General features: G+C 40.5%; 8 protein-coding genes across 17 annotated transcripts in view; 1 reads left to right on the forward strand and 7 right to left on the reverse strand.

The window, feature by feature from the left end:
- LOC116326539 (plexin-A1) overlaps positions 1-50144 on the reverse strand; it is a 178155-nt gene extending 128011 nt beyond the window's left edge. For all 4 annotated transcript variants that reach the window (XM_039612261.1, XM_039612262.1, XM_039612260.1 and 1 more), the window contains exons 1-3: positions 49697-50144; positions 15966-17394; positions 1113-1295 (exon numbers count right to left, since the gene is read on the reverse strand). In XM_039612261.1, coding sequence (XP_039468195.1) covers positions 1113-1295; positions 15966-17144 — 1362 coding nt within the window. In that variant the 5' untranslated portion in view covers positions 17145-17394; positions 49697-50144. The remainder of the gene's footprint in view (positions 1-1112; positions 1296-15965; positions 17395-49696) is intronic.
- A 52826-nt stretch (positions 50145-102970) lies between these two features.
- Positions 102971-159940, reverse strand: LOC116326448 (MICOS complex subunit mic25a-like). The gene is made up of 8 exons (XM_031747763.2): positions 159693-159940; positions 158900-158999; positions 158080-158134; positions 157108-157264; positions 137381-137464; positions 129951-130021; positions 115660-115795; positions 102971-103271 (listed from the first exon to the last, which is right to left on the reverse strand). The coding sequence occupies exons 1-8, from the start codon at positions 159774-159776 to the stop codon at positions 103248-103250; spliced, it is 711 nt and encodes a 236-aa protein (XP_031603623.1). The 5' UTR covers positions 159777-159940; the 3' UTR covers positions 102971-103247.
- Positions 159941-160166: 226 nt separating this feature from the next.
- tpra1 (transmembrane protein, adipocyte asscociated 1) lies at positions 160167-167309 on the reverse strand. The gene is made up of 11 exons (XM_031747776.2): positions 167059-167309; positions 166123-166306; positions 165820-165952; positions 165434-165520; positions 164642-164714; positions 164363-164442; positions 164148-164258; positions 163994-164054; positions 163048-163150; positions 162546-162626; positions 160167-162089 (listed from the first exon to the last, which is right to left on the reverse strand). Exons 2-11 carry the CDS (start codon positions 166293-166295, stop codon positions 161819-161821), a joined length of 1173 nt encoding a protein of 390 aa, XP_031603636.1. The 5' UTR covers positions 166296-166306; positions 167059-167309; the 3' UTR covers positions 160167-161818.
- A 139-nt stretch (positions 167310-167448) lies between these two features.
- On the reverse strand, positions 167449-171126 carry trim107 (tripartite motif containing 107). 2 transcript variants are annotated; one of them, XM_031747885.2, is made up of 2 exons: positions 170997-171126; positions 167449-169360 (listed from the first exon to the last, which is right to left on the reverse strand). In XM_031747885.2, exon 2 carries the CDS (start codon positions 169347-169349, stop codon positions 167802-167804), a length of 1548 nt encoding a protein of 515 aa, XP_031603745.1. In that variant the 5' UTR covers positions 169350-169360; positions 170997-171126; the 3' UTR covers positions 167449-167801. The 2 variants fall into 2 exon arrangements, with proteins under 2 accessions (XP_031603745.1, XP_039467797.1); XM_039611863.1 differs by lacking the exon at positions 170997-171126 and adding an exon at positions 170697-170910.
- A 16-nt stretch (positions 171127-171142) lies between these two features.
- On the reverse strand, positions 171143-183725 carry zgc:123305. 4 transcript variants are annotated; one of them, XM_039611862.1, is made up of 21 exons: positions 183617-183671; positions 183398-183469; positions 179186-179386; positions 178997-179092; positions 178668-178909; positions 177894-178001; positions 177660-177768; positions 176777-177551; positions 176583-176676; positions 176207-176394; positions 176029-176122; positions 175828-175897; positions 175592-175684; positions 175316-175374; positions 174798-174948; positions 174547-174695; positions 174282-174368; positions 173908-174060; positions 173586-173700; positions 173135-173238; positions 171143-172429 (listed from the first exon to the last, which is right to left on the reverse strand). In XM_039611862.1, exons 3-21 carry the CDS (start codon positions 179375-179377, stop codon positions 172279-172281), a joined length of 3030 nt encoding a protein of 1009 aa, XP_039467796.1. In that variant the 5' UTR covers positions 179378-179386; positions 183398-183469; positions 183617-183671; the 3' UTR covers positions 171143-172278. The 4 variants fall into 4 exon arrangements, with proteins under 4 accessions (XP_039467796.1, XP_031603678.1, XP_031603677.1 ...); XM_031747818.2 differs by lacking the exon at positions 183398-183469 and having other exon boundaries at positions 183617-183725; XM_031747817.2 differs by lacking the exon at positions 183617-183671 and having other exon boundaries at positions 183398-183602.
- A 1824-nt stretch (positions 183726-185549) lies between these two features.
- Positions 185550-191311, forward strand: myl9b (myosin, light chain 9b, regulatory). 2 transcript variants are annotated; one of them, XM_031747717.2, is made up of 4 exons: positions 185550-185705; positions 188861-189064; positions 190164-190325; positions 190423-190598. In XM_031747717.2, exons 2-4 carry the CDS (start codon positions 188881-188883, stop codon positions 190596-190598), a joined length of 522 nt encoding a protein of 173 aa, XP_031603577.1. In that variant the 5' UTR covers positions 185550-185705; positions 188861-188880. The 2 variants fall into 2 exon arrangements, with proteins under 2 accessions (XP_031603577.1, XP_039468225.1); XM_039612291.1 differs by lacking the exon at positions 185550-185705 and having other exon boundaries at positions 188881-189064; positions 190423-191311.
- A 171-nt stretch (positions 191312-191482) lies between these two features.
- LOC120440243 (mucin-5AC-like) lies at positions 191483-198766 on the reverse strand. The gene is made up of 3 exons (XM_039612290.1): positions 198493-198766; positions 196758-196996; positions 191483-196070 (listed from the first exon to the last, which is right to left on the reverse strand). The coding sequence occupies exons 1-3, from the start codon at positions 198509-198511 to the stop codon at positions 194595-194597; spliced, it is 1734 nt and encodes a 577-aa protein (XP_039468224.1). The 5' UTR covers positions 198512-198766; the 3' UTR covers positions 191483-194594.
- A 719-nt stretch (positions 198767-199485) lies between these two features.
- dlgap4b (discs, large (Drosophila) homolog-associated protein 4b) lies at positions 199486-228360 on the reverse strand. Of its 2 annotated transcripts, none has more exons than XM_031747886.2 (11): positions 226970-228350; positions 226578-226792; positions 224326-224470; positions 222935-223190; positions 222489-222641; positions 212893-213332; positions 212187-212275; positions 210364-210845; positions 208474-208565; positions 206265-206435; positions 199486-205400 (listed from the first exon to the last, which is right to left on the reverse strand). In XM_031747886.2, the coding sequence occupies exons 1-11, from the start codon at positions 228188-228190 to the stop codon at positions 205167-205169; spliced, it is 3498 nt and encodes a 1165-aa protein (XP_031603746.1). In that variant the 5' UTR covers positions 228191-228350; the 3' UTR covers positions 199486-205166. The 2 variants fall into 2 exon arrangements, with proteins under 2 accessions (XP_031603746.1, XP_039468430.1); XM_039612496.1 differs by having other exon boundaries at positions 205221-205400; positions 206228-206435; positions 226970-228360.
- Between the last annotated feature and the right edge of the window lie 59998 nt (positions 228361-288358).

Genomic DNA, 288358 nt, shown 5'->3' on the forward strand with positions numbered 1-288358 from the left:
GTATTAAAAGTGCACAAACACACAGGCTGATTATACATTCATAATATTGAATGGATGACAGGTCTTGAGCAGTGTGGAGAGAAATGGGGTGAATTCTAATGAGATACCATTTACCCCGAGAGCTCTGTCCTCCATAGACTGGATACACACACACACGCACACGAGCGCAAAGGAACAAGTGCTGAGATTGAACACAACACTGTTACACAAAAAGGACCATAATTGCGGAAAATTGTACATATATCTAACATACAATCACAAAAGGTCAGCTATATCAGTTTAATCAGGCACAGAGGTTTGTCCATTTGTTACATGACTGCACACCATTAATCATTCCTCTACAGAAAAGGGTGCGACAGCCGCATAAGTGCGATGATATAAACCCTAACTTGCTTTGAATCCACAAAGAAATTGACCCAAAGAAAGGGGACTATAGTTTCATCAAGAAATGCACTTTAGATTTTCTTTTTCCCCACCAATGCATCCATCACCACTTTATCCCTGTCCAAAGCTCTATCTATCCACCTCAGCCCTGCACAGCTGACCTGAACAGAAAAGCCATTCACCAGTCATAGCTGTTGGATTGATTGAAGGTGAGCTCTTAAAAGACCGTACGTGGCATTGGGACAAAGCAGTTACGTTTTATGCCTGACGTGACAAACATGACAATCAATGAAAGAGTAGGCGCAGACTTGCTTTAAATTGCTTGTTAAATGAACAGGTTTTAAAGAGACACTCGGATGTCCTGCTGGAAATAGCCACTAGCCAGAAAAACTGTGTTGACTGCATTTAGTATAAAAAAGCATCAGCAAAGTGCCTTATGTAAATCTACAACGATTCGGCCGCCAGTACACAGCTTATGAACTGACAAGCGTCACTGGGCAAAAAGCTGGTCACCATTCATGAGTAAAAGAAAAATATTTGCCAGAAAGTTGCTTCCTTTTAACTGGATAATAAATAATGACAAAAATCAAAATGCCTTTTTGGCTTACACACAATTTCCCCTCAACTTCATATTCCATTCAGTTCAAATGGAAAACAAATCCCAGCATCGATTATAAAAAATAAAAAGACCACCACACACACACACACACACACACCAACAATCCTACCTTCTTCAGTTTCCCATTGCGTGTGCCAACAAACGCCACAGTGTTGCCGCGGTAGTCATACGCTGCCACTGAAGTCATGCCATCATCCTTATCGATGAAGAGAGGAATCCCCTCGATGGTGCTGGTTCCCCCCAGAGGCTGGTTGAAGTCCTGGCCACAGAAGTTATCGTCGATCTGAAGTGGCTAGAGACAGGAGGGAAAGGCAACGAAATGAATCAGACAAAATAGAAGCACTCAAAATTATTTTCTGATCTAAAGCAGATTGTTCAGCAGAAAACAAATTAATGTAGGTTGTGATGTTTGGGGTGATTGTGTGAGTGTTTTTCTGTCTGACATGAGAATTCTTTAGATTTATTGTGCTTTAAGGTGCGCATCCGACTGGTATTTACAACAAGAAATGCAAAAGTATCTCATTTCAAAACACTAAATAGATTCAGTTTATTCATAAATTCATATAAGGACACATTCTAAAATACCACAAATTAGATTTTATATTCAAAGCAATGCCTTTTTTAAATTCTAAACTAATGTGGTCTCATACTATGGAAGCTGGATGTGAAGCACCATTCTGAGAAGCCCTCAAATGCCCTTAAAAACAATTTGTGAAAGCAGCTAAGCTGCCTAAAAGTCGACTTGCTGCACGTTTCCATATTCAGTGAGAATGGCCAACATATTTGATTGTCTAATGTAATAAGTAGGCTACTGAAATTAAGGTTATTCACACACACACTGCTGTCTTTAAAGCACAATCCCACACTTTTATTCCACAGTGTTCGGTCATGGTGGTGCCACGGCAGTAATGATGGTGACTATGTGACAATATCTGGAACATTCCAGTGTCACGAGGGGTCTATTACCCCAGGCAATCCACTGACCCATATGATGCTTTAACCAGTCATGACATACAAACACAGTCAGGGTATAATCCATGAAGCAGGGTTAAAATGCCACAGCCAATGAATGCTTTACTTCATTTGCACATTTTTGTACACATTTTCAGGATATCAATCAGGTATCACTGTGGTTTTATTAAAGCTGAAAGTATTAATACATTAATCTGATGGATAACAGATTTAATGACTGTTGTTTCTAGTTTCCCACGCTAGAAAGATGACCAATGTTTCCTTATTTCTTCACTATCAATATCTTTTTTTTCCAACTTCTGATCAGATGAAAAATAGCCTGAAAACCACTTAAACTCTGGGAAACTGAAAGCTATATTTTCTACATTGTTGTACATCCAAGCAATAAGTGATTAATTAAACCAAACCATTAACTGTTATAACAAATCAAAGTAATTCTCTAGTGCAAAATAAATGTAAAACATTAGGTTGTGTGAAGTAGTGCTGGGCTTCAGGTGACTTGTCACCATGTTTTTGCAGCTGATCAGATAAAGTTGGTAAGATGGGCTGACACCGTCTAAGAGCTCAGACTTTTCTCGGCTTCAATTTGGAACTTTAAGAGAAGCTTAACACTTGTTATCCTGTTAAAAATAATTACACTGTCAAAGCTCCAGACAGACAGGACTGATAACCTTTGCTGTGTAGCTCCCATATTAATGTTATCACTTTATTATGAGCCCGGCCACTAGCCGCTACAGTGATAACAGTTGGCTAATGTTACTATTGGATTATTGCTAATAGAGTTAGACTGTGTGCTGGCCAGGTTAACATTTATGATAACTGTTTAAAACTTCAATACTTCTCAAACTGGAGCCTTACTCACTTCTTTAAGTTCGTAAGTGTTTGTTAGTGTCAAGAACGTCAACTACTTCAGCTGCTAGTGTGCCTGGCTGTCTGCAGCAGATATGTGTGAAGTTGTGTGTCAACTGCAGGAGGCAAAGCCAGCACTGTTAGTATCGTTGCTGTAGAAATTGAGTATCACCTCAGACAGTAATTTTTAGCAATGATTAGTGTATGAGTATCAATTTTCTTTGACAACGCCAATCAAAAAAAGTCCACTTTGGATGCTGTTATTAACAGAGAATAAATGTCTGTGCATCTGCGATGTAACCAGAGCCGGCAAACGTGTGAGTTGCTGTATTCACACACATGAAAACACACATACATAGGGAGTGTGTAAATGGCGGTGTAATCCATAGTCTTATCACTACATCATCTGATTGATCCGCACAGGAGAAAAGATAACACCCACTCCCTCACACCCTCTCCCTCCTGATCTGCTTAAATTGCCTGCAGCTCGGCACAAGTCAATAAAACGTTATTCTGCCTTTTTCTTCCTTCTCACTCTCTTTCTGTCTCCTCCTAGCCACTACAGTAACTTAGCAAACATCAATATCCCCTCCCTGTCCTTTTCTACTTCTCTACCTTCTCTCTTCATCCACCCCCTCTCTCTCCATTTCTCACAAAGTCACCAACTCCAGCCCTCTGTCCATCACACACATCTGTCCACTTAGACCAAGTCCTCCGAGAGGTGGTAGGACAATCAACTCGAGACAACAAAGTGCTTGCCCCTTCTTACTCCCCATTTTTTTCGGCCCTAACATGTCACAGGGTAGAAGGAAACAAATAAAGGGGCCAGTTTAATGGAGGTTTCTGTGTGTATGGCAGTGTGTGCATTTAACGAAGTGAGAGCTAGAAGCAAACGCAACCATTACCTGAAACAACTTTCTTTAGTAACCACTGATGGCTAGAAGGCACTTTCATCCCTCACAACAAAGGTGACTGGCAGACAACAGACACATAAGCACCCATGCACACACAATAAACCGAGACATTCATTCAACCTGAGCAAGCAGATGTGGCTACAAGCAACAAAATAATTCCTCATACACATCATATGACAAAAACTAGGGCCAACCATTTGAAACCATGTAGTCATGTGAAAGAAGTGCATGCGTCTTCAGTAGCGTTTCCACACAAACAACCACACGCACAAAATCCCAAGACGTACAAGCCTAAGAGGCAGGACCTAAAAAGGTTAATGTATCTTCTTTAGAGGAGGCCAACTGTGGAAAATACTGTATACAGTTGCCCCAAGACTCTATAAGGGTTAATACACAAACCATCATTACAAACACAGGCATTAGCAAGTGCTCACACAGTAACCTGCACAGGTCTCTCTGCGGCACTGGGGGGGTAAAGGTGCTAGACAATTCCTGCTGGTCTAAAAGGTTTAAACAGCGTAGATCAGCATGGAATAGAAAGCATTTCCCTTGAGGTCGGAAAGCATTTTAACAGAAGGCTACACTCTGATGTGGGTTCTGCAATTTAACACACTAAAAGATTCCCATGTGATTTGGAGCTGATATTTAGCATGGAAAGAATATTCCATCCTTTGTGGTCTCTGCATAGTTGCTGGCTGGAGACTGCATGTAATGCTCCGCAGTGTTTTCAAAGTCACGCAGCTCCGCCGGGGACGAAGGAGTTAAGCCAACAACCTTCCGCTGACTTTGGCAGCAGGGTCTTACAAATGCAGAAGAGGAGGTTTCTTGTTTTGATTTTCACAGGGTGCCTGCGGTGCACACTGAATGAATTTGTGGATTTGCTTTTCACAGAAACTTGGCCTTTTATTCTCAAGTCCCCCCTCCCAAAAAAGAAAAGGGGGAAAAAAACAAAACAAAAAAAAACAAAAAAAAACATGCGAGTGCTGTGCTAAAGGCAAACAGAAGCTAGTGGCTCTTAATGACGTGATTATTGTCACTTTATTTTTTATAAGTGACAAGCATTTATTGGAAATACAATGTTTAAAATGTACCTTGCACAGAAAGGGCCCTCCTTTATTTAATCATTTTTTAAGAGACGTTTTTATCAATTTTAAACTTCCTGAACAATTTATCAAAGCCAAGTTCCAATCAACATCTGCTGAGTTTATTATAATCAAATACAAGTGCAAAGAGAAACAGTTGCTAGATGGTTTTGCACAAACAAACAAAAATGAATCGATTGAATAATTAACAACAAACATAACTTCTGATTAATTTAACTGTTTTTGGATTTGACTATTACTCAAGTAATCTTTTATGGGTTATTGAATACACAGAATTGTACATTTCTCTCTAGCTGTTGATTCTTAATATGCAGCTCATACGCAGAGAACTGTCTGACCTAAATACTGCTAGTAAGTATTGCACACAATTATACACACAAAACCAGAGTGGTCTCTACAACCCCACGTAATCATGTTCATCAACCACAACTGTATTTTTTCAAGAAGGCGGAGCCACTTCACCCATCTCATGCTGCAAAATGGCAAAATAGAGTGAAAATGTTCATATGGCTCCAGACACGTGTGCACACAGCTCCACCCACAATAACAGACTGATTACAGATGTGCGCTGGATGGCCAGGCCTAAAGGAAATGGTTGAATAATCATTCCCCCATGATTGCCATTTCTTCAACATATTAAGTCAGGAAAATATGTCTGGGCACACAGACTAACCTCAAGTGGAATTTGTCAATAGTCACCTCCATTGAGTGAAACATATGGAAAACAGCAGAGTACAACATGGGTTTATGTAAGGGAACATACATAGTGTTGTTGACTGAAAACACTGCTGTGAATTATGGCTATTAAGGAAGGAGGAAACGTGCGGCAAACACAAAACACTCATTCATTTAGAAACAGGCAAATAAATTGGGTAGCCTGCTGCAGTAGCAGGCACTATGTTTCTTTGTAGAAACCTGTTTGTAAGAGGAAATAAATGCTCTGTAAAGGAGTGGAGAGGACAGGACAAAAACTGGCTGGCATTAATGCTGACAGCGTGGTTTTGAGACAAGCCTGTAGTTCATGTGTGCTTTTGTGCGTTTCTGAATGTGTGTGCATGTATGTGTGTGTATTTATCATGGGCAGCAAAAAGAAAATGCTTCTCTCCCCACTAGTCATCAGCTGTCTCCTCATCAAGCCAACAGAGACGTAAATGCGTTTCCAGAAACATGACATGTACCTAACTGATGCATTTCACTATAACGATGGCCTACTTTTATGAGGGTGTGTGGTAACGTGTGAGGTTAGAGAAAGAGCGAGAAGATGAGAAAGAATGAACGAGAGAAAAGTGAACAAAAAAATGACCGTCAGCAGCATGAAGAGGAAACAGCATCTATGTGGCATCAACCACAGGTGCTGGCTGTTCCTCTGCAGTCGTATGTTGATGAAGTTTTCCCACACATTAACACTGTGTGTGTGTGTGTGTGTGTGTGTGTGTGTGTGTGTGTGTGTGTGTGTGTGTGTGTGTGTGTGAGAGAGAGTGTGAGAGTGTGTGTGTGTGAGTGTGTGTGAGAGAGAGAGAGTGAAAGAGCAAGAGAATGTCTGTGTGAATGTGTGAGACTGGCTCCAAGCAGAGTGAGGGATTTTGGGAGAGGGCAGCGTCATAAATTACCCAGAAATCTCAGCGAGGGTTTTGAACTCATGGAAGCACTGCAGGACTTTCTTCAAGTAGAATAAACACAAGTGCTACTGAGCTTGTGTGCATGTGCTTGCAAGGATACTTGGAAGTGCTGATTTTCTAACCAAGAGAGCAGCCTACCAACCTTTTACCTGGTGGCTTACAGTGATATCCATGGTATCATAACTATGTGCGTGTGCTGTGTTTATTTCTGTAGTCAAAGACAGTCGACATCAACACCCCAGAGAAATACAGAACTTAATTTCATGTGGCAATATACAGCAAGAAGCAAACGGGAAAGGATTCATGTATAACTGCCAGACACACGCGCGCAAACAGAATACTGGCCCAGCATTTAAAAATGATTTACCAGCACGGCTCACTCAGATCTCTGTAATGTATAGCAATAGTGACGGGGCTCAGAGGTTCTCAGCTGGAAATAAAGACCTGATATTATTTGAATACACACCAAAAATTATATTTAGAGAATTTCCCCCAGATATATGGCAGTCTGCTTCAACTACACAAGTGAATGATGTATGTGAAGTCACATGGAAAATAAGCACACTGGAAGAAGGTGGTGGGGTGTGGTTACAATTTGTTATTTTTCATATTCCTTAAACTGGCTCATGCAACAACTATTTTTGTTTTGTTCTGCTTCCAAAAATCAAAAGCAATTCATCTCTGAGTTAAAGGAATTATTCAACCCCTTATGCAATTATACCTCATCCTCTTATAGTGCAGTCACTAAACACGCTGTGTGTGTGTGTGTGTGTGTGTGTGTGTGTGTGTGTGTGTGTGTGTGTGTGTGTGCGTGCGTGTGTGCGAATTTATCAATTTTCCCCCAAAGTACTCCTTTAAAAGTTCAGAGGATTTCACAGTGAGCTTTGGATTATTCTGTAAATCTGACAGTTATTTCATTTATCTTCAAAATATAACATTTCCTGTTCTAAGCCAAAAAGAAATAAAAAAGAAATAAAAAAAGAAAAGAAAATAACACACCCTAATCCCCATAGCTTTAACAAACACAAATTTGCACTTGATATGCTAAGAACATATGTTGAAACGAGCCAAAATTAGAAGCTCACATCTGTCTATGTTTAGGATAAAAATGTTCTAAAAAAAACAAACAAACAAACAAACAAACAAACACCAATGTCAGGTGTGACACCACTGTGTCAATTATGTGTCAGTTATGACAACAACCTTGTTTCCAAGCGTGTGACAAAAATGATGCATTATCGTCACCATGAGGAAAAAGTGTCCATTTAAAACTGAACACTTATCCACAGGGAAAAATTCATTTTGGTCCTGTGTGCCATCTATTTTTTCTTCTTCTCCTTTTGATTCATTCTAGCGATTTTCTAGGATGTGTTACTTGATCCTAACTGATCAATAATTTAGAAAAAGAAATTACTGCACCAATTCCATATTCATTGGTAGCAGGATGGTAATTTCTATGTTGAGTGCACTCCAGGCAGACGGTGAAACCTCAAGGAGTTGGCGCCTATTCAGAGAACTGCTTCCAAAAGCTGTCACCACATGTTTAGACCATAATCCAACTGAACAGAAAGAAGAAGAAGAAGAAATATTGCCTACTGGATAATACGAAATGCACACTCACTCATAAATGTACACTGTCACTTAAAAATGCATCTTTGTAAGCACACAGGCAGTTAGAAACGAGAAGATTGCATGTGATCAGGAGGCCCATTAGCCCAGCTGGGACATGTGAGTGTGGAAAGTGAATGAATAACATACTTCCGTCTTCCATCATCAACCACCACAGGTGCCCTTAAGCAAAGTACTTAACCTCTGACTGCTCTGATGGAGCTGCCCAGCGACCAGCAGTGGGAGATCGGGCTCTTTAAAGTGCTGACCCAAACAGCAAAAGATACTTTAACAAATTCTAATTCTGACTGTATCCAAGATGTATTAAGAGCCTGTAAAGAAGTGAAGAAGAGGTAATGATGTATGCAACACACACCCACACACAGTACCGATCAATACATAATTACACTGGCAATTAGTATCATTAGAGTGGTGCTGGAGATGGGGATTTGTTGAGCTAAACACTCCACAGAGAGGGAGAGAGAGCGAGAGAAGGTTTTTCTATTGTTCTTTAATAATGGAATGAGAGCAACCGTGAGCATGTGTGACGCCGTTAGCTCACAGGGACGCGAATCAAATCCTTGCCGTTTACAAAAAAAAAAGAAAAAAAAGGAAAAGAAAAATATTCCTGATTTGAAATCCAATTTTCTATCAAATGACCAAATACTAACTGAAACATGATTCATTAGGCCCAATAACTTTAAAGACAACCCACCCAATCATCATCTCCCTGCTCAACTCATTTAGACTGTCAATTAACTCTGTTCATCAACGCTGGCTCAATTAATCAGGTCTAATTACTTAAACACATTTACCGCCACATCCTTTTAGATTAGGTCTGCAGAAGAGGACTGTGTTTTACAAAGACCACATGCAAGCTACATTCATCAGATCATATTTATAATGACGGATTTAATAAGGTTAGGAGCTGGCCTCAGAGTCAAATCCACTTTGTCTTAACACAGAAATGAAAATCTGCTTGGTTAATTTAATGTGGGCCCATCAAGTGCAGAATATTTTTTTTAAGATGCTGCTGTAATGGCAACAAAAATATATATATTTTAATTTAGTCGGTAACAATGTCACAACACAAGAAATTTGGTAATGAGCACCATTACGAGTACAACTACACGATTTCCAATACCCGATTCAAAACATTATATTTTTTATCATTTATATTTCCATTTATATTTTTCACAGACTGAAATGTTAGCAGGCTACTCAGACCCATGTTAACATCAAGAATTAGTTTGTTGATGTTGAATTGAATCTCATTCACCATGGATTATTTGAACAGATCTGGATTTCAGTCCTTTGGGTGTTTCACTTAAAGTATTTCCTCTTTTGGTCTGAAAAGCCAGACAGCATAGTTTGCATACTGCATATTTGCAAATTATTTAGGACTGGACATTTACTGCTTGGCTTATCAACAAGTCAGGATGGAGCTCTTGTGACAGGTACACTAGACAACGCAGTTTACGTGTAGTTTTTTCCTGTGGTTGTGGGCTGCCTTCTTTTTCTGCATGTAATGATAGACTAGAACGTTTGTAGGTGCGCGCTTCCCCCATTCATTCTTAATGAATTGACGTCTTGATGCATACACTTAAGTGGTATCTAAAGGTTTTGTAAATATATCTGGAGACTTCCATATTAGAGACTAAATCTACAATCATGTTATACTCCTACAATCAACTTTAGGGCTGATGAAAAGCAGCTCTTCAGCAGCGGCAATATCATTTTGTTTAGAATAAACAAGAACTAACTAGTTTAATTTAACTTTAAATTAATGCAGAACTATTGTAATGAATGACAGCAGAATCCACGTAACTTCACAAGTAATGGCTTTTAAACACTGCACGAGCAGTGAGCACTTTAACCAGATACATAAAATAAATATTGAACACAAAGTGACCACTTCAATATTGATTTCAGGTTTTGCATCAAATATCACCTCTGACACTGTGGGTCAAACAACACTGTGGGTACACACACACACACACACACACACACACACAAACAACAGCACACACACATGCACACACACACACACACACACACACACACACACACACACACACACACACACACACACACACACACACACACACACACACACACAGTATTTTAGACTGACTCCTACTTGCTATGATTGATTCTCCAAATGATTGATGCATTGGCCTATGACAAAGTTCAAAACCTTCCTATCCATCTGGGGATCGGGAGAAAGCAGTTGGACATTTTGAATAGGGCAAATATAATCCTTATAGAGAGAAATTCCAAAGCCAGTGAGCACGAGGGTGGTAGCAAGATGTTTCCCCCCCCCTATTGTTACTCAAAATTCCAACAGAAGTATTTGGTTGTTAAGTACTTTTTTTTTCATTACAGCCCTAAATCTATCCCAAATTAAACACTGTGGGTTGTTACTAAATAATGCGTGGTGCATACACATGAAAAGCACAACCATCTGTATGGGTTTTTTGTTTTGTTTTTATTTCAGTCAGTTTGTGTGAGTCCATTATTGTGACTTGGCTCGGTGAATAACCAGTGCAAAATTTGTTCATTTCAAAGGGTTCACCTTTTCTTGCAATACTGTACAGTTCCAAGTCTGACTAACAGCAGAATATAAAAGACCTACCAAAACAATATTATACACAAAACAATCTTGTGTACAATATGCATCTGTTTGCACTGGTCTGTAAAACATTAATGGCATTAAACAGACACAGAGTCATTGTAGCTAATGCTGTTCCCAGACCACATGATCAGCATGGTTTAGATTCCATATAAATATCTGCTATGACGGCCAATTAGAAACTGCCTTGAACAGCTCCAATACAAACCCTGGAGACCATCTCCATTGTGGATTGCTGTGTAGTGTGCTAAAAGGATTCAGATGGAGATTTTCTAACTTAACATGGCCATGCTTCCCTCCACGGTCTTGATGTTACAGTCCACAACCTTCCTACGACTTTCTCCAACTACATTTCAGAGCACTTAAAAAAAAACTAAGGTCACTGCTTGCTAGTTTTCTGTTTTGCTTACTGCAGAGAAAACAGCTGGAAATGACCATTGGATAAGACAAATTCAGTGAGTAAGAAAATACATTCTGCAAAGTGACCTCCGAGCAACAAGGCTCCCCAACTTTCTCTACCTAAAGTGCACCTCTTTAATTTCTGTAATATTTCACACACCAAAAGAGTCTTCTTGTGCTCCTCTGTCCTCATTTTTATAGCACCACCTCCTAGACGTACACATGGACAGATGTGCCACAACACACACAGAGTTGACATGACAGAAAGGTGTGCCGCTGAAGAGGACAGTGCAGTGCCCAGGTGACGGACACCGATATTATTTGTGCAGCAGCCAGCATTCAATCACACTCTCCCCTCTTTCAGTCATCTACTCTTTTCTCAAGCTGTTCTTGGCAGTGGCGGTGAAAAGATTTCTGGGGCTATCACTCTTCCTCTCACCCTTCTCTTCTCTCTGTCGGTGATTCACTGCCTCTCCTTCGAGCATACTGGCTGTAAAAGGCTTGCTGCTCTCTCCTTGATCGTTCCTCGTCCTTCCGTACCAGCTCTACATACCATTTTGTCTTTTTACTCCATTCTCTGATAATATTCTCCTATGTCCCTGCCTTTCACACATGTGTCATGTTTAGGCGGCTACAAGTTACACCTACAAGTTAGTCAGCCATGATTGCAACGCAAAACATGGCTCAACATCAAAGTCCTCATTTTCATTAAAAAAAAAGAAAAAAAAAAGCACAGCATCATTTTTCATCTTGCCTGCAGCTCATTCATTGGATTTTGCTTTAACAATTCAACTGGTGTACACGTAAAGACCCAAAATCATACATCTGAACTACTGCCTGGATATAATACATTTGTAAACAAAACAGGACAATGTCTCAGACTTTGTAAATGTTACTGCATTTTGGAAAAGGTATACGGGTGCTTTTCACTCCGGTTTTCACTCCCTTCAAGCCTCTACCTTGGCTCACTTTGCCATTTTGCTGTCTTTTTCATCTTCTTAGCACCGTTCTTCAAATTCCTATACTCTCTCCTGTATGTTGCTTTGGCATCCAACTCTTCCTCTGGATCAGACTCTCTCGCGTTCTTTCATTTTTATCGCCGCCCACGTCTAGCACCTTTCTTTCCCTCTCTCTCATCCATCTCTTGTTCCTGCTGCCCCCCTCTCTCTCGTCTAATTCCCACAACTCACTCACCCCTTCTTGCACTCACCTCTATACTGTACCTCTCTCCTGTTTCTCCTCTCTTCTGACTACACTTTTTATCTTTCCTATTTTTGTAGTCATCTCCCTCTCAACCCTAACTTAGCAACTCCCTCTCTCCATCTCACTCTTCTCCTGTGGAAATGGTTTGTATTGATCCACTCTCAAACTAGGGAGAAGGTCAGGGGTTCAATAATAAAGCTCAGGGACAAAACACAGGCACACAAACAATCTTACTCTTGCACGCGCACACAAATCTTTTATCAGAGAGCTGCTTCTAATACGCTCAAACATTAATGTTTACAGAAAACAGCTGTCTCACTGTGACTATAAACATATCATCTTAATGATGGCTGGAGGCAAGAAATTACGATCCAGCACAAATCTGAAAATTTCACACAGCGTCTGGTCATGCATTACGGCTGTGTGGCCAACAGCTGTCCAGGCATACCGCACACCCTACCATCAACCACGCTTTGCCCTCTAAACTACTCTATGGAAGGGTCAGCCTAAACGCATTCACCCTTCACACCCACATCACTGAGCAATTCCCACACTACACAGACTGCATTTGAATTCCTGAAGCAGCTGAAATTCAGGGTGTGGCTCAGTACCAAACTTCCGTATCTTACGAGAATGTGTGTGGATCTGTAGAGTGAGAGATCGACACTTTAGAAGTGTTGATCGCCTCGTGATTTTAAGATGGCAAATTACTACTGGCTAATTCTGCATGCCTGTGTCTTAATTACTGACCAACTGCACACAGATACAGAGATTTTTGCCTCTGATTAAACTATACACACTGCACTGACTAGTGCATGTACACATATCGTTCTGATTGTAGCAGGAAACAAATTGCACTTACACAAACATTATAATGCACACATAATGCTCGCATTATGACAGAATGAGTCAAATAAAATTGATAAACTTAAAGACTTAAAAACAATAATTCCATGTAGTACTGCCTTGCATTATGATGCACCCACAATAGTACTTGTGTTTATGTTATTGAACTGATTAGCATTTATAATTTTTCAAATGTTAATTCAAATGCTTTAAATAATGAGCCATTCATTAATTCATGCAGCACTGTCTTCTGTGCACTTTAAACTGCATGCTTCTCACACTCCTAACCTATGGCCAATTACATGTCTTTAGACTGTGTGAAGACCTTTCGAGTAGCCCACGCAGGCATTTAAACTTCACAGTAAGGTCCCCAAAAAGTTCAAACCCTACACCGTCCAGAGGTGAAACAACAGGCCTAAACACTGCACCACTGTGACATCTGAGGCATTTAAGTACATACAAATCATCTGTTATTATTATTCTAAGTTATTTCTGTGCTTGTCATGTTTAATCATTATGCAATATTCTAGCTTCAAGACTGAAAAAAATAATCTCAGATTTGAGATTGGTCAGGTCACTGGTGGCGGTTAAGGTCAGTGGTGGGCAGCTGACATGAGGTCAGTGCTTAGGGGAAACTTCGCCTACATCATTAACCTGGGTCTAACCTCTCACGCTTTGCTGCTGCCACAGGGTCAGTGGGTCGGCTTATCTGTAAAGCTATTACATCATCATCATCATCACTGATGACAACTTGTAAGGGACAACAGTTTTTGAGATGATAAATTAACAGCAGATGTAAGATTACCAAAGCTCCTGTAACAATGGCTGCAACAGAAACGGTGTGGGAAGCAGAGAGAAGGGGCAGGAACAGTGTTATTAAATTAACAGAGCATGCATGTGTGATATGATGAAGGAATCACTGGCATTAAAGTGAAGATTGTAGCAGTATTAGGTCTGAAGAATCCTTGGTGGGATGTTCTTTGCGAGGGAAAAAAAAAAATCAATACAAATTGCAACATGAAAAAAAAAAAAAAAAAAAAAAAAAAAAAAAAAGGGTGAAGACACTTTCAAACTGACAACAGCACGGTTGTGTCATAGCAGGAAATGCGTAGGTGCAACTGATTAATAACAGCTGCATTCCATTAAAATAGAGCCTTGATATGGTGTACACTGGCTTCCCAGCATGATTTATTGGGACACTTAAATGAAAACCATAATTAATGTTATTGGACACACCTGTGCTCCTGATGTAACAAGGGAAGCGGTCTTGGTAAAACTGTGTTAGGCAGGAAATCTATTTTGAAGTCTTATCAAAAGCCAACAATGTACAGCAGTTTAGACTCTGCCGAGGTTGGGTAGGAGTTATCATGACAGCACTGAGCTTATCACCACAATGCAACAAAGTTATCTACCTGGTAACGCAAACTTGCACATATAGTATTTGACTGGGCTTCACAGTGAGTTACCAGATGCACTGCACCCCATAAATGGTAAAGTCAAACTCTTTGCAGCACTCTGCACCAGTAGCTCCTGCAGTACCAGTGCAAAGGTCTAATTGAAATAAATGAGATAGCCTGCTTTTTTGGCCCTAGAGCTATTGTCAGTGTGATGGGCCCTAAGAATGAAAAGAACCATAAAGAATGAAGACAGCCACTGAACAGGAAAAAGAATACATCTACAGAAGGTGGTAAAAGGCAGAAAGAAAGAGAGGTAAAAGAGGACTTGGCTGGGTCATTCACATCACTTATACTACCACACAAAACACTCCTGCGCACTCAAGCTAATGAAGACCTACAAAGAGAAAGAGTGCTGTTCTTACCAACTATCCCACTCCATTAGACGCAACACAGGGTGAATGGTTTGTGTGCATGTGGTTGTGTGAATGGAAGACACCTGCTGCTAAAATGGTGTTCACTGACATTTAAAGAAAAAAGCTTTAAAACGGGTCCTTTAATTAAGCTATCTTAAGAAAGAGCAAGGTGGAGGCAACGCATGGGTGCTTTTAAAGCAGACATAGGATGCAAGATGTGGACGCGGAGACAGGTGGTCAGCTACGACAGAGACGCACAAAAAAAACCACACACAAAAAAGGTGGATTTGGGCAAAAGTTTCTATAAAGAAAGTGGGTGAGTAAAGGGGAAATGGTGAAAAGAACCAGGAATATTTTCAGAAAATAAAAAGGATGTTAGCAGGTACACATGTTCACGATGAAGAAAGCCAGACTATGTCTGTCTATTTGGAGTGTGTTGGCTGTAATACATGCAGGGTCATGCACTGTGGATCAGTAAGTAAAAACCAAGTCTAACTCGTGCTATCCCTCAGGATCTCACACCGCAGTGCACCAAACAATATTGTGTGTATGTGTGTGAGAGCGTGAGGGCTCCTCCTGAGTGACATTTCACAAATCCAGGGGACTGGGCTAATGATGTCCCCTGTCTGGTTAAATCAAAGCACCAAGATGTTGTGGAGTAAAGAAAAATGCATAGAGAAGTGAAAAGAAAGGCAGCAGGAGAAAGAATTTAGACTATTTCATACTTTAAGGTTTTTATAAGTGCAGGCATATATCAGCAGTCTACATTGGTGATATAGCACAGGTAGCCTGCATTCAACTAGTGGCATTAAAATGTGTTTTGTTTGAATGAAAAGCGTATGCTCTAACAGTACTTTTATTACAAATTCATAAGAAGAGGTTGTATCCAAGCAAGGAAGTCTTATACTACACAAGTACAAACATATGTGTGTTGTGACAAAAATTAAACGTACAAAATCGCTTACTACTAACTAAAAGCAGAAGAAACGAAAAAGATTTGAGCTTACCGAGTTGATACAGGCGAGCTCCTTGTTAAGCAGCCAGGGTAGGGAGAGTTTTCCATCTCCCCTGTAGCAGGACTGGATCCTCTCTTTGATCTTTTCCTTTATCTTCCTAAGGGTGAACAGGCACAATGCTGACTCTTTGGGTGGTTTGGCGCGATTCTTCTGACCCTGAGAGAATACTGTGAAAAGGATGTCTTCATTTTCGGAAATCCCAAGAGAGTTGGCCAGCTGCCGGCCTGGTCGAGCCAAGAAGGCGTCCTGCACCAGGCGGTACTCCACCCCATCTTTAGTGCAGCCAATGGGGAACTCAACGTAAGAGTAAAACTTTGGATCATCCATGCAGAGACGCACAATTTTCGAGGTGAAGAACTGCTCCCCGCTGGCATCAGGTGAAGTCAGTTGAGTATCCAACTGCATTGTTAGATAATAGACAAACTGCTCACTGCTGAAGCTGTAAACATAATAGATGTCAAAAGCGGGGAACTTGGACAAAGTGTCCGAGGGGATCTTCAGCTGAGATGAGACAAACTCATCCTGATAGACGAAACTGAACATGTCAGCATCTTCTTCATTCTCCATCAGTTTGCGGCTGGACAAGGTGGGGAAGTACTCAGACTTGCCGTCGATGGGAGTTCCGATAAAAAGCTTGCTGGTAGGATTTTGAGGGGAGCTTATGATGACTCCTGACATGGTACCCGACTCTGCCACACTGGAGAGGTAATGCTCCTTGCGGTGGTGGGGCTCGCCAAGCTTAAAGAGGTCATCCAGACGCAGGAACTGACAGATACCCTGTGAGGTGCTGCCACAGGCGATAAGTCGGTTTTGTGCATAGTCTATAAGAAGAAGCTTGTTCACATTCGGGGTTTGGGCCAGATCATGATTGCAAGACTGGACACTGGGAGGTGGGTAGCACTTCTCATTGTCCACCACTGGGCCAGTCATGTGGCTGCGCAGATTGGTCAGGTTGCTGGAAAGCTTAAAAATCCGGTTAACAGCTCCCACATAGACTTCTCCAGTTTTCTTATGAATAGCCAGATGTGTGAGCGAACAATCAGCTGGGATGAATCTTTTGAAGGGCGGGGGCTGGCTTCCAGACAAGGATGAGCTCATGATGACTAAAAGCCCTATGAGGAGAAAGTTCCCCTGGCCAGAGGAGGCCACTGACCGAGCTAGGTGACACATATTTGGTATGTGCACAAGCAAGGCTTGGGAGAGGGGTGGGGAAGGAGAAAGAGAGCGCAAGCTGTGGTTCCAAATCCCGAGTCAGGATTTTTTTTTTTTTGATAGTTTCAGTTCTACTGTCAAAGATTAAGAGGGAGGGAGAGAGAGAAGGATCAGAGAAGAGGAAGCAAAACCCCTATTGATCCGCTGTCCTGTTCTCAGTGTTGTGAGCAGTCACCAGGAACATCCACAGAGCCACGATGTGGGAGCCCTGGAAGGTAAAAAGAGAAAAAACACCTTGAGTGTTCAAGGAACATTTCTTATTGATTATGCATCAAGGAGGCAGTAAAGCCCACAAATTGCACATCCAAAATTAGAAGGAAAAAAAAGCCAAGCTGACATTTGCCCTAGTTATAAATAAATTATATCAAATCAAGTCTGGAAGGCAAATGTGTGTCTGCATTTAATTATGAGTGAAGATGCAGGGAAAGCATAGGCCAACTATTAAAGGCTCTGTACACATAATATAAGCCTGTGAATGAGTTATAGACTCACAGCATTGAACTCCTTAATATTTCATATCTTTCAGTGTTACTATGGTGGCTTTGGAGGAGGTGTGCTCTTGAAAAGGGGCCAGTGGGCACTGTTACATTGACAACAAGCAATTTATAGCCAGGACTGCTTGAAGGCTTTACTGTCATGGTCTCCCCAGTTTCAACACAGTCTGATTGTAACTATACCTGCACTTCTGACAACTGTAAACAAGCACCGGGCTTTCATGGAAGCACAGCAGGCAACCACAACTCTGCTTCCTTTGAAAGAGCTATGATTGCAGTATATATCCTTTAGATATCAGGGTAAATATGACAGCCAAAGGGCACTATGAAAACCATTGGCTGATACATATGCTGCACGTACAGGAAAATTCTTGCAAATATTCACTGACTGCTTATGAAGGGCCCCATCCACTGCATTCCAACACTCCTCCAGAGCCAACCGTGCCCCGGTCAGACAGCAACAACACATCTACATACATATACCACATATACATACACCACCGATGGCTACGGTTCATCCTTTCAAGATGAGGCTAAATTAAAGACCACAGTGAAAATTGCATCTGGTTAATGAATACTTGAACATTTTTGGGGAGTAGAGGCTTTGCAAATACATTTATTTCATTTCATAATGCACACATATAATGAATCCCAGAATGCAATGTGCTATATGTACACTCAACAGAGAACAGACATTAAAAAGGAAGGAGTGAGATCATTTATAGGGATGGAATTTTTATAGGTAGAGGACAAGGAGGAGGAGAAGAGGAGGAGTCAAAAATGGAGAGGGCATGCTCTTTTGGGTGTCCTACAATGACAATACAGTGATGAGGAGCAGCGTTTGCTGGGCGCGTGCTGGCCGCTGACAGGCCAATCATGTTCCTGCAGCACCAGGACATTAGTTCTTCCGTAAATGCTGATTATGTAAAACAGGACACAACTCTCCCAGGGATCCTACGCTTCAGTTTCACCTTGACTATCAAAGCGTCTGTGCAAAAGGTGTTTTATGACCATACCAAATCGGAAAAGATGAGACACTACAGTGAGACAAGCAGGGTCAAGAGATGGGGATAGGGGGGTGAGGCAAAAACATGAAACAGATGAAAAATCAAAAGAGGAGGCAGATGGAGGTGTGAAGAAGAAAAATCTGGTCTCAGGTTCTGACCAGAGTGTAGGAATGTGGCTTGTAGTAAAGAGCACTGAAGAAGCACACATGCACCAGTCCACTTGTAATAGCTAACTATTAAGTTTATTTTTGCCCCTAATTAGACACAAACAGCTGGATCTTTGATACCAAAAGACTGTTTCTGATACACAACCTGGATTTTTTTTTATTTATTTTTTTTTAAACCAAAACTGGCTTAGCAGCACCTGAAAAAGTCTCCATTATCGTGGTGCTAAAACATCTGAATTTACGTGATTGCTCTTGATTGTGTAGCAAAAGCTATAGGGTTTTTTTTTTTTAAATTATTAGTGTGGATGTACAGGGCAGGGAGCTCTGCCTCCCAGGCTGAGAGAGATGACTGTCAGCTTGTTCCTTTTATGTTCGATATTTCTATCCTTGAGAAAGGCAGGTATGAGTGAGAGATTATAGGTGTGTAAACCCCTCTGAGGGGAAAAAAAATGCACTCTTACAAATCTTGAAAGAATTAAACACCTCAGTAAGAGTAGTCACTGAATTCCTCATAAATTTTAGTCGCTGGTGCTGCAAACTGTGTGTGAGAAAGAAAAAAAGAGCGAATGAGAGAAAGCAGGAGAAAAGAGAAATAGTAGTGGTGATGTTCATGGAATAGCAAACCATAGCTCAACTGACACAAAGCTAGCCAGGTTCAGGGAGAGGTGGTGTCATCCAATTTTCTGCAAATGAAAAGCCCAGGAAAAGACAAATGTATAGGAAGAGGGGGAGAAAAAAAACAAGGAGAGAAAGAGAAAAAGAGAGAAAGTGGCAGAGAGAGAGGGAAGAGGATACTGTATGGGCTAAGAAGGAGTGAGTGAGGAGCCAAACAAAAAGGTGCACTTCTGCTACATTTTAATCTACCTTCGCAAGAATCAAACACCGGGGAGCCCTGTGGGTCGAGGCACCTCGGCAAGGAAACTGCAGACAGAAGGGCCTGAGCTGCAGTTATCAGATATATCCCCACTTTCCACTCTGTGAGATTAAAACGGCTCGACGCGGATCGCAGCCTCTTCGACATAAGCAGCCGCAATAAAGTGACGAGCCAGCCTATAAAAAAACTAATTTCTTGCTCAACGGTACAGTCGCGCTGTACGATGAGAGCAGATGTCAATTTAAAGCGTGGCAGCGCATAGGGAAGCCGGCTGCCTCATTTTCCTTTGTCATTTCCAAGTGAGGCAAAGACACAATGGGGCAGAGTGGGCGAACGAGCAAATGAGAGTGGCTGATAGAGAACGAGGGGCAACCTGGGAAAAAAAGTGTCCCTGCAGTAATTCCTCTTCATTTAGGCCAGCCACAGCTTGATGTAAGAGAGTGTGAATCGCACAACAAATTGCATCTGGGGTCTGCTGCTGCTTGTTATCTATCAGGGCAATAAGACAATGACATCACAAAACACATCAACAACTACAGGTTAATGAAAAGACATCATGGCGTGAAGGCCTCCGTGTACTTATAGACTTAGAGGGGAACGCACCTTTAGTTCCTCTCTTTACTGTCAGAGCAGACACGCCCAACTGTTGAGTTATTCACTCAACTTCTCACACATGCCCCCACGCCCCTTCAAATTTCTCAACTTTTTCCCCCTCTCTCTATTTATCCTTCCAAACCCTCGTCAATTTCAATTTCCTCCAGAGCTAAAGTGAAATGGGCAGAAGAGTGCTGGGAGAAGGTCGGGAGCCATATCTGGAACCATCAAGGAAAAACATGTCAATCATTTTGGTTTGGAGCACGTCTGTGGCTTTGGGAATGGGCAGTCACCATATCGGGGGGAGGGAAGGTGTTATCACATCAGGGAAAAGCATTAAAGACGGCTGGCTGTAAGGCACTGAGTTTATTGGATTTGATATCGAAATGTCCTATCAATCGACAGGCCTGTACTGCATCCCTATGGGCACTGGAAGTAGGACTGAGGGGAAGAAAAACAAAAAGATTATAAAGGAAGGACCCCTATTTTAAAGAGGCTGCAAAGGTGGAGAGGAAATCCCAAATGCCGGTGAAGCGGCAGGTGACTCTTGTGAGCTAAACTGGATAACTTGCTCTCTCACCTTCTTCTCCAAAGCAACTAAACCTGTCCGTTCAGATAATGGTCGCCGCTCAGAGCGTAACTTTGTGCTGATTTATTGCCAGTGGCATATCAATTACAGCACTCCACAATGGAGGAGAGAGAGGGGAAGAGAAGGTGGTGAGAGAAGAAAGAAGAGCAGCATTCAGACATATTTTTTGCCCTCTGTGGCTTGTCACAACATATGGGTCACATCTGGGACCAGAAGAAGAGGAGGTGGGTGTAATCGAGGATTTAAGAAGCCAGGAAATTATAAGTAAGACAGGAAATGCGTGTGAGCAAATAAAATGCGAAACTCTAAAAATTATTGCAAATTCTCAAGACTCGTGCACAAAGTCAGTTACTGTAGACCAATCACAGCATAAACACAGGTGGTTGAAAGCATGGTGGTGCAGCAGGAAAAACTACAATTTTATCTGTAGGTACAGAAAAAAGCAAAAGCATCCCTGTTGTACATAACTGCACCGTCCATGTTTAACTCTCAACCTGGCCTGACTTTTGTTGAACTCAAGTTCCTCTATCACCCCCACATTTCCCATCTGGCTCCAGTATTACTATCAAATAAGGGCATATATGCCAAGATATAACTTAGTTTAAATACAGCCACAGAACACAAAGAATGATCCAATATTTTAAGTGCAAACCATGACACAAATGTGCAGAAATTAAATGGGTTTTTATCTGAATCTCCCTTCCACCTCTTCACAGCTAGTACACTCTCCATATTGGATATTTGCCCAGGGGACAAAAGAGAGAAGGGTGAGGAGTGGAATAGGGATTGAAGAGCAAAGTGGGTGGAGGGGTGGTATTACAGGGGGGGTTGTATGGTTAGAGAGGAGGTAAGATAGAAGGGGCAGCCAAGCCCTGAAGCCTTAATCCTCTCTCAGGGTCTGCCTAATCTCACCGCCAGTATCTGCATATGGGAAGAATGGATTACCATCCCCCGACGCAGCGACAGACAGATTGACGGGGGAATGGGTGGCAGTCTCTGGACAGAAACGCTCTCTGAGACAAACAGAAACACCCAAAAAGTCTGACTTTGCAACGTTAGAGGAGAGGATGTGGGTTGCTTTTGAAACTATTTCAGTGCACTGAACAAATACACACTCAAACATTCACCCTATCAAACAGACACATCTGCTGCAGGTAAGTATGTTAGTCAGCTGCAGCTTGTTTTTGCCACCAGTGTGACATATTGTGTAATCTGTCCCAGATCAGATACTGTCTGAGGTGCTGAGAGGGACAGGAGGGGGTCAGCCCACCAATCTAAACCACACTGAAGCTTAAAGAGTCCTCTCAACACACCACAAACTCAAATCTCACTCTAACAAATCAATCATTCCTCTACGGGGGATTATGAGAATATTATATTACAAAAATGAAAATAAAAATATCCAAACCCATCTGTCACTGTATATAGAAATTTGTTTGCCAAGGCCCTCTTCTTTCCAGCTGAACGACAGCAGAATAGGTATTAATAGGGGAATATGAGGTCTTGAGGACAATACATTCAGAAACACCACTTGAAGATAAAATATTCCATATTGTGTTGCGACAAAATGAAAAAAGACATTTGGTGATAGGTAAGGACACTGGGAGGGGGAAAAAATGAGCCAGCACTTTTCAAGTGCCCAAAAAAATGTCTTTATATCATACTCAAGCCAAGACAGATTGCAGAGGTGGTAAGACCAATTTTCTAGAGGTCGGACAATAAAGCAGTATTGTATATTATGGTATCTTGTATCATTTCCTTCCTGCGTTGGCTGCAAGAACAAGCCGACTGGAAAGCCTTCGGGCGCATAAAAAGCCCTTACGAGTTCTGTTTTAGTGCCAACGTAAATCAGTTTCAGGGGACAAGTGTCTGTGCCCCTTCTCTCTCTCTATGTGGCAGGTGGCCTGCCAAAACGAATGCCTCGTTTCATCGTACAGAATTAGCGAGTGTGTGCATGTGTGTAAAGCATAAGTCAGGGTGTGGAACGAATTGAGCCCCCTGTATTTAAAACACCTTGCTCCACTGACACTCATTCCATCAACATGGCTGGACTAATAAAATCTGGACCCATCTAGTGGCTGCCCTCAACACGACGGAGTTAAAAGTAACAGAGGAGAAAAAACAGACAACAATGGCCCTCCATTAGCTCTATATTAATCAACAAAGTATATCCGTATATTAGACAACAATAAAGTCTTTACAGCAGACGCTTTACAAGCTGGAATAATAGAAACTGAGGATTATAAAATGTTCTGTTTTCTTAGCTCTTTTTCAATGAGAATCACGATATTTGTTGGAAACATAAAAGATAATTACATCAACACATTTTTCTGTTCACATCCTTAATTTGTCATAATCTGAACCACTGTCTTATTTTTCCTCCACTCCTGTATTTGTTTCACAGGCTTGAATAAGAAGCTTGCACAAGGACAAAGGCAGAAACTAACTGACTATCTACTCGCACGCTGAAGGTCTGAAGCGGCAGTAAATACAAGGACAACTGCCTCCCTGCCACCCAATGTGCTGTGGATAACAGATGTGTGTGTGTGTCTGAGAGTGTGTGCGCATGTGGCAGCTGCCACTCTGAGACAGTAGACAGACTGTGGGCAGTACTTCAAACAAATTATTCCATTTCTCATACGCTGCAACATTAAACACACACACACACTTTTGTTTTCAGAGGTAAATGGGATTATACACCAGTATACGTTACTTTGGACAGTGTTATTCGAGTATGTGGTTGTATGTGCGTTACTCACGACTGGGCGTGTGCACCTGTGCACAGTGTCCACAGCGAGCCACTGAATTTCTTGAATTTAGCCGCCTTCACGGATGTAAGATTGCTGGCTTACAAGATTCAAACAAGCACAGAAGCTGATTTTAATGTTCCTTACAGCTTCACCAAGACATGTGTATATATATATAGACATATATATATATTTAAAAAAAAAAAAAAAAAACACTTCCTGGGCTGTTGTGATTGGCAGGCAAATTTCAGATGTCAGTTGTTTTCTTATGTGGTTACATACTTTTAGACATGTACCATTTTAAAGAAACAAACCTCAGTGACATTTGATTATGAACAGCTTACACTTGAAAGTCTAAACAGTTATGCGAGCTCCTGAAGACACTGATTCTGATCAGCAGCACCACGTCAGCTGAACTGGAACGCAGAGGGAATTCGCACAAGATTCCAAGTGGAATTCATCTCTTCATGCAAAACAAAAACACATACCATTCATTTGTGTGTACGATTATCTATATGAAAGGTGATTTGCCCCACTTTAAATATCAACTCTCAGCAGTAATTTGTCATGCAACAGCCTTTATAAGTAATTTGTGAGTAGTCTGAGATGGCTGGTAGATGAACGCCACCATGTCGGTGTTCTGAATGGTTTATGAACATTGTATCTGAATTGGCTCTTGAACACAGGGTTGAGCGCCTCAGGCTGCCTCCCAAATATGCAGCCCTTGTCATTACAATAACATATGAAGAGCAGACAGCCTGGGTTTGTCTCCTCCTTTGTATCCACCCCTGTTTCCTTCATCCAATCATCCCTCAGCCTCTCTCCTTTTATTTCCTCATGCAGTTCTCATGCCTGGCCTATTCACCAGCTTTTTAGATGAGCACTACCAAAATACAAATTGCTTAAACACCAAATTTCAAAACACAAGCATAGAAAGCCAGTTCCTCCTCCCCGTTTCTTCTCTCAGGGGTGAAATTCGTTTCAGAAACAAAGGCCTTCATTCCAGCTGCAAAGATAGAATGAAACACTGCTGAACCCGGCATCACATAAAACCTGCCCACATTTCAAAAAGCAGCACACAGACACACAACCACACTGATGCAGCAGCAACAGATTAGTGGTTTTCTCTTAATCTCTCGACTGTGTTTGTGCGACTGGGTCTTTATTTCCATGACAAATCCTGCATTTATTTGTGAGGGTGTGCGTATGTGTGTGTGTGTGTGTGTGTGTGTGTGAGAGAGTGTGCGAAGGTGGGAGAGGTAGGCGATATGTAGGTCAGGGCCAGAGTGTGCCTACTAAGAGTCACAAAGTAAAACTGTAACAGTGAGGCTACAGTATTTCAGCACTAGCTCACTAAAGCAAACACGCATTGAGCCTGTGCTATGTCTGAAGCATAAACCTAATACTGCTTCTGTTTGACATGGATTTAAAGCAACAATAGTAAAGATGACATAAATTCATCGTCAACAAAAAGCTACACAATATCCCCATGTCTGCAATGGCAGGAAACTTTATAATTTACATTAAAATTGGCAATCAAAGTTACACACTTAGGAAAAACATCTTGATTTTTACATATTTTAACCTATTTAGTACATCTACATATTGTCACCCTTTACCTCACAACATAAACAATTATAGTCTTTCCTAAACATTCATGGCTTAAAGCACAGGGTTTGAATACATACCCTCACTTAGTGTAATACACTAAACCTTGATGTGGTCAGGTAAAACTGCCTTTTGATTAGCACACGTGGTCACGTTGGCTCTAGTTCAGCAAAACTTGGATTGTCTCAGGCAAGTTGTCAAACAATAAAGTTATTTTTAATACAGTGAATCATGCATTACAGCTTCCGCACCAACAATGTGGTATACCTGCATTGACACACAATGTGAAAATGTCTGACAAAAACAAAGATGGCTAATTGTTCACTGCAGTCATTTTATGGAGTGATCCGTTTCTCTCAGTGGCATCAAGAACAACGAGCTGTGAACGACTAAAGCTCGTCAGCCATATCCAGTGACAGCTGACAAAAATCTCTGGTTGATTTTTTTTCGAGGGGGCCTATACCAGAATAGCCACAGAGCTCACAAAGAAAATTCATAATGACGGCCAAACACAACACAAGTCCTGTAACTTAAATGCTCAACTTGCAGTGTGTTTCAGTTTTCTAGGCTGGATGTGCAGGTGCTGATGTAATAAAACCACGGGTAAGGAACGGTTCAGTCAGCGAACTGGGTGAAATGGAACCGAAGTGTAGTAAACTGACGAAATGATAATGAATATCATATAGCCGCAGCAATATTTCACTTTTCCCAAAACAAAACCGCAATGGAGTCTGGACTTTATACGGGATCCTCTTAAAACAAAGCCTGCGCATTCCTCCATGGCGCTGCTTATTTTCTCCCTGCTGAGGTCACCATAATAGAATGCAGACTGCTCTGCCCAAAGCAGCCTATTACCAAACAATGCTGTCCTCAATGGCAACGACTCTCTTCAATTTCTCTGCCTCACACCTTCTCTTTATGAGCTCGACTGACCTTTGACACACTGAGTGCTGGAGCAGGGTTGAGCTGAACTCCTTTGTAAAAACTTGCCAGAGTGTTGATTGCTGTAAAAACATGCATACCATTATAAATCTTGTTGTTAACGATCTGAGGACAGAGCGGGTGATAGTGGTGTAAGCGGCAGAAGGGGAGTCGCTTCAAGGAGAAAGGCATTAAAATAAAATCACTGTCTCCTTTTGTTTTACTGGTGTCATAAAAATAGCCTCCCCTTTTTGGACTTTCCACAGTAAGCACAAGTGATTGGCCAACACAGTCAGTAGTAGCAAACAAGTCATTAGCTAAAATACAAGGAAAGCAGCTAATCAACTGCAAACTCATTTGTTCATAAACATGATAACTTAGTTCACTGTCTTTTGCTCGTCTCCTATAAACGAATTTAATCCACATTTGCCTCATCACACCTGTGGCACCTCTGGTTTTGGTGATTACATGATATGATAACAAAAAAATGTGCATATCTGGATAAAGCTGTCAAAACCAAAGTCGTTTTTAATCTTCCGTGTTGGGATTACATCATAAAGAAACTGACACATGAACTTAGCACTTCAAAGACTTGACAAAAGTCCAGGCTAGCTCATATCTTATCGGCTGTGGATTTTTCTGGTGCCTCGTCACCTGCAATATGTTTTTATTGAAACAGACAGGCAAACTGACCATCTGCTCTGCATCTCCACTGAGTCATAACGTCATCCAACGCATACAAGTTTATACAAATAGATGCTCTGCTTTGTTTTAATGGCAGCAGACAAGCAAGCATACACAGTGTGTCTGGACTGGTTCAGTATTGACTCAAGACAGCATCCTTATCCATCTTTGTCCATTAAAGCCATACCGTTTCCGGATATATACTGTTGAGTACTATTAGTAACCATATCATTGGCTGTGACCGCATGGCTATTTCTCTGCTCTTAATGCTTCAAGACAGGCGTGTGGCTTGTGTCACATGGTGTTCAGCCAATTTATGTCCTGTGATTGGTCACAAGGCAACAGAGTTAATGCAGATCTCAGCCTGGGGGAATGAAGATTTGATTCCTCAACAGCAGGGGGAAAAAAATTGTTGTATATTAATATATGATCTGGAAAGAAGTCCTCACGGTAGCATAAAGTTTTGCATGAAAATGAAGAGTGACTGGTCAAACTCATCACAGCCCAGAGGGAGATGTGCAACAGCATTTACAAAGACAGCGTCTTGTCCAGGAGCTCGTTCATTTTGTCTGGCACCGCTACATCTGAATCATGCGAGGCCAATGCTAATTATCTTACGTTGCCCTATTGTGGAGCTGAAACAAAGGAAGTGCATCTACCCCAGCCATTTTTAGCCCAGGAGCCTAGTTTTATTCAAACCAGCAGACAGTGAGCATGTTTGAATAGAGGCCTGTGAGCTCGGGCGATTTCCTGTCTTGTCACTGATCATCAGCACATGCTGTATTCCTGGTGAAGCGCAACACACAGCGTTGCATGCATCACTGCCTCACTATAGAGGCGGCGACAGAGACAGAGACGGAGACGAAGGCTTGTGTATGTACATGTGGGTATGTGTGACTAATGGCTTACATACAAACAGAAATAGGAACTCCAGCAGGTACAGTAATGACATGTTTGAAGTTCCACTTTCTTCACTTAATCATCGCACCACATTTAGTGACGTCATCCAAGTAAAATTATGTGAAAAGAATGAGAGAGTGGGCTGGAGAAGAGAATGAAAGAATACCAATGATGGAGAAAAGAGGCTGAGTGAATAAAATGTGTAATCACCAGGAGATCTGGAGACGAGAGGGGGGAAAAAAAAAAAAATGGTGGAAGTGAAAAGGTGTGGTGATGGAAATAAGAAACGCGGGAGAGATAGTGGAGTGAGATGAGAGAAGTTGACGATACGTTTTCAGAGAGTTAGCGAGGTGGAACGAGGAGGAATGGAGGGAGATAAGAGGAGAGCAGTCTGTGCATGTTTAGCTAAAAGGGAATTTTTATCCTTAGCTTGTGGGCAACTGAGTAACCGTCACATAGCTACAGCCAACAGCACTTCAACTTCAACTAAGTACTCCAAAACAATACTCCACGTCAGAACTTTCACAAGGATTCCACATACTTTTAGAGTTTTAATCAAGTGTTTCAATAGGTGAGTATAGGTTTCAAATAAGAGTAGCTCGTCATGTGCTCAGTACTTTTTACTGTGACAGAAGCTGAAAAAACCCATAGCTGTCCTGTAATTAAATTACCCAGTCAGCCTACACAGAAATACAAATTTCTCGTCTTTCTCCCACCTGTGTGCAGCTTCTCCTTAATAAAGAAAATTTCACCCTAGGTGTCAATTTTCACACATTGTTCTGATGCTAACAATGTAAACATCTAATAACAAATTTCTCAGCTTAAGGGGGAAACAAATATATTAAATATTAATACTCAAGGCTAAGACTTTGAGCATTACAGTCTCAGTGGAATTACAGCCCTTACTCCAACATTTCCATTTCATAACTGAGCATTATGAGAGAAGACTGGTTTTTCTTGGAGTCATTCCAAATGGAAGAGCTGGACCTACCGGGCAGTCCAGAACGACAAGTAACATCAGCCATTGCGTGTCAGTCCCAGGGCAGAGAAAGGGGGGAGGCGGCTGGGAGGTTCAACACAAGACAATATACACAGCAACCTCAAACGCACGTTCATTAGGTCATATTACAGAGGCTGTCTTTCAACTTGGCAGACAGCTAAATTAATAAAGCTGCTGCTAGTGTAAACTGAGTGCGAGTGCATAGTTTGTGGGTGTCCGACAGTCTTTGTGTGTCTTTAAGTTTACATTTGTCTTTCCCGTGTCTAAATGCAGCGAGTGACAGCAAGGCCGGTGAGGGACGGAAAGCCAAAACTGTGTCCAAAGGGCTTGTCAGTATCGTTATAGCAACAGAGCCTAGGACGAGGTAGTGCTATGGGGGAGAGGAGGAGGAAAGTGTGGAGGAGGATAAGAACAGAGATGGAGAGAAAGAAAAACACAGAGGGAGACGTGTTGGAAAGAGAGAAATGTGAGCGCAGAGGAAGAGAGATAAGGAGAGACTGGTGGGAGCGGGGGAAGATGAGAGGAAGAGTGATGAGTGAGAGGAATGCTAGAGACAAAGAGGCAAGGAGAGCAAGGAAGACAGGAGAGAAGAGGGACTAAATATATCAGTGTCTTGCTCGACATAACACTGAGCTAGATATGAACAATCTAAGGTGCGACAGTGACTTGTAGAAAGACGGCATGCTACAGGTCTAAAGCCTCTTTCACAAACTTCCCCACACAGTGTTCCCTAAAGGGAAAATTATAAAATTGGCAATTTTAGTCTAAGGTCCGAATACCACTATACATGACAGATGCAGCCTCATTGGGGGACGCAATCACAGAAGACGAGAAATCCTCAGCTCCCTGTGGCTTTGAATGTGTTTAAATGTTATTTTCCACAGTCTAATTAAGTCACCCCTCTGTTTATATTGCAACCCTGCATACTGAATAAATACCATGCCGCCTCTACTCCTCCACCGCCTCTCCTGCATTCTCAGCCAGGCACTTCGCTGTTGTGCACAAGTAGATCACACCAATACCGGCCAGGCAAATGACCTGCCATGTTCCATGGGCCCACAGGGACCAACTGCCAGTCATAACTTTCCAATCCCGCACTTATTTCAGCCACTCAAAGCAGACTGAAAATATGGCAGAGGCGTTATTTGATTGCCGTTATTCTACACTGTTTGGGAATTTATGCAAGCTAGGTCTCTCCTTTTCAAAGTGAAGTAGATGGCACTGGTAATGAAGCAAGAAATGTTGGGATATGTGCCATAGTGGAAAATATATATGCAAAAAGGATGGAGTGCAGACATGGAGTCTGTTAGTGTCAACAATTTATGGCGGTAAAGGACAAATAGGCATGCTATCAGTAATAAAGTGCCAAAGTAGGGTTGTATTTAACCGACTGAAATCTTACCTACTTTTCAACTGCTATCAGGAAAAATGAAAAACAAATCTGCACAACTGCCACTATTTATCGACCGACCAATCCGCTACTCGACCTGGAGACTACGGCACTAAAGCAAAATAAAGCTACATTTCAACAGGCTTTTTAAATATTAACAGCTTTATTATCCGTCTGTTCTCTCCAGTAAAGCAGCTGAGATCAAGCTTTATCTCAAGTCCAGTGTCTGAAAAGACTTGATACAAGCAACCTCTTGTTCTCTTGACTTTGAACAGGGCAAAATCGGCTCCACAAAGCTCTGGAATTAAACCACAACCTAATTTGTCTTTGGTACAAGTGGGCCTTGACCCGCTATTTGACAAACACTGTTTGATAATGGGATTCAGCACTAAGCCGGTCTCCGTCGCCACACTCCAATCCACTTTCCTCTCCAGGTCAGCTGACCCTTTCCTTGATGTGCTGAAGGATGGCTAGTATGATGCGTTCTAGCTTGTTAAAATTCGTGCGATTTCACAAGGGGGAAAGGTTAACGGTTACACAACGACAAGAACCTGCCACCAGAGTGGTGCTCATGACCTCAACCCACACGCCGAGAGGAGGAGAGAGTCATCAGGAGATCCCCGCTTCTCTCCCTTTTTTCTCCCGTGTGAATATCAAGTCTCAACCCCTCATGCTTCATTTGAATTTCAACGCATTCCTTAAACGCAAAACACACACACACACAAACATCAGGTTTACAGCTCAACTGTCCACGAGAAAGCACATTTTCTATTAGAAGTGATGCATGAACTGTGTATGTGTGCGTTGGAGAGGTGTCTCACCATATGCCCTGACCTTTCCAAGGAGAGAACAGAGTGAATGTAATTCTCCAGGCTGTGTTTGTATGAAGCACAAGGCAGCAATTATTAAAGCCTAATGAATAACTGGGACAAAACAAAGTACCGGCACACTCGAGCCATTTCTGCTCACCCGAAAGGCTACATTAGCATCTTAAATGCAAATCAAAATCTTACTCGAAATACAGACAACTTGTTTTTTTGGGGGGGGGTTAAAACAACATTACTCCTGCCTGAAGAACCAAGGAGTATGCAAACAAAAACCATAACTGTTTTCACTTAGGTGGTTATTTATCCCTGCAAAGAAAGAAATAGCACGAACTTTTGGGTGCTGTATAGTTTTGAGAACTAGTCAGTGGTTTGTTGCATTTGCAAAGGGCATGTAGTAGGTTTAAATCTCAGTCCAGCAGTCTTTATTTTGATCTGATTCCTGGGTAGTCACACAAATCAGTCTGTCACTAAAGAAGGGATATTGTGCAACTGCATATGGGGCTTAACAACTACACTGGAACATGATGCTTCTCTGTAAGCTGATTCACTGAAAAAGGAGGAGAAGGGATAAAAAAAAATGAAGTAAAAGACATTGACAGATTATGTAGAGTGACCACAACTGCTTTGACCGCCACCAATACACTCTTAAAAGCCGTACTGTCAAATGACAGAATTCCTGAAAAGCCTCAACTGGGGCTACATGCTGTGAGCATTTATTTTACAAGCTGCTGGCTGAGCACACAACCAAATCTCTCGCTTCACATTGGATTTTAAAGTCATCCATCAATGTATGGACTATGGTGGTTGTGTGTGAATAAATGTTGATTGCTGGCGATGCTTGAGGTGTTCATCCAGCAAGCATGGCTCTGCATGGCCCAGATCCTGCCTGAGAGGAAGCCATGCCACTAATGTGGGTCATTGTTATGCTGGGCTGTGGCTTAAGATTCTCCAAGAACAGATATAAATGTGAGTGCAGTGAGCGTAAAACGGGGGGGGGGGTTCCAGCTGTGTGTGCTTCCTGCACCAAAGCTAAGCTACTCTTTACTCTCTCTCTCTCATATGGTCTTGATTAGCAGGCCAGTGGCTGTGGTAGCTGGCTGGCAAAGTTATTCCAGCTATGCATTTGTACTGGGGTGGGTCCTCTGGGAGAAATATGTCAGTCTGATCCACAGCTTAGATGAGACCTTCTGTGTCACTTCATATCATGAATTTGACAGGGCACATGAGGAACAGGGAGGGTGAAGGTGTTTGAGAACATGACAGGGAGCTAGAGAGTGCAGCGTCTATAGTGTTATGCAGTCCACTCTTCTTAACTGCAGTATAGCAGAATCTCTGTTTAAGTGTGCCTTTTGTCTCCTGTGGTTGTTTAAGTACAGCCACGTATTGAAGCAGTAAATACACACAGCACACACACACACTTGGCTGTCTCTTGACAGGCATAAACCTCAGCAAGGACACTAGTGAAACAAGATTCTACACCCATCTCTCAAAATGTGCACTGAGCAGTTACAGCTACTGAGCTCCCACAACATTGGAAATGGGGGAAATATAGATTTTCCTGACAGTCTGAGACTCTTTAGGCTCTCAAAGCACACCTACTCTTCTGCACTTGTGATCTCGGAGAAGCATTACTAAGAAAGAATTTGAGTTTTCCTCTGATGGCTGCTTTTCTGAAGCAGCTCCCTTGTGTACCAACATGAGTTGAATGAACCGTTTAAAAAGACTTCAGAGACAAGAAGGTGGCGAAAGAATATCATGCACATAACCACATTGTCTGCTGAGCAAATACAGCATTAAGTATTCTCTGTGCAGCGTTTCCTGTTCCACCTGCAATATCACAAAGGAGGAATGCATGCTGCTAAGAGGACATGCAGACATCACTGCAGCTGATGTACAGAAACCCACCACACACATACACACGCACACAGATGTGGGGCTGGGGCTTCACCACAGTGGCGCCGGGGCAGGGCAGGCGGCAGCAGCAGCTACTAATTAAGAGTGGTTGGCTGAACAGCTATAGTTAGGGCTAGAGCTGGAGGGCTGAGGAGAATAGGGCGACAGGTCTGACACTGTGCCTGAGTGAGTCTACGTGTGTGTGTGTGTGTGTGTGTGTGTGTGTGTGTGTGTGTGTGTCTGTTACTAGCAACCCTGGGGCTATAGGGTAGGGCCCCAGTTCAGCTCTTGCTGACTCAGATTCAACACTGTCTGGCTACAGTGCTACTAATATAGCTAGAAGGGAGGAAGCACAATTTGCTCTTTCCCTTCCTCTACAACTTTTTCCCACCACTGTTTACTTTTTTCTTATGCTTAGTGCATATTTTAGGTTTACTTCCTCTTTTTATTTCGTCATTAAATCTGCCAGCCACTGTATCATTTCTCTCTTTCACATTCAGTCTTTGTGCTTCAGTACGTTTTATTAGCAGTTTATATGTTTGCAGATCAAAGGTGGAGATTATAGTGGGGATTAAAACAAGAAATACATTTGCTGTAAATAGTGAGAAACTTCCTAGACAGTGAAATAATCTTCCTGTCCGCTTTTGTTCCCACTTTTAAAAACTAGAAATTCTTGTTCTCCCGATTCAGACTTGTTGGGCAACACTGTGACTAACAGCACCACTGACTCAATTCATCATGTCCTAAAATGTAAACAAAAATAAAAGATCTCTCAGCAGGGTCTGAGATATACCCTCTGTGACACAATACACTCTCCGCAAAGTGCAGCCATTTAATCAAATATGTGACCGATGCTGATTTATCAGTCACCTCTAGCAAAACAAAAAAACCCAAAGTGTCATAATGTGTCCTAAGAAACATGAACATACTTCAGTTGCTGTCAATAAAGTGGTTTGTGCAAAAGCAATTCATTATATGGAAATAACAGGTGACTATATTAACAAACATGTAAAAAAAGACCTTGTGGCAGTATAATAGGCTTGGGCCTGGGCCTTGGTTATTTAGCAGGCCAGCTAATCCTATTGTTGTTGTCTCTAGAGCACAAGTGGTTAGCTTGATGTGAAATCCTTCCTTTTGTCTCTTTGTGTGTAATTCACAGTCACCAAAATAAATAAGCCTAAAATAACACATTTAAGCGCAGGCCTGTTTTTAAAGTCAAGTATCTCTCTCACGAATACCGTTATCAAATGCTGGGATGTGAAGATCACATCAAACAAACTGAACATGGACGAGCATCAAACCGAGGTTACAGACTGGACTGACTTCATTTAGTTCGTGCTGCCAATTTACTGCATTCTAAGCATTTCTGAATGACCAGGAATGGAAAGTCACATTCTTGACATTTGGATGCTTTCATGTGGAGGTTAATGGCGTAAATTCAGCAACGTCCCATTTTTAGTCACAGGGCCCTGCACTGCACCTCGCCTTTTATTTATTTGTTTTTTTTCTAGGGATTGCAGCTTGGTGTGTGTACACACAAACACACACTTACTTACTCCTTTGTGTTTGCAGTCTAAACAGAGTGTTATGGGAGAGTGTGTCAGGTTATTGTTTGTCTGTTCCTCTCTGTGTTCCTAAATGTTTACCGCTACAGAACAATAGACTAAGGTGGGAAAGCCTGAACATGGAAGGTCTTTATGTTCTGTCTGTGTGCGTAAGCATGCATTTTTTCCATTTTAGCATTGTAATTTTGTAACAATCTGGCCTCCTGCCTCAGTTCCAGCACACATCCCTTTATATATACCAAGCACTGAAAGTCTCCCATTAGGTACAAGGGCACTCTCCAACACACACCTCAAACTATTCTTGTGTCATTATGTAGGAACTGCAACCAGAAATAATCTAGTGTATGGGACAACTTTCCAGCTTCACATATTTAGAGACTTGTGAACACATGGAAACAGCAGCAGAAAGCCAATTCGCTAAAAACATGAAGCATATTTGTACCACTGAAAATCCTTTAAGCACAAAAAACTCTGGTAAGCAACAAAATACCACTGGCATAGTTCAGTATTTTTAGCCGAATAAAGTCTATGTGGATGTACAAAAATGCATCTACATAGACTGGGACGGGCAAAAAAACCATGAGGACAGAGGTAAAAAGAGAATGACCTGAACCTATAGGCTATAAATTCAGCCAGCGCTACACAGAAACCTCTGTGTGTGTGTGTGTGTGTGTGTGTGTGTGTGTGTGTGTGTGTGTGTGTGTGTGTGTGTGTGTGTGTGTGTGTGTGTGTGTGTGTGTGTGTGTGTGTGTGTGTGTGTGTGTAAGTGACATCTGGGCTGCTAGCCAGCCAGCAGTTGGGCTAGATGTCACATACCGGCTTACCACTGAGGCTAACACTGATATGGCTACCGTGACCAGTGGTTTCAACCCTAATTGAACAACAAAAGAAAATCTACGCCTTAAATTAAAGCATAGCGTAGTGAGAATTTCTTCATCTTCCTGTGGCATTAAGTCTGTGTAACTAATACCAGTGAGACTTTACCTATTCATAAAGAATTCCCATATTCTGCTTCTTTGAAAAAACAAATATCAAATGTAGCTAGTATCATATGATATAAGGAGACTGTTGACTATTTATAAAATAGAAACAATAAGGAGTGTGCCCAAAAGCAGAGTATGTTATTATGTGAAAATGCAGTGTATATTTTCATTAAGAGAGCTCGACACAGAGACAGACAGCAAGAGAACAGAGAGGCCTGCGCTGTGCCCATCCTCACTCTGGCCCTGTGCCAGGCCTGCTCCAGCAGAGGAAAAGAGAGAAAGGGAGGCTGTTGGGAGCGTGTGCGGATGTGTGTCTGTTTGTGTCTGTGTGTCTGTGTGTGTGAGAGAGAGAGAGAGGGGGCAAACATTCCCCTGGCAGGATCCCCGGGTCCCGACGGAGGGCAGGGTTCAGCCGCTGAAGGACAGGCTGCGTGCCCGGCAGTCAATTAGCGGCTTGCATTTACACAACAAATGGAGCTCCTACAGTTTCTCTAACCCCTCACACGCATCCACACACACCACTCATGAGTGTATCCACTCAGCGCTCATCAGCACACGCCAACGCAAGGTCATAGAGAAGGGAAGGGAGGGAGAGGGAGAGAGAGAGAGAGAGTGTGTGAAGGAGAGAAAAAGAGGGAGAATAAGAAGAAGAGAGAGAAAGAGAGAGAGCAAGAGGCCACCTATCTGCTGGAGTGGTACTCCACAAATACTAACTCATTGGCTATTTCAGAAACACAAGCAGAGACACGGTGAGCACGGAGTAACAAAATCCCTGCAGCCCAACATTGCAGCTGCGATGCAGATGTGAAAACTTGTCCCCAAACCTTCTCTGTCCTTAAGAGATTCCACAGCAGACAATAAAGAAAAGGAAGCTCTAAATCACAGCTGAGTGGCCAATGGACAGACTCCAGCTTTTTCAAATGAAATTACTTTCTGCATCTGCCCATTTGGTGTCACACTAAATTTAGGATCTTTTTCAAACAGCAGTTTAAGACGAAGCAACCAACCACTGCTTTCAACCTTGGGCTCCAGAAAATTATCACTTCAATCAACCATTTTCTGACATTTTACGCACTGTGATTAATCGATTCTTGATTTGAGTACTGGAGTGTCGAGAGCTCTGCTTCATCAGCCTCTCATCAGATATTCTAGTGCTCAAATTTGATTTATACTTGGCAATTCGCCTTGTGGATTCCCATCATTGAATGCATTCTTAGGTCTATAGATGCTAATCTTATATATCTGAGATCTGGTTCCATAAATTTGAACAAGTGAATCTGCCCTCATTAAACGATGTGTGATGAAGCTCTGAAAGAATTACATTGGTGGAATACTGTGTTTTAGTATGGTATTCTGTCATGCTGAAACATCTTTAATCCCTTGCATTGACATACGTTACTGACCTACATGGCACATTCCTACCAGGAGGTCAAACCACAGCTGTTCTGATCTGCGTCGCATGACACAGTCACATTTCTGTAGAAGCACGTCACGTGCAGGTTGCGCCATAGTTTTGTACATTCACCACCAAAGTATGATTTAAAGAGTCATGTCAACCCTTCTCATTGTTTTCTCTTTACATTCTTTCTCTCTGACAACTTGTGTGTCGAGTGAGCAGAGACAGTCCTATTACTGTATATTTTTGCAACTTTGCAAAGAACTAGAAAAAGAACCGGGGCTGCTGTAGCTCTCATTTGTGTCTTTGCAGCACTGAGTTGTGCGTTGTTTGGAAACTTCCAAAGCAGAAGCAGACGGCATCATGCATCAGAGCACACAAACTGAACCCAAAACAAAAATTTACTTAGCAGGTTGTTAATTTAACTGCAGTGGAAGCAGCCAAATATCAGCTCTGTATAATTAGTCACATAATAAAGTTAATGTGAGCCTACTGACCAGCTCAGCAATCCTCAACTCACTGGAAACAAAAAATAAAATAAAAGTGAAAGACACAAGTGAGCACACTGAAGGGAGACGAGCATTAAAACAGGGCAGGAGTGACGGACGTCCCTTTGAAACATTTAGCTTCACCGGACACCTTGTGGAAAATCGTCATGTCAGGGTGACATGAGAACAGAAGCTGAAGTCAATACTCTTGATTCAATAAAGTTGATCAGGCAATACCCCTGTCAGGACCAGGGGACATTCCTTTCAATCTTTCTTTGTGAATCCACAGTGAACACAACACACAAGATTCTGGCAGGCAAAAGGTTACACTACAGGAAGAGGCTTACTGTATTTTAACGGTATTAAATTTCATGTTGTTAAACTCCTAAAAGAAAAAATATGTTTAGCTTTAATGTATCTTATGTGGACAGCAATGACAGATGTTTACAATAAATGGTGAAACATGAATTAACCGTGCATATCAATACCTGTACCATAAACTTGATACCGGGGCAGTTGAGGGCGTGAGTGTGGGAACGACGCTTAAAGACAGGACACAATCAACACTTCCCCTGCTCCTCCCAACCATCTGTCACTCTCACCCACGGACATTCAGGTGAGAACTGCCTCGTCTTCAAACTGTGTATCTGTGTGAAACGGGGACGCTTGGCAGCAAGAGTGGAAGCCGTTAATTGGAGGAAAACAGGGGTCTCCACTGCTGTTTGGCGTGTACGCAACTCTCCTAACAAACAGGCTGGCTTGCCATTGCGGCATCTTTTTGCCTATCTGCCCTCTACCTACTCCATTCACTAATCTCCTGCCTATAACATCAATCTATCAGGGACAATTATTAGTGAAATGAGACCAGAGGTAAGTGGATGAGAGCTGACCTGTGGCATACAGCAATCAAACCCCAGCCCATCTCTCTCTCTCTCTCTGTAGCTCTCTCATTCTTCCTCTCACCCTCCCTTTCTCTCTCCCTCCAGCTGTGCTCTGAATAGGCCTTTAAATCACCCGGCCCAGGCCCTTTGATTGGTTGACCTCTCTGCATGATTAAACAGCCATTTTCATCACGTCCTCCATAGAAGAGTGACAGAAAGAGAAAGAGGGAGAGAGACAGACGCCGATAAGGGAGGTGAGCGAGCCCAACCAAATGGGATTTTACCACACTGATGATGACAGACATCTGGATCACACGGGGCGGGGGGCGGGCTGGTACTCTACACAGTGATGGCTGGTGTGAATAGCACCTGAAAGTTTAACATATGGCTCCGCTGAATATAGCTGGCACACTAGCTAACCACAAATGACATGACAGACATAATAATGTCTATATGACAATAAACTGCCACAATCACCTTTAAAAAAAAAAAAAAAAAAGAAAATCTAATCTGACATTTTGTAAATACAAATTTTTCTTCATTTAAAAGAGTCAGTTTAACGCTCGTCTGAAAGGACCATACTATAATGTGTGAGATAAGATATCAGAGGGTCAGAGTTACCACTGCTGTGCACAGTGTCCACAATGATTTACTAAAAGCACTGTTCTAACAGTGGGAGAGTTTAATTTCCTCCTCTTCCCTGAAAACAAACCTCTCGTCCGATAAAGTCACCACCCCCTCATAACATCTGTTTGGCTTCCGAATAGAAAAAAAAAAGAGAAAAAAAAGCCGCAAAGCCAGTGTGGCGGGGTGGCACAAGCAACAGCAGCTGTTCCAGTGCTGTGTTCAGACTTTAATTAAAGTTTGAATCAGCTCCTCTCGATTTTTTGCCATCCTTCTTTCCCAGCACTCTCTTCTCTTCCTTGCCCTGCCTTGAATACAAAAGCTGCTCACTGCAGCAATATTATTTAATATTTTTCGATGCGAGCTGTCTTGTTGCTGTTCCGAGTTAGTTAGCGCTGCCAAGTTCCCTCCCTTATTCCTCGGCTGTCTTATTCTTTTCCCTCAGCTCTTTCTGGCCGAGGTGCAGGCTCTGGCGTCGTTTTGTTCAGATTCCTCCTATCCCGCCCTTTCACAAATCTAAACACTTTTATGTTGATGCAGCTACAAGGAGACTGGGAGATGGGCTACTTTTGAAAATGTGTCTGTGCTGTGGCCAAGTTTCACTGCAGCAGTGATTGTTGAGGGGAGAATGAGGTGTGTCTAACTGAAAAAAAAGAAAGAAAAAAAGACTAAAAACAGCTTGTACCTTAAAATGTCTTCATGAGATGTGCGCCAGTGACTAAAAGATGCTCCAACTTGATGATAACTTGGGTTTGGAAAAAGCTACAAATTTCAGACATGTCCATTCTAAATGTAACCACTGGTTTTGGTTATTGGTCATTCCATTGTTTTTGAGCTAACATTTGGTATTGCCTGAAGTGCCAGTTAGACAAATACGATTTGTCATGTGTCAGAGGACACGCATAGCATGTCTGCTGGTGCACCAGAGGCCATGTCAAGCCGATCCCGAGAACCAACTGAGGTCACACTCTGAAAACAATGAAGAGCTGAGCTGATCAACCAGAACAGCCGCATTCCTTCACATGCAATGGAAACCAAGGAAATCTTGGTGAGGCAGAGAGGGAGGACAGTCTCGAGAGAAAAGACTTTGAGTGAAAGGAAGCAACTCCTCCCAGCTCAAGCATATCACTAGGCACAAGCTCCACACCCCATTTCATTTGAAACGCAGTGCTGAGTGGTATCGCTGATGCATTCCTTCGTGTTTGCTGGCTGTTTCGTCACATGCTCTGCCTCATTATCCAGTCCAGAAAATCTAGAAGCCGAAAAAAAAACCCAGACTCACTGAAGCAAAGATGCTCCTCGCTACTCTACGCCTCTTTATGCGGGGGCAGGCAAGGTGCTGACCAATGCGACAACTGCTGGAAGAAGAGGTCAGAGGTGACCAAGCGCAACTGAAGACATCATGGGATAGCAATGTGTTGCTCACATCCAGACCCATCCACATGCCCCTCCCCATAATGCAGTAGCAGCCCAGAGTTTCACCCCAGAATGGGCAGCAACAGAGCACTGGCAATAAAACCTCCATGGCTCTACTCCACCTTCAAAGTAGGGATCACTGTAACATTTGACCTCCCTTTTCCCACCCCTCCTCAAAGTTTGGAGCCCTGCTCCTCCTCCTGCTCTTCTTCTATTTCTGGCTACAACCTGCACCCCACCCCCTTCCTGGCGGTCCGCCATTGTCTGGCCTGGAGCACTTATTCCCAAAGTGCCCCTGTCGGTTTGCTTTTTCTCTGCATGTGGTCGAGGACGGAGAGACAACTTAAAAGAACCCCCAGGATTTGTGCCGTTGTTACATGGAGGCAACACAGGTCTGCTAAAAGAATTGGACTGAGCAGTCACCAGTGTTCTGCACACCATGCTGTCTGTGGTTTTCTCCTTAACAAGGTATGTAAGGTAGAAAAGAGAGGGAAATGAGATTTTATAGTCCTCAAGCACATGGTTCCACTGACAGAAGAGAAGCAAAACAAAGTATTTCTGCAGCATACCGAAAACTTTCCTCTGAAGCTGTTAAATGCAGGAAGGTGATCTAAGGTGCACAATGTGCATCAAGCTTTGAGTACGGCATAGTTCAAAAGTGAAAAAATACTATGCAAAAGAAAAATATTAAAACAACATTTTTCCACTGAGTGAGCTCATAAAATACACGCGTCTCATATCTGCATAACTCTACAGCAGGTGAGCGTCGTATTACGGGGTAACCGTAGTCCCTGTGAAATCAGAAAAGTCCCTTGTACATGTGTCTATAGTCGACATGCTATGCAGTGGCACAATGCCAACATACAATAGAGGCCAGACTCAGTGGGCTACTCATCACTTCTCCCTCTTTAACCCTTTGTGAAGGGTACAAAGAAAGCTGACAAAGAGGCTGTGGAAATAAAAAAAAAAAGGGGTGAAGGAGGAGGAGGTGTAGGATATTCTATGCTGCTTCTGCACCATTTTAAGAGGAGTTTCAGGCTACATTTTTTATCTGACAAGTCAGCTTCACCATAAGCACAGGGACATGAATATCAGGAAACCATTTCTTAGACAGACACATAACATTGTGATTAGGAGTAGTGCTGGGCGATATGGAAAAAATATTTATCACGATATGAATTATTTTATATTACGATAACGATATATATCACGATATACCACCTGATCTGTGGTCATCTGGAAAATATGCAGTCTGTAAACAGCGAGTGGAGAGGGTGCGGTCTTTGTTTTGAGTTACTGTAAAGCATGTCGCAAATCCGGGTGCACGTAAAGCAGCACCATGTTGCAAAACAACAAGACGGAGTTTCTTTGCGAAAAATGTCATTTTTTTATACTTTATTTTCTCTTGCATAAAGTTAAGAGTATGTATAGTGAGAAGACAACACTAATATATTTGCACAGGCTATTTAACCCTTTAAGACCTACCATAGAACCAAGTCCGCCAGAGCTTATCTTTACATTTATTTATTTTGAGTGTCTTCATAGTTTTATTTTTGAGATACACAAATTTTTATATACTACAGGAAAAATGAAAATAAATGCAAATTTGCAAACACACAGCATGTGCATCAAAATAAACTATTTCCAACAGTGTAATTTGACTTCTAAGCATCCCAGAAACGATACAGAAGAACAAAGTCAAACATGACGTTTAAAAACACCATCATAGGCTTTGAAGCTTAAAAAACTACATTTTCCGCGAAAATGACGTCACTTCCGGTTTCGGACAGGTAATGGCGGACATGCGATAGTTCGCGCTGACTTATATTCCAACTAGGAAGTGTTATGAACAGCTGATCGGATCGGCAAAGCCTGTTTCTGGAATATTATGTTTTTGTTGCTGGAAGTGCTTTTTATGCAATTTTTGCAAAGCTATATGTGGAAGGAAACCGTGACCTAGGGCAAGCTAATGGAATAAGATGTAAGCACAACTCCTATGGTTTCATATGCAAAAAAAACATTATTGCGCTACCTTACGTGATTACAGTTCTACAGGGATTTAAAAATAGTTAGGGAAAACGGAGTTTGCCTGCTCTGACCGGTTTTAAAGGGTTAATGATATATTTTATGTAATAATTTGTAAAATTCGGGTTAGAAACGATAGAAACGATAGAAGACAAATGGCACGATAGACACTTTTCTATCATCCACACGATATATATCGTCATATCGCCCAGCACTAATTAGGAGTGTGGAGTAAGTGGCCTGGTTTCAACTACAAACAGGGCTATTTACTGTAAAAGGTTTGCACTTTTATTTATGTTCCAGTTTTCTTTAAAAAAAAATAATACTTCAGTGGTTCTTTTGGAGTGCTGTTTTAACAGAAATCATTTTTCATCTGGGCTAGAGTTTCAAGAGAAGCAATACTGCTTTTAACCATAGCTTAAAAAAATTGAGCTTGTCCCAAAACCTGACAGGTCCCACTTGGCCCTGTTTTAGAAAATTGGCTACTGGGAGTTAAACATGGGGAGGTGAGAAGCTGGGAAGCGCTCCAAAGTGATTTAGGCTAAAGCTACTCAAAACCTACCCTTCTTTTTGCAGCTGAAGTGGGATAGCATAGCGGATTCAAGAAGGCTAACTGCCTTTTCTGTTATGTTGAAAGAGCAAAATGTTTTTTTTCTTTTTTTCTCTGTCCCCATGATTGACTGGTTTTCTGCAAAGAGTCTGCCCTCTCCAAACACACACACAGACAAACACACACACACCAAGCTAGCCAAAAGCACCAGCCGACATCTAATGAGTGCCAAGCACTCAGGGGAAAAAATTACTGGTAAACAAAATGAATAAATGAGCACTTATCTCCATCTGGTAAACACACATGCAGGTGCTGACATCAGAGTGTATGGTTTATGAGGCATAGCGTGCGTGTCCGTGTGTGTCACACAAACCTGAACCAGAACGCAACTAAGGGACTAGAGAGAGGGTACATCTACCTGTGTCCTACATGGATATGCACACATTTCTTCAATGCCCACCACTGCCTCGGGGGCACAGCCACCAAACTGCTGACCTCTGTGGAATGAGTTGTCCTTCCTTCCGCTAACATGGAGGTTACTGCTAGTCCCCAACACAGACACAATAAAGAGCCCAGACAGGCATCTAGCTGATTTACAGGCTAGCCCACAGCCATGTGGCTCTTTTCAAAAGCCTGCCTTCTATTAGTCTTATTTACATGGCTGGGGAGTGCAGACCATTTGAATTATTTAAGATTCCCCTTGGTAAACACAACAGAAACCAGGAGGGGGTGTGTGTGTGTGTGTGTGTGTGTGTGTGTGTGTGTGTGTGTGTGTGAAGCAAGTGGAAGGATGCAAGACAGCAATAAGGACACAGCAGATACTATGACTGAGATGGATGAAAAAGAAGTACGAAATTATGAGTTACTGCACCATTACATTAATCAAAACATTCAATAACTACATGCCAGTGAAAACTCTTCACCATTTCATCTCATTCACCACAGTGGAGAGTAACCTTACATTAAACCTGAGGTCTTTCCACTCTCACGTGCACAAATATGTTAAGATAGCACCCTCTATACAGTGTGCACATCAACGATGCGCTGCTTATCTCAATGCAAATACATGCACAGGCACACACCCACAGTGCACTGCCTCCTCTCTCACACAGTGGTTCTCATTAACAAGCCAAACATGCCTGAAGAGGCAGACAGACTCTAGTGAGCACAGTAAACAACCAGTAGGCTCCCTCATCTAAACTGAGACTATCTCAGCATCCGCAAGACACAATTTCTGCCAGTTATACTGACAGGCTCCAGATAGAAGCCATTCAAAGGTCAGATTTTTGCCCTATAAACTAGGGAAATTGGTTGTTCCTGCTAAGAGTAAATTTAGGAAGGCAGACACTAGGGGTATGTGGGATACCCTCTATGTCTGTGACTTAATTCTCAGTCCTAACACACTGTTCATAAAAGAAAAATAAAAAAAATTGAGATTCACATTAAGTAACAATAACTATGATTCTAGGAAGCCTCACTTTACAGATGCTAATCCAGAAAAACATTAAGTGCAACTCAACCTGTCAGATGCACACCTCATCAATAAAATTAGAAAACAATATAGATGACATGTTTAGGTGATGTCTTGTATTACAGGAAGGAATTTCCAGATCAATACCAGACTCGCTCTCTTTTCATAAGAGAAAAAGCAACAAGAGAAACCTTTTTTCCTTTCCTTTTCTTGGTCCGTCTGCAACAATCAGACCCAAGCTGCCTGTCTGAGTCAGTGTCTGATGGGGGAAGACAGACTGCTGACAAGAGCATTAGCCTGCCAGGTAGGAAGCCTCATATGCTGAGGTTGTGCCCACTAGCTGCAGGTGTAGTGGGATTCTAGACAAGGCCACTAGGTCAGAAGTGGAACGAGCTTAATTCTGCATCGCTGGGTCCTTCGGAATGACTGTAACTCAATCCAAGTAGTGACATGCTGGGGGTCGAGGGTCAAATACAGCCAATGACACTGGTTCGCTTTGGTTGGGATGAGAGTCTTTCCCACAAATGAAATGAGGGATTGTCAATTTGACTTTGTTTGAAAATAAACTCATCGCAGTATTGTCCTCGAGAAATGAGAGTATGCACATAACAGTGAACGACAAAATTTCTTCTTGCCCTACTTAAGTCAGTCTTGTCCCTCTGCCTCGGATTTCAAGCAAACCAACCAACAAGTCTTTGAACAAAAAAGGGGGCCATGTAAACTCTGTTCCCCAACATGCAGCACAGACTAACACTGCAGCTTCTTTCAATTTGCAGCCAGATTAGCAGGACTGTTTTTGATACTGTCAGAACGGCAGAGATTTTTCTATTCCGAGTTGTCTTGAGTGAGTGGCCTTTTCAGTGCCTGCTTCAAAAAGCGTCCCTGTACCCGAGCAGCTGTCACTTTCAGCAGGCACTGAGGAAGACGGAAGCGGGGGAGGGGTCCTTTGAAGAAACGGTTAAAAGTGAGCGATAAAAATAAACTGGGAGAGAGGAGAAAATTAATTATACATAACAGACAGTTCACTTGGATGAGCACGACGGAGAAACTAAAGCTGCCTTCCTCAAAGAAAGAAAAAAGCCATTTTCAGACTGCAGACATTTCTGCTCTGCTCACAGTGGTCATATTGAATTGGCTATACTATAGTAAGGCATGCAACAAGGATTTTGTTTTTTTTTAATGGTCAGAGCATCAAACTGTACAGCCCGAGCCTTCATTTTAAATTCTCCACAGCCACTCACTTTATGCATCCTTTCTAGTTCAGCCACTTTCCCGAGACCAAAATAAAGCTGTCAGACCTGATCAGCCCCCCCCTCCAACACCCCCTAACACACACATACACACACACTTCTTCTTTTTTTTTCTTTTTGCAAAAAATTTGATGAAGCTTGCAGATAGCTCAGTCTACCTTTAAATTTGCCTCTGATTGGCACTGATGAGGGTTTATGCTGCTGGCTCACCTGCAAACTCACCTCTTGATATGATTCGTAATGCACCAGCACTTTGTAGTTCAACACCGCCCACTGACTCTCAATCCCAGCTTCTTATTTGGGCCAAATGGAGGTCATTCCTATTTGAGCAGTCAGTCAAGACAGGCCCGCCAGGTATTGGCGAGTGAATTTATTTCATATTAAGGCTTGTCGGCTGGATAGGTGTTAGCACCATGAGAGCTGTGTGTGTGTGTGTGTGTATATATATACACAACATGGCCTTCGGGTAGAGCCCTGCTGCTGGACCCTCTTTCGTGCTTTTTAATATTGCTGCTGCTGAGTGGCTCCTCACCTCAGGGCATCACAGAAACCCTGGAGAGCCTAAGTAAAATACTAATGGAAAGACAGGAAGGGAAAGCCTCAGAAAGAGATAGGGAGGTGACCGACGGAGAGGCTGGGCAGGACGTGACGGAAGCAAAGAAGGAAGGAAAGATCAAGACATGCAACGAATTTAATAAATAAATAAATAAACACTAGTTTAACAGAACCCAGCAGGCAACATACCTCTCTGCCTAACCTCTTTAGCAAGACTGACACAAATGAAAACTCATGTAATAAAAACATGCCATCTCCAACGGCTGTGATATGAAAACAGATATTGCATTACAACATCACTGAGCCAAAAAAGCCCTCAGTCACACATGGGGGGGGGGGCAGAGTTAACACTACTGTGTATGTGACACTCTCTAACATAACCACTGTTTCAGTTCAAGAGGGGATCCCGTTTCAGTTAGTAGTAAATGCTTCTTCACTGAGCCAAAGGGGCATCAATGGACAGGCACTGGCAAACAATGAAGACTAGTCATCTCGTAAATGAAACATAGTGAAGAGCCAGTTGTGAAACAGACAGAGAAGCCTGGCCTGGCCTGCTAGTGCACGGTCTCTCTCTAGGAGGAGGGAGAGGGAGACCAGAGGAGAGGAGAATCGGCATGCAACCTGACAAGGTGTAACTTTGCTGGAAAGGAGGGAAAGTGTTCGATTTGGGGGGTGTCGGTGGCAAGAATGGACTAGGAAAGAAAGTCTGAGTGGCAGCATGAGGCTAGAGCCAGGAAGAGCAGCAGAAAAGTGGAGGCCGAGAGGAGGAAATGCCTAAAAGTTGAGGATGTTACACTGGTCAAACATTGAGGAACACCGGAAAAGGACCTGGATTCTGCAGTGTAGCAACACACACACTACAAACTGTGAGTGCAAACACAGTGCATATATCTGCCCACTGCATGAAAGCCATGAATCACAGTGCAGCGTACCCTCAAGAATACAGTTACACTGTGGAAGTCCTTTCCCATATATAAACAATTTCCTTAACCCAGTGAAGTAGTTTTTCACTCCAGCTGAGAAAGTCCCATGTGTGTCTGCAGGAATTTATTTCAAATCCTTGTTTTTATTTCCTTTTCTAAAATCCTCCATCAATATAAGCAGTAAAGCAAAAATATATCAAGCTCAGTCTTACAGCATGCTGAGATGCAATTCAGTCCTCACCCCTCTGTTTCGTCATCCATCTACAATCTAATTAGACCTTAAATATGCCGCTCACTGAAACGTCCGGAGGAATGCGATGTGGGGGGAGCCACACAAAGGCCGGACCAGAGGGGTGCAAAGAGCACATGTCAGCTCGAATTCCAAAGTTTGGACATCACAGATTTACCCTTCACAGCGGCAAACGGCAGCAGGCAGCCTGGACAGGGCAGACTTTGAAAACTCATGACACCGCTGCTCTATTGTGGGGCAGATCTGTATCATAATTAGGGAAGATTGAGGCAAATTGCTTGTAATTTTCTGGCTGGGTTGCCAGCTTTCATGTTAATGCCGTACAAGATGACATTTGGACTAGTGGGAACTTTTTGAAACAACAAAGAAACAATCACATAGGTGAGATCCTCCCATTTCTCATAGATTAGGGTCAAAACAGGCAGTTGTTTGGGCATGTCTAAACATGCACACGTGTAATCATGAGCCTATTATTATATCCGTAATCACTTGAAGATTTTTTTTTTGTCACTAAGAGAACTACACTGAGCATTTTGTCATTTCAAGCCCCGTCGCTGCTAAATAAGAAAAAGGTCATTGTTTGCACAAAAAAAGTCAATGATGCCTTTGGTTACATTACTGCCATTCCTCTCTGTCAGTCACACGCTGGTGTGAATAATGCCAATTTTGATTTTGACATGTTCAGTATGCTTGTGTTGTGCGGCTGGTGAGATGTCCCTGGTCCTGTGGTTAAGTGATTTAAAGCCTTGTGTCTAGGCACCACCTCTTAAACAAACACTCATGTCATGGTTGAAATCCCACAGTATTTACATGTGAATGCATGTCATTTCATTGAACTGTCAATAACAAACTGTTGCTTCGCTGATCTCAGGCCAAACAGGGTCACGTCACCTCTAATACAGAATTATGCCAGGGGGTGCTCAAGGGGTGCCACATGTAGTAAAATCCTCCGACCGGGTGCCACGATGTGCAGATGATACACCCACGCACAAATATTTAAGAAACACAGATGTGACTTTTCTCATTAAGCCCCAGTCTTGCACTCCACCACCCCGAAAAAAAGGTTAAAATTATCTCTAAGCCTTTACTCGTCTAATATGATTCATGAATGCATGTTTAAAACGGGCTCCAAATGAATTCACGCTGCGTGCGGGGGTCGGGGTGTGTAGACTAATTTGGTTAACCAGGATTTGATTAAAAAATAGAACTGAGGAGAATCCGATAGAGCAATGAGAGCATTTTCAATAGCTGACAACCGATGCGCACTCAAACACACCCACAGACAGCCCTCACCACTCCATCCCTGCTCAGAAGAGAGGAATTCAATTGCCGTCGAATAACAAAGCTCGCAAATTGCCTCAAACTGGTTTGCAGATTAATGGCCCCATCACATCACGCCGACATACAATTTCTAATTATTTCAAAGCTAATATGGGAATCGATTTATTTATTTGTTTATTTATTTATTTTTTAGAAGGGGGGGGGTACTACCTTCGTCCCTTGAGAAATCTAACACAACTCCTCCCTTAGGTCCATTTAAGAAAGCCGGGGCAGTCAAATAACCATAAACATGCAAAAATAAACAAATAAAATCTAAAAAATAATAATAATGAAATGTTTAAGGCCAGGCAGACTCTTCTAGACTTCCCCCGATTATTTACCCAGGCGACAGTGAGTGTCAGCTCCTTGAATACCTGTAATTATGTATGGTGGTGGCATTCCTCCTCCGAGGCAATGCAACCGCCCTGCGCACTGAGCCAGATTAGGCTGCGAGCTGGTCCGTGTCGCCCGGTGCCGGTAGTTGGCTTTTCCCCCCTGCTCCTTTTCCCATTCTCCCAAAAACTCTTATTTTTAATTCAACAGCCGTGCTTCAAGCAGAGAAAAACTCAACACACTGCACCAAAACCCGCGGATAAAAAAAAACCCGCAACCATCCCCTTTTTCCCTCAAAGCACCAGGTGTTCAGCGCGAGGTAATTAAAGAGAAAAAAATGCTCGCAGTAATTGAGTTAGCTAAAGCGTCGCGCGAGCTCAAAATATCCGCAGTTTTAACAGTTTGAGTGTGTCTGTGTGTGCGCTTCTGTGTTTCCAATCCGGCTGGTGGTCACACCGGGGCGCACATTCAACACAGAAACGCAAGCCTCCACACACCAGCACACACCTAAATAAGTAGATATCTCTCTACAGGTCCTCCGTCCGCACGGCTTTCCACGGCTGCCTTTGGTCGGAGCCACAAGCCTCCACCTTTCTCCCCGGCAAACTCGTGGAGAAACCACACGGCACGAGCTGGGAAGACGTTGGGAAAAGAGACGAAACACAACCCCAAACTCACCACACGGCGTCAATACAGAAGGGGGCAAATGTAAGCGCAATATTTCCACCAAAAACTGCTCCTTCCACGCGAAAAGAGCCCTGCTCCAGAGTTTTCGCGGTACTTACGGGTTCAAGTGATCCTTCGGGTAGATATCCTCGCCATGGTTTTAAATTCCAAAACTTGGGGACATTTCCACACTGGTCACAGAGCGGATCTGCTCTCTCTCCGGCAGCTCCCTGCGTGTGAATGGAGCGGAGAGAAGAGGAATGCAGCTCCGGCTCCAGGAGTAGGACGGAGGACGGAGGGAGGGAGGAGGCGCTCTGCCGCCGCTGTCCCTGCCGATGCTGCAGTACCCAAACAAACCCATAGAGGGCTTCCACTGCTTTATAATGTGAAGGCTGGGGAGACCTTTACATTACATTCATAATTTGGCCAATCTCAGCTTCCACGCGTGCAAAACTATTTTTTTCACGTTTTTAATTGAATTGTAATTATGTACAATTATGTTCGTACACTGTTAATTATTTGGCTTTCTGTATTTCCTCCTTCTCAGTTGTAGGTAATTAGGTAGTGGCAGGCTCTGTAAATGAATATTTATATCTACTTAATAAAAATGTAAAAAGAAATGCTATACTGTTTTTATATTTTGCTTCCAAGGAGTCAGAGTTTCTTGTAATGTTTTTAAAGCAGTCTTGAGCAAGGTCTTTCAAAGTTGTTCTTTGGAAGTTGGCTGCAGTTCTTGTATATGACCATTTTCAGAGAATTTTGTTTGTTTTTTTAAGTCACTTAACACTGACCTATGAATCATTCAAGCATAAGAAAAGACCATAACTCAAGGGATGAGCAAGTCTTGTAACTACACATAGCAGACAACTTAGCAAAGCAGCAATTTTAAATTGTGTCTTTAGGCACTTTGTTACTAGCAGCCTGTCACAAAAGCATGTAATTTGTTCCCATTTCTTTAGTCGATTATATGAAAAATACCAAAGATAACACAGTTTGACAGGCATAAAATAGTATTTTTGCACCAACAAGGTGATTCTCATAGAGTTATTAGCTGAAAACTTGGCACATCTCAGCATGGTGCGTAGCATGTCCTTTAAAAAACTGACAAACCTGGACAAGTGGAGGACAAAAGAAGAAGTGGCTGACCTAAAAAGCTATTTACAGCAGATGATGGTATCTGAAAGTCATGTTCTTGAGAAACAAAATTACAAAATCCAAAAAAGATCTCACACAGGACCTGAAAGATGCAGCTGGACCTTCAATTTTTCTATGTACTGTTTTCTGAAGCCTCATCAGAAATAGTCTCAGTGGAAAGGTGGCTGCCAAGAAGCTATTCTTAAGGAAGAGAAATGGGGAAATTACACAGGAACTGCACTGAAAGTCAGTGGCAACAGGTCTGATGGAGTGCTGAATTACATTTTTTGGTTCAAATGATCATCAGTATATATGGAGAAGGTTCAGCATGGATCAAGACATAAGGAAATGACAAAAAAGCTCTTCTGAGAAAGTTTGTGCTATATTTAAGAATAAATGTTGACTTTCAAGCTCATGCAAACTGTTAAAAACTCAGTTTTCACCCTATATACTTTATTTCCATGTAAGTTTCAGTGAATCCTGCACCGATTCCCCATTTTCTTGGTAAAATATAAAGAAATGACTTTAGTTCAATTTAATTATATTTAATTAACATAAAATAAAGACAACAAGAAAATCTGGAGCCCACTTAAAATATAATTATGGGCATTGTTACTGTCAACTACCACTCGAGCCATCACAACTAATCACAGTTATGAAAGTCATTTTTATCACAGTTATTATTACCTTCATAAATATGTTTCACAGGGGAAAAACCCAGGCAGTACTGTGTGGGAACAAGATAGTGGTGATGACAGGAGTGGACAGAGTGACAACAAATATTTGCAAGACAACCAATTGACATTAAAGCCCTGACAGGCACAGTTTATCCTGTTGCAAGACATTGCATACCTGCAGGTTGTGAGCAGAAAATCTAAATTTACAGTGAATGGTGTTCAAATTAGAAGTTGCCCGGGAGATGATCGAGGACAGATTTTAGTTGTGAGCTCCACAAAACAAGGCAGACTTCTAATTAAATGAGGAGGCCCGAAGCCTGCCTGTCATGTCCCATCAGCTGACACATTTGCACAGCCTTACTTAGACTCAGTGTCACTTTGATGACAGATTTTCAATACAAACTGCCCCTGTAAGCCTATACCCCAACCAACTTTTAATTCTTCCTCTTCTCCTATGATATTGAACTTCACAATGGCGAAAGCGACCTTCAGAGCCTTATTTCAATATTCCTCGAAGAGCGGGTGAATATTAGGAGCTTAGGAAAGTCATGTTTTTGGGCCCTTTTCCATGATGTCTGTGCAGCAAGGAAGCTTTTGGGATAACTGAGTTATTCAAACAGGCAGCTCAGGTTACCAATTGCACTCAGGAGAGCAGAGACCAAGATCTGGCACTAACCACACCACCTGGCCTCACGAGCTGTGTGTGTATCTAAGTGTGAGAGGGTGAGAACGAGTGTTTCACAGAGGCGGATGCAATGTGTGTTTTTGATTAAAAACAACACAGACGTGTGGATGCCTGCACGTTAGAATAGGAGAGTAGCTGAGTTTCGGCACTTGCCAGAAAATTTCCCCCAAGTCTATCAAACCTCGCAGCTTTTCAGTAGTAGTCAAAAAGCCCACTGTGTGCCTTTAGAAACAATTGGTTTGGGCACACTAATACTAAAAGATTAGCCTCACTTAACATGTGAAAGGCCTCTGGACAAAACCTCTATCTCGCAGTTAAACAGTAACACATTGATTAGCTTTGTATTAGTGTGACTCACGTCTGTCCAGTTCACTTCAGGCCGGGTGCAAATTCTCATGGGAAAATTCTTCATGAAGTATGAAATACAATAGGCTTATGTGAGCCAGAATGGCCATTCGCTTCCTCTGTCTTCCACTGAGCTGTTTGTTGAGTTCTGGTTGCATATTAATACAGTAATAAATAAAGACACAGCACTCCAAATATGCTTAAACAAAAAAACTCTGCCCTTTCTGTGCACATACCTACAGTGCAAACCAAAAGCTGTTTTGTCTATAGTGCTCAGTGGTGGTATTTTTTTTAATGAGCCTGATTAATCTTAGCTGTCATGACTTCACTAGATAGTGCACGGGTCGAGTTGCTTGGGCTGAAAGCAGTGAGAATATAAAATAAATGCACGCATGGCTGTTTGGATGCTTTGCTGCTGTTTTGCTCTCTACTTGTTTTGTTTATTTAATATGTATTCATGTAGTATTAATGGGCCTGAGTTTGGCAAGAAGAGCAAATATTTTAAGTGAGCAACGAGACACCAAGAACTGTTTGAAAAGAGTGAAAAAGAGCCCCGGTCATCCTTGAAAGTACACAAAGTGTGCAATCACACAGACGCACATAAATGCAGTTTTGTGCAAACACTCCAACAAGCAAGGATGTTTGCATCATTACTATATACACAAACAGATCCATTCACAGATCTCACATCTTTTCTGTCTATAAAACACAAAAGGCTGCTTTTATACACGGGGAAATGATCACACTCAGATACAATGACAGTACCTTGAATTTCCAGTTATTCCTGACAGACAGATAACAGCAGATTAAAATGTGCTCCGGAGACACAAAAATAAAAGAGAGACGGAGAAAACTTTGTTTTAATTCTCATAAAGTGAAAGAAGATCACTGTTTGTTCTTCTCTAGCAGTCGATGCCATCTCTTTTACTGCCCATGAAACCCGATCCTTGGTACATAAAAGCCAAAAAAACATCTGATCTGTGCCAATTAGGCGCAACTAATCAGATTTGAACCAGGGAGTGAAGTGCAGCTTTGGTAGCCTTGTAACCTGAGGTGGCACAGCTCGGGCTAAACAGGTAATGAGCCATTAATTGGCTAACAACAAGATGGCTGACTGCTGGGTAGCAGGGTTACAGGATATCATCTGGCTAAACCTGTCTGATCTGTTTGCACAGTCACTTCAATCCTATTTGAGCTCTCGGGATCTTCGGCCATTATGGAACTGTGCCATCTGTGCCCTCCACCACCAGATCAGGACAAACAGAAACTTTTTGAAACGTCTGTTTGAAGCCAAGTTAAAATAACAAAACATAACTATCTGTCTTGATCATTTCAGGCAATTGAAGATGTTGATGTTAGAACAGATTATAACATTTAGAACAGTCATAATGAGGTGAAGTGTTCATTAAAATAACGCAGTCCAACACTAATAGTACAGAAAGGTACACAGAAGCCCAGAGCTATTCATTCATCAAAACTGTCCCAGAATTCTTTGCTCTGTTGTTCAAATATAATATATATATTATGGAGGGACAAGACGATTTTCTAGGCTTCATTTATAAACTTCGACCACTTTCATGAGTGAAAAATATTACATTACACTCACATATTCACGCCGTCATTTGCCTGTGATGAACATATACATTTTCATTAGGTAGACCTTTTCAACTGCTCATTAATGCAAATATCTAATCAGCCAATCAGATGGCCACAGCTGATTGCATATTAACATGGTCAAGGCAACCTGCTGAAGTTCAAATTAGCACCAGAATGGGGAAGAAAGGTGTTTTAAGGAGGCATGGTTGTGTCTTGCCAGACAGGCGAGTCTGAGTATTTAAGAAACTGCAATGAGCTGCCTTGTTGATGCCAGAGGTCAGAGGAGAGTTGCTAGGCTCCTTTGAGTTGATAGGAAGGTAAAAATAACTCGTGTCAACCAAGAACAGGAAACTGAGGAAACAGATGATTGGAAAACATTGTCTTGTCTGATGAGTCTTGATTTCTTCTGCAAAATTCAGATGGTAAGGCCAGAACTTGGCATAAACAACGTGAAAGCATGGGTGCATCCTGTATCAACGGTTCAGGCTGGTGGTGGTGTAATGGGGGGTATTTTTTTGGCGCACCTTGGGCTTCTTGGTACCACCTGAACATCATTTAAATGCTACAGCCTACCTAGTTGCTGACCATCTTCATCACTTCATCCCATCTTCTGATGGGTGTTGATAACACACCATGATAACAAACTCTTCCACAGTCACCAGATCTCAATCCGGTCGAGCACTTTTGGTACATGGTTTAACGCGGGATTCACATCACGGATGTGCAGCAATGCTATCATGTCAATACGGGCCAAAATATCTGACGAATGTTTCCAGCACTTTGCTGAATCTGTGCCATGAAGAATGAACACAGCTCTGAGCTCTGGATCAGAGCTACTAACATGATGTAACTGATAAAAAAGGCTGGTGAGTACATGATAAGATCAGTGATCTCAAACTAACAGTGTGATGTAATGGTTAAATGAAACACAGACAAACTTCCCCCTAGTTTATTTGCATACAGTACACCGGTGTATACTTTTGTATTATGTTACACGCTGATTCTGAAGAGGCAGTCACATGAGTGTATTGCCAAGCACAGCTTTCCAGTTACTAGCTGCAAAACCCATCACCTGTGATGTATGCGATCACTACAATAGCTTAGTGCTTTCCTAATATGAACAAACAACTTTATTTCCATTAGTAAACACCACAGACATGCACATTTTTAATGCCCTTCTAAATTAAAGCTTCTGAAAGTTTACATCTATTGTACGGCATCCGTTCATGGCAAAGGGAATCAAATTGTATCTGCATGCACATGTATTAAGTTAAATGTTGTTTTTCATTGCATTTAAGTAAATTGCAGGATCACACCTGGGCTTGTTAGGAACGATACTAATCAAACAGTAACACGAGGAGAAATCAAGAAAGTCATTAGGGGATTGAGAAACCTGGAGTTGCTGGAGGTTAAATTGTTTATGCATTATAAGATTATGCTTATGCAACTGTTGTGAAATCGTAATGTCTTAGTAAGGTAATACGAGTTAAGAATACTTCCACCTTAATTATTCATTCAGTTTGCATTTCAGTTGTGGGAAACCTTAAGAGACTCTGGAGACTTGCTCTTTAAAATTGCTGCAACCTTATAGGCAGGCTCATTGGCCATGATTTAATGTGCATCTTTTCATAGACCTCAGTTATCAATTAACTGTAAGTGTACACCACTGGGAATATCCTCAGTCGTGCCTGCCACATTAACATCCATTAGAAGTGAATCACCTGTCTGTGCTAGAGCTCCTCATCTGCTGAATGTTTTCCTCTGGGCTGCAATCTGTCATAGTGGGGGAAAAGACTGGTGAGATAAGAAATTGCTGCAGCTTGTGAATCATTTTAAGGTGCTCACAAATCTCAGAATTAACAGTTTGCTTCACACCAAATGAGCGCCGAGCCCGAAGACTTATTATGAATGTGGCAAGGGAGCATGGCCACCACAAAAATACAGCAAATTTGTAACGATGACAGTTTGTGATTTCACCCCTGATGGACCTTAAGTTCTAAATTGATAAAGTAGATTCTCCTCTTCATGAATATCGAAGAGCTTTATAGAAAAACAAATACGAGTCGTGTAAATGCAGTGGGGAACAGAAATACACAATAGTGTATGGAGTCAATTAGTGGCAGAAATGCTATGATGTATGTAATTAGTATCAAAAACAGTAACAACTTTGATATTACTTGAGTGTTGCAGCGTAATTAGAAGCATGTTGTACCAGAAAGCACACCTCATAAGGCACCGGAAAACACAACACCATTAATTTTCCACGTGCTGTGCTGGGCATGCAAACAGTAGGTTCCTCTATGGTTGGCTGTTTAGCAGCAAAGCTGTTCTTCTCCTCATGCCCAGCTATTTTTTGAAAGAATGCATTTGGTGCAGAAATTTTTGAAGTACCCAATCATAATTAAAATCTAGGTGAGGCGAACTGAACCTAATTAGTTACAAACAGCCTCTTTGTGTCATCTCTCAGCTGCCATCAAACACTTTATGTGGCCCTTCTCTGCCGGCTTCTGATGTGCGCGCCTTGGGGTGCTCATAGTAGGGAGACTAGCTAACACCAGTCTTTTGATTAAACTTGACATATTCCAATGTGATCAAAAAATTACAGGAACCTGTGTTGTGACTGTCTTTTGATTTTGGTATTATTTTTTTCCCCCTTTTTCACTTCACAGTCACAGAGATCTGGAGGACAATGAGGAGGGAAGGAGAAAGAGAGGTGAGGGAAAGAGAGCTTTGATGTTTCTATTTGTACAACGCATAGCTGCTTTTGTAGATGTCCTTTAAGAGTGTGGCTCACTTTATGGCGTGGTGATGTCCTTGTGCTCAATGTGTGAGCTTAAAAATTGTCAGGACATATGGCTAAAAATGATCACAAAGCTATCCTCCCCTGTCATGTAAAATATGTATACGCAAGCTGCAGCATTGTGGTTTAGCACTGAGCTAGCAAAAAGCATCCATTATTTTAGCATTACTGTCGTTTATATTTTTAGCATATTTTATGGCAGTGTTAAATAGATTAACATGTCATTAAGCAGACATGCTGACCCTCTACTTCCTATAGTTTATGAAGAAATGTATTTATGTAGTTTATGAAGAAGTTTATAAAAGAATTACAGCCATTTTTATCCAAACAGATAAAGTCCTTGCTAGCATGGCTGCAACAAGCTAGGAGGATAGCTAGATCTGGACCTCTGTAATCTTTTTCAAAACATGGCAGCACTCTAGAAAAAAAGGATCTGTCTTGTGTTTAGTTGGATCACAACTCAAGAGGAGGACAGCTGGTTGGTTTAGGCGTAACTTCTTCCTTCTGTGATTTTAATTTCAAGCTCCCTCTTGGGGTTGCGTCAGGAAGGACATCTGGGGTAAAACTGTCAAATCAAATATGGGGGGCTACCTGCTGTGACAAGGCTGGGGCTCAGACTATTTTAATTTCAAGTGAAGGGAGAACTTTGCTGATCTGTTTTTATGTAGTTGTTTTGTGCAGGCTGCATTCATCTTCCATATTTCTATACACACAGTTGTGCCTGCTAAAAAAGAGAAATGTACACAATGAAGTACTTTACAAGTGTGACTTTCCTTTTGGTCATTGGCAACACCTTAAATACGATACATTCTGAGAGATAATTGTGGCCTTCTGTAATTTCTAAAGCCTTGTTGTTCCTGAAATTTGGTGCTAATCAAGTGCTAACATGTTAAATTTATTCTGTATTTAAAGGCGGGGAATGTCCAAGTTTAAATGATGAATTCAATGCTTAAGTAAACAATCAACACAGCAGGCAGTGAGAAACAGCGAGGCAGAGAGTTTCATTTGATATATCAGCCAAATGGAGGTGTAAATAATTTATATTTTAATATCAAGTCAGAATATTATAAACTTTAGCCCTACCACGTACCATCAACCTTACATGCTATGGAGACTATACCTTTATTTTTGCAGACTTGGCTTTCATGAATAATAGTGGAGCAAAATTTAGATGAAATAGAAGTGTTTTCATTTTGTTCCCAAGATGGAGAGACTTAATGTAAGAGACAAACTGTCGAATAGTTCTCCAATCTGCAGACTAATATGTAACAATTTATAATGATCCATCCTGTGCGCTTTCTTAAGAAAAGTTTCCTCATCACGAGTGCCGATCTCGGATCAGCTCAGCCTTTTACATGAGGACGAAAAAGACAGTTAGCGGGCCTCCTCGGGGATTCCAAATCAGCACACTCACATTTTGGTCCAGACACGTTCCCGGGTGCCTGTGGGAGACGGTATGTCAAAACGTCTACTTCTAATGACTGCCTACTTTGTCTAGCTCATTTAAAATCGAGGGCTGTGTGCCAAGCCTTTGCCCATGCCAGGTTTTAGGTCCCAGTGACAGTAACAGTTTTAGTCATATCTTGGCAGGTATGCTTATGTTGAGGGTTTCTCTGTGCAGGAAGTTTGCGGTTTGCCTGGTGTTAGATTAACAGAGTCTGTCATCTCAGCCGAGCCCAGAGCCGAAATCGGATATCACGTTCGGCACCTCTCTGCCCAGCAGAGGATTGCATTGCCTCTTGACCTCTGAGAGCTAGCAGAACAATACTCATGTTAAAGCATGTCAAAATTCATAAATTAATATTGACCCCTGTATCTAATGATGAAATTTTTAGGTGTAAAATTAGGAGTAGCCTCCTTGCGTCTCGGTGCTGCTGAGGCTTGTCACGATTTTAGAGCTGCTTTGTAACTTTCGGAGTTGAGTTCTCACTGAACAACAAAAACACCACATGTTGTCACAGCGTTTTCCACCCAAATACCTTCCACCCAAATTACCTGCAGTTTCATCATCTCATATTTAGCTGAAGCTTTTGTCATCCGCAGTGCCAGCAGCACCTGCTGTTGCTGTGTCTTTTAGCTCTCTTCAGCAGTGTAAAGCTTGCTCCCATCTTGCCCTTGACAGAGGAGCTTGTCACCCTCACACAGTAATTATACGAGAGCTGATGTCTCCACTTTCCATTGAATTATTGAGAAGGTGGAGAGGACACCAGATCCTATGTAGAGAGAGACATCGCTGTTCACTTCCGAGTGGCCTTGGGGTAAAAAAAAAATCCCAAACGGATAACGCTGTGCAGGAGCAGACCGCCTGCACGTAATACCATTGAGTCTTCTTCCTGAATCCAGCTTCAGTCGTCTCGCTGGATCCCTGATACACAGCTTCATTATAACATAAGAGCATCTTAGCTTGTGAAGACTGCAGTAATGAGCAATTTGATTGTAAGGCGACGTGCTATACATCTGTCAAAACAAAAGCAGTGAACTATGTACATAATGTAATTTATGCAGTATATAAAATTACCATTAAACAGCATTGATCAAATTTTAAGACTTGAGATTGTCACTCGTATTTTCTTGTAATTTTGCCTCTGTACAACCCCACTGAGGATTTTAAATCAATCAAGCAAGAGGCAGACTTTCATCTTTAATTTAAAAGCATTGCATTAACTGTTTAGGGAATACAGTCATTTATATTCATAGTCCAATCGGACAATTGACTGACGAGCAGTTTTATGGCCTGCTTATCCCGTGACAAACTAAGCGTTAAAAGATGTGCAGTTGTCTCCAAGTGTTGATCTTCTTTGGTAGCTGTTCACCGCAACACTCAGTGTGAGGTCCAAAGGTGTTAGAAAGCCATGATAGCCAAACCTATCATAGAGATAGCAAGAACTTTGGAAGAGCCTAAATGAAAGATTGCTCAGGCCAGCTCAGCCACACCAAAAGGCCCAAAACATCACAGAAGATAACTAAAGTGGATGATTGCAGAATTCTTTTCTTGGTTAAGAAAAACAAATTCATCTCTTTATCTAACCAAGTCAAGAACACCCCAGGGTTTCATTGTCATGGTCTACAATCAATAAATGATTTAATGAATGGAAACACAGAGGCTGTGGAACAAGCTGCACTCTACTAGTTACACTCAAGAGCAAGAAGGCTGGATTAGACTTTGCCAGAAAACATCTAAAAGAGCCTGCACAGTTTTGAAAAAGTCTTTGTAAAAATTGAAACCAATATTAACTTGTACAAAAATGACAGGAAGAGAAACATATGGAGAAGGAAAAGAACACCTCATGAGCATAAAGCATATCACGTTATCTGTCATGCTGGAGACAAGACAGTCGGCTCAAGAAGCAAAAGTAGTTTCTCATCTATGGTGCTATATGAATACACCTCAGCAGTGCATAAATACGAGCCACAGTGATCTTTCTCCAAAAAGTCAGACGGACGTCCCTGTCCTTTAAAGATGCATAATGCAAATGTCAGCACGGCAATCGTGAGCAGCCACACTCCGCTTAGACAAGTGTTATTACACAGGAAATCCTGCCACACGTCTCTCAAAACACAACTCTGCTTCTGCTACCACCTCACCTTTGGACGCCTACACCAGTCGTATATTTCGTGAAATGCACGGCATAGCGTGTGTCTGCGCACGCCACTTCTCTAAATCATTTTACTGCAGGAAGAAGCAGCACGCTTGTTTGCAAAGCTGTCGGATTCGCTTCATTGTCGCGCCAGCGTTGGGCTTTTGATTGCACAAATGAGAGTCTTTTTGTTTTAATCCTCCACTGAACAGCCCAAGGTCATTACATTTCTGTGGAGTATGCTAACTTGCCAAGAGGAGGATTTTCCCCTAAGGTAACCTACACCGGCTTGTGTTTTAAACCTGTGAGAAAGAATGAAGAGACAAATAATTCTGGCACAAATGAACTCCCCTGCGGAGAAAGTGGCTTTATAATTAAATGTACTCCAAGAAAAGCATTTCCACTCCTCGCAGGACAGAAAAACCTTTCACCTTGTTCCTATTCAGAGCTCACCTCTGCACCGCTTAGTTACCATGGTGCCATGGAGGTGGTGGTGTGATTCATACACCACTATCCTTTTTCCTGCTACCCATCTGTATGCGGGTTATGATTTTATTTCACAATTTAAGCGAATGCCGTACCGATGAAGTCAGAAGGGAAACAAAAATCAGTTGAAGAATTTCCTAATAAAAACATGTGGTAATATCTTTCACAGTGAGAGACTCTTGAAATCAGCTTTGACGAGATGGTCTCAAGAGAAGTGACTAAATGTGAACTGCCTTTTGTGTTATACTCTGTCCAATACTGAATGAACTGAAGTGCCTGAAAACTTCAGTTATTTCTGATCATTTCTCACACCCAGCTGCTCGAGCTTTAAATGGACCCCCCCGCAAACACACATTGTCACACGATGATCCAATCCTCACAAGGGAGCTTATATAATCTGTTCTATGGTAAGACCTTAAGGTTTCTGTAAGATTTTGCCTGAGGACTTGATGTGACTTGTTTACCCAAGAATCCTTTCGGTATACAGACACACATGCACACAGTTTTTCCCTTTCTCCTCTTCACTCCAAGCTGTCTTCCGCACAGGAACATATTACAAAGAGAAAAGGTGGCATGTAGGAGTAGCATAGGATAGCTGGCCTCAGTTCAGTGCCTCCATCTCCAGCCCTGACAGAGCAGCGAATGACCCTCACTCACAGCTGTCCTGGACCCACTCAGCCAAGCAAACTTAAAGCCTGGAAAACAACACACTATACTAGGATGCTAAGATGCGGTCGGCAGAAGAGATAGACGGGAAAAGAGTTATTTAAATGCAAAGCAATGCATCTTGGGAAAACCTCAGAAGCTAAAGCCAGAATGTGGCCGTGCATTTTATGGACAGCGGTGCAGACACCCTTAACAGCAGGGTGTGATCTCTCTAACTGATCTTTACAATTATGCAAGTTGTCTGGAAATGCTGCAAAACAGCATTAGTAGACACAGAAAACACACTTGGGATTTTCTTCAACAACACAATGTCACAAATGCCACTCATAAAGGCTATCAGTGTTAGTGAGACCAGATCTATCCTAAATGTCTTGACATTTAATTTTTGATTTCATATCTTGATGGTAGCCCTGAACTTCTATATGTGCAGCCAATCTAGATCATTTATTACCTGAGCAAAGTTATCATCATTTCATATAACGGCCACCTTGCGATATAACGCGGAGCTCAAGCTATGCTGTCTCCGTACTTTATCAAATGTGACATACTGGTCGGTGCCATATGGAGGAGAAAAAGGCACGTGTTGTAAGAGTAGAAGACTTAATGAAAGTTCATATATTTTAATAATCCACAGGTCCATTAGCCAATGTGACAGCTAATAAAGAAGACAGATCTCAGCCGACATTTTCCTAACTGCTACTGTTTGACCTCGTGATATGGTGATTTTTTAAACTATATATATATGAGGTCTTAATATATTCATTAATTAAGTGTAAACAGAACGTAAAGTTGGGTTTTTGTGTCATCGTGGAGTTGGAAATAAAAGCCATTTGGTCCAGATTAAACACAAACATAAAAACGTCATTGAAATGCATAGTACATACTAGTAATTTTGCTTTTTCTTTATACTGTTTGCATGTATTTACTTCTCATACAGTTACCTTGTGCATACTGCTTCGGTTTATATCAATAATAAAGAAAGATTACTCAGGATAACCCAGCCTGCTAACTCTCATCCTGACCTGCTCTACCATCTGTGTTCTAGTATACATTAGATGGAAATAAAACACTGTGCTACATATATACATTTGCCAATAAGTAAAAACTCTAATTCTGAGCTACAACAACATCAACTTTCTTCTAGTAAGAATGGGTCAAATGACTACGTGTAAGAAGAGAGCAAGAAAAGTGCAGCGGCGGTCCTTTTGTAGCTCCCTGGGGCATTTTAGCACCTTTCAGCTATTTATTTTGGATTTACATCCTCAGTGTGTTTTCATTCTTTTTATTTCTTCTTATAAACCTATTCTACTGGATACGCAGCACCAAATTATAGATAAAGATAGATTCTTTTTATGGGTTTGTGGATCGCAAAAAACAGAACCACAAAGAGAATGTCTATAAGATGCAGATCGATGAATGAGACAAAAACGTAACTCCAAATATGTATCATTTTTAGATTATAATAATGTTAATATGCTATGTTTGCCTAATCAAACAAATTCTACTCCTCTGTGTGTTGTTTTCTCTCTTTTGTTCAAGTTCTTCTTTGTGTGCTGTGAAGACCCTCCTCTTCTCCCACTAATCCAAAACACACCCCAGTGTTATTCTCAAAATTAAATTACCAAATGAAAAAAAAAAGAAAATGAAAAACAAAAAGGACCAGCTGCAGCAGCTGTTTTATTAAGGCCACTGTTCCATATTTGCACTCTACATGTATTAGTTCAAAGCAGCGATAACTGCACCCAATTCTCTTTCTTTGCCGGAGGTTCCCTGGTTGGCGAGGAACTTGGTGATATCATGAATTATATTTATTTTAGGTGATATGTGAGGCAGGTTACACGAAATGATGTGTGCTGTAATTACCAGGATAAATATATTAGCAATGAGCACACGCGGGATAGTGGCGAACAATACAAGTGCAGCTAAGCAGCTTCTTCCCCCCCCTAAGAATATGCAGAATAGAGTTAAGTAAGTATTATATATGTATGAGTTAATGTTTTCTATTGTAAGAGGAAAATAAACCACATCATTCTGTCATTCATTTTCTTCAATAGCTGTTCTATGACAGCAGAAAGAGGAGGAATGAAATGCAGTGTGTGTGTTAAAAGGTGTGCTTACAATCCAATACAGCCTCCTGCATTTGCTCACTGTATGAAACAGAACTGATGGAAAAAATTACTCTGCCATTCATTGCTCTAAACTGAATGCAGCTGCAGTGAGAGTGACAAGGTGCAAACTGTGCAATCCCAAATGTTATTAAGCAGCGCAGACAGGTAGTCGAAACTGAGGCGCTGTGCTATGCTCTATTGTTCAACGTTTCCGTCCTATTCCTTCTTTGTTTTTACGCACGCCAAGTGCAGAAAGCTCTGCTATGGGTGCACTTATCTAATGACCTTGTACACGTAGTAAAGATATCCCCGTTTGACACAGCTAATTGGTCGACGTGTCGGAGGATGTTTAGCAGCTTAGTAAATCACATCTGCCCATTGATTTCCCTCTCTCCCCCCTGCACACCCCCTCCATCAGACATTGTATTGCTTAATCCAGTCTACAACTCCATTGTTGCAAATCCTCAATGGATTCTCAGGCGGAGGAGGAGGAGAGAAAGAAAGCGAGACATGGGGAGAAGGAAACAGAGGAAAGAGAACAAGTGATTAAGAGGCACTTGGGATGGGGAAGGTAAATTAGAGACTGCGGGTTAGTGTTTGTGAGAACAAGAATCAAAGAACGGAGTAGATGCTGTCAGAGGTGTCGGGATCCAGAAGCGAGGGCAGAACGGAGTTCACAGCCGTGCCCCCGCTCGTGCTGAAGCATATTTGATGGCATTGGGTTTCCATGCGACAGTATGCCTTCAAATGATGCTGTGTCGAGCTATTTGTGTTGGTGCAGAACTGCTGTGCTAGCTGAAGCATGCGAGGTTGTGTCATGGCATCTGCTCTCAGCTTTAAGCTATCTTCCCTCTGGTTAATCGTGAGAGTTTCTCTGTATTGTCTCCGCAGTGAAAATTCGGAGGCTTTTAAATCCACTTTTAGAGTCGCACTTCCACGAGTGAAAGCTCGTCTGCTGCAGTTAGATTATATAGGGGGTGTAACCAGAACATGGAGAACTGACCCTTTAAAGTTGCTTTTGAGAGCTATACTTGGAGACAAGGCACGCTCTATAACAAATACAGAAATACAGCCTCTTTAAGCTGTCAGTACAGTTGCTATGGAAACAATATTTGTCCAGTTATACAAATAAAGCCTTACATTTTTTGTGACCTTGGCTTGTGGGCAAAACTTGTCAGTCTTCATACACTCCGTCATGGTCTGTTTTTAGTCAAAAATATGTGAGTCATTTAAAACATGTAAATGATTTTGCTGCATAATCATATAAAGACATTATTTGAAAAGAACAGACTAGAATAGAATAAACTTTAATGTTGTTATTCAAGTATGATAGAATTTAGACTGGCATTTCTAATATGCCCATCAGAAAATACAATAATAACAATAATAGGTAGATGTTACATAGATTATTACACCCAAGGGAGTGATTACATAGGATGCAATGATAGTCCTGAAAGTTATTATCGGCGCAAGTTATCATAGTGTGTTGGGGGGTAATGGAGGTCACAGCTCAGAGGAAAAATATATTCCTCAGTCTGTTTGTTTAGGATTGTAGTAGTCTGCATCGTTTGCCTGATGCAAAAGTTCAAATATAAGATGACTGGTGTATGAAGTGTCTGAAATGATGCTATTTTTCTTGTTCCTCAGACGACTGATGTAGACATCCTCAAGGTGGGACCTCCAATCCTACCGCACGCTGTGCAATCTTCACCATATGGTGTAGATCCTTCTACTCGGCAGCTGTGCAGCTTCTGTATCACAACGTGATGCCGTTTGTGAGGAAGTTTACTCACATTTTAACATCTTAAACTGATATTTATTAGTAACCACTTTGTTAGCTCAGCAGACTTCAGCTAAGAATTGTGCAAAAATAAATTCTAATAATTCATATCTTTTAAAGTCTAAGATTTTACATAAAAAATAGCTACGTCTTACCAGGTCTTAATATTAGGTAACTACAGCCTCACATGAAGAACACATAACATATTACATTGTGTCATTACTTTTTTAATAAACATTAAGTACCGAAGTACTTTAGCTTAATGCAGCAGTTTGTAGAACCACCTCGACCAACATTAACTTGAAGTACTTGTTTTGACCCACTTTTGTTCACAAATTTACTTCAGTTTATTGAAATTTGTGAGCATTTGTTTATGAACACCTCTCATAAAATACCACTATAGCATTTCAGTTGAAGTCTGGACTATGACTGGGCCATTGTAGATATGGTGCCATGCTTGGGATCATTGTCCTGTTGCATGACCCAAAATGGTCAAGCTTTAGCTGTCGGACAGATGGCCCCGCGTATGACTCTAGAATACTTTGGCAAGTAGAGGAGTTCATGGTTGACCCAATGGCTGCAAGGTCTCCAGTGTGGCTGCAAAACAAGTCCAAATCATCACCCCTCCACCACCGTGCTTGCCAGCTGGTATGAGGTGTTTGTGCTGACATGCTGCGTTTGGTTTTTGCTGTGCAAAATAGACCCATTTGGTCTATCCAAATGATATTGTTCCTGAAGTCTTGTGGTTTGTTCAGAAACAACCTTGAAAACCTTTCTGCTATTTTCTGCTTGGAAGGACGAGGCTTTCTCATGGAAACCCCTCCAATCAAACTATACTTGATCATAATCTTTAAAATTTAAAATGCTAACTGAGGCCGGCAGAGTCTGAGATGTAGCTAGGTTTTTGCAGTTTCTCTAGGCATTGCACAGTTTGACCTTGGAGTGAATTTCCTTGGCTATCCACTCCTGGGAAGACTGGTAAGTGTCTTGAATGTTTTCCACTTGTGAATAATTTCTCACTGTGGAATGAAGGACTTCAAAGTGTTTGAAAATACCCATATAACACTTCCCAGATGGATGGGCAGCAGCAATTGCTTCCCTAAGATCACTACTGGCATCTTTCCTCTTTGACACTGTGACAACACATACCTTATGATCAATCAAGTGAATCTGATTAGGAGCAATAAGGATGCCCTGCTTCTGTTGTTGGATTTTTGTCAACAAAATGATGACATGGTGTAATACCTCATGTTTTATTGTTCATCTGAACGTTTATTTTAAGACCTACTGAGAACCAGATGATTTTTATTATGTCCTGAGAGGTAAAACTTTAGAACTGACAAAGGGTCTACTATCTTATTACAGGGACTATATAAGCACTGATACACACACATACACACACACATTTTCATTTAACCTACAATACCACTGGAGTCGAGCCCGTTCGTTCTTGACATGACTACACGCGATAGATTGGAGCTGTTATTTCTTCTCACCTTGGGTGGTAATATTGCTGAAAGAAAAACTGGCATAAACTGTGAAAGAAACACGGCATTGCGTACTTGAAACTGATCTTGCGGTTGAATAACTGTTTATCCCCCCGGCTGAACTGCTGACATGACAAGCATCGCTGGGAAAACTTCAAAGGAAGACACAAAATTTTACATGGCCGATGTTTGCTTATTACACAGTAAACGATCGTGCAGTAAAACAGACAGAGATGATAAAACTTGTGCCAGTGTGTACTTTTTAAGGGTCTGCATTCTTTAAACAAGAGACATTATAAGGTTTTTTGTTTAAAAAAGAAAGAAAGATCCCTGGGAATCAGTCAAGGAAGTGTTCATACATCTGAATCTTTTTAAGCCATCCCTTTTAAGGGGACTCATTAGTATATTGTCGCTTATTATTTAGTTACTTTTTTGAAATAAGCAGTGTTAAAAACTTACTGTTACTTTGCTACAATAAATAAAATTAAAAGCAAACAAAGCCAAAAATTTTCTTTGTGCATTCAGCCTTAATCTTTCATTAGTAACTGCATAACAATTCCATTACAGTTTAACCAATCATGCATTGAAATAACACTGCAAAAAGTCCCTAAGCTAACAGGGGGACTGTTCAATTCAGTTCAGCTCATTTTTACCTATGTAGCACCAAATCACAACAACAGTTGCCCCAAAGCGCTTCAGAAAGAGGCGAAAACCCCAACAATCAGATGACCCCTGTCAGCAAGCACTTGGTGACAGTGGGAAGGAAAATCTCCCTTTCAACAGGAAGAAGCTTTTGGCAGAAACAGGATTAGGAAGAGGGGCGGCCAACTGATACGACTGCTTAGGGGTTAAAGGGGAGGAAGACAAGACAACAGGCACACTGTGGAAGAGAGCCACTGTTGGGAGCAAGACAGAAAGACCAACAGTGGACAAGCATGTGGGTCACGTGCAGAGTGCGTCAAGGTTAAAAACACAGCAAACAGAAAAGGTGCATTCACAGGTACTGCCTGGAAACAAAGTGTATGTTTGCGTGAGCATGGCAATGAGCTGCTTAGACAGATTTCTGAGCTGCCTGTCGGTGTGAGAGGAGTGAAGTCATGATGCATCAATCAGCAGCCTGCCGCCTGAGGTGCTAGGACTTTCATTGTACTTGGAGTGTTGGGAATAGCTGAGACTGCACTTCATCCTCGGCAAAACACCTTTTCCACAACCTTGAAAAACCCACTTTACACATGTCGTCAAAAAAAATACAAGCCCGGCTCACTTGCTTTCGCTAACTTTACTCGTCCCAAAGACCCCTCCCGATCCCATTGATTCACTCCTTTTCTTTTTTTTTTAATAAAAGTGGAAATAGTTGAGAGCGGGAGGCGAATCATTTGACTCTGCATGTGTCCTTTGAGATAACATGCCATGCTCAGACCAGAAATTTCTTGTCTTTAGAAGAGAGAGAGAGGAAGAAAGAGAAAACGGGAGTGCAGAGAAACAAAAAGCTCTCTCAAGTACACAGCATACATTTGCACATGTCTAATTTGGGGGTCAGAGGGCAGACGGCAGAAAATGTTTGTTTTCACACTTCTATTCTTTGCCTCGAACATACACAGCAGTGCATTTGCATAAAGCCAAAACATTTCAGATTTGCGCCCCAGCCTGTGTGCATACAGCTCGCCTCCCCCCCACACGTGTAAAGTGATATTGCCTTTGATGACCCTTTCCTTTTGATCTCTGCAATATATTTTCCTGAACAACAGAAAGCCACAGCCATGATTGATAATGCATGCATACTCCGCTGGCTGCCGGCACGTTGCTTTGATCTCCATCAAAACTGAACGAGAGGAGCTGATAAAATGTAGGACAACCCTCGTTCTGCTGGGTTAAACGGAACTGGTGATGCTCGGGGTGAATGGCGGGACCTAACGGCGGTATTAGTGCCACGCACGGAGCGTTGGAAATCAAAGCTCTGCAAACCTGCCTGCAATAATGTTCTCAATCAGTCTCCCGAGGGCGACACTGGCCTGTCTTTCACCCCTGCGGGAGTTTCGCCGATGACCTCTTCCTTCCACTTATGTTGAAGGACTATATAAGATGGAAGAAAATCATCTGACATGAGACTGTGCAGACATCTCTTCTAGTGCAGGATGTATATAGACTAGATCTAAAGCCCCGTGACAGCTTTGGCCTTTCCATATGAGGCTTCAACACCAAACAGACCTTGACGTACACACACACACACACACACACACACAAACACATAGCATCTCTCACACACCGTCTTTGCCTCTCCCTCTCTTTTCTCTCTCTTTCTGCCCCTCTGTCTAACAGTGCTGCGCGAACATGCATGTATTATTCATTTAGCAACTAGCTGGATGTGGGGCCTTGTCAAGAACTGAACCCACCACAGCGGAGTGCAAAGGAAAGCAGAGGGCGGCAGAGGGGGATGGGATAAAAGAGAGGAGTACGAGCAAGAGAAAGATGGAGGGATATATTATCTATTTTCTGTGGGTAAACCGGCTTCACACTAATACACAGACACTGGATAAAAACAAAAAAAAAAGCTTCATATTTCTCCCATAGGACCCTGCAGCCTCACTCTCTCCCTCCTTTCTTCCATACATACGAGGAGCTGAACCGACAGCCTCTCGGTGCTCCTCACTGGAGTCATCTCTGTGGCAGGAAATTGTTACTGAAGTTGAGGGTAGCCGCTCGTCTCACGGGGCTGTCACCGGCGCTAAATCTAGGTGGAATATTTAAACTCTCAGCCAGCAGAGATTGGCTGTCTGTCTCCCGTGGCCTATCTTAAACAGCAATCTGACTGGCATTTTCTCCTCTTTCAGGCTGTCACTCAAGAGACATTTGTGGTTGAAAGAGTCGTAACACTTGGTCAGAATGAGCATTTACTCCTGAGATGGGCTCGCAGGAGGCTCCCTGTAGGAGAGGGAATGGATGGAGAAGGGGATAAAGAGAGAGGGGGAAAAGTTAAAAGAGAGATAGGAAATGAGGAGGAGAGGGTAGAGGGGGCAAGGAAATTGCCAGGTTGAAGAGGGAAAATGATAAAGAGTGGCAAAGAAGGAACATACTACTATATGTGGATAACAGAGGAGGGAGGAAAATTAACAGTAGGTGGAATGGGTCTGAAGGGGCTAAAACAAGGACCTGAGGATTTGCTGTGAGCTGTCAGCAGTTTGCAGCAGGAGAAGTGACATGCTGATAAGTTTAGGCCTAATAAAAGGTCACCTATTTTTACTGCTTTTTGTGATGTTATCAGGAAAGGAAACAATGTGTTACATTTTTATGTGCCTACTTATGCTAATTAAAGCTACTGTAATCAATATTTAGAGATGGGGGTCACACGAGGTGACAGATCCACTGAGAATTATCAGCAGATCCTACAGTTCCCCTCAGCTCTCTCCGCTCAGTATGTTTTATGATGAAGCTTTAAGTTTTTGATTCAGGGTCACTGTGGTAATTAGCATCGTTTCCAAATTTGGCAGCCAATTGTTTTCACTGAATAAAGCTTTTAAAATCCTTTGGATGCCATACCTACCTTGCAAAACGAAAAAACAAAAAACAAACAAACAAAAAACAGGTGAATAAAAGTGGAGCATTTAGCAGGAAAATACTTCGATATTTCCCTCGGGGGGTTATGGCAACTGCTGAAGAGCTATAAAAATTCCAGTGAAGGATAATGCTGCTCCCTAAATTTGTAAATAAAACACTGCAGAATAATAAGATGAAATTTTAGCTTAATCAACCTTATAAGGTAATGTCAAAGCTGTTCACCTGCCCCAAGGGGACAATGCCACTTTATGTTTTGCAATTTTGTTACAGACAAAAGAGCAAAATTCTCACTGTTTTTTTTTTGTTTTTTTGGAATGGGCCCAGAAAGCACATAAGCCATTATTTCTAGAAAAAAAAATCTGACTTTGATGCCTCCCAGTAGCATTAAACAAAAGACATGGTGGCAAGCGGCGATGCAGGCTGCTACAAATAATTCAAAATGTGCTACACTCACAAAACAGTTCTACACACCGTCACTTTAAACTGACATTGTTCCAAATTAACACCTTCAACAGTGTAGCTTGTATTTTTTTTTCTGTGCTGACGCCTGCTGTTACATAAACTGCCACAAAAGAAGTACTATGGCAGGTTTTTTATATAACTGTCTGTATGTGGACAGATACAGAAACTTTACAGGGATGTGATCGACGTCAAAAGAAAGGTCGACCACACCTAAACTAAAGGGCGCTTCTTTAACCCCCCATTCCGCTAATCTTCAAGTTTGCGATGGGCAATTTTTATCAGGTGTGCAAACATATGATATATTTCAAAGATGGGTATGGTTTGAAAACTTACTGTATTAACAGCTGGCGTGCTACCATTGTGAGAGTTTCTACTGCCTTCTCTATGACAGTCAGCAGCATAAAAGGAAGCATTAAAATTAGAAAGAAAGAGAGCCACTGAGGCTCTTCAGGCTCCCCCCGATGTACAAAATCTGAACAAAAAGCACCACTGCTGTGAGTAAAAACACGACCCGGGCGAGGGGCTGACCCCAAACCATGTGGCCCACCCTGACCGGTCACCGCAGAGCGAGAGGGCACATCAGCACAATCACATTATGCTTGATAAATGCCCAGCTTGCACCAAAATATGTGTGGCTTCTTAAGAACAGAAGGCTGCCACATGGCCCAGATTAGGAAAAAAAAAAAACCTAACTTGCGAGGCTGAAGACGACACTGTGTGTATGCGGGGTGCACAGGCGCGTGCGCGTGGCACCAACACATGGTTATTATGCCCCCGAGCGAGGCTGAAGACAGCTGCACAGTCGTGAAGTCAGTGGAGAACAAAAAAAAAAGGCGAACTGAATGCGATTTCTCTGAATCTCACGCTCATAAAATGGTGCCTGGTGGCCTGGTGGAACTATTTCATCAACAAACACATCATGTGACATAACAAATAAATAATTTCAGGGCCTCCCCTCCTCGCCAAATCAACGATCTAGCCCCAGATGTAACAGTTATCGGCGTACAGAGCATAGCGGTGCCGTCTAGGTCTTTGAGAGGCCTTGCGTGCGTATTTGTTGGATGATAAAGTGAAGGTGAGTTGAGGTGAGTAGCGTTACAAACCCTCCAAAACCATCTTCAATCTGCTTCTCACTTCAGAACAAACTGTTATGCTTTCAGCTGTTAATCTCGCCCCGAGAGTAAGTGAGAGTCGTGGGCTTGTTGGCAGGTGTCATTACCCGACAGCCCGTGGCAGCGAGGGATTCGCAAACAGGAAGTGATGATATTACATTTCTCCCCCCAGGCTGCGGATTCCTGTCAGGTCTGCGGGAACGCTGTTATTATCATCACAAAAGCACTCATTTGTTCATCAGCTCCAGCAGCCGCAGCTATTACTTTGCACGGCGAAGATTAAAACAAGAATAGCCGACATTTTTCATAACCCTCCTTCTAGTGTAATAACCCATCTCCTGAATGAAAAAAAGAGAGTAGTTTATATATTTAATTCTGTGTTTTTGAGTAGATTTGGGGAAGATTAATATTTTGGATAAAGTGAAGAGAAATGAGAAGTGATTTCCCCTGAGGTGGCGCTGCAGGCTGCAGGAAGGAGCGCTGCTGGTTGATTACACCAGCTAGAGTGAGCCGTGGGTGGGGAAGCGAAGAACGGGAGTGCCCTCCCTGGGCTGCGAGGAAGAGATCCATAATCTGGGAATAAGTTAATCCCGTAATGACTTCCGAAGGTGGCCGAGTCGGATTGGCTTTCCTGGCTTGGAAAAGAAATAGAAGGTAAAGGAGAAAAAAGGGAGGGTGAAGGAGATGGATGATGGGAATGGAGAAAGGTGGAGTGAGGGCTTGATACCCCCCTCCACCTGGGGCAGTGTAATTATATCTGAGGATGAGATAAATGTCCTTTTAAAACCACTCTTGCATACACACACATGCATGCATACACGCACACAAGCACACAACGATCCCAGGTAACGTATAGATGTTCCAGACCTTGGGCATTTCTCCACAAGTCTCCAACTGTGTGAGTGATTTCTCTAAACTGCACCCCTGGGCCAGCGTATGAGCATAAGCCAGCCTGTCAGGAAAGCGGGACGCACATTTGGTTAACTTCCCAGTGCAGAAACACTCACACATGCACACACAAGCAATCTGGGGAGCGTGGGCCGGCAACGGTGTGAAAGGGAAATGGGTGATAAAATCCTCATTTTCCTTCATTGCCCGGTCGTTTGTCTTCGTCGAGCAGGCTGCTCGCCAGTCATGGAAATGCTGGCCGGCAACGAGAGCTGAGTCACGTCAGTCGTTCATCGATCTTTCGACTGTTTACTGTTACTCTCACTCCCTATTTTGTTATTTCTTTCGCTCTGCTGTCTAGCTTGTTGCTGTTTCTCCTGTATAGTATGACATCACACTATTTTTAAAAAAAATTTTTCCTCTTCTTTTCCTATTGCCTTTTTTCTATTTCTGGCATTAATTTCTGGAAATATTCATAGGGTGGAGGAGTGATTTATTTTAAGTAAGTTTGCTGACAGAACACAATGTTCACAACCCAAGACAACATCTTCGTATAAAGGTTTTGTCAGCTGAGGGTTTTCTCCGTAGAAAAGCAGGACTGGCGATATTTGTCAAAGTGAAAGTGGAGAACATTGGATATAAAGTGCATCTGAAAAATGCAGCTTGCAGCATGAATTCAGCAGAGCAAAAAGCCTTTGCTAATAGTGAAAATGTCTTCAGCCTGTAGATGCAACCTTGTTTCATACCTGTTTGCTTGATTTATTCAAGGGAATTTCATGTTATTTCACCAGTCATTGGTTAGTAATCAGGAGCTGTCCCAGTAGGGTGTATGTGAAGTAAGACAACATCACAGCTCCCCAAAAAGCGAAATGAAAACACCTAAACCGTCAACCTGGAGGCCTGCTGCAGACTCCAACATAAACCCAGCCTCCTCCGTGTTAGTAGATGGGACACAACCCAAACTAAGACTGTATCTGATGTTTATCACTGATGTGTGGTGCTGTGTTCATTTATCTAGTAAGTCTGAATCTCTTAAAAATACACAGGAATAGGTGCAAATTTGCCGAAGCAGCTTGAATACAGTTGTTGAGATGGACATTGCTGTTCCACCTTTATGTTTTAAGTATGTGGCTTGAGACCAGCCACATATGTGGGAGATCAAAAGCAATGGAAAAAAGAGCTTGTAGGTATTAATGTGTCCTGGAGGAAAATTGTAATTCATATCTACACCTTTAGACACCTTCCAAAAATGAAGGTTTATACCTGTATGTTCTCAGTATGGAACCAACAAAGTTACATAAACTTCAAAGAAAACGTTACTAACACTGGCTAACAGGAGCTAACAGACACTAACAAAAGCTAACACTGGCTAACAGTAGCTAACAGAGGCTAAAAGCTAACTTTACTTCAGTATTGTTGTCATTGGTATCAAATGAGCTTCACTGATTCATCAGCTCATAGACTCCTTTCATAAAGTTTTACAGCCTCCTTCAGATTAAATAGATGTGGACACATCTCCAAAAGTTGATTCTGTTCATCTGGACGTAGTGTTTTCAGTGACTAAGTAAAACCTGTAGTGATCCCGTACGTGTCAGGAGTATCAGAACAGTTGAAACACATTTTTTCTAAACACCGCATCTCTGTGGCTTTTAAACCCCAAAACACGCTAAAGTTGGTCCACCCCAAGGATCGGGTCCGCCAACACAAACAGAGTAACATAGTGTACGCTGGTAAGTGCCAGGAGGATTGCCAGGATTTATACATCGGGGAAACCAAACAACCTCTGGCGAAGCGGATGGCACAGCAGAGAAGAGCAACCTCGTCAGGCCAGGACTCTGCAGTCTATTTACACCTACAGGGCAGTGGACACTCTTTCAATGATGAGGATGTACACATCCTGGACAGGGAGGAACGCTGGTTTGAGCGCGGCGTCGAGGAGGCCATTTACGTGAAAAGGGAAAGACCATCTCTGAATCGAGGATGGGGCCTAAGGGTACATCTGTCACTATCTTACAATGCTGTGATTGCAGCCAATCCCCAACTCTCTGTGAATGGTACTCATGGCCATTGATCAGTGGCTGTTGATCAATGGCCATGAGAATTTGCATAATCATGATGAAGGAACTGACCTCCCAGCCCACTGTTCCTTCAGTGGGTTGGTTTCAGTCATTATGCAAATGTACTGTTTATAAGGTTGGGGAAACCTGCAGTTACTGAAGAAGTTACTTGAATGAGTGACAAAACTTTTCTCCCACTGAAAACGCTACGTCCAGATGAACAGAATCAACTTTTGGAGATTTACTTACCTGGATGATTGAGAATGCATCAAGATGTGGACACATATTGACAGTTGAGGTAAATGGCACACTGATAGCTCACACTTACCACAGAGGAACAGCGGCCAGTGTTAGTCCTACAGTGGTCATCATAGCTAGGATTATACACTTTGGGAATTGGGAGGGCTAAGAAAACAGAGTTCAGTTGACTGCAGTCTGTAATCTGTTGACATCTAGCAGCGATATTTTACACACTGGACAGTTAGCCTTCCATGTGGGTGTTGGGTGGCTGCATAGCGCAGTGGTTAAAGATCTGCAAACAAGCAAAAGATGGGAGAAGACACAAATCTGCCAAATCAAACATGCAGAGCTACCTTCTGTGGTGACCCCTTGTGAATAAGGAAGCAGCTGAAAGTGGTTGTATCTGTAACTATTTCAAACAGAAATGCAGTCAGGTTGTTGCACATACTGAAGCATGCAATTAACTGAACTGATGGTTGTACGCTAAAAAAATGAGAGACCTGCTTGTTTCAAACGTTACTATGAATTTGTTATCGTAAACAGCATCTGTGCCTGAAAAATTTGTCAGGTGCAACAGAGACAATGGGTGGCTTGTTTAGCGAAGGGTCAAGACTGTTCAGCAGCTGGGATTATTCAAAACAATCTGTGGGCCTACCAGCAGCTCTAGCAAATTTCATTCAAATATGTTTTTTCCCCTCTCTTAACAAAGAATGTAGTGGATTAAAAGTAAAACTTAAGAACTCCACTCTCCTGCTACACTCTGACTGACCTCCACCATAGGAAAGGTTTCTTCACAGAGGTAAGTCTCTACCTGCTTTGTAGCTAAGACTTTAACCTTTTAGTCTCCCATCTATAAGGCACATCTATAAGCAACATAGATCACTTTCTCCAACTAGAGGGAAGCTTCAAGAAAAGTTAAGCCTAAAGAGCAACTTTCAGCTTGTGGAAAAATGTTTAAAAACATCACATTTTTCTGGGATGCAGGAGTTGAAATGGTTGACAAAATTGAATAAAACATGTGCAGATCTGGACGTCTCAAACTTTGTGTCTGAGTAATCAGGTAATGTCTGCTAAAAAGAAAATCTGGGAAGGTGACGAGAGAGTGCCTGTCACCAAATCTGGTCTCCCACTGCTGTTTGAACAACCTGCACAGGTGGGGGGAAAAGAAAGTGTGTGTATGGGGAGGTTAGTAGCGGTGGCTACATGTAACATTATTGTTTCTGTGCCTATCCCCCCCTCACACACACACACAACCATGCATACTGAACCTGATACGCCTACGCTGTAACACTCCCTCTGGAATCCAGCAAGTCAAAAGCTCTTGTGTATGGGCAGGTGAGTGTATTTTCCATCCAGCTGCCAGAGTACATGTGTGTGTGTGTCTGTGTGTGTGGATCAGGAAGAAGACTTGTACTGTTCAGCTTCTACAGGATGACTCAGCATCCTTCAGCCCCCATGGGAACACTGCCTGCCTGTTAGCGCTCAGCTAATAAGACGCTTGCTTGAGCCGATGCATCACCATCCCACCTGAGCACTGCAGAAGGAAGAGGGAGAGAGAAAAGAGCGGGGAGGAGGGAAAGGAAGAAATGCAGATGTAGATATTAGAAGGAGGGGGAAGTGTCTTGAAGATGAGTGCACCTGTCTCCAAGCACAAGCTTCTGCTCACACTCACTGTCTTACTTCTGAGTGCGAATGCTACAAAAAAAATGAGATATTTTCACTGACAATTTTATATAAATGCTGCTATATTATGCTGTAAATCATATCGTTTGAAAGATTTTGCATAACTGAGATCCAAGTATGCAGACGTGGGTTACAGGCTTTGTTAATCGGCAGGTGAGGTCCGGTAATATTTACACATTGCAGAGAAAACATGTCACTTATTTTTTTGCAGATGAAAAAAAGGAAATTAAATACAGAAACACATCTTTAAATGGTGGGAAATTGCACCTCTCTCAGAACCGCTGGCCAGTGTACGTATGACATCAGTCACTGATTTGAATTCAGTGAGTTCTAACAGAGTTCACGATGTTACAGGCAGCAGCTTTCATGTGTAAATTAGCTCAGCCAGTCTCCACTTTAACAGGTTAGTTAGGCCATCCTTTGAGTCTGTGTTGTGTAGACTTAGGAAAGGAAACACGCACCATGGCCGCTTCTATTTCTGTGCTGCCATTTACTATCTGCATAAGGAAAAGGACACGTATACTGGTCGGTCGTGCAATTGGCATGACCTCATACCTAGTGTAACGCCTGCGCAAACTGGCAAAGCATCACTGGCAGCAGTGTGATTTACCTGCTGAGAGACAGCGGGTAATGTTAAACTTCCTCATATATAAAGAACCTTTAAAAAACCTTACCCTTATCTCCTCTCAGTTGTCTAGCAGTAATGCACTTTGCTAAACACAGACATGCAAAGATGTGGGGATTTTTGAAGTTCAGTCTTCAGTCTCTGCCTCATTCACTGCAGTGATGTGGTATCCCTATTTAGTAACTCGAATAATAAATGCTACCTGGCATCAGACTTCCCTACCAGTGGCTTCATCTCATCTCTTTCACCTTGTTTTCTAATTAAGTTCATGGCTACTCCTGACTAAAACACATGTGCTGGTGTAGTATAACAGCAGATGGCAAGGCACGTTTGTCAGTTTAAGCTGATTTTACAGTTATGGATCAGAGAGTCACAAATGGCATTCTCAGGATGTATAGGTCCTTACAACTGCAAGTGGAATTACTGTATTTTTCGGACCATAAGGTGCACTGTCGATGAACATAAGGTACACCAGATTATAAGCCGCATTAAGCGAAACAATACAGTCAAATAATTCAAACTTTACTCAACTCATTCTTCTTGCTTCCTCCACTTCCGTACCAATGATTCATGTTTAATTCTCTCACAGCTGCTCTATTCCCATGTTATTGCAGTATATTAATGACAAACCTCGTATTGTGGAAGGATTATCTCAGTTGTTCTCCTGACTGAAGTTTGGTCAGTTTACAGCATCCTGCCATGCGATTGCATTTTTCCCTAACCTTCGGGAACCCTCACATTAACTTTTATCGAGTTGAAAAAAGTTAGCATTCATCCTCCAGCTTCACTGTGTTTCTGTTATGCTAACATAGCTGTGTCGCTAGCGATCACGTAGCACATCATTATATACCAGCTGGCCCAACTTCAGTAACTCTATACACATCAGTACTGTTTAGTTTTGTGTCTTCATTTATGTTGGAAGTGACAGCAGAGCTGTACGTTTTAATTTTTTCAGAAATCTCTCAGTCAGAACATGCTATATCATGTTTGGGTGGAAACTAGCGAGCTAACTTCCTGCTAATTTCTAACTCCGTTAAATTTAATAAATTCTGTTTTTATGGATGCCTGGATGTTAAATGTAATTGTTACACCTGGTAAAGCAGCAACGCTGATCATTTTATTGAAGATGAAAGAATTTAGACAGTTTTTAACTCTCAGCGATGCTGCAGTGTTCGTTTGACTTTGGGACCTGAAACGGACGGAGTTTAGGACCCAGATTACTCCGCGCAGTGTTGCCAACTCCTCAGTAAGGAAAATCACTATTGGCTGTCCTAAAAGTCGCTAAATGACGTCATTGCCTAATTTGCATAATTAGTTATGCTAATGTAATTGTAACCTACTTGTAGGAGAGAAAAATAACATCGTGGAAGAGACATAAAGTGAGTAAAAACGTCCATTTAGACTTTATTTAGAACTACAAATTAAATTTCTTTTAGCAATTATTGTATTTCTAATGTCACAATTTCAACCCTACTCCTGTGGTGAGTAGTAGTAGTAGGTGACCCGAAATAGGCACTCTGGTGGAGTTACTTTGTGTGTGTGTGTGTGTGTGTGTGTGTGTGTGTGTGTGTGTTTATAAGTAGTTTTAAACCTTGTGATCCAAAAAACAACATAACAGTAAAAGAAGAACTGACTGCATTACAGCCACTGCGGGAGCAGCGGCTTCGCTCATCCGCGATTCATTTGCAGTTTGGGCGCATAGATGTGAACATCTCCTGCCCTGATAGCTGCTGGGGGAGGACTATCGTCCGCCTGTGAGCGCCTCGGCACCGTCGAGGTGCCCACGGCAGCAGCCGCTGCTTGTTGAGAGTAAGAGCGATACGCGCTTTCACGTCAAAAAGTCGTCATAAATAAGTCTCCAATAACACCAGAAAATGTCGCTAGTTGCTTTTTAGAAAAAAAGTCGCTAAGGGGGTCTGAAAAATCACTAAATAAGTTGGCAACACTGACTCCGCGAGGCTCCTGACTACGGTAGCTGTAATGCTGACAATCCATCAAGCGGTGCGGCTTCGTAGCTTACCAAAGTCATACTAAAACATTTTTTGACAGATTTTTGAGCGCCATGTACCACATAAAATCGGTTCGAAGTCAGTAAGCACAACCAGAATTCATACACAAGGCGCATCGGATTATAAGGCGCAATGTCGATTTTTGTGAAAATTAAAGGATTTTAAGTGCGCCTTATAGTGCGGAAAATATGGTAAATAGGAAAATGAGGCTCTGGTTGAATAAAAAGACAAGTGAATATTCAAGTTAGTGGTTCCTACAATAAGCCCATACAGAGTGTGAGTGTGAGAGTCTATGTGAGAGTCTGTGCATCTATCTGTGTCTTCATGTCTGTGCAATGAAGACAGATAGATGCATGGACGCACATGCGCACACTCACACGTGTGCACACAGACACACTTTCCTAAGCCCGCTGGCGATGTCTGGCACATCTGTGTCTGTAAGAACTGGACCGTGTTTTTTGAACAGTTCAACTTTGTGTGCATGTGAGGGTGTGAGAACACGCCATAATGTGCCAGGTCATTTCAGGTCATTTCAGGTCATATTGGAAATGGTTGTTCATAGTCCAGATGTTATGCAGCTATCCAAGTATCTAGTCCAGCAAGGCACAGACCCAAAGAATTCAGTCACATTGGCCCCATTCTCACTGCAAAAGGGGGAAAAATGCAACAGTGGAGCAATAACACTTTATTGCACATGGAATTTTACAAATTAAGAAAGAAGGGTTTTAAAACCCACAGAAGAAGAACAGATAGGATCTGTGTGAATATAATCTGAACTTTCCTTTGACAGGTGTGTCACTGGGAGATGTGTTAATAGGCTTGAGGATGAAAGTGCATTTTCCCTTTTCAAACATAAACGCCCTTAGAGGCCACTGCACACAAACACAAATCCTTTGGAAACACAGACTTCTACTGTCTCCACTGCAGCATTCCAGTGTGTTTATGCAGACTCTGTAAAGGAAACACAGACAGCAGAGGAGAAGGAGTGCACAGGATGAAGCAAGCAGGCATGTTCTGGGCTTGTATTTAGGTGTCGCTTTTTTTCCTGTCACTGGTGATGTGTTTGTCTTTCTATAGCACGAAAACCTCACATACCACTGCAAGGGTTTTTACATCTAACCCTTCATATAGGCTCACTGAATTTCTGAATATTTATATACCCTTTTATTGGCACAAACCCAATGTTCTCATGGGCAAATTGAAAAGCAGCAACATGGTGTTTAACTTTTCCTTCTAAGCAGAGTCGCAAATAGATCAGGCCTGCCACTAAGGTGGGGGAAAAAAAGTCTTGGTTATTATTTAAAGACAGTTTTACTTTGTGTTTGCTGCTAAAATCAAACCAAACAACTTTTTATTTCAGCAATAAAAGCACTTTTTTGTTTTAATACAGGTAGGACAGATAGAAGGTCCTGGTTCATTTGCAGAAAGGGGAAAATGATTGCGTGGTGTGCAACTTTTGAGCAGTTGAGATGGACATAAGGGCACTGGTAAAGTGGGCCGCAGGGATCCAGGACCATCCAAATAAAGTCACTGTCCACCCTCAGCTGATTTTTACTGATATGCTTCAGCTATAAGTTATGCTAATTTTTACAATTTGGTGATTGAAATCTTAAAACACTCAGATCGCCGATAAGTTACTGCAGTGAAAGCTCAGTTTTATTTACCTACTTCCCGGTAGTTTAGTGCTCCTGCAGCAATCGTGATAACCAGCATGACTGAGGAGGACACTGAGCAGACGGGCACATGCAGGTCAGAGTTTTGGAAAACACTGATAAGCTTGTTCAGCTAGTTTTAGACCATGACCCTACTTGAAAACTGCAAAACAAATGGAAATGTGTTGAAGATGCGTTGAGGTCACGCTCACAGTACACTGTCCTAGTGTGCAATCTCTCCTATTTGTCTCCTGCTTTGCTTCTACAATTTAAGATTGAAATTTTTGGACTTTTGTGGCTATATTTCTCTATGAGTGTATAATACGTATATGACTGTAAATATGATTGCTATCCTAAAAAAAGAAAGCTACGTGATTTGAACCACAATCCCCCCGACCCAGGTCAAAGTTGTTTGCCCGTCCCATGTCTGCTGACGACCCTGTGCTGCTAACACAACATAGCACTTTGCAATCATCTGCACAGACAGCATGCTAACACAAAGCTAGCAAAGAACTCAGAGGGATGATGAAGTCAAGTGAATGCTTACCCCAGCCAAACAGCCAGAGCGTGACGTATAAGCAGCATACTGCATTACTGTTCAGAAAGGTAATGGGTAATGTGTAATATATTTATTTTTTGTAGCATCAACCCCAAAACTACTCCTAACATAACTCCTCCTAGAAGAATACAGAAAGAGGACCACGATTTTCAGATTTAAAGAGATGAGGAACACAGAGTTGACCCAGGCTCTCTGCAGATGCTTCACAGTAAAAAGCATCAGGATATTTTTCTGATTCATGGCAACTGAAGGGCTTACTGTGATGTACCATGCTTGCAAGAGTCCAGGTTCATGATGGCTGAGTCTAAGGGCTATTCTATTTTTACCCATGCAAGTACTTGGTCATAAAATAAAGCGCTTGACAAAGTAAACTTTTAAACTCATGGCTAGAAAACGAAAGTTACTACGAGTCGAGCTAAGGTGAGCATAAATGTCCCAATTTTTGTCGGTCCACTCAATAATTTTACTCTCAGCCTAATGATGCTGTGATAGTGTACACTCTGCATTATTTGTTGCGATATTTCAAACAATGCGCTGACACACAAGTCAAAACAACTCTCCTTACACAAAGGTTTAGCAGATAAAAGTACTGTTTGAAAAACAGCACAAAGTGCAAATGATTCACAATTAACCTGGTCAAAAAACTGCAACACCACAGATACTGCTGGAGTCTGTCACAACACCAGCAAAGCACATCCACTGATTACGCTGCTCGCCTGGCAAGGCAAAATAATCTGCAGCAGTAAAACAGGAAGGCTTTAATTAGATGTGACTCTACACTGCGTGATGACAGCAGTAAAATTCTCTCTGCTCACCGCTGTGTTGATGAACACCATAAGGCTAAATAAGGTGTGTGTGTGTGTGTGTGTGTGTGTGTGTGTGTGGAGGAGACTTGTATCCACCTCATGAATTATAATGTAAGCTGTCAGACTGAACGTGTCTCAGGGATGGTAAGTGACCAGTTCATGTCAGGACGGGACAGCTTGCTGCTTGATTACAACCCTGCCTGTATTGCAGACACACACACACATTGTGACCACCTACTTCAAACCAGGGTGGGGCAGGTCCTGCTGTAACTCCAGGTCCTGTCTTGTTCATTTGCATCACGTCAAAGAGAATTAAAAAATAAAAGTATTAGATGAACTTTAATACTCTTTCGTGGACTCGCAACACCAATAAACGAATAACACACTTGTCTCCATCCTCCTCCTCCGACCCTTCTGTCCTAGGTGGTAACTCTCCTCAAACCTGTGTGTGGGTGGTCTGTGTTTGTCATTCGTGTGCACGCTCAAGTGTGTGTATATGATTTTGTCTGCGCCTCCAATCATGCTTGGCTGCATCTGCGTGTTGGTGGTTGTGCCTGTGTGTTGCCGGTGAATACAAGTGACAGTTGGTACCAGACCATAGCTGGGAGAGCACCAAACAGCCAACATGGTATTGGGGGGGGTGGGGAAGGGAAGTGAGAGCGAGAGACAGGGAGAGGTCACCTGAGGGGCTTTCCATTGTGCTGGGCGAGACGTGAAGGTCATGTCGCTACGCATCAGATCAGGTGGGCTGCTGGCCTGGGTGTGGTGCCTTTGTGTGTTCCTTAAAGAATGGTATCATGAAAGGCTCTCGAGGCATCTCAGCGTTTCTTTGTTCGTTCAGTTCACTTTGTCTGCTAGAAGCAAGAATGATAGTCCTTTTTTCACAAGGGATTCTTGAAATGTATCAAACGCACATCGCCTCCATCATCGTTTCGATTTGTTATGAGTGTCAGAAAAGTGTTGCATCTGCTCTTCATATTCATACCCAGTGTTTTAGTTTTACCGCAGCAACTTTAATCAGTCCAACCAAACTTTGTTAACTAGCTGCTCGCTGTGCTTAGTATGATGAGAACAAGAAGGACTGCAAACATGATCAGTGAGGCAAGATCAGTTTTAGGGGTTTATTTGAGAGAGATTTAATCTTACAAGAAACAAACACAAAAGTGAAATGACCAGAGATCGAACAGCCGACACACAAAGCAAAAAGAGAAAACATCTGCGTGTGAAAATGCCAAGAAACTAGGTTAAGATGGCAAGTGGAGATATACGGGGTGATAAGTGGTGAGCTGAGGCGAGTGTGTGAGTCAGGCTGCAGACATGCGGTGGGTGGATTGGTTGCAAAAAGATGCAGGAGTGAAAAAGCACAAACTAATTAGAGCTCAGACAGGAATGGTGGCAGTTAACTGATTGGGATTTTTCAGCCATGGGGCAAATATTTCTCCGGGAAACGGTGGAGACTGAAAATGGAGCGGCAAGGAGAGCCAGATCCACGTAAATGACAATTTTGAATTGTAAACAAGCAACTGTGTGCTAAAGTTTTTATCTTCTCCTCACTGCACTTGGAGCGTGATGGTCATGATTACTGACCCCATGTGGTCTGTAATCATGTGATCTATCATGGTCTAGGAATGTGAGGGTGAAGCCAGACTCCCCACAGCAAGACCCCACATTGGTCATCTAGGTGGGGCACACATTTGGAAGATAGTGGGAGACATGGGCCAGTTAGAAACACATCAAACCAACCTTAGACCATCATGATCTTTCAGTGCTCTGGGATTACGCACTGGAGGACACACAGAGTTTTCAGAGTTTGCAGCTATGTTAAGATCAAGGTAGGCGGAGATTTAAGGGAATACCGTCCAACAAGAAAAGATGTCCCTAGACCTGTTGAAAAATGGTAGCTGGCTGCTCTTCATGAAGAGAAAGGCACGCAGAATCTAGCAGCATTTCTCAGGAATGCAAAGTCCTAACAGCAGGAAATCACTTAGAAATCACCAGTAATCCCTTTTATGTCCACTGAAACATAGCATACTCTACTACTTCCGGTGATAAATTCACATCTCTATTCCGTGCATTCAAGTCCCACTGGATAACCGTGAGTAATGGACTTCTTAACTCCTGAAAGGTGATACAATATTTTCATTTGACAACAACAAAATTAGGTTAAATGAAGGAAAGGGTGATAAAATCATATTACACAGACCTGAGAGTCAGTTGTACTGACTAGACCGGATAATGCTGTAGCTACTAAAAGCTCAATTGTGAGTCAGGGAAGAAGAGTGGCACGAAGAGGGAGAAAATGTTCTGACTGCAGAGCAAAAGGGATCCTGGCTTGCTTGAAGTTACCTTGATATTTTTCATAAAAGTTCCCTAAAATAAAACAGTATTTGTGTGTCTGTATCCGTGGGTGTGCATGAATCTGTCAGTGAATCATCAAGTCTCCTCTCTACCAGTTCAATAAATAACCATTCCCAAAAAAATGCTCGCTTTACTCACAGGTCAATTTCCCCTGCAGTCTGACAGAGAGGACTCCCCAGGGAGAAGGGAATGAGTCAAGGTGTAGAGGCTGCTTTCCAATATACAGAGAGTTGCTCCAAAAGAACCAGAATCGTATGACTCACCAGTCACCCAAATATTTCTCCACCTTACCTAACACCTGCATGCTGCCGTGACCCTCTGTTTGAATAACGATTTGCCTCCTCAAATCCCTATTTCTGATTGAGGCTGGCTTTTATCACACAGCAGTGCATTCAGTTTGATATGTGCTTCATCCGTTAGCCCAACAATTAAAGTGTCATAATCGCTGCAAGAGAACGTACACGAGAGAGAGATGCTATGCAACTACAATGTTCCTATTTTGAAATTGTGTAAAAATCAGTTTGATAAATGCAGCTGCTTTTCAAATACAGAAGATCTTGAAGGGCAGAGGTTTACCAATTGCTGTATATCGTCTGTATGTTAGTGAGAGAAAGGTCAAAGAGTAAACGAGAGCACATCCTGTGGTGTTGTGTGCTTTAACGTCTAATGGGTGCTGACAGGTGTAGGTGGAAGAAGCCTGAGGACAGTAAGAGAGAGCTGGGCAGGGGTTGGGGACCAAACACTCCCACGAGGATCAGTACTTGATAATGACCATGATACCACAACATACATTGTGTATGGATGTGTGCTCTATATGTTCTACTTTTTTTGTATATATATATATATATATATATATATATATATATATATATATATATATATATATATATATATATATAGATATAGATATATATACAGATATATATACACACACACACACACATATATATACATTCATTCATATGAACAACATGAGGCGACCGCTTCGGTTCCCCAAAAAAAAAGAAACCCAGTTGTGTACAAATCTGATACAAGCTTACAGTATGTAGCTGTAGTTTATGGTGTGCAGCATCTTTCAGTTCCTCCGTTAGAACCATCGCTTCCTCATCATGTCTGGCCGTCAAATAGTCAAAAAAAGAAAAAAGAAAAAAAATGACCCCCTACCTCATTTTCCTCATCTCTCTTCCTTGACCTGGAAAGCATCATCAGGTCAAAGAAAGATGTGAAGGAGAACTGGTAAGGACTCTGAAATCCAGCTGCTTTCACTCTGTACTCCTTAACAATGTAATCAAGTTTAATGAGAAGGAAGATGTTTGTTGTATTGAAACTACGGTATGCAGAAGACGGACTACAAAATTCACATTTTACTTCACACTGTGCTCTTACCCTTTTGTTTTGTGCAGGTCAAATAAAAGAGAACATTCATAGAAAAAGATATAAAGCTGGAAGTATAAAGAAAAATGAAGATATTAGCATATAAAATAAAACGAATCTTATTTTTATATCTGCCTGCTGGTGCGTTATCCAGTGTAATTCCTTTCCAGTTTCTGGTTGTTTTCTATGACAATCAATTTTCTTTTGCTGGATTCTTTCTATATAGTAAAATTCCCTCTGTCAATCACTTATCTGAGTTAATTCAAAGTAAAAATTAATTCACGATAATCCAAAAAGCCTGGAAATACAATGGACATTGCTAATGCAAAATGAACCTTAAATGCATCTTCATGAGTTAATATAGGTTAGTATTGCTCATCTGAATTTAAAGAGATTATATAGATCTACACATGCAAGTCAATGTCTCGATAAAAGCAAAAAACAAAACAGATTTTGTTCAGCGGCGCGATCTTTGTAGTAAACCTGTGGGTTTAATGGCCTGTTTTTGAAAATTCAAAACATATCAGCAGATTATGGAAATTAAAAACACAGTCATAATTAACATTTACATAATCTGCACCATCTGACTGTTTTTAATCAAATGTTGGATGGTGCGTCGCTATTAATTATGGGATGGAATTATCTCATCTACTTTCATTAAAGATGGACCAGTGTGTCCTCCGCCTAAGGAGGTAATGAAGGAAGCGCTGAAGCACTTTTCCTAAGTATTGGGAAAATTCAAAACAGCTCTTATTATGGCTGCCACACAAATACTTCCAGGTCTTTTCACTCAGTTCGGAGCCTTTCTCAGCAAAAATGACTATTCTGCAATTTAGGATTCAGAAGGAAACTTTACATGTACAGGTTCTATATACAATCTATGAATATAAGCAAACATGGTGAGTCCTTTGTGAAATGTTAACTTACTGTCACTCTGTCAGACTATATCTACAGCATGGATGCATGTATAAAGTGTCTATTATTCATGTGTTACATTCAACACATCCCATATTTGGAACCACCTTTATACTCAACACAGCCTGTATTTCTTAGCCAGGCTTTCTTGTAATTTCTTTAAGTAGTCATCGGGAATAGTTCTCCAGGCTTCTTGAAATACATTTAAAGCTGTTATTTGGAGGTCTTTTGTTCTCGTCACTGTCAAGATGATCCCACACTGCTTCTATTATGTAAGGTCTGGGCTCTGGGGAGGCCAATCCATGACTGATAGTGCTCCACTGTTTGTTTTCTTTTCTTAAAATTGGTTATTTCCTAATGTTTCTGTAATGTGGACAGAAAAAAAATGGATTCATCCCTTGAGTTATGATCTTATGCCTTTATTTCATGTTATTCATATTATGCATGACTAACAATTTAGAATTCAGCGTATGGTAAAATGGAGTTCAACTTGGGAATAAGTGATTAAACTATGAGTGAACCAGAACAATTTAATAATCCAAATCCATGTCAATACATGTCAAAATTTACCCCAAGGCTCCTGATAAAAGATTTAACTAAAGGGACAAGTTGCCATTACCGAGGACTTCTGTTTGTTTATTAATAATTTTGAGAAAATTGTCTGCCATCTAACTTTTGAAACAGTCCAAGATCTGTAACTTCTGAAACATCTTAGGGCTTGAAAATGATATATAACAGTATGTCAGCTGTTTAATGGTTATAAGAAGAAATTTACTGAAGAGATAGATACAACAGAAACAGTAAGGGCTCCGAAACAGAACCTTGTGGCACACCACAGACAAGAAGTGGGAGTGGATGTGTACATAGAAGCAGCCACAGAAAAGCAAAGCAGACCATGATACACCCACCCAGTATCTCAACCTATCAAGCATAATGTGACTGTCAACAGTATCAAAGTCAGAGGTCAACAGAAAATTTCCCTGCATCACCATGCATTAAAATATCACTGGAGACTGTCCGAAGAGCAGTTTCATGAGAATGAGTGAAAGCAGACCAGTTTTAATCTTCAGCCAAAACTTTTTTTAAAATCTTCACGATAAATGTTAATTTTCAGAGAATTATTGATCAAGACCACTTAAAAAAAAACTGCCTGGTTCCTTAGAAGCAAAATATGAATAAATGAGGAGTGGCTCGTGACTTTTGCAACAAACTGCACTTTCCAGGCACAATGTGAGCCAACGCTTCACTGGATTACTTTAATTCTTCATCTCTTTCCTTCATATCAATTAAACCTTGCACAACATTTAACAAAGATTACAACACTGCACTGTAACTGCCAACATTGCCTTGATGTTCCTAGTGTCCTCCAATTTTTTAACGAGAATAATGTATGCATCCCAACATCCATTATGTCGTTTACATTTCAAAACTTCAGGTGTTACAATATCAGCTATGTGTCTTTGTATGCAAAGCACAAATAGCTTCATAATGATACAGAGGAGCTACTGGCAGCCAGATTCTGTAAAAACCAGCTGGGTGTTGTCTTTGTGGCCTCAGCCCAGCAGAAAGCTTCATCTGCCTTTCGGGCTGGACTGAAGGACCTGTGTTCACACATTAGTGTGTGACCTCCATTGGTTGACAATGTGAGATTGAGCCACAGGCTGCAGGGAGGATGTGTTGCGTTTGTATCTGCAGTGTGGACAGAGCTTTGACATAAAGGCTTGCACACATGCAGACACAAACAACACACACACACACTCACGTGCACACACACACACATTCACAGTTTCGAAATCTAAACACACACCATAACACTTTTAACACCTTCTTTCAAATCCCCCGAAAATCCCACAAGTAGGCGGACACACAAGTGCACGCCGACACATGCGCACAGATAATGTGTCTTGATAACATTATGAATGGATGAGTGAACAGCTTCATAGAACAGTGATTACTGGGTTCTGTGTGTGAAAGGAAATAGATTAGTCACTGTCTGAGCTCTCTCTCTTTTAATAACACAACATATAAACGCTGCTTCATGCTGTCTGAGTGGAGGGGGAAAAAAATCTCAAAATGCAATGCAAGGGCTCCAAGGAAACTGCTTTTTAATAGAGCGCAGCGCAAAGTGAAAACAATATGAATTACTGCGATATCTGCTTCATACCCCCTAAAAATGTCTGCTTTAGTTTATTAAACAAATCTGAAAAAGGATTTTAATAAACACCTACATTACTGTGAAAAATCACAAAGGCTACTATTACAGTCACATTTATGTGACTGTTCTTTTGTGCAACTTACTCAAAGCCTCCAATAGACGTGTCGTTAAAGACAATCATTTTAAAGAAAGTGCCTCAAAAAAAGGAAAGAGAAATAGACTGCAGCAGCCTCGCTGAGTTTCCTTGAAAGATGTGAAACTCCAGGAGATGAAAGGTTGAATAGAAAGAAAGGACCTTGGTCAGGTGTTAACAGTGCTCTCCCCCATCACAGGTGTATTTTGGACAGATGGGAGATGAATCCTGCCCTTTAGCAATTCTTATGCAATATCATATTTTTCTAAAGGGATGCATTAGGAGCAAGGACAGACCGATAACAAGCTGCTGTTTGGGCGCGCTCATAAAAATCCACAATTTTTCAACAAAAAAGCAATCATGGCAAAATTAGAGAACAATCAGATTCCCTGATTTCTAAATGGGAGGGGTTAAAATGGACGATGGTGTTGAAGCTGGTAATGAGTTTGACATTATTTTCTCTCACAGAAAACACAAAGACATCATGCTGATGAGCGTGACGCCTCGCCTAATCCCACACCGGTGCTGATGAGAAGTTGTCCGACAGCAGTGGACACACACGCGCACATATATGCGCACGCTCTCACACTAAAAGGTGGCAGAGAGACAGCGGCAACAAAGGGTCTTGTTTATTGAAGGAACTTGCGAGGTGACAAATGAAGCATGAAATGAGTCTCTCGCACACAACGCAGAAATACCAGGTAGTGTGGCGCGAGAGCGCGGAGGGAGAGCGGGTGAGCAGCCAGAGTCGCTGGGAAAATGCTTACAAAACATACAGATAAAAAGAATCAATTTCATGGGTCGTGATAGCAAACAGAATGTAGAGGCATCTGTACAACAGATTGCGTGACCCAGTTTATGGGGGTTAGTGGGCTGGTGTGTGCAGCAATCTGGTTTTTGAATGGGGACTAGTAAGCCAGCAAAGACAGAGTTTGGAAACCTCCAGATGGGGGTCTGCTTTAGAAAATTCCCCCCAGGCACTTTTTAAGAAATAAAAATATGTTCTAAAAGTATTTTCAATAATAATTTGTCTGATATGGGTTTTTCACATTTTCCTCCCACACTGCAAAGTTACAGAATGTATGACTATGCTGGACATCATTTTCTACACAGACACTTTTAAGAGGAAACATTCTTACAAACAGTGGTTAAATTAATCAGAATTTGATAATGACGAATAAAAAAGGTTTGTTTCTAATTATAATTCTACATCAAAATGGGTTAATTCTTTGTTAACTCTTTTTTTGCAATGTTACACCTGCCAGATGTCGGGACCACTGTGAGCGTCAGGTGAGAAAGACAAAGTGGGAGAGAAATCAGCCTTAAGAAAAAGGATGTGCACAATTACTTTTGAGAAGTGTAAACGGGCTTGATTAATCTCAGTATTAGCCCAAATTCAATTCATCACTCAGCATTATATCTAGGAATATTAACAACTAATCTTCGATAGCAGGAATAATCAACAGGATATCTCTGATGACAGTTCTGTATTTGATGGTTGCTGAGAGCAGAGAAACACTTCATGGAAGTATGGTGAAGGAAAAGGTTGTCTCTGCTGACAGACAGAGGGTGGAAACAAAGTTTTATTGCTCAGGAGAAACTATCCAGAAATGAAAAGCGCATTTACATGCACCATCAGCCCCCACATTAGGAGGAAGGTGGTGGCAGGAGGGGGTGTAGGTGAATGATCTCTTACTGTCAGGTGACCTACTGTGCTGAAAAGGAAAATAACTTGATTTGAAAGGGCACGGAGCAATACACAGTGTAATGATGTATTGGAACTGTCATCGTAATTTTAACGAAACCAAGTTACAAAATCTGACTTTGTCTCCTAATCAGGACAATTACAGCAACAAACCCGGGATGTTTAAGTTTAAGGAGGGCACAGCATCCGTGTGCAGCCTTAGGGGTGAAAAGAGATCTCCTGTAACGGTGTGAGCGTGAAGGCCTGAGCCGTGCTGCATGGAAACGGGTGTGACACACGCAGATGACTTTGAGTATAATGCTGCCATCTATAGGTAGGAGTACATTTCTGCTGATGTTTCAGCAAACCGGACACACACACACACACACACACACACACACACACACACACACACACACACACACACACACACACTCCTTCTCTTTCTCTAACACACTCTCAAAGTACAGCAGGAAAGAAGCCATCGCTGTTCTGTATTCATCCACGATTTATATATATAGAGCACAGACAACATGGGACACATTCCATTTAGCTTTAGCTCTTTTCTTTTTAGCCATCACAGCAAGGCCACAACATATAAGCATTAAATGCATCTAATGCTTCTCAAATTGTTCACTTATACCTCAGCATGCGTCAAAATCCATCTCCTGCCTGCACCATAACCCTCACAATACACATCGCACCATATTATGCAGCTACACACACACACACACGACTCATTAAAACATTACAAAGTCCCCACTACACCTCATCACCCTCCTCCTCTAACTAAAGTTGACCACATATGACCTGCAGACCGCTGTTGATTGGCATTCAGTTGCCCTGCTGGCACTGGCCAGCTTCTCACCTGGCTGACTCCCTGCCAGCAGGTAAAGAGAGACAGAGCTTCATTGAGAGGTCCTTCACCCTGTCACTTATCTTCTACCACACACACACACCTGCTGTCTTCAGGGTCTCAGCTCACACACAGCATCCAAACTCACGCGCACTCGAAGGCGTCACGTCTCCTCCGGCTCCATACGTGAAGGAAACTAAATATCAATTTCCCTTTGCTGTCATAACTAGCTGCATTTGATGGATTCAGCCTACATGCCTATCATCAGAGTCAAATTGATCACGGTGCGGCTGATGTGCATCGTGCGGCAGAAAGAGAAAGCCTTTCTGGAGAGTGACTGATAGCTGAAGTGAAGGCGGCTAATTGGAAGTTTAAGGTAAAATCACGCTGTCAGTAGGAGAGGAAATTGGCTGTGTTTAATTTATGCTCTCTAAATGATTCCCAGCTGAAGCTACAAGATGAGTGTCGGCACATATAGGATTTTTTTTAATGTTTCTTTTGGAGTATTAATAACAAACAAGGAGCGGAAAAACAAAGCAGCAGAGCTGAAAGGAAAATTGAAAACGATTTGATGTATTGAAATCAAATATTCTTATCGGTGCTTTTATACTGTTCCAGACTGAGAAACATCATTTCGCTGCCTCAACTTGCAGCGAGCCATCTTCAATAGAAATTCACCATGTAACGCTGCTTTTGTCCAAGTGATACAAAGGCTCGTGCCTGTCCCCAGTTAATCAAAGCTTCTGTTGACACAGGAAGTCTTGTGGCGTACACCATGACAGTGGGGTTCGGTGTGTGTGTGTGTTGACGGGTGATCCACTTCTTCTCTCACTGCCTCCCTTCCTTTTGTGTGACAGACAAAACCGATAGCACCCCGTCTATCTGGGAAGATAGGATCATTATACAAACAGCGCCCAGCCATTATTGACACTACGCTTGTGTGACTGCACGGATGGCACAGAGAGAGCGTTAGTATGTTTCAAGCATGTAAAATATGTCAGTATTAATAACTTCTTGAGATATTCCATTTCCCCTAACCACTTATCCAGACCTAGGTCACACCTATCCTAGCTGTCAAACGTCAAGAGGGAGGATACACAGGACGGATCGACTGTTCATCGCTGGCCCAACGGACAGAGAAATACACACTCACAATAACATATAAAGCCAATTTAAAATCACGTCCTTTTAGGCTGTGGGAGTGAGCGAGAGCTTTCACAGCTGCTGTGACACCAGTTTATGAGGGGAAAGCAACTCTGGAAGTCTCTCCTACAAACTGTACTCATAGGCCCAATTTGTTAAGAAATAAACAAGCGGTCATGTTTTTAACATGTACTGTAGATTGATATGCATAGAATGTAGATCTAAGCACCTAAACACTAAACACCAGTACTATGTGATGCTGCAGTACTAATATCAATGCTGGATACGCCATAATTAGCTAACACAGCAAAACACACCTTAAAGCTTTTCATTTATTTTGAAACTTTTTTTTTTATGGAGACTTGTGATGTAAATAAATGTCTCCAAAGCACTTTGGCTCAGCTTCGGTTGTTTAAATGTGCTTTAGGCTATAAATAAAATAGACATGACAGCATATTTTTTTTTCACAGTGCATGTTTGAGGTATTTAAGACAATAAATTAAAACAACTCAGTGGGCTACATACCGATCCGATACCAATACCAGCACTAGTATCGATGGAATCAATATTTGGATCGATCCGCCCACCTCTGCTAAACCCTCTAACTCTGAGTGCTTGAAGATCAAGCCATCTCTAGCATCCTCCTGTGTCACAACAACCCTCTGCATGTCCTTCCTTCATGTCCATCTTCTCTCTGGGTCTCCTTGGTCCACTATATCCACCATCCCTCCTCTGCACATGTCCGAACCATTTCAGGCTCACCTCTCTAACTTTGTCTCCAAACTGCACAACCTTACCATCTTCAACTCCGCCTCCTGTCTTTCACCGAGTTGTTAAAAATGAAACTCACACTAAGATCCAGTGAATGCACGATACTCACCCACTGAAAAGAAATGAATGAATAAATAGATAAATAAATAAGAGACTGGCCCATTTTAGCACATACCATGCAGGATTTAGATGCTAATAATAAAGCGAGCACGCTGGGCACATTCACACCTGCTCACCTCACTCAATTTGATGCTATTTTAGGTGATCGTGTGTGATATTGTGTTTAAGGCCAATCACCCTGGGCCGAGGTGCAACTAAGGGATGCTACAGAATTAAAATTGGATTTGTTAAGAGCAACTTTCATGTTGCCTTATCATTTTCTATTTTCTTTCTTATCAAGGGAAATTTAATAAGGTGTAATGGCTTTGTATAGCGGGCCCTTTAGGGGAATGAGTCGTTTAACAACTGCACATTGCACAACAAGCAAGGCTACCAGAATGTGTTTGTTCTCATTATATCAAGTTTACCACTCTCAGAGATTTCTGGAAAAAGGCGACGAGCAGATTTCATCTGATTAAAACCTATATATTTTTCCAGCTCAGTTTCTAGACAGTTGGCCTTAAAGACGAGCCTGGCAACATTCTCTCTTTATCTTACTGTCAACAAATCCCATAAACAGAAATAAACCAAAAATGCATCAGTCCATCTGTGAATGCTCTCCAGCCTCCCACTGCCAGCTCATCGGTTACTGCTTAACACGTACTGTAAATCTTGGACTTACTTAGCCTGTCAGAGTCACTGGAAGTGTGTGGATCATTTAAAAAGTTCCATGAAGATGTAACAGACTTTAGATAATATTTGTAGGATCGATACGTTGCTGGTGCTTTTATGGGACTTGCTGACAGTATGAAGAAGAAATAATGAGCTGACTTATTAAAAGCTCTGCGATCTGCACTGACTGTACAACCTTTTCCATGCAAACGTCTGCAACCAAAGGAGCAGGGAAGGTTTGGTGACGCTTGGCCACTTGTTTCAAAAACAAACCTCATATTTTTACCTCCTACATTTCAACATATCAGATACTCCAAGACCCGTGGCTCCATTCATAAAGGTAGTTGTTGTCACTTCTCCTGGAATAATATCAGTACATCACACCTTTCCAGGAGCAGGTGGTGCGATTGCTGATTACAGCAAAATCTTTCTTCTTCTGGAAAGCTGCTCTCAAATCCTGTGCACAGCCTGGCAATAAAGAACCAAAGAAGTGTGGAATCCATGAAGATTCCAGGCCCTAAATACAGAATAATGAGGCATTAAAGTCTGGGGCTGAGGAGGGTAATAATAAGATTGAAAGAGCGGGTGGGAGTGTGGAGGGTATGGTGGGAAAAGGGACAATAGTTTCCAGAGGAAAGAAAGAGTGAGAGCAGCAACGAGAGGGGAGGAAGGAAAGATAAGGCTGGTGGCTTATCCTAGTTACTGGGAAAGGATTAAGTGATGTGCCACTTTGGTTCGCTGAATGTGTGTGCATGCATGCACGCACACACACAGAAATAGGCCTGATCAGTCTTTCGGGCATGTGCGCACCCTTTTTTTTCCCTCATTCAATCACCCTCTGAGAGACACACGCACATCCAGGCATGTGCTGAGAGGGGTTAAGGAGCTACGTTGCCCTCTGAGCCAGTCTTACTGGGCTGTAATGACTTTAGAGGATGTCGGATTCTTTTTATCCACCAGTGTAATATAATAAAGCAGAAAGGAGGAAGCCGTCTTCTTCGAACTGCTTCTACTGGCCTCAGCGGACTCTCTTACCCAGTCTCTCTCTCGCTCCCTCTTTCACCTTTCTAACTTATGTCATGCTCATCTCTCTCTCTCTCTCTCTCTCCGTCTCTCTCTATCCTGCCCTCTGGTCCCAGATGAAATTCTTTGTCCTTCCTAACCTTGACCTCGTTCCCTTGTTCTCCTCCCTTACTCTTTGACTTCACTGGTGTATTGGGTTTGTTCAGCCTTCTGCTTTCCCTTTTGTTCCAAGCTCCCCTACTCCTCTAGTGTCACATATGACAGTGTAGGGTTCCTGAACTGCTTCACACTCAAGTCACATGCTGTTTCCCTCCAGACACCTGGGTCAGGTTCCCTGCTGCTTCCGGACGCTCTGGTTATCTCTATTCCCTTTTCATAGCCATACCATCCCTTGTACTTTTTTCACTCTGTCAGTGGACACACACTGGATGAGACAGACAGTGCTTCTCTCTGGGGGACAAATGCAGACAGAATTTTCAGGGCAGCTAACTGGGACCTATGTAGTGCGCACTTTGGAGCTGGTGGCAGATCCTTCTTTATCTTGCTATTAGAAAACTGGACAAACTTAAAATAACATTTTCTGGGTATTTGCAGAAAAGATGTTATTATCTGTCCTTTAGAGTGGAAGAACAACCATAAGACAAAGAACTGTGAGCAACAATTTCGACAAAGAATTGACTTTGTATCAGAATGAAAAAACATGCATTTTAAACACTTTTTTAAACACCTAAAACATCTCATTTTAAACACCGAGGATGAACAGACTCACATGGCACACAAACTTTTCCCAGCACATACTAATGTTTTCATTTGTCTGGGTTTTGTCTGACATTCCAAGGAAGGTTGGTCATAACTATGTGAGTCATATTGAGGAAAAAAGCCTCACTTTTTGAGGAGTAAAGAGAAAATGATTACAATGTGAAATTTACAGTTTTTACTAGAAAATTATTTGCAGCATTTGGGAGACTGGTCTGGGACATGATAACTTGCGCAGGCAATGAAGCTGTTCGGTGTTATGTTTAGCCATGTGAAGAAGAACCACTTTTAGCATCACTAACTTGCAGTAATCATTTTCTGTATGACTTTATAAGTCTCTCATATCATCGCGGCCCACTCTTCTTTGCAACATTGCGTCAGTTCATTAAGCACGTGACCATTCATTTCTAAACAGTCCCTACACTGGACATTGACCGCGCCACTGTGTGACAGCCTCGGCCATGTCCCGTCTTTACTACTGTATGTCCTGAATGAGCCGGGCACAACTATTGCTGCACCTCGTTTCTTTTCTTTTTCAACCATTCTGTTGTAGATTTGCTGCTATGCTTGGGATTACTGTCCTGCTGCATGACATAATTTCAGCCAAGTTGTAGCCGTCAGACAGATGGCCTCACATTTGACTCTAAAATACTCTGGTATACAGAGAAGTTCATGGTTGACTCAATGATTGCAAGGCGCCTAGGTCACCCTCTTACCACTGTGCTTGACAGCTGGTATGAGGTGTTTGTGCTGATGCGCTGTGTTTGGTTTTCTCCAAGTGTGATGCTATGCATTGTGGCCAAAAATGTCCACTTTCAGGAGTCTTGTGTTTTTTTTCGGTTGCAACTTTGCAAACCTAAGCTTTGTTCTCTCTAAAATGAACATGGCAGCAGACTTTCAACTGTCAACCCATCCAAACAAGAGATATTCGGTCAGTCTATTTCTAATGGTGCTGTTATGACATTTAACATGCTAACCCAACATATAGATCTTGTTTCTTTGTAACTTCTCTGAGCAGTGCATGGTCTGACTTTGGCTACGTCCACACTAATGCGTTTTCATTTGAAAATGCATCGTTTTCTCTCCGTTTTGGCCTCCCGTCCACACTGAGACGGCGTTTTCGCTCATGGAAAACGCAGCGTTTTGAAAACGCATTTGAAAATGGTGCTTTCATGTCGCAGTGTGGACAGCGAAAACGGAGACTTTCTAAAACGATGACGCATGTTAGTCATATGACCAATTAAACTAAGATAGCAGAGGGCATTATACAGCAGCTGTTTTGTTTGCTCTCAATTTTGACAGCCCTATTAAAGATTAATATCAGTTTGTACATGCTGCAGATAGCTTTTCTTTAAATTCTTTAATTCTCACTCGCTTTTGCAACTTTGTACTTTTGTGTTACTCGCAGCAACAACTCCACCTCATTGTTAGTCCATTTAAAAAACTCAGTGCTTTTCCTCAACATGTTGCCGTGACGCTTCAAAGAGCTGGAAAGTAAATAAACAGCAGACAGAAATGAGGCAGGTCGAATCGTCTTGCGTTTCACACATGTGCAGTACTGGAACGTAAGCGCTTACGGCTGTTTCAATGTGGATACGCAACTCTGTGAAAACGACTGAAAATGGTAGTGTGGACACGGAGCGTTTTCAGAAGAAAACGCCGTTTTAAAATCTATCCGGGCTAGTGTGGACGTAGCCCTTGGGATGATGACACTTGTGGGTTGTCCACTCCTGGGAAAACGGTTATATTGTGTTAGCACACACCTGAATGTACCTCTATAAAAGATCTGTTGTATAGAGGTGCTCACACTTTCTGATGATCAATAATCAGGTGCATTTGATCATCAGCACCTGACTGCTTCTTGGTCTCTTCATTTCAATCTAAGCAGTAAGGTAGTTTTCCACAGCATTGCAGAGTCTGGTGAAAACTCTTTTTCACACGCCTATACGAGGTTTCTACCTGTCGCATCTTCACTTACATTCATGTTTCACAAGATTACAATTTTCTTAGATTCTTAATGTGTCTAACTTTTGCAGCTTCACTACATGGACTGGACACATGGACAGCTACAGGCAGTAGACTTGCTGACCGTAAGGCTAAGTCACTGAAGACACTGTATTTTCACCCTATTGTATTTGTGTGAGCATCATGACATCTAAAATGACTGAATACACCAGTCAATCACTCCCACACCCCCACCTGTGGCTGATGTAGAATCAACAATTAGCTCAGTTGTTACATTTTGCCTGCAGAAGGAAATTCTTACAAGCACAGGGAAAACATGCAAGTCCCACAGAAAGGCCCCAGCTGACTAGTAGGTTCAAACCGCCTCCCGTCTGTGACGTGACAGTGTAACAACACCGCGGCTCCTTACAAATCTCCTGAATCGCAAACATAACGCCGAATGTAACTCACCTCTTACTCTATTCCTGTTTTCTCCTCCTCTTCCTCCCTCCAGGCTGAGGTTCCATCCATTCCACTGCTTCGCCGAGCTGCATGTTTATGCATATGGTTGTTGGTGGGGGGTCTAATTAAAATCACCAGCAGACAGTTCCAGTTCACATTCGCACAGTTTAATAAAAGACTATTAAAATTAGCAAAAGAACCTCATGCGAGCGTGCGCAGAAACAGAACGGTGACTGTCACTGATGCAGCCACACACTCCAATTAGGCTCACTGTCGAATTCTCACACATACAATGCCAAGTTGGCCGAGCGAAGACAGAAGAACAGAGAAGTGGGGGAACAGTGAGGGAGGGAGAAGTGTAGGGCAAATAACTTTACTACTGTGTGAACTCCAGGAAGAAGTAGTTACATGTGTGGGAATGTGTGTGTATGAAAAAGCATTTTTATCTGACTGCATGTGAATTCTAAGTGTCTAACTTTACTTGAATTGATCCCCATTAAGTCTTTTCAAAGGGCAGCAGTTTGTCAAAGCCTGACACCTCTTCAGCAGGATGAGAAAGAACAGCCGACAAACAGCATTTCAAGAATGGAACAAAGGAGATGGTGCAGAGCTGATAAAACATACAACATTAGGCTCCGCGGCTGACTGTCAAGCACGTGTCTAGCTAAAGCTACGGGATGCCTGACAGGTCAAAACTGTGGCAACAGCTGAAAGGATCACTTTTTAGACAAACACATGCACTTAAGTGGGTGGAAAAAAAAGAAGAAGAAAAAAGCAAGTCAATTACTGCACGCTGGCTGCAAAATGAGCATTACAGTAACACCACCCTCGGCGGCACGCACACACACACACACACAGCGTCCTCTGCTTTATGCATGTTTTCTGGAACTCGTTGTATTCAGCTGGGCCCGGTAATTGGTAAAGACTGGAAATCAATAGTGGCACACTGCAAGGCGTGAGTAGCCATCTTCTAACCTTGCACCGAGCAGCTGCCTCTCCCAATCAAAGCCCGGCTGGTTTCCACGGCAACCTCAATCCCGTGTCTTCCACGGTAATAGGGCGGGAAAAGAAAGCCACGGTGCTGAGGGTGTGCGGTTGAGATGGAGCTGGAGAAGGTGGAGGGAGCGAAAAATAAACCCAGTCTCGAGGGAACATAAAAAAAAAACATTAAAAATGAGTTTTAGCAGTGGCATAAATTTAATGAGACTCATTCAGATTGTACAAACTCCAGTTCCTTAAAAAAACAAAACAAAAAACAAACATCCCCCGCACTATCAAGATAGTGTTTATCTCATTTCATCACCAAACCACATTCAAAGCATCTCATAAAGCCCATTCTTCCATTATTTTTCACCCATTGTGCTCTCTTATCCAATATATTGGCAAAATATCCCTGATATTTCTGTAATTCAACCAATTTAATTAAAGGGGGTGGGTTTCTAATAAAAGCCAAATGGCAGATAGCAGTGCCTGGGCTTTTCGGGAGCTTGTTTAATCAGAGAATTGTTGAATGGAAGAAGGCAATAACAGAGTGAATAGAAGCTGGTATTTGTAAAGAAATGTCAGGGAGAAGGAAGGGATATGAGAGTCACTGGCTGAAACCTCTAATATGGTGCTGACTTTAATATAGGTAATATGTGCGCCATGTGTGTTGGGTTAGAGCTGCCTAATCCCAACTGAGGAAGTGGAGTTTGTAGACGGAGGCAGTGGCAGACAAAACTGATGGCCATGCTGGACTTCATTTCTTTATCATTTGACTTGCTGTCACTGTCCTATGCTAGCTTTCTGCAACAGAGCAAAGAGATAGCGTGCAACAGTTAATGGCTCTCCCTTGACTCTGACTCGTGTGAGGTGCTTCACTGTTAATCTGTCTTAGTGAAAAAAACACCACAAATCAAAGCTAAAAATATCTAACACTATGCTAACAGGGTATAGAACCCCAGAGAAGTATTTATGAGTTATTGAACTAACAAACTAAGTATTGCAGGAAAGAAAAGTGGACACTGGCAACAAGAAGTTACCAGTGGGTAGACAGTGGGATTCACGCAGTACGTATGTGCTGAAACACTTTTGTCACAATTCAAATGAGCATATGTCAGTTATGGGCTACTACACTTTTGTAGGTTAGGCTTAAGGGTTTTGACAGTGTGCGACTTGTGTTATGCATCCAAGTGCATTACCAAACTACACTACAGCAACTTGTTAATGTTAGCATTCTTACAGCTAGCTAGATAAAACACCTGAGTCACACAGACCTTGAGAGCAGACAGTGACACCCCGGTAATGACTGTTTGCTGAAGAAATTTCTGTATTCTGCAACCAGTTGGCAAGTGTTTGCTGGAGGTCTCTAGCTGGATTGGTCCCTAGTAGGTTGCAAAGCTCGGCAGTAATTTGCAGAGATGATGCTGGCTTGTATGCTAACACTTCCAAAACTACTCCCCAAGCAGCGGTGAAACTGTAGAGTGCAACACAAACTGGAAATGAAGAATGTTCGCCTCAAAGTAAAAGTAAGGCAAAACGTTTTACATTGCGTTTCCAGTTAGCATCACACTTCTTCAAATTTCAGTACAGTTTGAAGAGTAATTGGGGAGTGTTCCATGGAAGCTACAGATGACTGTGGAGATGTGCTGCACTCTTTTTGCAACAACATTCACAGAATTCACACTTTCTCCTAGTGCCTGTGGTGTTCTCACACATGCATTGTGCATTCAGTTAGACATTAAAAGGTATTCAGATCACATGTATGTGACAATAGTGGAGGTAAATGTCCTGCCTTCTGCACGCTCGCTGATTTAAACCAAATTAAATATTCCTAGTAGTGAGAACACATCTGAAGCTGAGCCACACTGCTGTCATACAGGTAAGCATATGTCAACAGCTATCCTCTTAAAGATATTTGGCTAACTTACGGCACTTCGTTAGCATTAGTGTGTTGTGGGCAGTGTTTTCAGAGTATACAACTTTGCACTTTGCAGAATCAATGGATCGGTCCACTGTATTGTTGGATATCATGTTGTGATGGTGATGAATGGGACCCAAGCTGTGATCAATAGATCACTCCTCACAGATATCATTAACAAACGCACTCCACTATTTTCACATCGACTGCCACTTGTGTGAATACATTCTTACGTTCAGGAAGAGCTGCGTGGGTACACAGTAAGGCCATTAATATTCTATGTGTCTCTGCTGTGTGAATGTGTGCATATTGCGTGTACAATGTCTGTGTATGTGTGAGTGCGTGTGTGTGATAACAAGCCTCTGTCATTCCAAGGGTGGCCAACCATGTCCATATATAAGTGGAAATGCATCTTGACAGAGTCCTTCTCCTTCACACACTCGTATATATATATATACACACACACACACACACATACACACAGACGCACACACACAGGGAGGGGGTTAAGTGTGTGAGTACAGAGTAGTGCTGTGAGCTGTAGCTCTGTGTGCTGACCTTCAGGGTTATCTGGAAGGTTCCTCCACACCTTGCTGCTAGCACGAACCCCTGCTGTCACCATGGAAACACAGCTAGCAGGGACAATGTGTGCCCCGTCCGGTGTGTTGCTCGTGTGTACACATTCACCTATATGTGATGACACTTACAGGTTCTGTGCAGTGCAAAATCACATAAAGCACATGAAACACACACACACACACACACACACATTAATTGGTGCATGCTTCAGTATTCATCTGTCCTCCAATTCATTTATCCCTCATTTCCTTCACTCTCCTTTCGCTTCTCCCTCTTAATGAAACCATGCACACAGTGCTCAATAAGCCCTTGGGCCTGCACAGCATTGTCAGAGGGGTGCACACGACCCCATTTCCAGTAGTGGAACCATTATTAGCATGCTGTGACAAGAGACAGCCATTCACCACAACACACACACACACACACACACACACACACACACACACACACACACACACACACACACACACACACACACACACACACACACACACACACACACACACACACACACACACACACACACACACACACACACACACACACACACACACACACACACAAAATACAAAACCTGCAGTTTCATCACCACTGGATCACTGGGATTTATTTCACAGACAGCAGGAATGTGCTGGCACAACGTGACAGTAAATCAACACATCGTACACTCTGGAGTGACAAGTCAAGATAATACACTCAAAAACCAAGTAGGATGAGTTTTTATTTATTTATTTATTGATATGGCTAAATTAATGGATGGATTGATAGAAAGGGAAGCAAAAACAAACAACAAAAAAAAACAGGACAGATTTGACATGCACTCTCTTTCTTCAGATCTCCTCCATTTCTTGACTTTCTCAACCGTGATTCGTCAGAGCGCTCTGGAAAACAAAGAGGGTGGGGTGGGGGGTATGACAAGGAAAAAGAAGAACAACTGTCAAATAATACATTTACTTTGCTAGAATCCAAAAGAAAAGTAAGAGGAGCCAGGATGCATCATGGGAAATCTATTCCCTAATATAAACACACTAACCTGATGATGCATGATCAATATACAAAGAACAGTACCACATTTAAACACCTAAACATCTTAAAATATCTGGAAGTTAACGTAGAAAATTACAGTGCCAGCTAACAACTTTGGGCACACGATCATCTTTCTAGTCTCGAGATTATCAATGATTACCCAGAAATATGGATTTGTATGGAATTTTCTTTAAAAAAATAATCCATTTTTTAAACTAAATTAGATTTCTAAGTGTCAACGTATCCCAAATAGTGTCAAGAACATGTCATCATAATGATGCACAAAAAGTACATGTCTGTATTTTGTAAGTAGAGCTTTACAATTACACAAGAAAACTATTTATTCTGCTTTTAACCTTCTTTGGAAAGGTAAACAAAATTCATTCAGGTGGTTGCCAAGTGTGGAAGATATAGAACTATATTGACTTTTTCAATATAATGAATCTAAATTTGTGAGGGTGAAATTGATCATTTTGTGGCGTCAGTGGAGAAAAAAAGAAAAGAACAAAAATGCAACCTATTTTTTGTTTCACTGGACTGGAGATATCAACAGCCCTCGGGATAACGGGCTAATGCTAAGACAAGCTTCTGCAGAAGGTCTGACCTCTGCAGGAACGTATTTAGCCTGTAGCTACTTTAACTGCTGCTAAACTACATTTAGAAAAATGGGAAACAAGAGTAAGGACAAAACACAGATCTAAAGACAAACACAGTTCCAGAAAATGTCTTCACCACCAAAGTCTAAAACTCATACTGGTCTTTACAAAGCTAGCTGGACAAGAACAGACACACACACACACACACTTAGGTTCTAATCCAGTGAATCAGAGTAGCTGCAGGGAAGGTCTAAAGTGGTTTATTGCTACAGTAGACCTACACTTGACATACTTTAGCCACACTCATAACAGGTGATTTTTTGGGGGATTTGCTGTGCAGCCCAAGAGCTGCAACAGGCACTTGAACAGAAGATAATCTGCAGAGGCTGAAGGTGTCATCGTAATTTATCTGATTTTACTCATTTTCATTCTGTCATCAAGAGCGTTGGATCATATTTGCTTGGTGCCTATTAATATAGACCGTTCCACAGTAGCACACACACACAAAATAAGATTTTTCTCTTAGTGAAGCATGCAGTTTGGATCGGTTTCTTATTGGATTCTTACTTTTAGTACCAGATGGTGGCGTTTATCCCACCCCAAGAAGAATTATCGTCTAAAAGCAGAACAATATATTGTGATATTAGCACAGCTACTGTACTTAATAGTTGCCAAGTAAGAACCAGTCTCATGGTTTAATAATTTAGAGGACACCTCATTTTGGAACCAAGCAGCGCAAAGATTAAATGGGGGGATGAAAAATAGCAGCCTTGGAGATTTACTCTGTATCAAAATGCTTTCCAAGTGACCTGGCAGTCTCTTGAAATAAGATTATTAAGTACTGTCTTTATATGTTTACACGGAGTTACACTTGTAGCTAATTTTGTTTCGGAAAGCCAATTTACTGTGGGGTTACACTGAACTCCTCTAGTGTAAATACACATCCAAACACACAGTTGCAGGAAGAGACGCGGGGCAACACAGGGTTAGTGAAGCATTAGCTTGACGCTGCTGGGTGTGCTAGTTGGCATGCTAACTACCCCTGTGCTCGGCTGGCAGGCAGATATGCTGGCGGGCAGGTTAGCTGTTCACTTGCCAAGTGCATCCGAGGGCATCGCAGCCTGTGCCTTTGAATTGGAGATGAGCAGCAAATGTGACAAGGGGATTTAGCTTTACTGTTCCACTCACGTTCTGAGATATAAAGGGGGACAGTGTGTGTCTGCATGTGTGCGTAAAAACTCACTATTTGTGTGAAAGTGGCTGTTTATGCGAGCAGGAGTTGATGCATACACCGGTGTGCGTGTGCGCGCGTGGCGAGACGGGTGTTGGTGTTGCCACACTCTTACACAGCAGTGTGACGGAACATTATGCCTAATGCATAGTGTATGAAGTAGTTCCTGAATTTCAAACTGACCCCTGGCACCCCCCACAGTACACACAGTTCAATTTGGTGCCCCAGGTCTAAATTTGGACTGCCGCCATCCTCACTTGGATAATTTAAAGACAGGAAAAGCTTTTCATGCACAAAACTGTGGGCAGCAAGGGCAGCCAAATATTCTAGCTCAAGGTCTGTGTTGAGTTTTAGACATACACCAGCTGCCGGTTTATTAGGTACACTGAGCTAATGTATTCTAATGCAGCTATACTGGAAAAAAAATCCTACCCTTTACAAAGGTTTTAATGTTGCCTTATGGATGGATTCCTCAAGAATCTGTGCCAGATTGGAAAACCACAGCTTCACATCTGGAGGTTGAGCTGTGGTTTGCCTTGATCTTTATCTTTTATGCTTTCTATTCACCAGCACTGAAAGTTTAAAGTTGACTTTATCATCACTGTATATCTGTCTGTCATAATTAGATTTAATATTCACAAAAACATGGATTCACACAAAGACAGAGACAACATACAGTCACACAAACGCATGTTTTCTTCCACCTGCCAGTTTCTGTCCAATTAGCGAGCAGTTTGAGGAGTACATCGTTGCGTTTGTTGGCTGGGAATCAACTTTGAACGTCAAAAAGGCACAGAAGCAACACCGTGCACACCATGCGCATGTTCACACTTCCACAGTTTTAAGCTAATAGGCAACATGGAGACAGTGGACACACGTGTAAGCATCTGCAGCACACAGAAGAGGAGCCTCACTCACTCACGCGCCTCGCTCACTTGTTTCTTCTCTGCGAAAAACAAAAATAATAGACAAGCAGAAAATCAATAACTGTCTCCTCTGCTCAGTGCTAACAGCACTCAGTTCTCTCCCTCTCTCAGGAGGGACGGAGACAGTTGCCAGGCAGAACTGTCAATCAGATACTCACAGTGGACGTGGCTATGACTGCTTTATAAACACACAGCGATTCACTCATTACCCAGTCAGTACGACAACCAGACACTCCATTAGTCAGTCCAGGAAGCCTCCAGTGCAGTTAGTCAGCTGGTTGGTTACATGTGCAAGAACATTAAATTATTTTGTTGGTGGTGGGCGGGGCTGCACCGGAAACAAGTTGCAAAAACAATCCTTACGTTATGCCCTTTAAAATGATATGGCGGCACACTGGTTATCAAATAATGCTTACTTACACAACCGTGTGACTCCTTTGGAGTCGTGTGTCCAGTTTTAGAGTTTCTGTTGTGGGTTATATTAACCAGTGAGGCAAATGCGGCACACTTTAAGCTGGCAGCCAAGCAAAAGAGTCCTAAATCCAATCAGGGTGCTTCATAAATAAAAGCCTTGAGAGGCATTGATAAGACACCAATATCATAACTATGATACTGTTGGTAAATGATGAACTTTGATCAGTTCTGCATCATGATCACTGAAAGCTTCACAGATTTTCACTCTTAGCAAATAATCAAAGTTTCAAGGTGAACTTCACGGGGCGAGTACAAAATCACTAAAAGGTTCTCTCTCAATCTTTCTTTTGGTTTATAGTTGTTAAAGAAAAAAAAACTCCCTGACACTTTGAATTAATTTGATGATTTCTTTTTCACTGTTATGCAGAAAAATAGTTCCTAAACCAAACATGTCAACATTCCTTTGGAACAGCATTTTTTTTATCCAGTATTTTTGATTCTGATTAATGACTGCAAACATTAAATAGAGGATTATTTAAGTTGATAATGGTAGTCACTGAAATGAAAGAGCTCCTCAGTCCTCACATAGCAAGTCTCTTTTGTCACAATTTACACCGACACGTTATTTTTAGCCAAATGAAATAAGACACGTGGCAGCTGAAACCTGGCAAAGGGGCGGGGGGGGCAAGGATCGATGGCATGTTAGTGATTGCGGTCCGTGGAGTGTAGCAGCATGGAAGACATGTTTAGCTGGATGCTGATGGAGTATTTCTATAGGCTTGAGAGACAGGCACATGGTGGGCTGGGTAGGTGGGAGTGGAGGGGATATAGGGGAGGGACACGAGAGAGACCAGCTAATCTTTATGTGGCCTGTGCGTTCATGGGGCGGTCGCCTTGGAGATGATGGATGTGAAGGAGAGATGGAATGGAAGGAGGTAAAAGGGTGAAAGAGAGAGAGAGTCATAAAAAGACAGAAATATGTGCTTATGTGTGTATGAGAATGTGACACACACACACACACACACACACACACACACACACACAAAATTACATGAATGTGTTCTCACAAGCAAACAGGAGTTCTAATCACTATAAGAGCAAAACTAGGACTCTATAAAAATGATATTAATAACAGGGATAATACAGTATAAAGAACTGACTGGGTCTATATACAAGTGTGTCTGCATGAGTGCACATATAAAAGTGTGTGTGCGTGTGTGTGTGTGTGCTGGAGCAAACTGCTGCTGAAGAGTGGCTGCGTTATCAGATTAGAGTTAGCAGGCAGGCCAAGGCTCACAGTGGGGTTCACCACCTGCTACTACTGATAGTCATGCAAAAAACAAAAAAAGACAAAAACAAACGCGTGCACATACACACACCACACTACTATTTCCTTATGTGCTTTTAATTTTACCATCCTTATGCTTTTTCCTCACTCTCACAATAGTGACTGACACAGCTTCCTCCTCTTTTCCTTTTCCCTACTTCAACCCACTGTCATTCCCTTCCATCCCTCCCACTGACAGAGTCATCCTACCTACATTTTTTCTATCATCCATTCTTTCCTTCTGTATCACTCTCTTACAGTTTTCAATGAACCCTTTCTCACTGACAACCATGTGGAAGCCTCTTCCTCTACCAGCTTCTTTTCTTTCATCAGTCTCCATCCATTGCCCTGGTGACGGGCACCTTTCTCTTTCATCTCAAAGACTCATCCATGTTCTTATCTTTTTTGTTGTTGGTGTTTTTAGCTGAAAAACACACACAAAAAAAAACAGACAACTTCCTCATTGCGACCTGAACATGTCTGAAAGAGATTTTCTTCTTGCCAGAATTACCTGCAGCTGAAATACGAGGAAGAAGCAGAGGGAAGTAGTCTGCCAGCGCTAGAGCCATCCTGTTCTTTTCCCTAGCAATGGAGGTCTACGCTGAATGTAGTCTTGAGAGGTACTTAAGATGCTGCTGGCACTACATTTAGAAATGGACAGCTACTTGAAGAAAGTGAATTTGTGGTTCAAAGTGGCATGTGTGGAAAACGTCAACTAAAATGTTTGGAAACGGGAGGGATTGTGCTACACAGATACACAAAATGCACAAAAATGCTACACACATATGCATTCAGATGACAAATCTGATAAGAGATGAAAATAAACATGCAAACATACAACATCCTGCACTGAACAACATCCCATCGTCATGTTATTATATTACTAATATCTTTTTGAAGCCAGCTGGATGCTTGTGAAGCATTCCAACTGGCTTGGTGTGAGAAGTTTTCTCTTTGTTAATCTTATTTGCTGACACAAAGCAAATCAACTAATAATATAAATCTCCCCCAAAATGATGTGCCAAGTTTAACTTCTAACTGCCAACAGAAAAAGGCATGGAGAAAACAAACAATTAAAAAAAAATTATGCTACACTATTATTTACAAGTGGAGACTTGCATACATCCATATACAGTCACCATCAGGTACACCTTCTTCTAACTGGGTTGTACCCACTTCTGCCTTAATCGTGGCATAGATTCAACAAGATGCTGGAAACACTGGTTAAAGATTTTGGTCCATATTGATATGATAGCATCACATAGCTGCTGCACATTTGTGAGGAACACATGCACAATGCAAATTTCCCATTCCACCACATCCCAGAGGTGCTCTATTAGATTAAGATCTGGTCACAAATATAACTGTGGTATAGTAAACTCACTGTCATGTTCAGGAAACCAGTTTGAAATGATCCTAGCTTTGAGACAAGGTGTGCTCTCCAGCTAGAAGCATTCATTACAATACAAGCACACTGTAGTCATAAAGGGGTGGAAATGGTTTGCAGCAACACTCAAATAGACTGTGGCATTTAAACAATGTTCGAGCTGTGCTAATAGGTCCACAGTGTGCCAATGAAATGTCCCCCTCTCCACCAGCACCAATAGCAGCCTGAACTGTTCTTAAAAGGCAGGATGGATCCGTGCTTTTATGTTGTTTATGCCATATTCTGACCCTTCCATCTGAATCTCAGGAAATCAAGTCTCATCAGACCAGGCAACGCTTTCCCAATCTTCTGTCGTCCAATTTCAGTGAGCCTGTCCCTGTTACCCAGAGAACTGCTACAAGCTGGATATTTTCTCTTTTTCCAGACCATTCTCTGTAAAATCTAGAAATGGTTATATGGGAAAATTTCTCAACAGTTTCTCAGATACTCAGACCAACACCAACAACCATGCCCTGTTCAAAGTAACATTGTAACCACACAGACAATTATAATTATTACAAGTTTGTGGAACCCTTGTTGTCTAAGCTAGCAGCTATTGTGCACTATACCAAACTCTGCATTTTATTATGCTACACCTGCCCAAATGTGCAGGAGGCATGTTTATTGTATGTGAATCATGTTCATGTGTTTTCAGGCTTGCTGTTATGAATAGAGATTATTTTTGAATTGGTGCTGGATAGAGATTTTTCTAGCCTTGGAGACCAGGGCCTGCTCATTCATACCAACACATCAGAGCAGACAAAGATCCACTGACTGAAGACCAGCAGGTTCAAGTGGGTTAAGTATGTGAGATGCAACAGAAAGTGTGGTGATATGATATTGTTAGCCCAGGCTGATTGTATTAAATAGGGCAACAATAGCATTAGCATTCTGCACTAGTTGGTACTGAAACCTTTGAGTACTGCACAAGCGGAGGGGTGACAATTATTGTAAGTGGTGGGTTGACAAACATTTGTTCTTGAATATGACTTTGAGGACGGCTGTGTTTTGTTTTCCTCTGAAGGAGGTTGAATGCGAGACTAGATGATGAAAACCAAAAATCCTCAGACTATTCGATGGGCTTGTGCTTATGCAAACACACACAGATGCTTAGAATATAGACATTTTGCAATGAAAATGTCTATATACAGTAATGACAAAATATGAGACGGAGCCTAACGTCACACGAAAGACAGACAAAATGCTCAGAGCTTCATGATAACGTAGGGCCTTGGTGAGCTGACATTTACCCTGTGCTCCTCACATATACACTCACTCAGTGGGTTTCCATATGCATGACAATGGCCCGAGCTGAGACACTGACAGGAGAGGGACAGGGGAGTGATAGCAGAGAGGAGGTGAAAGGCCATATCCTGAACCAACTGTCTTTAATAGATGGCAGAGGGTAGAATGTGTGAAAAATGTGTATGTGTGGGCATCCATGCATGAATCATAAAACATAAAAGAGCCTCTGAGTGACATATAAGGAAGGCTGTGCCGCTGCAGATAGTGAGTTGGGTGGACTTCAAGTGAGAGACAGAAAAAATTGAGATAGATACTCTAGTGATGTTCAGATCAAGACTCTGGCAGAAAAGACAGATAAGCAAGCCGCTGGTTTTATTGGCAGATTGATTGGCGAGCATAGACACTTCGATTGAGAGTAACAGAAATATATGGCAGCGTCTACATGAATAAACTCTTGGAAAGTCATATGAGTCACTCTCAGCTCTGTGGAATTGACAGGATTGACCACTAAATCGTATGAGCCTACTGCTGATGTACACAAATGTGAACTTTGCTTACACGAGTGTCTGGTGGACAACAAAAATAACTAAGATTTAGCTTTTAGGCAGACACGTGGTATTCAATAGCTGTCATGCTTCACGTACAGAAAGAGCCAAAAGAGAGAAAAAGATGATGTGTGAACCATAAGGTATCCACTTCAGACAAAGAGTAATTTGTCAGAAAAATACAGCTTTCTCCCTTTAATCATAGGGAAGAATGTGTCTGCTTCTGAAAATCCTTACAAGCAAATGCAGATAACAAAAGAACAGAGCCTTTAAGCTGTCTGGAGGTTTTCACCAGGCTAAAAGCTTTGCTGCCTATTGAGCAGTTGTGTTATTGTTGCACTGCAGAGAAAAAAAATAAATAAAAATCACTGCATCCAAATGTTGCATGTCTTTTTTTTTTATTTCTATTTTATCAAGCTATGAAAGCCAGTTTACTCTGCTCGTTAATTCAAACAAAAATGTCTGTAAACCAACATCTCAAACATACGATGTATCAGTCATTCACTCAAGAAGAAAAACAGCCTTTTTAAAATTACAAAATTATGAAGGATAACAGATTTGAGACATTTCCCAAATGAGGCATCCAATTTAGAAATCACACATTATGTAAAAGCTGGTTGAAAATCGGAGATTTTCTTGTGACAGTCTTTTTCAAGTATTTCCTGAGAGCAATAAATAGAATTTTCTAAAACATGTCCTATTCGGATTTTTAAAAAGCAAAAAACATCAGATTCTCTTTACAACAACAGGAGCAAGCACAGGCACTACCTCTATTATTAACAGTCTCAACCATAACAAAATATTTTCTCCAGGGTCTATAGAACATTATATTTCATAATGAAATATGATGCGGTGCTCTCTCTAATGACTAAATCTGCAGTGCATATTGCTCCCTGTTGACCCTTTTCCACCTGGAGCAAATGCTGAACCTTTTGCTGGTGAAACGCTCGTCCAAGTGCTCTGCTCTGCCAAGCTGCTGGCCCTGTCAGATCCATTTACAGACAAGCAGACCGGACAGCTGTCTGCATGTCCAGAGGGGTCTTGGGAGAACCCACTTATTTCTTTTCATTAAGGCTGACTGATCAGGGGGCTCTGCTGGGAGGTCTACTCATCTACCCTCTCTTTTATACTTCATTTGGGCATCATTCCAAACGTAGTCTAACCCAGCATTACTAAATAGCTCCATAAAAACTCAGAAAACACTAAGTTCTATAAAACGGATAGCTTCCTGGACAGAGGTCTGTGATCAAAAGACAATTTTAAAATGAGTTTTCACGTGCACATTACACTCAATCTGCACTCCAGACTCCAGAACTAAGTGAAGTTTGAGTTTTATTATTTTAACAGTTTAGCAGTGTGAACATAGATATAATTTAATTTGTCAGTCTAATTAGATATTAACATTTTCTGTTTGCACTGAGGGATATTTTAGGATTAGTTTAATCTTAAAGAACAATAAACAAAAATCTGAGGATCCTAAGCTAAGTACCTGCAGTGCAAGGAATGCTTCTTTTTCGAAATTTATAAAACAGATCACTTTGCTTTCAGGTTTTTACAGTAGGCTATGCAAAGGGAGACTGGTTTGAATCCCATGTGTAGCCAAAAGTCTGCACTTTCAGCATATGAAGCACTTCCACATACCTGTGCTCATCTTGTTGGGGAAGTTTTGGAACAGACAGGTAGAGGGAGGGGAGTATTTCTGCCTACTGGAGCTTTATGAGAAATGTATCAATGATGTGCGAATATATTGATAAATATGTGCATTATGTCACCTCACAATATAAGGGTCGACCAGGGCCTTTTTCCACAGGGAGTTTGTACAATCTTGCAATTTTCACTCCAGGTACTCCTGCTACCTCAAACAGTCCAAAAGCATGCACATTAAGTTCACTGGTGATTCTAAATTAAATACATGTGAATGTAGCATGCATTGTTGTGTGTCTCTGTGCAGTGGATTGGTAATCTGGCCAGGGTGTGTCCGGCCTCTTGCCCTATGGTGGCTGAGATGGGCTCCAGCCCCCCTCAAATCCTGAAACTCTGATTTGGACAAGTAGTAAAGAAAATGATGGATGTTGCGTTACATTTTAATTACGTTATAACTAGCTTATATTTTTGGCTGTCTCACAGCCATTTAACGCTAAAGCTGAATAAAGACACCGAGTACAGTAACGATTACCTCCACTAGAATAACTGAAGCATGCACTGGTCCCTCACATAAAATCTTTGTTTGAAACCTTTTTCCTGGATTCATTCTATACTACTTTCACTGGCACCATCTGTCCATTATCAGTGCTCCCTCCCTGCTAGTAACCCTAATGCAATGTGTAATTACTTGCTAAAGTTTACTTGCCGTATTAGCCAAATTAGTGATTTTTTTCCCATGTATGAAATATGCACAGTGTCTCCCCAAGGGTGGGTTTAGGATGAGGCAAACATACATAGTCAGACCTGAATAAGATGTAAGAGAGCTCCACGGGCAGCAGTGCAGAACAGAGCTAAACACCGGTTAATGTGACAATGTGTTCAGTGAAAAAAGCTTTAATATGGCAACCGTGGAGGATGGTGACTAAAAGAAAAAGGAGGGATGAATCACAACAGCACCAGGAAAAGATCCATGGATGAACAGATAATACAGAAGATGGGTGGATAAGGGAAGCGGGAAGGAAAAAAGGATATTCTAATACATGACAAAATATTAGATGAAGATAGTTTAAGGCCACGCTTACATATGGAATCTTTTAGGTTTCCATATTTCTAGTTTAAATCCAGAAACATTTATATGGCTTTTTAAGCTTCAGCTTGGGATAGAAATCTCAAAAGTCTTAAAGGTCAAACTGAAAAGCCCAGCATCTTCAAAAGAGTAGTACAGGTTACTCTTTAAAAGAAAGATTTAATCTGTTAGATTATCCCTATAAAGAAAGGTTAGACAGAGAAGATGTCAGTGATAAAATGTCCTGATTCGAAACTGGTTTTTCCCCAAAGTAAGAAAGCAAAAAATAGTATAAAGTGATTCAAAAATGTGGCCAATAGTGGCAAATTCAGGGATCTAAAACTATATTTAGGACAAAAAGAACTATGCTGTGTTTATCTACATCAGTCAAATCCATCCTCTTTCTACCAAGATGAAAGTTAGGAAAATATTATTTCTCTTCAATATAAAACAGTATAAAGGTATGGGCACAGTGCTGATGTGTTTTATATAGACTGGAGCTTTCCCTTTCATTCATTTGCCCTTTAAGCTGCCCTCTTTCAGCCTCCGTAGTGTTTTCTCCTTCATTTTCCATTCACAGTCAAAGATATGCCTAATTGGATATGAATTAAAACTCGGCCTGCTTCAAAGAAAAAAAAACAAAAACTGTTTGACTTTATTGTGCAGTACCGTCTATTCTTTAAAAAAAAAAACAAAAAAAACACTTCCTATGAGAATTTATATAGCGCATGCATACAAACATTGGTCTAATATACAAACTCATACGCACCGTATTTCCTCAAAGAGCAACATCCCAATAGCAAGCTGATCTTTTGAACCAGTTTAAAAAGACTGATTGCTTTTATTGTGAGCCTTTGCTTTGCTTTTATCAACCGTTTAAACTGCCAAATTCACCAATTGTTGTTTTGTGGCTTTTATCTACTTTGGAGCTGTATCAGTGCATTTTGTCATGATAATAATGTGCAAATTGGCCCATTCATTATTGTTTTTTTGATGGAGAAATTGGCTAAAATAAGCACTTTGTAGATAAGCATAGGGTCTGAACATTATTTGCAAAAGCATCTGCAGAAAACAGAATGCATTTCAAAGCACTGAATGCCAAAACTGATTTTAATACACTAATAATGGTGTAATCTTCCTATCAGAAAGTCCCCAAACACAGTGCACGCCTGGTGACTTATAAATCCGCTCAATGAGCGCGTTGTATTGATTTAACTTTCTACTCCAAGTGTCAAAGTAACAAACACGTAGATGGTGATTCTCAGAAGTTAACTGATTCTGTGTAGGTACTGAAGGGATTCTTTGTCTCTTCACCCTTTTGTTCCACTGTCAGTCTGGCTGTCAAACTCCTTCGAGGTCTGACTCATTCAAGCCAGCCTTCTCTCTCGTCTTCTTTAAAAAATAAATATATTCATGGGGGGAAGAAGGCTTTAAAAATATGTCCTTATGTGTCCCTCACACCAAATACGGAATAAAGGAAAATAAACAAGAGTTTGTTGATGGTAACGCTCTGACCTTTATTTTGCTAAAATTCAACTTGGATCCTTTTTTATTGTCGTTTTTTTGTGTGCAAGGAACTTCTTTTTTACTTCTGGCAAGCCAGGAAAAAAAACGAACAACAACAACAACTTTGAAAATCACAGCTTTAAAAAAGGGACGTTGGTACAACTCAAAGGAAATGTGAGGCGAATGAATGATAAAGGTAAGAGAAACTATTTAGAGCAACACATACTGCACTCTAGTATGCCGAAATAAGCAAACCTTCACATAAATATCACATGCAAAAGATACTAAAGGTGACAAAGATGGCTTCTGTGCCCTACCTTCTTTGCTTGATGGACACAGGTCATGTATTGTTTGGCCAGGCTGGAGCAGTGGAGAGTCTCCTGTGGATTTTCCTTGTAGCACTGGAGCACCTTGGCCTGCAGCTCAGCGCACAGATATGCAGTATGTTGGGGTCTAGAAACACACAGAGAGAAGGAAAAGCTCAAATCTGCTTGCAAACATCACCACCCCCACCCACCAGGACCAGAGATCAAGGTCGTAAATGCTACTATGTGAACTCAAAGTAAAGTTAGTCCAGCTGCAATAGAAATAGAAGTTGTCACACATGAGAAACACAAAGCTGTAGCGTCTGTTTGTCGAAACACTGATTTAGATAATCAGGAAAATAACTACCAAAACAGTTGTTATTTCCAACTGTGATTGCTTAATGGAAATTTCAACCACAGCCACACAGACGAGGTTAAAGGAAATGAGCGCTGGCGGGTGCGATTCCTTTAAGTTCAGCTTGCTTTTAGCAATAACAGCTTCTGTTTGGTGTAAGTACATCATACGATGAGCAAACAAACAAAAAAAGCAAAACAAAAAAAGAAAAGCGAGATTGTTTGTGGTTTGTTTTAGTCGCAGTTGAAGTAGCTAAGATAGTTTCAAAGGCTTTAAGGTGCAGCCTGTGGAGAGAGATGAATTATGCATCAACAAAGCGGCTTAGGAGTCAAAGTCAAACTTTCTCTTCTCTTTTTATCTGACTCACACGTACAGTACATGTGTGTAGAGAAAAGCACACAATCGAAACCACAGCCACGAAATACGAGATCGGCACATACGCACGTGCACAAACGCGCATACAGGTAGCGAATGCTAATCCTATAAGAGGGTAATCCTTGAGTGCTCTGTTGCTCGTGGTAATTTACCTGCTGTTGTGACAAGAACTTGCAACTGGAAGGACTGGGATATGGATATGTACGTGCACGTATGCGCACGCACGGGAATACATGAACACAAAGACGCTTAATCAATCCATGATGCCCATTTCGGTTTTTGGTAAACCGCAAACATCAAACACTTTTCTGTTGAGCTTTGTCAGTTGATGTTTTTAAAGAGGGCCTTCAAGAACTAAGAAGCTGGGCCATGTGATGACCCCGTCTCTTCTTTCCATGAACTGATATCCTTGTTGCCATTGTGAGTTTTTTGTGTTGGCATAGTAAGTAAAGCCTTGTGTTGTTCAGTATTAGTAGTACCTTCACAGATGTAGAGGCTGCCCATATGTCATACATGCTGGCTTTTGCAGCAACAAGATGATCTTTTAGATGATTTTGATCTTTTTTAATAAATGATTGTGTAATTTAATGATTGTGTATTAACTTGAATTTACTGATGTAGCTCCTGTTTGCATTAATAGTAGTTTTAAGAAAACTCAGCCCTTGCAGAAATGTGTCCATTTTAATGCAGTGCTGCCATGATCACTGCCATTTAGTATTTGTTGTCATTGTCAATTTTGGTTACTTTTTGTAAGATTCACTGATATCATTTAAGAATATTAGTTTCTATAGATGATACATTTGCAAATTCTTTGCAGTTGTAAGTTGACAAACATTGTTTTAAAATTGCCTCAAAATCTGTGTCAGCTGGAAAATGCTCTGCTCGCCTGCAACCCTGTATTAGCCAAGAAATATGACTAGAAGAAGATGATGGATGGAATTTATTTTGCAAAGAGCCGTTTGACGTTTTGCACACACTCCCTTCTTGCTGGATTATTTTTCACAGCATAGAATGCAATAAAATATATCAGAAGAGAAAATGAGAAAATAGAATTAAGAGAAAGGACTGAAATGGAATTTAAGTGAAAAAATTAGGACCGGAATACAGATTAGAGTTAAATTGGAGTAGAATAAAATATGCGAATGAAAAAAAAAGCTCACCTCAAAACCAATTCAATAGTTTCACTCGGGCATTTGATCATGTTAAATGATATTCAGTGAAATTTCATGGATTTTTTTCTTATTATTACATTTCCAATTGTTAGTCATGATTATTTTTTTACTATGTCTTGAGGTGAGATTTGTTTCCCACTGCTCTCTCCAAGATCAAGCATGAACTTTAAGCCTGAACTAGAATAGAACAGAGTAAAACCGAACAGAATAGACTAAAATAGGTATTCTCTCTGCTCCGTGACTCCAAACAAGACCTACTGTAGGTATTTATAATCCAAACTTTTCTTGGGTACAGACCTCAGCTAAACTATCGCAATCATCACAGCTTAACATACTATGACGTCATATATGATGGTAATTTTTCTGCCTTTAAAATAAGAGACAGAGAGAACAGAAATTCTAAGTTTGATAAGGAGGCACGTTTTCCATCACTTCAAATAAACCATCTGACATGATGAGGCATGCCTTTTATTTTTTGGGAAGCTGACCACTTGGTATTCATGTGCACGATCATGCATGTGCACACACACACACACACATACAGAACTGCAGTCATGCCTCCGCAGAAAGCAATTATGGAATCATGCATCCTTTACATATGAATGAGCTCAGCAGTCCCTGCCTTCACTGACAAATACACACAATAAGCCTGAGTGCGTGTGCGTGTGTGTGTTGATCTGTACCTTGTGAATGCACTGCATGTGTGTCCATGAGATAAACCGTGCGCACAAACAAGACTGCGGGAGAAGTTTCTCTGCACTGGTATGTGTATTGTGTAGTCCCGGTGTCTGTGGCTGTGTGTGTGCGCGCGCTTCTGTGTGCAGTGGAGGGTAGAGCGACAGGATTAAATAAATCACTGGTGGAGAGAATATTCATGAAAAGAGAAGTGAATGCAACCTGGGAGAGAGAGAGAGAGAGTAGGAGAGAGAATGTGACAGTGATGTATTAAATGACAAATAGCCCTTGCAGCGTGCATGGACGAACAGTAGCCCAGTAGCAATCATCATAATCTGCATTTAACCTCTGCCACATCATGTGGTGCCGTGCCACTCGGCGCTGAGGAAGAAGGGTAAATCTTTTATGTGATGTTTGACCATTCCACATTAATTTGGTACAGAGATGTTGATGTGTGCGGACAGAAATGGTCAGCTTCTAGGTATTCGTACTATTGCACAGAATATTTAGATTATGCTATTGTGGTAAAAATCAGCAGCTTGGGCTTTCAATCACCTGATTACATTATACGATTGGCTGGTATTTAACTTGAGAGCATCTCGAGAGCTGGTCGGCATTCTGAATTCCTCCCCAAGAACAGCAGATAACAGCAACAATAACCACAAGGTCTTAATCCAAACCCAAGAAAAGAAAATCATCCTTTTTTTTTCTATTCAACAAGAGGAACTTTTTGATAGCGTGTGTTTTAATAATGGAATCTGAAGCAGAAAATTGCCTCTGCTAATCTGCACCAACTGCCTTGTTTGACTGAAATTAAAGGTGAGCTCTTATTAAAAAAAAGCTAGTCTGATAGCCAACTTTTGCAGGGAAAAAGAAGCAAAATAACACTCCAATTGCTTTCTGTCTGTGACGTTTTGCATAAATACGTGCAGCACTGAGGGGGAAAGATTAGGCTCAAATCGTTAAAGTTTCTCATTATTTTTTGTCTCACCTTGGCAGTGTGCGGCTTTTATGAAGAGAGCTCAAGTTCTGGTCTGCTGCAAAGCATGACACTGGGGAATTAGGCAATAAGAAGAAAAAGAGAAGATCATAAGGACACCGCTTTTTATTGTTCTCTGTGTCTGAGATGGTACTGTTTGTGTTTGTGCGTGTGTGTGATGTGTGTGAATGGTTATTAATGTATGATGACAAGGATTTGGTTTCATTTAAAGAAGCAGCCGAGGCATTGTACTTTTGGTTTTTAATATTACGCTGAGTGGAGAGGAAGAGAAGAGAGGATCAAAGATGTCATGGCTGGGGTGAGATCAAAAGAAATGGCAGAGCATGCATCGTGTATTGTTGGAGGCTTTGTCAAGCTTTTATTAAACTGCCATATGGATAACACTCACAACATTGTGGTTCAGCAGAAATCTTACTTTGAGATCACATCAAATTAGAGCTGCAGACTTAGCTACAGCTTGTGAGGTGTCTAATGCCTGACTAAATTCAGTAACTTTGATTATTCTGGTAGTCGCAATAATCACTTATCCTACCTTTGCAAAGTGTGCGGCAATCCTTCAGTCCTAAGCTCACTTCACACGATATGACACCAGCCCAAAACTTTACTAAGTTTAATCTCAACTCCCGCGAACACACAAAGTCTTCATCTCAAATCTAGAACAACCCATAGACTGGAGACAGACAGAACTCTCCCTTTATCTTCATATGCTGACAGATGAAATGCTGAAGGCAGATAAGGATGTAGGATAAAAAAAAAAATTCGCACTCTGTTGGCCTGGCTGATTGATCCCCGCCAACCTCTCTTTGTGGGAATACAGGGAGAGAGAGATGGGAGTGGATAAGGACAGTGTTTCATTAAAACAGGTGACATGCGGGAACAAGATAAGAGGCGCATGTGCACGTGTGTTTGTGTGACATCTCATCACTGATAACTTTTCAATCAGGAAAACTTGCGCTTGGACGACTCACTCGAGTTAGGAATGATAGGGGACTGCTATCGCCTTCCATCACTCTCCCTTCAATCAACAGTTTCAATTCCAGTTTGGTGCCGTGTCATTTGTCCTTTTCTTTTAACAACTATACTTCCCCTTAAAAACACAGTGTAGCTTTTAAGCACAGAGTACAAATCGCATCAAAGCCTGAGCATATTATTTCTGCACGGTAAAATACAATCTAGAACACAATTTCATAATTTGCCTCTCAGTGAGGCGACTTGCCCTTTGTTCACCTTCCATTAGCACCAGGTAATCTTTAGATCATTAAATAATTTGCTGGTTCAGCATGTTCTTATGCAAGGTCCCAATGCCCCCCCCCCCAAATTATACTGATATCAATGAGATTTTTGCCTTGTTAGTTTTTTTCCCCTACATACAGAAATTTTTAGGGTCAAGTCCTGCCAAAAGATGCACTTTAATATCAATATACAAGAGATCACATTAACTTAACTCTAATACACATCTTTTCTTATTAAACACACACATCAGGTTATTGACTATACTGTATGCTTACATACCTAGTCACTCTACAAAAGGACCTGTGCTGAAATTCTGCTCGTCATATCAAATTCAAGCAGAAAATCATTTAAATCAATGCACTATTACTATTTATATTGCAACAACTACTCTTCATCTTCTCATTCTTATTTTGAAACTATATTCTATATAATAAAATTATATTGTGTCCATCATCAGCTGGCCCTACAGTAACAGGTAGAGGGATGTTTCTTCTGTCATGTGGTGGGTCCGATTCAGCAGATAGAAAATATTTCCTACATAAAACCACTCACAACAAGGCCTGTGGAATTTTTTTTTAATAGAGCCGTGACATGATACCTGAAAAGAGACATTGCTGTGGAGTTTCCTTCTTGACACAAGTACCGTTTAGTTCCATTAGACTGAATAAAAGGCATACTTTGCTACAGCCACTACCTCCCAAGCTGGGCAAGTTTTATCAAAACAGTCTAGACAGTTAAACAGAACTAACACTAACAAGTAGAAAAAAAATGCACATTTAATTTAGAGGTAATCTGCTCCTCTGAGTTTCTAGCATATGAGTGGATCCTTGAAGACCTCAAAAAATGTGAATAAATGTAACGGTTTAACTATTACCCTAATGGTTGGAATGACAAGAGCTGTTAAGATAAACCTGTCTAAAACCTCACCTATCTAATTTACTCCATTAATAAATGAGTCCTGTAACCTTGTACAATTGTGTTTCTTCATATGCTTTTAGAGGCAGTCAAAGAGGCAGAGTGTCTAAGTGACTGCAGCCTTCTGTCTTCATGGTAAATCTCTGCCAGTTCACGGTGCCGACAGGTCCTGTCTCGTGTAATGACTAGCAGTCTATTGCTTTGGAGGGCACAGAGATCCTTACAGTAAGCTACCTGTCTGTTTCATTAATTGGACATGGAAGCCCCCCCACACACACACACACACACACACACACACACACACACACACACACACACACACACACAACAGAAGGAGCATATACAGAATAAAGTAGATAAAAGCATGCTTTCATCTGAGTTTGTTCTAACTACAAACTGTCAGCAGTTACTTTATGATGAATCCAGACATCCACCTGAGGTTTGCAAAGGTTCTGTCTTTGCTAACACTTTGAGGGTAACAAGTTTTTTTTTTAAGAGGATTAATGGATTTTTAGATCTTAAGGTAAGCTTGACTGCAATGTTGTGGGTCTCTACAGAAAAGCATTTTGAGGGAATATGGGTAGTCAGATACCCCAAGGCAAGGCTAATGGATTAACTCCTCTAAATAACCTCATGTTGTTGGGCAAAGCAAGTAGAAAATGACACTGGATAACATTTTACCGTTCGCCATGTCGCCACATGAGAATAATGTTTTACAGTCAACATCCCAGGGGCTTCCATCTTTTTGCTCTGCTTTTATGAAAGTAGCCACCTCAAGTCTGAGAGGCTGCTTTTAGCATTAGTGTTTGCACTTAAACTATTTGGGGTCATTCCTAGAATCAAAGCTGAGAAACAGAAGAAAAAGGTACGACTGAACAAGTCAATAAACAAGGGAAATGGTGGTGTTCCTAACTTATCTAGACCACTGTTCCTGATTTCAACCTCCCTAAGTGTGTTTTTAGGGCTCTGTGGTTTGCCCAAATCCTTCCATCAGGTATCCATGGTTACTAGTGTAGGTAAATAACCAGTGATCAAGTAGCAACCTCAAGGGCTAAAAAAGAGACACGAAAAGTGCTAAAAATTGCAGTCCATTTTATGGCCATGTGAGGCTATCTATGTTTATTAAGATGAAAAGTTGGTGTGGTCAATCCAGTGCACAGGAGTCCTGCTCTGCTATTAATTGTACTAAAACAGACTTTAAGGACTCAGCTATCCAGGATTCATTTTAAAATTAGGAAAATTATACAATAAGATGGAGAGAGGGTAAATCAGAGACATAGACCCTCCCCAAAAAAGAAAGAAAAAAAGAAAGGAAGACATATTGTAACTACATAGCATGTTAGACAGTGCGGCACCCCCGAGTGCTCGCCCCTCCTTTCAGCAGTGGGTAAATAGAATAATTACTGGGTGGTCAGTGTAGTGTGAAATGACAGCGTGACCACAGCACAATGAAACACTGCCCAAATGCTGACAGAACATGATGAGCACATGGCTGCCTGAATACAAAGTGTGCCTGTATTGGTGGCAGAGATAGAAAGGCAGAAAAGGAGTGAAAGTTTGTGTGCACGCACTGAAAAAAAGCAATAGAAACACATTGTGGCGGGACTAAATGCTATTCCTTTGGCGAACTTGTGCTGAAGTGATCTCCTAACCTCTTCCATGCAGCCGTAGACAATAGCAAATCCCTGCTAATGTAATCATTTGGACGAAATTTTAGACTTGAATTGTATGCCGCTGAATTCAGTGGACCAGGTGCAAGAAAATGGCAATGTTGTGGATGAGGTCACTGCCCATTACACAGTACAAAGCCAGAAAAGAGACCAAGCAACTTTTTCTTTCTGCCGTTTCTAAAAGTGAAATAAACTGTGTGCTACTGCTCTATACAACGTAACAATAAACACCACAACTAGTACTACAAAGGTAAAGTATAAAAGCTGTATGGCAATACATTATTGTAAAGGAAATTTGAATACTTTCTCTTCAAGGTACCAGAAAATGGTGACAATGGTGACAAATAAATAATTTCGAATGTAGGAAATGACAGCTGCATTCAAATACAAACAACACTGTAGAAAGTTTGGTGCCATTACACTAACCAACCACCCACTAATGACTTTCGTCACAAACTTGCTCTACCTTTACTATCCAGGTTCCAGGTTTCAGACTGATCCATTAAATGATAGTAATAATGAAGTATGTGCACACTGGAAACAAAGTGGAAGAAGAAAGAATATTTACTCAATAATAAAACCAACTTATTATAACTTCATAATGTCAATACAAGACTTGAACTGTTCTGTAGAAGGGTTATCATTTTAGCACTGCTTCTTTTTAAACCCCGATACTGGCACCACGGGACTCCTACATTACAATTTTGTCTTGGTAATGGTCCGTTTTTACACGTTTATTATAATTATGTACAAAAAGACATCAGGGTACAGACAGAAAAGTATGTGTTAATGGAAACCAAAAGGAAAACGGCTCTCTGACAAAAAATTGGAAAGAAGTGAGAGCAAGCATTATGGAGGGGCATAAATTAGAAATGCTCAGATGCTCTGGCAGTGCAGGTGTGGTGGTGGTGGCTCAGTGTTGAATCAAACTGACATGATTTTTTTTGACAGGACTGAAATCTCTGTTGTCCCAGGAGAGCACCACTGTGTCTAGCAAAGTCACAGCATTTCTGTGTGCCTTGGAGCAGACCAGGCTGGTGGCTATTAGAGACTATCACGGTCCCATCCCCCCCCACCACAAAAAAAACAAAAACAGAAACATGTACGGACAGAGAAGTCCCAATGTGCTACATTAATGCACACTTATCAGCCACTTTGCTGGGTATACCTGTTGAACTGCTTGTTAACACAAATGTCTAATTAGCCAGAGTGAGATAAATTAGAAATGAGATTGAAAAACCGATTGAAGCGTCAGGCTGGAGGGACCCGCTGATTAGGCTCTTCATTTATGGAATGCATTATAAATATCTGCTTTGGGAAATATCTCCAGCAGACGCAATCCATTGATCTGCAAATATGCAGAAGAAGCCGTGATGAAACAGAGTAAATGTTTCTGATATTGTAGATAAATACATTCACTGGCAACTTTTTAGGTACGTCTGCTTGACTGCTGATTAACGCAAATATCAAATCAGACAGTCGTCAGCAAATCAATGCATCTAGGCAGGTAGGCAGGATGACCTGTTAAAGTTTGAACTGATCATCAGAATGAGGAAGAAAGGTGATTTAAGAAACTTTGAATTTGACATAGCTGTTGGTGCCAGACAGCCTGGTCTGAGTATTTCAGAAACTGCTGATCGACCTGGATTTTCTTGCACAACCATCTCTAGGGTTGATCTAAAAAAGAGAAAATTACCAGCGAGTTTCTATTCTTGGACCAAAATGTTTTGTGTCAGAGGTCAGAGGATAATGGCCAGACTGCTTATAGCTAACAGAAAGGCAACAGTAACTAAAAAAAAAGAGAAAAAAGAAAAAAGGTATAATTCAGGTTGCAGTTGTTGGTTTAATGGTGGGAAGATATTTTCGTTAGGTTTCTTAGTAGCTGAGCATTGTTTAAATGCCACAACCTACTTGAGTATTATTGTTGACCATGTCTACCCCTTTATGACCACCGTGCACACATTCTCTGGTCACTGCTTCCGGCAGGTAACACATCAAAGTTCAGACCATCTCAAACTGGTTTCTTGAACATAACAAAAAGATCACTGTACTTAATCCAATAGAGCACCTTTGGGATGTGGTTAAATGTAAGATTTGAATCATGGATGCGTAGCCAATAAATCTGTAGCATATGCATGATATGACTGACGCTGTCAATATGGACCAAAATCTTTGAGGAATGTTTCCAGCACCTTGTTGAATCTATGCCATGAAGGACTAAGTCAGTTTTGAAGGCAAACGGGAGTCTAACCCCATACCTAACAGTTGCAAGTGGAAATGAGCCTATGTTATTGTACACATCTACACATCAGTCAGGTATTCATAGTAGAAACATGTGTAATCGTCAACATTTAAGTGCCTTCAAATAATTCAAGCTGGAATTCTATTCACATGTGAAGGACTCCTGTTTCCAAACAGCTCTACTTGTAAACCATCAGATCAGAGAACAACTCCTAAAAGCTTTGAGGATAATGTGTGTGCCTGTCTGGATTAACAGTGATTTTTTTTTCCTAGCCACTCTCCAATGGTCCCAGGTCCTCAGAATTAACTTTGTACCACGCTAAATATTCCCATCTTCATTTGATTATGACACAGATGACGCTTCTAAAAATGTGTCCAACCTGTCCTTTCTAAGGATTTAAAATTGTACATACATACATACATATATATATATATATATATATATATATATATATATATATATATATATATATATATATATATATATATATATATATATATATATATATATATATATATATATATATATATATATATATATATATATATATATATATATATATATATATATATATATATATATATATATATATATATATATATATATATATATATATATATGTATAAAATTCAGTGTTAGATGCACCCCAAAAACAAAAAGAAATTCAGTTGTATTTTTTCACAGTAGAGTAACACATGAAAGTGAGATTTAAAAGAAACAACAGAGAAGCTTAAACAAAGGCAAGAAAAGCAGACAAAAGGTATCAAAAGATATGTTTACTTTATTCACTGTGCCAAATCTAGAACTGAAAAATAAAGAGGATATGGTCTCATAAAAGACAGTAAAAGTCACTTTACTTTTGCTGCACTAACTCAACAGCAGTGACAACATCTCGCAGCAATATCTAGACATTGCTGTTCTGATATTCATCCATCGTAAAGGTAAAATGGTAAAAATGGCCTGGCATGAATGGGTTATCCTGTGATTTAAAGCTAATACAAAATTAAGGATCCAAACCTGAATTTTCAAAAATCCATGTATATTCCCACGTATTTTAAAACAGGAAACATTACCTTATTATCTAGAGAGGAATATCAATTGATATGGTAATTAGAGATTTTTTGTCACAATAATATTATGGAGGCAACATGAAGTGATAATAGCAAATTATCACCCAGCCTCTCCACTATGTGTGGATAAGTGCCAAGCAGCAGGAAGTCTAGTGTTCACATTAACAGCATACCAATGTCGCAAATAGCCTTTACACCTTTACACAAGCACATCTGCTTTCTGACAACTTCCCAGTGCATCTTCCATTTAAATTTGGAGGGCTAGCATAGAGCAAAGAAATGAGATGTGAATCTCAGTAGATCATTTAAAGGTGTATTTAAAAAAACCCAAAACAAACTCTGATGCAAAATAGCAAAAAACAACTAGAAAATGCATTTTCTGAAGAAACTGCTGTGTGAATGCTGATAGCTGAATGTTTTGAGCTGAAATGAAATATTTGCTGAATTTTAAGTTAAAAATGTTAAATGAGCTGAAAAATACAGAATTTTTCACCTGAAAAGAAAATTCAGAGTCAGACAACATCTGAATGAATATTAAAAGTTCATATTATTTTAATCACTGAAAATTGGGGTCTTTTCTGCTGTTGAGATAAACTCCTGACTGAAAATACCATGTATTTCAATGGGTCAGCTAGAAGGTTAAGCAGGCAGGTGTGAGCCTGGTTGCTATAGCGACTCCAGCCAGTGGTGCCCCCCCCCACACACACAGACATGTGCCTCTCTTCTGCTGCTTCAAATAAACAGAAACGTGACCCTGAAACAAATGCTTCTGAAGAAAAAACTACAAGTTGTATAGACAAAATTCTTTCACCGTGAGCGCCAGTAATGTCCAGTCTACAGAATTCTCAGTTTTCATGCCTGTGGAGTTTATAATGTGGACGTGGTGACAGTGTAAAAACAGCCTGTACTTCTGATTTTCAGACAAAATTTGGGAGCCATTTTAACATTGGACTCTATGGAAGCGTTGCAGGGAGGAGGCTGTGCATTGGTGACATTTATGAAAGAACCATACCATCTACTACAATAACAATAACATTGGATGAAAGAGGGCAACGATGGCTACATTTTGAGGGTAAAATGATGACTGTAGATCAAACGCTGTGGACACAGCAGCAGTTTAAAGAGAAGATTTTAAGATAAAATTTTTCCCCGCTCCCACTATAGCAGTTGACTTTTCTCACTCTGTCAACATTCCGTCCCATACACACCCATTATAAACTCTGAAACGGGTGAAAAAAAAGCATGAAACTTAAACTGGAACTGAAGAAAATGTATAAAAGATATTGAAAAGATAAATACAAGTTGAAAAGTTCAATGTCTTGGCTTCGTTTTAAAGTTTTTGAATGGTGTCTCTAGGTCAACGTATGTGGAAGTAGTTAAGAGTTGAAAGAGGAGTAAGTTGAATGAGAATTTGAAAATCCTCCCTTTGAAATACATTGTAAATTTTTGTTGAATAAAGTTGAATGATTAAAAAAATATAACAGTCAAAAATGAGAAAAATACAAGCACACGTCTCCAAAAGAAGATGAATCTAATGGTGGTTGAATGGTTTTTCTAAGTTGAACGGTGTTGAAGGAGATAGCATACATAAAAGCAGATCTACTCACTGACATCATAGAGGTGCAGATGACACATCAAAGGAATTCCACATGACAGAACTTCAAAATCCTATAAATAGAGGTTGAAACCTCAACTAATTTCAGTGCGGTTTTTCAACTCGGAGCTTCTAGTTGCAATTCTCACACGTCTTGACAAAAGGTTTTTAAAAGTCCCTGAAGTCATTGCTGTGATATCATGCTTGGGTTATCAAAGAAATACTCTCCATCTTGGATGAAGACCATCATTAGAAAGATGAAGGCATTGAGCCTAGAAGATGATCCAACCCAACAGCCAGTGTCGTCTACAAGCCAAGTACGGAGCAGTTTAACCACTGGAGTGCAAAGTCCACCTAGTGTGATGAAAGTATCAATGGTTGATCAATCTGCTTTAAGTAGCAACAAACTTGCATCAAAAAGAAAGCAATCTGAAGTTGAGGATCGACTTGATGACAAAAGAGGCTTCTCCACAGCAAAGAAGCAACGGCGTTTCTCTAAAGAGAGACCCTGCAGTCACACTGAAATGAGCAAGACACAGCAGAGGGTACCTAACATATGGATCATCGGCTCAAGTTACATAAAGCGAGGAGAATGGGCAGCACGCCACACGTTTGGAGAAAACTTTGGACTTGATGCCAATGTTCATTGGTTTGGAAAAACAGGGATGCGCTGGGATGGCGTCCTTCTTCGTTTTAATGCAGAGTTGACGTCTAGAAAGAGTCCACCTGATATTTTGGTCATTCATGCAGGCAGTGACGACTTGGGACTCATATCCGCCCAGGAACTTTCCTCTGCAATGACTAAAGACTTGACTGAACTGCATGCAAGGATCCCCTCCATGACAATCCTATATTCCTGCATCAACGAACGCCAAGTGTGGAGGTACAGAAATCCAAAGTACATGATGGACATGGGCGAAAAAACTGTAAACTCAGTCATGAGAAAGGCAGTTCATTCCTTTGGAGGCTTCATCATTGAACATCCCTCCGTGAGATATTATGACGAAACCCTATTCGGGAAGGACGGAATTCACTTCAACAAGAAGGGAAATGATGTGTTTCTCACCAACATCCGCTGTGCCATCAAGAAGATCCTGTAGAACCTGTCTCACAGAAAATAGACTTGAGAAAACGCACGACCTCTGGCATCACCCCTGACTAAAATAAACTGAATAATTAAAAAAAAATATAACAGTTTATAAATATGGTTCTTTCATAAATTATAAATATATAATAACACCTATTACAATAATAAACACATTGGATGAAAGAGGGCAACAATGGCTACGTTTTGAGGGTAAAATGATGGCTGTAGAGCGAACATTGTGGACACAGCAGCAGTTTTAAGAAAAGATTTTAAGATAAATTTCCCCTCTCCTCTCACTCTAGCAGTTGAGCTGTCTCACTCTAGCTGCAACATTCCGTCCCATACACACCCATTATAAACTCTGAAACGGCTGAAAAAAAAGCATGAAATTTAAACTGGAACTGAAGAAAAAGTATAATAGATATTGAAAAGATAAATACAAGTTGAATAGTTGAATGTCTTGTCTTCGTTTTAAAGTTTGAATGGTGGCTCTACGTCAATGTATGTGGAAGTAGAGTTGAAAAATGAGTAAGTTGAAGGAGAATTTGAAGGATCTCCCCATTGAAATACATGGGAAATTTTTGTTGAATAAAGTTGAGTAATTTAAAAAATATAAATGTTAAAAATGAGAAAAATAGAAGCACACTTGTCCAAAAGAAGAGGAATCTAATGGTGTTTGAATGGTTTTTCTAAGTTGAACGGTTTTGAAGGAGATAGACGGCGAAAAACATACGGAAAAGAAAATAATAATAAAGAATAGAAGAACAATACTGTGAATGCTTTTCAAGCATTCACACTAATTAACAATTTAGAAATGAAATAAGTAAAAAATAAATACTGAGTAAGCAAGCAAGTAGCAGTGTAGCAGGTTCTTTGACCAAACATATTGTTACAAAGATAATGCAGATTATTTACCGAATTCGAGCCTCAGCTTTAGTAGCTGCCTGGTTGTACTGTTCAGCCGTCTCCTTGTAGTTTTCAAAACTCTGCAGGCAAAGAGACAAAGTAAGAAACATGAGAATGAATTCAACAGTGTTTCATGGCTCAAAAAAAGCTTCTCAGGAAGCTGCATTTAATGATACTAGAACTTGTTTCCAAGACTTAGTATAACTTAATGTTCAGATCACATAATTACAAAACATAAAAATCAAGACAGACTACATTAAAGTCCCCAAATCAAGTGCCATGAATTATAATCTACATAATTTTACCACAATTACAACTACCTTTTCCAATTTAGTACAAGCTTTAAAAGCCAGCAACGATAAGAAAAATGCATAAAACAACATTGGAAAATGTCACATTCATTAAATTAGTGACCTTTGAATTTTACAGCCTGCTTACAAATCTGAATGTTGATAGTGTGTTGGTACTTCATGTTTTTCTTTCTCTCATGTGACAAACTGTGGCATTTCAATAAAGTTACATCACAAATTGATCTTGTAACTAGAGCCAGGTCGCATAGAGTACACCTTTGTAATCAGTGGTGACAGTGCTAACTGTACAGCATCATGGTCCAAATGAGCAGCAAATAGCAGAAAGTTAATAGAAAACAAACCCAGTTGCCTTTCACACACGTTATATATAAATTTTCTGCACCAATGCCCGCCCTGTTTTCACAGGGATTCAAATGGACACATACATTCCTTTGAACCAGGCAGCTGTTAATACACAATCTGTTAAATGACTGCATAACTGCATACTTATATGTACCTCTATGAGTTATGTTGAGGAACTTTCCCGTGTGTGCTTGTGTGGCAAAAAGTCTCGAGTACATTTAAAATCATCATCTCAGTAAGACGTAGGATCACCTGGCAGGCTTTGCGTCAAAACCTCTGAAATACAGTTTGTCTAGAATACCCCAAACACAAAGCAAATCTCTGTAGCCAAACCTCTCGTACGCATTCAGTGAGCAGTAATCGCCATTTTAAACCAATAACCGCAGTGCTCCGGCTTTTACTTAATTATTCCCCATATTCCCAAAAGACTGGGTGATAGGAGAGGAAGATAATTGAAGTGATGGAGTAGAGAAGAGATGGGATCAAACACAAACCTCCCCCACAATCCCTAGTCCTCTACTCCTCCAGTGCCCCCTAGTCATTTTCTCATCTCATTATTTCAAGCTGATGTGCAGACATGCAATTCCTGATCTGAATGTCTGGTGTTGGAACTGTATCAAGTAATGTCATAGGCATCTTTTCCTTAATCCTATCTTTTAGTATTCACTACAGTGTAATAATCTGCTTCTCCATTATCTTCATTCCTGTTCTTTAAAGAAAAGATGGAAAAAAGGAGTCATATGTCTTGTAAGGAGGAGGATATTTCAAATGAGAACCAACTTTGAAGTAGTGAAGCTGTAGGCACCAGATTTAGACAAGAATCACCTTTTATATGAGATTCAAAAAGATCCATTATAAATATGATAATAAATCAATTCAGCACATAAATTTCCTTTTCCAACTACACCAATTTCAAACACACCTAACAGTCGCTAAGACAGAAATGTGGACAACAATTCAGAGATACGTAAAAATGCTAATGTAAATGTACAATAAAAAAGTAATTAATAAATGTATCCAGCTACACTTTACCTCCCCTATCTGTCTGAGTTTATGTTTGGGCTGCACAGTAACTCAAATTGTGAAAATGCCAAACATCCCCAGGTGTATGACTGCCAGTTATGCTTCCTAGCTGCGCTATATTGGATTATCCAGGACAGAACTCAGGATTAGACTCCTCTTGTCGCCATGTCTCTCCTTTGCCAGTATAGGACTAGGTTTAAATACCATACCTTGACAGGGATGGGGGAGTAATAACTCCAACTCAAAGGTTTCAAGTCAAGCATATTTCATACCACCATCCTGTACCTTTGAAAGAAGAGACAGTTTCAGACCTCTGAACTTCTGCTCAAATGTTTTATTAATCTACTAAGCATAAACCATCACTAATAAATGCCATAATCTGACAGTACTAGCAACCAGTCCCTGAATTCATGGACATTAAAGACTCAGTTTTTGCTGGAGTGAAGCTACTACTTTGGTTCACCCTTTGGGAATATTGTGGTAAGAACTTAGTCTCCCATTAGTGGCTTAGCCCTTAGCCTCAGGTCAATGGGCTCAATGGACAGACTCCGAGGAAGGCTGAGCTGAAACTTGAAAGTTTATGGTTCCCTTGTGGGACATCAAGTGTTTGAGCCAAGATAAAAAAAAAAATGTCTCCACAGGGGCTTAAACCCATGGGTGCCTCTGATTATGCAGGACAAAGAGAGCTGGGCACCAGAAAGAGAAGCAGCAAGTAGATGGTTTAAAGGTAAAGTGAACTTGTTGCTGACAATGAACCTTTTTTGTAGCAAACATTTTAACTTGTAACAGTGAGGACAGCACTGGTAGAGCTCGTCTCCATCAAGTGTCCAAGTCAACTCAATAAAACGGACGCACAATAGCAGGACCTTCCTTAAAGGGACTGCAGACATTAATATGCCTGTTTTATAAATACAGACTGTGTCGAAATGTTTGCTGTCAAAAGGGGTCATTTTTTGGCATATCCTAAACGAAAGCTCGATCTTAAAAGGTTTTAGAGAGGTAAAGCAGTGGTTGATAGGTGACTGAGTGATGCAAAAAAAAAAAAAAAAAAAAAAATCACAGAAACATGCAATGAAAACAAACTTTTTCACTAGTTATGTTGTCACTGCTTGTAAAACATACTTTGAAACACTATATTTTACCCCTACAAACTGTGTGCTCTTCAGAGATTGTCAGGAATTTTCCAATTTGGAGCTTTTTCATGCTTCATTTGAGCATCTTGTCTGTTTTTCTCCACACAAACATGCAGAAGTAAAGAAACAAACCAAAGGAGAATCAACATATGTGAATAAGCTAGGTAGGTACAGCTAATCCAACTGAAACTTTGGGGGGGTGTGATGCTGTTCAGTGGTTGTGTATATATACACACATGTTATTTTGTGTCTAATCAAGAACAAACCCCAAGGAATAGCCCCAGCTCAGCTCTTGTGACTACAGAGAGGTGGTAGCTCTATCACTGACATACACACACCGAGCTCTTCCAAGTCATTTCCACCCATGGGCACAAAAGCCCAATGTGGAGAGGCAGAAAGAGGGGATGACAGCCCTCAGTGGGGGAAGGCAAGGTTTTGGGGTTGCTGGAAAGGTTCACGGAGGGGATTAGTGGTTGTGTATTAGCTTGCATACATGCAGGTGTGTGACTAAATCTGTGTTTCTACTTGAATTGTTGTGTTCAGATGATCCTTGAGCGTACACTTGTCTGAACACCCTCCAGGAGCTGTGGACTGAGATGGGCTGATGTCAGGATTTCGAGGGAGGGGTTGTTTCATGCGCCGTGCTTGGAAGGAGGAGGATTAATTTTTCTTTTTTTTTTTGAGGAAGCAGTCGACAAAAAGGGGGGTAGAAGGGATTAAAAGAGGTGAATTTTAAAGTGAGGCTTGTTTACAGAGTCACAGGGTATATTTCCACAGGAAGACAGATATACACTACCTGTACACTGCTGAGAGATTAGGGAGGCATCCAAAAAATAGAGGAGGAGGGAAGGAGATTTGGGAAGGAGCAGAATTAGAAGATGCACTGGTATGTTCAGCAGGCGTTGCAGCATTTGTGTGTTGTTTTGTATATACACAATACATGTATGTGTGGAAGTTGTGCAATGGATTGGCCACAATTACTTCTGAAATGACAGCATGCACACAAACCTGTCAGAGCCCACAAATTTACAAACACCTGCACACAAACACGCACACACTGTTTTCACATTTGTGTCAGGAGTGAATTCAAACAGTCTCCGCAGCCCTTATACAAACATTACAGCCTGTTATCATCATTCATCCCTAAGGCAAACTGGACACTAGAGCTTGCTTGTGTGTATTCTCACACCGGCACACACAAAGTGTGCACACAGTTATATACACCATTATTAACCTGTTAGAAAAATCTGACGCTAAGCCAAAGTAAAATGTTGATTCAGTGGAACGCCACACACAGATTACCAGTGGATTGTCCTTTTTTACAGCCTTTCCAACCTTTGGCTAACTCCATTTGCAATGTAAAATAAAATTAGAGATAAATAAAACAATGAACCAATAAATAAAGCCCTGCGGCCCTATCTGGGTCTGAAGATTGGCTGATGCACAGTAAGACTGACAAATTTAAATCTGAAATTTGCATTTGAAATCATGCCTGTTGCATCTGTCACGCTAAAAGAGAAAGCAGCTCAAGAATTGCTCCTTGGGTGCGCGAGTTACCCATGCCATGCGTACTAATGGACCGCCATACAATCGCGGATAATAGCTTTTTGAACTGTGTGCCGATAACAGGCTGGATTCTTTTCAATTTCTCTGTTTTACATTGAGTTGCAACAATACCCAATCCTGTTACTGATAACATTTCTCAGTTTTAACATTTGACATGTCTTCACAGAATGTAAAAAGGCTAAAGTATGGAAAGCCATTTAAAGACTTGATTGAATCAGTTGTGTCACAAGTGAGACACATTACTGTTTTAGCCCGTGCTTTGCATTTATGTATATAACCTGTGTCAGTCACAATTCAGCTTTTAAGTGGCCATTTATTTCAGCCCCACTGGAATTTGCACCAGGTTTGAGAGAGTGAAAAGAAAAAAAGATAGGAAAGGAAATGGAGAGGAAGCTTGAAAGGAGAACTGGATGAATGGAGTGCTAGACTGGAAAATGAAGAAAAAGGAGGAGGAGGGTGGATGCCGGCTCAGGATAGACTGTCTGTTTAATGCACAGTCCATATAGCCTCTTTATCTCTCCCTCTCAGTACCCTGCTTTTTAGCTTCCTCATTCAAATGCAGGTCAGCTGTGTGCAAGTGAGGGGTGAAATAAAAAAGATAGAAAACGGGACTGCAGCAGCAAGCGGAGAAAGATAGACCATCCTGCACTCTTCTGCCAATCAGTCTCTTCCGTCAAGTATTGCACCGCGTGTTGCTTGCTGCACGGAGTGCAGGGGCCCTCCCATTTAACTTGCCTATGTAAAAGGTTTTCTCACAGGCCTAAAGGAGGCGAGTGTCAGGGAGTAGATAAAGTAACCCTCTGCCTGATGGGTCTTGCTACAGGGAGGGAGAGACTGAGTAGAGGCGCAGAGAGGGAGTCAAGACCCCAGGAGTGTCTACCAAATACCTGAGGGAAAGCTGGGATTTAAGGAGGGAAACGGGACTGATGAGGCGAAGGGAAACTGGAGTAAGGTTATTTGCATCTACCGGATACCTTTTCATTTCCTTTGTGTATTTTGCTATCAGGTTATGTCAATGTAGCCTTAAAGTTTATTGGACTAATTTCAGGTTCCATCTCGTAGCTAAATCAAACAAGCTGATTTAGCTACTGTTTCTTTGAGGCCAACTTTCTATGAGTTCTCCTCATTGCCTCCAGGCGGAAGCAGGTGCTTGTGGGTATTTACGTCATCGTTTTCTGATAGAGAGCTTTTGTAAACAAGCTGTAGACAAAGAAAAAAAAAAAAAGCTTTCCTCTTCTTTATTGGAATTAGCTGTCCCTCAATTAGATGTCAGAGCTGATATAAGATGTGGAAAATGGAAGTGGACAGCAAAAACATCAATAGCAAAGTTAACACTAATCACTTGCTTAATGTGGAACATAATGGTGGACTTAATCTTTCAATCATACGCTGTATAAAACTGTGTCTATTTATGTCCCTGTTAATAAGTGCACATATGGGAAATGTGCTATAATATTGACTGACTATTATCTCACTGCACATTTTATTTATAGGGACTCTTACTTTAAATGTTTACAACTACAATACAAATAAAGCAAATTCAATATTTTGCTTTGATTTTTATGATTGCTTAAACAATATTGGAATGTTTTATTCTGAGCAGTGAGCACTCCTACAAAGCTTCATTTACCCATCCACGCACACATTAATAAAAATGCTTTTTCCTATGCCTAAGGACTTTTGCCTAACATTCAGACGCACTCTGATGGATGCATCTTGCCCAAGGATACTTTGACGTGCAGACTGGGGGATTCGGGGCTCAAACTACCGACTGTCCAATTAGTAGATGACCCACTCAACCCCTGTGCCGCAGCCGCCCCCTAGCTTGCTTTATGATCAAACGTAGGCTATTCGTCTACGTTTGATTATACATTTCCTGTGCAGAGCAAATTGTTGAGTCAGACAGAACATGTGGGTGAGGTTGCTTTGCCCACAGCCAAGAGACGGCCAGGGAAATCTCTCCTTTCGGCATCAAACAGATCCAAGAGTTGAAAACACTGATGGAAGCCGAACGTTCAGAGCAGCCTGATCTTTTGGCTCACATGGGAGTATTTAAAAGTTTTGTCATGTTTAAAATGAGCAGTCAAATTAAACATGAAAAATATAATGAACAGAAAAGAAATTCACTCATCCATTCAAACCCTGTTTCCTTTACATTTAATTATTCATAATTTTTCAGCATAATTTATCATCTGTGTTAATTTGGAATTGTTCTTTCTAAATTTACTTTCGGTCCTTGCAGCATCTGCACATGCTTTAGAGTATCAAGCAAAATCCTACGCCAGTGCAGCCTTACTCCTCACAAAGTTTACTGTGTAAACTGAAAGGAAGCTTTATCAAACCACCATTGCAGTGATTTTTACCGTGCACAATATCAAAAGCAAATTAGGTAGAGGGAAAACAACACATAATTCCTATAAAGCACTAAAAAAAAAAAATAAAAAAAAAAATGCTTCTTTCTATTCTGTGAAAAGCCCACAGGGTTGCTGGCAAAGGTATATAGTGATGAGAAAACAGAAAAGCACAGTGCATTGCATTAGGCAACTCCAGCTATCTGAAGAACCTCTTGAGTGCAGGCCCATCAACAGAAAGTCACGCCTCTTATCTGCCTGCTGAAACTTTTAATTCATTTACATTCATATTCCGACACTGGTACATGGGCTTGGCATTTCCAAGACAGGAAACAGTGTCTTGTATTCCACCAAGATTTTAATCTCTATGGAGAGTGAGTAACACTGTATCTCACTAAAGGATTTGTTTTGATATTCCTTATATGTGAAGTTGTCTTTTCATTCCAAGTCTACAGGATGTTTTTCATCTCATTAGTGAGATCAGCTGTTATACATCTAAAAAAATGTAAATTCTTGTATCTTTCTAACAAACCCTTCAGGAAACCTCTCCAGAGGGGAGAAACAAAGCAGAAAAACAAGGGAACCAGTGGACAAATGGAAAAGCCATTCAGGTGAGTTTTGGCTTCTTGTTTTAAACAGTATACTAATGTTAGTGTTGCCAATATTGATATGCAATAGCAGTCATGTTTATGAGATAAGGACATGGCTTTTACCTTTTTCTCCAGTATTTCCAATTGCTCCTTATAGAAGCTGGATATAGTAGCAAGCTCCCGTTCTTTCATCTCCAGTTTTCGGGCCTGCAAGAGAGAGGGAGAAAGGAAAGGAAAAAAAAGAAGAATAAGAAGGAGTATACCACTTTTTAAATGACATGTGAAGACCAGCTGTTGCAGATATTCTTTACAATGACATAGCAAGCAAGGTGTTTTATGACATACATGTGTAAATATAAAAAAAAAAAAAAAAAACAACAACTACGTTTTCATTGAAAATGAAAAAACTGGAAAACCTGACACTAAACATAATAGAACTGGTTAATTGGTCAGATCTCTTGTGCTGGTAAATATTCACCTTGTTCTCTGTCTGCTGGCTAATAAAATAATATTCTTGGATGGTACTGGTCAGTGTTTATTGTGTCACATCAATATTGTAGACCTGGGATCCGGTTTCATACAGCACTGTGGAAATGACTCAAGCCGCACCTTTCTTTATGTTTTGCTTCCAAGGAGCCAGACTTTGTCATTTTTAAATGGTCTCAGGTCCCCAAGTTTTCTGAAAGTCTTTTTAGATTTCTTCTTCTTGGCTTCTTTTTCACTGATTTTCAGTCCAGTCCTTTTACCTGACTTGTTTGTCAAGTCACTTAACAGTAACCTATGAATCATTCAAGCGTGAAAAGGTATCCAACTTAAAAAGACAAACCAGAGTTGTGCCTACACATGACAGACAACTCAGCAAAGAACCAATTTTAAATTCTTTAGGCACTTTGTTACTAACAGAATGTTCCAGTTGAATCTATGAAAGATACTGATGATAACACAGCTTGATCGCCATAAAATTAGTATTTTTACACCAACAGGTGAGTACCAAAGAGCTGAAAACCTGGCATATTTTTGCATGGTGGGTGGTGTGTCCTTAAAAAAGGGGGGAAAAGGAAAGAAAAGACAAAACCAGAGTGAAAAACAAAACAAAAAAAAAATGTAGTAGCAGGCCTGAAGAAATGACTACAGCAGATGAACAGTATCTGAAAGTCATGTCCTTAACAAACAGGAAAACAAAATCCAGCAAAGACCTGACACAGGTCCTGAGTGATGCATTTGGACCTTTGGTTAATCCATCTACTGCTCACTGATGTCTCATCAGAAATGGTCTCAATGGAAAGGTGGCTGCCAAGAAGCCATTCTTAAAGATGGAAAACAGGAAGAAAAGACAGAGGTATTCCAAATACACAAGAACTAGACTGAAAATCAGTGGCAACAGGTCTGACAGTGTGAGGAATCCAGATTTTTGTTTCAAATAGTTGTCACTGTGTATGCTGAGGTCAGGAGATGCCCAAAAGAGTGTGTCTAGAGCCATCTGTAAAACACAGACATGGTTTGGGGATGCATTTCAGCCAGTGGTGTTGGGGATCTTGTCCAAATTCTAAACACAGAAAAGCATCTTCAGATCAGCAAAGTGTCTGATTGGCGATTGCTTCATTTTTCAGCATAAAATTAGGTCAAACACACTGCCAATGCACTAAGTCATAAATATGTGGAAACACATACAGTGGTACCTCAACATTATTCAATTCTATTTATATAGCACCAATTCACAACAACAGTCACCTGAAAGTGCTTTATATTGTAAGGTAAAGGCCCCACAATAATATAATAAAAATCATAAGTGAAGCAGTGTGGCACATTTTGTGAGAATGGAACAAAAGGCAGCAAACATCCAAAGAAGAGCTTTGAATGTCCTTCAAGAAGTCTGAAGAAGTATTCCTAAAGACTACTTAAAGAAATGACAAGAAAGCTGCGTAAGAGAGTTCAGACAGTTTGAAGAATAAAGGTGGTCACACCAAATATTGACTTTCAAGCTTGTTGAAAATGTAAAAACACCTTTTTCTTTGACTCATATACTGTATTTCCAAGTATTACTGCATATTTCAATAAATCACTGCACCAGCTTCCCACTTTTTTGGAAAAAAAATAAAGAAATGAAGTGTGGATCATCAATTTTGGATCATATTGTGCATTTTTAGGACTGAGTGTGTGCTCATTTAAAGACAGTGCAGTGTAGCGGTGAAAGCCTCAAGACTTTCAGTGAAACCCTGAACTGGAAAAATACGGCAAAATAACAACTGACTACACAATCCACTCATTGTAAATCAAAGTAGGAATACACGGTTACTAACAGTAACCATCATGCACAACATATATATATATTTTACACTTTCCAGATTTTTACCAAGAAAATGGAAGCCAAACTACAAAAGGCCCTCCATCTATTCACTGCTAGTGAGCACACAAAACAGAGAAAAATGTCCTTTAACAACACATTTAGATATGGGGGATACACAGATAGCACAGAGAGAACTTTCTAAGTATGATTATATCCTTCACAAGTTTATAATTATGGCAAAAAACAAAGTATTTTTCCAGGAACATGCATGTCTTCTTATCTATACACTACTTTATTTATATTGTTTGATGAAAGTCTATGATTATGCACATCTACATCACAAAGTAACACACAACAATTAACAACAAAACAGCTATTTAAGGTTATGTCCATGCATTGTAACAAAACTTACAAAACTACTCAGGTAGCATGAGACTGGGACAGCTGTGGCAGGGGCTGACATGGCGTCGCTGGCGTTAAGATGAGGTGAATGGCTATAGCCAAGTTTTGACAGGCAGCGAGGTGGCAGATTGGCTGTAGGAAGACCCATAGTTTGGGCCATGACGTAGCAGCATGCAAGCAGAGGAGGACAAGAGGCAGGCGTCAAAAAGATACACTGAAAATGAGCTTTAAATCAGCTTTAGGTCAGAAATATGCATGCATGGTGGCTGCAAAGAAAATGCTTGCTATAAAGAAGAACTGTTATGGAGTCAACTTCTTTTAACTGTCTGAGAATTTAAAGTAAGTCGATATTATTTCATAATATTACAAAAAAAAAAAGGACAGAAAAGAACTTTTTTATAAGAAATACTGATTAAAATAATCTTACAAGGAGATACAGTGATTAACTGTAGCAAAGGTGCAAAAAGAAGTGACAAAAGCAAGAAAAAGAACTGTGCAGGTAAGGAAGCAATGTCACAAATGTCACGCAGGCACACTACAGATCAGGGTTGTTTAGCCATGCCTTGAGCTCAGTGTGTAGTATTACTGGGCGTTATTCACTGAGCCAATTTAAGAACCTCTGATCGCAACATTTATAATAGAAAAAAAAAAGAAAGATACAGTGAGTTGAATAAACAAACATGGCCTGGAACATAAAAGCAAGAAAATGCTTTGCTTGGACAGTCACTGACTCATTTAGCAATAAAAAGGTACGGTGCTCTTTCTATGAGAACATGATTTTCAGAACACAGGCATTATACAGTAATAAAACAAATTTGAACTAACTAAGGTGAGCTTAAATTCAACTGTTGCTCCAAAAACCCTGCCAGCTGGTTGAGGAACTAAGTGTTTACATACATATGTCAAAGGTTTCATCATGAAGCAGTTAAAAAACCCAAACAGCTGCAAAATCTTAATTGCATATAGATAGCCAAGTTGCATCAGCCTTAGAAGAGTTAGCTGAACGAGCACGCTGTGCATGAGATGGTTGAATTCTCTCTACCTGTAATCTATAAAGGTGGACGTACAGTATGGGTATGTGTGTGTCTACATTTTTAAAATGAATGCCAATTAGTTTTCATGAAGGGCATTTATGAACGCAAATTATATCTAACCAATATGGGTAATGAGTGAAGCAGTGCTACAACAGTATGAACACGACATGGTGCATGAACACAATGTAAGTGGCTGCGGGTGCGGCAGCAAAAGGCAGCAATGGGCCCCGGATTTATAGAGAACTGAAACAGAAAGACTGTATTACACACACATGCGGACACAGACCATCACACACACACACACTGTGTGATGGTGTAATGATGACTGATTACTGTACTGAGTTGTGCATTAGCGAGAGCGATATAGATCAGATGGAACAACAACATCTTCCCTGACTGATCTACTGATCTTCCCTGCTTTTTGCTGATATGGTGGGTACAACCATGCAGACGTACACTCTTACACTGATTGACATCACATTTATTGTAATCCAATCTAATCTCATCCTAACTTAACAGTCGCATGTATTCCCAAGGAACACATCTGTAAATCCCTATACTGTGCTCACAGAGCTTTCCCTTTCTACACTGACGCTTAAGGGATGTGAGTGTATATGTGTTTGTGAGTAAAATCACCTCTGCCAGCAGCACAGATGATGTGTAATTTTCTAGCTGAATACCTCCCAAAGTGTTGTTGTGTGGAATGGTGGCGGCAGCATACTCACAGCCTCGCTTTAATGCACAATGAAAACATGACATTTGAATAGAGAAGAGAGAGTGAGAGAGAGAGGAGAGAGAGCAAGAAGGGAAGAGCAAGAAAAAAAAGAGTTAAAAAAAAAAAAAAAGAAAGAAAGAAAGAAAGAAAAGAAGCAGGCACTAGCGATGGTGGCGTTGCTTACCCAGGCATCCAAATCTGCAGGCTGGGAGAGAGAGGAGCAGGAGTTAGTTAGACAGTAGAGGATATAAGAAAGGCACGGGGTTGGAGTAGATGGTTTAAGAGACAAAGAGGAAGAGCAAACAACCAACAAGTACATTATGAGAGTGAAGAAGGAAGGTAAGGTAGAGATATATAAGGGGCAAATGAAAGCAGCAAAAAGCGAGAGAAGAAATGAAAAGGATCAAGGACAGAACAAGGTTAATACATCACACTGCAGAGCTCAAATCTGTTAAGATTTAAACTTAATTTGCCAGATATAAAATCTCACCCGAGATGTCATTCTAGCCTTCAAATGATGACAAGTTTATTTATATGGCACATTTCATTTACTCATAGCACTCATAATACATCCAGTATATTGCAACATGGACTCTCTACCCAAGTAACTTTGTAGCACAAGTGTCAAAATCTTCATACTCTACATATTTTTGGATCTAAGCAAGTCCCACGGTCCTCACTACCCTGTCAGTTTTCCATTCACACTCCCTGCCCTGACCACCTACATGTCCTGTTTCACTTCACTGCCTGTATCTCATGATGTGCCTTGATTTTTTTCTTCAGTTGAGAGAGAAGAGATTATCTTTACACTTTTAAAAGAGTGTAAAAAGTATAAACCACAACATAGAGTTGGTAGACAAAGTATGCAAAAATGGACCATGTGTGTATCCTGTTCTTATGCGTTGATGCATGCTCAATAATCCAGGTAAGCGACTTCCTCAGAGACTGAAGAAGTCTCTCTGGCTTAAAAACAACAACAACAAAAAATTACAGATGATTTACTGTTAGTTTAAGCCTCAATTTTTAGTTTTAACAATAATAGTTCAATTGCAATTATACATGTGTATGATTACTGTTTCCTTTAAAACCTCTTAGTAGGCCAGCCAAGACTAGCTGCTCAACAACTGTATTTATATGATCATTTATAGGCCTCAATACGAGTCTTGAATACAGTAATAAAATGTCATACGGCGTATTCTTGAATATCACCAAATCAAAAACATTCTGTTAAGAAATTTGAAGTCCTACCAAGTACCGCCAGTCTGGCATTAGACACAGGACAGAAAGGGGCAGATTAGAGCAGTAGGTGGCTCTAATGTTGCTATGCCTCATAAAGACACCATTCAGTTAAATGAGGTGAACTCACAAAGCCAGTTGCGGCAGAATGCATGTGTGTGTTGGGTAATCCGTGTAACGGATACAGCCGATGCCATCTGTTTAACCTCCCTGCTCCTCAATGGCTGGCCCTAAACCAAGTATGTGTCTGAATGTTACTGTGTGTTTGTGCTGTGTGTATGTAGACCCCAACAGTGCTCACAGGAGTGTGGAGGTCCCATTTCCATAGATGAAAGACTTAGAAGATAGGTGAAGGGGCTTGTTGTGATACAAATGCAGACAAACACACACCCAAGCAGTTTGGTGCAGTTCATGGGCCATAGCCCACATAGCATTTCAGACGCATCCACTCATTGTTTTTCAGGCTCCGAGCTCCCTGATGACCAGCAGTTAGCAGCCTCAATGTGAACATTAAGAGTCTGAATCCACTGAGCTAGCAATAACACAGCCAAGGAAGAATTCCAATTAGACTAGGGTTAATTCCCAGGGACTTTCACCTAGATCTAATACATGTAGAATTCACTGTGATCCCTCAGTTAACAGAAATACATACAGCTTATTTATAACTGTCTGCAGATCAGATCAGATCATGTTTGTATGTAGATCAGGCCAACAGTTTAGGAATATTCCTTAAAAAAAATTATTAGACTGCAGGTAACTGTACCAACAGCATTTCAAATTTAGGCTTTAACAAATTTTAAAGTTGCTCTTCTTACTACTGAATCATTTGGCTAAGGCAAAGTTGGTGTCTGTGCAGGAGGCAGGACACATGACGTTCACTTCCTCACAGTGAATTCTCCAGACAATTACCCGCGCTGTTCTCAGACGTGTGCAATCGGATATCACAGGGAGTTTATGGCGGAGAGCGGCAGGGTTCATTTAAAGTCTGATCAAACTGTTTCAGACATTTCCAATTCTGGAAAAAACTTGAATATTTTTTTGTTACTACCTGTATTTGCTTCTTCAGCTGCATTGATCTTACTAGATGCTTTTTGGTGCTTTTGAGTCTTGCGGAACAAACATTGGGATCATTCCTCCCTAAAAAGTCCTCCTTCAGTCTTACTTCCATGTCTCAGTTGAACAGCCATCTTCTGGTCATACCACAGTATCTCAATTGGGTTGAGATCAGGACTGACCTTGCCATTCCAAAATCTGAATTTTCGTCTTTCATCAATATATGTTGTAGATAGTGAATCTACAAGATTTTATCCATCTTTCATGTGGTTTGAGTTGACAGCCCTAACAGTCTCCTGTGAAATTTCTTTAAACCCTTTTTAAATTCACAATTCACTCCTTCAATAATTGAAAGGCATCCAGAACCTGAGTTAGCAAAGCAGCCCCAAACTGTGATGCTTCATGGGATGAGATTCTGGAGTTGGTCTGCATTGCCTTTTATCCTCCAAACATAGGATTATGCATTTTTGCCCAATGTTTTTTGTCTCATATGGGCAAAGAACAAAGTGGTCAGAAGGTTTTGTGGAACATCCACAAACTACAGACACACTTAAATGTTTTTTGGAAAGCAGTGTTCATTTTTGTTTGAGTCCTTCTACTAACACTACCCTTAGAGAAGTAAAATTTGTACAGTTGTAGATTTATGCAGGGTGTTTTTTGCTTTTCCACCTCTTGGGGTTTGCATGTTGTGCTCTTGGTCGTTTTTACAGGACACTGACTTCTAGGGAGAAAAATACAGTTTCAGTGCAAGGAAGCAAAATAATGACACCCCCTCCACCAACCACACCAATTTAATGGATCTCAATAGATTTGATTAATCTATGCTGAGCTGAATTGTGTTTGCTGGGTGTATCATGAGGGTCAACAGATGCTTCATGGAATGCTTCATATAGACTTGTAACTGTGTGTGTGTGTGTGTGTGTGTGTGTGTGTGTGTGTGTGTGTGTGTGTGTGTGTGTGTGTGTGTGTGCGCACACGTATCTGTCAGTGGCAGAGAATGTGACACTTCACTAAGAACGTGCGTGCACGTGTGTGTCAAGATGAGACCTTTTGGTCTGCAAAGCCACCTCACATGGTGAGAAATGCTTCCTTGAAAATCAATTATGTAAATACTGAATTATGCAAATGGTACATTTGAATAAATCTGTGTTTGGGGAGAAAAGATTTTGCTGTGGTTTTATACTCGCAGTCAGGAGAGGCGAGAGAGAAGATGAGGAAAGAGGGCTAAAATGAGGATTAGGCTGGAGAATGTCACTGGCAGACACAGTTTATGCAGTTTAACTCCTGATTTGGCTTTTTAATTAGGGAGAAAGAGGTGGAGAGGAAGAGAGAACGGCACAAACACAGACAGAGAGGAGAAAATAAGGGCTAATTCAGTGACAGCTTTCTTCCTGCCATCTCAAATGAAGTAAGCACATTCATCACTTGTGCCAGTAATAAACACCATGGGTAAAGCTAAGTGCTGTCACCCCACCTCTCTTTTGGTTGTTGCCATCTTCACTAAAAATCTACTGGTACTGGTCTGAATTTCCCGTAAAAGAGAATGATGAAGAGCATTTGTATGAACTTGAGCTTACACATGTCCTTCACTTTCAAAAAGAGATACGTTTTTTATCGTTTCCCCTCTTTTATTTAAATAAAACTCCACTAATTCAAAATGTGAACCAAACAACAATTTATAACTGGGTTAATTTTTATTTACAGGTAGCAGCAGGGGCATCATGCACCATTACTTGCCCTCTCCAATGGATAAGGGGAGAAACATCAAATAATGAGTAGCAGAAGCCAGAGACAGTGTGTGATGCGTGTCAAACATTTTCACCCATTGTTTTATAAAAACTCATTGACACTGTATTCACAGCTGCAGGTTGGAGTATTACATCCATGTGACATTTGGGACTAATATCCCAAACATCATTTCACATTAGTTCTCCAAAAATATCTTAATTTTACAAAGTTTGATTCCTAAAACAGTAATTGGCTACCATACTATGATTCTGTCATAAGTCAAGTCATTTTTTTATTCTAACAACAGAAAAAGTGGACACTACATTAGATACACCTTGGTAGTACTGGGTCAGACCCCCTTTCACCCTCAGAACTGCCTTACTTCTTTGTCTCCATTTGAATGTAGCAAACTCATAGTTATCTTTAAGGGATTATAGTGCAACAGTGACACAATATTTGCAATAACACAACATAAGTCAAGCACAAAGGTAGTTTTACTTTTATTTTAACAGTAACTAAAGGCACTTAACCTCCCACCTTCAGATGGCTGCCCCTCCCTGAGCCTTGTACTGCCAGAGGTTTCTTCCTGTTAAAAGGGAGTTGTTTTTTTACTTACACTATGCCCACTCGTCAAGTGCTTGCTCAAAGAGGCTTGGTTTGATTGTTGGAGTTTTTCTCCATTATTGTAGGAACTTAAGCTTACAATATAACTGAATTGACCTGAACTGAATTAGCCTTCTATCTCTGCCAGAGTTGCACAATATTGTCACACAATAAAACTGAAAAATATTTTCTGCCTGGGAAGTTGTATTTCATGGTCAAGCTTTTGAACCCTGCTTTACCACCACATCACCTCATCAGCAATTTTCATCTACTGTTTGCTCTGCCTGTCATCTGGAGTGTAACTATCAAGCGCTTGCTGGAGTCATTCGTTTACATTTCGGTTGGACATCGCCGGCTGTTAGTATCTCCTTCTTCATAGCCTGCTTGTATTCAATGGTTTGTTTTTCCCCTCAAGTGGTGAAACAAGTTTGTTGTTTCCACCTTTAGTCAGAACAGTTTTGTTACGTATTTTGCAAAGTACTGTGTGTTTTTGAAGGTTATTGAAGTGGTTTCCTTTTTAGCTACTAAATTGTCATTAAAGGCTGAGATACGGCTCTTACTCTCAGATATGCCCGGGCTGGTTTCGTTGTTGTGTAGACTAGGGAATGTAAAGGCATGCTGTTCCTATAGCAATGATATCACTTTTATATCACATAGAAAATGATACTGTCATTACTGGACCAGTCCTACTGCTGGAAGTAGCCACCAGAAAATGGATACACAGTGCTCATAAATGAATGGACACGGTCAGCAACAATGCTAAAGTAGGCTGTGCTGTTAGTACCAGGAATGCTAAGTTGAAACTAGGGGGCGCCAAAGTGTGCCAGGGAAAATATCCCCCACACCATTACACCACCATGAGGTTGAACTGTTGATACAATCCAACTGTTGCAGCGCAAATCTAGACTCATGAGACCAGGCAACAGTCTTCTACTGTCCAACGTCTGGTGAACCCAGGCAAACTGTAGCCTCAGTTTTCTGTTCTTAGCTGACTAGAATGGCACCTGGTGTGGTCTTCTGCAGCTGTAGACCATCTGCTCCAATATTAAACATGTAGAGTTCAACAGAGATACTCTTCTCCATACCTTGGTTGGAAAGAGTGGTTACTGTATTGAACTTCAGAGGCATTGCAGCATTGATGTGCTGTCATGTGATTGGGTGATTAGGTCTCTGCATTAATGGGCAGTTGAACAGCTGTACTTGACAAATGTGGCCATTGAGTTTACATCTTCTATAACAACTGGACTGAATTTACAATTCATAGCTGATGCACAAAAACAAACAGCAGGGGGTGTTAGTAAGAAACAGGGTGATGTTTACATACATGAGCATAAATCCTCACCCTGACATCTGTTTATGATGTACATAGCTGCATGCAGCCACAAGAGACATGAAACCAAACATGAGAATGCACACACAGTGTACTACAAACACAAAAGGCATGAATTGGTTAGTCTAGCTGTTTGCTCATTAAATGTGTGTTGTCGTCACATAGCTGGGGGAGGTTAAATGAATTAACACTTCATCATCAGCCTGCTTTGCACCACAGACTGTCACAGAGACAGAGAGTGAAAAAGACACTAAGATGAAAAAAGTGAAAGGAGGGATTGAGGAAAAATGATGCAATTCAACTAAAAAGAAAGAGGCTTTGTTGGAAAACTGGGTAATAGTAAAAGAAAAAAGAAAACTTAACAAATGATTCTGTCTTGAAGAGTCTTTTCATCTTATGAACAATAAGTTTTGCCTAAATAAGTAAATAAATAACTAGAATAGATTTTGTATTTCATTTTCTTTGACTCCTGAAATTAGACTATGTTCTACTACCTGTTTTAAAATGTGTTCTCTGGTAAACAGAGCCAAGATTCAAGGTTTACTCTTTATCATATAAATCGTATTAATATTATTAATAGTATTAAATGTTAAAGCTGCAAATATAATTTTCTTAAGTAGTATCTTACTTAGTGATTTTGAGACTTCCACATGAAACAAAAACAAAAGCTAGAATCAAATAAAACTTTCACATAAAACAAATTCAGGGTCAGCACTCCTGCCTTTGTTTTTCTCTGTGGAAGCTTCAGCCCAGTCAACCTCACAATTTACTTTAACAATTAGCAAAAACTCCTAAAATTTTTAAAACCTTTGACTCATACTTTGAGTGTTCAAACATGAATCATTATAGCCTCCTATGAGAACAATTATCTGAGAGGAATTATTTTTTTCCTGTGGATAATAAGTCTTGTCCAGCCGTCTCATTACATCACAACCACTCTCCTGGAGAGTGGAGAGGTATTCCAGTCCTACACATTTGTCCTTTGAACTGACAGGATTTGTGCGAGGCGCTCTCTCGCTGCTCGGCACCGATCAAAATCTCCTCATCTGGTGAGCGCTCTGCTCGTCAGCAATTACCGTTGCTTTAGACGATGTACGGTGCGAGTGTGTGAGCGAGTGAGAGTGTGCACAAAGGGCTTAGCTGCTTTAACATGCAGAAAAGATGTCAAGTCTGTGATTACACTAGCTGATAACAAGTGGTTTAGCCGTGTGTGAATGTGTGTGTCTGAATCGCTTGTACTTCATCCTCAGTCGGCTTCTATAAAACGCCGTGTGCACCTTCACAGTACGTCATTCTGCTGGACTCAAACGCCTCTCTTATGGTGAACCCACTCAATTTCAATACAAATTTCTCTCAATCCACTGCAATGTCTACACAAGCTTTTCCACAAGCATTCTTTTTATTGATCAAGTATCTCCTCTCTCTTGTCATCCTCCTGTCTCTGTGTCTTTGGCCAGTAACCAGGCCTTGTTATCTAGTCAGACAGTCATAGTGAGACATCTTCATTTGTAAGGGCTATAGTAATAAATTATCTTCTATCTGCCTTTCAGCTACTACAGTCTTTCCCCAACTGTGTTTCTCTACTTCTGAGCTCTATGGATCATCTCTAGCCTAATGCTGCCATTTTCTACCACAGCCAGCCATCATAACAATGACAATTACTTCTCAGGCTACTATCACGGGTGGGTCAAGACAAAACGAATGGTGGTAGACAAAGAAAAGCAAACACATTGAATGTGACTGCATCGAAAATGTCAGGCTAAATTAAATGTTGGTGTTTCCATAAAGATTTCTACTCAGGCAGCCAAAAAAAAACAAATGTGGAAAGATAAATACTGAATGAAAATACAACCTCAAGAAGTGATCACGTGATCTTGTATACCTACAAGATCAGATAATCTGCTCTATAATCATGTGAAACTATTGAATTAGGTGTAGGTTATCTTGCCTTAATGAAAAAGTATCCCATGAATTAGAGCTGAAGCCACACGCTTGTTGCTCGATTCATATACTTGAAGTAATTAGAACAGACAGAATAGCGTAGCCACAGGCCAAATCAGCAAGGAGGTATACAATTCCAGGCAAGTATATAAATGAGTATGTTAATAAATAATATCCTAAAGCTTAGTGTATGTAATCACAGAGATAATGGAAACAGTTAATTAAAAGATAAAGGTTAAAGTAATCAATAAAAGTGTGGCAATGTGCTGAAACAACAGCAGAGAGATCTTTTGCAGAGAATTCTACTCAGTAATGAGACAAATGTCTTTTAGACTTAGACAGCAGGGGGGCCTGCTGGTTAGTGAGAACATCTTGTAGCTGAAAGGCTGCATATTCAGTGCAAAACACAACATTTCCAGTCTTGTCAAGTGTCATCTCCGAGTGTTTCGACACAGCAGCTGGGCAATACTGTTAACATGTGTGGCATCAACCCTGTGGTCTGAGTGTTTGTCATCTCAGGTCTGACTTTAATGAATTCTGTGCTTTTCACCCTGGTTTTCATCATTGGTTTTCTGGACAGTGTCAAATGCTTCACTCTGAGTCATCAGTCACACACGGGCACAAACAGACACACATACACAGACACACACTAAAACAGACACACACACACATATAAAGGGCAGATAAAAAGATGAGACACAGAGGAGGAGGAATAAATGCTGGAAGAACATGTTGCCCAGGAGCACATGTTGCTGTGCAGAACACGCATTCATCCTTCTTTTAATCCTCCGGCTAACCAAACATGCATCAACAGTGCCATCTAGTGAACCTTTATTGGCTTACATCCTATTTTGTCACCGTGAAAACATCCAAATAGCAGGCACATCAACTTATAACTGAAAATGGAAATTACTTAGAAATATATGGTAAAAAGAAACAGGCTGCATGTTGCTATAAAAGGAAACAAAACAACTAAAGACATCAAATTCCTAGAAGCATTGCCTCACAGCAATGTTTACATTTTTAGGCTTACAGAACTACCTGCTGCAGGATTTAAATCTATAACCCACAATCTGGCGAGGGTGTTAAAAGGAAGGAGGAGGTGTGAGAACACGAAGACTGACCAAACGGGCGCATCACCTCTTATCGCACACACTTCAGCTAAAACTGTGCTACCAACTATATTTTCACATGAAAATAAAGCATTCTTTACAGTTCAACAGATTCAACCAAAGCTTCGCAAAAGCAGCTTTCCTGTTGGCTATTTGCACTACCATTTTTGCACATTTCTCAAGCTACTCTATTCATTTATTTATATTTTGCACTACTACCACTATTCTTTTTAGGTTTCATTTTCATCTATTCCCTGGCGAGTGCTTCATCTTTTCTTATTTTTTCTTTATATTAAGGTGAAAGAGAAACAGAATTTTGATTCTCCTGAATGTCCTGTACAAGAAGCAAATTGACAAAAAAAAAAATAAAAAAATCTTTGACTCTTGAATTTTGTGGGGGGGGCAGAGTTTCTTCTTGGTTTGAGCAGAATACAAATGAGTTGACATTTTTAGTGCAAATATAAATTCTATACTATAACATGCAGAATTATAATAATACAAACACTTTCAAGTACGACAGAAAAAGCTCACAAGACTGATCAACAGTAAATTCTCATAAAAAGATTCATAGCTGGCACTCAGTCTATTTGTCCTTCTCTCCTAAGATTATCTTCATATGTATCAGTGCCTTTAGTTTTTATTAGTTCCTTCATAATATTGTCACTGAAATGGATCCATCTGGAACTCTGCTAAGCAGATCTGAATTAGAATAGTATGAGCACTCATGTTGCTGTTTATCACCATTTCTTCACTGGAGACAGCAGATAAAAGAATGCTTTTAATATACAGGAATACAAACATTCACCCGTGGTCCACACACAGGTATTAAAGTCTATTCTTCACAACCTTCCGGCTTCTGAAATTCAATAGCTTCAAGCAGATGCTTGTTGTTGTCTGCATGTCTCCGGGTGTTAGATGCTCAGCACTGAATACCTGTGCATACTAATTGCATTTTACTTGCAGCAGAAATGACACCTCTGAGGTGGAGAGAACAGGCAGGGGAAAAAACAAACACAGGAGGTGCTAATGAAAGAAAGGAGAGGAGAAGGGACTAGGTGTTAATGTAACGCGTCATCTCTTCTGTGTCTTCACTCATGGTGTAACAGTTAAATATAGTCTCCGAATGAGACAGGATGACACACTGCAAGAGCCAAGTTGAATGCACTTCTTAAGAGCACCTTTGTAGGTGGGGTGAGAACTTGGACATGGAGAAATATGAGTCAGAAGTAGGAGTAGAAAAAAATCCAGCACTGTATAGAAAATAAACTTTGGAGGAGTACACAGATTCCCCACATCACCTGCTACACATTAAAAAATAAACTTAAAAGCATCCTCTCCCCCAAAAGGGTATTTTTGTGGAAAAACCATTACAAATGTATTTTAAGGGTAATATCTTCAGATATTAATAATAGCCACAACTGTGTGGTGGGATGTGATTAGGGTGGCAAGCCAGTGCACTTCTAGTGCTGTTCCCAATCTTGATAAATGGGGATCTGCATCAGGAAGGGCGTTCGGTGTAAGATTTTTGCCACAGAGAAGATTCATAGATGTAGTGAAGGAGGATGTGTAGGAACTTGGCGTGACAGGAGGGGGAGAGGATGAGATGGAGAGAGTTGATCCACTGTGGCGATCCCTAAAGGGACGAGCAAAAAGGAGAAGAAGCTCCTCTAATAATAGGGATTGTTAGCTATTATTAGTCCTAATCTTTACTAGAGATGGCACGATACCACTTTTTTATGTCCGATACCGATACCGATATCATAAATTTGGATATCTGCCGATACCGATATTAATCCGATATAGTGTGTTTTTTAACCAATAAAACTGTTTTTTTAATATCTTGCTGCATTTTGTATAAGTTCATACTCAAGTTTAAATAAACAATAACACTAAAGCTATTCTGTTATACCTGTATGTAAAAAAATACACTGCACCCAAAATATTTCACAGTTCAGCAACACTGATCAATCTAATAAACTTAAACCTACTCCATCCTCCCTATTCTGGTATTTTAAAGAGTACTTAGCAGAAATATTAAGCAACCTAACTAATAGGGTTGCAAACTCCCAGCAAAAAAAAAAAAAGGGAACCACCGCCCACCCTCCACCTCATGATGCTTAATCGACATAATCAACTTTAATTTGATGCAGTGTGAAAAAAAAATGCACAGAAATAAATTATTTTTCAAGAATAATTAAATAGATTCAACATCTTTCTTCTACAGAATTGCAGACTGCACAGATGGTAACTTCCCAAAGGAAAAAGTACTATAGCTTACTAGGGTATATTAGACTTAACAGTTACTATATACAGTAATGGACTTCTATACATTTTACATCAGATTAAAACTTTGGGTGTAAGATTCAGATAATTATTTATTAAAAGCTCGACATTTTAAATGAGAATAAGAAAGAAAAGTATGTCTTTGTGCCCCCTTTTCCCTGTTAATGCCCTATCGGCCCCCCTGGCTACACTTTGCTAGATCCGCCCCTGCACAGTTACCAGCCGTCAGCTACGTAGAAAAGGATCCTGGTGTAGAAAGTAATATTAAATAAATTCTAACAACAGCTTATCAAGGTTAAACGTGCTGCTGTTGTTCAGCCGCTGGTTTCCTCTTTCTGGTGCAAAGTGGGCCAAAAACAAAGAAGAGAGACGAACTTGCGACAGAAAAGCCGATCAGCTGATCATTAAGGAGTTTCATGAAGTAGCGGCAGGAGAGGGAGAGAGAGAGTCAGTCGCTCCATATATCGGTTGTTAAGCTTAACGCGGGAATGCTTTACAAACATTCAGAGATGAACTTACACACTTGCTTTACTTCTCTCTGGGATAACTTCCTCGGAGATGAAATGCTGGATTGCTAGCAAGGCTACAAATACACACAGCCGCTCAATCACGTGAAGCACACTGCTCCGACTGCTACGGTTATGAGCCGAGTTACGCCGTGTCGCAAGTTTTGTGAGGTGCTTTTTTGATATTTAATGGATCGGATTATATTTTTTATTTCTCGCCGATATCCGATCCAGTAATTTACGTCAGTATCGGACCGATACCGATACCTAATATCGGATCGGTCCATCTCTAATCTTTACCCTAAATTTGAGCGCCAATACAGCAGCACTTTTTCAGAAAACACACTTCTTCCACAATGACATTATTAATTAAACCCGACAGTGTTAACCACATTTGGCGAAAAAGTCTGACCAAAATCACTAACAAGTCTGTAAAAGAAAAGATAGCTAGACTCTTATAGTACTATAGTTAATGTGAAAGAATTAATGGGCCGTAGATGGAAAGAGTCAACATTATGAGTGGACTGACAGATGGAGCCAGCTTAATGCACAGGTATACATATGCAATGACACACACAGACACACAAATACTCATGGCAGTGGTGGTGTTGGTCGGTGCTGAGTGTGGGGTAAATGGCTAATGTGAATGTTTGTGACAGGCAGCCTGAGGCAGTGTGAGGAGCAGCTCAGCTCTTCAGTGGGTACATGCCTTCTACCCCCCTAATCAACCCATCAGTAATGCTTAATTTATGCTACCGAGGTTGTGTGTGTTTGCAGAGGCGTATGCCTCTGGAGAGGAGTTTTCAACCAACATAAACATGCTCCTGTGCAGGCCTCCAAAATCTCAACTGCATGTTGTTCAACATTGATGACCCTTTCTGTTGACTGACAAGTATGCTGGTCGGACTACTTTTTTTTTTTAAATACTGCCCCCATCTGATAACAGATGCAGACAGATGTGGTCTCTGCAGTTAGATGGGCAGCTGCCCACGGACACAACCACAGCTGAACCAGAATTTCCCCATAACACACAGTTTTGATGCTGGAGAGCTAAGAATGCACAGGGGGAAAACAGGCCAGAAGCGTACGCTATATGTGCCAATATACTGTGGCAAGTGTCACAGAAGTGTGTGAGAGAATGCATCTGCCTTTAAGGAACATGGCAAGCGCAGAAAGTACTCAATGTGCATTTGAAAGTGTAATGGGGAAAGACGGGGGGCTTGGGAAAGCTGTTCTTTGAGCCTCCAGCTGCGTTTTTGCAAGGTCGTTTCCAATGTAAGGTCAATGGAAAATACAAGGAAGAGAGGGAAGCCCACCAAAAGTTGAAGCAATACAGCACAAGCAGGAAAATATTTATCATCTTATTATCTCAGAACTAAGGTCTTCTAGGTTTTGTCTTATCGTTTTTGGTCAATTAAGGATGGGTTACAGTTTAAGCAGGATAAAAATCAAGCTGAGGAATAATAAATGTGTTGGCTGAGCAGAAACAAGGGAGAGTTAGAGGTGAGACTGAAAAAGAAAGACAAGTGAGAAAGAAAGGTGGGAACCTCTAGGCTTCTCACTCTCTGTGCAGGTTATCTACAACAACTCTATCATCACCTAAAGGCCAAAAATAAATAAATAAATAAATAAAATCCCTTTCCTTTTACTTAAATAGTTTGCACCTCTACCTGTGAGGCTCAACCTTCTCAAACACGCGACAAGCAATGACAGAGTCGCCTCAACACTTCTTTTCTGCTCTTTACAACCACAGACAGGCAACACTTTTAGTCCATCCCTCCTTGAACACAAACACACAGCTTCACACACACTGACACCCTGTATTGACTTGTCCTGACAGAAAAAGTAGAAAACAAGGCTTTGAGGGGAAGTGCTCAGTTTCTCATTGCAATGCAACATTATTAAATGTTTGGAGCCCGTATCAGCGTAAGCTAAGCCAGCAGCTTCATTTAGTATTCATTACAGCGGGCTGGCACGCTGAAAAGACACTGCAGGACAAATCAATTGGAGGGGAGAGAGAAAGTGAGGGAGACGGGGTTGTAGGAAATCCACAATGTTTAACTTTAGCAGAGCCAAGTGAAGCCACCAGGGAGAGAATTGCTAATTAATCATCAGCAATAGTTCATTGCTCATAATTATACATAGATGTCACTAACAAGAGAAACACTCTATCCAAGGTTAACACACATAAAACACATTTGTTTAAGATACAAACATGTACACACACACACACACACACACACACACACACACACACACACACACACACACACACACACACACACACACACACACACACACACACACAGGAGGGTTTCCAGCCTTTGAGTCAAGCTTACTGCCTTAAACATTATTTTCCATCTCACATCAAACTCCTCACACATCTGACTCACTAACGTCTCCGTTTGAAATCCTACACACACCACACTGCTGGCTTGACTCATTACCAGTCTAAATTATGAATATTGACAACATTTTGTTTCAACAAGCCTGCTTTGAGACAGTAAAATGCTGAAACATCACAGGTTCTGTATCCAATTGTCAAGTTTATTGTTGCCACGCTTTTAACACCAGGCCGCTTCTAAAAGGCGAGGGTGACGTGATTACCTACATTTAATTAAACACTAGGACATTAATGTGGAGTGTTAATATTCATAGTAGGAGACACTTGGTGATCATATATTCTTGTATATTCTTACTGACATGACCTCCTGAACTAAGTCATTACTAATTACAAAGCACTACGGCACAGGTGTCGAACTCCAGGCCTCAAGGGCCGGCGTCCTGCAGGTTTTAGATGTGTCCTTGATCCATCACAGCTAATTTAAATGGCTAAATTACTTCCTCAACATGTCTTGTAGTTCTCCAGAGGCCTGTTAATGAACTAAACATTTGAGTCAGGTGTGTTGACCCAGGGTGATATCTAAAACCTGCAGGACACCGGCCCTCGAGGCCTGGAGTTCGACACCCCTGCACTGCGGGAACCATCAGAAACTCCAACCAATGCCAAACACAAATAGCATAGGACACCACTGAGTTTTGAAATATACTGAACTAAACTTTCATGTACCAACTATGACGATAAGACAAATGTTACTAACTGAACAACAAGAAGACAATCAGATTTTGAATATCCAAATATCTAATTTATCTGCTTTTACAAACACATGTTATTCAGAAATGCAGAGCAAAAACCATGGACACAGACATCCCCTGCTTCACTAAAGCTTCAGTATTCAAAGTCAAAGCAGTAGAGGGTGCTGTTTACCACTACGTCAGGGTAGTACTCTGCATCCATACTACTGCTAGATTTTACAATTTTAATGATAAATTGAGCCATTATTTCATGTTAAAGTCTTGGAATAATTAACTTAGGCTAAAAAATATAAATAAATACATCTACACAGCATCTCAATGAATTAACACTGATCTTTTTAACTTTCTGGAACTTTAATCACAAACACGTCTCCCCACATCTTTAAATTCATATAAGAGCATTACCAAGGTTAAGCCTTAACAAATTAAGTATATTTTTATCAAGACATGTCTAGTGAAATTATGCAGGACGTGAAGATTCAAATAAATGTGTTCCTGGCATAGATCCAGAAAACATCACTCACCAGTATCTTGGACTTTTCGTGCTCTTCGAGGGATTTTCCTTTCTCTATGATGAGGGCAGAGGTCAGCTCATCCAGGCCAGTGATTGCTGCATTCTCGTTCTCCCTCTGGGCCAGTTTGGCCAGCTCCTCCTTCACCATGGCCTGTTGACGTTCAAAGCTAAAATAATTGAAAAATAAGATCTATTAACCTTTGACACTTTATTTTGCAACGGAAAGCCTTCTCAAGTTTTTGTTCGCATAGCGGGTTAACCACTGAGCTTTTACAGATTTTGCTTTATGCAAAGCATTACAAATAAATGTAGAAAACGCCTACAGAAGTCACTTCCAGAATGTTACGCATGGTGTTCCACTGTAATGTGATAGAAAAGTAAAATATACATAGAGTACATTAACTGCATTGCAATGAGCATGAGTGAGAACTGCTGGACTTCAATATGTAAGTCTTCAGAGGCTCAGCACAGCATATAGGCACTCCAACAGCACAGAAACATGCCTGTTATACAGAGTAATGTAGCACAGGCAGTGTCAGTAGGTCACTCGGCATGTGTACGTTTGCACAGCATTGCACACTGTGTGCACGCCATTTCAAATATCTGTCAGCTCCATGTATTCAGCTGCAGCTGTTCCTTAACCAACTAGGACAGAAATACAACTCAATTTGTGAGAATTTGATATCTGAAATCAAAAATTTGTCTGAAACAGGTTTACAGTCTATGGCATGTATAAACCAAGTCCTTAGCCTTGTGAACCTGGTAAGAAAAAAAAAAAAAAAAAAAGGCTCCCCTCAGTAACTGTGAAAACTAGAAGAAACTTCAGAAAAAGCACCAGAGGAGTGATCCCTCTACAGACAAACAACAGGTAGTGTGTGTACAAAACAGAGCAACAAAGCCAACTTACAGGACAAATTCTAAACATGTAAACAATCATGACTGAACACAAGGGAACAGTGACCTTGACATTGTGAACACCTACTTTTTCCGCATTTCCTCTTGAATTTCTTTAGAAGATGGTCCTGATGGTTTTGCACCTAACACACAATTGGATAAGCATTACTGATGCATATAAAAATGACATTATGAACCAGTTTGCAGGATTTGCAGCGGGGTTAGGAGTGTGTATAAAAGGATCCCTTCAGACATGAATCATGGCAAAACTATATAGAATAGAATAGAATAGAATAGAATAGCTTTTTATTGTCACTGTTACAAGAACAGTGAAAGGCAGTTTGGCATCTCTCCATGTGTGTGAAGTACACAATAGCGTAAGTATTTACACAATGACAAATTTACATTTACACAAGAAAGATATGTACAAGTTATAAATACACCTGCAAACATACACGCACATACATACATATATGTATATATACATATTTGCATCCGTACATGCATACACACACATATTTCCACATACACGCTTACATCTATATACATACACATACATGCCATCTAACTAGCAGGTGCATTGAGAGGTGCAGTGTGATCAGTGATATTGCACATTGAGTGTGTGGCGGGGGATGATATTGCACATTGAGTGGGGTGGGGTGGGGGTGCTGTTGGAACTATACTAAATAATGTTATAATAAATAAAGTTTAAAGTGGTAAGGGTGTTGTTTGCATTGAAGTATAAACAGAAATACGATTTATAAATAAGGTGTAATGTCCATGAGTGTGTATAGTGCAAGTATACTATATTTTGATGCTGTGCTCAAGAATCAGTGCATGGGAACATATTTGCTGCGGTTACAATGGGAAGTTTGTGAGACAGGAAAGGCCTTTGACCGGCGACATACTTGGTGGTGGAGGTTTGTGACTGTCCGGCAAGGACTTTGGTGGCTTGTTGCTGTCAGACCCCCGAGACTCCCTCATCCTGCGGAGCACATCCTCTGAGAGCTGGATGGGATTAATAAACACATGTAATGCAGTGTAAATGTATACCAGATTAAATCTTAAGAGGTCCAAAGTCCATCACCTAGCCTATTCAAGTGTCCTTTAACATACTTCCTTGCCTACCAGCTCTGCAGCATGTGATGCTGTAGAGCTGCACCTTACCACTCCAGTGACCAGGTATTGAAACAAATGCTAGCTAGCTATTTGCCTGCATGGATAGAAAAGATGATTACATATTCTCATGCTGCAAAACTGCAAATATGTTGATGAAAATGCCCATGTTTCATTACATGTACTTCTGATTAACGTACCATAGGACAACAGCAACGTGTTTGCTGTTGTCGACATAGCGTCTTAGCTATCAGCGGTTTGCTGTGGAAATAACACCAGCATCTCATGTGACCTAGTCTTGTGAAACTGTCCGCTGTGCTAGCATTTTATCAGTCATCCATTACAATATTAAAATAATAACCTAAGAAAGAGGGCAACAGTAACTGGACATGACAGGAAAAAGAAGTTCTGACCCGGGTTCATTTAAGGACACTGGACCTGTCAGGCTCTCAGCAGGCAGACGGATACCACCACAAAATCCCACTACTGCCTCTGCCATGAGCAGCTATACCGTAATAATAATAATAATGATAATAATTCAAACTATGGTGTGAATTACCCCTAAAGCAACAACGTACTCTATACCTTTACGCCTTCAATTACTGTGACCTTCTCGTCTTCGTCCAGTCCGAATGACACTTTCCTCGCCGTGCTCCCGTTTCCTCCCATTTTGAACAGTTTTCCGTTCCCACTCAATTAAATCACGCAATACAAGCCAAGTCGACTCTTATGTGAAGAGGACATAAATTGGACAGCGGCTCGAGTCGCCGCCACAGCGACTGCTGGTCAAAATACTCCAATAAAGGTCATTTTAACGCTGCAGTATCCTGAAAGCTTATTGGCCAGATTTTACATTACGGATCCAATGGCTAAGAGTAGCTTGCCGTAAACGGACGAAGGGTTGATGGGAATTGTAGTTAAACAGCAGACTGACGAATCTAAAATGCGACCTGTGTGGTATATTTAAGGTCATACAGAGCGCATTTGCTCGCTCTCTCCCACACACACACACATTATATATATTAGACAAAAAAAAAAAAAAAAAAAACAATTGAAAGAAAGAGTTCACTGTTTATTCTTTAATTCATGGAATGCTTAACACCTTGATTTAACATGGGTGCAATATTGTACAATAAATGCACTTCAAGAAAAAGGCAATTTTAAACATTTCCAAACGATTTCACCATCAAATATGTTTTTAAGAGTGGAATTCTGTTGTGATGCAACTTGTGAACTCTTGTCCAAAAAAAGGAAAAGAATATTTTAATCCATCACCCCACATGAAACAACAAATTTCACCAGCACTTACGTTTGAGGATAAAATATTTCAAATCAGGAAAAACGCAAATGAATCTCATGAATTCTTTACTGTGGTGTTGTTGAAATATGATGAAAAACATCATTGCAACCCTCTGTTTTTTTGCATATTGGTTACAACACTACGCTGATGAATACTGCTAGCTTAAATACAGCAATCAACTCATACCAAATATTGTATTTTCCTTGGCAACAGTATGCAATATGCTTTATCCTTGTCACTGTATTACAATGATCCAATGCAAGTGCCTGACCTTGTTTGTCAAAAGAAGACAAAAGTTTAAACTATGTAATGAAACTGTATCAATACCCCCCATTAGATACTATGAAAACAGTTGTTTTTTGGTGTAATTTCACCACTTGTGGTAACATTTGTAACTCTGAATATAGGAAAAAAAAAAATCAAATCTGCAACAGCAACCTTTGGCAGCAAGCAAAACTGGAAAACCACTGGTATCAATCACAAGAAGTGGAATACACAAATAAGTTTTTGCAAATTTTGTTTTCAAATCACACACACATAACTTGCCAACAAATGTAATTTCACTGGCAGCATTAATTCATCTGGAATTAAAGTAAAAAGCACAACAAAAAGACAGAAATGAAAAGATGTCATCCACAAGATCTGGCTTCAATTGTTAGGAATTGTCCTTTGTGTCTGTGACATTCTGACCTTTAACACCAATGCGTTGCCTGTATTCAGCAGCTCCCTATTATAATGAAGTTACATACATAATAACAACACTGTTTTACTTGTCAACACATACCAAATGAACTAGCACAAGTCTTTGAAGTGTTCCCAATAAGCAACGTGACCAGTGCAAACTGATTAGCCTGATCGGTCACAAATCTCAAGTCAGGTGAGATACTGTTACTGAAAGTCTTCAGTGGGAATGTACAGATGTAAGGTTTCCATCACAAGAATGTTTGATCAGTTTTACAAACTTTTGTACTTAAAATAGGTTTAAAACATCATCAGTGAGAACTGAGATATTCATTGTTGCATTAGTGCTGGAATGACAGAAAATGTGGTGAGACGAGTCAATAAACGCCCAGAAATAAGAGCTTGCAGAGCAGAATCATTATCAAGCCTGTTGGGGCCACAATGAGGGGCAGCGCTCCCAGTTCGGAGCTGGAGCAGCAGCAGCAGCAGCAGCAGCAATGCACTCTGGACAATGTTACAAAAGCAGTTGCTAAATTCACAGTCCTCCAGAAATACGTTTGTTTTCTTTGTTTGTTTGTTTTAAGCGCTTTCAGGCCTCCAAAAAAAGACCACTATCACCCTCCTTGGTGTCCAACTGCTTTGTTCTGCACCAATTTCACTGATCTCCATATTGCTGACAACACTACACATGCACAACAATTTTAGTCCAGCTGTACAACTCTTGACCCCTTCACACAATTACAGGTCTCCAGCGGTCAGCTTCAACGCTGTTAACGCTGCTGGACCCATAGGGTCCGGAGGCAACATCATCCAGGTACGCTCCAACCATGCGAGTACTGCTCGGACCAGAGCCATCAATCTGGGTGGAGGAATAGTACAGGCCCTGGTCATTCATCTCTTTACGACCAAGGTTTGCAGCGACGGTTGGAGGAAGGTGGACATCGCTTTCATCTGGCTCATCTACCTGCGACTTGTAGGAGAACAGGATCTTGGGCTCTGAACTGCAGAGATGAGAAAGTTTTGACATAAAGGAGGGAAAAGGTAAGCTTTTATTTGTACAGACCTAAAACTGTCAGTTCCTGCAGTGTTCATCAAATAAATCAAGCATCTAAACTGATGTAAGAGAAAACCACTTCATGGTCATATCTATAGGCTACATTTCCTAAATCCTGTCTGACATATGTTCTCAATACAAACATAATTATAAAGACTAATACTAACACTGAAACAAACAAAATAAATAAAACAAACTAAAATATTCAATTTTCAAACAAAAAAAAAAAGCTAAACTGAAATGAGCAAATTCACCCGGAAACTAAACCAAAATCGAAGCTGAATTTAAAAAATAAAAAATAGAAGTAAAAAAATAAAATAAATAAAAACTAATAAGAAAAAAAACAAATGTATAATAAGTGCTGATTATACTCTTATTCTCTACATCTCATGTGACTACATACCCAAAGAAGCCTTTGAGGAATGTGACATAAATGAGCGGAGCGAAGGCAGAGAAGTACAGGAACGTTGTGACATCCACACAGCTGGTTTACAAGAGAAAGAGCAAACCGTCTCAGTAAGCTTATTCAGCTTCACAAAAAGCATAACCAACAGATTGCTGCCCGACTATTATGTTCAGATTCACCCGTATAAACTCCATTGAACTTTGGTGGACCCAGCAAAACAGTGAGTCATCCCAGTGGGTGCAACTCAGCCAACAAAATTAAAATACTAAGAGGTTTTAAAACAGGCAGCCAGCTCCATATCAAGGGCATTTTCTAATAGGCTTACAAAGCATTAGAGCCACAGCTACTCTGAATGTAGCTATTGTTTCTTCTTAGAAGCATAAAATTAAATATGAGGCTTGATTTACTTATTTTAATCACAAAAAAAATCTAAATTGGCTTTATAGCTATATAATGTATTTTTGATGTAATATAAGCAAATATGCTTCAGAATACTGACCATAGTCCCTCTATGACTCCAGCACACAACAGAGCACTGCCGAGGCCCTGAACGAGGTTCAGCAATGACAGGATGGCAGCATAGACGTAGAAACTCCTCTTAGCTGGAGAAAGGAAGCCAAACAGAGATCAATCAGGGCTTTGCAGGTAAATTTAATATGTTAAATACCAAGTTTGGCTTTAACGATATCAGAGTCAGAAAACACTGGGTTCCATGTTATATGTTTTATACATGGGTGTGTTTTTTCCCCTCTCTTTCAGTCTTTATGGACTGTTAATTTTCACTTGATGAAAAAACAAAACAAAACAGAAAAACAAAACCAGTGGGACATGCGAAAGTTTGACTATAATTAAGATACTTTTACTGCCCTTTATGTAAGGAAACTGAAGCCATCAAAATGATCTATGCTCTCTTCAAAGCTGCAAGTCTTTGTTAACAAAAACAGTCATTTTACGTGGCAGAATATGAACTACTACTTTTGTCAACATTGTCAGCATTGTGGACAAAAGCAGAAAAAAAAAAGGCTCTAGTTTCAATCAAACTGATTTTTTAGTATGTCAAATGGACTTTGTTGCCGCCCCCTACTGGCCTCTACTGTGGATAATCCACTCACTATAAATAAGACCCTTTATGGAACCTCGCTAATAAATCCCCAACTACTCTAATTTTATAGCAAAGGTCAATAACAATGGCTCCTCTGATAAACTGTGTGAGGATGTGAAAATGAAGACAATGACACAAACGCAGCAGGGGAAGTACAATTGCGTGAGGTAAGTATAGATGTGGTTTTAAAAAGTTAACTATAAAAGACACGACTTTATGTGGCCAATTAGGTCAAAAATACTTCTGCTATTGAAAAATTGTAACTTTTTTTGATCATATAAAAAGTCAGGAGCAATTCTACTTCTCCAATCTTAACTTTGTTGTTTAATGCAATTTAACTTACATGGCAGAGATATCCTTTCTCTTACTGGAGTTTTTGGTAAGATCACAATCAAAGAGTACACCTATTAAAAAAAAGACAAATATGAGATAACAGGCTGATCATTTATGGTCAAGGATCTTTTTGCTCATGCTGTCATTATAATGAAGTTACTGACCAGAAAGAAAAAGCAGGAGCTTGCCAGCCAGAAGTGCCGGCCCCCGTGACCATAGATGTTGAAGTCCTCCGCTGACAGATGACTGTCAGGATACAGTATCTCTAGCGTGCCCTGAGACAATGTATTATTCAGTTCATCTGCATGCAGAATTTCCTGCTACAATATGTCATGATGTAATCATTTGAAACTATATTTAACCTCTCATCTGCCATTACCTGTGTGATTGAGTACGCCAGAGCCAACACAGCAGTAATAGCCAGCACACGCTTTATGCTGGATTTGCTCTCCAGGTGGCCTAATGAACAGAGAAAGAATTATGCTAAACAGGAAAACAGCTGCATTAAATTAATTGCACTCAGCACTGAAAAGAAAATTTAAAAAAAAAAAAAAAACCCCGTATGAAACACATTTGTCATGTAACAAGCTAGAAACATCACACATCTAAAAATAAAATGCATAGTAAATGAGAACTGAAACCAACATGGCAAACTCACCAAAAGCCAGTCCCAAGATGATGACACTGAGCTCAATAGCCAGCAAGAAAAAGCGAGTAATTTCCCAGAGCACCTAAAGAGAAAAGAATACTTTAGGAGGAATTCCTGTTGTTAAGGAGATCAGTTGTGTTTTAACACGTGTTATGTCGAAGTGCATAACTTTAAAGGGCAGCAGACACACCATTATGTTATAATATTCATTCATTCTTTTTGATATATTTAATAGTGTAGCCCTAATAATGTGCAATGGAAATAACAGGTCCATCTCTCTAAGCTCCATAGTGATCTGCCTGGTATGTGTGGAATGAAGCTACGCCTTTTCTTTTAAACATGAAAGGTCAAAAACTTTTTAGGACACTTAATAAAAAAATATCTCTCGCAGGATATTGTCCCTGTCATTTCAAAACAAGTCAAATATTTATACTGACAGAAACCCAGACTGTTTTGTACACAAGAGACTTGGAAAAGGCATACATTTCAGTCTCTTATAAGCCTATAATTAAAAGACGTTTTAACAAATTCCAGGTATGCTCCCATTTGTACACTGCAGTAACATTAGGAATGGGAAGACGCATATTAAATTTAAACGGTAGATAATAACTTGAAATTCAGCTCTGTTGTACAGCTTTTTCTGAAAACAAACCTCTGACACCGTAACAGACTCGATCGTTTTGGTTGTGGTGTGGCTATTCAACAGGTGTCATTTCTATCACAGATTATAATTTTACTTTAAATTACAACTTGTAGCCATAAACCTGTAAAGTTTTACTTGTGGATCATGTGCTTGCTTACTTTGTCTACAATGGTGGCAGCACTGGATGCACTGACAGTCATGGACACTATAGCCCGGGTAATTCCAACTGCTGCAACAACAAAAACCTAAGAACCACAGCACATAACACGTTAGACTACATGATATAGTCTGTCAACATAACATGGTCATAATAAAATTATATACTGGTGCAAAATTAGGCCAAAGTACAGCTGATAACAATCCTGTACTCAACAACGCTATTGACAACAGTTCCTTTATTGCTTTGCCAGGCAATGCATGGCTGAGGTAAGGTGTATTAATATACTGTTTGACAAATAGATCAATCTGTTACATCTTAAATGCTTTGGTATGCCAGTTCAAAGAGGAAAAAGCACATCCATTGATTGTACAGTTGGTGTCCTACCAGCAAGTAAAAAGTGACGAAGATGGGGCTAGAGGTGAGGCGGATCTTTGCCCTGGCTGAGGGCAGCTTCCACATCAGGAATACAAAGAAGGCCACATTAGGCACGAGCAATAAAATGTCCCAGAACCGCACCCTGAAGCAGACAGGTGAATGTGAAGGGTAAATGAAGGGATTAAGTCCTTCAGCAACGAGTGCATATCTATAAACATTTTGATAATCTGGTAAATGTCTACTTTGAACAGTCTGTTTTGCACTTATTGTAACAGTAGTTTCAACAATAATTTTGCACAATCAACTGATTACCTGGATTCTCCAATGTCCTCATAGAGAACTTGTAGGCATTTGTGAGGCTTGGTGATGTTGTTTTGGGTATCAGGTTGCCAGGTCGAGAATGCTGTTGTGTTTCCCAGTGGCGTAGGTGAAACACTGCCATTGTCCTGAGAAAAACTAACCACAGTAGTCACTGTGGCTAGCATGGTGTCAGAGCCTGAGGGAAAAAATATCTGATTATGTCTAATAATATTTCAAACACTGTGGGGGTGCTGCAGGTACTGAAGGGATCTGCTTTAGCTACATACAAGATTACTGTATCCTCCTTTAAAGAATTTATAGTTGGTCTTCTAGATAAAGCTATATACACGGGAACACTTCTTTAAAAAGTAGTGCAGACGATGTATCAAGAAATCACAGCTCATGTACTTGAACGTTACATAATGAGAAACTCGACATGCAGTGTTCAGTGCCAAGCAGTACCACTAATCTCGTTAACATTTACTTAACGCCTACTCAACAACTGGACAAGAGACAAGTTACAGTAGCCTTCCAAACTTGTCCACAGCTTACAAAAATACCAGGAGCTAAGAGTAACATAAGTACATTTTTTGCTAGAGTCAGCTAAAACTGAAAATGGGCAGGAATCATGTCGCAGCAGGACTTCTGCGTATTATTTATCGGAATACTTTCAGTTAGGGAAGGGGAATTTCAGACGTTAGCTACGCCGCTAAGCTCGTTAGCTCCCGTCAGAATTTGTGTTATTTATTAAACGAAACTACTCGCTCATTCCTCAGAAACGAATTCGTCAATGACGATAGCACTCATGGTACATGCGGCTTGTTTAATTAATATAAAGTACCACAGCTTAAAAGCCGATGGACTAGCCTTAGCAACAAAACAAACTGGTGGCTGTGTACTGACGCCGACACACCATGGAGCATGAAATAGTAAATATTAGCATCTTACCTTTTCAGAAGACTCGGAATTAAGGATATAGCTGCTGTAAAATATATTATTCAATAATGTAATTCAAGCACATGTGCTGTCATACACATAGTAATCGACCGACACACTGGTCTCCAACAGGGGACATAGCTATGCCGGATACTTTCGTTAACAAATTTCCCGTCGGGTCAGCTGACACTCTCACCCACCAAACAAAACGAGCAAGTCTCGCGAGATGTCATACTTAGTAATGAAATGGATGTGGCAGTAGGGAGGTTTTGTTTACTTAAGTCTTAAGCAAGTAAAACACAAAGCACAAAAGACTGATCTCTCACAAATGTGTAAAATAGCGTGTATGGTTGTGAAGACTAATTATATAATCATAATATATTATGAAACAGAGGCCCTGGGGATTCTGTAAGGAGTTTATTTATCAGTTAAAGTAGAACATCTTTAAAAGTACATCTTCATTTTAAAGTGTTCTTCCTTGTTTACATTACATTAGGAGTGCATTATGCTGGAGTAAGAAAAATATATTTATCCATATTCCCCTCTGAGCTCTGCATTTCTGCACTAGTCTTTCAGTCATTCTGCAACAGGTATTTCATTCATATTAATGATTTTATGTTGATGCCAAATTGAGAAGCGTCCCTCCGACATCATGTAAAGCCTCTAGTACAAGGCAAAACTGTTTTATTGTACAAGTCTTAACTTAAATTATTTACTATTTTTTCTAGGCACAGTTTGTTAAATTGTGGTTACAATTATGAATAAATTGTGACACGGCCTTTTGGGTGACCTGACATCATCCTGTAGGCCAGGTGCACTGGTTCAGTTAAGTTAGCCTTAAATGTATAAATGTGAGTCTTTCCACTGGTAGGGCTAACATTGTAGAAGCTCAGCCTGTGGGTCTTGAAGCTCAGCTTGAGCTCAAGTCTGCGTGACACTGTGGTCCTCTTCAAAGGTACACTGTGACCTTGCTCGAAGGCAGTCAGAAGGTTGTTGAACCACATCAGACACCAAGAGCTTCGACTGCTTTCCAGAGCAGATGGCACCCCGCTGCGTTCTAGTTTCCCACTGTAGCACACGCCAATGATCCAAGGTGACCCCTCCAGGTCCACCTCCCAGCAATGATCACCTTCAAAGAAGCTTTGGTTGCTGAGGACCTGGAAGAAGCTGGTGAACCTCTTAGGAGAGGACGGGTAGTTCTGTTTGGCAGCACTAAATGTGGCCGTTTTCAAGTCCTCTGAGAGAACAAGGTTAGGGTGGACCGTTTCTGGATCAAAGGTGATCTCAGAAGGGTTGAGGGTGTTTCGAAGAGAGCGCTGAATCTCTCCGAGTCTTTCCCTCAGCTCAGCATTCATGTTTTCCACCTTGGGACAAGCCTGTGCAAGGTTGACTTTTACATTAACAAGCTCTTCCTCTTCTCCCACTTGTTTTAAAATCAAATCTGCAATTTGTGGTTGCAAACGTTGGAGCTCTTCACTAAATGTTGCCCCATCCTCTTCTTTCAAAAGGGATTCAGCTGTTTGCAAAGCCTGCCTCAGCTGCTCGGTCAGCTCAGAGGCCTGAGTAACCCGAGAGCATATGATGGCCTCAGGTGGACCTAACTGTTCTTCAATCATCTGTGTCACTCCCTCGATGTAGTTCTGCGACAGCTCCTTTATCTTCTCTAACAGGCCGGATGCTTTCTCTCTCAGCCGACCACTAGCAGTGGTCACCTCTAACTCCAACTCCTTTTCTTTCTTTAGGACACCCTCTGCCATCTCTAACTTGAGGTTCAGCTCAGTCACTTGCGACGCCAGTTTAAACTTTGGTTCATCCAGTTCCATTTTGCCTCTGCCACCACCTTTTTCCTGATCCACTGAAAAGGGATGCTCTGTGGATCCAGACCCAATTCGAAACCCATCCTTTGCTTTGCATTCTTCGCTCTCCTCTTGGAGCTCTCCAGCTTTTTCTTGCACTTGGTGATATTTGGCTTCAGATTCCTCTGTCATAGAGCTATGATCACTCTCGACTGTCACATAGCTGCCATCAGCAGGGTCTGCAGGGGGGAGGACTTTCCCAGCAGTGGCTTTGTAGGTTTCTACAATACTACGCATTTTGAAGTTCTTCACGAGGGCATTGGATCCCTGGTACTCAGAATGACACTCGGGGCAGTTGTGATGGTCAAGGCCTTCTGCCATGGTCTCAAGACAGGCAAAGCAGTAGAAATGACCGCAAGGAAGAGAAACTGGGTCAGAGAATAGTTGCAGGCAAATGGGACATGTAAGCTCCAAAGCCAAAGCCTCTTCATTCTCACTCTCAGACATGATGACAGGTGCTGAAAAAAAAGACAACTTGTGGTAAACATTTGCAATGGTAAGTAATTCACAATACACAATTAATGTAATTGTTTGCTAGCGTTTGTACTGATTATCAAAAAGGGCTTACACTCTACACTAATTATAATGAATGCATGCATATATGACTACATGTACGAACCACAGATCATTTTTCAATACTTTTTACTATGTAAAAGTATTGCTTTTACATATGCAAGTTAAAACAACAATGGGAAAGAAAAATACATTATTATAAGAGATTCTGGAGTAGCACTGCATATCTCTGAAGGCACCATTAATGATGATTGACATTACAGATGTTTCGGAACAATATATGCTGCCAGAAAGAAGGCGTGCTGATGTCAGGAAGACAATGCCATAACACTTTGTGCGTGTATTACAGCAGTATGTTACTGAACTGGTCTGGCAGCGGTCCAGACCTAATGCAAACACAGTAGAAAGAAAAAAAAAAATGTTGACAGTGATTAAATACCAAGCTCTTTAGCTTCTGTCTTCTTAATGACCAAACTGCAAACCAACCAAGTTTTACATTTGTTTGTTTTGTTTGAGCATTAAAATGAAGTGTATTTCACCTGACAGAGGAGAAAAACAACTATTACAACAAAACACAGGGGAAAGGACACCAGTGAGGCACTTGCTGATGTGGGCAGACATAATTTACAGAACTCTGGCTATGACCTTGACAGTAATGATAGATTTACAGTTTAGAATCACTATCAGAAAAATATATGTGCAACAGTAACATTGATTTGCAGCTCTGTTACTTCTTTCCCGGCTATGTTTTTGTCATGATCTAATAACAAATATTTATTTTCTCGGCTTCCAAAAGGTTTAATCTGGTTTAATTTTCATGGTCTGGGGGTTGGATGCATAATGTATTTGAGCGACATCGACTTCTTTTCTAGATAGGGTTGATGAGCTGAAAACAGCAAACACATTATTTAATGGAAACTGCAGAGCTGGTGCCACAGACGGACAAACCACGAGTTTGTTTGTTTTTTTTTTTTCTAGTTTCCTAAATGCATTACAATAAAATGATAATTAGCTATTTCCCCATAACTGGTAACGTCTACATCGTTCCCCGTGTCTCACATAGTCCAAATATAGAATATATTTTCTTGCAGTAGTAAAATCCGGAAGTTACACCAGTGACTAAGCACAACAAAAGGCAACTGAAAAGTTGAAGTGCACTGAAAACAAAATAAGACCATATGTGAGCATCGTCACAGGATGCCTGCTGTAAATGAAAACTTGTAGTCATAGCCATAAAAGAGGAAACAGAAAGATCTACGAGTAACTGGTAAGACTGTTAACCTGTTGGTTAAGTTTCGCTTTCCTGAGAACAGGACGCACACGAGCGGAATCCAAAGGTTACCTTCCTTGACATGTATGATGAACGATTTCCTGCTAGGGTGGGAACAAAAAAATGAGCTCACTTAATTCGGCTTTGTTTTCTTATTAAATCGCACATTGCACGATTGCTCTTCAAAAGCCTCACAAGCCCCAAATTTCTGGGGCATCGTGTAAAGCGTAAGCACTTATTTAGAAACATGTAGTTATTATTATTATTATTATTGTTATTTTAAAACATACCATCCAGCTTTAAAGACTTACCTGAAGGAACCGTAATTTTTTGTGTTGCTTCTTCCGTGTCAGGTGCGTCAAGAAAACGCCCTGCGCAGAGATCCGCTGTAACCCTCTTCAGCAAACACGCCGTCACCTACCCACGTGGAGCTAATAAAACTGCAGCTACCAATGGAATTTGTTAGCTCTTTATTTGATTACTTTGTATTGCCTTTTATTGTATTACAGATGTTAATACACATTTAAGAAATCCCACCTGGCAATTTAACTTCACTCTTGCAATAATTAATCTTTTAAACTGAAGTCAAGTATATCATTAAAAACAAATGACGACATGCGTATTTCTGCATACTTGGTCTACACAGTAACAGCCGTATCCTCAGCTTCAATGCATTGCCACACAGTTGGAGGACAAAATATGTGCAAAAAACTAAACACAACAGTGTCAACACAAAGTGGAACAGCTGCCTGCTCAACTGAAATGTAAGTCGCTGTAGGTCTGCGGCCCTCTCACTCATGTAGTGTACAAACTGTAATCTGCTTGCTTACTTTATATTTAGACTTGACACAGTGGTAGTATTCTATTACAGCTTTCCATCCAAGGGGGTTTGCATTCACCTGTGTCAACTTTAACTTAAAAACACTCCATTAACAGTCACTGCAGACCAGGCAATACCTCACGAGTTACATCCAAAGAAATGGAAACCACCTCTAGAATAAAGCATTTTAAACATGTGTTGAATATATATTTGGTTTCTCAGCACATGTAGCTGCAATCTACACCCAAACACTAAGACATTTTCTGCTGTCAGCAGCACACAGTCATAAATTCTCTACAATCTTCTTAGAATAAAGGATAACACATTTAATTTAATGTTTTGGAGGGTTTAGGCATCACACATCTAATAAAGTTCAGTTTTATATCTGTACAGGTTCATAGCTGATGTCTGAGTTGTTGGGCCAATATTTAAATATTATATTTTTGTGCTGCTGTAACACTGGTACACACAGTAACAACAAGCTCAAAACAGTTCAAAGGCATATGTTTTCCAGTTGTGGCATATTGATTGTAGTATAATACACAAACAGCAAAATATAACAGACACAGTCGGCAGTGCATCGATTGGGCTCCGCCTTTGAGTGCAGCAGAAGAAGAGAGAGCGGTCTCTTTATGTTTCAGTTTATTCGGTGGCTTATACACAGGCACTCCAGTTGACAAAGGCAACAGTCAATCAAGCCGGGGAAAAACCTAGGAGTATATGCGCTTGCCTTAGCTTGTGTATGTTTTGTGTATGGGTTTGGCACTGCGTGTCTACAATAGTGCGTCCAGGTCCAGCTCTGGTAGAGGCTCCTTCCAATAGGAAAAACTACTGTAGTCAGGACAGTCAAGAACAGAGGATGTTCTGCCCTCGGCAGAGAGAAAAGGGAAGAAATGCTCCACCAACTCACTGAGGTGGCTGTACCTGCAAAACATGACGGATTGTAAAAACACAAATGAAAACACCATTAATATTTATATATGGAAGGTGAGGGGTCTAAAAAATGTCCACATTAAGGATTACATGTTCTGAAAGCTGTGCTCCTGCATCGAGTTAGTCATTTAAACTTCAATTATAGGTTTAAAAAAAATATAACTTCTTGAATTGTTGATATTTCTTTTTTAAAGGAGAGTGCTTAAAATCAGCTGTAATGTAAAATCAGATGTGTACTCCTTGTCATAAGCCAGAGAAATATTATCAGAGGCATCATAAGTCTAGTTCTTAAGCAGTCCATGATAGAAGAGAGTATGTACTGAGAAAGCTATCACACCGAAAGAGCAAAAAAAAATTAAAAATAATTTAAGAAATGCCAAAGGATTTTTAACCACTGGACATCAATCCACAGATGGGTTATAATAACAAACCCAGATCACTGCTATACACAGGTCTTTGGTTTTATTTAATTTTTAGCCTGTTATGGATTGTTTTTTTAGCCTTGTTCTTTTCAGTTTAAGCTCCTCATCCCCTAAAGTGCATAAACTATGCTTTTTAACTATTGCTTGATTTGTATGGTGTGATAAAACATGTGTAATGTGTCCTATATCTATACATTTTGTTTCCCTTTTAAAAAGAAAACAGTATTGCTTTTCAACAATGTACTTTCCCATCACTTTTCTCCTGCATACTTACGAAGACTTGTTGCCTTTAGTCTTCTCCTGGATGAGCTCTCCTTTTGGGTTGACGGTAAATATCCTGGTTTCAGGCACTCCAACCTGCTTATAGGCATATGCATCCTGTAAAAGTCCAGGCAGCAACAGACAGGAGTTTAAGGTTAATCTTCTCTTAACCTCTGCAGCATTTATGTACGCCAAACTGTGCCACTGGAGCACAAATCAATAATTATAAATCATTATCCAATGTTTTATTCATTTCCACAAGCAACACTTTACTACTATATTTCTCATAATTTAATTCTAAATGTGTTGCAATGATATATAAACCCAGTCATGTGCCAGGGGTTAAAATAACTGCCAGACAAGCAGCTTAACACCTGGGAAACTTAAAATAAATGGAAAACTTCAAATACACTTGTTGGTTTGATGCACGGCCGGGCTAAAAGCAGCCCCGTAGCATTGCTTACATTGGTCCTGTTGCCGAAAGCTGCATAGAAAGGCTGTCTGTGCGGGTTGAACAAGTCCCTGATGTCACCGAGGCAGGCAACTTTAAAGACCTCCGGTTTCTTCTCAATCACCTCTCTGCACACATGGTTTCAAGTTAAAACACACATCTGTTCAACTGATTGTCCCCTTTCATACATTTTTATGTCTTTGGCAATAGCTGAGCATTGGCAATTTGGCCACTAGGGGTCAGCAGTACATTAAAAAACAATTTTATTTGCATTATTAAACAGCTTCATACTACATCTCTTTTCTGTTCAATAGTTGAGTACGAATATGTGGTACCTGTGTAGTGCTGAAAAAAGGCTGCTGGGAGCCAGCAGTACAGGGCCCTTGGGGAGGACGGTACCTTTGTCATTGACCCACTGCAGATAGTCTTTGGTAATAGCAGCCATACCTATAGCTCGTGCTGAACAATACAGGAACTTGTAGCCATTTCTGCAAAGAAAGTGACAGTGATATAAATTTTTACTTTAATGTGGGAACAATTTATCTACAGTGCTTAAAAAAATGTATTAGACTACCATGCAATGTAGGGTTCATGTCACAGCTGCCCTATATTAATCTTATTGGTAAACTCCATTTTTTTTTTGTATGTTTCTGTAATGGTTAAACTACAGGTACGATATTAAATATCACAATATTTCAATTTAACATACTCGTGTATTTTGTGATAGAGCTTGGCGATGCCTTTGTGCGTCCAGTCTTTTCCAAACTGAGGTAGGATATGACCGAGAGCGTCAGACCTGCGGGAGACCAAAAGAGAAGACTGCTCAAAATGCAAAAGAATGAGGCTGATTAAAAAAGAAAAACAAACAGACAGATGGAGTCTGCTGGAAATCTATCTGGGGAATAGAAGTGTATATTAATTTCTGCTCATAGCTGTTTGTTAATAATTTTGCATGAAATCGTGTTTGTTCTTACTTGGTGATGGTGCCATCTATGTCAGATATGATCACACGATCGTCCCAGTTCCACAGGTAGATAGCAGCCTCACAGCGACAGGTGCCCTGGTATTGTGTGGTCACACTGAACACCACCTTGTTCGCTCCTTCATGCAGGTTTAAATCCTCCTGGGTATAGGGAGAACAGTTAAATACATCCTAACATAAACTGATTGTGATACATTAGAATTTATCGAGGTCCATGAACATTTGTGCGAATTTATCTCTTACGATTTGTTTGGACGTCAGACGTAATGATTTGCGGTACAGCTGGCTGATAGACTGAGCCGTGTTGAGGGTTTCTGTTGAAAGACTGGAAGAAATGACAGCTGTTCGTCCAAGGCCCGCTGCCTCATCACTGTCCACATCATCCAATGTCGCTCTGAAGAAACAATATTAAAATGTTGTGTCTAATTTGTTTGGCAATGGACTGTTTGCGAAGAGTTGGAGGACATGCAGAGGCTGTTTTACAGACAACGACCCTTTGATTGCTTTGAGTCTATAGAAATGCTAAAAACTAGAGAACATGTACTAAAGTTTTGGATAGCTGGATAGAAAAAGCGCTCGTCTTGTTGCTACAGTTTATAGATAGTTCTTTTAAAATGTGTGACTTTAGAATAAAATCTGATCCTAGAAAGGGAAGGCCACAGAAGACAAAAACGTTTTTTACGCCCAGCACAAAAAAAGACAACTCTGGAAGATATTTTTTAACGCAACAATGGTGGTTACTGTAATTAAAGGTGGCTTACTTTACTGTGGAAGAAACACTTGCCAGTGGCTCCTCTGGCTCCTCCTTTGAGTTTTTTTGCTGGAAAAAAACAAAACAAACCAACCAACATTGGCATCATTTTATCCGAGTTGATGTCTGAGTTGAGCATTAAAAAAAAAAGGCTGACAAGGCCGCGTCCTCCTCACAAGGTATTGTGTTTAATTTCTGCAGGTCCAAACAAGTAGTGTGTCTTTTCTTCTGGGTACACTGTCAAAACCTAATAAATAACGACTGTGATGAGTTTCTGAGCATCTACCTGGCTGTTGTTCATGTCTCTCCTTCTCCAGGAAAACCACCAGCGTCCAGATTTTTTGGGCATCTTGTCTTTCACCAGTCGCTCTATTGTACTCTATGGAGAAAAAAAAAGACAACAAATATATTCCCCCTGTTGTGATTATCTTTTTATAAATAAAATATAAAAACTGTACCAGAATATAAAGAGAGCTTCTTTAGGTAACATTTTTGTGGTTTAGTTTTAATACAATAAAATACCTTTGGTAGGTTTTTCTGAAAGGACATCATTGACAAAACCATTGGAGCAGCCACTGCCCAGTTGTAATAGCTGTGAGAAAAAACAAAACAAAACAAAACAAAAAAAAACAGCTGATGAAGAGTCATGGATATAAACTTGTTGGAGTAATAACATAGTGGTGACTTTAGAAATAGATTATTATATATTTTTTGGAACTGTACTTGGAGTTTATGCAGATGACAAGACTTGGATCCTCAATGATTCCTGGATTCTTGGCAAAATCCTGATATGTCACAAGGTGCTCCATAAACTTTTCTGAAGTAAGAAGGAATGCAGGAACTAACTTAACTTCAGTGGCAGACACTCTGCAGGCATCAGCAGCAGTTTAACCACACTTACCTTTCGTGATCTTGCTGGTGTTGCCTTCTCGTCCGCAAAGGGACATGCTGACATCCATGTTGTAGGAGGTGTTATCTGACAGATACTCGGTGCCACTGTCCATTGCCCCACTGCCCACTGATTGAGGCGACTGGCTTCCTGAACGGGAGCCTTGCTCTGCCCCGTTCTGAAACGCTCCCTCTCCCTCACTTCAGGAAACACAGGGATTTAAGGTAATTGAACTACACCTAATCAACACCTACTCAATACTCGAGCACAATTGCTGGATGATTGTATGTTCTTTCAATTTCTAACATTAGTTTATCATTGTCAGTAATGAAGATTGGAACAACGAGCTCAGTTACAATAACAAAGGAACCTTAATGTGACATCTCACCTTTTGGGGAAATAAAGTGCGGCCACCTCCGGGTCCAGTGTGGTCAGATCATCCAGGTAAATATCTGTTGGTCCTAGGTGGTGATTACGTTTACCTGTGACCAGTTGACACATTAACACTGATACACTGTAGACTGAGTACAAAATGATGGAGTAATGCCTAAAACAGCAGGAATGCTTAGAGAAATGCTTCACCTTTTATCTTATCCTGTTGCTCTGCTTTAGAAGATGCTGCAGATGCCTCTGCAGCGGGCAGGCTGACCCCAGCGTCTGTCACTTCGGGTCTTGGAGAAGCTCCTGCTGACCTCTCACTCCCTCTGGGTTCACTGTTCTCTTCCCCTCCCTCAGAGAAAGGATCGATTCCACTGTCACCTTCACTCACAGGAGCGCTACTGCTGTAACTCTGCTCACTTTGATCAGATAACGCTCCCTGATGTTGTGCATTACAGGATTTTGGATTACTTGGACTTGTTTCTAGGTCCGTGTGGTCTTTAATGAGTTGTTTTTGTGCATTGCTTGGTGTGGCCACTTTGACCACAGTACTTTCATTTTCAGGGCTAACTGGGCTAACAACAGTCAGTGTGCTTCCTTTGTTAGTAAGGGAATCAGTGCATTTACTGACTGAATTAGAAGACAAGTCTCTGTTCTGCTCCTGTTCCATTGCAGCCTCAGAAGCATGAGGCATATCCATCGATAAGGCACAAGACTTGAAGACATCACTGGAGGCAGACATGGAAATGTGACTGTTTTCTTTGGATAAAGCAATGGTTTGCATGTTGCGTCCATCTAAATCGAGCACGTGAGTCAGAGGTTGTGGTTTCACCACAGTGACGCTGCCCACTGTCCCACAGCTAATCACAGGATCGTAGCTCATGTCAAAGGAGTCTTGTCTTTTAATGGCACGGAAATGAAAATTGTCGGAAGAAGAACCACCCTGTGAATCCACTGCCGTCTTCTCTGGTTGACACAGCTACGAGAGGGAGAGCAGGATAAGAAATATGACACAGGCAGTCAGTAATGACAACACAGGTACGCAGAAGTGGTACACATTTGCATGTGTGAGCGTATGTCGCCCTACTGTGGGAAAGCCTCCCCAGTTCCACTGCATCTGAGGACCAGGTGACTCTTGAGTTTTAAACATGAGTTCAGAGTCGCTCTTAGGAGAAGACGAGTGACTGAAGAACACACTGCAGCAAAGTACAAAGACAGAGGAGAAGGATCATAATTACAGAGACAGAAAAAAGTGATGATATAACAAGACACTTGATGCAAACAAATGAATATGATTAGTCAGTTAATAGACTTTTCTCACTTTTCTGAAGGTGACTGCTCTCCATCTGAATGTGGATGAGTCTCTCTGGTCTGGGTGGCCCCAGGATCCTCATTTGCCTCCTCAGACAATGAATAGTACACCGATTTACTTTAAAACACAGACACACACACACTTAACATAAAATACTGTTTCATCTTAAACCATCATTACAGCTCCAGTAGACTGTTGTTTTAGACAAATATTGGGCTACATTACTCCCTCGGGCTGCTTGTATTGACAGTTCTACTGAAATTCATCATCGCAGCTCTATGGAGTTTCCAGCTGCTTTGTGCTCATTATTTTGTTCTGGCAGGTTTGGTCCTGCACACAACATTTAAAGATGGATGACATGTTTAAATTCCATGTCAGGTTTAACAAAACATGCTAATGTCAAGCAACAATAAAACCTCCTTCAAGCATGCTGTCTTAAACTCACGATTAGAAACTTGCTACACAAAGAATAATTGCATTTTTTAACCTGTTTCAAGAGACAAAATAGAAACTACCAGATGCAGAATGAATTCATAGAGAAGAGAAGTGTTCAACAGTGACTTTGCCTAAAACTGTAAATTAACATTTAAGCTAATATGAGTCATCTTTCAGCTAACGCTAGGGGAAGTCCCTTTTCCAAAAGCATCTCAAGGATTAACCGTCATAAACCATAAGCATAAGTTCTAAAAGACTCAAATTTATATTTACAAAAAAAGGCATCTTAAAGAGTGAATTCTTCTGAAAGATATACCACATTTTATTTATTTTTTTCTGATGACTTACCTGAGTTGCAATTTTGTGGCAAGCTCCTCTGAAGGTGTACACTCTTGTTGAGCATGATCACTTTCTCTCTCATCCGATGAGGAGCTGACCTCTTCTTTGAGGTGAGATTCGGAGCGCATGCGTTTCCGCCGCCGTTTCTTCTTGCGGGAACAGGACCCAGTTAAGGAGGAGCCCTCAGTGGTCTCCTCCATTTCATCTGGGACCTCAAGAGGTATCGGCGAGGTGCACAGATGGGCTGGCACCTGAGACAGAAATAAATAAGTAATCGAATAAACTTAAAATGAATATAAAAGACAGCAAACATTTAAAAAACATAATTTGGTGGTCACCTCCATATTTTCATTTTCCTCCACAAAAAAAGCTTCTCCATTGTCACCCAGCTTCATGTGCAGATCCACAGATTCTCCATTTATCTCAATGTCCACCTATAGTCACAGTAAACAATGCACTTATCACAGGGACAACAGGAAGTCAATCATGCTGAAATTGAAATGACACAAATATTCCAAAACACTAACAATTTTCTCCTTGGAGCGCAGCACGCCGAGCTTGCCGAAGCGGACGTGAAACGGGGAACACTGGAAAGACCCATCGGGCTGTCGCACTACGACGACATCAATCCCTCCTGTGAGAGTGGCGGGGTTGAGGCCGCGGTACAGCTCCTTTACCGTCACAAACACCGTCTCTGCTAGCTGGCCCACAATATTCATGGTTTGGGACTAGAAACAAAAAGGAAGAAGGGAGACCACGTGTCACACCACACCAAAAAATACATTTAAAAAATAGTGTCGACTTTGCAATTTGAACTGTCTGTGGTCTGCACTTTGACCCTTAATTCTTGTTTTGTTTAACATTTTCAGCAGCAAGTATAGCAGGGAAAAGCCAGTACAGTCATACATCCTGTAGGCATTAAAATAATTAAATGACAAAGATAAAATTCATATTCAGCCTGTAATTATCCATATGCACATATGTCACATTGCTAGCTGATAAAAAACACATAGTTAAATGTAAGTTAACTGTAAAACGGAGGGTTGTCCTTGAATGATTTGGTGGGTGGGGTGGGGAGGTCGTAATTAATTGGGTAAAGTTTGCCAAGAAATGCCAAGGAGCGAAGACTGATTTTACTGACTGTCTGAGACGGGTTAAAAGGCCACTTCCAAACAATTCCTACTCCATCATTCTTCAGTGGGAAAGATTATTCACAAGGGGAAAACAAAGAGAGTTGCCAGTCTTCCCAGAAGCGGGCATCCAACTCCCCCAAAGGTCAGATCATGCAATGATCAGAGAAACTAAAAAAACCCCAGTAGCTTCATTTTCATTTTCGCCACTTTCATTTCAGACTCTGCAGGGCTCTGTTAGTATGTTAAATATTAAGATTCATGACAGTACAGTTAGAAAAAGACTAAATAAGTATGACTTGTTTGGAAGGGTTGCAAGAAGAAAGCCTCTTTTAGGCAAAAACAAACATGGCAGCACAAATTATGTTTGCAAAGTTGTATCTGAACAAGTGACAAAGCTTCTGGAACAATGTCCTTTGGACAGATTAGGGCAAAGTGGAGATGTTTGCCTATAATGCACAGCACCATGTTTGGTGAAAACCAAACACAGCATATCAGCACAAACACCCTGACACCAACTGTCAACTGATTTTGGGCTTTCCTTACAGCCACAGGATTTGGACACTTTGCAGTAACTGAGGCAACCATGAACTCCTCTGTGTACCAATATATTCCCATGTCAAATGAGCCCGAGCTCACCAAGAAATCTACAACAGAACGAAAAGAATCAATGGTGCAGTCAAAGTACAGAACTCAACCTGATGCTTAGGAGAGCTGCATGAACACAAACATAAATATTCTGCTTTGCATTAACAAATGCCCACAAATCTTAGTGAACTGAATTATTCCTGTAAAGAGGAGAGGGCCAAAACCTTTTCACAATGATGTGAGAAACTGATAAACAGAAAATGATTACTTCAAGTCACTGGTACTAAACAGGGTTCAGTAAGCTACCGAATCATGGTGCATACTTAGCTTTACACACACTGCTTCTGTATTGCCGAATAAATAATGACGCTGTGTTATATTTTATGTTTTGTTGTTCATCTGAGGATGTATTTACCTCATTTTAAGCCCCAATAAAGACCTATTTATTTCCCGAACCTTAGAACTGAAAGAGGGTTTACTTTCTTTTTATCATGACTATGTGCAGATGTCACGGTAACAAAAGGGAACTACTGGAGTCATTTCTATGTCTAGTCATGATGGTCACATGTAAAAACTCATTATACGTGATTTTCTCTGCAACAGGTTGTAACATGTTTGACAACAAGTGGAAAGGAATCCAAACTTTGGCAAGATCTACTTAAACAGCTCTGACTTCGTTTCTGCCACCATCAACATCGCTGTTTTGGGAAATTGGCTTCTGCGGGATCTGTAAACAGGACTTCTACCTGAATTGGTCTTACAAGCCCCAGTGATGTTAATACAGTACATCTTCAAAGAAAGACATCAAAGCCTTTTGATGTCGTTTTCCCCCTATTTTTAATAGGTAATCTCTGAAGTGTTGTATTTGATCCTGTGGCAAAGTAATAATGTAATAACACAAAGGGCAAAAGTAGCAACTTGGGGAAAAAAAACTAAAGAAAATGCCTAGAGTTATCTACGTTAATACAGCTCTGTACAGCTTGTGATGCTTTTAATGTTAACTTAACAAAGTAACAGAAATGGTCGAGATGTGTGAGGATCCATCAGACTGAAATTCATAATATTATCAAAAATTCCCCCAAACAGACTTTTTCTATGATTTTAACACTAAGAACCGATAAAATAACAGACAAAAATTCAACAGAACACCGATTTATCATGTAGCAAACCGCTGCACCTGTCTATTACCCATCTAAATTTCACATTATGCTAATCTCATGTCTTACCCACAGAGAAGGATGCAGACGGCCCCTCAACACCAGGCTGTGTTTCCCAGATCTCCTGTCTGCCATACGGCACCACAAGAATTACTTTTCCAACAGCAGGAACTAAGAAACTTTGTCAAGACACTTTACCTCCATGTCCACCTGAGCAACCTGTCAGCTATGATCCCCCAGAGTGCTCCCCTTTCTCTTGAGGTCGCTAACCCCCCCACATTTGTGAGGCTACATTATTAACTGTGCAGCTACAAAAGTGTGAACAGTCGATTATAACTAGCTAAGTGGAACCAGAACCTCCGCTTCTACCACTAATCATCAGCGATGACAGCAATCAAGTCCTCTCAGTTCTGAGGTTGAAAGCAAAAATATGGCAATCTGTGAGAGAGTCCTAGTATATTCACTCACACTATTGCTTCCTCTATCTTATACAATTTCACAAGCGCACACTAAAACACACACACACTCCCTCCTGTCACACTGAATTCATACTTCCCCACTAGCTGTGCACATGACAGCCAGACCAGCACTTTCTAAAAGGGTCGGACAGGCTATTCACAGACGCATGGCATAAAACCGCTCACGCACGTGAACTGCTCGGCCACACAGTTTCTGGGAATGACCACAGTTCTCTGGCCCATCAGAGATGAGGGGACTCTCCAGCAGCCATGCTCTGACAGGACTGGAAAGCCCTTCATAATCCTAGCTCACTTTGGAAGAACTCAAGCAAACGACTTGCAAATCTGAATGGAAAACACTGCCTGTTCTCCCTATGGAGGGAAAGAGGTAGGCCTAAGGGAAAAAAGACGACTCTCCACCGTATGCTAATGTGTTCTAATGTGTGCTACGCCCATCTTTGCACATTTTGTTTTCTGGAGGGTAGGTTTTGCACAAGTTAATATCTCAAAACTGAAACTGCCATCACATAGTGAGGAAAAAAGTTAACGTTGCTATACATGGGTCAAATACCTGATCTGCAATTCACAGTGCTTCTTATTCATTCGTAAACTTCCTATACTCATCCCTTAAGTGAAAGACTGTATATTTCAAAGAATCACTGTCGTTATTGCCTCATTACTGAGGAATAACTTACCTTAAAGTAAATGCCATCTATCATCACGCCCACTGATTCCATTCAAAGAAACTGTCATCAGTTCATAAAAGCCCATGGTTAGTTTAATGCCTTAGTTTGTTTGTCCATCAGTCCAAAAATGCAGATTACTTACTTTAAAGTCAACAAATTCTCACACTTGCAAAACCACAGCCGTTCACAAATGATTTCATCAGTTTTCCATCAGTTTGTTCTTTCTTTTGCTTTTACTGACCTTTACCTCTAAGCCGCAGACATCGAAGTTGCCTCACCCTATTGCACATTAGTCTAACACATGTGTCATCTTTTCTATTCAGCGTTGCATAAAAAAAATGCAGTGAAACATCCATTACGTCAGATTTTATGATTGCATAATATTAGCACCATCATCAGAGATTCGCTAAAATCAGTCACCCAAGGGGAACATTAACATTTTACGCAAATAGTTGAATGCTTTCGAACTAAAGTTACTTTTGTAAACCAACAAACGATTTTAAAGACGCTCTTGCTGAGTTTGTATTACTGACTTGTGTATATATTTAGTTAGATGGAGGTACACCCCTAAGTCAAACAACTTCCGCAAAGGTGTCTGGTACAGTCCAGCCAATAGCCACTCAAACTATTGAGAAAACACGTTTCCTCACACTTCAAACGCGCTAAAAATAAAAGGACATTACACATACTCTTAGCCTTACTCTGAAGTACTTCACCCACCTTAACTTAACTTGACCGGGAATTTAGCGTTGAACCATCTTTAGGACTTATCTTGTGAAGCGATGTGTCTCACTTTAACGGCACAAAACAGTTTTACAAACTCACTAAATAACTCTGCTCCACTGGCTGTTTGACTTCTTCCTTGACAGCTACGTGTATTACAGAGGCTTCATTCCTTCTCACTTCTTTAGAAGTAAGGTTTTAAAGGCAGTAGCTTACCTTTCGTGTTGCCTTTTAGATTGACAAGCCATCCAACCATCCATCCTTCTTCCTACACTAGTGCGCCTGCGCATGCACGACCCAAGCCAACAAACAGCCAATGAGAAAGCTGGAAAGAAAACATGACCCGCCTCCAATTTTGAATAGTAAACAAAGGCATCAACGTTGGATGTTTTCATTGGGGATTTCAGTTGTCAGTGTAGTAATAAATGAACAGGTATTGTATGTACAGTAATTTATCAAAGGGATGGAATCTGTAAATAGTCTTTTGTTATCTTGCTGCTTAATGGCAAACGGTGATTTTAGATATTGATTCTACACAAACTCTATCAGTCTCACAAAGTCTCAAAGCCCTACAAAGTTTGACCTAAATCCATTATGAAGTGTTACGTTTATATAGTTAATGATAATATAGTTAATGATAATAAATTCATCTGAGCAGTTGCAGGAAAAGGTCTAAAGCTGTGAAGCCTAAACAAAACTCATAAGGTTCACATAACTGCTACTTTACTGAAGTTAAGGACCTAAAAAGTACAGGATTGAAAAGATTATGCCGGTAATATGTTTACATATATATATATATTTTAAGCATATGCTGGGGATAGTTTCCAACCCTCTACCGATAAGCAGCTAAGAAAAAGGACAGATGACTGTTTCAAAAGTTATATCTTTTAAAGATCTTTTTAAGATAAACTACAATTAATTAATTAACTTCCATGTTTGTTATTGACATCTTCATAAATGTACAATGTGAATCAACACAATTCATACGTGGCTTTTTAACATTCAGAGATCATGACTAGATTGGTCCAGCAGAGGACATCGATGGGCCTGCACTGAGATTCGTTAAACCGCCTCACTCTGCCTGAAATCATTCATATCTTCAAGCTTTAAAATGATCGGTCTGTAATTTTTATCCTTATATACACCGATTAAAAGATTACAAAAAAACAAATGAAAGTAGATTATGTTATGTTGATAAATTCCCCAAAGTAGATAATACATGTAAATGCAGAATATTGTTATTTTAGTAACACTTGGTAGCGCTACCTACTAAGCTCCTTATTGTATTATATTCCACTTTTTAAATAGCATTCTATTGCATTTTATTTTGATTATTACTTTAATTTACTTTGGTTTTCTGAGCCCTTTAATTTTATGTAATTTATACATTATTGAACTATTTTTGTTTGAGTTATTTTGTAATTTATGGAGCTATTCTACTTCATTTTAAGTTTGGTTGTGCTTAATATTTTGTCTGCTGTTACTTTTATATTAGCCAACCTGATTGTATCACAGAACTTTATTTTCATTGCAACAACACTGAAAGGATTAAACAATCCTTTAAACCTTTGAAAAGTTAAACCTACATTAATCGAAAAAGCATAAAAAATATAACGCATTATGCAACACCAAACAAGAAACAATAAGATGTTACACACAGATAAAATATAGTTCTCTGACAACAACCTGATAGAAAAAGACAAAAAGTGAGAAAAAGGGTTTGTCAGACTAGTCTTCATAGCAAGCATTGTTCATGGACAGGAGCAAGGGTAGGCGACCACAAAACAGACGTTGCCTTAATGACATCATTCAAGGTGTTTCTTTTGCAGTCAGGCCTCTGTGGTGACCAGCCACACTGCCTATTTAAGGAAACCCACAGTCTTGCGAAAGAAACGCTCCTTTCCCAAACGGCTCTGCATCTGCTCACAACTCTCTTTCCTCGTGCTTCCACTGCTCCACCATGCAGAGCCTCTAAATGTTTAGGGCCTTTTCTCTAAATAAGGCAGCCTTATCGTAGTTCCTGTCATTTCTCCCTTTTCCCCCAAACATCCCGAGCAGCGTCTGTGGCAGTAGCAAGCTGTAGCTTGTGCATTCTTTTGCCTTGTATGGAGAAATGGCCTGGCCTGGGATGTCTTTGTGCAGGACAGGCCAGTCTCTCCATTGGCTGGGATAGAAAGGGGAGGGACCCACTGGGAGTCTGACTCTTTGAGCAAACTTTTCAGTGCCTGCTTCTCTTCCCACTGCTGTTTCGGGGCCAGACAAAAGGAGTTTGAAGTACTCCCAAACATTTCTACTTGAAGTAAAGGTGAGAATAAAAGCTGTTTTTAAGCCTGGATTGAACAAATAGACAATACATAGCTTTAGAGCTGTTGTTCGGTGGGCCACAAGTGAATTTGATGTGTAAATCTTTGGTTACAATGCTCATCTGTCAGTGGCGAGGGTGAAAGTGAGGATACAGTTACAGGGAGCTGCTGAAATGGGAAACTAGGAAGGAGGTAAAGTAGCAGTAGGAAATTTTCATCCCTTGATCAAGGCAGGGAGAAACCTGAAGATGTTATTTATCTCAGAGTTTGAATTTCTGCATAAACTGTATGGATGTGTGCTTACTTCCATGTCATCACCACGGCACATTAAACAGGGGAATTTCTGAATGCAGCTGACCCATTTAGAGCCGTGTCATTCACACTGTCTTACACGCAGACACACTCCTCTGATGATGTCTTTTTATAGGCGATGAGATTTCTCTTCACTCTGTTTGCTTTTGGAATTCCTGACCGTTGGCCTCTTGGTCTGCGCTTCAGTAATATTGACCTGCACGACCTGATGTAAGGCTGTGGGATGACAGCCTGAATGTTTGATGATAGCAGAGTGTGAGCCCGTCCTCGTTGGCCAGAGGGACAGAGAAGCTTTGTCACTCCTCAGTGGATAAAAGGGTCCATGGAGGAGCCGAGGCAGCCTGAGAACAAATACAATTGTTAGCACAAGCTGAGCTGAGACGCGTCAGCCAAACGCTTACGTTGCTGTCAAAAATAGTTGATTTTTCAGCTTCTTTATGAATCATTGTTGATTCACTCTGTGGAGAATGCGGGAGTTTTTAGCTGTTGCTACAGCACCAGATGCAGAGGGACTTGAAACCACGTTCTGTCTTCTTGCAGCTTAAAAATGTGAGCTGTGACATAATCTCCCTCTCACAGAGTTTACATGGATCTCATTTCAAAGCGATATCGATGTAGAGATAAATACCAGTGAGCCTCTCTCATTACACAGCAAGAATTCTATCAGTGAGGCCAAACAAGACTCCACAATACAGATAACTAATTTCCACTACATGCCTCACATTGGACTGTTTACGCTTGAGCCACTTCATTTGAGACCTAAGCAAAGTGTCTGCATAATCCAAGCGTTTTGTGTTGTGTGAGGACTTTACCATCTAGGCAGGAGGGAGACGCCGTAATCGGGCGGAGGAATTCCTCTGTTCCTGAAACCATCAAGTAGAGCTATACAATGTTTTGTTTCTAGCTTCCTCAACGACAGAGAGATGGAGAATGGGAGGGCTTTGGGCCAACTGCACACCTTCCAGATTTCTTCATTTTTCTGGCACACAATGGGACTGAAGCAGCCAAACAGTAGCCAAATGAAAGGAAGGATTAATCCAACATGTGTCTGTGATGAAAGAGGATGAGAGAAACTGTGTGTGTGTGTGTGTCTGCTTCACTTGGCACACAGTTGTATAAACACCCTTCCTGTACCATTTATAGCGGGAACCCAAGCATGCAGATCCATATCTGGATTTTTATGTCTTTATGTAAATGTTACCCATTTGGAAACTTGGGGCAGAGCCTGATTTGCATTGGCAATAAAAATTCAAATTCTGTCACAGTGCATTCATTTGTATAGAAATCAACAGAAGAAGAACCTTTTTATATTTAGTTTAGAAAAGATAAAGGACAGATTAGATAGGCAAACCTGTCTTCACATGCTTTTCTGTGAAGCCTTTTATGAATCATGCTGGCAAAATACACAAGAGACGCCGAAATTTAAGACTAGCCCAGCCCTTTAAATACGATGACACTGTTACCAAGACATTACCTTTTGTGAAAATGGAGCAGTGAAGAATGCACAGCCATTAAAGCATGCAATCAAACAAAGGGATTGTAGTTCATTTTGCCCACAAAACCAAACAAACACTGAATTGTGTTCACTTTTTCTGCAGAGAGTTGTTAAGTACACGCATTTAAACCAAATTTGAAGCAGTTTTGCCAATTTATTGACAGATTAACGTGAGGAGAAACTAAAAAGCTTTCCAGATTATCTGAGCAATTAAACAAAACTTGCTGTCTGCTGTGGAGATAAGGACAGCCTAGTGTATTTTTTTTGTATGCATGTTCAGTTTTTTTGATGACTGAGAGCTCAAAGAACAAACAGTGTGTCTGTGCGTTCCTAACTGCCAGTTATTGTACTGGTTTTCTATTTTCGTAATCATTGTTGGGTAGCATTTCTTGACACCAGATGCATTGTTATCAATGTTTGGGAAGTTTATTCTAGTATGATGTCTAGAACAGAAGAGTTGAAAATAAACAGAAATGCTCCCTTGCTATTGTTCTAATCACTCTAATAGAATCACATGACGCGGATGAAGAAAAGACGCAGTACTACATTCTGTCTGTTTTCTCAGGCTGCACAAGTTGCAATGAGCTGTCACTGACTCACTGTTGTATTTCACATCCTGTGATGAAACGTGTCTAACCTTAGGGGAGCAGTCTCTTCCAGGGTGACAATGGTCCGATCTATAAGGCACAAGTCACCAAAAGGTTTGATGGATATAAAAATTATGTAAATTATAGGCACATTATGTGGAGTTTGACACCATTATCCACATCATCATTAAACCATATAAGGGAATGGCTTCGATTGCATTATGTACATTAGGTGGTGTGTGTGTGGGGGTTGGTTTGTCATTTCTTTTCCTTTCTTTTTCTTTGGCTTGTCCCCATGCTGGTAAATTTCTTTCTCTCACTTCCCCTAGAGAGGGAATCGCAGTCTCGCTAAATGTCAGGTGCTGAGATGAGTGTGAAAATGACATGTCTTCACAGTACAAGCAGCAGCTAACTCAATCTCCTTCCAGAATTAAACCTGCCACTCGTGTCAGGGTCTGCAGGGATTTTCCATTTGTCTGTGTATGTGAGTGTGAGTGTGCTCAATTGTTTGATTGTGTTAGAGCCAACGTGCAATAGGATGCGGAGAATAGAGGGACAGGCAGGTTTGTGCAGGAAAAGAGCAGATAAATGTGGTCGAGTCCCAAAGAAGTACGACATCTTGAGCTGGGTAACTAAGGTGATGTTACTACCGCGTGTCACTAATTCACAATTCATTCACTGTTAAAAAAAAAGACTGCACTCTCTTTGTATAATGTCTTTGGGGGTTATCACACTTTTATCTAATTTACGAATATGTGCACAGGTCCAGATCCAGACGCCACCATGTCGAGCAAACGTGCCAAGGGAAAGACCACCAAGAAGCGCCCGCAGAGAGCCACCTCCAATGTCTTTGCTATGTTTGATCAGTCTCAGATTCAGGAGTTTAAAGAGGCGTTCAACATGATCGACCAGAACAGAGATGGTTTCATCGACAAGGAAGATCTCCATGACATGTTGGCCTCTCTGGGTAAACAGTGTTACATTTATAGATGTGACTAAATATATAAACAGGTCACATTTTACTTGTAAGAGGAACTTCCCTTAGGAGTTGAGGGAATTGTTTTTTCCACATTATAAAACTGCGGGATTAGCAGAACTGCAGTTCTGGTGATGGCCAGAGATAATGATGATAATGGTGATGATGTTGTCAGGGTTATTTCTGTTTTCTAAGTTTAGGCAGGGAGATCAGAAAGAGAGAGAAAAATTAGGGAATCAGTAAAATGTTTTCCAAGTGTGTGTGGGAGTTCAGTGCCAAAGTACTGGAACAGCCCTTTTAATACATATATATTAAGATATAAGACTGAGGCTTTAGCTAGTCAAATGTGCCTTTTTAATTAAAAAATAAATATGTTAAATAATACCAAAATGAAGTGTAACACAGTGACTGTAACAGAGATCAAATACTTAAAACTGGTTCTAAATGCATTAGTTCTGACACAGTTTGGTTACTGCAGTGTGATCGAGTCCAGTGCGTCATCAAAAGAAATAAAATAGTAGCTGCATACTTTGCACTGCAGTACAGAACCAGTGCAAATGAAATGCATGCTAATCTGGGATCAGTCCATACTCTGTTAAGTTTAATAAGAAATGCAAGTATGACAAGGTTGCCAACTGTACTAGATTAAAGACACTTTTGCGATTTTAGTCAATATACTTGTTAAATAGGATTTGCAACAGAAAGGAGATTCACATGGCTGAAAGTTGAATCAAGTAATATACAGAAAAGGTTGATTTTCAGAGGGGTGTTGAAGTGGAAGTCATCACCACTTCAAATTGTACATAAGAGTATGAAGGAATACTCGAAATATTGATTAAAACAGGATTACCAAAAGCAGGAAAATCTGCAATTAAAATGGATCTTGGGTTGATTATGTAAGGACCCCAAAAAGAATAGCAAAGACCTGAGTCTGCTGCTAATAGTGATCCCGGGTAAACAAACTAACTATATGTGACACTTTAATGTTCATCCACACTTGCTGGTTTGGGCTGATTATTACTTATTATCAGACAGCAAGATGTTAATTCCTCGATGAGCGATAGATGCATATGATGATATTCTTCCTCAGGTAAGAACCCTTCTGATGAATATCTGGAGGGGATGATGAGCGAAGCACCAGGGCCCATTAACTTCACCATGTTCCTTACCATGTTTGGAGAGAGGCTCAATGGAACAGACCCCGAGGATGTCATCCGCAATGCCTTTGCCTGCTTTGATGAGGAGGGATCAGGTGGGTCAATACGCATCTTATACACACACGCACAAATCCTGTTTCACTCTGCCAGGGCTCGGATCATTAACTCCCCTCTCAATTCTCCACGTCCAAGGTGTGATCCACGAGGACCATTTGAGAGAGCTGCTGACCACCATGGGTGACCGCTTCACAGATGAAGAAGTGGACGAGCTATTTCGGGAGGCTCCCATCGACAAGAAGGGCAACTTCAACTATGCAGAGTTCACCCGCATCCTCAAACATGGCGCCAAAGACAAGGATGACGAGTAGAGGGAGAAAATGACTGCCTCTGGCCTCCCCCCTGCACACATGCTGCACCACAAATCCATCTGTAGCTCCTGTCTTTGTCAATCTTGCAGATTTGAGGGGAAAAAAAGGAATTCATGTAGGACTGCAGTATATCTTTTATAAAATGGCAGAAATAAATTATTGTACATTTAAATACCTACATGTTTAACAAGGGTAGCATGTCTGAAGTAATTTGAGATCCACTTTTTTGTTGTTTAAATTTAAACATCATTCCAGATTTATGTTGCACCTGTCTTCATCCACATTGACTGCAGTTTTTCTGGCCTTTGTAGACAACATGGTTGGATTTTGGAGATGCATTAAGCAGATCTGTGTATTTGTGTGCAGGGGCTGTTTGACGTACTTCATACAATACCAGCCATGTTTACCTCTTCCTGCCAGTTAGCTACCACACCTGCGCAACTTATCTCCTTTTCTGTCTAATATATATCCTTGTATGATGAAAACGGATTAAAGAAAAAAAATTGACCTTTCATCATTTTTATTCGGTTCAGACAATCAAATGTGGTGCAAATATTTCCTGTAGTTGAAATGGTCACTAGGAATGGCAGTCAAAAGTGAGATCATCCTCCCGTCAGCTGGTTGTGTGTATTTGTTAAAGGATCGGGTATGTCTGTGTTGTTGAAGGAATTCCGTCTCGAAATTTCTCAGGCAAATAAAGCAAGTGGAGAGCGTGTTTGGCGTATTTTTAAAATATTGTACCATGCCTGCATTCAAACATTTCATGACAGCGCTTTTTCCTACAAAGCTGCAGTACAGTGTTCTGTGCTTTACATAACTGCCAGATACTTAAATTTAGCTGGAATGCAACCAATAAATATTTACTTACAGCTACTTCACGTTGCAGCATGAACTAAATAAGTACATATTCACTGACACACATTTACTGACATGGATGGTTTTTGGTTATTTGTGTCTTTATCAGGGGTTTAAAGAGAATGGATACACTGCACCAATTTTTAATAAATTTGTGATTAAAATGTAACCTTTTTTTTTTCTGCTTGTTGGGCTGAATCTTTTAGGCAGGACAAAAAGAGACATTGGATTCATTTTGAGAAATATAATGACATCCCAGCTGTTTACATGACTTGCATATGAAAGGAACATGAGCTGTTGTGTGTTGCAACCCCCCCTTCTAGTTGCTTAAATAAATTTTTAAATCTCGTATCATAGACCAGAAGAAATCTATAGGTGTCGGTTCTACAATTTTTGCTATTATAACATCTGGACAGTAAAATAAAAAAGATTTTCCTCAACAGCAAATCAACTTTTGTCCCGTATTAAATTGGTCCACTTGTAATAAAACTTCTTGCCTCTGTATATAAAGACACAAAAGTGCCACCATAAACCCTACACCCACCCTAAAGAATCATTTTTTTACTCATTTAGATTAATAAAAACATATCTGGGAGTACATGTGTACACACTTTGTAGCAGATGGGCTAAAATAAACATGGAATTTGAAAGTTGTTTCAAATAGATATTCTGTCATATAAAATTTTGTAATTTGCAAAAAGTAAAAAAAGAGAACACCACCTGGTTTTTTTTTTTTGGTTTTTTTTCAACGAAACATCCCACAATGATAGCCAGATTGCAAGTTAGAAACTTTGATATTTAAACCTTTAAAAGCTGCAAAAGTTTTTAAATTTCTGAATTTTAGCCAAGATGTTTGAAGAAATCAGGGTCAACCCCACTACTCCTAGTAAGAACTCACAAGTGATCACAATTTGCTTTCAGGAGCAAAACAAAGGCAAATGAAAAATTTATAAACAGTTTTGAAATTTTATTTCTTTGAAAGGCTCATACAAAAAAAAAAAAAAAAAAAAAAAAAAAAAAAAGACAAGACATTTTAAATTTAAGGCATATATTGCACAGACTGTTTAAGTCTTTAATATAAAATGGGACATCTTAATCAGTTGTAGGTTTAAGGCACAACAGTCAGCCATACTACCAGCAGTCAGTTGTGAGTCACATGAAATTGAACGATCACGTTTTGAATGCATGTAGCTGTACAGAGGCCACACAGTTATAAAGCTTAAGTCAAAACATCAAAAAACAAAAAAAAACAAAAAAAAAGCACATCACAGGAAACTTAATATAAAGCACTGCCATTAAACAAAAACAAACAAAAAAAACCTTAGTCATCCATCCAGTATTACAACCATTCAGGTGTAGTCACAGTGACATGATTTAGTATGAATGAAATGAAAAAAAAAAAAAAAAAAAAAAACAGAAGGAAAGAAAGATTGCGTTTAATACTTAATATCCTTGACATGACCCAAGTCTGACATGACTTTTGTAAATTGAGGTATAAATGCACATCAGACAACAGAATACCTGAACAAAATAAAGCCTTAAAAAGAAAAGTCAAAATCCTGAAATACAACTGGCAGTGAGGAAACAAAACAAAAAAATAACAGTAAAATAAAAATGTATGACCATTTTCCCACGTTCATTTTCATGTCTGCCAAGAGCAAGACAGGAAAGAAGAAAAAAAAAAAAAAAAAAAAGTATTTTCTAGGAATGATTGTGATGGTCGATGCTTGGCAGTATGACAACATTTACAACCCACACATTTATTTAAACAAAAACCAAAAACGCAGAATAAACCTAACCGTTTGAGCTAAACACAGCTCGGTAACACTGGTAAACATGACAGTATTGTAGATTAAGTTTTGCTACAGCATTATTCTCATACAAAGGTAACTTTCCCACAAACACTGCTACTGTTAAAAGTTGAGATGGCATTCAGCCACAAATTGTGGTTCATCCTAATACAGTTTCATGGAAACTACAACTTTATGATTAGAAAGTCTATAGAAACCATTTGTAAATAAAAGTGGAAATCACAGATGAGGAAACACTAGAACATTAAATATACAAAAAGTCAGCTACTGAGTGTGGTACATTTGCTTTGCAGAGAACCTATGTGCACAGAGAAATATCTGCTGAATAAAATGGGAACATAGAAACCATAAATATTATAAACCATAAAAAGCACCATTTCTCTCACTAAACTGAATGCATCGTGGAGTTGTGAGGGCTTCATGTTAACAGATGATTGCCTAGAAGAAAAACGTGTTTTTGGCTAAATCACTATAATACTGATTTTAATTAAAACTACAGATATAACTGTAGAAAAAAAAAAAAATAGCAAAGCATATACTTCGCTGAAAGTTGACACAACAAGTCCCTCCCCTTTTAACTAAAAGAACAATAGGAATACATTATGAAAGGGTCCGAGCTTCCTGCTGTAAAAATCAGTTTCTCTCATCCCAAGTAGACAGTACAGACATGAATTTAAAGGAAAAAATAATAATAATAATAAAAAAGAAAAGAAAACATTGCACTAAACTAAGAAGGCGGTGATGTGAATATTAAAAAACAAAACCATGCCCTCATTTTTATCCTAGAGGGGAGTGGATGTTTCGCAGTCAGTGTCTTTTGTACATTCAATAAAATCCAGTACTGCTACTAAAGAGGCCAACTTTGCTGGTGGTGCCAATTACACCAAAAAGTGGGCGATCAATACATCCTGGTAAAAATGGGAAGAGGTAAAAAACAAACAAACAAACAAACAACAAAAAAACAAAACAAAAGATAAAATAATTTTTTTTTTTGCATTTACGCTGCAGGAATGTTCATTTTGAAAAAGTGATTTAAAAAAACCAAAAAAAAAAAACCCAAACCCCACTTCCGTTGTCAAACAGCATAATAAACACTTTATAAGTACCATTATGTTGGTTACTTTACTTCATCCCAGTTTGCGCATCTGATTATTCAATTCCCCGCTGCACATTCTACAGGCTCAGGTTATCATATCAAAAGGTACTGGTGATGAATTAAAAAAAAAAAAAAGTAATAATAATATTACATTCTCCAATATAGTGTTGTCCATACTAAAACTAGTGTTTGGTCTCCACAACTATATATATATATTTTTTTTTAAAAGAGCTCCTAGTTGACAGTTTCACTCACCGGGTGCAGTGGGCCCCACACGGCGCTAATGGGGGTTTTCCCCAGGGAGCGGCTTTGCCTGGTGACCATGCTCCAAACACGGGGCACAGAAGCTGAATTCCTCTGTGAACTACTGCTACTTGTGCTGGTACTGCTCGGGGATGTGGGCTGCTGGGAGGCGGTGTGCTGGGAACTGAGGCCAAGAGGAGGTGTGATAGATGCAGACTGGGGCGAAACTGAGGCAGCGGCTGAAACCTGGGCAGAGGCAGATGCTGGGCTTGTAACTGGGGCTTCAGAAGACATGACAGCTGAAGATGGCAGTGGGCATGCTACTGCAACTGGAGTTGAGGGGGACCTGGGACACGGCAGCTGAAGTGGTATTCCTCTGGTGGGTGGAACAACAGCTACATTTGTGGATAATTCCTGGTTTGCAGAGACGGAAGATAAATTTGTGATTGGCAGAAGGACTGGGGATGGCACTGAGCCCGGCACACTTGCAGGACATGTAGTGGACAACGGAGTTGCAACTGAGCTCAAGGCTGAAGCTGGTGAGGCTGGAGCAGCAACTGGTTTGTGAGGATCTTGCTGTTTTAAGACTAAGGCAGGTATTGGCATCATGGTTGGTAGATGGGCTGTAATGAGTTGAGGCTGATCCTGCTCTATGTGGCAAACGATGACTTTATTCATATGAAGAGGTGATATCCCTGGAGCTGAGAGAAAGAATGGAGCTGGGACTGGAAGAGATGCTTCTGTGCTCGCAGGCACCAAATCCTTTCCCGAAGGCACATCTGATGCTGGAACGGTCATAGCTGTCTCCATTAGATGCTGCACCCTGGAAGGATCCAAGACTTGTTGGTTGTCTTCTGGAGGAGGTGTGAGGCCTATCTCTCGGTTACAAGTGCTGCTCTGTGACTCTGCTTGTTCAGTCTCTGTGGGTTTATTCTGGCTCTTCAGCTTCATCTCGTTTTCGAGCTCTATAGCTTTCTGCGCAGCTACATCTGCGAGGAGGCGCAAAGCACTAAAGTCTGGGGGAGCGCACTGATCTGGAGGAGTTGGTGGAGGTGTGTTGAACAGGCCATTGGTGGTGCTAGCTGCTGTATTTCTGCTGGCAAGACTTGCCAAATAAGCCCCCTGTTCTTTCACTTTCCTCAGCAAACTTTGTGTATCCAGCTTCATCAGTGCCTGGACTGACACTTCCTTACCAGGGTAACCTGCTCCTGTCAGAATAGCTGTTGCTGTGCTCCCAAGAACACCGAGGTCGAAAACAGGGGCAGAATGAATGACAGATGGGCGCTCCGGCAATGGGCTGGGAGAGGAGTGGCTTTCTGTGAAGGAGACGCCACCTCCGCTGGAGGAGTGCCCCTCATTTCTACCTACAACCTTGCGAGAGATGGTGAACTTAGTGGGATCTTTTCCATCCTTGCGAAGCAGGTCAGGGAGCAGGCGGCGACGTGCGTTGATGAACCAGTTACAGATCTGTGAAAATAAATACAAAAATTATAGATTTCAGGTATGAGAAGAACCAATATTTTCTGCTTACCACCCTAAAATAAGATCACAAAGTGTCAGTTAACTGACGCAAACAGCAATGTTTCTTCACCTAAACCTGTACCCAAGGCCCTACTAACTCCCTCTAGTGGTACACCTTCTCACATGACAAGACAAGGCGTGAGAGCCCCCATACAGCTGGCAGTAATGAAGGTTTGAGCTCAAATATGCTGAGCCACAGAGAAGCCAGCCAAAGGCATTCCAGTGAACTGACTACATAACAAGAAACTCTGCTGCAGCCTCATACTGATCTGCAAATGCCTTATCTAATGCAGCCTGTCTGTGCATGCCTACGTGTTGGGAGGGAAAGAGGAAACGTCTACCACTGATGCAACAAAGTTAAAAAAGGAAGGCTGGGAAAAATGCTGTTCTCTTTAGTACAATGCATACATTCCACGAACATTCAACTATTGTTTTGCTTTCACTTGTTCACAATCAGAAAGAGCCGTTAAAGCAGTAAAAGTGCTTTTAGATTTACATGCACAATCCATCAGACATCATCAGCCAAATATGCGTCACACTTGTTTGTACTAACAGACATAGTGTCATGTCTCTGATGCAAGTTCCTCTAACAAGTGAAGAGAATAAATCAATAAATGAAAACCTGCTCCTTACCTGCAGCACAGTGAGGTTGGTTTGGCTCGACAGACTTTGTTTCTCCTGCTCTGACGGGTAGGCGTTGAAGCGGTGCTCGTACAGCCAGCTCTTGAGAATCTGCACCGCCTCCTTGGGCAGGTTACCACGGCGACGGCGCTTCCCAGAGAGCCCCCTTCCTGACAGGTCGAGCGGGGAGCCATCATCGCTGTCCGCTGAGGTGTGCTCCTCATGCTCCGGGCAAGTATCCTCTGCGAGAGCTGAGGGAAAGCAGGCAAGACGTCAGTCATTTTGACTTTTACACCCCTGGCTGACTTGGTTTGTAGGAGGTAGTCATAAAGTATTCTGATTCTGATGTTACCCATCACTTATTCTGGCTCATGCATGGTGTGGTTTAGGCACAGTTCTTCAGACACCAGGTAAACAAACATTAAAGGAAGGTAACAGTTTGATCAAGCACATAGCAGTAAACAAGTACAGTTACTTTATTTTTTAATTACTACTTAGTAACAAACAGATTTACAAGAGCTTTGTGATTTTGTGCTATGCGTGCCTTGCAAAAAAAGACATTTATGGTTGGCATAGGAGGGAATCTCCCCTCAAAATGGAGCATGCCTGATCCCAGGGGTGGGCAAGTGAATGCAGTAAATGTCCTTCTGTGGGGCTGGGTGAAACCTGACCCCCGGGGGCAGCGCCTGTCCTCACAAAGACATTGTGGCCATATCAACATCACAGCAGCTAGTGGCCCAGGAATCTATTGACAATGCAAAGCACCTCGAGCCGATTCAACTGAAGGCTGCTAGAGCAGCTGACAAACCTGCATTCCTCCATTTGCCTAAAAAAATAAAAGGGCAGGAGGGAAATAAAACAGCTATTACTATTAATAAAAACATTTCAGAAAGCCCGACTCTATGAATGGGATAGATGTTTCAAAAACAGCCTTAATGTGGTCAAACTGGGTCTGACAAAAAACAGGACTTCTCGCTTGACAGAGATTTGAGGCATTCCCTGCAGTGCCCCGAAGAGGCGTGACGTACGTGATACTACAACTCCACTGGCTCACGGCACGGACCTTTTAAGATCTACAACAAAAAACTCTCCAAACTATCTTACTGACAGCAAGCAAATACAATTCAGTGCAGGGCTGGCTTAGTTCGCTTTCATTCCGATAGGCCAGATTGTCACATCAGCATCACGCTGATCAACTTGTGTTTACAAAATGTCCTCTCTACCTTTGTAGGCATCTGCAGCTCGGGGTCGCCTTGGAAAGGCTTGAAAAAGTAACCCCTAAAAAAAAAAAAAAGTTTACAAATACATGGTCACGGTCTCGGGCTGCTGAGACCGTGAAAAGAAAAAAAAAAAATCTGATTGCCCAAACTATGCACAACAGACCGCTTTGTTATTGGGATGTATTAAAAAAAACAAAATAAAAAACCCCACTACTTGCATAAAATAAAATATGACCAACCTGGGGGGAAAACGGGTAAATTAGCCATGTGGAAGGCACAAAAGGAGGCGAGCAGGGACGCACAGCCTCCCCGCATGTCGCTCCGCCAGATGGACACCATGCCTGCCTCCAGAGATAACTAGCTGGCTAGCTGTCCCTCCAAATTTCAACACAAACACACGCTGCATTTGCTCGCAACAAAAAACCCCGCATACCAGCCAGAGTCAACAGCGAAAAGCCACGCAGGGGCTCGTAGGCAGACACTCCGCTGGCGAGAAACGGACACGGCAAAAGACGAGTTACGCTCACCTCTTTTGACTGCTTTCATTCTTTGTTGATAGCTGTATGGAAAACACGCAGCTGTCCAAGTTGCTCGTTGTTACAAAGCGTGCCCGGGAGCCAAACGATGGTTGACACAGCGACACTTTCTTCCAAGGCGCCGAAGGTGTTGGTGCTCTCGTCCCGACTCCAAAAGAACTAAAAGCCGTCGCCGCTAGAGTTGTGCCGCACGGGGGTGAGGAGAAAACAAAAGTCACATTTCCACCGCACTCCTCGCTTTCTTGCAAAGATAAATGTTGGCTGTCTTCTGTCGCTCCTTCCTTTTACCTGCAGCGGTTTGCTAATCTTGACAGTCCGTCCCACCCCTTTCACAGCTGTCGGCCAATCGCGTCGCGGCATTTATTCCTAGGCGAACATGCGCCAATCGCGGCGCGTTTTCAGGCAGAAGACGGACTCGGTGTCACAGTGAGTGACGGGAGAACCATTTCATTCAAAATACAGCGCAGTCATTGAAACATTGTTATTATCTCGACACGGTTAAAACTGGAGGGGAGCAACCAACAACCCAGTGGTTACATTGACACAAGCGGGACTTATATATAACAACGGTGTAATACCTTCAGACCACTGTGGTCATTTTATTATCGTCTCCAGTAGATAGCTTATATCTTAGTTTGAGATATGTAAAACATAACACAAAAACATAAGCGTCTTAAGAGCTGACTGGTGAATTATTATTCATTTTGCTGTTCAAGCCCGAGAGGCTCGTTTGACAAAAATGGGACTGTTTTGATTTCTCGACATCTGTGGGAGACAAACTCCTCCAGAAAATAAGCGGGAGTTTTGGTTTCTGTGCGATAGATAGCACAAACAAATCAACGTAAGATGACTGTAAAGGAACACTATAGATCATAGTATGTTTTCAGTGTTAAAAACGATTTTTACACTTATTATTTAAAAAAAGAAAAGCAAAGGAAATCACCTTTTTAAAAGAGCAAAACACTAAAATAAAGGCAGCCATGATGACGTTTTTGAGAAAGTACTGTGTGCATTTATTGAATTTTAGGTCTCTGCATTATACATTTGAACAACCTTGAAATAGTATAAATAGCTCTACAGCATTGTAAAAGATGGGGATTTTAGTCCGACTTTGTTCTTATTTACAGAAGACATTTTTAAGAAGCACGGGGGGAGAAATGCAAGATTATTAGTTTCGTCTTAATATCAAACAACCCTTTTACTCAGTATTGCGCATATACTTTAAATATTACCAGAGTATAGTGACAAGAATCTAGGTAAATCTCACTTTATGAGCACATCCACTCTCTCACAACTTTGTCTCAGACAGCACAACCAGTTTTACCAAACCCACAGACCTTGAATTACACACAGCCTATAAGAGTAGTTTAATGAACAGATTTAAAGTATGTGCTTGCTTCATAAAGTATTTCTTCTAGGATTTGTACAGACACTTTTTGCTACATCATATCTCTCATGTTTAAAAGAGTATTGCCCCTGCCCTTCACCCAGTTATATTCCAAAGTCAGAGAAACAATGAAGGGATACGAAAGAGCTTTTTGTCCTCCCCCTCTCTTCAGAGTACTGCGTGGGGTTAGTTTCACTAGATTCACACTGTCTGATGGAAACGCATTTAAATGTGCAAAAATGTATCAAACTTGGATTCCCAAGATGAAACTTTTACCCTTTAGCTCATCAAAGCTATGCTCTGATATGAAACTCATCATGCATTTAGTGTGATGCAAAATAAAAGCCCATTCATTATCACCCATAAAAATCAATAGTTTAGAGCAGCAATCCCCCCCACAGTGCCACTGAGTGAATCACTGATAAACCTACCCAGGAAATCCAGCTAGGTGTGCCCCAGTGATTATTTGTGTGCTAAAGAACAGCTTTGTTTAAATGTATGAGATGAGCCTTCTTTTGTCTCTTTGAGTACCCCACTTACATCCCCTGGTTTCCTATACATGCACACACACAGACACAGACACAGACACACACACACACACACACACACAGTCATCAACAGGCTGGAAAAAGTCTTGACTCTCAGTTTGAAACAGATCACAGAACAACTTTCTCTGTGTTCCTGGCCTCCTCCCCTTAGTGCACCGGAGATGCCACATTTGTGTTTTATCTGCATTCAAGTCCTACGGTTTTGTGCAAGCAAGCAATATGTGGGGGAAAAAAATATGAAGAAAAGAAAATGATACATGAAATTATGTAACATATTACATAATTATTAGGTATTGTAAAACATGGAAGTGAGTGCATAGAGTGAAGACACTGTCATCTTGTCGTTGATACATATATATCCACTAGAAGCCGCCCAGCTTACACATAAAATAAGCATAGATGTCTCTTTTAGGAAAACATTTCGTCAGACGAGTTCTTCCAGACAGTCAGAAATTAAATCAAGCCAACCACCAAGTTTGAGTCACACTGTAGGCCTCAGATGTTAACGACCCCCAGTCAAACGGAAGGGGGTATACTGACAGCCATCACGGAGCCAACTATTGACACCTTTGTGCCATTTTTCTGGCTGAGAGACATCCCCAGCAGGCAAACACAACAGTGAAAGAATGGTGAGCAATCAAGAGTAAGAAGTGGCGCTTACTAGGTATTTCCAATTCAAATTATGTACTTCTGGTTCACAGCAGGTGAGAAACAGACGCTGCAACAGCTAAGGTCAGTGGCAAGTAATTAGGAGAGGACAGTTGGAGTTTGTTTGCTTACCAACTGAGTGGAAGACAGGCAAATGACAGTGGTTGATCTAAGGCATGTCAGGGGTGACTCGCTGGTTCGGTATGCTACTCGCAGTGTAAAAATCTAAAGTGAGGGGATATGTGCAATCAAAGCGATGTGTCCCCTTCATGCAAATTATGCAATGCCAGCTATGTCATTTCACTGTAAACACATGGCAGAGACATCATATGTTTTCTTGAGTGAAAAGAAAAAGAAAAAAAGAAAAAAAATCAGCCCCTGCTGCTGCAGACTTCAGAAACGATGCTTTTCAAAATGCAAACTCCTAAGTTCATGAACCAAACGGAGAGGTTTGATCCACAAGTGATGGCCGGTTCTGCTGTCAAACACGGACTTATCAAAATCTTTAAATCTATATGTTGCTATGGCTACAGTGCACTTAATCTATTTTCACAGTCGACTGTTGAGTTCCTTGAAGCTGACATTTAAATACACAAGATGAATTTAAAACAGTGAATTCATCTTTGGCTTATGCAGTCTTCAGTGGAAAGAAAAAAAAAAGAAGCAACTGAATAAATGATGAAAACACAATCACTAATGTATGTAATGCTTTAATAAGAAAGTCTTCTTTGAATAAAAATAAGTGCAGGTATTTTGGGTGCTCCTCTAAGGGGGGGGATGAGTGGGTGGGTGGGGGATAATGTAACAATGAACTTTGATTTCGTTATTTTGTTGAGTGATGGGAAGCAAAATAAAATCAAAAAACACTTCTGGAAACACGAAAGGCTAAGGTAGTGGAAAAGGGAAGGCAAAAGACACCAGGAGGAGTGAAAGATTTCGTCCCAACAAAAGGAATAAATATTCGGTATATAGTTCCCCATGTCATTCTGTCGGGTAAACATTACCCCTCAAAAGTTTGAGGTAATTTCGCAAAACTCCCACTTCATGTATAACACTAAAAATGACCAATCAAAATATTCCCAAACTTGAGCTGGTACACTGGACTTCTCAGACAAGTCCGAAATTAATCAGACATATAACATTCAACCACAAAAACTAATTCATGAATGCAAGCAAATAACAGTAATTTGGGATCTTCATAAAAAAAACAAAAAAAACAACTATTTTGCGAAACAACAACTTTGATAATTCATGGTTACCAACAATAATTATATTTAGTATTAAACACATCATTTTATTAAAGAGCGTGTGCATGTCGGTGGATTAACCACTACACAAACATTAAAAACAGATTTTTGTAATTGCCAAAACTGTTAATTTAGGGCAGCTGTAGGATAAATCTTACGCTGCGTATAAAGTAATGGTTTACAAAAATGTTGCAAATTAAAATGTATTAATCAATCATTACTGGAATATATATCAAGGGATCAATCCTGTGCTCCAGTGGCAGACTGCATCAGCAAGTGCAAGTTAGCTACCTAGCTTCTATCTATGCATGACAGATAAAGTGTTGTGGCTCACACACAGTTCAGAAAGAAAGAGTGCACCAGGAAAGATATTCCCTGTCAAAGATTCTGGTAACTTATCAATAATAATATAATTATAACCCTCATTGTGTTTCTGGTAATTATCTCCTATATTATATCAGATTAATGACATTTTATTTAGCTTGCATTTTTCCACGTTTGTGAAAAACGTTTCTCAGATATATTCCACATCTTTAAATTATACTGAAAAATATCAGTTATAGTCCTGCTAGGCTGACAACATGACTATAAATAGATTATTTTTTTTTCACAGATTTTGCTGAGAGCTGCATGTTTCACTTGGGGAGAAAAAAAAAGTGACACTCTGGGTCTTTAGATGCAGAGTGCTGACTCGTGCTTCTCAGACAGACTGCTCTAACTTGTTAACACGAGAAGCAAACATGGTACTGGTAATGCAAGCAGTGTGCTCCGGACCTATTTGATAATGTTATGAAAACTGTATCGCTGATTAAAAATATTGGATAGTTAAGAGTCTGATACATCAGCCTTTATGGGTTTTAGTGTAGTCTCAAAATTCTCTTAAAAAAAGGGAACTACCTATTACATGCCTGAAAAGTTAAACAGTCTGTACTGTTCTTTTCACAAACCAACATGACTTGGCTCTTATGGGAACCATTTAATAAAGCTGCCAATAGAAGACTAGAAACTCTGATTTATGACTGATTTACATCTCCTAGCGCAATGATCTACAGGGTTTTATCTTCTTCTTTCTGTTCTGTTTAGAGCTGGTTTGCACTTCTCTGAGCTGGGAGTAGTAAAAAAAACATTGTATGAATCGATAAATGCTTTTTATAAAGTGACAATATCTGGCCCTGCTTCAGCCATTTCTAATTACTTTTTATTTTGACGGTTTGTTTTTCAGTTATTTTCCAGGGGTGATTCTCTTATTTCAATTTAGTTTCTATTCTTTGAAAATGTTTAGTTTTAGTGTTCATTTTAATTAATATTATATGGACTATATATGTCAAAGAGAAGAAAATCAGTCCAGGTATTACAATAAAATCACACAACTTTTTGAAAGCAGCTGGTTCACAGTGTCCAGAGACCCTGAGTTTCAAACACATCACAGCCTCTTCTTGACATAACTAACACATAGTAATTAAGGATATCTCCTCTATATATTTATTTCTATATATTTATTAGTGTTCCAAGTTCACAAAATTGTTTCAGTTATAGTTTTAAATTCCCCCCCGTTTTTTTTTTTTAAATTTTAGTTATCTAAAACATCTTTTTAAACATCTAATCTTAGTTTTTAGGGTCGTTTTTGTTAACTATAGTAACCTTGAATAACACAGTGAGAAACAACATTGAATGTAATGGCATGTAATGTAATGGCTTCTGTTAATGGCACAAGTTTTGTCAGCTATGTTAACATAACTGAAAGAGGTTTCCTAATAATTATTCTTTTAATATGACAAACTGGTATTAGGGATCATGCCATTAGAACACAGGAGTGAAGGTATGTATGCCTGAAATTTTAATTAATTGCTGCCAATTATAACATTTCTGCTGGTCAGTGCTACATTAGCTTAAAACAAGTGAGCTTCTCTTCACAAAACAAAAACATTTCAAAGAAACCCCAAACTTTCGAGCGGTAGTGCGTATCCTAAAATTCTATGTCCTCAAGCTTTGCCTGATTATTGGGATGGGTTCTCATTCAAAATCCATTCAGACACTAAACCTAAAGTTTGTTAAAAAACATCTTTGACACAATCCACTCTGTAGGACATACAGAAGAGGTAACTGCTATCTATATAAATACCCCTTTAAACCTGACTTTCAGTTTCATCACACCAAAACTATTCGTAATAACCTGATCTAAACTGATTTTTATATAACTCAAATGATGAAGAAAGTAAACAAACTAAATAGGAGGAAGACACACAGAGGTGAGTTTGTGGTATGTGTGCAGTGTCTGTGATGGCCACAAGGCGGTGTTGTGCAAAAGCTACAAGATGGCCAATGGTCTGGGAAGAGAGCAGGACGATGGAAGACAGAAAAGCATTAACGCTTGCCTTCTGTCTGCTTAAAATATCTTATAGCCGAGATACAGGAACATTTAAAACAGTCTTCATATAGATTCTTTAGGATATAATTGTCATTATAACAATACCTTCATTAACAATTTTTTTAATGATGATATCAAGAACAGTAACAAGAAAAGAAAGTTCATCAGCTGAGGTTTTCAATGGCAAGACTCAAATGAGGAGTCTCCTGCTTCAAAGTCCGTTGGGTCCAAGAAATATTCAATGACTTGTTTGCTCATTTGCAGTCACCAGGACCAGCCTATTATTGTATGAATGTGTCAAAACCCTCCAAACCCAGGAATTTCCCACTCTTTTCCCCTCCACCCGTACCCATCTTCACTGAGATGGCTCATTTACATTGCAAAAGCTTCCTCTCCTTTCTCCAGGTGTTTCACTGACACTTATCTGTCCTTTGTTCCAACCCAACGGCCCTCTCTCACAGTTTCTCTCAGAGACGAGTCTGGGCCTCAGGGACGTAAATTTCGATGCTGTCTGCGCTCTCTGTGGCTGAGTTCTGGCGAAACGAGGCAGCCTTCTTAGCAGCCAGCAGACGCTTGCGAGCCTCTTGTCGCTGTTTCTCTGCAGAGCTCAAGGAAGAGTTGGATGAAGAGTCGGCACTCTTCTCGCGGCCCAGCGGTGGTCGTACCTTACCAGGCTTCTTTGACGCCGCCTTCTCCTCGTCCTGTCATGTTGGGAGTGACAGAAAGTGACAGAGAGGAAAGAGTAAAGAGGAGATAAGGGGGGAAAAAGACAGATATCATCCAGTGAGAAAATGTAATCAAGAAACATCAAGGTCCTTTATCAGTTTAGACAGGTTCAGCAAACAGGACTTTGACGAGACATTACAACAGGGCTAATTATCTTCAATTAAGATTGAAATAACAGTGATTTTACATGATAAACAGAGACACTGACATTACAGACAACTGAAAAACAGACACTGAGAAAAAAAAGACTAAACAGTCATTTGAATATCAATTTTCAAAGACATGAAATGGTAACATGAACTGATGGGGAGTTTACATTATTAATAATTATAAGGCTCACAAGACACACTCGATGCACGTATACTGACAAGCAACAGAAGCAAAAGCACCTCAGCGACAGGTAAAACAGCCACTGACATAAAGATGCAGGCACAGAGACACATATACACACAGTTACTTATTAACAATCAACAAAGGACACACAAGGACACAGACTTTTAAATAACAAAAGCCAGAATTCTTTCACATGAAGCGCATCTCAGCCATGCTTTGCTGCAACACAGATCGGAAAAATGACACATGCATGCTCAAAGTAGGGCTTCATACATAAAAACACACAAGCGTCAGCCCTCTTTGAGATGTTTTAATTTTTCCATGCATGCCTACAGGGATCACTCTGGCCCCTTTGGACAGGGAGGCCTTGTAAGAGTTCATCCCACAAAGGGGATGCGGGGTAAAAGAAGAGTGGGAGCAATGGTAGTGGTGGTGGGAGGAGAGAGGCCGGTTTCGGCGGCTTTCCTACCCCAGCCAGGGCACTGGGCAGCAGGGGTGGGAAGTACCTTCCGCTCAGAATTTGACTGGGCAGCTGCAGATGTCACGGGCTGCCAGTCATTGGACTTGAGATGGTAGAGCTCATCAAATTTGAGGCTGATGTCTTCAATGGATAGCTGAAGGAGGTCCCAAAAACCAGCCAGGTCCTGGGCTGTAGGGCGTGGGTTGGCATTTGTATTCTAACCAGAAGAGAGATGAAAATGATTGAGGAGTAAGAATACAATACATGTAATCTATATAACACTGGAATGAATATTACAATGAGAAAAGAATCATAAGATATAAAAGCTGACTGCAGTAAGGTGTTACACCGCTGATGAAACCTTGTTAAAAATAAAAAAGCTTTTTTAAAATTTTTTATTACTACCCTTAAGCCCACACATGTTAACTTTTTTTGGAGTTTGATTCACATTCTGGACAAAATCTACAATCTCATTCTGGTTATGGGCTAGTTTGTTTTCCTGCTATCACAGTGTAGCCTTTAAAGCTCCAAAAAAGAAGCCATGGATTCTGACAAATTTGCCTGTTTTCAGCCTTTTCAGTGTACCAGAGAAGTCTTGTCCAGGAATAAAATGCATGTGTGAAAATGGAAAACAAATTTTATATGAAAAATAAATGAATAAAAATAAAATTAACCACTGAAAATGTAAAAGGTGGCTAACTCTATTTGAAATGATCTTGGCAAGTAAAAGGGTGGTATCTATGTCCATAATGTGCCATCAGCTTGGTGGAATGGTTTCTTTACATCACACCCAGTCTGTCACTGGAACCTCAGGAGCTCAGTGTATTGTAGTTTCACCACAGCAGGAACCACCACTGTCCATGGAAGCCTTCAGCTGGTTGACTAGAGAGTAGACAGCACTGACTCTAGGTTTGCTGGTTTTAAAATGAGCACTGTTTCTTACCCAGAAAGCTTATTTGGTTGCTCCTTTTTCTTTTCTTTTAACTATAACAGACCCATCCCCTTTTTTTGGCTTTAAAACAACCTCCTTTGAGGCTTGAAAGAACTGCTGCTAATATGTGTTTAGCTGAATTACAACAATGCTATTTACAGTTTAGATCGGGAGTCATTTATAGACAATGCAGATTCGGAGATCATCAGCTCAAACAACCATATGCAAGTTATTCAAATGTGTCACCAATTTGACAAGGTCTGGAAGAAGACCCAAACCGGCACCCTCAGATAACAGGAAATAGGTTTGGATGTTGAGGAACAAACCAGGAGCCTCCATTATTTTATAATGCAAATGTGTGCCTGTTGTGTGTGTATTGTTCTGCTGATTAAGCCGCTGCCTCTCTTGGCCAACACATGATCACAGAAGGTATTTTAGTTCTCAAGAGTTTTATCTTCTTATTAAGTTTAAAAAAAGAAAAAGAAAAAGAAGAAAAATATCAATGGAGAAGGACAAAGCTGCATAATAGCACTGCCTACTTTGACCAGCAAGAGTTGTGGTACAGAAAAGCTGTTGTTTTCATATTTAGCACTAGGGGGAGCTACATCACAGCTTAACTGTTTTTGTTGAGCTGGAGGGACTACTGTCACAGCACGGTTTGGTTTTAGTCATTTCAATATCATCATACATTTCCAACTCCCACGTTGATAAATTCAGTACTTTGATCTAGAAAGCAACCACTCAGCATCTAGTGTCAAATCAAACTGTCCCCTCTATGTTTATTCTGCTGATTTAACCTGCAGATACTGCCCGACAGATATGAAGTAAAGGCTGCTCTGAGATCTTTTACTCTCACACAGCAACTGTTTGTAATGCTTGGGGAAGGCTGGCTTTTAGATTGTGCCTTCTTTTTCTGTGCACTACATTTATGCAGCTTTATATCACTGCTGTGATCTATATTCATATATTTTAGATAAACTGTGTAGTTGCTCTTTATTTCCTACTTTGCAGCATTTGTTGTAAAGTCTGCGGCATATAGCCATTTTCACTAAAACACTTGAGATGAAGGGCTTATTTCTTTATTTTAAGCTCCTTTTCTTTTGTGTGGGTTGATCCCAATGACTTGTTGTGTGTAGGCCTAATATGCTGTATATCAGATTAGTTGTCATGTGTGTAAAAGCTTTTCTAATCATCAAAGCAAGCAGCTCTTGCTGTGGACAGAAAAAGACCCAAATTGGTAACCGGTACAAGAAACTAGCTGGGACTTTCAGTCTCGTGAGCGAGCCTGGAGAGTGGGATCATCACAGAAAGGCGATATACACACCAAGTTTTGTTCACACAGTCCCCGGAACTGCTGAAACTTCTGAGACATTAGGAGTTGGGCACTTCCTACTGCACTGCGAATCTTCCCCAGCACTACAGTGAGAGAAAGAAACAAAAACGTAAGAATCATTGAAGATTTTCTGTTTTCTTTCTTTCTTTCTACCTCCTAAAGTAGAGACAGGAATCATAGTGGTACTTTACACACTGACCTGCATACAGTTGGTCTCACTGGGTCAACACTTGCTGTTTTTTTCCTATTGTGCAGAACATTATCATACAAAGCAAATCTTTAGGGTCTAGACGTAGGTGCATGAAACAGTGAATCTAACAGACTCCACAGGATGTCATGAAGGGGATTACAGTCTATTGGACATTGTGATCCTATTTAAAGGAATGTAAGCCTATATAGATACCCCAGCCTTCTGTCTGTCACTTGTCACTATGCTAGTCTTTTGCTTTGCCAAAATCAGGACAAACATCTGTCCTGACAAAATTTTGAACACTGCATTTCAAATTTATTATACTATTTATGATTCTCACACACACACACACACACACACACACACACACACACACACACACACACACACACACACACACACACACACACACCTGAGTACATGCAGTCAAATATAGGAAAGGGCCTTGTCTGAATATTGACCACCCACAGCCCTGCTTGTGTGTACTGTGTGTATTTGCTCTATGCCACAGGCTGATGTGGAGGCATTAATCTAATCTGGGGGTTTAATCAGGTCCAGACTAGATTTGTGTAATTCTGGAGATTAGAGGCCCGCTTGTGTGCGGTAACCCCAGGTATTACCGCCTCATCCCTGCCATGCTGTGCAACTCTGATAAGAGTGAGAAGAGGCCTTGAGGCAAGACCCCATAAACGGAGCTCCGCACCAAGTGCCCGAGCGAGACAACAACAGACGTTTGGAAGAATTCGGCTCGAGCAGAAGCGCTCATTCAGAAGGCCTGCACATGACTGACTTCAGTAGTAACTTGACATTTAGCCTTGGTGTGCTCTTTCTGGTTTAAATTATGACTACATCAACCATAGGTAGAAAGTTTCAAATCATTAATGGAAAAAAAAGAAAAAACAAAACACAATCATGGTAATTATGTGATCGCATCGCTAGCTTATAATGAAACACACTCCTATGCAGTAAATACATTTACAACCGCTTAAAAACCCCCAAAAAGAACGTTTTACTGAAAAGTTTTTCTTATAAGTGGACTCAACTACATGTGCTGCAGACTCTGCTTACTCCTGCTGACTCATGTAAATACTAGAGTAACAGCGCATCCTACTGGACAAACTATGTCATGACATAGTTTCTTGGAGGTGAAACGTCTTCAATCAACTCAGTAAAGAGAAACTGACTGTTCAGGGTTTATGTGACCATTAAAACTATGGTCACCACAGCTCAGTCTATGATTCTGGGAGTGTGGGAGGAAACCAGAGCAATTGGAGTGTTATGTTTTTTCAGGAGAGTGCGTCCCGATTGATTCACGTATCAGTTTCTTTTTAAAACAATTTCCTTTATGTTACTGCACACAAAACTATCCCCGGTAGTGCAATGAACTTGTGAATTTGTTTTATGGTCACGAGGTTTAATTAGTTCATGCTTATTTCCGAGAAATCTTGTTTTTCTTCCTGTAATTTTGCCACTGTGGTACACACCAATACCCAGGAGTCACAGGCTCTGCTGTGAATTTAACACACTCTGTTCCAGACAATAACAAAATGTGTCACCACAACCTAAACCATATCCGAAACAACACAAAGTAAGCTGATTTATGCTTTTCCTATTCTGCAACTTTCTCCAGCTGGCAGAGGCACTTAAACAATGAGAAAACTGTGTTACAGTGAGCACCCTGCCATCCTTACCCTCTTCTGAGAGCTGGTTATCTTTGGTTTCCTGTTCCATCTGCTGGCACCAGCCTTCCATGCGTCCCGTCTCGGCCTGCAGCAGCTTCAAGAACCACTGGCCGTCCCTCCGACACAGCGTTCCCCCTCCTCCGCTCTGAGGGACACTGCTGTTATTCCCGCTGTCCAGCCAGGGGTCTGGCGGTGGAAGAGAAGAGGGGTCCAACGCTGGGTCCAGACTTTCTGAGAAAGAGGAAGAGCTGCTTCTTGTGGTGGAGCGGTTGAGAATCTGCCTGGGAGGTGGAGGTGAAGAGGTGTCTCCGGTGGGGTCGGCGCTGTCTAAAGAGTCTCGTCCAGGAGGGGAGCTCATGGACTGACTGGCACAATTGACCATGACTTTCTTCTCAGTGGGTTTGGCATTAATTACATGGGAGATGATAGAGATGTCCTGCGTGTCTGAGTCTGTTTCGTGTTTTGAGGCCATGCTGCTGGAGTGACTGAGCCTGAAACAAAAGTAGTTGACACTGTGATAAATTTGCTTTTTTTCATAACTAGAAGAAAAACATTGTGACATTTTATGTGCACAACATTAACAAAGAAAACCTGTTTACTCCTTACTGGAACAAACAGGTCTTTCTTAGTTTAAACAGTGAGCCAATTCCACTGGTCAATGTAGACATTATAAATACAGAGGATCTGATGGAGTCTGGGCCTTGCATACATTATGATGCACTCAGACCGGCATCAAATGATTTGTGAGGATTGAAACTCTAGCTTCTTGTTTTTGTAAGGCTGATTAGATATGATGGATGCAATGACTGAGCATTACTGTTATCAGTCAGAAAATGAACATAAGGAGGTTTGCGTTCAGTCAAATAATGAAACATTATAAAGAAGAGGGAGGAAAAAAACCTGAAGAATGACAGTATTATTGCACCAAAACTGACATAACAGTCACATAGCACAATACCAGCAAAATACAAAGTCACAGAATGCACTGCACCAAACAAATGAATCTTAACCACACATTAAACAGAGACATATTTAAAGTTTCCCGTGGTGCGAAGCCAAAACTAGCTGCCAGAGACAGACGTGGATTTGCCCTGATCTCCGTTATCTTGATTATATTCAAGCACTTTGCAAAAGACTGTATAGAGACAAAAAAGCTGACAGTCACTTACTATATAAGCTAACTGATTGTATACACGTCTAATAAATGCATAAAACACTCAATCTGCACTTTCCAGACTGTCTGCAGCACTTGAATATAATCTATAGAAACAGTGTGAGTCATCACCCTGTGGCAAGTTTAAATTGTGTGCACATTTCACATTTAACTGCATTATGCATGTTCACAGTTTAACACTTTAAGACTATTTTCACATTTACTTGCTACAAGTTGAGTTCAAAAGACAGACTTTAGCAAACTAAGATAATTTTGGACCCTGCTGCACAACTATCACTCACAGAAAGTAATGAATGAGGAGCCTTACAACCAGCAGTTAAACTTTTCAATTAAGATAAAAAATAGCTTCATATTTGACAATTTGAATTCAATGTAGGAGGCTTTTAAGAATTTCTAGGCGAGTAATTAATTTTTTCCCCCCCATTACATTACACGTGATTAATATTTTTGTTTATTTGAACATGCCCGGAGGGGATCTTTGAGTAGTAAATATTCATTATGGGAATATGGTTCAACGTTGAAAACACAACACACAAAGACAATGAGGGTGCTTTAACATTTACAAAGCTCCTGGAAAGGGAAAAAAAACAGTCAGAGGAGTATGTGTGGCTATAATATAAATTCCTCACGTTGTTAAAAGGACAGGAAGAGGACTTACTGCCACCCGTCCTCCACCTGTACTCCAATTGATTGAAATCTGGTCAGGGGAGGAGTCTCTTCTCGTGCAACTTCCTGAATACAGTCCACCTGAAAAGTAAGGAACAATGACACAAACAAAAATATAGTCAAAGGCTTTGTCGAAACTACGCTCACGAATGAATTAATACGGCACCGAGCAATGGCTACTAGCTGGCATTCCAGAGTGACAAAACAAAACATTAGTGGAAAAACTGAAAAGAAAAAAAAACAAAATGTGAAATTTATGCTTGGTTTCATTACAATGCCGAGACCAAAGGTTGTTTTAAATGAGTCATTGAGAGCCGGATCTGAAAAATGGATAAAATATTTCCGCTTCAGAACAGAAAGTGAGAAGAGGGTGAAGCGAAAATATGTGGTTTGACTTCAATACCACAGGAAAAAAAAAAAAAAAAAAAAAAAAAAATTGCTCTCGCCAGGTGTAATGAGAGAGCAAGAGTCACAGTAATGAGACCTTCAACTTCCAGGCATACTTTTAGGTTTGATGGGAAACACTTAGACAGAGATCATGAACAAAATTAGCTTTTTCCTGGATTCAAGATCAGCAGGCAAAACGAGTTACACTTCAGTCAACGATGTGACTATTGGCACCGCTTTGTGTTAGATGTGTAGTTAACGTCTGATTTCTACACAACTGTGCAACAGTGGTACAGCCACCCCTGTCCTACCTGTATGCCAATGGAGGAAAGTTTCCGCCTGGGCACGGGGGCTACTAGGGGCTCCTCTGCTGCAAGATTTCCTTTATTAAATCCCGATTTTAGGGGTTCGTGCTGGACTACAGAGTCACTTGTCTCAGTGGAAGCATTTGCAGTGGCGGGGGCAATTGGTTCTCTCGGGGTAGCAATAGGAGTGGGGATGATGTGCGGAGGGCGGGGAATGCCCCGGGCCAGGCTGTTGGCACGGGTGCTGTCAAGGCTGTCAGAAGAATTGCTTTGAGCGTGGCTAGATTGGCTGTTGACCTCTGACCTCCTGTCCTGCTGGTCCAAGTAGTTGTCCTGGGCCGATTCTGTGCTGCTCTGCACGGTCACTGAGATGTAGGGCTTGGAAGTTGTACGGGGCGGCACTGGTGGAGGAGCTGCTTTCTTACAGGTGGTTATGCATGTGGAGACTGAAGGAGAAAAGAGCAGAGAGGGAGAAATTAGAAGAGAAGGATTATAAATAAGAGTTTCAGTGAACTGGCAAGTGACTTCTAGGGATTGTGAACGCAAAACAAGGAGGAATCAATGATAATAAAATGCATAAGTAGAACTGCAAACAGCTAAATGCATTACCCATTTGTTTATCAGGGTCGTTCTAAGAACTCGCTAACCACTTTTCTCAACATGTCCAAAGCAAAACTCTTCAGCTGCACATAAACACACAGAGACACTGTTGCATGAAAGCTGGAGCTCCAGCAGAACTGGGGAAGCATCCCATAAAGTGGAAAATCTAATCAGGCAGAAAATTGAACAAACTTATCATCCCATAAAGGTTGCTAAATTAAATCACACACACCCCGTGTGCTTCAAAGACTCAATCACAAGACAGGTGATGAAATCAGTAAACCAATTTCTGGCCACTTGACACTCAAAGCCAAATATGGTAGAACAGCTGAGGGAGATAGATTTATCTGCAGTGCTCACCAATGACAGTCCAAAAATGCCCTCCAGTCATAAAAGATAACGCAGAGAGAACGTATACACAAAGGAGGGAGAAAAACCACTCAAATAAAATCTGTGTAGTAAGAGATAACATGCAATTAACATTTTTATAACACCTTTACAAGTAAAATATTCTCTCTTTCCACCACCTTTAATAGTGCATTTATGCTTGTTGTTACAGCATGTTGAGTAATAAATGTCAATTTGGCAAGACACAAAAAAAGCAAGCAGCTGGGCTTTTCAAACATGGGATACATAAGTTTTCTGCAGTGACTCCGACACAGGTCACTTTTAATGTTCTGTCAGATACATCAATGACAGTGGTGGAGAGCACCATTGCACTCGTGAGAAAAGACTTTTTGCACCTATATTAATGAAAACTGTAAGCATTAACTCATTAAGCGTAACTATATAGGTTAATATCTATCTGAGTAACTAAATCAATGTAAGCGTGTGTGTGGTGCATGTGATGCAGTAGCTCCCTCCGCACCTCACACTCTGAGCGACTTAGATTGCTGTGGCGAAAAGTAACCAGAGTGCCCAGTCAGACGCTCATCCAGCCCGACGCGTTCAGATGCCATCAGATCAATGGAAAGAAGGGCTCATCTGAAAGGGGCTCGAGTCTATATGCTTTGACATATTCAATGCTGCACCAACAAAACAAATATGCTAGCTGTGTGTTAATACTCGACCGCGTGGCAATGCTCCAGTTTCATGGTCACATGGCAGCGTACCATATACAGGGGTTAAAATCCTGAAGCCAAGCTCCTTATACTGGTAACAGTTTGTGTTAGTTTACATGAAATCCACACAACATGAGACCATCACGCAATATAAAAAGCAGATTTTCCAGCTCATACCAACGTCTGCCCTCTGCCTATTAGACCACAATGATTCAATGCTAGCATGGCTATTCATTCAGTTTTCTTTATAGCTTTCATTTCTCTCTGATCTATATTAGTAAAATCGGAAGAAGGATTTGTGATATGAATCTTTTTAAGAATAGAACATTTGGCCATTCTAGAGCTGCGTATTATCGAGTCATCAATCATAAGCTATATAGATGTTCAGTTCAAGGCAACAGATTCCCATTAAGATCATGTAAACACACTCACAGGCTTCTATAGTTAGTCTAAACACAAGGACTCTGTAGAAGAGACCACTATTCCCCTCATGCTACACACACAGTAATGGCAGAGTGCGATGGAGTACCACTAAAAATGTCTAATCTAAACAGGGAATATTACTGTAACACTGTAAACCCTTTGGTTGCTGTATAATCCCTCAAATAGATGATTTATTTGACATCACATGAGGAAAAAAAGACGAATGAGTAAAAAAACATGAAAGAGTATTGGCACAGAGAAGAGCCCAACCCTTTGAAGCTGAGAGAAGAAACTGACCTTTTAAAGCCTGAACCATGAAATAATTGCTGGAAAATTCTAATTTTTTGAAATGGGACTGTTTATTTTACTTTCTGATAAAAAAAAAGTAAAATCAAGTAAATATTTGCATATATGAGTTTTAATTGGTATCAGATTTGTTACATCATTAAAAATGTGTTGTGCCTTTTATTTTGTTTTTTCAGCTGGGGAAACAAAAAAGCACACTGATGATGTGAAAGTGTCAAAAAGTCACAAAAACTCATGCATCAAATATAATATATAACGCCTTAATATAAATTTAAACTTGGCCTATTTAACATTATAGTCAGGCTTAACTTCACTACCAAAAAGCTCTGTTAATCAAAGCGTAAAACGTGGCACAACAGCAGGACATGATCAGAGATTCCTATAGTCACGTGCTAAATTTTACATTTTAGAAGAGAAGAAACACAACAGCTTCTGGTGAACTCCATTCAACATTGTTTACGCTTCATCAGGTTTCACTGAAAGCTGCGGTCAAAATTCCAAGAAGGGTTTTTAAAAAGCCCCGCAGCAAACATGTGAGCTGCTCTGAATCACTAACAAAAGGGTCATGTGTTCACCATAATCTGCTCCTTATCTTTACCTCCAAACACACACATACACACACTCACAGCTCATCTGACCTCGTACATATTATCGGGTCAGTTTAATCTGATAAAGTGCGAGTCAATTTTGTCAATTTGCTGTCAGTTACCAGCCTGAAGTACTGGACCGTCACTAGATCTAAGGTCCTTCTGGCAGTCCAAGATGTATGAATACAGGGAATTCTTTTTCCAGTCTGAAAAAAAAATGCTGTTACTTTATTTACTAGCACAAAAAAAGTCTGAATGGAATAATTCAGGACTTTGAAGATAAACGTCTGGAAAAAACAAAAATACAATACTTCCTACTGAGAGACTAATACCTGTCAACAGCCAAGAAGTCTCACTTGTGACTGCTGCCCTTTGTCCCCCCTGTGACACTAAACAGCGATGCACTCACATTCCAGAGAAGCCTGAACAATGACAGAGTTAATAAACAGTGGAGATGATACCCAGTCCACACCTAAACTGGCCCTGCTCCAGTCATAGAGCGTGTCTTCTTCCTTTCACAGAGAGGAGAGCGAACACGCACACCCTTTTACACACCCTTTCCTAATAGGAAACATAAACTGACAATAAAGGATCCACTGGTGTTGCCAATATGGTGAAAGCCTGAATAGTCATAACGGTCAATATCGAGAACACGATTATTCAGCACAATTATTCGCTGACTTTTGCATAATCAGGCATTTGTAGAGGTTAACAAATATCAGATTTGAGTTTCCTCATCAGCCTTAAAAACTTGTAACAGTTCTTCTTGTTGACCTGATGCATCGATAGTTGATGCACTGAAACACACATTTCAAAGATGGAAGGCACCAACTCTGAGCTAGCCTAAAAGCTGACAAAACAAAAACTGTAAAGTGTCTGGGACTTGCCATTATTTCAGTCCCGCTCCTATCCACTCTCGACATCTTTCCACACAAACACTGTCAAACAAATGTCATTCAAGAAAGTTTCACTTTAACACTCATCATAGCCATACACGTCACTATCCACCAAGAATGACCAACATCCTCGCTGATACAGCTGAAAAGTCCACGTTTCCTCTCCTTTTTCTAACGAGAGTTAGACATTAGGCAGAGCACAGCGTGTGATGTGGTGCGCTGGCACTACTAATGCATCCCAGCGTGCGGGGTAACTGTCACCGTGACGAGGTGTTAGAGGGCATAGATAATGTGCATGTCTGTGTTTGGACACCTGCCCCGCAGATCTCCAAGTGTCACATCACGCTTTCGTCATCTGACCAGAATTCACCCTCTTAACTCTTAATGCCGCCGAATCTGCTTTACTCACATAACTGTCATAACTGACATCTGCCTCTGAGATTAGTCAGGAGATAAATCAGCAGAGCTGGACACAACAAACGGGACACTCAAATACAATCAGTATGTTGTCAAATAAACAACATTAATTCCAAAGAGGGTATATTTTAGATGGACAGCGGTAGGAAAACCTTGTGTCTACTTGACAAACTGTCAAACATTTTCTCCCGTGTCTTTTTGAGCACCGCGACTGTGTTCCCACGAGACTATGCAGATTCCTCCAGACACAGATTAGCAATGGCATCCATAACCACACGAGTGACCCAACTGGTTTTTAACAAGTCTGGAGTTTACCCACACAATCCACTGTTGTTCATACAGATTAATGAGCAAAGTGTAAAAAGTCAACTGTATGATAGCATAGAAAACAGGTGTAGAAAGCCTGTTGCGATCAGAAAGAGAACCCAGTGCAGAAACGCATTAACAACAGAGGAACAGCAAGTAGCACACTCTCTCATCAGACTGTTTCCTGTACTTGCTTAGGTTAAAGATTTCAGTTTTGATATCTAGATTTTTTAGATAATTTCAGCATTATGGTTGAAAGCAACATGTTGCATCAATTGTTGTTGTTTTTAAAAAAAAAAAAAAAATTAGATTTATCTTCTATTGAGACACAATAGCAGAGTGGGAAATAATTATTTCATCTGCTGCTCAATTTGTAGGTTTGCTCACTTACAATGAGGTTAACCGTCTCTATTAGTTATGGTAGTTTTCTCAACCAACAGTGCGGTGAAGTTATCCTGTACCCTTAAGAGAAAAACAGCTCTAAACGATACTGTCTCCATCTCCCTGCTTGACTGTGGGGATGGTGTTCGTTGGATTATACTCAGCATTTCTTTTCCTTCAAACACGACGGGTCAGGTTGGTGCCAAAGAGCTTGATTTTAGTTTCATCTGACCACAGCACTTTCTGCCAAATTTTCACTGAATTATTTAGATGTTCACTGTCAAACGTCTTGAGCAGGAGAAATGTATAGTACTACATTGCTATGTAGTACAGTGCGTTAGCAATGGTGTTCTTGGTGACTGAGGTCCTAACTATCTTCAGATCACTAACAAGCTCCTCCCATGTGTTTTTTGGCTGATCCACCATCGTTCTCATAATCATCTTCACCCTACAAGGAAAAATCTTGCATGGAGCTCCTGATTGTGACCGATTTTATATTTCTTCCAGTTCTGAATAATCGCACGAGCAGTTGCCACGTTCTCGTCAAGATTCTTGTTGATGGCCTTGCAGCTCATTCCAGCTTTTTGCAGGTCTACAAGCGTTCCCGTGACATACTCTGACACCTCTTTGGTCTTGCCCACTTTCGCGGAAAGGTTTGAATGGAAGAAATTGATTCTGTTGACAGAAGTGCTTTGTACACATAACAAGTTGAGATTAGTAGTATCTGTAATATACTGTAATTTGTGTGTCACATGAGCACATAGACAAATTTTGGGAGCCAGAATTGTGGCTGTGTGAACAAAGTTTGTAACTTTTATTTGATGTGTTTTTTTCTGGATTTTTGGTTGATATTCTGTCTCTCTCCTTTACAAATAAAACTACCATAAAAATTAGAGACTGTTCATTTCTTTGGAAGCGAGCTAACTTACAAATTCAGTACTGGATCAAATAATTATTTCCCCCACTGTATTGATAAGAATTTCTGTAAAAAGTAGGGCTCTGCCGCACAAGACACTGGCCTGTGAAGGAAATCGTCTTTCCATTGCCTCAGCAGAATGAGGCAGCCTTGTTACATTACCTTTCAGAAGGCTTTATTCTTTTCGTCCTTATCTGAGGCATGAAGATCAAGTATTACTCTGGAGTGCGTAAGCTTGAAGGATCTGTCTCGATCTATAACTAGGAGCCAGTAAATTTAGAGCAGAGGTTATTTGAGTCATGCTGTGAACACAGATATGCTGAAGAATGAATTAAGCTGGTGTTTTTAATGTTTGGTTTTAATGCTACCTTCAGAGATAAACCTTTGCAGGTGGTTTATGTGCTTTGACATTTATTTATTTAAAAAAACCTGGGTGCCCATTTTCAGCTTGATGTAACCAGAGGACCACCTCTTTGGTGGTCTCAGTCAGTATTGTCCTGTTTTCATGTTTCATCCCAAAAAATTATTTCAACCGATTTTCAGTATGATTGAAATTTAATTGACAGCGAACATTTTGGCATAAATAGAAAGACCAGGATGTCATCTTGACAGTAAAGTAGGACTCGTATAGATCGCATTCATGATGCTTGATGTAGAGGTCTTAGACTCATGTCCCTAACAGAGGACAAAAAAGAACTGCTGAGGTTTTAGGAGGATATAAATCAATTTTTAAAAACCATCCCAATTAATTAAACCTTAACTAAAGAATAAAGAATAAATCCCAAACTGAAAGAAAAAATAGGACATGTGCTACAGGACAAACAGTAGTCTCCTTTCTCTTAACAGCTTTTTACTATTTGGTATGGGAATACTGAGTAGATGATAACCACTTGTAGTTCCTACAATGCCACCACTGCTTGAAGGGCAGTTCCCACCATCGGGTTTGGAACATTTGATCAATTCGTTTTAGGAGCTTGAGTGAGTTAAAGTTCCCCCTCAAGCAGAATATTGCAATAGTAATTAAATAATTAAGGACACAACAAGGTAAAAACCAAACCCTTAAGATACCAGCACACCAGCTATAATCCAGCATATAATCCATCTTGTTATAGGGTACACAACTTTACTAAAGAACACACCAGGATGGAAAAAAGCTGAGGGCAAGAAGGTTGGATCCAAACATAACCACGTTCTCAATAAAGACTGGAAAGACTGAACATGGTGGATGACAGGTCCAGCTCAGCGTAAGCCAATATAAACACCGGATCAGTAACAACAACTGGTTCAAGTGACACTGATGGTTCAGAAACAGCACATCACAAGAAACACACAACACTGCCTGTAACCATCACCACCACTCCCTTGTCATGGAAACCATCATCAGGACACAGGCAGATTTTTCACAGTTACAAAACTGCAGAGCCTTAAATGTAACCTGAAAAGGGCTCTAAACCAACATTTGGGCGAATATTGGGGCAGCCCATAAATAATCCCCCTGTGCAGACCAATTTTTTTTTTTTTTTTTTTTGCCTGTCCCATTTGGTTCTTAAGCCGTCAGAATTGTTGTCTGAAGACCAACAAGGATACCAAATGGATTTATTTTGCCAAATGGATCATCATGGCATTGCCGTATTGGTCCATTTGATCAAACTTTGTTATTATTATTTATTTTATTTTCAGTTGTTACAGATGGGACAGACATGACTGGGGGATAGGAAAGGGAGAAAGAAAGAGAGGAAGGAAAAGAAAAACAGAAGGGAAAAGGGACAGTGAGAAAGGGCAGCCTGTCTGGAGCCTGGATCTCCTCCATGCCTGCTTCATGCCCTGGGGGGACGGGGCTATGGGCCTCCACACCCTCTAGCAGACCGTTACATGGGGAAACCTTTTGTATACAAGCGCGTTGATCCACACAGGTGTGCACACGGGTGTTCACTGTTCGTAGACAAACTACACCTTTCTTAGCTGCTACTTCAAAGCACATTGTGCGCTGTCTGTCCTGCGTGCTGCACAACAACATTCAATATTTAGTATTTACTGCTGTTCACACTTAGCTAGATTAACGTGATGATGTTGTGTTTAGTATGTTGGTTTTTTTTTTTTTTTTTTGCTTGTCCTCTCCTTTTTCTCTCAACAGGTGATCCAGGAGATTTTTTTTTCTTTCCCTTTGTCTTTGTAAGTGCCCTTTCTCACTGTGCAGACCAATTTTAATGAAGACAAGTGAATACATTTAGCCGTCCACTTAGACTTGTGTTCAGAAACACCGCCCTTATCCAGCAGAAACTATCAACGGGAATGCTCAATTATCGTCCTAACGCCACAAAGCATACGTCCGTGGGCAACAGCTAAACGTCATCCTGTCACCGAACAAGCCGGGACACCAAACTTGAGCGTAATTGATGACAAAGTGTAAACAGTAAGCTGAGAACGGTTAGTTTACTTACCCTGTTCTCAGAGCGCAGTCAAAAAATACGAAGAGTCTTGAGTAAAGACTGTTTCAATGACAGCTGTCGACACGCACTACCTGTCAAGCCTGTGGAGACGAAAAGCCGGGTTTTGTTGCCTTTTGTTTGGAGCGTCTCTCTGAGCTCCAGGGAGGCGTGGTGGCAGCTCTACTTGATGCCTTCAGGAGCACCTCGGACATTCTATCACCACCGTCAGAAGACCAAAAGCTTTTTTCTTTTCTTTCTTTTTTCCATTAAAAAAAAAAATGCTAATAATAGCACCGGCAAGGTCCTACAACTTTTCTTTTCTTTTTTTTTTTTTTTTTAAATTCAGACATAAAAAATAGGGTAAGGATAACAACAACTGAAATAAAATTAGATCTAAAATGAAAATTTCTTTCTCTAACTGTAAAGTTTTGCAGGATCCCAGGCTTGCTGCCAATGAAAGTGTTAGTTTTAATTCTGTTCCACTGCTGTAAAATGCAATTCTAGACACAACCATATTCATAATGCCTTAAATTTTGCACAAGCAAATTAAGTATTCGTATAACTGCAACAAAGACCCTTTCTAAGTAAAATATGATTGTTTCTTATACAACAAAAAAGCAACTCTATCTGATGTATTTAAGTCTAAACTCTAAACTCTGATAATCAGAAATTAAATTGGATTTAATTTCTCAAATGTAATTTGTAATTTTTGTAATTGTTTATGCAATTCTTTTTGAAAAACAAAACAACAAACAAGCTAATTTTTCCTATTGTGTTTATGCGCAAGTAAACACATTTAATAAAAAAACAAAAAACAAATCCTTGGTGAAAATATGTAGACTGAAGCTACAGAATAATCCCCAAGTAGCACTGAAAAGTTTCATTACCATGAAGGCAGCATGTGGTCTGTGATTTACAGACTGTGTGAAGAGCGCCACAAAGTGGATGTTTTTTTTGTTTGTTTTTTAATAGTAACCCATAGCCTAGGCATATAAACCCATATTCCAGTTCTGCGTCAGGAGATGTCAACAACCAGTAAAACATTCCTGTGAAATTAAAAGTTAGGTTAGCAAACAAACTGCCCACTGTCTTCTTGTGCTACCATGTCCTGTAATCACAAGTTACACAGTAATGTATACTTAGAGTATGATTTTAATCTAGTCTCTGTCCAGCAGTTTGACAACTTTATATTTGTACTGATATTTTTTCTTTGTAGTTCATGAAGTGGTAAATGGATAGAATGATTTTAGGGGGAAAGGGGGCTGGTTTCACATTGTTACCTGTGCGTGGGGGTAGGATGCGTGGTCTGTCTGCCCCAAAACGCTGAAGAAAAATTGCAAGTTGTTTCTCCTTTGGTTCTTTGTCCAAGCCTGTGGCTCTCAGGTAAGAGCCAAACTGTTCTTTCCATGTCTTCCATTGTGCAGAAAGGTCGTCTAGCATGGGCAAAAAAGGCTGCATTTGAGCTAAATGTAATGCTGTGTGCATGCTGGAGGATCAGTTGCCCGCCAAAGACCAAGGTTATAATGAACATTCAAACTACTACCATGGAAAACACAAAGCAAAGCAAAGAATTTGGGCTCATGTGATTGTGTCACACTTGAAAAGGAGTGAAAGAAAATGGTTTTATCAGTTGGGAACACATTACTGTGATTTGTGGCAATGACTCTTCCTATATTGTTTTATAAAAATCTGCAATTTACCATCAGTTTTTCAGTCTGGGACTCACCAGTGCTGGTGCTGTAGGTGCGAACCGTGGTGTCAATGGGAGGCGGAGAGCAGCCCGAGTCGATGGATGCAACGTCGTCATCTTGGGAACAGCCAGCCTGGATGGCTCTCAGGTAGCTGTGGCTGCGGGATCGGAAGCACGTAGGCATGGGTAGGTCTGGAGGCTCTGAGTTGTCCTGAGAATGGGAACGGGAATCTCTAAATGTAGAATCTGAGCTGCGGTCTTCATAATGATGGCTCCTTTCTAGGTCTCGTAGCTAGAGTGAAGGAAAAAAAAAACAAGATTGGCACTGTTGTAGCAGTAGTTATTTTGTTCACTGCAGCTGCTCCTCGCACTCAAGGCGGCTGCCTTGAGAGTAGCTGCTAGGAGTAGCCTCTAGATGTGCAGTAAAACCACCAAATGTGTGCACTTGTGCAAATGTGTGTATGGTTAAGGGTATGTAGATTTTGTTATAAATGCATTTTTATGATGTCCAAATTACGATATATTAGACTGTGATTTATTTTATAGGCTATATTTGTATGCATTAAAGTAATTTTTTCTTCTAGTGATCTGCACCGTTATTTTCATTTTTTTCCTCACATAAAACTGTACAACAATAATGCTAAAAACAAAGAAACCAAAAAAAATAAGGCAACAGATGTGACTTTTTCATGTAGTGACTCAGTGCTCATATAAATTCAGCTTTTGCTCTGACTTTTCTAAAGGTGAGTGTAAGCACACATTGGCACAATCATGTAAATGTTTCAGGTAATTTGAATTTTTCTGCTCTGGAAAAAGTCCATCACTAAGTTAAAAATATAATGCATAATGAATTTGCATGGCTCGCTACTGTGCATGTAAGTTCAAACCCTAAATTGATATACTGGGCGAATGTGTTGTAATGCAGTGAGTGAGCTGTCAGAGATTGGCTGTAAATCCTGTACTAATAGCCTGCACTGCCTCATTTCACTGAGGAAGATCAGAGCCACGCTGCACAGTTGTTCATCATCTCACCGACCTTGACATTGGGAGGCTAATAGTTCCTATGTAAGTGGACGAACTGAAAATTTAAACTATCAGTGAGATGCAGTCAGAAAATAGGGAATCTTTGTTCGCTGGGAGCTCGTTTTATTATAGTCGTTCGGGCTGTATCTGTGAAAATGTAAATTATACTAAGGAAACGAGTGTAGCTCGAGGCAGACAAAAGGGTCTTTGACTGGTGATGTGAGAGTAGAAAGTTTGCCAGGAGCCAAATGATGTAAATTATGATCGAGAACAAATGCACTCGGAACTCATTAGGAAGATAATGGAAGCAAATGAGACACAGACAGAAATGGAAAACATTTTTTAACCTCTGAAAGATAAGAGATGCCACATTTGCCCTGTCAGTCTTCCAGGAAAACACTGACCTGTCCCATGCGTCTGCCCAAGGTACTGCAAGCCTGGCTGAAGTCATCGTCGTCCCATGGTGGCAAAGATGAGCCTATACTCCCGATGCAGTCTAGGTTGTCTAGGCTGCGATTATTGGAGAACTCTCTGAGAGATGGAAGACAGCTGGGAAGGGAAGTAACCAAAATATCATTTAGGAATATGAAGTCTAAGGAGAAAAACTGATGGAAAATGATTGTAAACAGGATATGCTGCTGCTAATGCACGATGACAGAGAGGCAGAAGGGAAAACGTTGATCAAGGGAGAAAATGAGTGACCAGCAAAACCAGAAATTGAAAGAGAGATAAAAGGAGGACAAGTTTATTATTGAAGTCATCCCTTTAATTTCCACTTTGATGCTCCAAATCTCATCTCTATTTCATCTAATTTTAGCATTAGTCATTTTAGCATCCCAGCATGCAAAGCCAATGATGTCAGGCGAGGCATGTACAGTGCACAGCGTTCTATGCCATCATGGTGCCAAAACAAAACATGTTTAGGTTTTTATTAAGCTAAAAATAGAATGTTTTACATGTTCTTTGTTGGCACACAGTGATAGTGACATGGCAGTAAAATGCCATGCCAAAGTGTATGGACACAGATGTCCCCCTCATTCCCTAATTTGAATAGTGTTGAAGCTACTTTCCACCCAAAAGCACTGGACAGATGGTATTTACAAGCTTACGGGAGGTTAGCAGTTGTTGGCAGCAGGACATGAATTTTTGCATTTGGAGTTTCCACTTTCAGACATCTGAGGGGGGCAGTGCAAAGTCACTGATCATAGACCAATCCGATCTGAAGTGTTCTGCACCGCGCCCCTGAGAAGTGGCTTGCAGACCTATCACTAACCTGCTCATTGACCTGCCCAGCTGGTGTAGAGAGGACATACTGTGGAGTGGAGACCACAGGGCATCTAGCTCCCCTTGCAACAAGGTGTATTCCAGGGTTCTGCTGCTCACGCCAATCAGGTAGGCGCAGAACGGAAGAAAGTAGGGTTGGACGATCAGGAATTAGCAGGGGGGTATTAGGGTAAGTCATTCAAGCGTAATTCTAGATTTTAAATTGCTTGGTGTGTTTGGTAGGTAAGCTGTGCCCATGATTATCAACCCCCCCAACCTCTTGCTTGTCTTCTTTACCCTCTGTCTCTGATCCAACCAGAATTATAAGATACATCAAAAGGAAATTATACAACACATTATTGCATCAAGGTTTTGTGTCATGTATGTATATGAATGTAATAGACACTGACAAAAAAAAGCCTAAAATACACTAAAGTTTGTCAAAGCATGATAATCTGGGGGAAAAGATGTTATCGCGGGGTATTAAAATTTCATACATTTCTCTAACAAGTCAATATTTGAAAAGTTGATTATACATTAGAAAGCGTGACAGCTGTGCCTTAAATTAGTGTAACATCGCTGTGGATAAAAATGAAACAATATGACTATATTTTCTTGCCTTGCATGAAAAAGCACAGTCAATTAGCAATGTCCCACCGTGCTTGCATCACTCACTGTGCAATGCTTTGCTCCAGAAAGCATGTCATTCAGAGGCAAGTGAGCCACAATCCCACTTAGTCAAACCGATCGGGCTGATTTGTGCTGATTTACTGGCTGAATGCAAACAAAAGTCAGTGTCGTATTGTGCAAACTGCACTATTGTATAGCGTATTATCTTAGTGACGCTTCCTAAGGCCAACAGTATGTAGGTAAATCACAGCTGAGGTATGATAGTAAGAGTGACATGTGGACAGCAGCAGGGAGTCTGACACCACTTCTATGCGTGAGTAAGCGCAGCGTGGACTGTGTGTACACGTGCGCACTTGTGTGTGTGTGTCTGTTCTGAGGCTGGGGCTTCAGTATGTATCCACAGAATTTTTTCCCTGTTGTTTGATTGTTAAGAGCTTTTGCCAATCAGTATTTATAACAGTGCGCGCTAATAAACGTTTTGGGCGTTCTCTGAAAATCAGCAGATTTTTTGGGGGGCTACATACATTTTAAAGGGCCAATCAGTAACTTTTCTTCTGACTATAGTCATGCATTAAAAACAACATGTTGTATTTTTCCCAGCTTATCATGACCGGAGAAACAGGCATGGTTTCTAGTTGTTCTCATGAACGGTAACCATACGCTTTCTTCTTCTTCTTCTTTGATCCTTGTTTGTATGTGAAGAGTTTCTCCCTTATTGTTTATGCTAATGTGTAATAAACCATAGTTCAGTTTGTGCCCTTACTTGCGTGGGGGAAACTGGTCACTCAGAGACTGCTGGGTAGCCCTGAGGTAGCTCTGACGCCGAGCAGCAGTTTTTGGTGAGGGTTTGGGACTTCCCTCAGAGTCATCGCTGTCTTCCATGTCTCCCATTGCCTTCACATAGCTACCACTCCGCATCCGCCGGCATGGGATTTCATTGGCACCCCCGCTGCGACCTAATGAGCTGCTCCAGTCACCCTATAGCCACCATTAAGTGAACAAAATGAGTCTTCAGTCAGTTTTTAACGATCTATGTTGTTACCTAACCACTGAAGTGTTTCCCTTAATGGTAATAGCTTAAATAAACATACAGTAAACACTCAACAAATAGATAGAATATAATTTTTTATCCACTCTACTTTGTGGGCTACTCACCCTTCTTCCAACCTGTAGGTAGTTGCAGGTTAGTTCTTGTTGGCAGGACTTGGACTTGAGCATGGACCTGTCCAGAGTAGCTGAGCCCTTCTGAATAATCTGTCTTGGTTGACCCATGGTTAATGTGGACCATGACCCTCCTTTCATATAGTCACTATCATTCATCATCAAACCTCCTGGTCCACTTAATCCACCTAGTCCACTTAATCCACCACCTCCTCCACCCCCTGGCCCAGGAAGTGCCTGATACTTTAAGTCACTGCTGCTTTTAGAGGAGCTGATAGTGTTGTAGCCACTGTGGATGTATCTGTTCTGCCCCCCGTGGCTGTCCGGGCCAGATGGACGCCCGAGAGTCATCATGGCCATGGTGTTGTGGTAGCTGCTCAAATCGCTGCTGTCCAGATCGTCCGAGCTCCAGTAGCCCGACATGTTGGAGCGTGGCCGTCGCTTGGCAGTTGCTTCTGATTTTGTACCCCGATCTTTACTTTTGGCTCTGCGATTGTGCTTCCCTCCATCCTCCGTACTAGACGAACCTCCACCACTGCCGGTCGACCGTCCATTAACATTTCCTTTCATGTTGTGGCTCTCCAGTGACTGCGACTTTGCAAAGAGCTTCTGCACTGAGTGCAGCATGTAACGAATACGACCAGGACTGTCCGTACGCTGCTTGGCAGCAGCAGCAGCAGATGTTCGGTGAAACTGCAATGTGCTGAATCCATCACGGCCACCAGGTAGCTGTTTATCAAACTCAAGCAGACTTGGTGGGGTCTGGTTCTTGGTCATATGATGTGATATTGTTGCCGAGCCACTTGTAATCATAGGTGTTCGTGCGCTCAGTCCTGCCATGCCCATGCCCATTCCCGTTCCCATGCCCATGGACATGGAGGTCCCCAAGGTCCCTGTGCTTATTCCTCCGATGCTGTCCCCAGGAGGAGAAAAATCAGACTGGTCGTAGGAGTTGTAGTGAATCCCAGGAAAGGTGCTGCTGTTGGACAGCTGGTTGTTGAGGGGCAGCATGCATTCTGGTGGAAGGGAGCTTGGATTAGCTGAAGAGTAAAGGTGGGGGTCCATGGTGCCATAGTGGTCCATTGTGGGACTCAGCAAGTAAGGGCTGCGAGGAAGTGTGGTGGTCTTCTGAGAGAAGAGGGCCTCTGAATGGTCTGCAGAAGGGTTGCAGGAATCAGACAGGTGTCTGCTGCGGTTGGTCCCTAAGCCTTTCATGATGGCGAGGAGGTCCAACCCTCTAGAAGACCTCCAGGCCAGAAGAGAGATTCCTTTGAAGATATTTCCTAGAAAAGAGAGACAAACAACCCAACACAAAGACAGAAGGAAAAAGGTTTAGAGCTGATTAATACAGCACTGTACCAAACACATAACACAAACACTCAAACTCAACCATCCACATCAGCTTGGCCACACAAATACGCCCACTTCTGTGCTAAACCAGACTAAAACAGACTAGCTGGAAGGCATTTTTTTTGTCTGTGCAGTGAATGAGCCAGCTTTCCACTGTCTCCCACAGTGAACATCTGTGTTAAAATGCTAGGAATGGATAGAAAAACAACATGTTAAACAAAGGCGCGCTGTAGCTTGTGGGTCAGGGCTTAGATTATCAGTAGGGGAAAAACTGCTGACAGTACTGAGTTACTCGAGACGCCTCTGCATTTATGTGGGTCTTTGCAGCTGCCAGCGAACAAATATCTCCTTTTTCTGTCTAATCACATTCAGAAAAAAAAGGTCAGGGGAATATTCATCATTGCACAAACATTTCCTTTCATGAGCACCCACAAACAAATGCAGACATGAGAAGATTTGATTTTGTGGCCTTTCCTTTAATAATAATTTAAAAAAAATCCAAAACATAATATTACACACTTAAGGCAGTTTAAAAAAAATATAGTTAACAACACTACCTGCTGTCTCTGGCTGACTCACTGTATCTCCTCCAGGTAAGTTGTGACACACAATGGCCAAATCTCTGTAAAAGCCCTTTCTTTCAGCTTGTATCATTCTCTCTTATTCCATCTGTTTCTCTTTCCCTCTCCTCCTCCACTGTCACTTCTCTCTCCACTTCCCACCTCCAGTGGGTATCCCTGGCACGAGTGATGAAGCTCCTGTCCTAGCTTTGCATGGTGAGCCAAGGATGGCGGGCAGAATGTCATAGTGAAACCAGTAAAAGAGGATTTGACCAGTGGGCGGTGGGCGGCAGGAGTTGGCAGCTACAACTTCTTGTCCTCCTAGTCAAGCTGTGCCAATGCCCTGCCTGGCAGGGCAGCAAGAATGGTGCTTCTCGTCATGGACCATGAACGATTATAATGGAGGGATATCATGCAAAGGTGATAGTGACAGGTATTAGGCTTGTTATCCTATGTGGATATGAAGTTATTAATAGCTGAATAGTGTAATTATTATTACTCAATTTCAGCTAACTTTTTAAGCCAAAGGAATAGTAAACAAGCCCACCGAGCATCTGTAAGTACATCTGTAAGTACATTACATTTCAGTTTTTTAAAGCATGCTGCTTCCTTATCTCTGCTGGTGCAGTCGAGTGAATTAATAACTGGAATAATTCTTTGTACATTTTGGCAGACAGCTAATAAACACGCACATTTCTACTGAATTAATTGCCATTTTTAATAAATACTGTTAGTATATTATGATATCACGCTGTAAACTGGAAGTAAACTGGGATAAAATATGGATGTCTTAATATTAGAGACTACCTCCGAAGCAGATGCAAGGAAAACTAATAATACTGTTAAAACTTAATCTCATGTTCAGCACAGTACATTTAATCTTAATTACTTTCAGACGAAGTCAGCTCTGCAGGACAACAACAGTTCACTGAAAATGTATTAACTTACAGTCGCTCTGCACAAACTGCTGTTTGCTACGGAGGTTATGGGTTCGGGCCAGATAAAAACCATCACTCCCTCATTTGAATTTTAGTCAGGTACTCTCATTCCATAAAAAACAATCGTCAAAATAACATTGCTCTTTAATTTTCATCATTCACAGTTTCCATATTGAGAAAGCTAATGTGAATTGTCAGCCTAGCAGTTAATGGCTTTTTATACCACTTTCCTATTCATAAAATTTGAAAGTCAAATTGGAAATCAACCACCAGACCAGAAACAGACATTTCTTCTTCTCTGTCAGAGTTTCTATCAATCAGACAGTTTCTTTGGAGAAATGGCGAGGAGATGTTTGCTATAAATCTCTATTATCACCTTAGGAGAGTTACAAACATGCATAAAAATCAGATAATGGCACAGTGCAGTGTGAGACAGGCAATGTGATAACAAAGCAGCTCACCTAAAAATTACACCTCATTTGAAGGGCAATTTGAGTTGATTACAATTCATTGTTTCAGAGAAGGCACCGAAACATTAGGTGTTACTTCACCTTTAAAGTATGCACTACGTTGACACACTTTTTGCAATTAACCATTTGCCAAAAAGAAAAAAGCAACAAAAAAAATCTCCATATAAATTATGAACTGGCTTTATTTCCACCATTATTAGCATACTCCAGGCACAGACTCATTTAGTGTCATTAACAGAGCCTTTCTGAGTGCCATCTCCGCTGATAGGGTCAAATCCTCTAAATCCTTTTACACCACATTAGCTAACTGCCTCATATCCCGCCGTGACACGCCACTCAGCTAAGCTTAGCATACCCTCCTCAATGTGTCAACCAATATGGCTCAAACTGACACTGATAGCCGCATTATTATTATGTATTGGAGGCAACGTGACAAATCTGTGTGCCTAAATGCCCAGGATCTCAAGCACTCTAATCGAGGGTATGCGGTGAAATACACACAGCAAATTTGTCTGCTAATTGACATTTCCTGTATGTTTTGAGCAGACGATCATTGCAGTGCATCCGTATTTAATAAAAGTGCTAATGAAGTGTTTATTATAAGATGGTTTAAATAGGGATGCTTACCAGTGCATGTCATAGAGGCTTATACTTTATAATGACATTAATCATTCAAGTTCAAGCTATAGTTCATACAGTGAAAAAGTAGATATTATAGTTGGATTTACATGGAAACGTTGGGTAACGTGGTGCCTTGAGTTCACCGTCATGACTCAGTGGGACTGGTAGACACTGCATGTTACTATAACTGTCATTAAGCAAAATCAAGCTTGGCAGATAATGTATATACGTGACATATAACCAGTGATGTGAGTGCTTATGATGCAAACCTGCCACAACTTTACTTCACTGTGTGACAGAAAGGCGAAGAGACAATTCAACCCTCAGACATGGGAAATTAAGGAATTTAGGTCAAGCCTCTGTTAGCTGGGTCCTAGACACGAGTCCGTGTGTGTGCGTTCAGTGCTCCGAGTGTATACTACTGGTGCGCACACAAATGCATGAATACCAAGAATGTTAATGCGCTTGTGCTCGTGTGTGCTTCTACACCCTTGAGCGTCTGGTGGTGGCATCTCCCTGCCTTGTGCACTGGGGAGCTGCCATCTGCTCTTCCAATGGGAGAAGGAGTGTTTGGCATTGTGTCCAATTCATGACCTTACTCGGTTTCTCAGCCATCACAATGTCAGGGCTACAGGCAATTCATGGTGTCAACCAGAAGAGGGCGACACACTCAACACAAGCTGTACTGGTGTTTCTGCCAAGTTGCATTATTTTTTGATGTTTCTATACAGCATGTGGAAGTATTTATCCTGACAATTCACTTGTTCAAGTCAGAGCTAACAGAATAATTTATCTGTTGCAGATTTTTAATGTGTCAGTGTGATTCCGGATAATGTATGTGGATTTCAAATAAAGGTAAATTCACAATCAAACACTATGCTTAGGGTGTACCCCATCTCTCGCCCTATGGTAGCTAGAATAGGCTCCAGCCCCCCAATAACCCTGAATTGGACAAGTGGAAGAGAATAGATGGATAGACGGATAGATGGAAGGAATGGTTGGATAATTTCAGGAACCTACTGTACTTCAGCTTGGATTCTTCTGATTCAGGAAGTGTTAACTTCTTTTTCTGCTTCTTCTTTAGGTGTCGCCACAGCGGATCATCTGCCTCCAACCTGCCCTATTCCTAGCATCCTCTCTTACACCAACCCTCTGCATGTCCTCCTGTTCCATCTTCAACATGCTTTCCTTGATATATCCACTATCCCTCCTTTTCCCACGTTGGAACCATCTCAACCTTGCCTCTCTGTCTCCAATTTGCTCAAACTGAACTGTCCCTCTGATACACTCATTTCTAATCTTGTCCATCTTGGTCACTCCCAATGAAAATCTTAATATCTTCAGCTCTTCCACCTCCAGCTTGGCCTCCAGTCTTTTTGTCAGCGGCAGTGTCTCTGAACCGAACATCACAGCAGGTCTCACTAAACCTTCCCTTTCACTCATGCTGCTATCCTTAATACACTGTAAACCTACCTATGTTTTTATGTTTTTATCTTCTGTATTAAGAGGTGGGTTTAAGTATAACAAAATCTGATATATAAATAAAGTTGTCACTGCCATTGCCATCCTTCTGTCAACAACCCCTTAACCCCTGTACCCTGGCTGTCTTCTTCACCTCGCTTGTGCACTGTGGTTGACCCCTGCCATTTAAAGTCATGCACCTTCACTGCCTCTGCTTCACTACTTGGAGGACAAACTAAACAACATCAACACTCATAATGGGGTCAGAGTGTGCTTCTCCTTTCTCTCCTTTACTTTCTTAATTTTCATTCATCATCTCTTAATGATGCCGATACAGATTCATTGGCAAATAGCTAAAAATTGGCCAATATGCCGGTCGAGCTCTGTTCTGATATGAGTTATATTTTGTGCTTTTCATTCATGGAATCGTGGGTTTTAAATTCAAATTGATTAGACTTCAAATGATGATTTAAATGAAGATGAAAACAACAACTCAGACATCTGAAACAATGACAATAGTTTTTATGCTTGAGCTCAAGATTTTATCTTTAAGACAATTATACTTTCTCAGTATATAGAAAATAAGACATAAACTAGTAAACTAAGAAATATAATACGGATTGCAAGTGGAATGTGTGGGTAAGAGTAAAATAGCACTATGAAACAGAAATATGCAAGTAAATGTGTAATGTCTAGGACATTAATGCATTTTTCATATACAAATATAAAAAATATATAAAAGCACAAGCCTGTACAATGACACTGACATGAAACTGACTGATGGTGAAAAAACCCTAAATACAAATTTCAGTAATTCCTATTATAATTAATATTACTAAATTTGCATAGTTTTTGGCACAAAACTAGTTCCAAATTTAAATGTGGTCCCTGATCTAATACATAGCGAGAATTCCTATTCCCAGTATATTAATTAGCAAACCCAAGAATCTAGGAAATATTAAGACCGTTGCTAAACTCTGTATCAAAAAGTTTTAGCTGTAGCACGAGTATTCAAATTTTTAGACTAGTTGCCAGTTTTTAGATTGGCAAGTCTGTGGGTGGACAATTTTCATCCCCTCATCTGAGCAACAATATCCAGAGAGGCAGTTTGTCAGAGCACAGCTCAGTCAGTCAGCCCTGAGCCCATCTGCTCCATAGGCTTACAGCACTGCCCTGAAAGACAGGGGGCAGCTTTGTGTGTGTGTGTGTGTGTGTGCGACACGTTACAAGACAGATGAATGCTTACAGACTGCTGGTGAGGAGGAAGGGACAGAAGGAAGTGAGGGAAAAGCTGTAGGGAGAAAGGTGTGGGATTTGACAGCAGTGAAAATGAAAGCAATCTAAAAGGAAGGAGAAGGTGTGAAAATGAGTCAATGTGTTGTAAACTGCGCACTGGGGAGAAGGTAAAAATCCAGTAAAACAAAAGAACAGAAATCAGTAAGAGGGAGGAAAAGAAAGAAAGAAAGAAAAACGGAGAAAGATGGCTGCCAAGGGAGCAAAAGAGTTCAATGAGTTCAGTTTTTCAATGAGTTCAATGAGTGCCTAGATAAAGCAAAGAAGATACTTTTTCTTTTTTTCTTTGAGGAACGGTAATCAGATGGTACTGGAGGAGGAGATGTGTGGCAGCGTAACGTCTGACGCATGTGTTTATTCCAGAAAGGTGTGAGGGTGTAAATAAGTGTGAATATGTGAGACATATGCGTGTGAGAGATAATAATTGCCTATGGCTGGCTGAGATATTAGAATTTCCATACCTTTGTTTTATGTTGTAAGGGTTTTGCAAGTTCAGGTGAAAAGTAATTGAATAATTTGTGTATGTGTGTGCGAGCGAACACACACATATGCATACCTGGATGCATGTGTGAGTTATGTTATTAATAATAAATAGCGTACATGGATGTGCATTGGTGTGTGTGTGTGTGTGTGAGCAAAGCAGGCTAACCTTGTCCTAATTACAGTCTATCTATTCCATCAGTGCTGTGCTCTGGCCTATTTTCACAGCTATAAATTTACCACTCTCCCCTCTGTTGTGATAGATGACCCACTCATTTTAGCCCTCCTCTAAAGACTGTGAGCCAGAAAGGAAGTCAGTGAAAGACAGTGGCACCACTTCACTACTTCTGATGGCAGTGATGGAACTTTCCATGTCCTCAAAACTATTTTTGGTTTTCAAGTTGGTACACTATATGCACAAAAGTACTGGGCCACGCCTCTGATTCTGTGAATTCAGGTGTTTTCAGCCCCATCGTCATGCAATATGCCTTTACAAACATTTGTGAGAGAATGAGTTGTTCTAAAGACCTCAGTGAATCTAAGTGTGGTCCTTTGATAGGTGTCACGGTTACAAGAAATCAGTTCATGAAATTTCTCTCCTCTTGGATGTTCCACAATCAGCTGTGAGTGGTATTAGTGCAACATGGAAGTGCTTAGTCATAACAGCAACTCAGCCACAAAGTGTCAGGCTACATAAAGTTACAGAGCGGGGTTGCCGGCTGCTGAGGCGCTTAGTGCATGAAAGTCACCAGCGCTCTGCTGACTCAATAACTGTAGACTTCCAAACCACCTCTGGCATCAACATCAGCAGAAAAACTGTGCACAAGAAGCTTCATGGCAAGTGCAAATGTTGCAACAATGGTTATCATGTTTTGGACTTGTGGATGATTCCCTGACGATCTTTTAGGACAACATACCTGTAACTGTAAAAAAAAGGACAACTGGATGGAAACTGCATTGTTGTAGGATTAAAATGTAATATAATAAAGTTCATGATCAACTTCAGCCAGTCATTAAACTACTTTTAAGAAACTTTGATAAAACATAGATAAGCTAAAATACAACACTCAAAAGACACAAAAACAACTGACTGTGAACTTCTATTCTCTTTGAACCTTGTGATATTTGTAATCTGAAACCAAGTCTTGGCAGAATAAATGGACATTACTTACTATAACTTTTGTATATTTTCATATTTGGAACTAACATAGAGATGAATATGCTGTGCACAGTGAAGCACAAAGAGGGTTGTGGGCTGCAGCTGTGGCCTCTATCTCTGGATTTAGGGCAAATCTGAAGGACTAATGCAAACAGACAGTGAGATGTGCATGCAAACACAGAGAGACTAGCGTGTTTATATGAATGTATATTAAATGCTTGAATGCAAAGACATTCAAGTACATGTTCTCATACAAAGAGAACCATTTTGTACACCAGGATGTACTACAAAGGCAAAAACACCTTGGTATCCTCACTGGTGTCCTCAGTATTTAGCCACTCTGTTTAATCAAGCTAAACCTGACTGACTGTATGTAGATAATAAACAGCCATGTAAAGGGCAAAAAATAGATGGTTTGCAAAAATATATTAGATGGCCATCTTTTTCTTTTGACAGTGACTTAGCCCTTTACTAACTTGTTATAAATATGTGAACAATTGGAAGAAAAGGAGATGTTGGTCCACTGGTTACACTGGAAGCCCATTGTTGACTATTTGATGGATTTCCAGAGTGATCAAGAGTAAACTTTGTCAAACGTGAAAGATTAAAAAATAGCTTAAAGCCCTCACTGCGTAGCTTCATCTTAGTGACATCCTGTGCTCTCTGTGAGCTGCTGCATTGCATGTGTATGAGCTCGGAGCTGTCAACCACAGACTGTTATGAACATCCACAGCGCAGCTATAAATTCCACCGGGATATGCTTCGAACTTCACCTACTCAAAACGTCCTTGGTGTTAAACACAACGGCCATGCTTCAGTCTGACATAGCCTTGACCCCACACACAGGAAGCATCAGTGCAATGCAGTTTTTTTTTGCTTTAAAAGTGAATGTCACTTCCTGTTAGGAGGTGTGGGATCATCAGGAAGTGGGTCAACCCTGCGTTCATGACTCACAATCCCCATGCGACGTCACAGTAATACCCTAATGGCAGTCTGTCAAGTTATCAACCCGTCGGTAGCGCTGGGACGAGCCACTGTCATCTCAAAAAGTCAGCAGGAAAGGCAGAAATGCTACATGTTGTATCTCAAACAGAGCCATGACATTTAGAAAACATGAGATGCAGCCTTTACATAGCTGCTGCTGCCAAAATCACATGGATGCAAGTTAAAAAACATGCTTTTACAAAAGGCAAGCTGACTGTATGCCAGAGTACAGAGGTAAATATACAGATTTAGTAAGAGCTATTTCTGATAATAATGACTATAGTATTTTAGCAACATTTGGTATGGTTGGGTCCAAAAACCATTTTAAGTAAAATACTCTTGCTGACTCACTGGCATTTCAGGCACTATTTATCATTTTGCATCATCACTGACAACTGCATAAAGGGTCATTCTAAAAGTTGGAAAATGTGGTGCATTGCATTGGGGAATAAGTAAATAAATGGTACTATATAATGCATACTGAGTGAATTCAGCCACAGGCTAAAATATGCATAAAGCAGAGAGCATAAAAATAAATGCACGGCTTGTGTCATGAAAGTAACTTAAAAGATTAGCATGAATATTTTCTCAGTATTGCTGGCAGTTGTTTGCTAATAGCTTAGACTTGACAAATTCATAACATAGCAGCCCCAAGTAAGTATCCCTGAACAAAAGGTTCAGGAATATTTTTACTTCCAGGAGATGAAGGTGACTTAGTTGCTTTAAGCCACAACAGCTAAGTGAAGCAATGAGCCAAACTTCTAGATGCAAACATAGGGCTTGAATTACTGCCTAAGATTTGAACTGCCCCTGCAAACCAGTTAAATTAAACTTACTTGTCTAAATATGTATAAATACATTGATTTTGAGTTAAAAGTAATATGTGAAGTTATATATTGTGTCAAATGCACACAAATAATTGTAAATAACTAAGGTATTTAAATAAGATGTAATAAGGTATAACTCAGAGGAAACAGCCTGAGGGACACAGGATCAGATTGTTTTAAGGCTGTGCCAATCCCAGATTAGACTCTGGTGGGTCTCCATAATTGAGGTTTTGCTGACACGTGACTACTAAACACATGACAATAACTTGTTTGTCATTTTGGATGTATGTAAATCATGGTCATTATATCATTACAGCCTGGCTATCAGTATCAGATGACAAACATCTACCTCGCATCAGTAACATTATTTTTATTTCAGAAGATTATTATTTTTTGTTTTCTTTTTGTTTTTGTTAAACCTACTGACTCACCGATACCCAAGCTTAACACACCTGTGCTCGCACTAAAATCCTTAAAACTTAACAAGAAACCCCGTCACTGGCAGGGTATACTCTGGATGAGTTACCCGACCATCACAGGGCTGACATAGAGAGACAGGCAAACATTCATACTCAGCTTTACATGTAAGGGTAGTTTAGAATCACCTGTTAGTCTTTAAAACATGTCATTGAAATGTGGGAGGAAGCCAGAGTACATCAGCAGGAACATGGAGAACATTCAGACTCCACACAGAAAGGTCCCAGTCAGGCCACGAGATTCAAACCCAAGATCTTTTTGCTGTGATAGAAATGTATCGGTGACAATGCTAACATCCCAGTCTTGATTGTGCTCATGAGGAATTAAGCCACAGTCCAGCGAACAACAAGCAATCTGGAAGCACGGTTCCCTCAATGGACAGTCAGTAAATTTACTGTGTAGCAGCACAAGCTTTTCTATATTTTTGAAACCCGCAAAAGCAAAGGAGGCATAATTCGATGAGCTCTCATTTAATGGAGGCAATGAAGCTGCTGCCGGGAATTGTAGGGGAGAAGGAAGGGGGGGACTCATCTGTCCTGATGCAGGAACTGATCGGTGGCCTGACTGAACTGAATCACATTACAGTCATTTTGGCAGGGAACAACAGGAAGCTTGTTACTCATACATGATCTTTAGCTCAGTAATCAGCAGTGTAGGCAACACTGGCAGTCAGCATCTGTAGAATGTCGTCCTGCAGTCTCCTTTCAGTATTATAATATAACAGTGTTTCTGATAATATAAATTTTGCACTATATGTCAAACGTAGAGTAACACAAGTAGCAGCCCCTCTATGCACACATCCAATTGTTGACACCCTAGGCTGTCATCTAGTTGACCTATACCAAACTATAGCTTGATACAGTGATCTATGATTAAAATGCCTCTTTCTACCCCTGAGTTATACTGTTTAATAATGCAAGCAAGAAAATTTTGCTTTTTCCAGAAAATTATAAAATTGACCTTAAAACCGTAACACATTAAAATGTCAAACCTTCATCATTTTCTCCCGTCTTATGACATTTTATGATCTTTTGCATTAATTACTATTCAATTTATTCTTGTTTTTTGCTGTTTGACAGTTTCTGTTCAGTTTGAGTCCAAGTCAGTGTTTGTAAACCTCCGAGTTCTGGTCGAAACAAAAATCTTATCACGCTGGTGTTAAGCATAATGATTACAGTCGCATTCGCCCTTTTGATCTGATGTATTGGGATGCCAACAACAGTTAAATAGAGACCGATACAAATGCCATAGGCCCTGTACATATTCAGCTGTAACTTGTCGTATTTCTTTTCAGATATATACAGTAAATCTATTGAGTATGAATAAAAAAAGGGCACACCGTATTTTCCGCACTTTAAGGCGCACTTAAAATCCTTTAATTTTCTCAAAAATCGACAGTGCGCCTAGTAATCCGGTGTGCTTTATGTATGAATTCTGATTATGCTTACTGACCTCGAACTGATTTTATGTGGTACACGGCACTCCAAAATGTGTCAAAAAATGTTTTAGTACAGCTTTGGTAAGCTACGAGGCTGCACCTCTTGATGGGTTGTCGGAGCATTACCGCTAATGTCGTCAGGAGCCTCGCAGACTCTGAGTTATCTGGGTCCAAAACTCCGTCCGCTTCAGGTCCCAAAGTCAAACGGACACTGCGGCATCACCGAGAGTTAAAAACTGTCAAAATTCTTTCCTCTTTAATAAAATGATCAGCGTTGCTGCTTTATCAGGTGTAACAATTACGTTTAACAACCAGGCATCCATTAAAACAGAATTTATTCAACTTAACGGAGTTAGAAGTTAGAAGGAAGTTAGCTCGCTAGTTTCCACCTAAACATGATATAGCATGTTCTGACTGAGAGATTTCTGCTGCTCTGCTGTCACTTCCAACATAAATGAAAATAGAAAACTAAACAGTACTGATGTTTATAGAGTTACTGAAGTTGGGCTAGCTGGTATATAATGATGTGCTACGTGATCGCTAGCGACACAGCTATGTTAGCATAACATAAACACAGTGAAGCTGGAGGATGAACGCTAACTTTTTTTCCACACGATAAAAGTTAACGTGAAGGTTCCCGAAGGTTAGGGACAAATGCAATCATATGGCAGGATGCTGTAAACAGACCAAACTTCAGTCAGGAGAACAACTGAGATAATCCTTCCACAATACGAGGTTAGTCATTAATATACTGCAATAGCATGGGAATAGAGCAGCTGTGAGGGAATTCACCATTAATGAATCAATGGTACGGAAGTGGAGGAAGCAAGAAGAATAAGTTGAATAAAGTTTGACTTATCTGACTGTTTTGTTTCACGTAATACGCCTTATAATCCGGTGTGCCTTATAGTCCAAAAAATACGGCAAGTATTTCCATAATTTTGAAACTCACAAAAACAAAGTAATCCAAGTTCAGTGCTGCGTCTTTGTATCTACAATCCATAAAGGCTGAAAAAGTTCTATTACTCTTTTGAGTCGTTTTAGGGTGTGATTTACAAATTAAGGCATTTTAGTACTTTATAAGTCTTCTTAATCAACAAATTCCCGTGAGGTTTCCTTCCCTCTGTGTTTGAATATTACCACTGAGACTCATTACCCTATTAAACAGCACTAAAGCAGGTAATGTAGATCTCCCACTAATAGGATTTCTGAGTCAGAGAAGATATTGACCTTGACAAGAAGGAATGCGCATTTCTGAGCAAATTCATCCTGATATATTAGACCATATACATTTAGCAAATGTTTTGTCTCAAGTGACTCTTCTAAAAATAAACAGATTTCAGAGGCAGAAGTACATCTCATCTCTGGGGATGAAACAGCATTTCATTTTTGCTTTTTAGGTATCAAGCAACAAAGGATAGAAAAACGGAATGGTTCACGTCACAGTTACGATGCGATTGTGTGCAGCATATTAAAAGGCAGCAGGAAATGGGATGAAATAGTCTGTATTCTCTGGAAGAGATAGTTTATATTCTATGTGTAGGACAGTAAGAGCCCTTTAATGCTAAAAATGATTTCCACGCTTGCTTCTTACTGTCTGCACACATAAGAGGCTTTTTAATAGCAAAGGATGAGCTCTTCATATTGCAAGTGCACAGAGAGACAAAACAGGAGTGGGAAAATGAAGAGACAAAAGAAGTTTTACACTGGGATTGGGTAAAACTGCCACAGTCTTCCTGTTCTTGTGTGCAGACAACTAGGGCAGAGTAATGCATCAATCATGACTGTGCAGTGCAGCCCCGCTCTCAACCCTACCTTCTCATTCAGAGCGTGCTCAGTTTTGATCACAATGTTTCAGTACTGCAGTTGCACCCCTTTTCCTCCTTTCTTCACAAAGCCGTCATTGTTCATATTACTTCTTGTCAAATTCCGCTTGAATTGAAAAAAAAAAATGTTGTGTGGTTAATTTTTTATCAGTGCACTTTTGGTACACAGGTACTATACAAAAGCCTGTGTCGAATGCAAACTTTAGATCCAATTTCAACACCTCTAGCATGGCCTATTGTTAGTGTGATGTCTGCTATACCCTCTCATCCTCCACCCCAGGGAGACTCCCATCAGGGGTGTTATGGAATGGATTGAGAGAAGACCTATGATTGGAGTTTCCTGTTATCTCCTTACCACAGCAACACAGCTGGCAGGACCACTGTTTCTGCAGGAAAGTGGCTGTATGTGTGAACATGTGTGCCTATGTGTTGGCCTGAAGAAGTGTCTGTTCATTTGCCTGTGAGTATAAATGTCAAGGGCCGTATCTGCATACTAATGTGTTTCTCTGTGTGTATGTGTGACGTGATATAAGAAAACATAAAGACTGCATTGTCTTTGTGTATGTTTTTAGGGGTATATACACTGAGTATATGAGAGCTAGTCAGCTTTTGTCCTAATCCTTCATTTAAATATGATAACAGTGTAAAACTTCCATTAAAATGACCAAATGGAGAAAGTGGCAAATACAAGGCATTTTATTTGAACAACTCCTGCTCTGCACAAAGATGCGACACTGCAGACACAATGCTAAATATTGCAACTGTGGTTTCTCTATTTTCACGCTTTAACATTATTACATTACACAGTTATGCCAGATTTGTACTAAAAGTCGATATCTGTATAAGGAAATAAACTGGTAGAAAAATGGGGCAAGCTGTTTCCCAGAGAATCAACAAGCTTAAATAGGCAGATAATTGAATTTATTTAACTAAAAATAAGAATGAGAAACAACCCTTCAAATTATAGACATTTCTAGAATAATGAGAAATGTTCCTTAGGATGAATTTCCTAGTTGATTAAATGTGGCAAAAACCCAAACAAACTGAGTTATGTAAGAGGAAGAAAGCACGCAAGAAACAATCAGGATGTAATGGACAAGGTCAAAAATACAGTTTGAATCTAATTAAAATCATCTAATTTTAAACACCATCAATATTTCAAACACTTTGCAACACGCATAATATTGAATTTACACAATGTTTGGTGAGTGTGGCTAACCTTCTCTGCAGGTTTATATCAACTAACATGTTTGTAATGAATGTGACCCTAATGAATGAATGAATGAATGAATGAATGAACGCCCAACCGTGCTGTTTTTACAAGATGTCTAAAATGTAACTCACTTTTCCACCTTGCTGGTTTACAACATCCTGGCACGGGCACATGAGAGGCTGCTGATTTGCAGTGAGAAAATATTATCATCCACCTCTGAGGGCTTCAGTTCTACAGAGTGTTTTATGGGTTCAACATAGTTCTCCGTTGGCACTGCATCGGCAGACAGCAGGGAACGCCTGCTGCCAGAAAGAGGGAGTATCCAAAGGATGTGGTAAAACTGATTTGTGCTGTTGCTGATCCTTCAGCCAACTCCACAGAGGAGCAAAGTTACAAAATATAAAGAGCTGAAGTAAAACCGAGTGTCACTTGTCAATCAATCGGCATCTGACCCATGCAGAGTTGAGCTAGGCGGTGTTGGCTTTCTGAAGCTCTGCATGGGAATGTTTGCATGGGTTGAAAGCCATTTCTGTACACTCAAAAAAATGAAATTGGGTGGTTGTTACATGCACAAGATCCAAACTTGTAATATGAACTAAATAATTCCATGTTTCTATGGTGAATGTAATTGAATCATGTAGCATCTACATGAAATTCAGCAACGTAATTTGTTCTTGTTGAGATGACATCATACAATCTAGTAAGAGTGGTTAGTTGCCTGGATCCAGCCACTCTTACTAGATTGTATGATGTCATCTCAACAAGAACAAATTAAGTTGCTGAATTTCATGCAGATGCTACATGATTTAATTATGTTCACCATAGAAACATGGAATTATTTAGTTCAAATTACAAGTTTGGATCTTGTGCATGTAACAACCACCCAATTTCACTTTTTTGAGTCAGCTCACGAAATCCACAAGATCACATTAGATGTCAAACCACAGGAAAATCAGTGGGGTTACAAGAGGCAGACAACCACACCACGTGTATGCTGTTACTATTTCGTATGGTTTAACTTGTCAAGGACAACAACATAAAGCATCATCAAGCATAGCTTTCCTACTTTTGTTAAGTCTGTATTGACAGATTAATGCCATGGTGGTTTGTGCTGTTGCCTCAGAGCAAGAAGATCCTGGGTTCAAATCCACAATGAGGCGAAGTTTGCAGTGGGTTCTCTCTGCGTACTCTGGTTTCCTCCACAGTTAAAAGTCATGCAGTTGTAAGGGTAGCTGGATATTCTAAATTACCCAAAGGTGTTGAAGTGCAAATGGTTGTTTGTCTCTGTATGATAGCGACCTGTCCAGTCTGTACCTTGCCCCTGTTACCCTATCACTTCTGCAGCCCAGATAAAGATAAGAAGATGGGTGGATTGGAAGTTGCTGTAAATCCGTTGAATCTTATTTTTGTTGAACATTATGTAATATGAATACAACATGTACTACAGACATAAGTTACATTTCATCCATTCAACAAGATTATCATTGGTGTAACAAACAAATATTTTACTAGTTCATGTAACAAGACTGACTTTTGATGTGCCAAAGTGTTTAAACAATATAAGATGAATTTAAATAAATCTAATTAGACTAACGTGGTACAAACATGTTGGTTGAACAAAAGTCAAATTAATTGAATGTTACTGTTAATATTATGTTAAACCTACACACACATATATCGTGTTGACACAACACAACCAAGATGGATTAATATAACATGATTTGTTTAGATGGAATATAAGTGGCAAGATAAAATTACGTTCATCCAATGACTTATTTTTTTGAGTGTAGGGTCCATAAGCAATTACCAAATAAAACAGACACAACTGTCTGTTTTAATGATTGATGCCCCAGTCTCTGAGTGACTGGGGCCTAATGCTAGCCACCATGGCTTGGTAGGGAAAAATTTGTCTTCCCAGATTAGCTGTGAGTGGCTGCTGGCAGGTACACGGCTAAAGCCCCAACCACACATGACTAGAGATCAGTCAGGGACATGCTGGTAAATACCAGTTGCTAGGAAAAATGTGTGTTCCCTGATACACTGTGATCGGTAGCTGGAGGTTGCTGGAAGTCGCTAGGTGAAATTGGTCAAAAAGAGGTACTCTTTGAGATGGTGCTCCACTGAAAACGTCCTTGTGATTTCTTTGGTTGTTGCAGATTGCTGCCCATAGAAGATGCTGATTTGTCTGCAAAACACTTGCCAGCTTCTCACTAAATTGTAGTGAAACTGTGATGGGTATAGGACAAATAAATAAAAAGTGCATCTTTTGAAATTTGTTGGTTTCAGTGTAAGGCACAGCTTTTATTTTGAAGGAGAGTGCTCTCTGTTTGCTTAATGCTATTTTGAAGTTTCATTATAGCTTGGTGTTTAATTAGCAAATGTTTGCACATAAGTCAACATCTTTCATGTAAACAAAGGGAGATCTTGGCAATCCGCTAGCCCCTAAAGTAATCACAAAGAAGTTTTTGGTCCAGAATTCTCTTTGCTACCCATTTCACTCAGCGACAGCCAGCAGCCTCCAACAACTCCTTGCCAACCACTCAGGACATACACAGGAGGTCGTCAAACAGTCCCTAGGCCTTAAGCTTATTACTCACGGTCTTCAGTAGTTGAATTTCTAGCCATGGTTACAGCAAAGGTGCCCCAAAAAAGCTGAATATATACCACCATTAACCTCTTAAGCCCCAAGCCTAACCGATCTCCTGCCTTTTGCCCCTGTATCAGGGGCGTTGGGGCTTAAATGGTTAACACAAAGTCATTAACTAGCATATAAAGCATTTAGCTACTAATGACTTAGCTTTTCCCTCCAGAGTTAGCGAAGAAACAAAGCGTAAATGCTGAATGCTGATTTTATAATTGCCTAGTAAACAAAATGCAAATGATGTGTCTGCTAATTCTCATAGTTTGTAAGTGGGAAACATACTATATGATCGCCATGAAATAATACCAGATAGTCAACAGATTTTTGAACTGCCCCAAGCTGTCCATACAAAATCAGTCATTACAATGTTTACAGGACAATATGACACAAACGCGATGCTTTTGCAGTGTCTTTGTTATCTAATCTTGAGTGAAACCTCGAAACAAAAGACCACACTGGGTGCCACTCCTGTCAGCTAAGAACAGAAAACAGGCTGCAGTTCACACTGGGTCATAATATGATACAAATGGGACGTTTTTGCAGTGCCTTTGCTGTGTGGGCCTGAGCTTGCTACAGCGTGCTTTTAGAAGGGAATGCACTATGAAAGACCACAGCATAGACTTCACCCTAAAATCCCATGTGTACAGCTGCGGTGCTTCTCTGAAAGTTACAGCTTCTTATCTTTTTCTGTAAGCAGCACTGAGCGACTATACTGCCTCAAGAACTGCTTCAAAGCGACAACAGCAGTTTCCAGGTATACAGAGTGCCAGTCTTGCAGGGCTTTAAATGGAAGCACCGAATCTCCTGGAAAACCCACTGTAAAGTCTCACATCCTCATCCATTATTGATAAAGCCTTAAGCCTTCCATGCACTTGGGATGACAAACTAAAACCAAAGGCGGCGAGTCCGTAGCACGATACAGAGGGAAAGGGTATTGTTTGAAATTTGAATTTCAATCGTTTCTCCTGAGGAGTGTCATCCTTTGATGTCCCACCAGAATGTCTGCAAGGGATAGCAATTAGCTGCTAATAAATTAGTGTATGTCAGTGGCAAACCCTGTCCCTGATGGTTAGTGAGGTGAACTGAGGGAAAGGTTTGGGGTACAAGGTTATGACTCTGTGCATGCACGAGTGTTTGTGTACTCAATTATAACTTTCAGTCAGTTTAATTAATTTAAAAGCAACATTACCAGCGAAGCGCTGAGGTCAGCCAAGGGACTTACATTGGCAGCTCATTTCTCAGAAGCCTCGATCTGAGTTGGGGGAGCTCTTCTGGAAGATATACAAAGAAAAAGTGTTTCAACATTTGTGTGTTATGAACTCATATAATCATGTCATGCTTTCCTTGTTAAGCTGTTTTGCGACAGACACCTACACACATACACACACACACACACATATTATACACACGGGGAGCACAGGGAGCTGAGGATAAGGCTTTGCCATGCAGCATTGCAAATCAGGACAAAATATACTGATTGTGAACCAGTGCCTGAGGGCAACTTGTATGCAGGCTCAGGCCAGCAAAGTAGCAAGCAGCTCCACCTTGTTGTCTCTGCTTTACGCCCGAGTGTCCTACTTTCGCTATCTTTTGCCTCTCCCACACCTTGGAGGATATTACAAAGGCACAGAGTTGCTTTAGGACATTTCAATCATGGCAATCTCCCACTCATTCATATTCCGGCTGGTTTTATAACACCTGCAGTGTTACAGAAACGATGACAGCGTGGGATCACAAATCTTTTGACCCCAGGCCTTTCATAGCAGTCGTCCACTCACTGTTTTGTCCTGTGTGGACTCTGTGATATAACAGACTCCACACAGAGGAGTATGATCAGTGCTTGGACAAAAAAAGTCTCTCTGTGGACAGCTTTCTTTTTAATTTCATGTTGCCTTAGTTAGGAAAAGAAGAGAAGGAGTTCAGGCTTCTCACCGGAAAGTACAAAAGGTCCACACTTTGACAAGTGCCATCCAAAAACCTGGGAGAACCACCCTCGAAGGTCAGGCATCAAACGGCATCCCAGAACTCTTATTTTGCATTATGGATTGAGCTTCTCCTCAGGACTTCAGAGAAAAGAAGGCTTTGTTCATCAATGCCACAAGGACTAAAATATACAGTGAGTAGAAGGGCACAACCTTGGTGTTAGTATTCAGTGTGCAGAGTGTGTCATGCCAAGGCTTCATCCCGAAGTATGACAACTTTCGAAAATATTCTCTTTGATGTTTTTACGCATTCATGTGGGAAGCAAACAAAGAGTGTGGATGCCACACAAACAACACAAGCATTCAATGCAAACGAAGATACAGAACCCGCCCACAAGATCTTTCGTGCAGGTTTAAAGACAACAGTGAAGTTTAGAAAGAAATATATATATAAATGAGCTGTCAGTCAGAACTGATGAGAGTAGGTTATTGTTTAAAATAGATGAGGGTAATTAAAATACAAAATACCCTGTTTGAGCAATTTTAAATCTGGTGACCCACTCAAGCAAAAACTGCTGCAAATTTATATAATAAATAGTGCTGTCTGTGTTAATCTCATTAAAACGCCATGACCGCATTAACGCCGCAAGTCTCTGTTAGCGAGTTGACGCGCCGTGCGTGGGGCTGCACAGCGTCAATGCATTAGTGCGGTTAGCTCGTTAACGCGTTAGCGCCATCCAGCCACATGCATCCGCGTCAACTCGCTAATGGAGATGCATCTGCATTTCTATCAGTGCAACAGCAGTCCTGTGAGGAAACAGTAGTTATTTTAAATTAAAACATTGACCAATGACTATAATATTCAGAATTGAGGCGGTGTAATATCATAAGTCTGTTGATCAAAAGAGTTATGTTTTCTTAGCCACAATGCCTTTTTGCACACGTAAACTGTAATTCTTTCAGACATTTGAATGCAGGGAACCGTGAACTAACTGAGCTGTTTTCCTTCCTGTAACCTCAAAGTGTGACATATTTCTATGGGCAAAACAATGTTAGCGGTGACCCCTGACAACCTCAACATCTTGTCATACCCCTAAGTAGCAGAAAAATAGTAGAACCTATTAAGGCAATGGCAAGAAAAAATCAAAGTTATTTCTGGGCAGATTATCAAACTAATGGATGAGTTTAAAGTTGCTTGACAGTATGGGAGTGTCCCTGTTGCTGGCATCAATAACAGGATACAGCAGGCTGCCCTTCAGCCACATTCAGAGGTGGACCCTTATAGGAAATGCCATGTTCCTAAACCACAACTCAGGCTATAGACACAGCGTTGGGCCTTGAACATCCACAATCATTGTGAAATATGTAAGAAAAAAAACACACAGAGGTTAGCTTTGATTTTCGGGACAGAATCCACAAACACAAAACTCAAAAGTGCTGTGACCTTTTCTGATAAAATGTCAAGAAAAATTGCAAAGATGCAAACACACACACACACACCTCTTAACAGTGTTAAAGGTCATCTCGTATTGGCTGTAAAGTGTTATTCAAAAGAATCTAAATGGCAAGAACAAGAACATAACCAAGCCTGGCCCCTAACAAGAACAATCACCAGTATGGATCGCAATTATTTTGACACAGAGTAAAAAATGTACCTACAGCTAATGTTTATGGTAAAGCTGATTCTTCATGTTTCCCATGTGCAGCCACATGCACCTTAAGGATTTCTTCAACTCACTGAAAGAACAGACACATCTACACAGCTTTAAAACCATTCACACAGATGAACTTGAATGGAAGACAAATGAACTTTATGGAGTTTTATGCATTGAATTGTGAATGGGATTCATGCCAAACCACTTTTGCCTTGCTTCACTGCCCACTGCAAATTTGAAGGATTGATGTCAAAATACACTTCACAGCACCGGGTTTGTTGGGGGCCAGAGTGAGATAAATTAGAAATGAGATTAGAAAACCGATTGAGGCGGGATCTGCTGATTAGGCCCTTCATTTATGGAATGCATTATAAATATCTGCTTTGGGAAATCTCTCCATTGGATGGAATGCATTGAACTGAACGTATGCAGGGGAATTTGTGATTAAGCTAGGCTAAATTAAGATCAATGTTTCTAATTTTGCAGGTAAATACACAAACTCGCCACTTTTTAGGTACACTTGTTCAACTATTCCTACAAGCAAACATCTAATCAAACAAACATCTCAGTCAGTCGCATGGCAGCAACTTAATATATTTAGGTGTGAAGACAATTTCAAGACGACCTGCCGATGTTCAAATGGGGAAGTGTGGAGAGAAAAAGGTGATTTAAGTGACTTGAATGTGGCATGGTTGTTGTTGTAAGATGGGCTGGTCTGAGTATTTCAGAAACTGTGCAGGCAAATCCCAGTAGATCAGCAAGCATCTCTGACGTTTGCAGAGAATGGTGTGAAAAACAGAAAATACCAGAGGTCAGAGGAGGCCAGGAGGGCAATAGTAACTCAAATGCCCCCTTGTTATAACCAAGGTATGCAAAAGAGGATTTCTGAACACATCAACAGATCAAACCTTTAAACAGATGGGCTACAGCAGCAGAAGACCAAACCGAGTGCAAACTGGTTTCTTGCACATGAGAGTTTATTGTACTCAAATGGCTGCCACAATCACCCGATCTCAATCCAACAGAGCACCTTTGGGATGTGGTGGAACAGGATATTTGCATCATGGATGTGAAGTCGACAAAACTGCAACTGTGAGATGCTATCGCGTCAATATAAGCCTCTGAGGAATGTCACCACGTCTCATGACAGCTAAAACATGGATTATACTTAAAACAGTTTGTTATCAGGTATTTCTGCTGTGTGTTTCAGCGAAGCTTTGGTATACATGTTTTAGTACATGCACAAGCAGCTGCACATGAACACACTACACTATACTATTGAACTACATATAAACGCTGGCCTGTAAAGACCTCTTTAAGTGCTCTTGACTCTCATTGTGGTCTGAAGTGGAAGTTAGGGAGCTCTACAAAGTTTCCCTTGCAACCCAGAGAGACTGCTAAAGAACAAGAAAGGTTACTGTTGTGTTACCGCTGTTTTTGAAATATAACTACTTCTTGTTGATCTGTTGCAATACAGCTGAAATTTCCAGCTAGCCAGCACATTCTGAATCCACTTTTTTCCCCATCTGCATAAAACCAAAAGCAGAAGCAGCAGCTCATAGAGGTAGGACACACCACATTCTAACTTTGAATCCAGATGCACTTCAAATGCTCCAGTTCATCCCATATTTGTCTTAATAAAGTTGCAGTTAATATCCACGTCTGTCCACATGTGCACTAAAACTAGCACTTTCTATTAAAGTTTATGAGGTCAGTGTAAATTTGGAACTTTCACTGACAGTCAGTGTACTCAAGCAAACGTTTGAGCCAAATTAAAAAAAAAAAAAAGTCTGTGATGATGTTTAAATCGTGAGGACATGAAATCCCACTAAACGACAGTTACTGGTATTTAACACCAGACATATGCTAGTGTTAAATAAACCATCATATGTTTGGTGTATTTTGAGTGGCTCAATGAACATAATTTGACTCATTTGTGCACTGGCAATATCCAGCCGGTATTTAATTATGATTCGGGTCAAGGCCTGTATAACAACCCTGGTTGTTAGAAATTATATTCCTATATACCTGAACTAAAACAGCAAATATCTGTTGAGGGAAATGTAACCACAGCTGTTTTACATTAATACAATTATAGCTCTCTTTAGGCACTCACCTGATGAAGTTTAATCCTTTTATTATGGAGAAAGTGCACAGACACATGAGTTACAACATGCTTATTTACATTTAATCAAAACCTGAACCAGTTTATAAATTATGCCTGAAAATAACTGGGAAAATTGGGTTGTAAAGACAAAACCTTGAAGACACTGATATATTAAAGTGTCGGGCCTTGAAATGACTCAGAGGTCGAGGCTATAGATTTGAGCAGATACAGGTAAGTACATTGATGTGCTTGGATGCTAAAATTGCAAAACAGAAACAATAACATTAATACTAATACTTCTGCTAATAATAAGAATAAGAATAACTAAAAGCGTTCACACCACTTATCAGTGTTAGACCCTGACTGGTACAGATGCCATATTGGTGGAACATTAGTTAAGTTGCTGTTTTGGAAGTGAATGATCTTTTTGAGTATTTTATTGTGAATATGTTTGCATGCATGTGTGCCTAAAGAAATAAAATCTGCAATAATGTATCGTCTGAGCAAGTTTGAATGCAAACCAAATGCAATTTCGAGCCTGGATGCACATTTGTTCAGTGCCAGGAAAATACCTAACAAATGCATACTTAAGAAAATTTGCCAAGGAAAGTTAAGAAGCATAATATTATGCGCAATTACACATGAAATGTAATATTCTTTTGTACCTTGTTTTTTTTATATCTACTTTATTGCAACTTTATACATACATGATAATTAACGTGAAAAATGTCGTCAATATGTCTTTGAAAAGTGCAAAAAACTATTCTAAGTCATCAGTTCTACACCATTAATTTCCAGTTCTAAGTGTCATTATCAACCACACTGATTATTCAAAGGCTCTGACTCCTTCATGGTTGTCCACCCAGTAACATAAATGTTTTAAAAAGACGAACGCTAAAGAGGAAAATACTGATGAAAAGGCCAAGACGTGTGAATGTCTTTAAGAAATCTGTTGAGGCATTTCGTTAAAGATGACGAGGAGGAGGATCAGGATTAGGACACTTATACAATTTGTAGTATTCAATGAGCAGATGGGAGGCAACTTAAGTGTGACTGAAGATAAATCCCAAAAAGTGAGGCGGTGTGACAACGCTTTTGGAAAGAGTCACACGCTCATTCGCAAAATCTCTGCGTGATATAATTATTCTAATGACTCAGTAGCTGGCAGCAGATCCGGCAACTGGATTAAATGTGATCTCTGCAATAATTAAAGGAGTGTGTATGTGTGTTTGCGCCTGGTGCGAGAGCGAGGTACGTGAGTGCATATAAAACATGTGCCGACATTATCTGCACGTCATCATTTATTGCTGAATTAAAAAATGGCCTTTCTGAATATCTTATCCAGGTGAAATAAAGACATTTTTGTAATCCTGCCTTGCGGCTGTATGCAAAGACAACTTTGAAAACAATTACCCTCTGACATCCTTTGCTTAACAGATTGTTAATAAAGCTAATCAAAATTTGGAGACTAAAAAGCTGGTATACTCTAGAAAGTTATTCCCAACAAGATGTCCTTGTATTTAGCATTTCATGTCTCTGAGTTAAGAGATGCTGTCCTGCTGACAGTTTTTTAGCTGGTATACAAGGGACACGATGTAAAGGTAACAATCTGGGAATTGTGTAGGAATAAAAGATCTGATATCCACGTGTTGGTGTTGTTCATATAGCATCATCATAATGTTGGTCCAGGATCAACATTTTGCAACTGACCAGTCACTTTGCCACTCAGTTAGCATTAGCCAAGAAGACGGCTAATGCTATTAAAAACTATGACTAGCAAACCAACATGTAACCTATATTTTGCTAACAGCAAAGCAAACTTGATTATATGTTCTGTTATATAAATTAACAAAGAAAACACTTTAAATGCTTACCACTTGTTCCAGAAGAGAGTTTTATATAAGCAAAATACTAATTATTGTAATGATGCAGGAACAGTACCAACGCGGGGATATCAGAGACACCATAAAAGCTATTACTTTTATTATTATGGGGTTCAGTAAGACCCACTGAGCAGCATAACTGGGAAACATGTTAACTATGTTTAACCACTAGAGTTTTCAGATTTAAAGTTACACAGAGGCAAAATGTGCACAACACTGAAAAAACAAGACAGATTCTTTGTAAAAGGGTGATTTCACATTCTCTCTTTACTGGGCAAAGTCAAAACGTTCTTCAACTTGAACATAGATCCATTTAGACTATTTGGTTCTCATACAAGCTACTTGATTTCAGTGAAAGTACAGAACTCCAGGGCTCTGCAGTGTATGAAAAAATGTTTGCGCACTAGCGTATCTTTTCATATTCATTCTTTGAACTTTGCTGCTTCCGTGCTCCGAGCGAGGAGATGGAATACAGAAAAAATGAGGGAGAGAAAGTGCTGGAAAAACAGCCAGCTCAGGCTATCCTATGAGTTGAAGTTGAAAATAAAACTGCTTCAGTGGATGCCAAGTTTCTGCTCTTGAAATTTAATGAGTTTTCAGTTGGGTTCCAATAACTTCCATATAAAACATTAGGTCTACAGGGAATGTAGTATGGGCACTAGACAAAGATCAGTCGGTCTTCCACTTTAGTTTTTTTATTTGATTTTGGGTTACCAGATAAGTATTTGATTGCAGCAGCACCAATTTACTTCAAAAAATTGCTCTCAATTTTTTTAAACGTGCCATCGACAAAATATGTATCCAGAGCAGGATGACTGAACTCAAACTCTTCCGAAAATAAATAAAAAACAACTAAAAGCAAAATTATAGTTCTACACCAATCAGCCATGACCTTATGACCACTGACAGAATAAGTTAATAACACTGATTATTTCTTCATCAAGCCAACTGTTAGTGGCTGCGATAAATTAGGGAGCATTTTGTCCACAAGGTGCGTATGAAGCAGGAAAAATGCGCAAGTGTAAATTTTTGAGGAAGTCTGACAACAGCCCAACTGTGATAGTTAGAGACTGGGTCAGAACATCTCCGTCAGTATTTTTCGAGGGTGGTCCAAGGAAGCAACAGTGATGAACAACGACAAGGTCAAGGCTCACTGAGACACACACATGGTAAGTGAAGGCTGGCCCGTATGGTCCGATCGACAGAAGAGCTACCGAAAGTGAAATCACCAAAAAAGTTAATGCTGGTTCTGATAGAAAGGTGTGGGAATGCACAGTCCATCAGAGTTTGCTGTGTATGGGGCTGCACAACTACAGACCAGTCAGGGTGTCCTTGTTGACCACAGTCCACCGCTGAAAGTGCCAACAATGGATGCATGAGCATCAGAACTGAACCACGGAGGAAGAAGGTGGCCTGGTCTGCTGAATCACGTTTTCTTCTACGTCAAGTGGATGGCCGGATGTGTGTGCATCGCTTATCTGGGGAAGAGCTGATATCAGAATGCACTATGGGAAGAGGCAAACCGTCCGAGGTAGTGTGGCCGTTTTGGAATTCTTCAGCTGAAAACCTTGGGTCCTTTGACGCACACTACCCACCTAAGTCTTGTTATAGACCATGTAACCTTTTTATAGAAATGGTATTCCCTGATGTCTGTGGCTGTGGCTAATGCGCCCTGCCCCAAAGCAAAAATGGTTCAGGAAATATTTGAGAAGCACAACAATGAGTTTGAGGCGCTTACTTGGCCTCCCCAGATCTCAATCCAATTCCCATCTATGGGATTTGCTGTGCAAACAAGTCCAATCCTTGGGGGCATCTTGGAGCCAGATACCACAGCGGACCTTCAGGGAGTGGAATCTGTGCCTCGACAGATCAGAGCTGCTTTGGCAAAAAAGAGGGACTAACACGATATCAGAAAGGTGGTCATAATGTTATGCCTGATCGGTGTAATTATCATTTTAAACACTTTGTCCTTTGTTTTTTAAAAAGGACAAAGTGTCTTCAACTTCTCAAAATGAAAAGCCAGATATTAGTAGAAGAATCGAGTATGAAAGTTATGCTGAGGTGGCAGAACCAATCTCAGCTCAACTATGGTCTCATTAATGAGCTGCCCTCCCCCAGACAAAAAAGTTGTTTTTAAAAGCCTCTCGATGTCCAAATTTCAATACTATTATGGGCTCTACTCGAATCTCTGTGGTTTGAAGTTTATTTTTCACTCCTGCCTCCCACATTCACACATGCATAATTCTTATTTTGACATCTTATTTGTACCAAACCTGTGTTAAGTTAGTGCTAATGCACGCTAAAAGCTTTCCTCTGGCAAAATGACTGCATATTTTTCGTGAAGAAGACATTGCAAATTCAATGTGTTTATCAGACATTTAGATGAACTTCATTAGAGCACTGGGTAAACAACTTTGCCTCGCTGTGCAGTGCAGTGGAAAGGCACTACTTATTTGATATATTGATTTCATTCTTCGAGAAATTTAAAAAAAACTTTACTGAACTTGCACAGTTAATTTATTTATTGTGACCAAAGCAAAGCCTCAAGACTGAAAGTGAAGGTTTATACAATGTTAGTGAGACATACTATGATATATGGCAACACTGACAGAAGACAGGAGATGGAGCTTGAGGTAGCAGAGCAGAAAATGCACAGATTTTATTGGGAGTAACCAGAATGGACAAGATTAGAAATCAGAGGATCAGCTCAGGTTTGATCAGTTTGGAGACAAAGTTAGAGAGGCTAGGATGACATGGTTTGGACATGTGCTGAGAAGGGACAGTGCATATATCCAGGATGTTGCAGATGAAAAAGAGGAAGACCACAGAGAAGATCCTGGATATAATGGAGAAGAAAAACATTTACTTTGCCTGGATCATTATAATGAGAAGCTTATGACATTAATCTAATGGAACCTCCAGAGGAAAGTGGTTGTTGACAAAGAAGTTAGTTCCTTTTTATTTCCATGAATTAAATGTTACCTGACCATCAATTAGCTACCCAAATCAATTAGAGAAACCCCTAATTAAAAATAGATGAGCTTGGAAGCACCAATCCCTGGTCCAGTACACTCTGTTTAAGCTTGGAAAGCTCTCTCTGTCAGTAAATATATGCTTTTGCATTGCTTTTTAGGTTTCATGTTGCAATATAAAAATGCAGTGCATTATGTATTCCATTGACATACAAGCTACATATGGGTCTGTTTAATCAGTACACGCCACAAACACCCAAGGACCTGCTGGTAAATACCTTCATTACATTTGTAAGTAACTCTGTTTGTTTTGAAAATGAAAGACCCTGGTGTTCTGTTTTCTAATACGACTGAACATTAAATATAGTCCACACTAAGCTGCCCTCAGTGGCACATACTGGAAGCAAGAGAATCCATATACTATGTTTCAGCTGTGGACTGTCGAGTGGCAGACGGTATAAATGGAGACTGCTGATAAAATGCAGGCTGACTGTGAAAGCAGCATGCTAACTCTGCAGGACCTGGCTCAAGAGAGGATGAGGCACTGCCTTCAGCTAATAGACACACACAGATACACAGATGCACACACACACACTGAATGGATGCATACACCATGGAACCAAAATGCACAAGAAGCATACACAGCGACACACGTATGCAATTACACAGAAGCACTGAAACATGAACCCCAGGACACACACTGGCACATTAACACAGACTCAGATGCAGGACAAAAAAAAGCAGGAACTCAGAGAGCACCCGTCTCCCTTCCTAGATGTCCGTCTCTCTCAGACTGCAGCAATAAGGCAATGTTAAGAAGCTGAAGACAGGGAAGTGCAGCCTCATGCATGTGGTTTACCAACAACAACGAACATGAGAACGAGCACATGCAGATCAACACAGATGACAAGCGTATAGGGCTCCACTGACAGATGGAGAGTGAGAGCAGCATAGCAGAGGGGGTAAGTATGGAGCTAGCTTGGAATGAACATGACATTTCTTCAGAGTGCTTTAAGAGCTCATTTACATCAGTGTATAAGTATTAAGTAGTAACAAGACTGTTAAGTACGTACTTGAAATTGTGTGATCGAGGGTGCTAAGATGGTAATAAAAACCCTTTAAATTTAGACTTCCACTTATTTTCATCTCTGAGATTCACAAGTTTGTGCTTGTGTTTTCCAAATGAATGTGTGTACGTGTGATTTTGCAGGATTATTTGTTTTGGAAGTGTTCAATGAAAGATTCACTTAAATGAATGCCAGTGTTTAAAGAGGATATCTTCCAATGTATTGTTGATTTATTATAATAGCGTGTAAAATCTACTTTCAACAGTCTGACTGCCCTGGATAAACCTCTCACATAGGAGAGAACAGCAGGTTTGGGGTGAACCCCCATGTGGCACAGACATGCCAAGTCTCAACAAAGAGTTCTAAATGCTGGATGAATCAAAAATATTCTGCATCTGTGTAAGAATCTTTGTATGTTTGCACATGCAATGCTACAAAGAGCTTAGAGCTATTGGCTCTATGAGGCTACAGAAAATGACTGAAGTCACAATCAATCATGTTTTCATTGCTTCTTGCAGTACATGATTCCCCGTGCACAAATGTACAAACATTATGACTGAGTTATGCCATATCAGCTACATAAATGTTGTTTTATATGTTTTCATATATAACATTCAGAATTGCCCCTTAATAATCTCTCGGCTTTTACGAGTAACGACACAACTCTGTGTGTGAGATCTCACCTGTGTGTGATTTTCTGTTTGATCTTTATGGATCTTATCTGCACCAGTCAACAGTTCATTTCACTGGTACTATAGTTAGATCAATTAATAACATTACTGTTGCTCTGGATGAATGGCTTGCATGAATAGGTGCGTATGAAGTTCCTATGAAGCTGCAAGTGTTTAATAAACTAAATTACAGTCTTTGTTAACATTTTGCCAACAAAGCCGACATTCATCATCATTGACCCTCGTTAATAACCTTATACGCAGGTGTCTGCGTGCCCTCTGGCAGCTCAGACACTTCAATGCACTGCACACTGTCCAGGGTTTATAGTCCAGCTTTGGTGCTGAAAATGGAAACAGTGGAAGACAAAAAAAATGGCTCTTTAACTTAACTTTTCTCATAATTGGTAATTTTTTTAAAATAAATGTGAGAACTTTAGAATGAACTTAAAAGACGTCACAGTTTACAAATCTGCTTAAACCTGAAAACAATTGATTTCTAGTAGTCATACCTTCTCGACTCATCTTTTTTTTTTTTTACACAAATGGCTGCAAAAGTTAGTTAGTTAAAACTGAAAGCTATCTCTTATAGGATTCCAGTTTTCCAATCTCGAGTGAAGCTGTACGAACCCTTCTTGTCAGTTTTAAGGATCTGAGACGTTTGGGAAACAAGCTGACACAGTGAGGAGTCTTTTTACTTTGCTAGCTGCGTTTTGCAACTCCCCCACCTCTTTCCACAGCTGCAGTGGCAGATCCTGAGTTTATTACTTCAAGCAGAGAAGTGAACCTGATCACAAACTCCAACAGACTCCATCAGATAGAGCCAAAGTAAATATTGGACCAATTTGTCACAAGTCATCCAAACATTCTTTCATTAAAAATACATTTTTCTTCCAGACAACTCTGTAGAAAATGGAATACCCTTACTGCTGACCTGTGTCTATTTGAGTACAACACTCTCGTGAGATATAGCACCACATACCTCTTGCCAAAAATGAAACATTATGCACATTTGCTCAGATGTTTGCATGCACTCAGTGCATTTGATTCATATAACGAAATGGAATTAATGGCTCATAAACACTAACAAGAGAATAGCAGATGTTTGCATGCACTCAGTGTTTTTCTAATTAATTCCCCCTTTTCCTTCCCGTCTCTAGAACAAAAATGTTTCTACTGAAACTAACACAAGTGTGAACTGTGACCCATTAGCAGATGTTTTAGACTAGGAAATGGAAAACCAACCATCTCATGCTATTATTTAAAAGAATGAGTGCAATCAATTGTACAGCTGTTCATTTTAACAACAAAGGGAAAGTATAATACTGATTTTTGGACCTTCTCTGTTTGGCAAACATGATTCTGCACTTTTTGTATTATTTCATTCTGCTTCTTACATACTTCAGGTCGCTATCCTCACATCTTACATGTAATCCACGCAGTAAAAATGAAAAACAACAGAAAACTGCACAGATTTCTGTCAAATGTGGTTAGACGGACACACTGTAGCTGACTGATCATGCTTACTGTAGTATGTAGTTACTGCTCAAGGTCCGATTCTTAGCCAGAAATCCACCCTCCAGTGGAAATGTCATTAGTGTCATTTTAATTTGATGGTTGCACTGAATGAAAATGAAAAAGTTAAATGTTAACATAGCAACACAGCATACAAAATGTTGGTGATCGTCATGGCAATCCATTAAGTACTTGGTTAAAAATCAGACACCTTTTCACATACACTGCCAGAGGAAACGCAAGGCTCCTACTCAGGATAAATGGATCTCGATGTTTAAGCTGAACCACAGAGGTGGACTGATGGACCGACAGAGCAATAGCGCTATTCCTGGAGGTATGTTAGTACGAGCAACACAAAGGTGGAGGCTGACAGACACAGTGACAGCTACTGTATGTCATGCTTAAGACATTAAGTAACCTTGTTGGCAAGTACAGCAGTGCAACAACAGGTAACAGCTTACAGCCAAACTCTATAAACAACCGAGGCAAATTCTTGTCAGAGAAGCTACAAGAGAACAATGTGCCCGCTCTGCCTCTCAGCAAGGTTGCTGAATGGCAATGTGGATAATGGTACGTGCGCCTCAGGTTAACAAGTATTCACATCAGATCGACCGCTGTGTGTGAGTGTGCGGTGCTACTGATAACAAGATTGTTTTTGATGCCGTTTGAGGAGTATGCAATAAAAACAGCAGAGAGACATGCAGTGATTCAGTATACAAAACAATGTGTGAATGCTATTATATCACTGAAAACAATGATGCAACGTGACACCAGATATTTTCCATTATTCTGGCAGTTACCCACCATTAAATTGCTGTAGCTTTTATTAAACTCTCTGCTGTCTTTATTGTGGGGTAAACCACAGGAGGCGCCTTCCAAGCCAGGGTGGGAGACGTAGATTCATATGTGTAACTCAATAAGCCACATTCAATTACAGCCCGTTGATACCTATAGCATTACCAATGATGCTATTACTGCTTCTTGGATTATGGCCAAAGGTACTGCCAACAACCTGGCTATGGCCTTGATTCTCAATTTAACATCCTGTTTATTGGTTTAGAGCAGCTGCTGACGGCAAAAGCTCAAATCTCATTCTTTTCCTGCCAGTGTGATGTTGTTACAATGGACATAGCGTCACCGGGCCCTTTGTGAGCTACAGGCCAGTGGCTTGGCTATTTAAAGAGGGAGAATGGAGTACAGAAAAAAGTAGGGAGGGGGGAGGGATAAAGCCCTAACTGAAACAAATGACGTGCTCGCACCTCCTGGCCAGACGGCACAGATTTATGGGAAGCAAAAGATGGATGAGTGTCTGTGGAGATGCGTGCACAAGGGGAGAGAATTGAATTTCATAGAGGCAAACAAGATGGATGGACGCATACCTAGCCACCCTATAGCTCTACAGCTACCGGCGCTTATGTTTGATACCTCAGAGAGGTCAGCGAAAGGAGAGCAAGCACGTCATATTCAGCAGACAACAAGGAGGGAGGACGGGAACGCTGGAAAGTAGGACAAGAACAGGCTGGCCTACTGTAAAAGCCCATGGGAAGCTCACAGATAAAGAAAGCCCACTCAGACTGACAGCAGAGTGCTGCATTTATTGAGCTGGAACAACAGCATGTTAAGACAGCAAGACAGCAGGAGTGCAGCATGTGTTCATCAGCTTTTATTAATGCTGTTTCTACCCTTTATATTAGCTTGCAGCAACAGAGTAGCTTACCTGTATTAAAGGTTTTTATTTTAAACTGAGCATTAACACTCTTTTCATTTTCCTAGTGGTGGTGATTTGAAGGGGTTTGCTAGCCACATGCCGTAACAGCTACCGATCCCAAAGAAATCACTGCAGGGAGGATGGAATTTTAACATTTCTAAGATTAGCTTCTGAATATATGCATGGCCATTTCAGAAGGCTGCCATGTGTCACTACCAGGCAACAGCTCTTAGGTTGCTTCACTTAGATGCCTGGAACAGAAAGCATGCACAGTTGCGAATAAGTCTGGCAGTTTAAAAAGTCGTTTTTCTTCAATATTTCATAAACAATCCAATTACATTTATCCTCCCATTTTCACAGTGATAATGCCATAGAATAAGGAGCTTCAGTAAACCACTTTAAGTGAAGAAAGTGGGACAGAAGGGCACGGAGAGGAATCTAGGCTAAACACAGAATGGCTTCAATAAGATTTCCCTCAGAGTAATAGTGTCTAAATGGTCCATGTGTGCCCTGCAGTCTGCTCTGTGTTTTTCCTCCAAATAAAGATGAGCATGAAGTCGACATCTGGTCAGTCTTTGAGAACTAGCACAAACATCTGCTTCACGTCAGCAGCAACAGGATGGTGCGCAAACAATGCTGCAGGTGTTCCTCCACGAATATTTAGAGTTCTTCATACAGGAAATAACCACAATCAGTTTATTTGGATTATTTTATGGCTTGGAAATGATTAGCAGCTGCTGTTACTAAGCAGTCACCTGTTAACATCTGCAGAAAAGGTTATTGTTAAATTGATTAATTAAAAAAGAAAAGGGAAAGAAGAAAATGCTGTGATTAGAAATGAATGCCAGTCACAGGGGAAAATTACAGTAAACTTTTGGAAAGTAATCAGTAACCTAAAATTGGATCTGTGGAATTATGTGATTGGTTTATTGAATGCAGTGACTGTACAGAGTTGGTAGCACTTTTCCAGCAATCACTGCAAGTGGAGTTATAAAAAAGAGATATGTGCTGCATACAGATGTGCAGATGGCTCTGTTCTTTGTGTGTGACTAATGTAACTTTGAACATTTTTCCCTCCAACTTTTTCACTTTGCTGCCTGCAAATGTAAGGCGGCATCACTACCGTGTGTGCAGACCAGAGTGGGTGGTCGTCTTATTAAACTATCCATGGAAGAAGTTACAGGAAGATAAATATAATACAGAAAATAAATATAAGAGGAAATAAATCAGCAGATATTAACACTCCGACACTTCTTACACTTCTGTTATATATTATATATATAAACCCCACTGAACTCGAGAAGAAAAAAATAGGACAGAAGACATTACTCGAAACAGACGGTAAACTAGCAAAAAAAGCAGGAGAATTGAATCTACTCTACTGTACAATCCAGGATACTGATAAGACCGCCTTTCAGAAGGAAAACAGGAACAGGAAAAAACAAGCCGCCTGCATTTTATATAAAATAGGAAGACTAATTAGATAATTGGTTATGTTAGTGCACAAAACAGAGCAGAAGTAAAACTAATGCATGAAAGTGGGAGATTTCAACTAAACAGAAACCAAAGCAACTGACACAGGATGTACTGCAAAGTGATCCTATTTATGCGATTACACACCCTTGCACCTCCTTGTTCTCATTTACCAGAGTCTGAGAGAGTTTAGTACCTGGCCCAATAACTGACACGCTCAAAGGCTGCTGTATGGTCGTGAACTATCTCGAAGGAAAAGGTAAAACCTTCAGGTTTCAAGGAATATCGTAATCAGCCATCAACGTGGTGCCGGTGTGTGTTTAATCATAGTTTCTCTAAGTGAAGAAGCCTAAGCTGAATCAAACAGTGCCCCAGATCTCTATTTCCACATCTGTGACACAGTCCCAGGGGTCTCCTGAAAACAGCAGTGACGCGCTGCAGTGACGCTAGTCGCTTTACCTTTCCAAGTCATCCTCGCTGATATACTTCCTCAGCTTTCTACAACAGTGTAGAGGGGGGTTCCAAATAAAAACAAAAAACAGATTACAGTAATATCACAAGAAACACCATTATGATGGTTGACTGTTGAGAACTTAAAGCCTATTTTGTGCTTAACCAAACCGATGTTAGTAGTATTGTGGCTAAACTGCACAATGCCCTAAAAACCACTATTGTGCAGAAAAACGTTAACGATACTCTAAATTGTGTCTGTTTATTGTTGTAATTCACAGTACATATAAAAGGTCAGATTCTTATTCTTGACATAGAGGTGTGAGAAAATGAAAATCAAGCCCTCACAGTATAGAAAACTAACCAACAAGGGAGCAACAAGCTGGGCTTTAAGAATTTTAGAGACTAAAACAGTCTCCAAATCGAATCCATACATGGTCCTTAAATGACAGCCACTATAAATCTATAATCTACAGAATATGATGCTGGACATTAAAAGGAATTTTAGTATTTATAAAAATGTTTGCGAAATAAGACGATAAAATGAGATGCATCTTAAACATGTGCAGCAGCAACTTTAATCCATTTAATACTGATGGGGAACATTTTCTGCAGAATAATTATTTTTAACTTTTGATGTTTTGTGCATGATTTCCCAATAACACAGTTTTATGTGTGCTGAGGTATTTTCACAGTGTTTTCTTGCTTCTTTTCCTAAAGGAATAGTTTGAAGAATTGTTACACCACTTGCCATTTTCAGCTAATTGTAATAGTTTCACAACAGTAATAGTATTGAGCACAATCTCATTAATTTTATTTTGCTAAATAGGTAAACAGTGGAGGAAAATGTTTTTGTGAGTGTGTATTGGGGGAATCAGTCATCTCTGCTTGCTCTTTGAAAGTCACAGCACACTAATACTCTACTATACACACACACACACACACACATATATATATACATATATGGAAATATTAAATACAAAGAGTATGATCAGTTTTAACTGGTTACATAACACTAAATAAATTAGGAATCATGAAAAGACACATGGAAGTATTACATCTCAAGATAAATAAGTTTTTATTTGCTGTACATTAAAATACGTGTTATATAATTTTGAATTACTTATGCTTTGGCTTTTAAATCTAATCTACTACACTTTACACATCACTACACAGTCTGAGTTCAATATTTCTTTGGCTACTGTGCATGTGTTAATATGCATAGGAGGAGACACACACTCTCTCTCTCTCTCTCTCTCACACACACACACACAAACATACACAACTGTAATACTTCATTTATGGAGCAATAACCTCAACGAAGGATGAGCATTCTATACTTAACACTTAATATCTTGAGGCAACTTCAGACAGTTTTCTTATTCATACAGATTTCCTTCTCTCAGAAAATAAACAAATAAATAAATAAATAAAAAGGAAAAAAAAATCTGTTCCAGTGGTGGGAATAAATAGGTCTGATCCTGCTTGAGGCTGTCCTTTAATTTTCCACTTCATATCGTAAGTCGAGCCGTGAGACTATGACTAACAACCATGCTATCCTGTCACGATATAATCCACTGGCACCTGGATTAAAAAAAATAAAAAAAAGATTGACCAGGACAATTGGTGCTTTGCCTGAGTGCTGCCATTTATCAGCACAGGTCCTCACTTAATGTTTGTTTAATGACAGCAGAGCCGCACAGAATCCTTGTTTTTCTGAAGCAGTTTTGAGAGTCTGTAAGTCGGGATGTCAATAGGTGACTCACTGTCACAACCAAATGTTTTCTCCTAATGAGGCTATTATTACACCGATTCAAGAGGAGTATGAGTTTGTATACTGCTCTGATCCTGGTGGTTGATTAATAAACTACTACAGGTCATGGGAGCTCAGTTGAGCCTGACAATTCACAGGTGAGAAGAACATCATTAGCACGGGTGGAAGAAGCATTCAGCAAGGTAGAAGTAAGCAGAATCACCCCTGCTCTGCTTCGATGCCGGCCACTTTCAGCTAAACCAAGAGAGAGCCGTGCCAGCCTTTCACTGTGGTCCAGCCTTTGGGTCAGACTGAAGCGTTTTGACGCGTCCTCCTCCACTAAACAGGCAGCATGTCAGACCTGACAGGATTGGTTTCTTTATCGCCACCCACCAAGACTTAACGCAACACATTAAAAATGCTAAGTAGAACTGAATATGTCACCTATTACTACACAGACTTTATTAGTGCTTTTTAATGTAAATCACAGAGGCATTGGGAGATTCCTTTGAAGAGTGGAAACATAAGTGTGTCACTGCCAGAGGCTTTAGAGGTGCTCAGCACGGACAAATCCACAGAAATAAAGCTTAGTCATCTCTGACTCCAAGCTCTGTTCGCTGGTGTGAGATTGCTGACTTCCTTCTCTTTCTCCCTTTAAAATCTGTCCGTCTGCTTCTTAATTGCTACAGTATTTCACTTTAACCTGATGATATCTTACTTTCAACTTTCCATCCCCTGGTTGTGCTTAAAAAAGGCCTCCTCTACTCTCTGTTGTTCTGAACTCCTTTCTATCCTTTCATCCCCAGCTGCCCTCTTTCCTGTCTTTCTCCCTGCGTGGCTGCTGAAAGCTCTTTAAAGATGCCCAGGGGCTTAACCACTTTGACATATTACATGAGCCTGTCTCACTCAAACCAATCCCAAGCTAATTGAGAAGCTTACGTCTTTGCTACAGCAGCTAAGAGGAGGAGGCGAGTGTAGACAGACACTCGGTTCATTCCTGCTCTGCTTTTAACTATTATATGGATGGACTTGTAAATAAGAGGTTTTTTAATCACATATGTCCACTATTTAACTAAATCCTTGAATTAAATATTCAGCTTGGCATGTACACAGAATATCCTAATCAGTTTTTTTGAGGTTTTTAAGACAAATAGCCTGCAACATTTGCTGCACACATTTAAAAATTGAATTATTTGCAGCAAACATAGTTGTTAGTGCAAAGCCTGAATGCTATGTCTTCATTTGCATCGTAGGTAGTGCATATGTTGCTCTGCAGTAACACATTGCTCCAACAGCAGTTTGATCTTGACAACTGAAGTTTGGAGAAAACACATCTTCTTTAATCAATCCTTGTGATTAGCTTAACCGTTTGAAACACACTCCTGTTCGTAATTACTGGCATATTCAAGCAGGGGGAGACAGGAAAAACATGGAGAAGCATAATGAATACAGTCTTTTTCCGGTACTCATAGTTACTTCATAGACCCAATATGTGTCACAGCTTCTTGCACAGAGCTGTCAGTTTAAACACGGTGCCTGCTCACCGTTTTTAGTTGATGAAACTTTGACGTTGATGTTATTAGAAATCTTTAGTTAAGTTTGCAATAGTTGTAGTAGAGAACAATGTTGTTTGTGTGATTGCATTATATTTTTTTTATCAATGTTATTTTTATGTTATTAACCCTTTCATGCATGAATTATGACAACCTCAATCAGGATTTTTATTAATCTTTAGGCATGAAAAGATGAGTAAAAATGAAAAAATGAATAAAGATACAAAAAAAATCCTGATTGAGGTTGTCATAATTCATCATTGACAGGATTAAATAACAATAATTACAATGAAACACGTCATACATCTATAGTAACATTAAACGACCAGCCTTTGAATAGCTGTCCACTGTAGTGACTATGACCATATATATATATATATATATTAGTGCTGTCAGTGTTAATCTCGTTAAAATGACGTAAATGCAAATCGCTGCAAATCTCCGTTAGCGAGTTAGCGCGGATCACCCTGTGCGTGGGGCTGCACGGCGCTAACGCGTTAACGAGCTAACTGCGCTAACTCGCTAATGGAAATTTGCCACGTTAATGCGGTAATGGCGTTAACGTCATTTTAATGAGATTAACGCTGACAGGACTATTATACATATATTTGTATATATATATATATATATTTATATATATAGCACTTCCAGCTTAAAATATCACATTGACGCGAAGCATACATTAGTCGGGGATGCTGCTAGGACTTTGGCTAACGCGTCACCCAGCTTGCGACAAACCAATCACGGAGCATCGGGGACTCAGTAAGTCTACCTCGGACATACTGACTGACACAATTGCCAAGTGGACTGCAACAAACTGCAGACCAATTAATATCATTGAGAACACGTGCTTTACATAGCTTTGGTTCCTTGTTTCAAGGACTTGAAGTGCCTCCCTAAGAGTGACAGAAAGAGAGTGGATAAATGTTTACAGTGTTTTTTGTTAACATGAATGTTCAAGATGTTCAATAAACATGTTTATTTTCCCTTTTTTCTCGAGTCTGTTTGCTCATGCAAAATGAAATGCGATTAATATAGAATAAAAATGAATGATATTTAATCGTGATTAATCAAAATTAATCCACAGTAACCCTGTGATGAATCTGATTAAACATTTTAATTGTTTGACAGCACTAATATATATTATATATTAGTGTACACTTACCTATTAGTATGTAGGTTTTTTGAAAAGTTGTATTTCACAGGAGAGAACTTGTGTTAAAAGATTGAAGAAAACTATTCAAATTCTCTTTGAAGTTAAGCATACATTCTTTGTGTTTATTCTGCATTTACTTCATTATATTGCATAAATGTCTGTTACAAGCTTAAATATAAAGTTGAAAAAATGTAATTGCAACCAGGCTATTGATCAAGTAATTGCGATTAATTACAGAAAATTGTGCGATTAATTAGTTAATTTTTTTTAATCTATTGACAGCACTAATATATATATGTATATGAGACTGATATATGAGACTGCCTTTCTACACACTGACTTGCTTAAATTATTTATTAGCGTAAGAGCTTCAATATCAACTTGTAGTGCGTGTCACCTCATTTGTGCCCCACTTCCTTGTCCCAAATGCACACTGCTCTATTTAGTACATCAGTGCTTCTACCCCTTTTTATGGATTTCGACATTAAATAAATCAACTCAACTATCACTCAAAGAGAGCACTGCAGCCCTCACTCACTATGAAAGTTTTGGTACAAGAAACTTTAGAAAAGAAAAAAGAGGAAAGAAAAAGAAAAGCGCTGCACTTTGGTAGTAGTGTCCATATTTGTCAAACAACGTTGGGTTCAGTTGACCTGTCAGCTCAGTTTGACTTAGACATTTGTTCAACAGCTTCATGCACTGGAAAAAATGCTTGCTGGAACCAAAGGCAATGACATAGCAGGGACTGAATGGGAGAAGATAAAACAAAACAAAACAAAAACCATAGAAACATACATAAGTATTTGAAGATGGTATGCAAGCTATGGTAAGCTCGCCTTTCTTCTTTCTTTCTTTCAACCTTGATGTGATGACTTCTGCAGAGCTTTTTTTTTTACTTAAAAAAAGCACTTGACTCATATTTCCCAGACTGCTTGTCCTCCTCTCACATTTAATATGACTGTGTGGCTGTCACACAGAATGTGATAGCACCACTTCCTGTGCCAAGTACACAGTGTATCTCTGGTGGGGGTGGGTGGGGTGACTGTAGAACGCAGGGAAGTGTCTCATCCTGGCACCCACGCTGATCAGGTCCACGTTCACAATGGCTGTCGCCGAATGAAATCCAAAGATTAAGAGCGAATCACAACAAAGTCTGAGCGAGATCTCATCCCCAAATAAATTTGACGGTGGACTGAAAATAGCACTGAGCGTGTGTAAATGTGTCAGCCCTTTTCTTTGTTAACATTGTTATATTTGGACTTCAGTGAAGCTGAAGATCAGAGAATACAAATTCACACTAAATCCAAACCATTTAAAGCGTTTAGCTACATCTGTTATTTTTCCTCAGCATTCTGTCCAGCTAGACCCTGACCATGTGGTGCTCAATCTAAACAGCCCGATGACTCACATCCGTCAAACCACACTCCTTCTGTGCCAAAAGACTATCAAGCAGTTGGAGGGAATGTGGTTTCTTTCTTAATATTACATTTTTTAGACGGGTAAAAAGCACTGCTTTCCCATCCAGCTTTAAACTGTGTAAACACTGGGAGTGTTTTGCAGCAACGGTTGAATCGGAGACTGTAAAAAGTAAACGATATTTGTTGATAACCACTGGTGATGGTGGGCAGGAACCACGATAAACTTTCAGGCGAGCAACAAGTTGGTTGACATATGACCTGCTAGTGAGAGCAGGAGTGTCAAACACAGAGCCAGGGAGATTCAACTGTGCACTGCAGTTTTAGAAAATGTGAAGCAATCTGTAGATTTTGGACTTTTAAATGTGTTTTCATATGTTTTACAGCTTTTCTTAAAGAAACATCTCACTCAGTATCGAACTAACAAATGAAGAATTAAATGACAGATTTTTTTAAAAGAATACCAACAATAACAATAAATAAATAACTAAAAATACATATGTGAATGACCTTTTTGCTTTATAATTACCAGACAATCTGGGCAATGTTTCCCAGAACATTTTCTTTAACTCAAACATCTATTTCACGCTTTCATTCATGCTCATCGTACAGAATAATACTGGGGGTCACCAGTGCTACCCCTGGGCCTCACATAGTAGATGCACCTATGGTATCAATTTGAAAATCCTAAGTGACTTCCTTAAATGATCGCATTCACAAGATTTTCAGAAAACGTATCCTTTGACCTCTGACCTTGACCTCAAGGTTGAGGTCTCAGGTTTTTACAGATACACCTACAGTATAAAATTTGAAATTTGTACATCGCCTCGTTCTTGTGTTATCAAATTCACAAACTTGGGTGTTCTTGCTGCCCGCCCAGCCAGCAGGGTGACGACAATACCCCGTCAGCCTTTTACAGCTGAGAGGTGAAAATGTACTGTTCTTTTTCTTATCTTGAGATAGCTCAGGAATTTAATGGGTAATTAAACATTTTTACACCAACAAAAAAGAGGAGTTTCATTGGTCCAGCCCAATCAGTGTGGTCTGTATGGGGCCCTTGATGTAAAATGAGCCCGACAACGCTACATCAGAGGGTCACCTAGGCAACCGGAGGCTGGAATGTCCACAAGTGACCAGGAGGCAGCTTCAAATCGATGCGCAACGAGTGAATCGCTTCCAGTGTGGATCCAGCTTTAAACTTGTAAACTAATTAATCTCATTTTCATATATATGAGCAAAAATTAGGTCAAATAGCGAAAAGTCAACAAATTTTTATTGTTAATACATTTGTGTCAGGGAGTAGATCTCGGCGCTGTGCACGCACTAAAAATAATATCTATCACCCTTCTAGGCCCAGCCAATTTCCTAGACTGCTACCAGTCAGCCAGAGGACCTCAGGCTTGCTAGCCTCTGGTGTGCCAGGCATACCATCAGAACATTTTGCTGCCTGTCACTTGGTTAATCAGTGACTGGACACTCACTGTTCTGTCCACTTGCGTTCAAATGAAATATAATAAACGTAGTCAAAGACGAAAGCTGTGGTGTTAACATGGACGTTAAACTGAAGTCTCTTCTAGGACCGTTAAATGCCATTACATTCCTGAGTGTGTAACTACACGCATACAAGTTCACAGGCTGCTGTGACAATGATGCATATTCATACACTAAAACCTAAAGGCCAAAGCACTTGAAGCAACAAACACACTGGCATTTGAAAATAAAATATAAGCTACAAGTATTTAATTATGACAAATTAATATTTTCAGCTATGGTCTGGAAGATAAGGAGACTAAGGAGATAAAGAGGCTTACTTTTGTGAGAGTTTTGTGATATTTACAGCCTCTAAGACACAGAGTCAGCCTAAGTGCAAGTTTGTGTGTGTTTCTGTGGCAATTCTATTTTTGCTATTCTTTTCTTCAGGGTTGGACACCTGCCTCAGGCCTATACGGTGCATTTGGCAGCATTAGATATGTCTTACACTATTACTGTAGCGTGAGTGGAAGCTCACCCACAATAAAAAGATTTACTAAAAAAAAAAGTGGGCTTTATGGTGTGTGTAAAATCTGTTATCCAGCTATTTGCTGTTTTTTATTTACTTTCCTTGTTGTAAGGAAGATAAACAGATGTGGGCATCTTCGCAGACATGAGTGACAGCCCCCTCCTGCCGTCTGCTCCAGGCTTCAGTCCTGTTCTTTTTTTTTTTTTTCGCCAGGCCAGATGGGATGCTCAACTTACACACAATGCACAAACACACACAGAAGCGTACACAAACACAGACATCCAAGTACCAGATGTGCTCCTCCACTCCCTCGCATCAGACCTCCAGAGGTCATGGTCAACTGTGGCTCAGAAAAGAAGAAAACAAACAAACAAGTAAGAAATGCCACACTCAAGACACACGCGCTAAAAATAATATCTACTGCTCTGTTGATCATCCACCATGTTTTTACCGTTTTCAGCTAACCATCTCCGCCTGCAGTGGTAGTTTAAAACGTTGTCACGTGTCACATCTCTGGAAAGGCTCAAAGAATGCTATGCTAATGGGACTGCTTACTGACGGGGTGGGACATGAGGCAAAAGACAGTTTGATCACAGATGGAGGAAGCGGTTACATAAGGTGGGAAGACACTAGTAGAAAAAGAGTGAGAAAAACAGAGTGAGAGAGAGAAGCACTGAGGATGATGACATAATTATAGCTGATTTTAAATGATAAAGGTGGAAAGAGAAACAGGGGAGTGACTGAGATGGTGAGCATACAGTACTGCAACCCCTTCTGTAAGAGCTGGCTGCAGCTGGCAATATCATAATATGCAGTCTGTGTGACACAAAGAGGAAAAAAATGAGCTCTTAGTAGGATGATCTGGACAGGAGTGTTTTAATAAAGCTTCGCACATAGCTTGACATTCTGACATCCTGCAGCGACGTGTTGATGATGCCAAAGCTCTCGGTGCATCCGGTTGATGTGGCCTTAATCTCGTCTTCTCCCATCCCTCCAGTGTCTGTTTTCCATTTGCATGCATTAGTCTTTATTCGAAGACAACCTTAAAGCAGAAACCAAAGCACAGCCGCACAATCCTCTTGCCAAATGTGTTTGTTGATTATATTTGCAGAAGAGCATTAATGCAGTTCAATCTGGTGCAAAGTAAAATATTAGCTGGGCACTCCTGATAAGTTTATGGTGCAAGCCGGCTCTTCATTATTTAAATAAGCTTCCCAGAAGTGACATGTTGATAATGCTAAAGTTAGCACTGCGTGGCAGCTGTTGGAGCTTAATATAAATCCTTTTTTTTCCCCTTCTAGTGGATTAATAGTGCATGGCGTCTTAAAAAGGTTTATGCAGTTAGATTCTCAGACTAGAGGCTGCCTCTATGTTCACGTTTAGGAAGAATGAGACAGCATTTTTTTTCTTCCACAGAAGTGAACTGTTTCAGATCCAGACTTGGAAAATGCATCGCTGCTTCTGCTGTCTTGTTCAAGGGATCTGTCTATGGATTCAGAATCATTCCTATATAAAATGCCAGGCTTACATACTTACATTTGATGTTCCAATAAAAGATATGCCAAAAGTAAGTAAAAGAGAATAACTTTCCATAGCTGGGAAGTTATTACATTGCTATATATGGTAACTGGTAGCTTAGCCTACAAATGTGCATGAATTATAGATTAAAAAAAAGCATGCAGGGCTGCTTAGCATGACTTATTTTTTGAGAGATAAACTCAGAAGTATAGGACAAACTAATATTCCACAAAACTGGCCAAAAGATTACCTCAAATCTGGACCATAAACCTGACAGACAGGTTCTGGCCAGAACCCAGGAAGGACTTTCCCCCTGCCTCAGAAAGCCATCGAACTGTCAAATCTGAAATGCACCAATAAGAGAGTTGAAAAATGAGATTGTGTTTTAATTGTAAGACCTTAGAAAAACATATTCTTGATGACTTTATCATGGTAAATGGCCTGTATTTATATAGCGCTTTACTGGTCCCTAAGGACCCCAAAGCGCTTTACACAACCAGTCATTCACCCATTCACACACACACATTCACACACTGGTGATGGCAAGCTACGTTGTAGCCACAGCCACCTTGGGGCGCACTGACAGAAGCGAGGCTGCCGGACACTGGCGCCACCGGCCCTCTGACCACCACCAGTAGGCAAAGGGTGAAGTGTCTTGCCCAAGGACACAACGACCGAGACTGTCCAAGCCGGGGCTCGAACAGGCAACCTTCCGATTCACAAGGCGAACTCCCAACTCTTGAGCCACGATCGCTCCTTGATCATCAACTGCAAGACCAAACAATTCAACAACAAAAAAGAAATCTTCTGTGTTATTTCCACAGCTCTATGTCTTTGTCTAGTTCACACACAGACACACACAAACCCACAGAGTTACTTACTATAGTGCAGGATCCAAAACCTCTAGCAGAATAGCATCACAAAAGTACTAACCATGACTCGCTGGCTCTCTCTTCTCTATTAACCACTTACTCATAAATTATTTTGTCTTATCTTTTCAAGTTACCTACAACCCACCTTATTAAGAGGTTGTTTTACAAGTATTACTTCTATTTGTAGTTTTCACAAGAGCCCTCCAAGGTTCTGACACACCTTCTCATTTAATGCTTTTACTACATATATTTTTCCTACTTTCTACACTGTAGATACATACTGAAGACATCAAATATATGAAGCAAGATATATGGAAATATGTAGCAAAGAGAAAAAGATAAATAACTCTAAATATGTTTATATTTTAGATTCCTGAAAGTAGTCACCCTTTGCTTTGTTGACAGTGCTGCAAACCCTCGGCCTTCTATCAATGAGCTTCATGATGTAGTCACCTGAAATGGTTTTCACTTCACAGGTGTGCCTTGTCGGGGCTCATTTGTGCAATTTCTTGCCTTCTTGATGGGGTTGGGACCATCTGTTGTGTTGTGCAGGTTGGTACACAGTCCATCATAACTTTAAGAACTGAAGAACTGAACTTCAAGACTGTTGGAAAACCATTTCCGGCGACTATCTCATGAAGCTCATCGAGAGAATGCCCAGAGTGTGCAAAGCAGTAATGAAAGCAAAGGGTGGTGATTTGGAAGAATCTAAAATCTAAAACATGTTTTGAGTTATTTTACACTTTTTTGTCCACTACATAATTCCACGTGTTCATTCATAGTTTCGATGCCTTCAGTGAAAGAAAAAAGCCCACTGCTGCCACTTGTGCATTTAAACAATAACAACAAAAAATCTCAGATGTCATCTGCTGTTACTTAAAAAAAACGAAAGTTTTGCAATAGGCAAGCTGGCAAAAATGGGTAAAGCAACTTCTCCTAAAAGCCTTTGATCAAGATCAGACAATGGAGACAAGTAGATAAACAAAGGCATGTAAAAGTCTTCTTGATATATAAGTATTAGTATATATACTGTTTAATTCCTAGATGAATAGTGTAAATTGTATTTGGTGTATGGTGGATGACGCTTGTAATACAAAATTTGAGATAGTCTCCATTAAAGTCAGACAATGACAGCTTGCAGGACTTCCTGAAAAGCAGCTCGTCTTCTCACAATATTTTGGCATCAACGAGTTGAGAGAAGGAATTTCAAAGCTAATCCAATGTGAAATATTACTAACACATTACTTTTAATCAGTGCAGCCCTTCAATATTTCTCGTGAAGAAAAATGGACAGTTTATCATGCTGCAGGGTTATGATCTTGATCTTCTGCCTTTAGTCTGATCTATATGCTCCATTTTTAAGGTTACCAGACCCACGTGAAATCTTAGTCCAAATATAAATTCGCTAAACACATTGCAGATAGTTGTAGATGTTGAAACAAAGATACACTTTATAACTAGATCCACAAATAAGGCACAAATACCCTGTACTTACGTGCATTTTGCTGCCAACAAGTCAGGTTTTTGCAGGAAACAATGAAACAAGTATACTGTTAGTACCCTGTACATGTTATGGAGTGACTAAGGTGCAAGTAACCTTTACTTATGTGGAATATGCAGGAAAAGTACAGGGTACTTACAGTGTACTTGTTTCATTGTTTCCTGCAATGCCCCTTATTCGCAGGCTGTTTTATAAAGTTTTACCAGAGATATTTTTTAGCAAAATATTTCTAGCTAATATTTCTAGCTGGTGATTCTAAATTGCCCACAGGTATGAATGTGAGTGTGAACAGTTGTCTGTCTCTCCGTGTTAGCCCTGCAGCAGATTGGTGACCTGCCCAGGGTGTACCCCGCCTCTGGTAGCTAGGAAAGGTAACCCTGATAAAGATAAATGGAAGGGAATGGGTGGATGGATGGATATTTATAGCTACTACAATGGTGACTGTCACAGATTTATTTAAAAAAATAACTTTACTAACGGTCTGAAATAGATTTGACTCAAATAGGTTTCAGTAAAGACATCTACTAATTCAGTTTGATCAACGTACAAGGACCGCTGTCACTTTCTGGCATGAATACGTTTCTGTGTGGAGAAAACAGTTCCTGTTTCGCCCCTAACTGTCAAAAATAACACAGTACAAGAAAGCTGTCAGTCATCTACAAGGGGATGATAAATGACAAAAATAAAATGCAAGTTATAATTCAATAGTTGTGGTAGGGACATATCAAGTCTCATGTCTGGAGAGCACCACAGCAACAAGAAATATGCTCAGAGTCAAAGTAGTAAGAGGAGAAAGAGTCTGACACTTCAACCAAACTAATACAAGGAAGCTGCCCAGTGCTTTTTTCTGGAAGCTCCACAGGGGCATTTGGGACCGCATGTATTTGCATATTCACACTCCTGCTGTTTAGGATACCAAAACACCTCCTCCATCTAACTTCTAACATCCTAATCTCACATTCTCAATGGCTTTCTAATGACCACTCCTTCTGCAAACATCTTAAGCTCACCATTTCACACTGTTAATTGTTGCCTATATCCACTATGTCCCTATGTTCACTTCTCCAGGATGAGAGTGATACATGTACTGCACCATCTCCATCTTTCCATTACTATACAGAACAAACTCCATTGCATGCATAGCCCATCTCTCATAGTTAATAAGAAGAAAAGCCTCTCTGAAAGGCTGTGGAGGTGAGCAGCCCACTGTTAAACGTTTTTGTAGTGAGCTGCTCTCCAGCAGAGCAGTAAAGCTTTGTCACTGCAAAAACCACACCGTGAGTTTCCACTGACATACAACACAGAACAGAAGAATGGGAAATGATGCACATCTGCTGCTGAATATGAAGCCATCACTTACATTTTCAAACACAGTAGTAACACAGAGAAATATGCATAATTCCAGATTATGCATTAAAGCAACTATGCCAGGTGATTAACACTCTAATAACCTGGAAACACTGAAGAAACGCCTTTATTTCATTGAGGCCACAACAGTCTTTCTCATCTTGGAACATGTGGAAAACACAGCACATGATTACAAGGATATATGTAAATGTAGAGATAAATATAGAGACAAATACTATCACTAACTGACTCGTTTAGTAAAAATGTATTTAACAAAATATGATTTTACCCATTTGTGTCATTCGAGGTGACTCTTAATCTTAGGTATGAAGGTATCAAGAACACATACTTTAATATGCTCCACTGATTTGGATAATTAAATCAACATCCACAAAAAAGGATTTAAAAAGGTAACAGTGGAAGGAGTGATGGCTTTTGCCAGGGAAAGAAGTTCACAGATGTGACCTAGTAAATACTGTATCTGCTTTATATAGCAGCAGTGCATCATCATCATTATTATTATAATTTCATTCATTTTATTCGATTCAATTCAATTTTATTTATATAGCACCAAATCACCACATGCAACAACCCCCCTGAGCCAGCATTTGGAGAGGGTGGGAAAGAAAAACTCCCTTTTATAGTAAGAAACCTCTGGCAGAACAAGGCTTATAAAAATGGATCAGGCTCAGGGAGGGGCAGCCATCTAAATGCAGGTGAATGAAGAAGAAACAGTGCATCATGGGAAGCCCCCAGCATCCCAGGTCTTTTGCAGAGTAACTAAGGGTGGATTCAGTTCACCTGATCCAGCCCAAACTATAAGCTTTATCAAAAAGAAAAGTTTTAAGCCTAATCTTAAAAGTAGAGATATCCGGCTCCCTAATCCAAACTGGGAGCTGGTTCCACAGAAGTCTGGCCTGAAAGCTGAAGGCTCTGCCTCCCATTCTACTTTTAAATATCCTAAGAGCCACAAGTAAGCCAGCAGTCTCAGAGGGAAATGCTTCACTGGGATGAAACGGTACTGTGAGGTCTTTAAGATTAGATGCGGCCTGATGAGTCAAGAAATCTGGAATCGTCTCTTGTCTCTTTTAGTGCTGACCAAATATTTTAAAAGCAGCAAGTTATATCCATTTGGGAGTCATCCAGTTGTCCCTATTACATTAGAATAACTTGTTTTGACATTAGTTGTGTTACTTATAAAAATGCATCCTCTGTCCAATTAAAGAGCCCAGCAAACAAATGTCACTCTAGCTCCTGTTTAAATCACAGCTAAAACAACCTACACTCTATAAGAGATCTTCACGGGAGGATAACAAATAATCAGTGTGATGTTTCTCAGTTTGAATTTTCCAATTACTGCTTTAATTGAGGCCAGTCTTGCTAATTAGCAACATAAACTGGATTGTTGAAAAAAGGAAGCACGAGTGTGGAGGAGATGAAAAGAGGCTGAGAGACGTGCAGAGAAAAAGAAAGAACACAAGGTGTCTGAAAGGTTGAAACTATAATTGGACTTGTAAACACACACAAAAACATTGTTACCGTTGACACCGTGATTAAATCATCACATTGCTGGTTTTTGCTTTTACTTATTATTATGAAGTATATTTGATTAAATAAGTGGCTGTAGAGCAAACACACTATCAGCATTCAGACTGTTTGTCTATAAGCTCTCACTGTGCAATTCTGGGTGCAAAATCTCTTGGAAAAATGAAGGCTTGATTTCTGCAACCAAAACAGGAAGAGGATAACGCTTTTCTTTAACCTGGTGACAGGTTACCAACTAGTACCTGTCACCAGGTTAAAGTCATGGATAGTAGAAAATTCAGAATCACAATGGAAAAAGAGCCCTGTTGTGAAAGCAGACAAGGAAGGTGAAGAGGGAGAAACCAAAAGTAAAACAGGAGTGAACCGTTGATGGCACTCACTGAATGGAGTGCTTCAGGACTTCCAGTGGTTCAAAAGCGACATTCAGTTGGTGTTATTTCCACTATATCAGGATGTACTGAAAGCTGGCACCTCAGAAAATGGATAAAAACACTTTTATTGAGGTTTCCCGAGGATAGGATCCGCTGTGAATGTGATGCAATAAATCTTTTGGTTAGAATTTATGCATTTTACTATACTGGTGAGAATAAAAGAACCAAAGAGCAAAGAGAAAATGGTGTTCATCGTAAGCCCATGACTGGACGACTGAATAACGATGGACAAAAACAGCCTTTGGAAATCACAGGAATATTTTAAATCAGTTGTGTATGACACTCAAATATATTAGAAGCAGTCATAGCTGACTCTCAAAAGCACAGTGTTTGTCTATTATCACTGCATATTTTAAAAAAGATAAAAGCCTAATTAATGCCAGCCAAGCAAGCATCAAGTCAAACACCTCATAAGTGGTGCTTATTCAGTAGTGTGTATAAACCTTTATAAAAGTTTCTGTGATTTCAGCTAAAAATTAAATTAAACATAAAAAAACAGGCCTTTACTGTGCTGTACAACTAAAGCTCCCACTTTTCATTGAGTGATGCACGCATGCAGTGTTATTGTCACTGATAGCAGGATTACTGATCACTGCATTGTGAAAGGGTCTGTGTGTTATCTTTGTATTCAACTCAAGTCAGAAGGGGACTTGAGTAGAATGCTAATGCCTTGCTCCCACAAAGCACAGCACCAGAAACTGGAGGCATTTTATTTGGCAGTACACAGGCGCTACAGTACACAAAGGCCACAAAACGCCACAGTCAGACTAGGGAAAACAGAGGTTGGAGACTGGGGCACAACCGGAATTACTTCACATCCTGTTGCTTTGAAGATGAGGACCAGGTCTGCGACCACTCGCAGTCAGTTGGAATCTTCAAAGCATCTTTGGTGCATTGAGACGGCGATTAAACAACAACAACAAGAAGCAACCTTGCTTTTATATACAACCAGAGTTGGGCATCTGGTTGCAAAGAAATGTGCGACTCTTATAAAGAGTTATGTCAGGAAGGGCATCCATCACCAAATTAATCATGCGGGTCATAAAAAATCTGGTTTCCATACTAGATCCATGAGGGCCTGGGTTAACAACAACTGCTTCGTGGATGTATTGAAGGAGGACATGCAGAGGGTTGGTGTGACAGAGGAGGACGCTAGAGATAAGGTGAGATGAAGGCTCTTTGCTAGAGGGGTGGAGAGTAGCATTTAGGAGACTATTTTTTCCTCTCCCAACTGGTTTCATTTTCATGTCTTAACTTCACTTTCACTCACCAGGTACGGTCTACACACCATGCCATAACCCAATTTTTCCTACATGATCAATATCATTTATGTCAGTGGTTTAATACACAGTACAGAAATGCCATGTCATCGTGTAGTGATATCATATTAGTAGATTTAGACAATATTTGATCCTAATAACACTGTAATGCAAAGCAATGTAAGGTGAAATAAAATAATCAAGAATATTGACCCATATCCTGCTCTATCCAGATAATAAAATATAGCTGATGTCAAACCAATCAGCTTATCAAGTGGGTTTCCACCTGGCAGCATTTTAATCAGAATATAGTTCAGGGCAGTGAAGCTGATGCTGCCAGCTGGGTGGTTTCAATGCGTCTGTGACCTAGCCTGACACAAAGGTGATAAACAGGGTCAAATTTTAAGCATCATGTTGTCATCCTCAATTCACATCAGAGTGATTTGTTGTTGTTGTTTTTTTCTCTCAGAACACTATTTGATATCAAATTGGGAAAAAAGGAGAAAAAAACCCCTCCTTGTCTGCTCATCTCCTCATCCAGCGATCCCTACCAAATGAGCAGCTCACTGAGGTTCAGTCCATTAATCTTGTCAAATGGATTCAGAGAGCAAGGATATTATAGACAGACATGAGCTCAGGACAGGGGACCAGATGGCTTTGCAAAATGGAGAGAACAATAAAAAGAGGAAAGAGGAGAGAAACTGAGTGCAAAAAGCACCCCATAAAAGTGCCGAATGGGAAGGGATAAGATTTTTCAGGAGTGAGACATCATGGAGAGACATTCACATGGGTGAAGGAGTCAGTGCAAATGACAGGCTATGGCTCCTGCTGTCACTGGCTCTCAGATGTTAAGTCATAGTGCTTTCCTTGACAACTTGCTGTCATTACATGCGGCAGAAATACAGCTCCCTGTTGAATTATGCATGGGTGGGGGGTAAGATAAAGATAAAGTCAGGTATCAAGACAAAAGCAGCAACACATGTATGTGAGAAAAAAACCCCACACAGGGAATCACAGAAGGACAGATGACCTCAGCTCTGTTACTTTTTTGATACATTGCTGCGGTCATCTTTTAGGCAAAAGAAGGCCCTTGATGTGACACACAGTCCAAGCTTAAACTTCAATGTAAAATATAACCTGTCTTCCATGACTGCACTCCTCGGTGGTGATAAAAATAACAGGCAGAGCAGCCATACGGTGGGATAATCTACAAAAGTCTCCAAGTGTGGCAGATAAGACAGAGCTTATAAATAAATTACTTGGGTGAAAAAATTACCTTGAGATGAGAACTTTATCTGGGACTTTGATATTAATTCCATATAGAATGAGGATGTAAGAATACAAAGGATCTGATGTAATTTACAGGATCAGGTGACGCACCTGAAATGAATGTGTCAAAACACACCACGGTGATTAAAAATGTATTAATAAGTTTTATTATAAACCTATTATTTGTATTAAGGATTGTTTTTAACCCTTTAATAATCTGTAGATACACAGTTGCCCTACATTAGCTCCCCACAGTAAGCATCTGGACATTTCAGAGACCTTTTCTCAGTTACATGCTAACAATAGTAAATGTTGTAATACGCTTTCTTTCTTTAATATATTAAAACAATGTTAATACAGGCTCGGCATGTCTATTTAAATATACTTTCTTTCTTCAAATGTTAACTGAAATGAGATCACACACGAGAAACTGAAGCATCCGTCACTGTCACAGTAATTAGGTTACATCATTCATATGGTAGAGGTTTTTAAGGGAACCATTAATTGGAAGTGAGGTTATTAAAATAGAACTCATGGGTTAATAATAGGCACATTTACCCAGATATTAATTTCTCATCTCACAAAATAACCAAATGAGAAAAATGAGTAAAAAGAATAGCGGAATAAAATTGGTATTTTCTCTCTTCATTTCATAACACATCACCTGAAAAACAACAGTCTACCATTGCTATTAAACGTATTTCTATTTTTGGTGATTTCCATTTTTAGGCAGAGCTGTCTGTGCGATATAAAAGCTGGTGGTGGTTCATGATGGCAAACTCTGAAATAGACACAACTATATCTAGCGAAAGGGTAATCAGGGATAGGCACAAGCGAGAGTAAGAGAGACTCTCTGTGCTGCCCAAACGTTTTTCACCAAAGGCGTGTTTTTACTGAGACATTAGCAAAGGGGAAAGAGACAGACTGAAGTTTACAACGTGTATGTACTTTTCATTAATTGTATCATGACCGCTTAGGTTTGACAATACTGCATGCAGGAAATGGCAGGTCAGCTAATCAACAGCAGTGGTTTATTAACATTGTGGCAAAAAAAAAAGAATATCTATTCAAACCCCCACATAGGTTGATTTTGGGAAAAAAAAAATTAAAAATAAGAAAGAAGACACTGAGAGAGGGAGGGAGAGAGGCAGAGAGACAGAAATGAAAAGGCAGAAGCTTTAAAAGCTTTGGGAAGGATTTGTATCCAATAAGCCATGGTGAGGATTAAACCATGTTAATGCAACACAACACATGCCTACACAAACTGGACATCTCTCTCTCTCAACACACACACACATACACACACACACACGCGGAGACTAAATCTATTATATTAATATAAATTTTATAATAAAAAAATGATGCAAACATCTAATGACTCACTGACTCACAGTTCCCAGTGATTATTAAAGCAAATGAAGCTGCGCCTTTTATCGTGTCAGCAATACTTCTGTTCGTTTGGCCAAAGTAGATTCAGCGTTCTAAAAACAAGTTGTATGAAATCACCTTGCGTGAGGCGATGTACTGCAACTCCATTAAAGCCAATCCATTGCCTCTATGCAAATGAATGGAACAAAGTGTTCTCATGAGAGACAAAATCCCCTGCAGGACTGCAGCCTTGGCTTAGGGCTCCTGTATACAGCTGAGAAGCACATAATTTTCTCCACCATTATCTACAATGCTGTGTAATTAGTTTAAGATTAGAACAAGAAAAGAAATATATTAGAAGATCTTAGAGTGGGCGGAAGATATTCCTGGCCACACAGTAGAATACAGTGTCTGCTTTGTCTTGTTCCCTGAATAAGAAAGTTGTAAAGGTTGTCTGGGTGTCGGTTGCTTCTGACAGATTAGTACAGCGCTTAATGAAAAACAGAAATTGAAACCAAGTGTGATCAAAGTAATTGATTGCAGGCCGAAAGCAAGGCTGTCTTTTATGCAGTGAGGCCCGGTTTCAAGATGTGAAGAAGCCAACTAAACATGCCATAATCCCTATTTCAACATGGATGCTCTACAGTGTGTTTCCCTGAAAAATGAACACAAGAAAAATCTGAGCATGTTTACTGTGCACTCAGTTCAGTTTAACAGGGCAAATATTTGATGGAGTTACATACAGTTGCTTCTCCTGGATAATCGCAAACAGCTCTGCCCTTTTTGTTTTACATAAACAATCCTGAATAAATGCATTCACTTTATCTTTGCAGACAGGATCCACACGATTAACATATGCATTTATGACAATAACCATTTGAATTCCAAATGTATTCGATTGTTCACTGTCACCAATTAAATTCACGTAATGGACAAAAGAAAATATTGCATGTACTGATTTTATGTATCTAATTAGCACTAATATGAAATGCAGTATTATATATGATGGTGCTTCTTACAGCCGTTGATTAACACAATATTAACAGCAAACAAAAGTGCAGCGTATAATGTTTGTGTGATTAATAAACGGCAATCCTGGATCAAATCCTAAGAGGGTACTAAATGGTGAGGAGAGAGGCACTTTACATGTTCTACTATGTAAATGAAAACAGGGGAATTATGTAAATTATTGAGACAAAGCACATCTGTTAACTAAGAAGAGGCAGATTTTTGTAAAGTCAAATATAACAGGCATATCTTGTTTTTCTCTCTGCTAACGCACATTGTTCATGTGCTTTAAATCCATTTAAAAATGTGAGTCATTCTAGTTTAAAATGTGCGAGGGCATCATTAGAAAGTGTGTAGTGGAAAAATGCTGAAATTTTATTGGTCCGAGTTTTGTCTTATGTTCGCCAACACGACCAAACAGCAATCTCCAAAAGCTTGCATTTTTGATTGTGCAGAGGAGAATTACTGCCTTTGGAATTGACAGCATTAGTGTTGAAAGGTTTTAGAGCAATATGCTCCCAACCAGAGGATGTTTTTTCAGGTAAGATCTTGCACATTTCATCAAGACAATGCTAAAGCGCATACTGCATCTATTACAACAGCATGGCCTGCAAGCAGTCAAGACCTTTCGTCAACTAAAAACATTTGTAGCATCACGAAATGAAAAATACAGCAAAGAAGGCCCCGGACTGTTAATCTGCTAGAATCTTATATCAGACTTGAATAGGAGAACATTTCTCTCCTAAATGTCCAGCAACTAAACTCCTTAGTTCCCAGATGTTTGCAGACTTTTGTTAAATACAGAGGAGATGCTACACCATGGTAAACATAGCCCTGTCCCAACTTTGCTCTTTGCATGTGTTGCTCTCATCAAATTCAAAATGAACAAACATTAATCTTCAAATTAAAGATTTTCTCAGTTTGAACATTTGATTTTCTATTGTGAATAAAATATGAACGTGTGAGATTTGAGACTCTCGCCCTATGGCAGCTGAGATAGGCTTCAGCCCCCCCCACGACACTGAATTAGACAAACAGAATGAATGGATTGATGGATGGATGGAGATATACAAATTATTGCAGTCTTGTTTACATTTTACACAGCTTCTCAACTCTTCTGGTATTGGGGTTGTATGATTCCTCCCTTCAGTGTACTTTTCTTAGGCAACATTGATTCAATGCAGTCAGTACAATGCAGGGGGCAGTATTTGTTCAAACATTTATCAAAGGTCTTTTTGTTTGTAAGACTGCAAAAAAGTTAGGCTTTTAAACTCTTCACCTTTGATGTTTCAGCATGCCCCGATGAATGGGCCACTGTTGTGTGTGTTTGTGTTGCAACTCAGTGAAGCAAAAGAAAAAAGAAATCACTAACGCAGGAACTGCAGGAAGGGTATTGATCTGTGTCTTTGAGTACAAAAACTAAGGAGCTACATTTAATGACGCTGCAAAGTTAGCAAAATACACATTCACTGGGCATTCAAGCACATTTTCTTAATCATTTTTGGCACTTTCAAAAGAAAAAAAAATCTATCTGCTTTCTTTCACATTTTAACTGATTATGAAATCCAGCATCATTCTCAATCTCTATATGCATCTAATCATACACGAATTCTTCCTTTGGTAGCTGAATAAAGACGTTCAGGTACCTCCCCGTGGTTGTTTGGTCCAGTTTTCTCCTATAGATAGTACTGCAGAAGAGATTTGTGCTCAGATTGAAATTAATCCAGTGTGAAATCATCAGTCCAGTCAGTGCTGTACCTCAGGGAAGCCCTGCCAGAGTGAGGGTAGCCATGATGCTGTGCACCACAGCTACGTTCCATCAGTGCTCGCTGCTCGCGGGCAACACTGTACAAGCATGACAAAACATGTCTGTTCATGTTCATCCAACACTAGCACACTTACTGTACTCGTGTTACATTCAAATGATTTAAAATCAAATACACTGACATTTCTATTCTGATCGGTTTTTAGCCTCAGCAACCACACACCCTCTGAGATTTATTAGTCTCAGCAAAGGACAACAAGTTCTGCCCCCCACAGCCTTCAGGATCTATGAGTCTAGGCAAGGTCAAGGCGTGCTGTCTTTATGGAGCTCTTTATGAGCCAGTTCTCCTGGTGGTTAAGCGGCTTTCATGTATCCAACAACAGCAAGCAGCCAGCGAACATCACATTAGTACTGCACTTATACTGTTCCTGGAGGATATTGATTTCCTAACACTGGCAATAAGATGCTAAAATAGGCAACAGATGAAGACAGAACATCAAAGTGGTGATGGGGTGGAGGGTAAAAGAAGAGTAGATCTACTGTACCTCACTGAGGCGGCCGAAGAGCTTGTTTTTGAGGTCAGTGAAGAGCTGGTTCATAGAGGAAGAAATCCTGTAAAAATAAAGATGCCTCATCAACTTCAGGGATTATAACAAACTGTGTCATTTTAATTTATAGTATGATGAAAATAAAGTTACGAACCAAGTCCTCTAAGACTCTGTCAGACTTTCGCTAGACAGCTTAACTTTGACTTGCAGAAGTGAGCATTATTATTGCCCTTTCTTCATGTTTTTCATTGTCTTCAATATTGCTTATTGTGTTTCATTCATTTGGAAATTCAATAAGTCTTTGGAGATAAGAAAACATCACATCTTAAGAGATAAAATATTTTAATTAAAAACCCAAGATTAGATTAGGAAAATGCTTCTGGAGGCAATAAATCTGCAGCAACTAGAACAGGAGAAATATTTTTCTGCTTATGCAATATGCCTTCACCATATTGCTCACTAAAATTATAAAGCAGTAATTTGACTATGTACATCAATTACAAGAAGCTCTTTTTCTTTTTTAAATTCCTGCAACAGAAAATGCTTTAAACAATTCAGCTTTACCCAGTGCTGCGACAGTCATACAGAAATTTAAAAGCCAAATATTTTTTAAAAAGGCACTAAATATAGACTGCTGTGTCATACTAGCTTTACTTTTCTTTTTTTCTTCTGAAAGATAGGTTGAAGTTGTCAAAAAATGTGAGAAACAGTTCAAAACAGTTTGTTACTTGAGCACATCAGGGGAGAATAAAGAATTTCTCACTCTTTGTTAGTATTTGCGTACATTTAGGCAAATAACTAGGCATAATTGTAATAATGTGTATGCATCTGCTACCAAAGCAGAGTCAAAAATGTTTCTGACATTTTCACAGTCCATCTAATTGTCAAAATCTGCCACGCTCACGGCTGTAAGCCACGAGTCCAAGTATTGTCAAATCTATTTAGAGAGCTTGAGTGCAATAAAGAAACAACTGTGAACATGGAGGGACTTTCTCAGATAAACATTTTACAGAGGAAACAGCAGTCTCACGGAAGAGGAATAAGGATATGTGGTGGCCCAGCGAGGAAAAGATAACAAACTACAGGAAGATGCAGTGGATGTAAGCTCTTTTCTGATTCCCGAGCGGGAATATTTGGTGTGAGTTCAGTGACAATTTGTGAAAATGGAGCGACGGAGTGTTCCCTGATCTGGTGGACTGGCTTTTTCAGCGACATTCACACAGGAAGTGATTCACTCATGCTTTGTTGCTTTATTGCAGACCGTCTACTTTAGGAAATGCAACCTGAGAGCTGAGAACTGTAAATGCTGCAATAAATCTGCCAAATTATCTGAAGGAAAACTGTAAAAAACAATAAATAAATAAAAAATCACTGACTACATCTATATCAGCCTGGTGTTGTGCAAAACACACGACTGTTTCAAGTGACAAAGTGGAATATATAACTGATCATTTTCTGAGGAGGACTGAAGTGTTTCAGCTGGGCCTGCTACACTGTAGAGGACTCCCTCTATTATTTAAGAGCTATTACTAGTCAATTCTGTAGTCCTTTCAGACCCCATTACATCCAGGCATTAAGTTACTGTTCTTGCTAAAACAGCTGCAAGGTCTTCAAAATCAGACACTGGATGTGACTGCTGGCACAATCACAGTTCTGTAAGTGACTATGACTTTGATGCAATACAGCTTAAATGCTAGAGAAAATGAATAAAGATTGTACAAAAGAAAGGAGAAGGAGTTACAGCGATGCTATAGTTCATCACTACAGAAGACTGTTAGACAAGCGTTCTTGCAATTTCTTTAAATAGCGTTCAGGAATAATTCTCCTGGTTTCTTAAAAGATATTACAGAGCTCTCCTTTGGACTTAACACGATGCCACACTGCTTTAATGATGCTGAGGTCCGGGCTCTGGGGAGTCCAGTGCATGACTTATAATTTTCCATTCTGTGTTTTTCTATCCAGCAATACTTTTACTGCATTGGCAGTGTGTTTAGGATAATCACCACGAAGGTGTTTCCAATTAGTTCACATATTTTATGGTGGATCAAACTCACAATCTGAAGGCACTTTTCTGTGTTTATAATTCCATCAATTTTGACAAGACCCCCACTGGCTGAAACCCATTATCAAACATGACACAGCCTCCGTCATGTTCTAGAGACGGCTGTAGATACTCCGTGCTCTCTCCTGACCTTCTCCTGACATACTCTTGATATTATGAACCACACTGTGAACTTAACTTTTTGTCAAAAAAGTCCTTCATGTTGTAACATAACTACTACACACCAAAAGCTGCTTAAAGACATAAAAGTATTATGAAAATTTGCAGAATCGTCTGGGTCTCAACTAGCGTAAACCACCTTTCCAATGAAGATGATGAATTGGAGAGACGGCTTGTCATAAAACCATCTTGTGAGTTGGTGGATTAGTTTGTGATCACTCTCTCTCATTCATTCAGGTTAAGTCTGATGAGCCACATCTGAGATGATGCAGCAGCCCTGGTTATAGTAATCCATTACCAGCGTTCATTACACATTCATTACAAGCCTGTGAAAGTCATTCTATGTGACTTTGTCGAGGTCTCCAAAGAACTGCTGATGAACCTCTTGGTAATGTCTGGAGTGATCTATGCACTACATCTAATACTATAATTATTACCAGCAACTAATTAACACTGTATTCATCCTGAAAGCTGGTAAACCGTTCCCTAACTTAGAGACTCAAGAGTCTGAAACACTGTATCAAAGCACAGAATCTCATTTAGTTTTTCGTTGTTGTTTTATACGTTTCATTTTTGTTTCATTTTTTTTTGTTGTTGCAATAACTGGACTACAAGGAATTTCTGATAGTCCTTGTTTTGAATATGAATATAACCCAGCAGGTATTGGAAAAATAACAGAACCAGGACAGTGGTATATGCACATTTTAGAATTTTAGAGTTTCAACAGTTCACGGTGGAATTAATCATCTGCTCTTGAGATATTGAAATATTTAGCAATTTCTCTATCACATAAGCACAGCGAGCCTTTAAGAACCAAATGACTGAAAAATAGACGCTCTTGCTACAAAAAAAGAATCTCAGATTTACTAAATTGAAAATCGTACATCTTAGCGGTTCAAGGTAAGCTTGACTTCAACTCATATTACTTGAGTTTCTAATCAAGTATTTACTGCTGAAAGTTTAACTTCTTAGTATTTCAAAAATAAATTCTTACATTGGCTTTGTGATACATAAAAAAGATGAAGATTTAATATTGCAGCCCCGCAAAGGTTTTTCCTTTTTTTTTTTTTTTTTACATTTAAGTTCCATAAAAGAGAATGACTCGGCTCCTTAGCTGCACATTGTTTATTTTATTTGCCCCCACATCATTTGGCCGTGATGAGCCACAGAGGTAGGGCTGATCAGTAACTTTAAGGCCTACACCTCAGGCCTAACCCTGAAATACTTCAAGCATAATTTTAGTCTGTTCCCTTAGGTTCATCTTTCATTAGCCACGGGTCATTTGTGCATTTCAAGTGTGTTAATGTGCCACAGTTAGTTCCCTGTGACAAGATTTGCATGAGTGAATGAGTTCACCCATACACACACACATAGAAATGTCAAATAATTCCAACTCCCTCCACATTTTTGCCTGAAGCATAACTGACAGCCTTCAAGCCATAATCAACGTGTCTGTAGCATTCATGAAACTGTAATTAACCTTTTCACCATAGCAATATTACAAACAGCATAAACAAGACAGAGAAGCATGTCTTCTAGGGCCAAAAAACCTTCACACTCAGTGGGCTTGCATGAGGGAAGTGTTTTTGACCACCAGATCTTTTTCTACCATAAAGATGACTATGTTATGTTAACTTTGCCTGGAAAACAGCTAACAGCTGAAGCCAGATGCATAAAACCACGAGTAAACATGTATA

Source organism: Oreochromis aureus, linkage group 5, assembly GCF_013358895.1.
Source record: "Oreochromis aureus strain Israel breed Guangdong linkage group 5, ZZ_aureus, whole genome shotgun sequence".
Classification (NCBI taxonomy): Eukaryota; Metazoa; Chordata; class Actinopteri; order Cichliformes; family Cichlidae; genus Oreochromis; species Oreochromis aureus.

Excerpts from the sequence above, each read along its gene's own strand:
- zgc:123305 (XM_031747818.2), bottom strand. The coding sequence starts at position 179,377 with ATGAATATTGTGGGCCAGCTAGCAGAGACGGTGTTTGTGACGGTAAAG. Across the intron at positions 178,002-178,667 it reads GCCACAAAATTGCAACTCAG|TAAATCGGTGTACTATTCAT; the intron begins GTAAGTCATCAG and ends TGTGTTTTAAAG. Across the intron at positions 174,696-174,797 it reads GTCTGACGTCCAAACAAATC|GAGGATTTAAACCTGCATGA; the intron begins GTAAGAGATAAA and ends CCCTATACCCAG.
- trim107 (XM_031747885.2), bottom strand. The coding sequence starts at position 169,349 with ATGTCTGAGAGTGAGAATGAAGAGGCTTTGGCTTTGGAGCTTACATGT.
- LOC120440243 (XM_039612290.1), bottom strand. Across the intron at positions 196,071-196,757 it reads CCAACCTCACTGTGCTGCAG|ATCTGTAACTGGTTCATCAA; the intron begins GTAAGGAGCAGG and ends TTATTTTCACAG.
- dlgap4b (XM_031747886.2), bottom strand. The coding sequence starts at position 228,190 with ATGAAAGGCTTAGGGACCAACCGCAGCAGACACCTGTCTGATTCCTGC. Across the intron at positions 224,471-226,577 it reads GACCAGTTTCCCCCACGCAA|CTGTCTTCCATCTCTCAGAG; the intron begins GTAAGGGCACAA and ends TTCCCTTCCCAG. Across the intron at positions 223,191-224,325 it reads TGGGCAGACGCATGGGACAG|CTACGAGACCTAGAAAGGAG; the intron begins GTCAGTGTTTTC and ends CCTTCACTCTAG.
- tpra1 (XM_031747776.2), bottom strand. The coding sequence starts at position 166,295 with ATGCTAGCCACAGTGACTACTGTGGTTAGTTTTTCTCAGGACAATGGC. Across the intron at positions 165,953-166,122 it reads GAGGACATTGGAGAATCCAG|GGTGCGGTTCTGGGACATTT; the intron begins GTAATCAGTTGA and ends TGTCTGCTTCAG. Across the intron at positions 164,443-164,641 it reads CATCTTGGGACTGGCTTTTG|GCCACCTGGAGAGCAAATCC; the intron begins GTGAGTTTGCCA and ends TCTGTTCATTAG.
- myl9b (XM_031747717.2), top strand. The coding sequence starts at position 188,881 with ATGTCGAGCAAACGTGCCAAGGGAAAGACCACCAAGAAGCGCCCGCAG. Across the intron at positions 189,065-190,163 it reads TGACATGTTGGCCTCTCTGG|GTAAGAACCCTTCTGATGAA; the intron begins GTAAACAGTGTT and ends ATTCTTCCTCAG. Across the intron at positions 190,326-190,422 it reads CTTTGATGAGGAGGGATCAG|GTGTGATCCACGAGGACCAT; the intron begins GTGGGTCAATAC and ends TCCACGTCCAAG.
- LOC116326448 (XM_031747763.2), bottom strand. The coding sequence starts at position 159,776 with ATGGGAGGAAACGGGAGCACGGCGAGGAAAGTGTCATTCGGACTGGAC. Across the intron at positions 159,000-159,692 it reads CAGTAATTGAAGGCGTAAAG|CTCTCAGAGGATGTGCTCCG; the intron begins GTATAGAGTACG and ends AATCCCATCCAG. Across the intron at positions 115,796-129,950 it reads AAAGCTGAGGCTCGAATTCG|ACCCCAACATACTGCATATC; the intron begins GTAAATAATCTG and ends GTGTGTTTCTAG.